This window comes from Acipenser ruthenus, chromosome 13 (genome assembly GCF_902713425.1).
Source record: "Acipenser ruthenus chromosome 13, fAciRut3.2 maternal haplotype, whole genome shotgun sequence".
In the NCBI taxonomy this organism is placed as follows: Eukaryota; Metazoa; Chordata; class Actinopteri; order Acipenseriformes; family Acipenseridae; genus Acipenser; species Acipenser ruthenus.
In genome coordinates this window covers 28,646,041-28,892,475 of record NC_081201.1, presented here as the reverse complement: position 1 = coordinate 28,892,475, position 246,435 = coordinate 28,646,041, and the positions used below count along the sequence as shown (strand labels likewise).

The following is a 246,435-nucleotide window of genomic DNA, read 5'->3' as shown; positions in this document are numbered from 1 at the left end:
CTTCACCCGACGCACATTTATGAAATGACCAAAATTAGAGTTTTCCTCGACGCAGGACACACTGTATTTTTAGACGAAACATTGTAAAAACAATTAAAATCAGTCCCAGCAATATTCATGGTAAGGAAAGTCAACTGAAAAAAAAAAAAACTCCAGTGGATTTTAGAATATACACTATAGTATGAAGTATTTATGATTGGCTTATACATTTTATGATTGCATTTTAGACATTGCATACAGCGCATGTTTCTGTAGATGTGGATACTCTGACGCCCAGGCAATACTGTAGTCTGTTTATTGCTCTCCAGCTGGCTCCCTTCGGTATATTATATGTGTTGTGATGTTAAAATGACTGGAAACTTGGAGTCCTGACCATAATTTGTTTAGCACTTTAGGTTTATGTAAAACTAAATGTCACACAATGTTGTCTGCCTATACCTCTACTTACTCTTTAGAATGTTTTGTAGTTTAGCTTTGTTGGGGTTTTAGGTATGTACAACAACCTATGAAGGGAATTCAAACTCTTTTGCCACAGAATAAGTGTACAGAACACTACAACTATGTATTTTTAAAGGCTAGGATATTTTACTTATGTTTGATTTCAAAGTTTTGAAGATAAACTACAGCATTTATTAAATATACAGGACTGTACATGCTATCCATCTTGTGTAGACCCCCTGTAATTGTAATTGGTGTGACTGATGCCAACCAACCAATAACAACCACCTTTATAGACGTACCCTTACATAAGAACCAAGAAACCTAACACACCTTGTTAATACATAGTGTTTGCAAATCGCATACAGATACAACTATAGTATCTATTTATTCATCTATTATTTGCGTTTTGTTTAGACAGACTCAATTATAAACAAAAGCTATTATTTAAACAAAAAGCTGCCTACAGTATTTAATTAATTTGCAATAAGTGAAAGATATGGCATGATTGTGTTACTATACATGGGGACCGTTTTGCAAAACATTTTTTGTTCAGTTAGTGAGAGTAAATACTTCTTGTGCACAAAGAATAGTGTTTTTTTGTGTGTGTGTGTGTGTGTCTTTTGCAAATTTACAACCTGAGGTGTTTGTTTTCTCTGGAAATGTCTTTAGATTTTATCAACAAGGTTTATAGCCATAACAGTTTTTTTTTTCAGCCAGTGCTGTACAGTCACACTTGCACATGTTTCAATACAAGGTAGTCGAAATATATATATATATATATATATATATATATATATATATATATATATATATATATAAAATCAAGAACGATGTAAGGTGTAACCTGCAAAATCAGTAAGGAGGTTTTACTGCAGGGAAGCAACACAATATGCCTTGTTAATTCTACATTTAGCATGCAACCTTGTTACATTAACTTGTCTGCAAAATGTAACTTAATACTATTATAAGCAAACATTTTCTTATTTGTAATGTCTAGAGTCTGAAGGTATGTAATTTAAAACTCCAGTGGCAGATATATGTACAGTAAATGTATGTGGGATCCAGTACTGGATATTACTTTTGAGGTTATATGTCTCAGAGATAGTATAATACTTTAGTCAATACTATTTTAGAGAACAATCTTGGAGACTCCATCAGCCCAATTGCTAATGAGCTGGTAACTAAGATCCCACAGGACAGGTGATGGGAATTCCTTTCCTCTGCTCCTAGAATTTTGATATGAAAAGCTGTTTTAAGTTTAAATGAAAGTGTCAGAAAATTGTTTTTGTTTAGTAACACACACTCGAGTGCAAATTTTTCCAAACCGATGACCAGGTCAACAAGTTTTGCTGCATTTTGACTGTACTTGCTTCTGCCAAAGACTACCAATTGCCAAAGTAGTCGTTTCAAACTCATTAGAACCTTGAATGGGATACTCCACATCTAAATCAAATTGTGGAACCAAATATGGCACATGATTCAACCGCTGAACATTGTTATTATATAAAAATATGTGATTTCTTTATTATTATTATTATTATTATTATTATTATTATTGTAAGGACCTCGGTTTTACGTCTCATCCGAAGGACGGCGCACAAGGAGGTTGACATACAGTTCTTTAATCACTGTCTAGAACAGTTTCATGCATATGATACTTAATTAAATCCATCAGTTTCATGTTTATTCAGTAGTGGGCAGAATGGATTTGACAGGAAACAACAAAGGTAAGAAAAGGTGTCTCTAGGCCTAACCATTAAAAGAATAAGATAAAAAAAAGTGTTGAACCATAATGTAGTCTAACCTACACTGTGTTAACTCAGATAATATCTCACTCTGTTAGGACAAGTTCTCCATTTAAATAATTTCACTTTGTCCCCTTAGTGGTTATAATAGAGGGATTTCACTGTAATACATGCTAGCAGGTTTAAACAAAACAACGTACATAATACAGTACCAAAGTTCATGTTATATTGAAAAAATATGAGGTAATCTAATTAACATTATTTTTGTTAACATTTTAACACATGGATTTATTGTACTGTACACAACAGGAATGTAAATAGACCCTCTTTGTCACAGTTTGGGGAGACATCTAAATGTTAACAAATGCCAATAACAGGATGTAAAACAACACTGTGTCTTCAGGGTGTACAGTATCACACAGGAATTATGTTTGACCTGACAAAAATGAAAAACGCCTGAGCTCATTTAAAATGTACAGCAAGTAAGAAAATTGAAACAGTGATAATTACAGCATAACAAGACAAGAAGAGATTTGTGGTTGTTTTATGGTGCGTACAATGTAAAGGGTAATCGGAGGGGTTGAAAAATCTGGACATTCTTCAGTGAATACTAGGGTTTGAATATATATATATATATATATATATATATATATATATATATATATATTTTCTTTTTTTTTTTCTGATGTTCCGATTCTAACAAATCTTTTTTTTTTTTTATAGTTATTATTATGTTTGTGGCATGAATCTAATTTGTAGTATGCACATACACATACAATAACCTGCAATATAAAATGCAAACTTGCAAAACACCAAGTTGTTAAACACTTATTTAAGATACTCGAGTCTGTTTTTCCATATGGATATACCGTATTGGGTCATGTCACTACCCACCTCACGTAAACTGTGTATTCAGTACACTGTTATGACTAGTACCAGAGGTTGAGGGTGGGAGATTTTTCCTTCCTGTTTAATTTTTTTTTTTTTCAAATTCTTAATCCTGAGTTTAATCCTGTTTACCAATATGATGGCATTCGTTTTGAAAGTATGTTAGTGTAATGATGAAAACATCAAGCCAAACTTGCAGATGTTAACATTATACACTACATTTGTCTAAAAAGCATTAGACTTTGATCACAGGTTTCCAAAAACAAACTTACAGATGGTTGGCAGTGCTAGCAGTGTGTTTTATATACAGTAAATGCGTGTCTCCTTCCTGCAAGAAATATTTATGTTGTATAAGTTTATATGGTAATTATGTATATGTTACAGTAAAAGTTAGAATATTGGCAAATCTCAAGGTTATGCTTTACTGCAGACATTTACGGGTATATCTCAAGAACAGCCAAGTGCCTTTACCAATACGCTTTAGTAAAATGACTAAAACGCAATATATTTCTTCATAATTACGTACATTTACCAATAATATCTGTAAATCGTAAGATTAACCAGTAAATGTTCAAAAAGCAATATAGTTCTTCATAATTCTGGACATTTTCCACCTTACTTGGTAAATGTTGACTGTAACATATGCGTTATGCAAAGGTACTGTATCCATGGTTGGAGTGAATGTATAGAAGGGATGATGATGTGTAAACATAAACATGAATGTGAGACACTGAAACAGTAGGTAATGTATTTAAAGAAAAGCAAGTATTATTTTATTACAGTAAAGTGTACATTTTGGAAAGTACACTGTTTACATATATATATTTGGTTTATTTTGCGATAATGCTGTGAGTTTTGGTTTCTTGAACCAAAGTTCACAGCTACTTACAAATGCACGAGGAAATGTCTGACTTGTTTATTTTGTGAAAAGAGCTTTAATAATTCAAATGAGTAAAGAGCTGGAATTCAAATTTTAAGACATAGAATAAAATTGTTTAAATGTGCCCCCAAACTATATTTTAATGGTAAAATGAAAACAGCACAATTCCTGAATGAAACCAACTTATGTAGGGAGATAACCCATGGTGCAATGGTGACTGAACAGTGGACATGAAAAAGTGTTCCTAATAAAAACAGAAATCATAACATCAATCTCTCACATCAAAAACGAATTGTTTAGGAATGATATGCTTGACCTCATTCTTTTAATCAATATATTGTTTCTTACATAATTCAGTTGTGATTAGCTCCATGTGTGTAACTTTTACACAAAGTAAAAAAGGAAGAAAGAAGAAAGTGTAGTATATTTGTTGGATTAAATTCCTTGGATGCATAAGTGAAAAGCATTCACATACGGTATATACTACTTGCATAATAGAAGTTTTCAATAAGATGTCTTGAAACTGCCATGAGACCGTCACAATTTTTTAAGTGCACTTAGCTGTTTTATTCAGCAGTTAATTTATGATCTCATACAAAACCTTCATAATTGCACTACTGTGGCCATCACTTAATAGGGTAATGACGTTTGGTGTTTCTTAAAAGGTCTCCCATTGATTTCTTAGTTTTGATGGACAATTGGGATTTGATGGTCTGCTACTATTAAGTATCATCGTTAATAAAAGTCCACATGCCTTTCACAGGACTAAAGTGAGAAGGAGAAACCACAACTATTTTGTTGCGTGTAGACAACAATGTGCCAGATTTCAAGATTGAAGACTGTCCTTAACAGATAAAAACAAACATGCACAGACAATATACGATCCCTGCTACTTGTCATTGCTTGATGTGTATAATAAAGTACAGTATCTACTGATTGCACCATTCAGCAGATATCCCTCTATATTCGTTGATTTCCCTGGCACATTTAACCTTGATGTTGATATCAATAGCATAATTGTATTATTTCTAATTACTGTTCCCAGCTTTCTTTGAAGAAGAAGAACAAAAAAAAAGTCTTCATATAAACACACATAAGTTTATAGATTTTTCTTTTTTTTTTTTATAGAAATCCTTTATCCCGTGATAACACAACATGGTTTGGATAAACAAACTTGACCAAGTGTCCCCTTGACAGGATAGTGACAGAAGGCTGTTGCCAAGCCAAATTACTGATTTGGTTGCAATCAAACACAGGGTGGAAGCAGCAAATAACTTACTTTTGTTATTAAAATCCAGGACATAAAAAAATTAAGGTCCAAAACTTTGGCTGTATCGAGTGTACTTGGAGACAACCGTTTCTGTCACGAGTATAAAACACTCAGATGCCTACGAACAACTATTTAAAAAAAAAAAAGAAAAACATGTACATGTCAATCACAAAAGATGCACAGGAACAGCACACAAATATTCAAATCTTTTAAAAAAAAAAGAAAAGAAATGAAAATAGTTAACATATACCAACGGAGGAATCCTAAAATACAAAAAGCAGACTAATTAATTAGAAAGATTAACTATCATGTAGCACATATTCCCACTTTAACTTATATACAGAGAGAACAGATCATCTGTGTTTATTTGAAATCTTGTCAGTTTGTATATATGTTCTTTATAATAAAAATGACTCTTATAATACAGTTTGATTTGTGTTCCCTAAACGTGAGAAGTTCCAACAAAACTAGAATTTAAAGACTGTTTATTTGCAAATTTGCTTTGAACTGGTGAAGAGGTGATAAGACAATGTGGAGGAAAGCCTTTGGCTGTTGCCTGATGAAAACTAAACAGTACCGGTAATGTACAAATAATAACTATATAAAAGATAATAAAATGTTATTAAAACAGCACATTACTCTTCTCATAAACAACCATTTAAATATGTATTAAAAGGCATTATTTCACAGCTGAGGTACATTTATTGTAGTACTCTGAGAAATCAAGAGTTGACTTCACCATGAATAATGAGGCCAACACTTATTTTCATCAGTTCCAGTCTATGAAATCAAGATGTACACAAAACTGAATACAATACTATTCAAATTAACATTATCAGGAAGTGATTTATATCACTGGAGTCTTTCCAAAGTTTTCTCTTGCATTTATTCTCAGAATTATCTTCACTGATGTAGTAAACTAAGGACTCTCTTCTTTATTTTTCATTTTTTATTATTATTTCACAGATAATTTTTTATGGTCTGTTTTCCATTTGCACCATGAAACCAGTCTGTAAACATCAATATCAATATGCATCTGTCAGTTCCATCAGCAGTTTGCAATCTACAATCCAATCTGCAACATGACATTAGACAAAAGGCAAATAGGACCTGTATGTATCACATTTTTTCTATATCTGCTATTTATAAAATAATTTGCCAACCTCCAATATTTCCCTGAAAATATAACTCATTCCTGCCCTCATGTTTTCCCTGCATATTATATTTTATGCAGTCCAGACTCCAACATTTAAAACCTGTGTCCTTTGTCAGAGCGAGTTGCAGAGAACGCGTTCTTCCAGTCTGCAATAATAACTGGAGATGACAGAGTCCTAATCAAAAATTAATTGATCTTGATCTGCTGCAGATGGGAATAAACGAGTCTGATTTGAAAGTGCTTTCAAGCCAGTCCCAGAGGCAGATGGAAATGTTACCCTCCTTTAATAGGTTTAATAGAAAATATTGGAGTTTAGAATGAAAGTGGAGTGTATGTACCAATTTATTTTAAAAGAAATAGCTGCATCGTATTGGCATTGCACTGTTTCTTGAAGTAACACTATTGCTGTCTAGTGTGAGACTATTGGCCATTGGAGAGGGCTGTGACAATAACTAACTTCATCACATGCTGTTGAAAGCCAGTGGAATTCATCTTCTGTCAATGGTAACAATGGGAAGTGAGATTTATTCTAGCGAGAGCTTCTCTTCTTTCTTTTTTTTCCAATCCCATTCAGTTTCTGCCAGACATTTTATGAAGGGAAATAAAACTCAGTCTGAGCCGCCTTGCTTTGTTTATCCATGGTCTGTGACTGAGCTTACTTCACACTACTTTTAAAAGCAAAAGAAGCATGACAATCTGTTTTTGTTATTTCTATGCTGATAGATAGTAGTGGTTCCAAAATAAACTCAACATAATAAATGTAAAAGTAGGGGTCCAGACCTGTAATGCAAAAGTAATAGTATCCAAGGTTTTTCTTAAAATATAAATAATAGTAACAAGAAAACTAGCTCATTTGATGGAAGTTTCAACAAGATACATGTCTTGATCAGGCATTGAAAAAAAAGTTTCTTTAGGGTTACTGTTACTGTATATATAGATTATATAAAACAGGTTTCTGCTGTTGTACTAGTCTTGACATATACCATTGCAGAAACCTATTTTTAGGGGTAAGATGAAAAATAAATATCCCTCCTATTCATAATGCAATTGTGCATTGATCGTAAATGGATAATATTTGGAATGCCACAGCACTTATGGAACGTCTTGCTTATTAAAATATATATAGGGTAAAATGGGAAACAAATGTAATTTCTGTCGTCTTGGAAACTTATTTTGTATATTCTCACAGTTGTAGCAGTCTGTCAGTGACATCTATATCAGATCAGATAATATTGAAGCAGCACTGTCCCACAATCAAGTAAAATGTAACAGAAAAAATAGAATTATTCATGTATGTTTACTACATTATTCAGTTTTCTCATTTTGTAACTACTATATTAGACCTTGTTGACAAGTCTGTTATCATTCCCTAAAGCATACAAGCCTCCTCACACTTAAACCTGCTTGTCAGTATGTCACTCGGTGGCACTGTGAACGTTCTTTGAAATAATGCATACTTTTATTTATTAGATGTCAGTAAATGACACCAATAGTCCATTTTAAAAATGTGATACAAGCTAGCTAAAAATAAAACGTATAATAATTTTAGCTTTTGCGTATGGGAAGATTGCCTCATTAAAGAACTTGTGTTCATGAGCTTGTCCTAAGTCAGTGGTTTTCAAGCTCGGTCCTGGAGACCCCCTGTGGCTGCTGGTTTTCATTCCAAACGAGCTCTCAATTACTTAACTAGACCCTTAATTGAACTGATAATTTGCTTAATTAGACCTTTTAAATAGTTTTCAGCTCTTAAACAGTTGCAGATTTCAAGTTAGCTATGACATTTTATAAGTAACTTGAACTCTGCAACTGTTAAAGAGCTGAAAACAATAAAAAATGTCTAATTAAGCAAATTGTCATTTCAATTTAAGGTCTAGTTAAGTAACTGAACGCTCAGTTGGAATGAAAACCAGCAGACACAGTGGGTCCACAGGACTGGGGTTGTCTAGTATTACACTGTGAGCTTTGCAAGGCATTTATTGACCTATTTATAAAAAGACAATGCACATTGGAGGGCATTCTGTCTGACTATTCATAGATCAGCTTTTCAAACTACTCATGAAATTCCCCCAACAAAAATGTTTAACCCAAAGTTTTGCTTTGTTATGTCATAAATTTGCTTCCATGAAGCTCACACCTGCATGGTTTGTTAGGGGGGCGGCACTGAACTGTTCCAGCTGTCGACCTTGTTTAATCTAGAACCAATGTTCTGTCTACCTTGGGGATGAATCTCTGTAGATTAAAAACAAGAGGTATACATACACTGTAAGTGGTACACTTCAGGAGTGCAGGATGCACCCTATAGTCTAGATGTCGCCGGTTCGAATCCAGACTATTCCTTTGCCTACCAAGGACGGGAGCTCCCTGGGGGTGGTGGTCAATTGGCCGAGCGCTGCCCGGGGGAAGGGAGGACTAGGTCGGCCAAGTTGTTCTCGGCTCACCACGCACCAGTGACCCCTGTGGTCTGGCCGGGCGCCTGCAGGCTTGCCTGTAAGCTGCCCAGGGCTGCGTTGTCCTCCGATGCTGTTGCTCTGGGTTGCTGCATGGTGAGTCTGCAGTGTGTAAAAAAGCGGGCGGCTGATGGCACACGCTTCGGAGGACAGCGCGTGTTCGTCTTCGCTGCTCCTGAATCAGCGCGGGGGGCTGGGGGTAGCAGTGGGCTGAGCCTAAAACAATTGGACAATACTAAATTGGGGAGAAAACAACAAAAATAATTGGTCAACACTAAATTAAAAAAATAAATAAATAAATGGGGAGCCTCAGTGCTAAGAATAGCATACCAACATTTCAGTTTTGAATTTTGCCACAGATATTGAACAATTATTGTATTAATCTATTTTCTTAGAGCAAAACAAAACCACCGGTAGGAAGATGTTTTTACTTCAGGGTTTAACCTTTGCAAAGAGTTTCCATAAAAAACAAAGGAAGATAAAACTCTTGTAATATGAGTGGCAGTACTATGATCTCTGGGTTTTCTAGTCTTTTGTATTCTTCTTTAACTTTAAGAGAGTGTGCGGAATTGTTTTTGTTTTGGCAGGGGTGAAGCAATATTTGAAAAGTAATCTGCGTCTTTAAAACAAAACTTCATAGCACTAGCAATATCAAAAAAGTTGATCTCAGGCAATTATTTTCATTATTTAAGAAGACCTATTAATTGGTTAGTTTTTTTATTTTTTTCTTTGTACCTAGTTTATGAGTTGATATTACCCACTGTTGAAGCAAACAATTGTTTACAGGTGTGGTTCTATTTGTTTATCAAAAACTTGTTTTGAAGATTTTTTTGTTAATTATTATTGATTATTAATTATGCATATTAGTCATAGAACACACTTAATTCCTTTGACAGTTTGGAATGGACTTGAAAACAGTTATACTGGAACACCACAATCGTTATTGTTATTGTTATAAGTTATTGCTTGTAATCTTCCATTGCTGCAACTGAGCAGTTTAGTTTAAACCTTTTGCTGTATTTATAAGGGAAGGATGAGGTTAAGTAAAGCATTGTTGAGTGCATACAATGAGGGAAGAACAATTTCTTACCAGTGAGTAAGGTCTAGACAAACTGCTTCTCGCCCAAACAAGTATGTGTCTGTGGTCAGTAGAATCTACCTCCCTGTTCCACTCATTCTCATGCCATAGGTAATTAATAATAATAATAAAAACGTTTGGTTACTTACCGTAATCTTGGTTCCCTGAAAGACAAGACGACCACCAAACATTACGTATGGGATATGCCTGCCTATTGGTAGGTATTCACTGAGTTCTCTATACCAGAGCTGCCGATAGGGCCCTTCCTGGATGACATCCTCGGTCCCGCATATCGAGGGGTTAAAACCGTCATTCGACAGAAGCCATTTCTCTTTTTGCATCGAACCTGTGAGGGCGACCAATGCGACCTCGCGGTTGGTGGTCGTCTTCTCTTTCAGGGAACCAGGGTGATGGTAAGTAACCTAACGCTCCCTTTCAATTCGAAGATGACCACCAAAACATTATGTATGAGAAATGTATACCAGAGCCGTCGCGAGGGAGAAGGAATGGCAGCATATGAGAGGCACCAGGCAGAGGAAATTCAGTCTCTTATCCTCCTCCGAAGAAAACAGGGGTGGATGGAATGACTCCAGTTCCACAGACTGATTGATGTGGAAGGCTGTGATCACCTTGGGGAGGAAAGCATGGGCTCAAACAGGGCCTTCGTGAGAGCCTCCAGTACAGTACCAAGGCTCCATCCAGGGAGAACAGTCCTCCTGGGAGGGAGTAACTGCCGAGTGCCTTTAAGAAACTGGATAGCCAAAAAATGCGCACTCGGAGATATCGAATCTACGGGAGCATGGCATAAAGAAATAGCCGGTAAATACACCTTCGATGTGCAAGGTGACCTACCAGCATCAAGCAGTTCTTGCAGAAACTGTAAGATTACTGGCATGGGGCAAGACACTGGGTCATCACTTCTAGTCAGACACCAACTCTGAAAATATTTCCACGTGTAGGCGTACAACGACCTAGTGGAGTCCGCCCTAGCGTTCTGCAACATACCCACAACTGCGTCTGATAGCCCTAGGGCTGACCAGCGGTCCAATTCAGGGGCCAGACCCATAGCTGGAACCTGCCCGGTTCCGGGTGCCAGAGAGTGCCTCTCGTCTGACTGAGGAGATCCAGGCAAAGCAGGATCTCCCAGGGCTGGCCTTGTAAAAGCTGGCACAGGGTTGAAAACCAGATTCTCCTGGGCCACTGGGAGGAAGGCCGGGAGCAATGGTATTGGCGGGAATGCGTAAAGGAGTGTCCACTCGTGAGCTAGGGCGTCGATGCCGAGTGGACCGTCTAAGAGTAGCACAGGGGGCAGTGTGTCATCTCTGCTGATGAAGGTGAAGCTGCCACTCTGACGGATGCGCACCCTCGCTCGAGAGGAGGTCTGCTGCCCAGTTCACTAAGGCGCTGTACGACCAAGGCACTGAAGTACCGTGCGCACCGAGCACCGTGCAAACCAGGCACCGTGTGTGCCGAGTACCGCGCAGCACTATGAGCAACGCATGCATCGAGCACCGCATGCACTAGGGTGCTGTGCGACCAAGGCACCAAAGTACCGTGCGCACCGAGTGCACTGAGCACTGTGTGCTATGATCACCCTGCAAACTGAAGTACCAATGGCTGAGCGTGCACAGAGGTACCATTTAGCAATTCATCAGTAATGTATAGATCTGTTCATAGGCCCTTGTTTGATTCATTATTTGGGAAAGGTTCATTGCTGAAATTTGACTATTTAAAGAAGTCTAAACCACAAGGCAAAACAACCAGGCTCATTTGCATTTGTGTTTATTTTTGATTTTTTTAGAGCTTTTAACCTTATCTCATCTCATGACAGGGGCCAGGACAGAATCCGTAACTGCAGTGTATCACACAACAGTGCCCGTACACTCGTCCCCCCTTTAACCTCGGTGAATGGCTGCAGACAATCTATGAGATCCGAGTCAGGCACCAATTTAACAAGGCGGAGGCTGGGCGTGAACCGGCAACCCTGCGCACCGCAAGTGAGCATCTGAACCACAATGCAAAAGAGCCAGGCTCATTCGCATTTGTGTGTTTTTTTACAGCTTTTAACCACCTCTCTTGTGAACATCCGATTCCTAACATACATTTACTGTCTGAATAAAGATCCATTAGTTGTGCAGCTAGAACCATGACGTACTGTATAAACATATTATGTCAGCACTACATATAGACACATCGTACCTCATTTGAAAACCAAACCTCCAGCATAGTGCGATTGTGCCACATGCCAGAACACCACAGACCAATCTGTACAGTAATATATTTCATTAGATTGCTTTGCAGACAGTTATGGCTAACTACAGCACATTGCCTCCTTCTGTCCAAATTTGTTGGGAATCGACACCATTAGCAAAGCTTGCCATTTTTCTGGGGGGTTGGAAAGTTCTTTCTCCTTCACACTTTATTGAGACCATCCAAGAAATGAAAACTAGAGCTGTATTGTTTTATATTTTTTACATGGTTTTCAGCCTTAATGAAATACCAAAATGTTTAATAATATTAAAGGGCTTTAATATCTGTTTTTATATGAGCAAGACTATTTAACATTAATGACATGAAATGGCCACATAGCTGTTTATTTTAAATGGCATTTATTTTATTCTGCACTTTATTTTCTTCTAAATCTTTATTTCTAAGAAATTACTAAAAATTCTCCAAGACAGTGGGCTGTAAATAGTTCAGTCCACAGGAGATGGAATATACCAGTATATACAAACCTGGTATGTTGTACACTTTTCAAATGAATGGTACCATCTATTACCAACCAGAATGCCCCGCTAATTAGAATTAATTATCCCAAGCAAGCAACGAGTACTGCAAACTCAATCATTTCCTATACAATTAATCATGGGAGACTCAGTCAAGACGACTAATATTTATAATAAGCTGCAGACAGCTGCTGGTGCTGTATGTATGGCTTTCTCATGTGTTACTGTTATACATATTTAAAACATTTCTACAATCTCTGAATTAGTTCATTTTCATCGTACCACACTCTCTTTAATAGAGGGTCATGCCTTAACAGGGTTATTAAAAACCTGCTTCCTAGTAACAGCCAAATTGTCATAACACACAGAATGTGTAGCTTCCACAGAGGATGCTGTAATGTGGGTAGGGCATGCCAATGTGTTGAGGAAATATATTACTTTTCATCTTTCTCCCACATGTAAAGAAGTCGCACAACTATAAATCTCCCTGAGGGGACAATCTTTGCGAAGACACCACAAGTAATTACAATGGATTACAAAAAGCTCTGTTTCAGCGTTTTAGTGTTTCAGCAATGCTTTTGTGGGCGCTGGTGTATTCACCTTTACATCACTGAAATGGAGCAGCTGCCAATCAATGACAGATGTAGTCCAGCAAAAGAGGGTTTGTCTGCTGTACCACCAGAGTTCATCCATTATTCCCAGTCCTTACATTGTTAAAACTAGTATAATGGTTCCCTCTCACCAGGTATGCAGAATTCATTTGGCAGTGAGATTGGAGGATGCATATTAACCTTTAGTTCTTCTGAGCTGTTGTGGGGAGTTGCTACGTGAGGAAACATAATTGAACACACTTGAGAAGAAAAACAGGGGTACATTTTTTTTTTAAAGAACTATAATATACAGACAATTTAGACCCAATTGTTTTAATTATTTCAGCAAGTTAAAATCTACTCATTATTGTTTTGTAACATGAGCCACTATGATTTTATAGTAGCCACATTTTTATTTACCGGGGTGGGGGGAATCAGACAATGCTGGTGCAACCTTTAGATGTGTTTCACAAAACTGGTTGTATATAAAAAGCAATTTGATCATCAGACATTAAAAGGAAAATCAACTATTATGCGCTCTTCAGTTTCCTTTTCTTATTCCCAGAAAAGTAGCTACATAAGCTCACATTATATTATCCTGCATTAGAGTTAATTAATTTGCAAATATGACTGCAAAAAGGTTGGAAAAGGGACAGCGGTATAGAAATCTGGACGTGGTTTGACAGTCCTATATATCAATGTCATTGCATAGGTTTCTAATTTAATGATAAGAACTTTGAAGGTACAGTACCCTCACCATACACAAACATTGTTTTGAGCTGCTCTAATGTCAGGCAGCCTAGGCTCTGTTTGGATTGCCCTTCTCTCAACTCTGGAGGAAGCTTTTAGAGTGATTTCATTGCAGCTCCTCTCTTTAGACACTCGACAATACAGCCCGTTGTACCAGCATTCTCCCTATCCTTAACGCCCTCCAGCTTAAGTTGCACATTACAATATCTCCATGAGGTCGGAAACCATTTCAAAGCACAGAGAGCCGCCATATCGGCCCACTGTGGCCTTTACATGATTGCGAAATACAGAATGAGGTGTCTGTCTTTAGACATGGTAGACAGGAGGGAGACAGGCAGGCAGCCTATTGTTTAACCTTTTCAGTGCCTGCTGTATGCCAAGATGTCATGATAGTGTGTGTGTGTGTGTGTGTGTGTGTTTTGTGACAAAACTGTGGTATTTTAAAATACAACGAGAACAGCTGATATATAATTTTAGGCCTTGAAAATCAAGAATGCTTTTTGTTGTTTTTGGGAGCAAGTGTTAAGAAAATAAAAAACTACTTGTGAGGAATATTGTTACATAACCACAACTTGTAAATATTGTATAGCCATAGGCAATTTTATTTTTAAAAAGAACTGTAATAAAAAAAAAAATGTGACCCTACTTGACATGTAAATTTGAAGAAGAAGTTTGTGTTCTTTGGGCCTGTGACTGAAATCTTGACTTGGAGTTCAGTTCAGACATTCCTGCATGGATGCTATATCATGTAAAAACAATGGAATAAATGAGCTGGGAAAATGTGTGCTACAGGACTTGGTTTTGCTTATCTAAACTTGGAATATTACAGACCCAGCTGGCCATGACTAACCCCTTCAGCTATTATAAACTACAAAGGTCCTTTAATCTATACCACTTGGTTTCCATTTTCATTAATCCAGGATAGCCTGCAGTGTGATAAAATCCTAACAGCTTCCGCACTCCAAGATCATTTCATTTATGCATTTAAGCAGAGGGAAGTGATCTTGGATATCAATCCTTCAAGGGTTGAAAGCACACATATAAGTACATAGAGGACTTTAATTTTGATACATGTGTTTACCAAGAACCGACCACTGCTTATCAATGACCTTTTCCCTTTAAACTACTAGACCTGAGCAGGATTGTCAAGATTGCTAGTTCTAGTACACTGGTACTCTGATATGCTTGACCTTTATCATTGTATATTATATATTTAGTTCAATTACACATTAAGCTAAGATTAGTTTTTCTTCCATTAATTTGGAAGTACTTTTTGTTTAGTGTATTTTGCTATAATATCCAGTAACTGAATTAAAAAAAGCATTATATATTCAATAAGGAACACGAAATAGTTGTTTGTAATTTAATAGATCAATTGCATGATTGCCTTAATTGTACAGCTATCTATTTGTGATTTAATTGCATGACTTTCAGAGTTTAATTATTGCAGTGAAAGTTGTGTGAGCTGAACCTATAAGAAAGTAGACAAATGTTTCAGTGAAAGCCTTCATTAGTGTCATAATGGAGAGTTTTCTTAACTGTGCTGTAATTTAAAAGCATGACTTTGTAAAAACAATAATGCAGTAATCAGATTCGTGATACACCGGGTTCATATTTTCTTTTTGCTCTTAATTAACATTTCTTTTCATACTGCATGTTCCTTAAACTGGAATATTTAAATTCAGTGGTACATTTTCAACAAAACTTATAAAGGGGAAGTGTAACCAGGCCAATGTAACTCCTTATATATCCATCTTATTACAAATTGTTTTATCTTGTATCCAGATCTTTTATAGCTTTTAAAATTGCCTGCTGTGTTTCACCATTGCTCTTTGGGTCCATTAGCTTCCAAGCCAATTACTACACCTTCTTATTCAGAAGTCCAGCCCAACTTGGTTACAAACAGAACTAAACAGGAAAGAACTAGGTACCTCGATTGGGTTAATATGAATACCAATATAATTGAATTGTAAAAAAAAACAGCTGGAGTCAACTGTTTCTTGTTGCCGTTGCCAAAATGTTTTTGTGTTTCCAGTGAAAAACTTCCAGGCGCAGTATTTAAAACATAATGTGTCATTTAATCTCTGTAAATCATTTAAATACAAAAAGGAGTGACAGATAGACATGGTGTTGACAAGCAAGAGACTGACGGAGTTTGTCTGAAATCAAGATTTATTAGTCTTGATTTGGCTTCACTGTAGCAAGGCTGTTTAAGATCCCCTAAGCTGGTCAGTCTCCCACAGACCATGCTGAACTCCTTTATGTGATTTTGACAGGCTTTCTTTAACATGTAAAACAATTGGTTTTGTAACATCTGCATCAAATTTCTCACGTTCATGTGAATATCAAAAGCACTAATTACCCTAACCTTGTAGTGTTTGTTTCTGATCCCCTTTATTATTTGAGAGGATCACTATCGAAGACATTCTTTTAGGTTTGCCCATACTGTTTTACAAAATTATCTTTAAATATTTCCATAATTGTGACGTGGTTTACACATTCATTGATAAAAAGCTCCCAGTTTCATAGATGAATCAGGAAACCGCTAATGACCGGAAACAGGAAAGCTCAGATCTGATTGATTCAGTGACCTACAAGAGTGCTTGAAATTAAAATGGGAGGGAGCAGTTGACAATAGTTAAATATTTTTGAATTGCTATATATATATATATATATATATATATATATATATATATATATATATATATATATATATATAGCAATTCAATTAAATTCAATAAGTTTTATTGGCATGACATGAATAAACAAGTTTTGCCAAAGCAATGTATAACAAACATTACCAAAACATTTCCCTCTATAACTTCTTTTACCCTCCCTTTCTCCCTTTCCTCTTTTACCGTCCCTCCATCCATCCCTCTCCATCCTTCCCTCTCCCTCACTCTCAGCTGTAGCCCTGTGATTGTGGTGCAACATGTTCACTGTGTGTCCCTCAGGCTGTGACAGGTCTCTACGTGCTGGCCAGCTAGTATGGCTGTGTGTATGTCCTCCCCCAGCAGGACTGACAGGTTCTGTGTGTCGGGCATGTATGGGAATTCTGGGACAGAACTGCAGAATTTAGGGAAGAAAATATCCCTTATGATTTTACAGTCTTTAGCAAACCATTTTTCTTTGAATTTATTCTTTTGGTTGTTTTTTCAGATTTACTATTTTCTTTTTTTTTTAAATTTAGTCGTCACCAATTAATTTTTTTTTACCCCGGTTTTCTCCCCAATTTAGTATGCCCAATTATTATCTGTATCCTCGGCTCACCCACTCAGGAAACGGCGGCTGGAACACGCGTCCTCCGAAACGTGCTCCTGCCAAGCCGTCATTTTTCGCACTGCAGATCCACAGCAATGCCACCAGACCTATAGTGCCGGAGGACAACACAGATCAGCCAATTGTGCGCCGACCCCTAGGCACTCCCGGTCACGGTCGGCTGTGACATAGCCTGGATTCGAACCTGCAATCTCCAGACTATAGGGCACATCCTGCGCGGAGCGCCTTTACTGGATGCGCCACTCGGGAGCCCCAGATTTACTATTTTCAATTTCGATTGTTCAGATACTTTTCTAAATATAGTATTGAGGTATTTTACAGCAAGATTTACTCCTGTTTTGGAGGGTTAATATTGTGTGTTTTGAAATGTGTATTAGAATTTTTATTCAATTAGTGCCACTTGCTACTTTGTACAGTTCTGTGTTGTTTGCAGCCTATCTGTAGGAGTGCTTGAGGTTGTACAGCTTACAGGGCTGTGTCTGGGTGCTGTCAGGGTGCTCTATTATTTTTTTTTATATTTAAACAGTGATTTGGCTGTGGTTCTCTCTCTATCTCTCTCTCTGATCCCTGTCGTCCCCCCCCGTCCCCCCCCCCCGGGATCAGGTTGAAAATATATCAGACATCCAGACATCACTGTTTACATTTTAAACAATTTAATATATACAAAATTAAATGTGACTAAGAAAAAAAAAACACATTACAATGAAAAACAAGCCACATAAAAATGTAATATGTTATTCTTCAAATAATAAAAACAGTTCTCTTAAGCAATAGCAAAAAGAAGGCAATGTTTTTGGCAATACAGTGATCCTATTTCAAGCAGGCTATATCAATAATAGCTTATTAATAACACTGCATAGCACTACCACTATGTCAAGTAGACCAAAAGGGTAGCAAACCAGTATCAGACCTTTCGCTTTATTTATACTGTGCTTGGATTTTCATTCATAAAAAATTGGAGCACAATGTACAAGCAATGTACTGTAGCATCATGACAAATAAATATATGGCTTTTGTTAAAATGTATAAGTGCTTGGTTTAGTATAATTAAAACACCTCTATAATACACTTAAATACATAATTCTAACATGGAGCTAGATATAAACAGCTAGGTTTTGTTAAATTTGTAGTGGCACCAAGCATTTTAGACTGTAGCTAACCAGAATTCCATGAACACCATTGGAATACTTTTACAGATGGAAAATACAAATTTCACTGTGTGCATCTTGGACTAAGCACTTGCCAGTGCAATCATAATTTGAGCATAACAAAAAAAAAATACACTGCATCTGGAACAACAATGAAAGAAACATTAAACGTGAGTTTTCTGTAAGGCATTTCATACTGGTGTGTGAATACTAAAAGCGAAGACGAGCTCAACACTTTGACACCTGTTCAATTCGTTTAAAAAAAACAAAAAAAGAACAGACTACAAAAGTAGATATTGCTGGAAACTAACATGCGTAAGTGTACCTTTTTTCAAATTATAATACAAATATTGACTCTTCGGAGGAAAAAAATATGCTTTATCAATCCCTTCAGATTGTTGATGAATTGTGGATGTTGTAAAAGGAGTTCTCTTTGAAATATTTTGAACCAAGAGTAATGTATGAAAGTTTTCACTGAGGGGTTTTTAGCACAGGTCAATAAAGGATTGCTATCTGGCACGGGTCCAATGCAGCATCACAGGTCTCACAATTTTTAGAGGGACTTCTGTACAGTAGTCGTGTACAGTATAAATGCACAGTGGAAAGAAGGTTGCAAAGTCAATGATATAAAACAGCATATGTTTTATGTACAGTATATGAATAATTGGCTGAGAAGAATGCTCTTGCTTTTCCACTGTCAAAGTAATTAAGGTCAAGCTTTCCAGGTATTCTCTTGAAACTATAGTCCCACTCCGAATTTAAAGAAGCCCCACTCCTAATTAACCAAATAAGGATCTTTTTTTAATAATACTAAATACATTTGGCAAACATGTAACCCGGCAATGGAACAGGGAAGTTTGTAAAATGATCTCATGTTAGACTGTCAAGATCATTACTTCTCATGCATACAAGCTTATTGCACTGCCAGTAAGAAAACACATTTCTAGTTGTTAAGGCATTCAATGTCTGCTGTTAAATACCTTGTACTTTAAATAACTATACTAAGAATTATTTTACCATACTTGCTTTAAAATATGTAACTATATTAGTTTTATCTTTAAAGCTTAAAACAACTCATATACAGGAACCCTAAAGAAAAAAAAAATATTTATCTGATAATAATATAATAATGAACCGATAGGCTGACTTCCAAGGTCAACTACAATTTACTGTTAGCATACCTATATATAGCAAAGTTTTCATCAAAATGTTTTAATGATTTCAAATCATTAAAACGGGCATCAACAAAGTCTTTAAATATAGCGTGAGTGTGGTGAATAGAGGGCAGTGTTTAATAAAATGGCCATTATCATAATTGCAGGGCTTTCTAGGGTAGTATAGTGCACCTTTAGTATTACTGCTGTTATAAAACCAACGCTGTTACTGAACACATAATATAGAGTTTTTTGTATTACAATTCTTTAAACATCAGTTTAAAAAAAAACAGTATAAAAGGCAGTTTTGTGGTTTTGGGGGCACTAGGGAAAGAAAATGTTTCAGGAGTTAAAAACTGTATGAAGGCAGACTAAGCAATTAATGAGATATTTTTGGCAGTTCACAGTGATCCTTTCTTAAATGAACTCCCCTCGGAAAGGAAGCGTGTGGAGGCTCTGCTGTTGCCAGCGGTAGCGCAGCCTGGCAAGTTGTGTGTCCTCTGGGTTTTCAAACTCCGAGAACCCCAGCTCGTTCAGAATCTCATAAACCCCAGCCCTGGCTGCCACCTATGAGATATAAACAGAAGAAATACACTTATAAAAATAATTAAGCCAAGTCATTCCAAGAGTGTATATTTTTAATATGTCCCTCACCTCCCTTTTAAAAGTCACTTTTATTTATGGCATGTTTAAAATATCAAAAATGTTTAAAGCAAATTAAATGACCTCCTACAAGTGAGTGCATAAGAGGCCTGTTGTTTAAGAAGATTTGTTTAACAGAAGCCATCGTAGGTGAGATTTGGGTCCAAATTATGGGGGGGGGGGTTCAAATTTATAGCTACTGAAACATATGAACTGCTTTTTCTCATGATCGCTACATTTTTCAGTTGACTCTCACAAAATGTTTCTTCTGCACCTAGGCCACCAAGTACTTTATTGGTCAACAGTGATAGGCCTACTAGCATTTAATTCCAACAAATATCTCACTACTTAATTAGGTAGCTACATATAAAACTGTTGTATTTTTTTAAAACAAGCATTATACTACAATTAGTAAAACTGATGAGGGATTCTGGCTAGAGACTGTACAAAACACTCAATAATGAACCTTTATTAAAACTTACAACACGGCTTTGTGGTTGGCAAACTGTTTTAATGCTGTTGGAAATCAGATGCAGACATAACCTACTACAACTGCCTTAAATTGTAATTGAAAGTTCAACCATACCAATATAACATACTCACTGTATCAATCCAATGCAGGAGTATTAACACAGTAAAGGAATTATAAAAATGCATCCCGTTGAATCAATTTGGAGAGCAAAGCCGTTCATTCAGCTGCAAGCCTCTTATCAAACCTCTTATCATCGGTCTTCAATTAGTCTTTGCTTTGTACAGTATTATTTGAAAGTGGGACACATTAGATTTTCTTGTGCAGCCTCATAACCTAAATTTATCTTCAACAATGTCCACATTGAGACAGGTAATAACATCAGCTTCTCACCAAGTGTATGCTTTTTATTTTAGTAGCACGGTTGTTTTGGTGATGTTTCTGATAGGCTTTCGAATATAACATATGTTTGAAGGGGGTAGTTCTTAAGAACTCCATTCCATTATTGTTGTGCCTACTGTAAATCATGTGATTAAATTACTCCCCTGTGATTCCAGCAACTATGAAATCATGTAATTCCTGTTAGAAAGTCGTTGATCTATAAGAATTTCATGTCACTATAAAATATTACTTGGTTATAAACAGTTTTGAGAGCACAATTTTTTTCCTCTAGATCACCAGCACAGCCATGTCAACATGTAGTTAAATTGCCACCTCCCACTTCAGAATGTTTGCGCGGTTTAGAAATTGGTCTATAATTACTTTAGACACCAGGGTCTTTGGCAGTATTTTGTGGTTTAACCAAGGTTGATTTCGAAGCTGATGGGACAACTCCAGATCTTAAACATCTATAATTAGCAGCATAATTATACTGGAGAGATGCTTGGTAGTTTAGACCAGCTTTTTTCAACCGGGGGTCTGTGGCCACGTTATTGGAGGTCTACGAAGCAAGTTCACAAAACATAACAGAACACTTTTTTTTCTTTTTTTTTAACACAAAATGACCATGGATAACAAAACATTGCGTTAATTTTCTGTTTAATAGAATAAATAATAATACAAATTAACTGAAACAAAAATAAAAAAAATATGTTAATGATTTAAGCATAAATACCAAGCACGTTGTTTCAGGAAGAGATCACAGTTAAAGGTCAAAGGGCTGTTGGCGGGGAAACAGCATTTGCGCTGTGCAGGTATGATTAGGTAGCAACCTGACGGCTTGCAAAATTGTAAAGTTCGATATTGACCATGGATCCGTTTTTGAAGCAAAAAAGTGAATTTGTGCAACAGGAAGAGAATACAGAGGTAAAGCATCAGTTGAAATTTGGTTTTATCCTTGCAAAACGTGTTGGCCCTGAAGGAGAACAGCTACCTCAACGTGTTATTTGTTCAGCCTTGCTGTCCTCTTAATGTATGAAGCCTTCCAAATTAATCCGAAATCTAGGAATGAAACATCCCACCCTCGGTGGAGTATTTTAGAAATGGTATGAAAGTTTTGGCAAGGCAGATATCATTGATGAGAAAGGCTTCAACTGTTAGCTCCAATGCACTGAACGTTTCCTATCAAGTAGCTCTTCGCATTGTGAAGTGCAAGAAACAGCATTCAATCTTGTTTTTCCTGCAGCAATAGATATTTGCAACACTGTGTTTGGGGAGGAATACAGTAAGAAATTGAAAGTAATTCCCCTGTCTGACAATACCATCTCGAGGAGGATTGATGATATGGCATGTGACATTGCAGATCAGTTAATGGAGAAACTACACAATACTGAAGCGCTTGCAAGTTGATGAATTGACCGATGTTGCTAATGATGCCCAATGCCCAAGGGTACTGATATATCTGAAGAATTCCTTTTTTGCAGGAGAAGGAAGAGGACCAACTCATAGAGCTTTCTAGTGACAGTGTGTACAAGAATCAATATATCACATGTCTTGCTAGATTTTGGATTGGAACTGCAAAATGAATTCCCAGAGCTTGCAGCAAAGGCCTTAAAAGTTGTCTTATCATTCACAACAACGTACCTGTGTGAAACTGGCTTCTCTTCCTTGACTGCTCTGAAAACAAAATACAGCTCACGACTTCAACCAACATGACCTCAGACTGTGTCTTTCCGTAGCGATATCGCCAAGGATTTATGCTCATCACACCAAAGGCATCGCATTAGGAGCAGTGTGGAGTAGTGGTTAGGGCTCTGGGCTCTTGACAGGAGGGTCATTGGTTTAATCCCAGGTGGGGGACACTGCTGCTGTACCCTTGAGCAAGGAACTTTACCTAGATTGCTCCAGTAAAAACCCAACTGTATAAATGGGTAATTGTATGTAAAAATTATATCTTGTAACAATTGTAAGTCGTCCTGGATAAGGACGTCTGCTAAGAAATAAATAATAACAACAACAACAACAACAACATCATTAATGCAAGTTGATTCACTTTTATTCTATAATTGCTGTGGATATTGTGTAATAGTAACAGTAATTTAAGCATATGTTTTTCTTATTCCTGTCAGGTGTATTTTTACATGATATACAGTAATTACTTTCTTTACTTTTATAATGTTCTGAATTGCGTTCCAAGAAAGCAATTGAGTGCATGTAAGAATACTTTTCTAGGTCAGACGTTAAACCCCTTAGAGTGGGGGGTCCCTAGTTTTGGTGACTTTGTGTCAAGGGGCCCGCAAGTATAAAAATGTGGAAAACCCCTGGTCTGGAGCACAGGTAGTGGGTTTCAACCCCATCACTACCTTTACTAAATCCAGATGAGAAATTTCTGAAATGGCCTCCAGTAAAATAATTAGACATTATCATGATAACATCTTCAGCAGGGGAGAGAGTCTGGGTTTCACGGGTTGGAAGGCATTTTTATGCATATCTGGAGGGTTTAGGCATCATGTGCTAAAACATTCAGACTGGAATGGGTTTAATGCCCACCCAATAGCAGCCCTCAGGAGAATCATTTTTAAAAGTGTCTTCCTTCAGTGTGAACCAGCTCTGGCAACACAGATGTATGTGATTTCACAAAGTATAACAAAATTGCACATATCTTTGATAAACTGTGTCTACACTGAAATCTACAGATGCGGGAACGTAAATGGAGATTCTGAAGCACATGCATAACCTTCAAGGAATGCTTGATAGTCACTCACTCATCACATGTAAGATACAGGCCCTCTGATACTCAAGATGACCAGGCCATTTTGAGAAGCTAATTTGCAATACATTATGAAGGTATAAACCTTCAACCCCAGGCTGACAAACCTAATTTTCCCATCTACAGTAAGCAGTGCTTTGTAGGAACCAAGTATATTAATTGAAAACAGCACAGGGCTTGGTCAAGTACAGTCAATTAGCCACAGCTTATAAGCTGTTTTTTCCAGTGAAACAGTGCGTTCCCTGAACTTCACTCTGTACTTCGAACCAAGCGCATCTGATTGAAAGTAAAGCTGGCAGATGTCTCTTTCATCTCATATTGAGAAGATCAAAGATGCCAAAACAAATTAGCAGCTCCAATGGAACTGAAGAAGGAGAATCTTTCCCACAGCATATCAGAGACTCCCCACATTCCGAAGAGCTGCCTGAGGACAGCAAACACACACAACAAACCTCCATACAATACAAAATATATAATACATGTACAGTCATCAGACAGATGGGGTCTGGGCACTCTGCAGATGAAGTGTCCTCTTTAATCTCATTAAATTATTTAATGGTAAAACTACTTTTAGTCTACTAGTGATGATCTTGCTGGAGGACAAGGTACAGAATGTAAGTGTTGTGATTGGTCTGAGATGATTTGATGTATTTCTCTATCAATCTGAGCATACTATGTACATACTAATGTATACAGAGGGTCCCACAGGAGACTACTGTATACTGTATATATAAATGGGAATAGGGGAGTGAGCAAGTTATATCTACAAATGTACAATAGAGGTTTCTAAACTAAAGATACAAATAAGTAAGATTATTGGTATTATTACAATGTTGTAAAATACCGTATGTAGATAAGCACTATAAATCGACTTTCAGGCCAGATGAAATCCTCCATGTGCTGTCATATTGGAAAATTGTGATTTTTCCCTGCTTATTGTCATTGGGCCTTTAAACAGCTCTTCATTCATGACATTATCAGATACATTCAGATAAAAAAAAATCAATTAAAAACAATAACATAGGCATATTAAAATGCACTAAACAGAATTCTTAAAACTCTGACAACATCTCTAATGTGTTTTGGAAGATTATTACAAGTGCTTGCTGCTGCTTCATACGCTGCATTATATTCTGTTTCTAATACTGACAGAAATATATTGACTATTTACAGGAGCTTGACAGCAGACATCAGCCTCTGGAGGACAAAGGCCGGCCCAGCACTAAGGTTACAGTTTTGCCTCCTCATACCATAGAAGTGTGAGAGCCAAGATTGACAGTATGGCACAGCCAGGACGGCAAACGTGCACTTATTATTATTATTATTATTTATTTCTTAGCAGACGCCCTTATCCAGGGCGACTTACAATTGTTACAAGATATCACATTATACATTATTTCACATTATACAGATATCACATTATTTTTACATACAATTACTCATTTATACAGTTGGGTTTTTACTGGAGCAATCTAGGTAAAGTACCTTGCTCAAGGGTACAACAGCAGTGTCCCCCACTGGGGATTGAACCCACAACCCTCCGGTCAAGAGTCCAGAGCCCTAACCACTACTCCACACTGCTGCCCAGTTCCCTGATTGCCTTTACCATGTGAGCTGCTTGGAGATAACCATTTCTATTTTGATCATAGGGATGAAGGTTACTTATCCTTGCACAAACATTCAAAAGACCAAAATGGAAAGGATATATTTCAACAGTAGCTGAAGTTGTTTTTCTTTCCTCTTGTACATCAAAATAAACATGTCACTATGCAGACTGTAAAAGGCAGAACTCAATTCTTAGCACATTCGTCTCATAAAATATTCCTGGAATTTGATGCACCCTTGATGTTTAATCGTAAAACTGGCTTTATATAAAAAAATGAAAGTATCAACTACATGGTGTCATCCCTACAGCATATCATGAAATTCTCTTTGATTGGAATACTCATTGAGGAAAAGCTTTATAAAAAATGTTTAATGCTGACAACAACTCCACACAGGGATGGCAGATGAATATTAATTTGTAATCTGTATGAGTACAGCTGACCAAACCATGCCAAACGATTAATGTACCAAAAAAAACACGAGGTCCCAGACTTTTTGAAGTTCAATATGTGAAGCACCCAGCGACAATAGAACTAGAATAAGCTTGTAAATTCCACGAGAAAGATCTTATCGAAACTGCAGTTATGGATCACAGCACAGAGGAACTAGGATGTTCAAACAAAACCCACAGGCAATCTACATAATTTCCAGCTCTTAACTTTTGACAGCTGTTGCCTTAATCACACCAAAATACGAGGATCTAGGAGATGACCGAGTTTGATTCGGAATACAAGGGTATATTAACATGGTTCCAGCTGCACCAAGTTATAGGAACAGACCTGGGCAAATTTCATAGAAGTCTGCTCATCTTAGTAAAGAAATTAGTAATGATCATACCCTCTGATGGACAGCACTGCAAATGAAACCTTTTTTTGAGAAGAAAACATTATGGTGAACCTATTGAAAAATGTCCAATAACCTATTGGACGACATTATGGTGAACCTATTGAAAAATGTCCATGCAACGTCACATAATCCTCATCAACCAAAACAATCCGTGTTTTCTTTAGAGCAGATGTCTGAGCCCCTAGAGTTTCCTCACCTCGTACATCCAGATGCTGAAAGGTCTTTGCCAGGAGTCTTTCTTCTCCAAATGTAAGTAAGTGTTGAAGAGGATGAGGTAAACATAGCGCTCCAGGTACTGCAGGCTTTGCAGCTGCAACAGCTGCATTTCTTTCTCACACTTGGCAGTTTTAATCTGAAATTTACAAGAGAAACATGTTTCAATTTTAGCGTCATGTAATTGACTTGAGAAGATGTCTTCCGTTACTTTATGCTGCATAATGACACAACATTTTGAAATATGTTAAATTGTTAAACTGTAAAAACCAATACAAATGACACTGTTCAAGCCCCCCCCCCCCCCCCCGCCCCCATAAAAAAAAAAAAAAAATATCACTGTCAAGACAGGTACAACATTTAATTTAGGGTTAAAAATAAATAACTAATATACAACCCAGTTATTCTGCATTGATAGTGAATTAGGCAATAGGACACACCAAGGTATCTGTTGTGAAATTATGCACTGCTATCGTTTGATTGCAATTCTAAAATAAACAGAAATGAAAAGACAAAAGCTTTGTGATGAGGCAAAAAAGATCCAACTAGTGTGACGAATAACAGCACTGCTTGGAATCAGTCACTTGGAATGCTCTGTTCACCCAGGCCATTTCATAATCAAGAACATTTGGGGTACATTTAATAATGTTGCCTTTTTCTGACGTGGAAATGGTTTTCTTTATAGGGATATCAAACAATGGGGTCTGAGTGGGCAATACATGTTCTAACCACCAGTTTGTTGGGGGCTAGCAGTGCACTTTTGAAATATGTTTTATTATAAAATATCCCTCCATAAAAAATAAGCATTTCAAATCACATTTAATATAGTTCTCTCTGGGAATTTATACTTAAAACATTCCACTGACCTTATCTTAACAACGCAACTCATCAGCCCCAGAATTGGGAACATACACTCCACCACTTACAATAATTATCCTTAATTACCTTTAGCCAAAAGTGTAGAATTAGAGTAGGACGCTGAAAATATAAATTTAGAATTCACTTGGGATTAGTCTTACCTTTTCAGTAAATGAAAGCCAAATAATGCTCTTTAGCAGGGTCATGTGTCTATTCAGGCAATTTAACCGTATTTAATATTTTATGTGCATCCTGCCATAAAATGCAGAACTCGGGCCTCAGTTTCCATGGAGATAACAAGACACAGATCTGGTTTAGCAAATTTACAAAGAAACAACAGTGTATTGAAGCCTTACATCCCTAACATTTGACCCCCTAATGTTCATGTAACCTAACCCAGGACTCAAATACCACTCCATGTCCTGGGAACCTCTATATACTAAAGAATTAACAGACAGCTTCACTCCATACTTCAGCTGGAGAACCCCTGTCCAATAAAACCACCTAAATGGCTTTGACACGTCTAGAGACAAACAATCTCTTTACATGGCCTATATGTACATTAATAAAACTTCACACCCAGTCCCGACAGCCAGTTCCACTGTTGCCTATTCTGAAGTTAAAAATCCCTCTTCTTGTGCAACTCCTGTTTAATGGCCAATATAAGCCAGAAATGATTTGTATCTGTGACAGCTGGGCTACAAAAAATATCATAGAAGGGTTGTTCATCAAACGTTTTATGTCTGTGAAACTTAAACATGAACTCCTACACACTTAAGAGCTTTACAGTTACAGAAGATCAGTAAAACCTCAATAGTAAATCACTGGGATGGAAAACACCAAACACTAAAGAAAAGCACTATGAAAATTCAGTGAAGATTTTGTGTTTTTCACCCTGGGTGGTTGGGAAGAGGAAAAAATATGAATGAGATGATTTCATCACAGTGTCCTTTCTTTCATGTGGCAGATTTTAAGTGTGCAGGGCAGACTAAAAGGCAACCAGAATACTCTTAACTTAACTTTGAAAACTGGAACTAAATGTCTACAATTGGTGTTGGTAGATTTTTGTCAGCATTTATTAAGAATCACCACTTTTTTAAAAAAAAAATTTCAAAATTTAACTTTCATAACTGTTGAGCTCAACTAGAATCCGTTTTTTTTATTTTATTTTATGAAAAGCTTATATTTTATCTTTAATGAGCTCTATTCTAATTATATTAGACAATTAGCCAGTACAACTAAAAACTGGGGAAACATTTTCCTTTAGTTTAAATTCACATCTTAGAACCATAAAAGGTCGTTCTACCACACGTATAAACAAGCGTGGTATGCTTAGATGTACTGCATTTCTAATTGAAATACATTTTCACTGTTTAGTTTATAGGTAAAAAACAAACAAACAAACAAACAAAAAAAACTTATGCACCAGACGACAATAGTTTGATTAACAACCTGCCAACTAGAAAAAAAAAGAGAAATTAGGAGCCATGTTCAGGAACAGCTTCAAAGCTTGTATCAGAAAAGTTTTACTTCATGGTAAAGGTTGTTTCACAGTCATATGTGTCAATAAGCAGTTTAACTTTTAATCAGAACATGCAAACAAATGACATTCACCAAACAGGTCTGTAGTTGCTGACTACAGGGCCTATTTGAAAATGCTATACACAAAACTACAGTAGGTTTTGGAGATTTTCTATTAACAGGTCTGTAGACCATGGCAACTTTGCAACTTTGTGGAAAATGTTAGCGGCAAGCATTTGCTTCAACAGTTAGAAAAAACGTTTTTAAATTTAAATAGCATCAAAACACCTTACAAAGTACAAACCACATTCCAGCTAGTGCACAAAGTGTATCTATTTCACTATAAAAAGCAGGGGAATGTACTAGCTTTATATATATATATATATATATATATATATATATATATATATATATATATATATATATATATATATAAATATTTAAATTTACTATTAGATACATATTTTTGTTACAGGTATTTTAAGTAATTAAGACAATGCCTGTCATGACAAACAAACTCTTTCTACTTCAATTTCACCCTTGGTGACTGCTACAGCAGGGCATAGACCAGTGGAGCGCCTGCCTAACTCTTCCGACTGATCAGCCAAGAGATTCTGGTTAGCAGTATGCATGAAACAACTTGGGCATTCCATTTATGTCCCCTTTCCTGAAAGGAAACCCCTCGCCTCATTACTAAGACATTCCCAGTTCCTGCTTTGGGAGATTGGGATCAGGAAATATTCTTCTAAGGAGTCCACTTGGGGTATTCTCTCCGTTGTGAATGAACAGAAGGGAGGACCTTAAATGTAAGGACTCGTTTTTCTTCTTCATATATTCTCAGTAGAATTAATACAAAAATAGCCAACTATAAAAGTCAGGGATTGCCTCAGCTAATCAGGTTTCCAAGCACAGCAGTCATTATCGCTTCAAAGCTTATGGGACTTTAAAAAGTTTTGAAATGTATTTTCAAATGGCAACATCAATATCAAGCAGCCTAAGTGATGCAGTCCAAAATATAACCTAAACATGTTTTATTGTACATAGGATTAATAATACATTAAAAAAGGTAAAACTGTTTTTTTTCTTTTTTTTTAATATGATTTCAAAATCAATCCCATAGCAAGTATTTTGGTTAGCAGAGTAATCTACACTTGCCTTCAATTAAAATTAAATATCCACTAAAGGTTAGCTTCTGACCCCAATGCAAGTCTGTCTTTCTTTTTGCAAGGTCTCACAGGGTTAAGTTAGTCTGTGTTTATAGCTCAAGGCAATTCTAGCCCCAAAGGACACCCAACAGCTGGAAAATGGTTTTCCTACGCATGTGAACAGCAAAGCCAAAACAGCTAACAAACTGTGTATTGATACACCTTCAATAAGGAGTTTGACCTCACATTATCCTGGGGACTTTAGAAACAGACTTTACACAAGAGAATAACCTTTAAGCCAGAGAAAAAGGGTTGGTTTAAAAATTATATATAGAACAGATGATTTATTTAATCATAGCTCTTCCTGCCAGACAAACTAAAACAAACACCAACAACAATTCCAATTCTAAATTAAGCACTGCATATTTTTGTTAGATGGGACTGAATGCAGTTTGTAATTACAATACAGTCCACTGAAACAGTACCTTGGTGAAAAGGGGAAGCAAGCTCAATGCCAGTAAATAATGTTTGTCAGTTGCACATTCACTGTTATGCACTTGGCAACACACCAGGAGAAAAATAATCCTGATGGCTCTATTCAAACGTCTAGGAATGATGTTTCCTGTCAAATAATAATAATAATAATAATAATAATAATAATAATAATACTGAATATCTTTTGGCTTTTTGCATTATATGATAATATGCAGACAGTTCAAATACACTTCTATATAAGTAAAAGTGGCTGCTATTTCCTGGTACAAAATAACTTCCTGTGCTGTAGCTCAATTTCAATCCAATGATCTAGTTACAATCTGGTTACGTGACCTAACACACAGAAAGTGATTAGATACCAGGAATTGGTTTTAGTGATTCTCAACAATCTAAAGAACCACAGTCACTAGGTTTCCAAGACTACTGCAATCACAATTTACTGTATGCAATGTTCATTGCCATTTGTAATTGTCAATTTCACTTTTTATATCTGCTGTACTCAGGAATAATGTGGTAATCTTTCTCAAATTATTTTAAGTGAACTTCCTTGGTTTGATAATAACTCTTAAATGACCAGCTGCATAATGATCCTTAAGAGCCTGTTCTAGACATCTAAGAAGTTAGACAATCTTATTTGTTGTGCTTTCTTAGGGGAGGCTTTTTCTGCTTAGGAAGGTTAGTCTTAATGATCCATGATTGTGATAAGTGGTATAAATTAAGGAAAATGTCATTTACAGTATCAAGTCATTTATCCTATATAAAAAATAATAATAATTATATATATATATATATATTCTAATTAGTTTTATGCTAAAACTAAAACCATCTGTTTGACATCTGCCGTTTTTCTCTTGGAAATGGGCAACGCAAATCTTAAGTGGATCAGTTTCTGTAGGTCGCATGGTCTGGCTGCAGCCAGTCCATGAAGTGATTCTGTACCAGTAAGCAACTTTTCAGCTATAGTCTCATCTTTGAAATATCAGCATACAATATAAGCAAAGAACCAACACACCTTTAAAGGTAGAAAACAGAGAACAGTGATAATATTGCTAGTGGTAATACATATATATATACATATATATACATATACATATACATATATATATACATATATATATATATATATATATATATATATATATATATATATATATATATATATATATATAGATAGATATAGATATATATTATTACTTTGTAAGCAAGATATGCTTATATAGTTTGAGATGCTATACTATTGAAAATGTAGGTCTAATGTAGTTTAACTATAAGTCAAGTAGAAAAAAGCTTCAACAATTGTCATATCATATGCAGTGACAACTTAGTAAATGCAAATGAGAAATAATGACACATATTATAATAGAAATACCATTGCAATACACTAGTAAAACATGCCTTAAAACCTCAAGCAGCTGCACTTTATACAATAAATATTATTACTGTACAGCCATGCCAACCAAACAAGAAACAGCTTCGGTCTAAGCCGATGCCTTCCCTGCAGTGCCAAGTCATTGTCAGCCAGTCTATTGTAATCCTTATTCAGAACACCGCAGCGTCTCACAACACATGCCAGGACTTGACTCATGCCACCAAATTGTATTTATGGCCATCAGAAAACTATTAGTTTAGTTTTTTTCTTTAAAAAATGTGTATGTGTCCACAAAAACACAAAGGTGTTACCTTACTATTTAAGTCCATGTTGGTGTCCAAGTTGCACCTAAATCAAAACAGAAATATTCACATTCCATGACATAACTACATCAAATTTTGCATCTAAGCAGACTCAAGCATACTTATAATATAGGAAAAAAGCACATCCAAACAGGGATTTAAAAAAATCCAAGTGGAAGGCTGTTGCGGTCTACACAACTGTTGGAGCTTATGGTTGGGGCTTACTGCTTACTGAATGTCATCTATGAGATTGATCTAGAGATGGTTAAGCCAATTCTCACAGATGTATGTTTAAGGGCGTTCAAGCACAAACAGGCTAAAATAAACTCATTTCACTTTTTGCAGACTGAACCTGAGCCTCCAGATGTGATGAAAGGCTAGTGATTCAACCCGCTTAACCAACTACAATCTAGATTTAAATGATACAGCAATATGTTATATAACTGTTTTGTACACACACAAACACAGTTTTTTGAGAAAACTGCAACTGCTATTCCTTATTGCTCTTGATTTATGTTTATTCACTTTGTGCCCGCAGGGCCAGCACAGGTACATCTCAATACTGCAGCACTAATACAAAGAGAGACCTATGTAGACCATACTCAGTAAATAACAAAGTTCCAGCTAAATCCAGAACAGATGGGATTTGTTTTCAATCCTGCTAGGCTGGGCTGGGCAGTCGAAATACATGTGGACAAGCTGCAAGTGCACGGATATGTGACAGAAATGAAAATCAATCAATAATGAGAACACACATGTATACATACACTTTTATGAATGTATTATTGTTAAATAACACCTGAGCACCAGGATTGCTGTACTCACCATTATAGACTGGAGAGCACAAGAACCAGGATAGTATGGAAAAGGACCAATACTACAAGTGAGAGAGCTGCCTACACAGGACATACTATATTATAAGTAAGAAAAGAGTCTATTAGTGTTTGTGAAGAATGATTTGCCGATACAGTAAGTGATTTTGTTTATAAATACATTTGCAAAATCACGCAAGGGTCTTCTTTACAAAGCGAAAGCAACTTTGGTGGCAACCCTCTGCATTCAAAGTAAGTCATATTTACATATGATGATACACTTGTAGCACTTACTATGGAGCACAGCTGGCTAGCCAACACAAATCAACCTTTTTTTCCAAACCCAAAGTACAGCTTAGTTATGTAACCTAGTAAGTCTTAGACCATCATATAGCATTTGTATAAAGAGATCAGAGTATATAATACACTGCACCATAATGAGACAATTACATTAGATTATCTGGCATTTTCTCATGGAAACTTTTTGGAGCATAGCTTGGCAATGGAAGAGCCTGTCATCACTAAAGGAATGACAGCCAAGTTCAAGAAACATGTTGTAACAATTGATTCTGACATCTGTCATTAAAGTAAACCAGCAGGGGCTACTGTAAGAGTGTTTCTATGTTTGCATTTCAGTTTTATAAGCAATTTCATTGATACCTCCTCAGAATTAAATTGATGTTTATTCACTTTCTGCCCACAGGGCCAGCACAGGTACATCTCAACAGGGCCAGCACTAATACAAAGAGAGACCTACATAGACAATCCTCAGTAAATAACAAAGTTCCAGCTAAATCCAGAACAGATGCAATTTTTTTTTAAATCCTACAGGGCTGGGATGGGCAGTCGAAACTTTTTGGAGCATAGCGTGTCATCACTAAAGGAACATGCTGCAACAATTGATTCTGACATCCATCAGTAAAGTAAACCAGCAGGCGATACTGTAGAGTGTTTATGTTTGCATTTCAGTGTTATATGCAATTTCATTGATACCTCCTCAGAATTAAGTTCTATGGATTTTGTCGTACCGGTAATAACACCCAACTATTTAAGTACATTAACTCTTTGGTACAAACAGTCTTAACAGGACTGAAAATCTCCACCCAAACAGCATTGTTACGAAGATACTAATCACAGGAGGTGAGGCCCAGGCTGGGAAGTGATCCATGTGGACCCCCAGCCAAGACCGGCAAATAGATAGGATTCAAATCAGCAAGATCACCCAAGCAGTACTGATTTTACCAGAAGAGCCACTAAGGACCCAGACGTTACAGAATAATGTATGAGGAGATGGGGTTAAAATTGTGCCAACCGCTAAAGTAGCTGCAATATACATGTTCAGCATCTTTATTTAGCCTATTAACTAGAGGAAACTAAGAATAGCAGCGAGCTGCATTAGCTGCTGGCTTTCCTACAACATGCACCTGCTAAGAATTCCTGCTGCTTCAGCAGTACGGCATAGGCTGGGCATTGGGGTCACTTTTTCTCTTTCATATCCTTGAGACAAGCCTATTATCGGTACTCTCCCTCACTTACAATAACTCATGAGAACAGCCCCCATTGGAGGCTGTGTGGAGACAGGATATTCTCAACATCTCTCCTGTGATTAGGAGTTCCAGCCCTGATGGCAGTGAACCTTGGAAGTGGAGGTTCATTGAGCTAACACACTAGTAGATTAAACCTCAGCTTCTGAAAAGGGAAAGAGCAGAGATCATGCTTCAAACTGGGTAAGGCTGATCCTGACACAATGTAAGATGTAATCTAAATCCCTGGTGTACACAATTTTAAGGAAATCTGTGCAGTGATCTACAATTCCTGTCATATCAAAATTGAGTTAGTAGTTCTAAAGATCAGGTATAGGAAACCTTGGCTCTCCCAGCCCATTTCATTCAATTACTTAATGCTGAAGATCAATACTTAAGTGAGTACCAGATTGGAACATATGTGGTTCTCTAGATGTTTTTAAAACTACTCACGTACAGTACAGGAGCCTTTGTTGGGGCGATAACCAGTGTACATGAGTACGACTCAGGAATCCCTGTAGGTCTCTGAATGCTTATCAGATTCTAAATATACCAACTGTATTCCAAAGCCTTTAGTTTTAATATGGGGTATAATATCCATGGGTTACATTTAACATGTACATACTGAATGTATGCTTTCAATTAAGATGATGGATCTGTTTCACTTGTAAAAAAAAGTGTTTTAAGAATGTAAAACAAACAGAGGAAACTGTCATTTAATGAGTAAAATTAGCTATTTTAGGATCATTCAGCTTACTGTTTGTATGCAGTGTACAAAGCCTCTCTCTCTCTCTCTCTCGGAAGTGGCTGCCAGCTGTGTTCAAAATCAAACCATGCCCATTTAAGTTAGCAACAAACCATGTGTCTATTTTCAGTCTAAAATACTATTATTATTTTATTATTATTTATCTCTTAGCAGACGCCCTTATCCAGGGCGACTTACAATTGTTACAAGATATCACATTATTTTTTACATACAATTACCCATTTATACAGTTGGGTTTTTACTGGAGCAATCTAGGTAAAGTACCTTGCTCAAGGGTACAGCAGCAGTGTCCCCTACCAGGGATTGAACCCACGACCCTCCGGTCAAGAGTCCAGTGACCTAACCACTACTCCACACTGCTGGAAAATTTTTTAATTGTTAAAAGGGGGTCCTCAAAACAAAACATCTATAAGGAACCTTTAATTATTTCTGGGAGATCTTAAATTGGGATTGTCGTATTAACAATGTATCCAGTAATTTGATTAAATCTATTTAAAAAATAAAAACCCTCTACAACAGAATTTCAATCTGACAAAAAAATATTTGTGGTTTTCTTCCTGGATAGCTGTGGTCAAACATTTATTTTAAAATTACTGGTCAATGACAGTAAAACATCACCAACAAGGATCATATTGGACCATGTGTCAGGAATGGCCAATCTGTTGCACACATTTGATTGCTCGGGGTGTATTAGGGTGCTCTGGCATGGAGTCAGCCTTAAATGCTCCGGAATGTTTTTAAATGGCAAGGTTTGTCTTACAGAAAAAAAAGTTAGCATCAGCAGTCTGCCAGAGCCAAAGTAACCAGCACGCTGTCTGCATAACAATGAAGAGGTTGGTGGCAATGGGTCAAACTGGGATATTTCATTTTATAACTTAGAATGTTTCATTCTGAGGTAGTACATGCAAGGCATCTCAACTTCCAGCAGTGGAAAAAATTGCAAGACACTTTTTACACACTAAAATACTGTACTTTATACTAACTTAAAAACAGGCGGGCTGTGGCATTTTGTATAAGCCTTGATCATTTACAGCTTGAACCTACTGCATTACACACTTAACATGCATGTAAAGATGCTTCTTTAGACTCTAATCGGAAATGTAATTTCTTTCAAAACAGACCAAGGAGCTGTACTTCATGGAGACTGAACCCAGAGTCCCTAACTGTTTGCCATCTGATTCTCCTGGAAACCTAACTAAGACCTGAATCCCTTTAGTGAGCCCTTCTCTATAGACCTCTAACAATGTGATAATTTATGAACGACAAACGTAATAACCAGGGAAAGCGAGTATCCTGGCTAACAACACCATGTTTATTCTGGACTTGTGAGAATGGTCAGAACTCCTTAGCGCAGTTTAAACTTTATTCAGTTTGAATTATTGTTTGGCTGTGCTCTGTTGTATGGAACGTAATGACAAAAGGGCCTGACAAGAGTACATCCCAACAGTGGCACTGAACACTGCTGTTGGTTTATGGTTTCAAAACATGCTACGTGCAGTAAGGGGTTCTCCATTTGTTTGCCTTTGAACTCTCACACTAACTGCACTGCTGCTCTAAAGCAAATATTTTAGATAAATTGAATAGTCAGACAAACTTGATATCTAGAAAACAAGAAACAAACTGCCAAACACCATTTTTGTATTTCAAACACTTTAGTATCTGTTAACAGGAATTTCTTTTCTTGATAATCTGTAATGTATATTTTGTACCTAGCATCAGCTGAAGGAAAAGGATATGTAGGGTCAAACGCATTTCAGGAAGTCACATATCCAATGCCGAAATAAAGAAAGGGCTTGTGTTTTGTCAGAAAATATATGCAAGAGACTTTTGATGAAGCATATGGTGTTTGTATAATTTCAAAATAAATGTTCTCTGTCCAAAATGAAATATGTGAGCCGGCAGCAATATATTGAGCACAGCCTCTTCATCTCAATGTGTCACTGATTTCCTAACTAGCCGGGATATCAGGAGAAAGAGAGGACATGGGAAAGTAAACAAGTAAGAAAAAAAAAGGATGTATAGATAACAATTCTACTGGTACACTGCACAGACAAACCATGTTCTACCTCTGTAAAAGGCTAAGGAATATATGCCAAACCACTGTCTCCTTAGGGCAAAACTTTTAGTGCCCAGGCCTTGCTCAATGTCAAAGGTGAAACCCATAACTCAGCAAGCCTTTGAATCATAATGATAAATGATCCAAGAACAGCCACACACTGTGTGAAATAGTGTTTTGCCAAAACTGGACAACATTCCAGCACTGCAGAACCCAGTCTGACTTAATATACAGCCTTAAAAAGTTAAGCGTATTCTGGAATAACCTTAAAAATTAATAATTATGAAAACATTGTACAGTTAGGTCAACATATTTAATGACACTTATCTATACCTGTTAAACATTTATGGTTTTCCATAGGCTGTATGAGATACGTTCTGTGGGAAAGGGCTTTCCCATTCCTCTTTCTATGCAGGTTTTGTTGGTAAAGCTGGATCATGTGAAAGGTGAAGTGGTGGGGGTGCTGCAAACAGTCTTCTTATTTATGCACAGCTGAAGGTCTTGGTCAGACACAGAGCCAAGTCTCTTACTGCGACTCGACCCAATGCCTCTACCCTGCCCTTAAGGAACCGCTCTCCACTGATTAAGATGGCAGTTCATTTGACATAATGGTTTTAATACAGCGTCTTTATTTAAAGCAATGGTCGCCAACTGAATTTCAATTGCGCCATTTCAGGATCATTTCCCTTTTTAACTACTGGTTTAAATCTGGCAACCTAAAGGAGGTTTGGAAAAAAAAAATGTTTCTAATAGCAGTATCAACATTAAAAAAGCTAATTCTGATGGTCACAACCCAGTGTGGTTTGAAAGCAAGGCTACTAATAGTGAATGACTTTGGCAGGCAGTCACATCTCTAAGAAAGGGTGCAGTACAGAGCTGGATTTGTAATCACAATATTACCCAGTACTGCTTATTTCCTACAAGGAACAGGGTCACACTGGGAGATAGATGTTTCTTTAAAAAAAAAAGGAACAAATAAACCTTCTCTGCTTTGCATTAACATATTGCCTTTTTCTCTGCTCAGCATAAATGTTTTAGAAAGGCTCCAGTCTCCGCAGTAATAACTTGAAGGCATGCAAGCCAAAACCTATTCCTGGTAAACATCCACTTGCCCTTACATGATCTGACTCTTTGAAGGGTAATACGTGTCTTTTTTAGTGTCTTGTCCTTGGGTATGACTACAAATGTATACTATATTTAAAATCTTACTTCTCGCAGATTGTGTCTGTGTGAAAACCATATGCTAGCTTCTGGTATTAACACCACATCCTCTCTGATATAAAATATACATCTGATATTGTAATACTAATACAAGTTTGCTGGCTAAACCCATTGCATTCACTGATATATGCTGTTTGGCCAGTTTGTAATTAAACAGCTGCAAGCCCAACATGCACCAAAAGATAAACAACTTATCATAGCAATAAAAAATAGAATTCTGAAAACTATCTGTGACAATGAAACTGCTGGCATTGGTTACTTGATTTAGAGACATCATGATTTCTTGGCTGCTGTTATAGGAACTGACTCACTGCTGATCAAAAATAAAGTTAAATTATTAATTTAGTTTAAAAAAAAAAAAGAAAAAGTATTACATATATACTGGTTAGTAAATAATATTTAACAAAAACAATCTTTGGTTTTACATTATGTAAAATATTGAGTCAAATGGACACAATGCAATCGGATGAACTCGGTACTGATGTTATCTTAACTTGGAGCTCAGGACATTAGTGCAGGTTGATTCATGTTTTGTCAGCTGATCATTTGCAAGACTCCTGCCTGTGCAAACCTATATTAACATTCACTTGAACAAAACAGTCATACTCTTACCAGCCAGTCAGTCACATTTAGGACTGATTTTGCTGTACACTCATTTGCTTAATAACACTATTGTGCAAAATGATTCTGCACAAGTTGTACCATATGCATATGCTGGGTAAAGATGGCAGTCTCCAACAGTAAAACATTCTGGGGGGCATGTATCAAGATCGAGCGATGCAGCGCTCAATTGGCTGAGTGTAAAGTAGCGCTCTACCGTGGCACAAATTTTACCCCATCCCGAATGTATTAACTGGCCCAAAATTAATGAGGCACGGCGTAAGCTGGCCCATAAACATGCTTAAATGCGCTGCGCCGGTGCTCAAAATGGGCTACCGGTAGCACAGATTAACAGACGAATCTGAAAAATAGCACCTCCCCTCCAAATGGAATGCCTCAATTGAACAATAGGAAGGTCATTTGGAGATACAGAAATGACAGTTCAAAATGGGCTAACCTGTTTTAAATAAAATGTACATGTTTTAACCCAGTGTAGCTCATCTGGAGAGGCAGAAATTACCTATGTTGACTAAGCGTCTTCACTTTATATTATTATTATACGACAGCTAAAATCAAATATACATAATGAAAAGGATAACTTAATTAAACAAGTTTATTATATGACGAATACAAACAATTGTACATAATGAAATAGCCGATATCGAGCTACAAAAATCATCCTCAGGGAGATCAAAAAGGGTAATGCAGACCATAAATACTCTCCCTTCTTCTCAGTACTCTCCTTCTGTTCCTGGGTTGTTCAGGAAGGTTAGGAGTCTGCACTCTCCGTCGTAAAAAATACGCTATGACTGCTGCCATAATGCTCTTTCCTATCATACTTAATTTACATGAGCCCCACCTACAATTTGCCCATGCATATAAATTAAGGCTTGACATGCCTTAAAATGCATGGCTAATGAGCGGCAGAGCGCATTTTGGCGGTGCTAACACGGCCTTAACTTGCCAAAAGTGTCATGATGCATATGGACCAATTTTAAGGCCGGCGTAAAATCGGCGCTATGGCCTTAATGCCATCACAAACGCTTGATACATGTGCCCCTTATATATATATAATGTTAGTATAGTCTAGTTCTTTTTATTTGAGAAGTCCAGACTTTGTTTTAATGTATCTCCAGTGGCAATGTAACAGAGATGAATCCAAAGACTGCTGTGTTGTTAAAGTCATTCAGCCATTTATAGTAAATGGTACTAGTCTTCCAAAAGACGAGAGAAGACTTTACTTTTATAAGGCAAATTGATCTAAAGTATAGTGTGCAAACCTCTGTCTGCTGGACATGTGTCATCAATTACCAGTCTATTGGGTTGCTGAGGTAAAAAGCCAATGAGAGTTCCTCCATATCAGCCCTCCCCACCAAGGTTACCAAGTCTTTTGGGACTGCACAACTGGCTATTCGTTCTTTCCCTCATATAATTATTCCCAATGAAATCTGTTCTAAATATGCTGTACAAATCATACACATCTTGATATTTAACATTAAATACTTACTAAATGGCAGAGGTAATTCAATTTCAGTAGGTACTGTATTACAGCCACGATAATTCAATGTCTGCATGATTATCAACGAATCCATCTGGAGTTTATGCTAGCATTTGCTTACGACATCCTGATGCTTTGTCTATCAAATAAGACCATTAAAAGTATAATCCTATTCTTGGAACCATTCTGGTGGAATAAGTGTGTAGGTTACTGTGGCAGGGTGGTCGTGTGGTGACGTCAGGCCAGAAGCAGGAAGGAAAAACTGACACCAGGTACTGCAGTTCAAAATAAACGCGGCGTGCACCGTTTATTTAAATAATACAAAAATAAAATAAAAGGTTCAAACAAAAACACTGTGCTCACAGAGCAAAATACATTTTTAAACAAAACAAATCTCAAAGACAAAATACTAAACAATACTGGTCAGGCTGGGCAGTAGCCTTCACTGATTCTGTATTTCTCTGTTTTAAATTTCTCTCTCTCCTCCGCTCTCGTTCCTCCTCTGAACACCCACCCGGAGCGCAGACAGCTGCAGGTTTATATGTAGGTCACCATCTCCTGATTTAGCAACAAATTAATCACTTAATTAATTCGGGAGATGGCCACCTTCTGCATGAGGTTTTATAATTATTGTGGATGGGGCTTCCCATCCACGCTATTAAACAAAACACTAAATAAATACAAAAACAATACTGACGGCGCTTCACCGTCATATAAATACATAAATCATAAAACAAAACAAATACAAAACAATAACCTGCACGGGGCGGAAGGGGAGACCCCGTTCTAAAAATAAATAAACAAATCAATTATCTTATTACCACTCGGCCACAATCTGCACGAGGTTTTTAATTATTCCTGGCAGAGGACGAGCACCAATCTCGCCTCTGCCAGAACACGATTTAAACACACAAAAAAAACACGGCACTTCACCATTATAACTACAAAACAATAACGATAATAATACAATAATCATAATAACAACAACAACAACAACAACAAATGCACGGCTACGCCGTCATATATATTTCTAAACAAACAAATACAATCATAATAACTAAAACAAAACAAATACAAAATACACACAGGGGTGGAGGGGAAACACAGTTCTATAAATAAATAAGCAAATAATACATTTAAAACAGCAGGGCTTTCTCCTGCCCTGCTACAGTTACATAGAAATGGCTAGAGCTATAGAAATGGCTAGAGCTATGGCAATGCCAAACAAAATGTTGTTTGTTACCTTTCCAGGAAACATTGGTAATTACCCAGTTATTAAATAGTATTTACTTGCCTTTTCATACCCTGCAAATTATCTTACTATACAATGCAAAATGGAGAACTGTAAAAATTAGCTATGGCTCCTAAATCACCACTGTAAAAGGAAAAATAATGATCTCATCTGCCCACCTTGAAATCATTGATGTACTAACAGGACCTGAGCAAACAGGTTCAGTTATAAATTATAGACATCTTATACAGGTAGTGTTATACATCTGCAAAGTGACAGCGAATTGGAGGCTATACAATCTGATTCACTGGGCTGCTAACTTCCCTGCTGTGGTTTATCAAACTGATATTGTTCCAATAGAAAGCTTAGAGCTACCTGTAGCTATCTATGAAACTAGGGCTGGAACTCAGTGAAGTGTTGGGAATTAGAACTGTTTTGGAGGACTTGCATGGAATTGCTTTTGACATCAGACCAGAGATGGGATTAGGTCATAAAGTAACATGGTTTATTTTTATTTATTTATTTTTTTTAATAATTATTTTGATGCTATATTAAAATTGTTTGTCTAACATGCAGAAAATAATTTAAAACCCAATTTATCTGCCAATATCATTCATCACTATAAAAATTTCAATCAAAGTATACTGAAAAAAGCAGGAGGAGAGGATGAGGTGTATAAAGGCCATTTCCCAGGCCAAACAGGGAGAATGGATGAGATGGGAGAGTGTGGAACAACGCAAGATTGGCTGGCAAGACCTATGGTCAATGGAACAGAGCAGGATCAGTTTCCTCATCAGGTCAACATATGATGTTCTCCCATCACCACAGAACCTAAACCTCTGGATAGGAGAGGATCCCTCATGTCCTTTGTGTTCATCACCTGCAACATTAAGGCACATTTTGACAGGATGTAAGGTGGCTCTTAGCCAAGGACGGTTTACTTGGCGCCATGACCAGGTGCTGCGATGTTTGGCCTTAGCATTGGAAGACAAGCGTAACATGACCAATAAGTTGCCACCTGTTCCATCAAAACATTACACACAAAAGACAACATTCCTCCGCCCAGGAGAGCAACCACCAAGAAAAGGTGTTAAAACCAATCCTCGCCCAGGACAACTGGAAGCTGCTAGAGACTGGAATATGCTGGCAGATGTTGGTCAACGGCTTATTTTTCCACCTGAGATTGCCACCACTAACCTTCGACCAGATATTGTCTTGTGGTCTGGATCAGCACGCCTTGTTCACCTGGTAGAGTTAACAGTGCCATGGGAGGATGCTGTAGATGAGGCGTATGAGAGGAAGAAACTGCGGTATGCTCAACTAGCCACTGAAGCGGAACAGCGAGGATGGAGAGTTCGGGTTTACCCAGTGGAAGTGGGTTGTCGAGGATTTGTGGCACACTCTACAACCCGGTTTCTCAGAGACGTCGGATTCAGTGGCCAAGAGTTGCGTCGCACAGTGAAGAACTTATCTGAAGCAGCAGAGAGGAGCAGCAACTGGCTGTGGTTGAGACGGAAAGATTCTGGCTGGGGACAGGTAAGTAAGCTGGGCTGAGTTGAGTGGGGGACGGAGGGGGGTGATGCTGGGACGCCAGAATCACCGTCGAGCCCTCTTGAGGTGTCGTGGGCTAGTCGACGAAACACTGAGGATGGAAGGTGCCCACTTGAAAACCCCAGAGATGTACCCTACTTAGCTCAATCCAGACGGTTGTCATGCTGATGCGCTGGGGAGGCCGCACTTTGGTTGATCCCCGGAGCCAGCATCGCAGCCGTTGTGTGTGCTGATGCGCCAGGGAGGCAAAATAAGCTGATCCCTGGAGCCAGCATTACACTTCAGCCATTAACACCAGACAGAAGGATATCTACATCATCATATGGAAGGAAACGTAAATGGAGGGAGACACATATGGATCACATTAGTTTACTGTAAAGCTACGTCTTAGTTGGTGCTTATCTTGGCGAGAGCCGAGTTCAAATCAGCATGAAGTTTTAACACCTACTCTCGTGTAATGGAAATCATAAAATTATTTGTCTTTGACAAAGTTTTAAATCAGTGAGATCTCGAATCAAAGTGGATAACCTAGAAGAAGTGTAAAGATAATTAACTCTTGATATCATCTTATGTTCTGCTAGAAACAGTGACAATTGCATAAATATTACATTAGTTTAACACGGATAAATAAAAAGTATACATACTTTCTTTTTATTCTAATCATTGTGTGTAACACAGAAAATGTGCATAGTGCAATCTCTTATCATTGGTGCATTTCCCAGGTCTGAGCAGAGTTCAAGTTTCTGAAAATCAATACTGGCTATGTTTTACCAGCTGGTTGAGTGCACAGCCCTCATTTTCCAGTCCAGACTGTGGTGTATATGTGTGTCAGATCTACCACTCAGAGCCCATCAGACCCTCAATTGTTTCTCCCCAGAAGTAATGAAATCTCATACCCCTACTGTGCCACTTTATTATTGCACTAGCTTAGGGATAAAGTTTCTTATTTGGCAAGTTCACATACACCCCCCACCCACCAAAATATCCTGTTTCCAGGTTTACCACAATGTGCTCATAGACACAGAAACTTTTTCTAGTATAAATATAAACTTGCATTATAAGTGTATATTCGTAGTGGAGCTCTGACACTGCAAAGCTATACTGTTAAATTGCTGTTTATAAACTCACATAACAAGAAAACCATTGTGCTATTAAACTTACATTGTTAAAAAAGAAACTGTAAATACTGTGTGTAAGTATTTTACTCACCCAGAGCCAGAAGTTTATAGGAGACAGAGAGAACTCTTATGTGTATTAAAGACACTTCATTATCAAAAGAGGTATTGCAATGAACTGATCCTGAAATCTACAGATTCACTAAATTAAACCTTTTCATTAACCTTTAAGCATTTTTTACAAAAACATATTTGTTTTACTTGAGCTTCATCGCCAAAGTGTTTCAGACTGTGAGGTCACTGCTAAGAAAACTATCATCTGGCCTCAAGATGGGAATTTATTTTTCCTTCACAGAGGTGTCTGCAACAGACTTTTGAGTGCTTTGGGTCTAGTGTGAACACTTGCAAAAGAAAAAGAGACTTGTCCTAACGAGTTTCACAGATATTCAAAAAAAAAAACAATTCACCCTATTGCCTACACCCAACTTATAGGAACATACTGAGCCTAAAAGGATAAAACAAAGAATATGAAAGCAGAATTGCAGACGCATCATATTTTTATGCAAGTGGAGGGCTTCTTTGAATGGAGATATCATTATCCTGCATAGCACAACTTATGCTATACCTCAAAGTTGAGGTTGTGGTCCAAGATGAAGCCAGCAAACATACATATGCCTGGACTGCCTATTAAATTCAAACAGCAGCAAGAAGTTTCAGAACATACCCCTTGAAATATGCTACCCTATCATTTTACAAGCTGGCACAATGAACACAATAAAGCCTCATACACCTTTTAGTTTGTGAGTTGTGTTGGCTTTCAGGGTGGTCTTGCGCCTAGTCCACAGCCAGAAGTATTGTTCTTATGAGCTTCCAGGACTGCTGCAAAATGTCTACTGTGCATTGGCACAGAACATTCATTGTTCATGGTCAGCTGTTTTCCTACAACCTCCAGGGGCTTCTCAGGACTTCAGCATGCTTGAGTTAGTGCCTCTGGCTTTACACTGTTATTACAAGCTGATAAATAAACAACTAAAAATAAAAATAATAGCCATTAAAATGTCCATCCTGCAGCCTTAACCCTAAATCTTGACCCAGAGGAGAGAGCTATATGACCCCATCACTCTCTCAGTTTGAGAAGGTGATCATTTTATATTAAGCGGTACGAGAGGAGGAAGAGGTCATAGAGTAGGTTAAAGTCATGGACATGTCTGTGACCTGCCTTCAGTAGCTCTGTGATGTTCAGGATATTTTCTGTTCCAACACAGGCCAGAGGGAAGGGAAGTGATTACAAGCAAATGTTGAAGTTGCTGCACTGGCCATGCAGTTATAAATCAAGGGTTTTTTAAAGCATTCAAAACATTAAAACGACTTCTATCTGCAGTCCAGAATTCTTAAGGAATGGGGTAACTTTCAGCAAGCTGTGTGGATCTGGAACAGTATTCAACGTGGTCCAGCTGCTAATGTTATATTAGGTAACAAATTGTCAATTAGCAACCTTTTCTTCACGTATCAAACAAATGCAAAGAGACAAACCAACTTAAGTTTGATTAAAGTGGTTCTCTACAGTGTCAATTCTATTCCCCAGTATTGATATTTCAGGCACAACCATTGCCACCATTTTTGAAAAGGGTGATGTAACACTTTTACATTAAAGTTTATAGAAAACTTTTACACAAAACACATACTTTCATCATCTGGTTTTCCTTAATGTTATGTAGTTCATTGAAACCATTTGACTTTCAGACAATGGAACATGCCGCTTCCAATTCCATTCATCTGCGAAATATGGTTCCATTTTTTTTTTTTTTATGTTACCATGTAATTAAGTAACATGGATTAATAGGGTGACAAAATAACTTTTGACAATTACATGGAAGCATGCTGTATATATCTGAGTAGGCAGCACCTTTCAGATGCTAATCAATCAAACATAACACTACACAAAGTTTCACAGGCAGGGATTAGAAGAGACAGATCATTATAAATAGCCAGTTGAAAATGTAACCACATAAATATGGTAACATAGATGCAGGAGTCATATACTAAATATGTGTCTGAACCAACTGACCCACATACAACATGGTAAACGGGTATGAGCTGCTAACGCAATGCTTAGAACCTAAATTGTCTCAAAGTTTTGTATGAAACAATTCACTGGGCCCTGACTTTATCCAGACACAGAAAGCAGTACAGAAAGCAGTGTCACCTAGTTTAAAGACGAAATAGATCAGAGTATCATCAGCATAGAGGTTGAAATACACTAACCTGCTGCGTCAGTATTGTTTGACTTTGAAGCCAGTCAGTATGTTCTTTTAGGTAACATTAGCTTTAAAGCATTCTCTGCATAATAACAATGGTTACAAAACGTTTATGTAAGACCATAATTTAACATGTTATTATTAACACATTATTATTATTATTATTATTATTATTATTATTATTATTATTATTAATTAATCATCAATTATTGGTAAAAAATGCCACTTTTTAATCAATTTATTTATTTACATGCTGTTACTTAAAATAATAATTAACAATGTAAATCATGACTTGTAATCATATTGACAATCCATTTTGTCAGTGGAGTTCACTTAGGGTACAGCAGAATTAATTCTGTAGCCTCCCTAATGACTTAAGAACATAAGAACATAAGAAAGTTTACAAACGAGAGGAGGCCATTCAGCCCATCTTGCTCGTCTAGTTGTTAGTAGCTTATTGATCCCAGAATCTCATCAAGCAGCTTCTTGAAGGATCCCAGGGTGTCCGCTTCAACAACATTACTGGGGAGTTGGTTCCAGACCCTCACAATTCTCTGTGTAAAAAAGTGCCTCCTATTTTCTGTTCTGAATGCCCCTTTATCTCATCTCCATTTGTGACCCCTGGTCCTTGTTTCTTTCTTCAGGTCAAAGAATCCCCCTGGGTCGACATTTTCTATACCTTTTAGGATTTTGAATGTTTGAATCAGATCGCCGCGTAGTCTTCTTTGTTCAAGACTGAATAGATTCAATTCTTTTAGCCTGTCTGCATATGACATGCCTTTTAAACCGGGATAATTCTGGTTGCTCTTCTTTGCACTCTTTCTAGAGCAACAATATCCTTTTTGACTTATTGTAAAGGTCTTGTCCCATCAGTATTTGAAAGATTGTTTTCTGTTACATTTAGTTTCCAGACATTTAACCATTTCCTACCTGCAATTTACCAAAATAGTAGCATTTCTTTTCTTGTTACCTTTCACTAGCAGGTCAAGCCGACATTTCTGCTAATAAATTGACTGAAGTGTTGTCCTCTGTCACAAATGAATCTAAAACCTGTTTTCCCTTGTACAAGGTACGATCACCTTTTTTGAGTGAAAGGTGTATGCAACAGAGATAGATGTATCTTTGATAGAAACAGTTTACTTTATTTTAAGTCTTCCCACTGATGATGGGAATGAGAATGTAGGGATGGAAGCTCTGCTAACAAGATTTAAGTTTGTGCAGGTATCAGGCTTTTAAAGACACATCTGTGGTAGCTTTGACAGACTCACTGAGAGCAGAAACTGGTCCAAGACTGTGACAGCTACTGGAAGCAGGCTGATCTTTGGAATGCAAATTGAACATTTGTGAAACTGCATGTGTGTTAATGTTGTAATAGCTGTACTGTTTAATATAGAATATAAAGCCAGCTGAAATACACACTGTTCATACAAAAAGCTACAATATGCTCTGTATTAACCTACAGTTATGCAAGAGTATTCTATATTCCTGTTTATTCTGTTATAACAGTGACAAATATTATTGTATCTTTGTAAGTCAGAGTAAAACCAAAAAACACTGTGAAATGACCAAAAAACACCTGTGAAATGAGCTAAGCTTGTCTTTGTCTGAGCTACTGGTGCCAAGGAGGAAAGCAGAAATGAGAATCTCATTTAATTAAGTCAAATGTTCACAGTCAAGTTTATTATTTAGCTTGATCTGAAAGTAGTCTGTAAGCTAAACACAGGTATTCTAGAATAATTCAAACAGAATACAAGTGGAAATGTTTTATTTTAACAGAAAAACTGTAAGAGTTTGAAACTAAGAGAATATAGTGCAGAAATTAACTTAAAAGTAAAAACTTCAGTCAAAGCAGAATGGTACCAATCTGTGTCAAGCATACAGCAGGCTTGCCAAAGAGAAGGTAATTAATCTTGGTAACCCTTGCTTGTTTACAGTACCAGGTGATGTTTGGGGGTTTGGAATCCAAGGTTTATATGATAAGTGATCTATTACATATAAGAAATACCTCTTGGTGCATGAAAGGGCGAGTCAGTGGTGAACTATATGGACTCATTAATTCATAGGAACTAATGAAGACCTGGTATCTTCTACTAACTAACAGGCCTAACTATGGGAATGCTGGGGCAGATACGAAACCTGTACCCTTGAGCAAGGTACTTTACCTAGATTGCTCCAGTAGAAACCCAACTGTATAAATGGGTAATTGTATGTAATATATATATATATATATATATATATATATATATATATATATATATATATATATATATACAGTATATACACACACATATATATATAATCTGTATAATGTGAAATAATGTATAATGTGATATCTTGTAACAATTGTAAGTCACCCTGGATAAGGGCGTCTGCTCAGAAATTAATAATAATAATAATAATAATAATAATAATTATAATAATAATAATAATAATAATAAATAATGATGGATGACCTCGATAGAGAAGCAGGTGGTTCAGAACTTGCCTGAACAGAATTTTTGTAAGAGAAAAACAGAGAGAGGTCACGTTTAGTTTAAAGCACTGAATGGCTAAAATGGGACTGTTATACTTTGACTATGTCCCTGAATTTAAGTGAGAATGCTTGGATATATAGTTGCCTGCTTAAGAGGTTTGCTATGAGCCTTCTACCAGCCTCTATCCAATATGTTTTAGTTAACTGTTAAACCACATCTATACATGTAATGAAGCCAACCAAATAAGGAGGATGTCTTTTGATGTTAAAAGGAACATATGTATATATGTCTGTATTTTATATATATATATGACCCAGGATTGGGAATAATTACACCAAAGTAGGTGTTACATATTAAACACATCTTTCTATGTATTCTTCATATACTTGCACTGTATTCACATGTATGCTGTATTCAGGAACTCCCTGGTACCAAGAAAAAATAACATTAGTTCAAAAGTTCACCTTACATATTTCAGAGATGTAGGAGAGATGGACTATGGGATGATGGCTAATTAATCTTATGGAGGGAGTTACCGGGTGTTTTGAAAGGACATGAGCTGTTAAGGCTGATTAATGTTTAAGATTTAATTATGACTTCTGACGTAAAAAGCGAAGCAAAAACTCTATAAAAACCGAGGTAAAATTCTAGTCAAGTGTCACCAACTTGCTAACTACAAGTTGTGTGATCCATGCTCTGAAGATCTCTGATCGAGCCGATTGCTGTTGGTGTCGTGTTCAGAAGTCTTTGCCTTTGAAGACAGTTCCTGTCCTTACAGTATATTCTACACTTCCATATATATTTTTGGGAGGTAAGAACTATTTGGAATCTATATCTCTCTTATATTGATGCATTGCTATAAGGTATGTTTTATGTTTTAGTCTATGAGAATTATATATTGGATGTTTCAGGACTTAGCGGTGGGCATCTTTAGTTTTATGCATGTGTAGCCTTAGGGCAAAACATGTTGTAACCATAAATGTATTGAAGTATTAATGCTAACACCTGTTAAGGCACTGGACCGCCCAGATTGCTTGTCAGTTGGGATTTGACATAGTCTGTAACTACGCAATCAATTTTTTAGCATTTAATAAACCGAAGGGGTACTAATACTACTCTGATTCGTTAAAACTTCAAATCGAATGAGTCTGTGTGAATTTCTTGATTATTAAAAATCATCTGGATATGTTGCAAGCCCAGTGCACGAACGATCCACTTACAGGAGTCCGAAACATCTTTATGTCCTTCCCTAGAGTTTAAGAGTGTGCTTAGAGTATATATATATATATATATATATATATATATATATATATATATATATATATATATATATATATATATATATATATATAAATAAAAATAAAAAGAGTATGTGCGAATCTGACACCTCGCCACGGAAGTACTTGGTAAAATTACTCAATGTCAAATAATAAACAGTGTCTAGTATTTTTTATAAAAAGCGAACAAATCTTTTGTTGATGCTCATTTATGAAACCAAAAATATTCATACTGCACCTGTCCAATACAGTCTTAAATAATATAAATAAAGTGCTTACAGTAACATATATTCAGCAAAACTGACTAAATCTTAATTTACAATGACAGGTGATAAGAGAAACACTCTTTTTAAACAGGGTGGGAACTGGTGGGGTCAGAAACCATAACGGCAGTGTATCAAACAGCACTGCCTGCAGTGGGTAACTGCATATCCACACCAACTGAGTCATTAAGGGAGATGTGTTTTTATCTGGTTTTATCCTAGAACATGTACAGTATTTGTCTATGCAAGATGTCTGGTAGTGCAAGTTTGTCTCGAGTAAATTCGTTTCCGGTTAAGCAGATACAAGTTATATATAAAAAAAAAAAATGGGTTTGAACTTTTGGTAACACACATGTATACTTACACCAATTATAATACTGCTCTATGACTAGATCATCTTTACTTATTACTTAGACTGGCCAGCACCCAATAACTAAACTATGACCAGAAATGTGAATGTGAAATAACAGCATTCATTACAACTACATTCCTATGCAATTTGAACTACTAGACAATCCGAGCGATCTGACCACAGTCTAAATTGTTGACATTGAAGTTAGCAGGCAGTTCGACTGCAGAGCTACTTCTATAAACATTCCTCCAAACCAATAGGAGAAGCCTGGGAATTATAGTAGCACAATGCATTTGGGCAACTTTGTTGCATCCTTTAGACGCTTGCACCACAGACATAAGGATATGGTTGAAAGCATTCTGTTGGTTTTCTATGCTGATATTCTGGGTTCCTTGACTAAGGCAATGATATGTTAGACCAGAGGGAAATGATAGTTGTTCTGTGAACAGTCATATGGCAATGACCACTACAGTAGAAGTTTGCAAGACTACAATAACACAGTGTTGAAGCCAAGTGAACACATTAAAATCGATTAAACTAAGTGCAGATGACCTGCCTTTGAGGCTCTGCCTGTATATGGAGCAACAGTTTTATCAAGACAGGTTTTTACAGCAACTTGATACTAGGTTTAGTATTGTTAAATTGCCCTTTTCATGTCACTTTTCCTCATCAACTTCATTATTGAAGGCTTTTTGAAACCACTTGCCTCACATGCCTCATCATTTTCTACCCACTTGTTTAGGTAATTGTGGATTTTAAATACCTGAACTTGCATTTTCATCACCAAGGTCAGTAAAACCTTAATGACTTCTTGTCTACATAGCTTGTTATGATTGTATTTTTATGTAATTTCATCCATGCAATTAAGCAAATATTTTTGCCATATAAGGTGAATGGCACAGTTGGCGCTGCATGATTGCAATTTTGAAGGCAGACTTAATTATACAATTTAAGTTCTGGAGAATCTAGGCTTTTCCTCCATTGCCACATGTTGTTTTCTGCAAACTCTCAGCCTTGCTGTCTATTTTAAAAGCAATTGGATACTACTAATTGGCTAAACCACTTACATAACTTACAATAGCTTTTTACTTTAAATTCCACTGAATTCACCTTCTATAAACCTTGTCTCATTCTTGTATTAACAACAAATGAAAGGATCAAAACCTGACATGACTTTCCAGCCTAATGACCAGGTTTGTTACTGGATGTGGAAAAAAATAATGACCCATGTGAAACCCAAATTTAGACTGCCTTTTTGTTTTATACCGTTAGCTTTATTAACAGTATAACTTGTACCCCTTGTATTGTGTTAAGAATCTTTTGGTTTTTGGCTTGTTTGTCTATGTAATTCTGGACAATGTAAATATTTAAAATAAAGTGAAAAGTAAAGTGTTTTTTTTCTTTTTTTTTTTAAACTCAAAAGGTAATCAAATGCCATCTATAGGGTCAGTGAAATGGCATATATAATTTCCCTTTCTAGCATGTCAGGGCAATAGGTCTAGGAACATTAGACACCAACAGTGAGGCAAGGCATTTAACCCTTTCCTTCTTACACAGTGGAACCCTGCATAATGAATACCAGTTTGTAGACTAGGTTTCTGAAACAGGCAATGTTTTTTTAAGTTTTAAAAAGACTAACATGCACAATGTATTATGATTTTGTTGCAGATAGGAGTAGTTACAAAAAAGGTACTGAATAGTTTCTTTCTAGTTTTATACACTTAAACAGATTTTAATCCCCTTTTCCCAATTTCCCTTTGGCCCAGAATGTCTCCCCCCCCTTGGCAGTGTAGACATAATGATGTAGTTTCTTAAACAAACAAGACGAATGTTATAACACACCAGGCGTGGTGCTACTCAATGGCTCTTTTAAATCAAGGCTGTAGTGATTTTCCTGGACGGCTCCATTCAACGCCCCTGTGCTTCGGATTTGGCCAGTCTACACGGATCCACAGAAGAATGGACCCTATTGAAAAAAGTGAAGATCGCCCATGCTCAAGCCATCTTTGATTATCTACTGTATAGCTGCAGATCAACACAAATATTCAATAGCGATGGATTATGATTGGCTCCTAGTGCGTGTGAAGCATCACAGCTGTGAAATAAACAAAAACATGCCGCTTGGTGTATCAGGTGACTCTTATGTCTGTATAAATATTCCCAAATTCACCTGCTCAGATTAAATTCAAAGCCAGGACTTGCAACTCAAGTGAAATATTTTATTCTGTAGCCAGCTACTGCAAATATTTACCTTGGCACTGGCTTGTAAACACTGTGAATTAGACATTAAAATAACTGTCCCTGTTATTGCTGAGAGTCTCTTTATATACCTTAAGAGTGCCCTGCACCTCAAATATAAGAACTTGCTTCACAGGCTGGATGGTGTATTTACAAAATATTAATTTTTGGCAAACAAGCCTAAACCCAGTTCTAACTGGCCTACTTATGTCAAATATGTTTACCATAGTTACTGTGTCTGAAACCATATTATCTTTCCTTTTCATTCTTCATCATACTCATCAACCTCATTTCATCCCATTACTGGATCAAGGCTTCTCCTCTCCATTTCTTGTTGTCTGTGGGGCATAAAGTTGTCAGACTCTACCCTGCATGTCCTGATTAATTCAGCTTCCATCTCGCTCCCTTCCTGATGACGTCCACTGCCACTACCTTCACCACAAAAAAGGTCTTCCTTGTTATCCGTGGTATAATTTCTTTCCATTACTCTCTCTGGTCCAGACAGACCCAGTCTAACTTTTTGAAAAAAATTGTTTTTTACTACCTTTTACAATTGAATATCTCAGGGTGCCTTAAAAGCCCTGTTTCTCCAGGCACCATTACTCATTTCTACAAATATACACAAAACTGAAAGATGGAACAACTGCAGCATGTCACTGCTACAAATGTCATATCCTATTTATCATGTAATACCAATGAACCAAAACGTGTTTTGTAGGAACTTACAGTAGTTTGCTGAGAACATACAATATATTTGGATACTAGCAAATTACAGTAACTATATGAATAAACAAGGTATATACAAACAGATTAAATAAACAAATACCTACTCATAGACCAAAGACTGCCACATTGAGGGAGAGAAGGTGGTGGGGGGCAAAATAGGCTGATAGTGTCCTAAAATCTCATTATTGTCTTATGAAGACGAGCCACTTGAACAGGGTTGTGGGGTCACATATGACTGGGATGCTGGGTTGATGCCTGCTTAAACGTTATGCCACCCCAGAGAAACAAGGCTCCAATATGAAGGACCACAAAGAAATCTAGCGGATTAATAACAATACCTTATTTCTAAAGGGATACTGTGGAACACTGCAATGCATATGGACTACATTTCACTTTAACGTGATGCTAACCTACAAATAATTATGACAAAGCAGTGGGAACAGGGAATAATATAGTTTGGCAGCCCTAGGACATAAAACTAGGATTTGTTTTTTTTTATAATATTAATGACATTTGCTTATCCTATATCTCACTTTTAGTTTCCTTCAGAAAACTGTTGCGAGGAAAGAGGGTCAAAGTTTGAAATGACTCCTGTTAAAAAGCTTCTCAGAAGGTAAGCGATAACAGGCCCCATCGTTACACAGCAGGCCATTTTGTAAAAAGTCGTAATAGAAGGTGGATTTGAAGGTTGTCAAAAACAGTTACATTTTCATTCTTTAAATTAGTATCGTCTCTGTGAGTTGTGCCTGTACTCTTAAATTCTTACAAATGTATATCAAAATAAAGCTTGACGATTTCAATTTAGAAAGAGGACTATATTAGTGTATCAATTGGTTTCACAGACCCCGATTAGCACTAGTCTTGGACTACTTTACCTAAAATAACATAAATCACATGATAATAACATAACAGTGATAATCGGGGTCTGTGAACCAGTCATTTATCTTGTTTGTACCTTGGGTTATAGACAATAAAATGCAGTAAGGTTACTGGAATTTGTATGATCTAAGTAAGTAATAGTTATTTTTTATTTTTAGAAATAATCTTTATGCTGTTGTGGACCTAAAATGAAGTCCTTCTCAAACCATCCTGTTGCTAGTTCAAGTCCATCTGGCATTATTTAGCACCTCCCCCAGCAGTCTCAAAGAGGCCAAAAGGCCCTAGATTTTGGGGAGTGTGAATCTGAAGGGGATGTTGTAGAAGTTTCTCTAGTGGCAAGGGTTAGGTGTGCACCACAGGAACAGCTAAGGAAAAACAGCAGCATCAGCCTCCTACAAGAAAACAAAAGTCTATTTAACTTTACCTTTAACCCTGGTGTAAACTAAAACAGCTATCTGAAAGTTGTAATGGTAAGAATAGCCAACTGGGGGCTAGGCATAGTCTGCTGCTGACTCCATCTGTATAATAAGAACTAGAAAGCTTGCTATATATTGGTTGTCTGTGACCAAGTTACAAAAAACGATGACCGAATGCACATTGCTGTTTAGCCCCCATAATATGGAAGATGACCATGACTGTTTCCATGGATGTTTTATTTTTTCACTGTCATTTCACTATACTGTAGACCAATCATAAGTAGATGACATACACACGCATATATATGTTGCAAAGCTTGTGAGGTATCCACCTGTTTTTCAATGCATTCAGATGAATTTTATCATTCTGTCACTTATTATTATTATTATTATTTATTTCTTAGCAGATGCCCTTATGCAGGGTGACTTACAATTGTTACAAGAGATCACATTATTTTTACATACAATTACCCATTTATACACCTGGGTTTTTACTAGAGCAATCTAGGTAAAGTACCTTGCTCAAGGGTACAGGAGCAGTGTCCCCCACCTGGGATTGAACCCAGGACCCTCCGGTCAAGAGTCCAGAGCCCTAACCACTACTCCACACTGCTGCCCAACTTCTGTAATGACAGTTCCAATACATATAACCAATACAAACACCATCATCTTTCACATTTCTATTTATTAGGAACATTCAAATTGAAAACATCAACACATTTGACAACACACCCTAATGAGCCCTAGGTGTATATCAATCTAATCATAAAATATACATTGCAGTGGATTTGAACTTCAGCATCTTAAACTGGATTCATTATGACACCAGCCAAAAAAGAATGAGCATTATTGAACTCTCACAAAATAGACTGCTCCTGCCACCTTCAGGCTAGTATTAGGAATGTAAAAGATTTGACGTATATATGTGTTGTATGGAGGAATGGGATCAAGCACTGACCCAGATCATTCTGGGTTAATTCAGAATCAAACTCTACAAGAAGAACTTTAATTGCATTCTCTCTTGGCAATACATCTCAATGTATTTTTTACTAATCACTTACCGGTCAGTGTATGCCAGGGTTGGGCAAAGTTGACCCATCCAGTCCAGCTCTTTAGTCCATGATCTATATTATTAAATTGAGGCAATAACCTGGAGAGGCAAGGCCCCACAGGACCAGAACACGGCTCCCATGTAAGCCATATTACTGTGGATTCCTCCATGTAGGAATCTTAAAACCTGCAGTCCTTAATCTCAGGATGTAGGGCAATACTTATCACAACCAAATACAAGAGGTCTGATTAAGAAGAGGTAAAAGAGCCAAGAGAGGGTAATGTTACTGAACATCCTATTATTTAAAATGAAAAGGCTTCACTGGGAGACTATACCACCAGCTTCTCAAAAGGTCATACCATGAGCATTTGATCTTTATAGCTGCCATTGGATCCTAAAGATTGCCATGAGTCACTGCTATAAGCTAATATCACAGCGCCAGCCATAAGATTCAAGACATCCCATGATGTGGCAAGGAATGGCTTTTGACACAAGCAAGACCTATGTATCAACTTCACAGGGCTATAAATTAGGGTAATGACTTTGAAACTAGAAGAGTGAACCCATATATGATACTAACTGAGTAGATGCTTTATTAAGAACACAAACCAAAAATTTCTGAGATTACAATTTACAAATAAAAATACTTCAGTACTATTATTATCCCTTTCACTTGGTATGCATTAACTCATGTGGCAGACAACTTTCACATGCAAGGAATAGCAGACATGCTCTAAATAGCATGTATTTATTTCATAGTCTAATAATTATATGCTGATGTCATCTGCCCAAAATCAGCATCCAATGTTACCAATATGAGTATGAACAAAATCACGTCCCTACATTATATATGGTATATTTAAAGTCTCTCTTCGGAATCGTGAGATGATTCTATTACGAGTGCTGTTAAAAATGCTGCATTCTTCAATGTCAAATTTTTGTATCAGTCCATATAAAAAAGCTCTGCATGCAAGGAGGATGCATGCCAATCAATTTACATAAAAATATATAGAGGTCATGGACAGATAAAACAGCAAATCTAGTTCCCAATGTAAATGACTCTATATACTTAGCCAAAACACTGTCATTTATCAGAGATATAAATACTGAATAGATTTACAAGCAAAATGTATTTAACTACACAAACCTATAGTCCTTGCTGTATTGCTTGAGAAGGCTCTGCAACTGCTGTTCCCTGTCGGTTTTGTTAGATGCGGCGGTTAGATGTGAAATGTATTATTCTGGTCATAAATCCCCATTTGAATATGACATGATGGGGGCAGTAACACTATACTCAGCAACTAGTAATTAACTTAGAGAAGTAATACAGTGTGAAAACTGTACAGACGGTTCTCTATAAATAAAGCTTGTTTTTCTTTAGAAACACCCTTCAATTCTTGCACCCAACTGTAAGTAATTGATTTACACAGTGGACCGTGCATTAATGCGCCTGCATAAATATAAAATAATACTGCAGTGCATGGGCTTACATAGTGACCAGAAAAGCTGAAAATAACAAAGGCTATTAGCTAAAACCTCACTAGGAACTTTACTGTACAAGGTGGTCAATTGGATGTTTTTGTATACACTCAAGTCCAAAGTTCCTTATGTATAAAATTAACACTTATTTTGTTTTATTTTTTATTGCATTTGAAGACACTGAAAAAGACTTCTAGTCAAAACATATGTCATTGGATTTATTACGTTTCTAGTCTTTAAAAGATAACGTACAGGGTTAAAAACTCATATCATAAAATCTGAGTAAAACTAACTTCAATGTCTCGTACAGAGGTTTGGGGGGTTCAGCAAGAATACATCTTGATGTATTTAATCGAGTAGGAATGGTTTCTCAAAACATGCTCCCAGAAGTCTTCTTTGGGATAAACAGCTGTGTACAGATATATACATGTGGAAACTTACCTGTCTGTAGGTGCAGATAATGATCTCTCTCAAGTGATAATGCATGGGGGTCATGGTCTCGCTCACAGCATCCAAGGCTGTGTCGACCTCCTTCTTCATTCTGTGCCCCTCAGGCAGAAGTCTAACTAACTGCATCACAACCTAAAGAGAACAAACACATTCATCATGTGCACCACCTCAATGTTACAAATCTGATTTTGTATCTATAAAAGAGGATTTGATTGTATAGAGCATTCAAATAAAATGATAATGTAGTTACAATGTATTTAGTACAGCTGGGTTCATACCATGTGAATGTATCTGTGGGCACTGGTCTCTCCAGAATGCAAGTCTGATGTTCTAAATGTGCTCTTAAAAAATAATTCTAAACATCAGAACTGGTGAGGTAACAGACACCTTAAAAGAGTAAGCAGCGAGGTTCCGAAAAATATAGCATTACACGTCGCCACATGTTGCTACAACTGGTTAAATAACATATCTGTAATTTTTCTTTTCATTGTTAACATCCTCCCAACTTTTTACATTTATAACTTTAAAGTCTGTTTCAAAGTTCTTTTCAAAATGCCTGCTCTAGTGCACTGATAGTGTAAGGATTATTGCCCACATTATCAAACAGGTAACACAGCAATAGCATGTGGTATTGTATAGGACAGATCTCAAACCCCAGTGCACTCTAACTGCCATTTTGAAAATAGCTTTGAAACAGACTTTAAAGTTATAAGTGTAAAAATGTGTCAGATGTTAACAGTGAAAAGAAAAATTACAGGTATGTTATTTAAACAGTAGGAACACGTGGGGACACATAAAGCTGTACTTTACGGAATCCTGTTACTTACTCTTTAAGTAGTAGGATCCCCACTACTTTTCCACAGCACTTTTCAAATGCCTCCTTTCTCTTCCTTGGTGGTTCCAATGCCCAAAATGTCAAAGTTCAATAAATCCGCAAATTTAATTGTAAAACCCAAAAAGATGATGGAATGAAGGAGGCATGTTGATATTACAACCACATCATCTAGCTCAGATGTGCATTATTTTAGTGTACTGTACAAATGTGCATCAAGGCATAGGACTGCATGTGCTCAGAAGGACCTGGCCACCAGGGTGGCATTAAAAAAAAGAAATGATTGAGGGAGAGATAGTTACAGCTTATATATTGTATAATGCAGAGTGATATTTGGTCTACTCACTCACACACCCTCTACTGTGCACTAGCTACAGGTACAAGGGAAGCAGTTACAAACTTGCAACTTGAGTTCTGCCCAGATTGTGACAAAATGCATCACTTCCTTTTCTCTACTACTTTCCTAAAAACTACAGAAGTGTCCCTGTTAGATTTCCACCACGTCTACTAATTCAGGCTAGTTTTCCTAAGCTAAGAAGTGTCCTTGATATCCGCTGACAGGGAGACCTGTAACAGTAGCCTTGTTAGTGTTAATGGATGTCAGCAAATAGAAATGACATCAGACTGAGATTGGATTACACACACCTTGCTCAAGGGGGTTATGTGCCAAACTGCCATCAAGCAAAGGAAACTGTACCAGATTCAAATGTATTACACTGCAAGCTGCTTTAGCTGAAAGCCGTGTCTGTCTGGAGACCAGAGGAATTGTCATGCATGTAACCTGCTCCATGGAAATGTCTTTAGGTTTCTAGTTATAAACCCCAGCCGTCCTCTACTACACTTCAATCCCATGCACAGTATTAATTATTGGTGATTGAATGTTATTCTCAATACTAGTATAACTTGAATAAAATGACCTGGACACCAAAGTAGGGATATGTATAATGAAAGGTGTAGTTCACCACGACCTACATCTACCAACGAAAGACTGACAGCTGGATGGGCAGGAACAGACAGACATGTTCCGCTATACAAATATTCCCAGATATACTTCTAGCAAAGAACATCCCAATCAAATGTTAAGTATTTGCTTAACAAACAGACAGACAATATATCTGGGATAATGCGTTAAAAGCTAGGGATAGTAATTATGGTAAAGAAACTTTTTCCTACAGTGCATAACAAAAATAATATGCAACAAATTGCATGTTTGTTTAAATATGCTCACCTGTAGATTGAGTGCGTGATTGAGTTCCTGGTGGTAATGCATGGAAACTAACTGTATGTCTTTATAATAATAATAATAATAATAATGATCTTTATTATATTATATAGCGCCTTTCATAAAGGATTATCATAAAGCGCTTAACAAAGCAAAGAAAGACAAGTAAAATAGCAATAACACAAAACGCATGACCTATACAGAACTGGATAAAAACTACTAATAACATTAAAAATCAAGACAATAAAAACAACAAATAATCTAAAAGCATGCCAGTTTAAATAAATGTGTTTTAAGGCGAGATTTAAAAACAGACAGGGACTCAGAAACTCAAATCTTGAGAGGGAGTGAGTTCCACAGCCTTGGTGCACAGGACAGAGAAAGCCCTATCCCCCACTGTTCACAGCTTGGTTAAGGGAACAATTAAAAGACCAGCATCGGCAGACCATAGTGGTTTCAACAATTGTCATACTTTATTTTGTGACCAACATAAATGTATGGAAAACTTCTTTATCTGCTGTTTTCATCTCAGTGTATAAATATACTGAAATAAATACAAATTGACACTGCAAATATTTAAAAAAAAAAAAAAAACTTTAATATCTACAAACTTGTATAGTGCCACGAAAGAGGAAATTGAAGAAACAAAGTCCTGCAAGAAAAAAAAAAAAATCTTTTCACGATAGCGGTAACAGCCTGCATCAGAGGCCTTGGTGGACCGTGAGACTTGCTGAAGTGCACACTGGATCTCATTGAAACAGTCTCCACATGGAACAATGCAGAGAAGAGCGATGCTTTCTTTACACAGAATGAAAAGGGTATGTAAATCACAGGGACACTTTTGTGTTCTAACAAATGAGGTCATATCAGCAAACTGCGGACAACCAGGGTAGCACGTCTTTTGTAAATCTGGCCCAGGGAGCTTATTGACACAGTGGTATGGCAACAGCACTTCAGGCCATTGCTTTGGTGCCAATCAGTGTGTTCTATTTAATGCGTCATGCTGCAAGTATTTTAACCAATCACACTGCTGTGTTTTCTGACCTAATAATTAAGTGTTATTCAAGAACAGCAACAGTGTAACGTCATGGCACAGAATTCCATTTCAAAGTATACAAACATGATGGAAGGCCAAATGAAACCGACAGAGAAAAACAAGATAGAAGATTTGTAGAAGTGGTAATAGCTATAAAAAAAATTATATTTTGTTAAGGATTTTTTGTTGATCCTAGTTTTCTAGCACGTGTACAAAAGGTTTACCTAGATATTATCAAGATAAGATACGAGCCATCTTCAATTAGACACAAGAAATCTTCAGAAAAATTAACTGTTCTAGCTATTACTACAGGACTTCAACAGATAAATAAACACTGCTTCTGTTTAAACTAAATTACATACATAAAGCAGGACATAAAAAGTAATACCATTAAATAATGAATTTATTATTAACAATACTTTAATTGCCAACAGCAAAGGAATAAAATTAGGTGCTTAGTGTGGGATGTTCCTGTAGAGATGCTATACCAAATGAAGAAGAAATACCCTTGACACATGCAGGAAGAATGTTGCCCTTGACAATGCTGTACACGTTGGCAATAATAGTGAACTAGTCAGCATTAAAAATTGACAATTGTGTTTTTCCTTAACAGATTTAATTAAAAAAAATCTAAATTCCCCAGGTTGTGGTCCAAAAAATATAAATTGTTGTGGTGACTTGATTCATTAACCAAGCAATGGAAACACTGAAATAACATGTGGTGGTTACTGGCTTTTATTATGCTGACTCAAAAAAAAACATTATTTTATGTTCCATGAGGACAGTTAGAGGTCTGAAAGAAACCCCAATGAAATCAAAGACCTCCACACCTGCAATGTGTGTTGTACATCAAACAAACATTCATAAATAAAACAGCTCCATGCTGAAAGCAATTACCTCAAACTCTCCTTTTGTGTATTTGGCATAGGGAACACTCACTATCTCATCATCACTCATCTCAGGGAAACCCTGAAAGAAAAGCAGAAGACGATTATTGTCTAGTCTACTGCAGTGCTGAAATCGCCACACAAAACAAATAACCTTATAAAGGTACCCACATTAAAGTGCCACAGAGTGAGAGCGGCAATGACCATTGCTGTGGTGGTCCTCCCTTTGCCGTTGTGACAGTTGAATACAAAAGCAGCTCGAGAGTCCTCTGCTAGGGTCTCCTTCATGGCTTCCATCAGCCTGTCAAAGTCCTATTGAGGTCAAAAGAGGCACAGTAGAGTGTTTTTTATATAATGTGTAATGTCTAACTTACAGTTGATTACCAGCAGCAGCAACTTTTTCTTTATTTGTATATTTATATTAGGAATGGGTGAATGAAGAATACACCTTGAATTTAAAATCAGCAGCCCAGTCCAGGGCAGTGAGTAGTTTTATGATACTGGACGGTTAAGCTTATTTTAGTTAATCAGGTTAAACGATTTCTGAGACATTCCACCCCTCTTCATTTAATATGCCAAAAAACGCATATCATGGTCTCCATTTTTTTTCAAAACAATTCAAAAAACCCTTTCCTGACACTAACAGCTTCCACTACAAGATAAATAGGACGTGAGCTGCAGTGAGTTTCACCAAGCAGCTGTGTGGTTCTAGGGTCAGCACTGGCTGGGTCACCCATTGGCGACAGTGCATCAAATAATTCAAGCCACTAAAGAAGGACTTTAGATCCAGTTGTCAAAGGGTTTTGATTGGGACCCCCTGGTGAGCAGGGTTATATGTTAGTGTAAAGTGTTAGCTACCTGTTCCCTTGGAGCACAGCAGTCTAAAAGAGGGATGCGTCTGTATACAAGTCCCTGACAGGAGGTCTTGTGCTGATTGAAGATCTCCTTCACTGTTAAGCAGGTCTTAAACATTTTCATCTGCTTTTCCTGCTCCAAACTCACTTCCAGCCATTTCTGGGATTTTAAGATTTCTTCTTTGGTAGCAGTTTCTAGTTTCTAAAAAAAGAAAAAAGGCGGCATATTTCACATTTAAAAAAAAAAATGATGACACTATGAAAAACATGATGTGCAATATCAAAAACTGGAAAAGGCATCTTGGCTGAGTGTGTACCGGTTACATATTATTATAAGGAACTGCAGGGAAGGCACATAATTTAACTTAATATACAAGGTATTAACTAAGGATTGAGCCCAGTCTCCATATTCAGGGACCAGTTCACTGTCTGCTGTGCTGAAAGAGAGGCTCAAATAGCAGACCAGACAGGCACATCTAAATACTCCTCCACTCATTCAGCCACTGGAAAAAGTTCATTACAGCACCCACACTAGGGAGGAGGGAAGTATGTCATACTGCTTAAGGTGTTATGTGCTGGTTGGAGTTGACACATGAAGTATGTCTAGACTGTAACTGCTCCCATTACATCAAAATATGAGAGTGTGCCATTCTTACCACTTAAATACACATACATTAAAAAAGCACTCTATTTAAAAGTGCCCCCAGAACAGTTTTGCTAATGCTATGGTACATCCCAAGATTCTATTAAAAGGAGATTATTTTATTTATTTAAATTTCGCTCGCTGCTGCCAGGGTGAAGTGCTTCTCTGAAATCATAACTATGGGACACGGTAAACCCAATGTTCTCTTTAAGACCTCTCTTACCTGTCATGATTTCTCTGTTCTACGCTCTCCCACCACATACCCAGTTTACTACTTGACCACCTTGACTCGCCTCCGGTTGCCCCTCCTGCTCTCTCCTCCTTCTCTCCGGCCTACTGTTGAAATCAACTATTGCCACGTGCCCCTTGGACCCCTGGCCAACTAATCCTGTCAGTCTCTGTGCTTCTGATCTTGCGCCTTCCATTACGCACACTATCAACCTGTCCCTGGATTCAGGCTTTGTTCCTGCTGCCCTCAAGCTTGCGTGAGTTACGCCAGTACTCAAAAAACCCTCCCTTGACCCGGCTGTCTTATGTAATTTCCATCCCATTGCCAATCTCCCTTTTCTCTCCAAAACTCTCGAAAGGGCTGTAGCCAGGTCAGCTGATGAAACATCTCACGGATAACAATCTGCTTGAATCTCTGCAGTCCGGCTTCCGGTCACATCACAGTATTGAAACTGCTCTGCTCTGGATTGTAAATGATCTCCTGCTTAATGCTGATGCTGCTGCTCCCTCTGTGCTTGTCCTCCTTGACCTAACAGCTGCCTTTGACACCACGGATCACAGCATTCTTCTTGACTGCCTTCAGAAGTATACTGGTCTCTCCTGAATGTCTTACCTATCTGAACACATGTAGTCTGGTTTCTATGCTGGATGCAGTGGTGTCACAAACCCAGTCACTTGTGGTGTTCCTCAAGGGTCTGTTCTTGGGCCTCTTTTACATCTACATGCTTCCCTTGGGTCACCTCATCCGCCAACATAGCCTCATGTTTCACTCCTATGCTGATAACACCCAGCTCTACTTAAAACTTGACCCTAAATGTCCCTCTGCCATGGTCCAGCTCTAAGCTTGCATTCAAGACATCGAGGCCTGTATGTCTGCCAATTTTCTTCAGCTAAACACTAGCAAATCTGAACTCCTAGTAGGATCTAAAATTCAACTTAAGAATCTCAATACAGCTGCCCTGAACCTCAGAAACTGTCTGATGTTGCCTTCCCCTACTGTACGAAGCCTTGGTGTACTTCTGGACAGCAACCTCTCCTTTGATGCCTACATCTCCTTTGTAGTCAAATCTTCCTTCCACCACCTTCAAAACATCTCCAAAGTCTGTCACTACCTTTCCCTCCTGGATGCGGAGATACTTTGTCATGCATTTGTCTCCTCTCGACTCGACTACTGCAACTCTCTCTATGGTGGTCTTCAGGCACGCACCATAAACCGACTGTAGCTAGATCAGAATGCCGCTGCCAGGATCCTTACCAGATGTAAAAAACATGAACACATCACCCCCTGTCTTGCCCAGCAGCACTGGCTACCTGTAAAGTTCAGGATTACTTTCAAAATTCTCCTGCTCACCTACAATTCCCTTCATCACACAGGTCCTGGGTACCTCTTCAACCTCATGACCTGCTATGTCCCTGCCCGCAAGCTGAGGTCCTCCGACTCTGGCCTGCTTGTTATCCTCAAGCAAAAGTGCACCACACTTGGAGAACACTCATTTAGCTTCATGGTTCCGACTCTCTGGAACTCTCTCCCAGTTTTGATGCATGATGCTCCCACCATTGCTCGCATTAAATCAACTCGCAAGACCCACTTGTTCTCTCTTGCTTTCCATGCTCTTTAAGCCTGCTATCTGTTATTAGCTGTTGTGTCTTTGCTTCTTCTAAGTTTACACTGTATCTTATTCTCATAATTTTATATGACATACGCATACTGTTGTGTCTCTGCTACTTTTGATCTTTCACTGTATCTTTTTATGATTCAATGTATTTGTTTTTTTTACTGTATCTTGTAAAGCGCTTTGTGATGGTGGTCCACTATGAAAGGTGCTATATAAAATAAAGACTGATTGAAATTTAAATGTTCCTGTTACCTCAATCTGGTCTGGTGAAGAGGCTGGCCCAGTGATCTGTTGTTCCAAACAGCCTGGCTCCCGGGGGGTGTACACCTGCCCATTGCCTTCCAACACCACCTCCTCCTGCAGATTCACCCACAAGATGTGCGAGTGCTTCCTCTTCTCATCTGTCAAGTAGCCCACGACAAAGCCAGTCGCCTACATGGAACACATTCAGTGCTTTTAAGTTAGACTGGAAAGCTGAAAGCAGATTAAAACTAAATAAATGTATACCCTATCCTCACTACATAAAATAATGTGATAAAACCACTCGATTGCCATTTTCTTCATTCACAAACACAATTTCAACATGACATGATCATGCATTATTTACAGTAGGCAGTGTGAATAGGGTACTAGTCTGATAGACTTAAGTTTTTACAATGTCTTCTTCAGACAAGTGCTGACACCTAGTGGATATTTTGAGTTAATTTGGCCCATTTACAATCGCTGTTAAACCAATTGAAGAAAAGCTGTTTGATATGCTTTGTCCAGGGTCCTATCCAAGTGTGCAGATATTTTATGATAAACATAACTTTAACATGTGTATTCACTACACACGTGACTTTATGAACAAGTAAACAACATAAAAAGTATCTTTTGTAAATTGAATTAAGACATATCTAAAATTCAGTCTGATGAAAAAAAAAAGTATTCTAGTGTAGTTTAGTACCTGAGCAACTATAATTGTAAGTCACATATGACATGAAATGTATATACCGAATAATAACAAAAGCATTAGCTTAAAAGGGGCATGTGTGAAATTAACAAACATGACAGTTTGATGACCTACCTCAGAATTGGGCTGTGCCATTCCATAGACAGACATTTTGGGGACTCTTCTAAAATTGGCTACCTTCATCTCTTTGACTGTACTAAGAACATCTGGAGCCAAGTATTCATCAGATACCTGGAAATTACACAAATATATTTGGGTATTTTTGACTCCTGTACGTTAAAAACTGGTCAGCATGGACCCAAGTTATAAAGAACTCCCAAACTGAAGAAACACAAAACATTTACTTAAATCCTGTTTATACTAGTCCCAGTTTAAATCTGTCATAGAACAGAGTCAAAAACAACTCACCAACACCCTTGTTCCTTTGGTTACTAGATCCACTGGTACAGATAACTCTGATAAATTCATGCTAGCAAGAAGCCTGTAAACCCAAGGGTGACTGCACATCCATTTACTGAAGTTCAGTGCAAAAGCCAGAGGATACTGCAAGACAATGGAGAGGCATTATGTCACAGCGAAAGATGATTGACATGCTTCATATTTATGCAATAAGGATATTATTTGAAAATGTACAGAAACATACTGTAAAATAAGCCCCTTATATCCCTGCCACCAGCTGTCCCATCTGTATTTACTCAGTAGCCTGACAAATAATGTAACTGATTCCATGTAAATTAAAAGGCTAAATCCCCACCAGTTCTCCTTTCCCCTGATAACTGTCCACAGAACTACTAACATAAAAGCGAGTTCTGAAATGATAGGAGAAGTATACCTGTTCATGAAGGTAGTAATTAAAAGCAATAAGGTAAAAATAGCGCTCCAAGCTCTGCAACGTTCTCTGGAGAAAATATTCTTTGGTGCTGCTTCCCTGTTTGAAAAAAAAAAAAGTTAGTGTCAAAAATATTTTTGCAAAGATTCCTAGGAAATTAACATTCCCATTAACCCCTGAGTCTGAGTGGGAAATGAGGGCACCATGAAACATCCAATACTTAAATCATTGAACAACAAATTAAAGCTAGGTTAACCACAGTGTTGTGTCTCTTCTGGTGTATGCTCTACACTAGTAAATGATATTTGAAAAAACACTTTTTTTAAACAGAAGACAACTATGCAATCCCTTAAAGGACTTTGTATTCTTGCCTCATATATTAAGTCTCAGTATTTAAGCACACTTTTCTTATTCCCAGTGGGTCCCCACAATCGCAGGCTGCATACTGTACAGTTCAAAGACAGGATTTTCTCTCATGGTATCCGTAACTTGATTAGTGCTTTAATCCTTCTTTCCAGCATACTACAGCAAAGCACTCTCAAAATGTTATAAGACCTCATTATATATATATATATATATATATATATATATATATATATATATATATATATATAGACTGTACAACCAGCTGAAATTATATATTTTCCCCTCACACAGCAACCTTTTTGATGAAAAAAGCAATATGTTATGTGCATTTGCTGCATAACGCCACGTGTCAAAACAAAGCTCATTCTTGCTTTAAATAAATACTAGGTGTGACATTATTTATTACAGAATCAAGCTAACATAACCCTTTGGAGGTTTTGTTTAGTATAATTAACTAACCAATGGCAGAATAAAAAGGGTTTGTTGGATCTGTTAATAACACCTCTCTGCAGTTCTGATCAGTCAGTTATGACAGTGTACATTAATGAGGTTTATAATGTTACATTCCCAGTTCTAATTCCCACCCCCTCTCTGTAGTTAATAAATCTATTTAAAATGAACACATTCTTCCGCATTTAGACAGGGAATTACCGGAGTTGAAGCTCACCTGGACCCGGTAATCCTCCCCGATCCCCTCAAGCTTCTTCTTGTTCTCATAGATTGCTTCTTTAATGTCATGCATCTCTGAGCAGAGCGCTATAGCACTGTCCACCTAAAACAGAAGAAGATACCAATCTGAACCTAGCATTAACTACACTAGCCTTCATTTATCGTCTGACCAATCTGTATGGTATACCTGTAAATAGCCAGTGAGTTGCAGCAAGCTGTATAAGAAATGGTGAAACAGATCTTCTTGTTCGTATACATTTCTAACAGAAATACCAGTAATACAGTGGTAAAAAAAAAAAAAAAAACATACCAACTTCATGCATTTAATATATTTGGAAAAAATGAAATATTGAAGATATTAGACAATGTATTTTTCACTGTGCTGTTTAACCAAAATGTACTTCTTTCATGAAAATAATTGAACTCTTGTATGATTTTAAAATGAATTGTTACCATCCTTCTTATATGTATTTGTTGAGTGTCCCTAACAGTGATGTAAACCAGCAGGAGTGCAGTCAAGCATTCTCCAACTCCACCCACTGAGCCACTAGAGGGGGTAGCCACAGTACTTTAGCAAGCAGACAGTACTCCTCTTGGAGTTGAGGAAAGTTACATTCAATCATTTTCATGCTGGAATTTGCTTGAATTGGGGCTGTTAAACAGTCAAATGAATTTAAATTAATGCAGCCTATTGAAAAACAAAAGTATAACAAACATGACTTATTTTAGAATATCATAAAGGGAATTTTGACATGCAAGGAAAGAAACAGTACATGTTATAGGAAACTGTTCAAAATGTATTAACATACAATCCCACAATCTGGAAGTTAAAAAAAAAAAAAAAAAAAACCCTGAGGGACTCTTACCTCTTCAAGAATTTGCTGACCTTTTGGCACTAAGTTGATAAAATTCTGGATAATCTGAAAATGTACCTTTGGCACTGTGCTGGCATTCTCAGCGAGTCTGTGAAAAAGCAAATGCACTGCATTTCTTAACAACATTACTGCTGAATTTTCAAAATACAAAGTTTGTTCTGCAATTAATCAGAACTTTAAAAATAGATATTATTAACAAATTCAAATACACAAAAAGAAGACTATGCTAATGTTATATGGTATGTAATTTCCCTTTCTATGTATTTTTTATAAATAGACTATTGCAAATAATGTGTTATATTTGTATGTATGTCCAAGCTACCTTTGCTTAAGAAGAATTAAAAAGTCAATTGCACTTTTTTTTTTAATCATTGCTTTTTGATGACTGTAAATAATCCATACTCATATTTCAATCACTTTGAAGGTTGCCAGGCAACTGCACATACACTGTTGACTTTTTACACACTATAAATCCTTATGACTCTAAAAAGCGTCTGCACTGATAGCTCTGAAGATTATATATTTTTTCCCCAAGGTGGTCCTTTTTTGTTACCTTACTTTAAAAATATACACATTTAATAGCAAGTGTCTGTAAATTGTTAGTTGAACTGAATCAAATAATGCATACAAATTGTCATGGTACCAGAAAATTCAACTCCCTAAGATATTCTAGAATATGGAGGCATCAGTTCTTCACAGTATGTACTTCATAATGCAGCCTTACTTTTGCTTCTCTGGAGCTCCTTTCTGGTGATACATCACAAGGGTACCAAGAATCATGCCTAGGTTTGTCCTGCCCACTCCTACTTGGCAGCTGAAGAGGAGGGCAGGAAGAGGTTTTGTTGTGTCTCGAGAAAGCAGCAAATTTGGGCTCTCCTTATTAAATAAAAAAATAAAAATAAAAAAAAATAAAAAGTTGAACCATATGTTTTACAATGAATTACAATTCAATTAACTGCTGTTATTAGAAACTTGGAAAATGCCAGTGTTTTGGCAGTATGGAATTTTCATTTGTAGACCATTTTCTTTTACTTGACTATCAGACATTAGTTATTCAGCACTGTTTATAAGTGAGTTCACATTAAAAGTGTTGTAAACTTAGGACCAGTTGCCTTGTCTGTAAAATAAGCCAAAAGCCAAAATAACTAATACCTACCTACTAGCCACGGTAATGTACAATTTATAACATGGCAAAATGGCCATGTTTGCATGAGCATAACAATACCAAGACAAAGAGCTCTACTGTCTGACACCCTCGGTCCAAAATAGGCAAATGAGACAGACGGCAATAGGAATGTACTCATTGGCAGAAGGTTTACTATCCTAGCTCCCAATTTTCCAAATCAACAGGCACTCTAGGCACCGTCTCTGTGGACACTTGACTAGCACTAAGTGATAAGGCTCTTTCACTCACATCTCTCACATAGACCTATGCCACAAAATGCGAGATTACCTCGTCAAAAGAGCCCATCTACCACACCACTGGTAATGACACCTTTTTGGTTATATCACTGCTCGGACCAGGCTATCGACAATTTTTTTTTTTTTTTAAAGTATAACATCTAAAAGTTTTGACCGATTTTCAAAACAATAAAATTACTACAGCTAGTATTATTTTAAGTTAATTTAAGTTAATTTGTTTATTTCTCATTCTCCAACGTGATTTATTTTATTTTATTTATTTTTTTTACACTTCGGTCAGCCAAAAGTGTAAGTGGTCGTCAAATTAGGACTCAAGAAGGTTAAAGGCTTAATTTGCACAGTACCTCCCAATTAATAGGTACATTCCAATAAACATTGGTAACCTAAGAGCAAACAATGTTTTACAACAGTACTTTGTTAGTTCCCATGCTTACCCTGAGTATATTAACAAAGGTATCAAACTGCCGCTCCTGCGGTGCGCCTTCCATTGGAAGTGGCAATCGATAATACCTGGAAAACACATTGCACTGAAACACAATTCTGTCATCTTTCATGGAACAATGCAAGATTGTAGTGTTTTAAGCAACAAAGCTGAACGCTGTGTGCATTTATGCTGAGGTAACATCAGGAGTGTTGTGCTGTCCAAGGCCCAATTCTGTTACCACTCCAAAGCCCTAGACTAGTTAGAAATATTCTGTCCTGCAAGTATGAATTTTACATAAAAACTAACAGTATTTATTATACACAGATAAGAAGATCAAACTGAATGAAGACAAGGCTGGTGTGTGCACTTGGAACTAGAAAATGCATCTGAGCTTTCTATTCACTTTAAAGACAACCTTTGAGTCATCGTAACTGTGACAAAACATTAAATAGTTCTGTAGTGAACTATATTTGCCTTTTTTTTTTAAAAAAAAAAGGAGTCTACCGTTGATCTACTCATCTGCTGTTTCAAGGGTCCATTCAATGTATACTTGGGCTCTGAACCCTTAATTCCAGTATGTTTGGTGCTTTCCTTTCAATTTAGAAACATTCCTTTTGGCTGCCAGTTATCAGACTAGTAGGAGTGGAGATAAGTAAAGGGATCCCAAATATTGCATTGGGAGTACCAAAGTACAAAAGATACATTTCCATAAAGACAAACAAAAACTCTGGCTTTGAGCTAACTGGTACAGCTGAAGTGGCTATAGAGCATTTAAAACACTCGTTATCACAGCAAAAGTGTAAAGTGTAAAGACCAACACATATAGCAATACACATATGTGAGTTACCTATATGAAGGCATTGTAAAGACAGGTCTCTTGTAAACTTCTTCAGTGACATGAATGTCCTCTTCACAGCTGATGGTGATGTGCTGAGGCTCATTCTTGAAGTGTTCAATGTCATTGTAGAGATAGTACACATTTTCGTTCAGCTGAGCAAAGTCATAAAGCTGTAAATGGAAAGCAAAAACAGCATGCATAAAAGTTTTGTTAATTGCCTGACCCATATTAGCAGGCATTGGTGTTTACAATCTTTATCCTTAACTCTCAATCCAATACAGATTCTCGATTTCTCACCTAGAAAATTAAAATTGATCCTAACAGCAAAAGATCTAAATAAAAATAAAGATTACTAAAATCTAGCAGTGCATGCAAGTCAATGTATTTCGGTCTATAAAAATATAAAAACCCCAGGGGTCCTTTAGATCAGCTGCTGTTTAGACCAACTGAATAGCCCCCAATTACTTTTTTGCGGAACATCTCACTAATTTGATCAATCCCAAAGCTTTTCTTTTTGATTAACAAACTTGAATCATCAAAGCTGTGATGCACAAAATGGTGGTGCCAGTGTCCATGAACTTAGCTATTCTCCAATACCTTTTCCTTCATAGGAAAATCAGAAAACAAGAATGAAAAGAACATGAAAAGAGAGGAGAGGCAGGGAGACCGGCAACGCCATATTCACTTTAAGAAGATGCTTGCCGATGTTCCTTTTGAAGCTTTTGTTCATCGTGAAAAAAAACACGGAATTGGTTGATTTGAAGTTTCTTTCTAAAAACCAATGCAATACTTTTTACATATATGTGTTAGATTAGGTTTTAGGTATGTTGGTAAAGGTTAGGAGTGTGTTGCTGGAATTAGTTTTTTCACTCAAGTCTCAAGAAAACTTTAAAGAAATCCCACAACTCACAGCCTCAAACTCACAGCCTAGTAGCTTGTAATGCAAATACAATAGAGCAGGTATTGCCATGCATCATATGCACAAATACTACTTTACCCGTAAACAGGAACTCTTTCTTGATGCTCTTCTTTTGACACATGAAGTTCAAAAACCCGAGGTTTGTTTTATAAGAACATTGCATACACACCTCCTTTCTGATTGTCAACTCCAAGTTTTCCACTTTAACATCTTTTCCCAAACCATGGAGGTTTTCGTGGAGGTTTTCTTTTCTCCTTGGTGTGTAAGGTAGAAAATCATTTTCCAAATGTAAAAACACAACAGGTTCCTCGCGCACACAGAAGAAGATCACTTCCTGATATTAAAACAATAAATAAATAAATAAATAAATAAATACATGACAGATTTTTCAAAACAGGTATGAAGGTAAAAATAATGTAAACATTAAATAAAGCAAATGATATGTCAATATAAATTCAGATCATTAGTCAAAAGAGTTTACAGACCTTGTAACCATGTGTCTGCAGTCTCTGAAGGACTTGCGTGAAGCCACTAAGGCTGGGTTGCCCCATTCCAAACAAAGGGTAGCTTCCCTTGGCCTGCCTGAAGTTTGGTGCACCATAACTGCCCGTAGTGTTTAAGACATCTGCTTTACTGTACACGTCCTGCACCATAAAATATTTGCCCTAAGAGAGAAAAAAAAGTGTTAACTACCAAACTGCTTAAGAAAAAAAATGCAAATTTTAGATGTGTTATTGTATTAATTGCTTAATATATACTATTTCTCTCAAGAGGTAACATTAAAAACAGCCAGATAGTTTTTACAGGGACACTCAACACCTTTTGATAGATGCCAGCCTTGAATTTTGCTAGTGCAGAGTCTACAGTACTGAAGCATTGCAAAGTAGCCAAACAACATTATAGATAGGCTTCTCTTTTTCTGAGCGTGTCAATGTATTTTTATGACCAACAATGTGTGTTAAGCAGGGCTTTCATTTGTTCTGAAAGGTGAATTGACAATTTTTTATTTGTTGGTCTCAGAGGTGTTTTATGGATGTTTAAATCAGTTAAAACCTAACATCACAAACACTCATTTTAATACAACCAATTATAACTAGTTTTATTTATCCAAAGATTAATAAAAAGTAAAGTAATAATACCAGTAAAAACCCTGAACCAATGTTCTTACCTGTACGAGGTAGTGTTCAGGCATGGTGTCTGAAATTCGTCCAACAGTGTAATTTGCTTTAAGGAGATCATCGTGAATCTGAAACTCTTCTCTACAGTTATACCTAAAATTAAACACAAGTAGGAGATGATTCATAACATTACTACACCACAACAATCAAGGTCATATCTACAGCACTTGAGCATCTCATGGGGGACATGAAAAAGCAGCGAGTAAACCAAACCAATGCTGTACCAATGCTCAGGTTCTATAGAGATGTGCTGCACTGCATAGCCTCATTCTTATCAGCAGTTATGAATAATAACAGTAGCAATTAAATATTTACCAGCAACTTTAAAGAAATACTTACGTAATGACTACCGGTGCCACCTTATTGGTAATGATGGACTTGGCCTTGTTATTGTGAATGTTGACTGTTTGAAAGGAGTTAATGCTCATTGACCGCCTGTTGTCTGCCATCCCATTGCCATGGACACTTTCAATTGGATGTGCTACGGAGACTGTCTGCTGTGCTGTACTGGCAGTTGTACCCATAATCTACAAACAGCTGTGAAGAACATATGATTGCATTAATGGATATATAACTCACAGAACCTGTAGTTGTCCTCAAAAGTTAAATCCAGTACAAAATATAAAAACACCCAAAGTGAGCACTGCGGCATTGCTTCTGGCACACTGAGTAATCTTAACAATATCATTATTAGTGATTCCTCATTTTTAATAGCAGTGAATCTGCAGTTTGAAACAGCAAGAATGATTTTTTAAATGAATAAAAATTAGGATTGAACACAATTCGAGCCTCTTGTAAGGAAGCCAAACACAGTGAACTATACAGCATTTCCCAACATTCAGACTTATATCTACATACAGTAAAACATTGTTACTCCTTCTCTATTAATACAAATATTTCCACAAGTTGATTGGATTCATTCCAGTATAAAATGAGAGAATTAAAACTTTTCCAGATTTACAAATTTGTTTTGAAACCAGACTTAAGCAGTTTCAAATTGGCTTATGGCCAGCAAATTCCACTCCCTCAGATTAAGCTCTATTTTTAAAAGTTGCTGTTATCACTGAAAAGTACCGCTATCAGAAAACAATGCATACACATATTACTACTGTTTATGACTAACCATTTTATTCTTTTGGCAAGTGGCTGTACAGAAGAGAGAACATGCTGCTGATTGCAAAACTGGCCAAGCCATGGTTTACTATAGAAGGAAGCAAAATACATATTTTTTTAATTATCTGCACTGGATACAGTTGCTGACCCCCAGACGCATTGCTGGGTGTAGGTAACCTGTTTGTGACCAGGTACCTCCCAGGCAGCTGGACAGGAAGCTGAGTGTGTCTCGTCTTCCGGGCTCCACAATAGTATCTGATTTTACTGGAAGGCTGACAGGATGTGCTTCCCTAGCTGTCTCCTTGCCCATTAATGCCAAAGTTCATACTTTATTACAGTTACAGTCTAAATACAAAACATTAGGACTGAGCTTCAATAAAAACTGAATCACAACAAAGGGAATGGCTTATTGGAAAAATGTGCACATTCTGCTAATGTTAGAGTTGGTGTATAGCAATTACATTTAATTGACCAACTTTCTCAATATCTTCAATGCAGCTGGAGAATACTATCAGTGGCTTCAAGTGGAAAACCTGACTAGCAGCCTTTTTGTATTGACATCATTAATTACCAATAAATAATGTTGCCTAAAGAACTGGCAACTCCAGAACAGCAGTACATTTTACATTAAGCCATTTTAAATTCAGGTAAGTATTTCAATAAAACAGGGCAAGTTAAGTGTCATAAAAATAACTGAACTGCTTTTTGTGCTACAGAAGAACAGGTCCACCTCTCTTCGCTGCATCTCTGTTGCTTATTTTTGGCTATATTTGAAGGCCAGGGGATATTTTGCATCATTTCCCCCGAATCACCAATTTTTCTTCTTGCATTTTTCCTCTACCTTAAATAATCTGGCACTGTCTGGTGCTATGCAAGGGGAGCCTTGAAGTGAATGCAGAGACCTCCAGCCCCCTCAATTAATCTCAGAGTTCTCTCTCTCAATGGAAACTAGCTACACTGCTGGCAAACCTGCTTTTTCAGCAGAGGCCAACAAAAATAACATACATCTGGCAGCCAGGTGGCTGGAATGCTGAATAAAAGTTTTAGAAGGACACTTTGAATAAAGACAGCAATGTCAGTTCTGGGATGTTTCCAAGGTAGCCCAAGACTAGTAGTGGTACTGTAAGGAAGATACTGTTTGATGCAATCATTAGTGTTTTCATTTAAACTTAAAATGTTCTTTTATATGCACTGAATAAATTAAATGACTTCATTTAATAGTAAAAATAAAACAGCAAATACTGTCAAGTTAGCAAGAAAAAATAAATAAATACATCTGTCACTTAGCCCTCCAAAAATGCTGTTACCCTTACAAAGTAAATGGTGTATTACACACTGTTGCCAATATAATTCTTAAAGCCAATGTAATTCTGTAGAAACTCCAAGCATTCTCATCAAATCATCTTTTTGATACGAAAGTTGTTCATTGATTCTGTAAGACCCAGGCCCAGGCCCAGGAGTAGATTGGTGAACCCTAAGAATGGCTAAAGTACACTGCAATTCCTGCCCAGTAGCTGCTAAGCCTTTAAAAAACTGGCAATCCAACCTGGTCAGCATGCAACAATACAGTTTACCCTGTAACAGCTGCCAAAGTCTGTATAGAATATTGTTTTTCTTTCTTTCTGGGCAATCAACCTCTGTTATTAATTAACATTATATGGAGACACTGAATTAGTACTGAAATAAGGAGTTGGTAAGCACTGTTTTTTTTAGCTATCTGATGAAGTTGACTCTTTGGTCTATCTGATGAAGTTGACTCTTTGGACAACAACATACAATTTCAAAATACGGGACCCATATTTATAGTTAAGGAAAGTCTTTACAACACATTTTTAACAATACTACATAAAGTAATATCAACATTATTATAATATCCCCTCACAGTAAGAAGCCTTAAATACCTCTGACACACTGCAAGCATGCCGAGTATCTGTTTATTTTTAAAAGTCCCCGCATGTCAAGTCATGAAAAAATGAGTAACATTGTTTTGTTTTTTTCCCTGGGTTAGTAAACTAAAGTAAAACTGAAAATATCCAAATAAAACTAAATCTGAAATAAACTACTGTAAGAAAACTGAATGTTTGATTACTGTTCTGAAAATACCTGTGGCTGGGAAAGGGTCTCTGAATTTGATTGGCAGATGATAGATTTTACCCTTAGGTCTAAGCAAAAGTTTTAAGCAAGGATGGTTGTTTATCCTGCAACCTACTCAGTTAAAAAAACATACCGCTAGGATCATAAATTATTTTAGATAGTCACATTGGATACAGCAAAACTACTGCAATGTTACCAAGATCTGAGCACACAGCAACTGTCTGCGTTTAAGAAATTCTAGGTTCAGGCATCAAAGAAGTTCTAATCTTTCCAGCTGTTTTTATTTTTTATTTTATAAACAGGTCAAATTGATTGCAGAAAGATTTTCATTGTCATAGTGACGTAGGCCCTGGTATGACTGGCTGTAGGCGAGGGCCTGGAACATATCCTGCTTAACAAATGCTGCTTCACCTGGAAGCTTCTTGTATTGAGACTGGGTGAATCAATGAGGGCGCCCAATCAGAGAGCTGAATGTCACTCTAAAGGTCTAATTTAATAGGTTTAGGACAATAGACACTGTATATTTGGTTTAGTATATTTAAGCCTTGCTAAGAGAGGTATCTACAATGCAAAACTGCATTGGAAATTGTTCCCTTCTGTTACTTAGGGGGTCATAATGAGGCTGTGTGGTCCAGTGGTTAAAGAAAAGGACTTGTAACCCAGAGGTCCCCGGTTCAAATCCCATCTCAGGTGAGACGTTGTTGTAAGTGACTCTGCAGCTGATACATAGTTCACACACCCTAGTCTCTGTAAGTCGCCTTGGATAAAGGCGTCTGCTAAATAAACAAATAATAATAATAATAATAATAATGATTTTAAGGACAAGTTATCAAAAGGGAAATACAAAAAGTCCTGACAAAAAGGTGCTCCTGGAAGGGTGGAAAAGATCATGTTACAGTCATCATTTGTATCAAAAACTCAGCTTCAAGAATAATTACTGTTGTATCTCCGTCACTTAACATGTAAAGCATATGTATTACATACAGCATCTAAAGCCCTTTTCTCATTACATGCAAGCTCATAAAGCTAGTTGTAGAGGCTTGTTGATGTTCAATTAGTATGCAGTACACATCTCATACCTTCTAAATCGTTTTTTCACTGAGTGCTACATCAGCAGGGCTAGGAACCACTTCCATCCACATCTCAACAGAATGCTTTAACCGGACAGCCCTTCATGTGCCTAGTATGATGTGTTTAATTCCTTAGGTCAGCTCCTCTAATCATACTTTTATGATGTTACTCTCTTAATCATCATTAAATTAAAAAAAAACAAATAATAATGCTTGGCTTGGAATAAAAACAAAAGCTTTGATTCTAACAGAAAATAATCCAAACAGAAGAAAACAGTCATGATGCTATGTCTCACCTCCAATGTCCTGTCTATTTGTTAACATCTCCACTGGATTCATTCTTAGTTCAAAGAAATTCATATTTGCATGAATTAAATTTTAAAAGTCACTGCCTATTTTTAACTTTTGTTTTTTTAAATTGCTTTAAGAATTATTGAATCACTTTAATTGCATGAAGACATGCAGGGCTGAATTTTGTGCTTGCATGGGCATTTACAAAGAAGCCTTAGTCCCATTTCAGGAGTAGATTTGGGTGAAATAAGGATTTGGTTGTGTTCTGGATGGATATGTGACCATTCATTATTGCTTACACCTGTTACTGCTTCAGGAAAGTTGGGATAAATTTGCAGCAAATTCAAGTCATCACCTTTGAGACTGTCCCTTCTGAAGCATATTTATATAACCTAGAAACAGAAGCACCAGCAAACGCAAAATCTACTATTGTGACTTAAGCTAACATACAATAGGGGGAAGGGATTTTAGATAGACAGAATATATGTCAAAACACATTAATCAGAAATGTAAGGAACAGCCCATTTACCAAAAGGTGTGTGCTACAACTCTTCGGTGTTTCCATTTTATTGTCCAAACTGAAAGCAGGATTTGGATAGTAAAAATATTTTCATTTGCATTTTTTGTTGAGATACTCCATTAGTCAAATATTATAGGACACTGTGATTGCAGTGTTATATTTTGTTTCTTCACTCCACGCCTGCAATTTTAAAAAGCACTTCAAATACAAAATGCAAGGATAATTCATGTCCTACTTTGTGCTTTATCATGCAAATGTAAAGCTACTTCAGAGGCTAATTAAAGCTTTCATTTACTTCCCAGCATGAAATTCCATGCCTAAAATAATAATAATAATTCTGCATTACCTCCTTCTATTTGTAGGGTCGTTCTTTATTAATTAAAAAAAAAAAATGACGGCTTTGGAATATTAATTTTAACGTGGCAACCAACAGATTCATGGAAAAGCAAAACGTTCACTCTCTGTCTGCCACTGGGAAGCATCACTAGAAGGCAATTATGTCAATAATTATCTTACGTGGTCTATTTTGGTCTAATTCAGGCTATTTACATTTAGAATTTAGCACAGGCATAAAATACAGATAATTACATCTCAATGGAATAGTATTCACATTATTTTTAAACTTAAAACAACAAATGTATTAGTTACCCATGACATGGCGAGTCCACATTATACATAGTTACCGTAGGAGGGTAATTTAATCTGTGGTTTGACAATTCTGCCAAACTCTTGAAACCTTCCACATTGCAACTTTACCTTACAAGGATACATACCTCAGGTTACTATATTTCATGGGTTTGTGTTCTGAACTTCATTTGAACTTAAGACTCAGTCTGGAAGGCTTTCTAAGGTTAAAACATGAATTCAGGGCACACCCCCTGTATGATGCTCTCCAATACCATAAACTCTTTGGAAAGGAATTGCACTTAATTTTAATTTTTAAATCCCAAGTTTATGTTGCAGCAGCTCTGGTTGGTACGAGTACCCATCAGTTTTCATCACCACACAAACCCACCCCACACCCTACCCTGCCATAGATAATGAAGAACTTGAAAGAAATGTTCTAGGTTTTTCAATAACACTGCTGAAAAGGAAGTGTATCTTTTTCCAAGACAAATATATATAAAAAAATCTCTGAATACAATAGAAATTATCGTCTACTGCTATGGCCAAAAGCTTTGCATCACCCTTTAGAATTAACCTGCTAAATAATGTTACGTTAACATATTGAATTTCATATCGCTTTATAGGTTTTCCATATACATAAAGAAAAACTTACAAACATTTTTGACATTTCGAAACCTAGCATGAAATATTGTACTACCATAATGGCTTCTGGTAGACTTTTACAATATCATTTTGTAGTTTCTTTGATTACATGATGTTAAATAAAAGATCTAAATTATGATCAGAGTTTTTTTTTATTATACCACAATCCTAAAATTTTAGGTGATGCAAAACTTTTGGCCACAACGGTTTACATTTGATACAAGGTAATTATGTTCTAGCTTCATAAATTACGATCCTCTGATTCAGTATCAGCTTTTTTATTAGTACTTTCAGAACCCCAGGCAAAGCTCAGAGGCTGTCCCTCACTTCTCTTGTCTTTCTTATCTCTCTATCCATTAATTCCACAACTTTCCTTATTCAAGTCTTACTGTACGTTGCTGTTCATTGGCATAACCCTTCTGCAGTGATTAGTTCATTTTTCCTCTCACTATTTTTCGTAGTCTTAGTTTCCTGTTCAACTCTGCAGAAGAATGACCTAGCACAGGCAATGCACAATTTCTGTGCAATAGAATCAAATACCCAGAATTGCCTATTTTTTTAATGTTGCTTTAGGTCACTGTGGTATTGCTCCAGGTTCTCTCAAGGTGTAAAATGAGTTAAAATGTCACTTCTGAGCTAACTGCTCAGAAGTGACTGCTAGAGATGCTGTTTTGGCTGGTCTCTCTGGAAATTGCTGCACTCATAAACATCCTCTTAAGAGTTAATCAAGCAGGGTCATCCAATACAGTGTGCCGTTTATTCCACTGTCCTGATAATTTGCTTGGGAAGATAGTGCAGGAATGAGAAATGTGCAGAGCCGGGTAGCCTGCCAATGGCTGCCTTTGTAGGACAAAGGCATGTAAACAGGTTGATTGTCTGCTTAATTCGCTTTAGTTTGTTCCATCAGGCATCATTTACTTTTTATAACAACCTCTCAAAGTAATGAATACATTTTGCTTTCATTTTAATAAATTCTACGTTGCCTTGAAAGTGTAAATAGTATTTTAAAATGCTTTGTTTACCAGAAGTCCACCATTTTTACCTTGCTGCCTTCTAGCACAAAGGCAGGCTGTTATACTGATTTTCCTGATTTATTGGCAAAAGTTTTACATATATTGATTGTCCTAGAAGTAGCATTTCCAAACAGTAGTGAATGTCAATACCCCAACTAAAGACAGATGTACAGTGTGGCTATACCATTTGTTGCAACGACAACAAAATGAGGGGTTTAGAATTTTCTCCAAACAGCATGATGTCATATTTCTCTTTTCCCCCCCCAAAGTGAGTTGTGCCTTTTTTCATTTGGCTTTATAACATATTTTGCCAGTGTATATCTCTCCAACCAATATCTCGCTAATATGTAGTTGAGAAAGGAGACAGCCACAAGATTTTAAATGAATGATTTAATTGTATTTGACAGATGACCGTGTCCATAATGAAACGTAATATAATTTGGCCCATGGCCTTGTCCATTGGAGCTCGATTGCCGCCCCTATAAGCTGGCCGAACTATGATGTAATGTATATTGATTGAGCAGATTGGCGTCTGCTAATAAATAAATAAATAAATAAATAAATAAATAAATAAATAAATCCTAATGCCAGAGGGCAGGACAGGTGGCACTCTGGGCCACCTTCCCCCTGGATAAGGCACGCTGCAAGGTGGAGGCAGGGGGCGAGAAGGAGTTGTAATGACAAAGCCTTGAATAACCATATGCCGTCCTGCCGGTGTAAATAGGTGTTTGAGTGTAAGTTTGCCAGGGATAGAGTTAAATATATCCCTGCCACCAATCACAGGTGTGGCAATGACCTAATTATGGAATTACCACACCTGTGATTGTTGGCAGGGATATATTTAAGCCAAACACTCTAGTTACACCAGCCGGGCTTCCACCCTGCACACCTTAATAATTGTTCCTATCACGTTCTGAAGAAATCTGTAGCTGAAAAAGCATATTTCTATCTGGCACTCACATACATCCATTGCACAGAATATATACCATTATATATATGAAGAGAATATAAATGAAAAAGATTAATAGGGTTCTGTTTTTTCCACTTTCATCACTTGTTACTAAATGTTCAGTTCTTCAACCAATTTTGGCACATTTTTATTATTAAAGTGTAGGGTGAAACCAGATACAGTCCACTGCAACAGTAATGGTTTCCTGTTTCTAATAAGAATTTCAGTCAATTTTTAATCACACATCAATGCAACAGTTGATTTCTAGGAGCTTGTTTATGAAGGAGTACATGGAAAATTGACCTGCACATATAAAGACCCCCAAATCGTGTTAGCAAAGTCTCTTTCACACGCTGCACATTTAAATTCTGTAAGAGTACTAACTTTGCTCAACAAGCCGTCAACAAAAGGTCTAAATCTATGCCAGGTCTACTAGAGGGAAGAGTTATGCAGCTGCAGGATGCATCTGCCTGCACGTTTACAAATAAGAGGAAGGATGCAAATGCTCCTTATTTTCAGAGACGTTATGAGTTAACCATTTTACACATAACCATATTTACATTCTAATAAAAGGCAGGAGAGGTGAAAAGCCAAACAACTACTGTGAAACATTAAGATACATAGAAAAAACATAGAAACGCCACACCAAATTGTACCAGGGTACTAAAGGTACTTCTGAAATTCCCAATGGAAGACAGTAGGGTGTACAAAATCAAAGGACTTATAGCAGTATGTACTATAGTTACTTGAACTCATGTGAAGGAAGCTCCTCAGTCTTTCTCTAACTTTGCACTGGTGTAAACATAACAAAAAGCAGTCCCTATTTAACCAATTTCACCAAGAAAGAGACTGTAATGGAGAAATTAGCATTATCACAAACTTGCCAATGATCATTTGCTTTTATACAATTACAGCATATTTTACATCTAAATGTCAGGGGATGCTAAAGATAGGAATTCACTAACAGTTACTTCCTGTCCTGTCTCCTGTAGCAGATATTGCACGGCAGTGCCGTTTCTTGTGGTCTAATGGTATGGAAGAGAAAGCAATGGGAAAATATTTGAAGCCAGTTTACTATTGTTGGATGTGTAGCAGAATATTGTTCATGTTTCATCGCCAAAAAGTGAGCACAGAAGCGCCCAGCATCCTTGGTGCACAGTCTTTTATCACAGGATGCAGTCTCTTCAGGCCGTTAACTCATAACACTACAAAACAGGAAGAGCTAGCACACAACAGGAAGTGGGTTATCAGATGCTCAGTAGTACATCCTAGCAGGGAGGGCTCCAAGCCCATTGAAACATACATCTACACACAACTAGGTCTCAAGAGCACTGAAATGAGAAGCCTGTGTTTGTCTGTTATTGTAGAGGACGGTATGGGAGAATGAGCAAAGGAACTCGGAGCAAGGAAATTACTTCATAGACACAGAGCTTGTACTGCATTTCCTCCTCACATCCTTATGATCACTCTGTTCCATTAAACAATCTTGATTTACGCTGTACAATAAAACCACCTGAAATCACATTATTTGCAAGATGCTTATCAAATGCAGATTTACTACATCAGGTTTGCAGACAGTACAGTTACTAATGCAGAAGAAAAACAAACAAAAACAACCGCAAGTTTCACTCGTCACATATACGATACAGTTCAACAGGGGGTTAGAAGCTAAAATTAGGTACTGTGACCAGGACTGGTGAATATTAAATTAAGAACTTGTTTTCCACTGAATAAACTAGTGTAGAGCTGGTGTGGTTTCTATGCCAAATAGCTACAGGTTCTTGAGCTAGTCAAATTATGAGACCGTTTTTTTTTATGTTTTATGTTAATTGCCTCTTACAAACTTCATGATACAACATAGTTCAGAGTTAGGGGGACTACATTTACACCAATATTGAAGCATCTGCAACATCTTTTTCTTCTGTTTGACCCCTATAAGAAACTGTATCCAGGGCCAAATGCTGTCTTCCTTGGAAATGAGATGTACTGTAGATCTCAGCAATGAAAACCTTCTGCTGTTCTACTGTGTTCTTTAGCTAAACCTGAACACACAGTAAGGCAGAACACAATATTCTTGCATTATTGTAATAGTAACATTAAATATCATTTCTCATGCTATTCATTCAGTGGAAAAAACAAGCAACCAGCATGAACTACTTCCCAGTTCGAGAGTTTATATTACAAATCCATCTGTTTATCTGTTCAGTGACATTGCTGCTATTAATGGTTGCCTAGTGCTGGCACACCAGAACCTCTTAACATTCACATAGTTACAGAACAGATGCTTGTTTTCATGTATTTAACTCTACCCCTTTCAGAGGTGACACTTAGAGTCAGATGTCGAACAAACCCCAGAGCCCAAAACATTAAAACATTGTGTGCTAGAAACATATTGAACCCACTCAAAAACAAAACAAACCCATAAATTGAAGGCCATTTGCATTACTTTCCATATGATCTAATGACACTTGCCAGGACATACATAAAATCAAATGTACGTCACAGTCCAATTACAACATTTCATTGGGAACTGTCAAACACACTACCTTCGCCATTGGCAAACAGGGTGTCCCAATATTTGTAATATGTACGTGTTCAGTATGTCCTTGTATAATATAAAATACAGGACTAATCATTTACACAGTCTGAATAACCATTTCAGACTTGCTTCAATTAGCCTGTTTCTTATCTCAATGGACCCTCTTTCATAAAGGGGTCATTCCATACCAACTCAACCAGAGCCGTTGCCCAACCATCTCAGATTTTGCTAGAAAAATTCAGCTGGGGGGTTTTGTGCCCGCTGAGTTCAGAAATGCAAATCTCTTATTTTTTCCCCTTCGAGCTGTTACCTGGCAAAGGTCAACCTAAAGTGAAAAAGTGACCCTGACCAGAAAAATCACCCTGGGCTCAACAGACGCTACCATCATGTGTAGCACCTCGTTCGACTTGTAATGAATAGGGCTTTAGAGAAAAAAAATACCAGCAGCACCTGACTCATTTTTGACAAGTTGCCAAACGAGGGGTAAGTGACGAGTTTTATTCAAACTTCAGCCCAACCCTTTACCTTGTAGGGGATGCAGGTCCTAAAATGTTAGTATTGCTGTACGAACCTTGTTCAAACCTTGGTCATTAACCCCCTTCTGAAATCTGAATTTTTGGTATTTCTACCAAGTTTAGACTGAAATAACTCACGTGGAGGGGCTCCACAAAATCACCCAAAGATATTTTTGGATAGATGTTGATAAGATCCACATGAATCAAGCAAAACATTTTGGCAGATTTTTTAAGTTGCATTTGTCATGCATTCGAGCATTGCTTATGGCCACTTTGGTGAGGTTAAATATAGTCCGAACTGAACTGGCGTTATTCTAAAATTTTGCCTTGTCTGGGGTTAGATCTAGAGTAAAAAGTGACAGGGTGTGCTTTCAGTGGCACTAGCTTGGTGCTGATGGGTTATGAACTTGCGTGTGGAACTTAGATTTCTTTGTTACAGTGACATTTGAAACTACCAAAACCTCACTTAGGTGCGTTTTAAAAACTACAAACTGATAGAAAACACAAAAAATAGATAATCTTGGCAAACTTAAGGTGCTTGAGAAGTTAACTATTTCATGATCTTTAAGATATGCTTTCCATACCGTATGCGGTTTGCAATCTCAAAATTTCCTTTGGCTGTGAGGTCTGGTATTGAAAAAAATATGGAAAATTCCTCGTTTACCCCACCGTTTACATGCCTGCCACCATTTTGACAATGCAGTGTGGCTGCCATGCGGTTTTGAACATGCTCCGTGCGGCGCTAAGAACTAAATAATAATGCATACTGGCAACTGACACATCCTGAAGAAATAGGACTTAGCCTATTGTGGCAAGGTAGAGGTTCCCTGCAACTGAACACTTAAACTCCAAAGACTTTCAGGTGTGCCTGCCCAGGATGCTTAATTGACTGATTGGCCAGCATGAGTATGGAAAGTACAGAACTCCCTGTGGTGACAGTGTTGAAAGACGGTTCTCCAGGAGGGTCCAGCTCAGCTGTGTCTACAAGTTGGTGGCGGGGTGAAGGTGTTGTATGACAATAAAATGTTCCCTGGAGAAGTTGAGAACGTCTCTGATGATGGAGCACAAGTGAAGGTTATGCCGGACCGAACACCTTCAAGTGAACCTTCCCCAAGGACAGATGTTCTATGAATGGAAGAAAATCTCTCTCCCTGTTCTAGTTCACGCCTGCAATAATTTTAAATTTGTTGATTAATGAACTTTGTGATGTGTGGTTTCTAGAAGTCGAACGAGGTCTAAGTTGCGCCAAGGGTGAATTTTCTGGTCAGGTCACTTTTTCACTTTAGATTGACCTTTACCAGGTCACAGCTTGAAGGGGAAATTTTAAAAAAATCTGAGACAGTCAGGCAACAAAATGCACCTTTTCTGGTTGAGTTGGTGTGGAATGAACCAAAGGTGCACCTCATTTTCTTTTGTCAAAGAGATTTTATAAATATATTCTCCCATAGGCAATGAATATTACATAAATAGATCATTACATACAACCGTCTAGTACAGTACAAGAGGTTTACCTAAGATGAAAACGATCCTTTGGGGCATCTACAGTATATTCACAAGTTTTTAATTTTAAAAAAATGCTATTTACGCACTGCATTTTCCATCCAACTGAAGAAGGACTTGTAGTCCGAAACGTCCTGATATAATTGATTTTTTATTAATTATTCACATTTTTGTGTACCTACAGTACCATTTTCTTTTTGATATTCAGAAGTTAACTGCCAAAATATGAAACAGTTTGTACTTCCCTCAGGGTATTTGTTAAAGAACAAACATTTGTGAAGCTTTACTCAGTTCACTACCTAGAAAGAGAACTTCTAGTATGGACAAATACAGTAACTCTGAAAAGGCCTGTTTAAATGTTAGTTAGCAACTGGCTTGGTCATAGAAGTAAAAACACTATTAAAATGAGACTCTAAATCTATTTTAAAATCGCATGTCTTTAATTTCTGCTTATTTTGGGCAGCTGATGTTTCTCCCCTATGATTTAAAACTGTGTGTAATGTGGTTTAATCTGAAAAAGCTCTGCATCTAGCCACATTCTACTTCCACATTGCTAGAGTAAGCAAAATAATGTAATACTCAAAGGCACTTGAAGTGGGCGGCCATATCGTATAGAGGTTACTCACTACAATACTCAACATGGTTATTTGGAACACAATAGAATGAAAGCGAAAACACTTTCCAAAGAAATCCTGTCTCTTTGTACTTCTCTGTGCAAATTCCAATGCAACTGAGGTTCTATCTGTCAGGCGAGGGGTTCCCTATGGATATACCCACACATCAAGTCATTAAATCTGTTCTGTGTCATTTTTGATCGTAAATATTTTTTTATGCGACGAAGAGAAAAGCACCTTTCTGCTGCGCTGCGGTTGTGCAATACAAGCGGAGCAGTTTGTGAACTTCTGGAAGTAATCTTCGAGCCACTGGCACTACGGCAAGCCAAATTACCATTTAGAGATATCTCGAAATACATTTCAAGATATCTTAAATTAAACTGCAGATTTCTCAAACTAACTCGATTTCAAGATATCTCACATTTAATTTGAGATATCTTAAATTCAATTTGAGATATCTCAAATGGACTTCCTGTCCTGTTTGAGATATCTCTAATTGAATTTGAGATCTCAAATTGACTCCCTGTCTAGTTTGAGATATCTCAAATTGACTTCCTGTGAAAATGCTCTATGTTTTGAATGGACTTTACTAGACAGGAAGTCAATTTGAGATATCTCGAAATTGAGCTTTAAATGAGATCTCAAATTAATTGAGATATCTCATTTAAAGCTCCATTTCAAGATATCTGTAATTGGCGCTTTAAATGATATATCAAATTCAATTTGAGATATCTCGAATTGACTTCCTGTCTAGTTTGAGATATCTTGCAATGGGCTGGAAGTCAATTCAAAACATCGCGCATTTTCACAGGAAGTCAATTTGAGATCTTAAACTAGACAGGAAGTCCATTTGAGCTATCTCAAATTGAATTTGAGATATCTCGAATTGAATTTGAGATAACTCGAAATTAGTTTGAGATATCTTGAAACCGAGTTAGTTTGAGATATCTGCAATTCAATTTAAGATATCTTGAAATGCATTTCGAGATATCTCTAAATGATAATTTGGCTTGCCATACTGGCACTACAGTTATTGCATTAGAGATGGATCGGATGCTTGTCACCTTTTTAATTTATTTTTCCCCATGCTTCTTTTAAAATGTCAGGCATCATAAGCAGCTGTGTGTGCAAGCGGTCAAAATCAAAGTCATTAGAATAGGTTTCCAAAGTTATTGTTGAAAACTTTACGGTTTCTCAATTAATTAAGTTTCCCAGTGTGAGATTTGTTCTAAAATGTAACTTGCATGGTGTTGGGGGGAGGGGGTTTCTGAAGGGGTCTGAACGGAGACGTCACCACCAGGGACCGTATATCTTTTTAGAGCGTTTTTTTTTTTTTTTTTTTTAATTTACTAGGTGCCCCCCTACCCGCTCCGCGGCCACTGGTAATACATATTATGTATACAAGTCCTGCAAAAAATATAGGATTTTTTTCCCATTACGTGTCAAGCTCAGTCTGATTTTCTGTGTTTACTAATGCTTGAAAGCTTTTGCATTTCTGTTCCTCTATAGTGTTGAAGCTCTAAAGAGAACCAAATGAACTAATATTCACAGCATTGTATTCTGACTCTGTTGTCTAATGAATATGTGCCAGTTAAGTAAAGGTAACAAATCATTTCCCCCTTGATGTTTTGCACACTTTTATAATATGTTTTCCTAAAAAGGCAACTAGACCATACTGTAAACACAGAACGCTGTGCTGCAGACACCATTGAAACCTAAGCTAATTGCAAAAGGAGAATTGGACTAAAATGATTCACAACAGGTGTTTTACTGGAGAAAAAAAAAACTGTAATTAAATTTCAAAGAAATGTCAATTTGCCATATCCATTTATGTGCCCACAACAATAACAGAGCTTTTCAGCTTCTGTTTGTATTTACTGTTTAGTCTACTGGTACTGTAAGTACTATAATAAACAGGCAAGGACAAGTGAATGCACATTGCACTTCCAGTTTACCAGAAATGTATACATTCAGGCAATCAATAACATGCACTAATACTGAATACCTTGCTTCTTTTTGTATGTCCTGCATGATTGCCTTTAGTGTGGTCTACCTGCTCCAGATGACACATCTTCCTCTATTAACAGACTCATCACACTTTTCCTAAGCAGATGTCATTATCTGTGTTGTCATCTCGATAGAGATGGACGCAGCAAACTGGTATGCAGTCTTGTAAGGGTGGATCTGGTTTGTAAAGTTCCCAGAGCCATAGTGATAAAGTGGATAGGCCTTAATTTGTTTGTTTAACCACACATCATCTTTATGTGCCGACTTCCACTGTCAGACCAATCACATGCTGGACCACTGCATCTCCCAGTGGAGTTAAAGTGTGTTAAAATAAAAGTACCAGTGGTATTACACATGGCTATAACCCATTAAAACAACTGATAGAAGCGCCAAAACTAGAAGTGAATCCTAACACTCATATGGCGCTTCACAAAATGACATTTCAAAGTTATATTTGATGATCCTCTTAAACTAAAAAAATATTAAGACACCATTCATTGAAACGCAAGAAAAATACTTCCTGTGAAAATAACTACAATAAGTATTTCAGCATTTTTTGGAAACCTCCATTGATCCGACACACACTGCAAGACACTGTATTTATGGCTATGATAAGCACTGTATATAAAACTAGCAAACAAACTGATCAACCAAGAAACCAAACCAATAGCCACAAGAATGCATAAACCGTAACAGTACCTGATTTGCTGTATCCCAAGAACATCCAGTTGTTTGCAATTGTTTGAAGAAGACGGAAAGAAAATTAAATATACACTATAATCCAAATCTCAGTCTAACATATGTCTTTCTGGTGACTTTTTGGTGACACTCTACCCTGCGATTCTACGGTGCTAAAGCAGGCTAGCATCATTAAGAGTTCCTTATAGAGAAGGCAATTATTGTGTGCTTCAGTTGAATAACTAGAGCAAATTCAGCGCGAGTGAAGCTCTAGCAAGTGAGGCAGATCCTAACATCTCAGCACTGGTTCTGTATGTGCAAGAGGATGTGGGGGCGGAACTACAGGCTTTACTCATCAACCAGGCAATGTCCAATCACAGGCCTGGGCTCCTGGCAACAGCCTACCTACCAAACAGAAGGTCTTGTGGAAGCAGAACTGAACACAATCCTTTAGCATGTAGGTGCAGGGAAACAGGTAGTTAACCGAATAGAACTCTGCATACAAACCACCATTCTAACAAAGGTAGCATAATTCTCAACACCCTTGAACTGTAAGAGGGTTGAGCAAAATCAAGGTGGTGTTGATTTATTTGCACTGTCTGTGCTGTGTACCAATCTTGTAGGCAGGTGATTATTTCTGCACATGTACAAGTGAAAGGCAGGGGGTTATGGTGTTTAAAAAAAGTGCAAGCTCTGGCAGGAAATGTGCATGTTACTGCATAATTTAAATATCCAATGTATTTTCAGGCTGAAACTGCAAGCATTAATAGATCCACAATTAGTCTTATTCTACAGCCGCCCACCCATTTCATTTATTGGTGTCCCGGTCAAAATGTATTTGATAACGGCTGACTGTTTTTAATGACACTTTAAATAGAAAGATGAAATAACATGAAGAGGAACACACAAAACAATACACTACTACTTTTCCCAAACAAAATCTTTTCTCAGTATCCATCAGGAAGCCTATATTTTGAGGGCAGTTTAGAACAGATAATTCTTCTAAGTTTGTAATGTACATAATGTTACTGATGGTTGTAAATTGACTGACATGGCCAGAAGCAAACACTATGCTAATTTATTCTCTCTTCTTAGAGGAAAAGAATAGAGCACTGTAATGGAGAGAACATTTGCCAAACATTTTGTCATTTTTCTCTGTCTTCGACAGAAGCAATTAATCCTTAGAGTTTTGAGGACAAAGAGCTGAGCAGCACATCAGGAATATCTCTGAAGTATAACACAAGCAAATAAATGTTCATTTTACTTGGTACTTTAATTCTTTAAAACTGTTAGACAACCACTAAAAAAAACCGTTGCACTTGCCAATCGACAGTGAAAATCTACCTGCCTTGGGTTACATGACATGACAGACACGTAAGCAACAAAGTTTTTTTTTTTTTTTTTTCTTTTAACCATTAGTTGTTCAGCTTTCTTCTAAGGCAACAGTTTCTCAATTAAGCCATTCTGCCTGTGTTATATTAGTGACCTAGTTTTTACAGTTTTGATGATGTAAAACAAAATCTAACCACAGAAAAGATTAATTGTGTTATCTTACATCTCACAACCCTATGTTGTTTCTCAGCTGTGTAAATCAGGGCTCTGTGTTGCAGAGATTTCTAAGGGGAATTATCATACACAGGCTGCTTTAGGGTGGAACTAAAAGCCAATGCCCTAATTAATTGCAGACATGTAAAAATGCTTGCAATAAATTAAGTTATTTTGAAAACAGTTATTTCTACTCACAGTCAGCAATTCACTATGTTCAACATTAAAAGGTTCTGTAAAACTTAAGAGGGATCACTGACCTTTCCATAAGCAAAAATATCAGCTATGTACAGTATGTTCAAGAACAAAAATGGGAAGAGCAAAATTATCCATCATCACCACTGGTCTTGGCCTAGAATAATATTTTCATTTTATATTAGAAAGTTGGCTGGGCTAGCAGCTGAAGTAAGACTTGTACTGACTCTTAAGTTAAACATGCATGCTTGCTGGTACACAATACCCAGCAATCTTTCAGTTTATATTTATTTTTGACAAGAGCAGATATATCCAGATAATTAGTAACAAGTAAATTAGTTGAATTGAAAACATATATCTCCCATTGTCTATATACATTTTCCAGTTTACGTATATTCTTTCTATTTATCTTATTAAGAGTATTAACATATCCATCCAGTATAAATTTGGTTTTCCTAATGTAGTAGTGTATTTGGAACAATTTTCCAAGGACTCAATAGGTTTCAAGTCTTTATAGTGTTAGATGTGATTCACAACTTTGTTTACTTCCGTTGACCCTGCCTGACTGAGTCTGGCCAGGGCGAAGTCTGTGAAAACAATGAAAAGTTATCGACCAGGTATAAATACCTCTGCACAACTGAACAATGAACAGGTTTTAATGATGCTTCACTTAAGAACTTAAGACACCTAAAAAATAAACATATTACTCTAATCATTGAGTGCTGTATTACAGTATTTTTGTGCTCCTCAAAAATAAACACTGAAAGCATCGACACAGCCCTAAAACCAGCTCAAAATCTTCCATAGACCATGTGTCAAGATGGAAGTGGAACCAAACACTCCCAGGATGTTACAGTTTGGAACAACCGACAATTTCAATTCACAGACACAGAAAGGAACCAGTGGTGCCAAGACCATTTATATTGTCAAACCGGTAAAACCCAGAGTGAATGAACATCCAATAAATGAAGGATTGTTCGTGCCCATGCTCATTATTCATTGTTGCAACAGACTTTACTAGCATAGTCTATAGCTGGTTCAGAAGACTCCACAGACAGAGCTTATCGAATCTGGTTCAGCCTGAAATACCGTGTCTCAAATATTATATCAAATAAAGAAATGAAACAAAGTTCAGTTTATTGCTATCTATTACATTTTAATAAACTAGACTTGTTCTGTAAGCGACAGCTAGACAAATTCAAAATGTGCTGTCATGAGTTTAACATTTCCAAATCGCATGACTAATATGTGTAACTAACAGACATCTTGAACTGGCAGCTGTCGTGCATATCAAGACACTGTTATGAAACACAATCCACCATCTTCAATACAGCGCTTCTGAAACGCAGGCTCCATTCTTACTGTAGATTCTGCTCACATGGTTAAAACTGTCTGAAAGACTTGTTCTCACATTTCTGTCCAATACACATCTTTTTTGATTTATATTAAGTATGTTATAACACCTTCTCCTTAGAGAACTGGAAGGTGTGACTCACCCTTTCTTCTGATAGCATACCAATCAACTAAGTTCCCCAGAATGTACAGCAATATAGGGCTATCAGACTATTGCCTGTACTCATGCACCAGAATGCCTGCCATACAGTATAACTAGGCTTGCTACTTTTCAATACTAATCGGGAAAGCTCATTAAACGTAGACTGAAATAAATTTATATACAATAAACTTTGGTAAAACCACTTCCATTTTTTTTATTTTCTTACCAAAAATAATCATTTAGAAATCATCTCTAGTTTGTGTAGTTTTTATACTTGCTGTCTGGCCCGTGTCCCTTCCGCTCTGAATGGCTGGGGGTCACAGTCAGTCATCTCAGTGGTCCATTAGTACTGTAGTTTCACCCTGTTCTGACAGATCTAGAAGCAGTCATTTGTTTAAATGACTGTCAAACATCAAAACCTGCACTGACTGTGCACTTTCATTTGCCAGCTACAGCGCCTGTCATTCAAAGCTCCTACTTTGAAATGAGTGGATTATGGTGTAGGTTATCTTTTTAGCTATATGGTGACAGTTACTAGTTTGATTTGAAAATGGTGCGCAAGAGAAAAACACTTTATGAATATTGTGCACAATACCCTGGCCGACGGCTGAAGTCTCAGCGGCAGGACGAAGCGGGCCCGTCTGCATTGTCTGTGACTGTGTCCAGGTGTGCTGAAGCAGGAGAGGGGGGAGCTCAGACTCCGAAAAAAAAGTGCAGGTTAGTTCTATTCAACTATCTAATGTTTTGTTCTGTGCATATTATTTTTAAATTTATGCTATAAAAGTTTGTGTAATACACTTTTATATGCTGTGTTTTCAACGGTTTGAAACATTTTTTTAAATTTGTGGAGGATATTTATCTTTACAAGGTATATCTCTGTTGTGACCAAATGTTATTTCAATTAGAATGTTAGTAACCATGGTTTTGTTGCATGCTAAATGATAAAGGGGTTTCGCTAAATGAGACGTTTTTCAAATGGCATTAAAAGTCTGTTTTTTTAAAGCATAAAGGTCGATTTCACCCATTCTCTGCTTGAATTGAAAAATAAATAAATCGAAAAAAGAAAAAAAATAGCAAATTCTTTCTAAAATAAACATCGATATTAATCATAGATTTGGCAAAAAAAAAAATTGAATAATAGCAGTATATACTGATGCCAATATAAAATCACACCATCTTGGACAAATGTAGACGACAGTACAATTATTTGTGTATTTTATTTTGTTAAAATTGTTTGTGCTTAATGCAACTGCAAATTTGGTTGCCCTTTGTTTTTAAAGAAAATGCCAGGATGTCAATAGTAGCATTGTTCTGAAATAGTTGTGTAGGTTATGCACAAGTAAAGGAATTAAACAATATGAAATGTACTTAAGCAACACCTACAGGATGCAGAGTAAATGAGAAGTCTTCAGAGTGGATACAATCTGAGAGAGAGTGAAGCTATGCTACACTCGACAGGTCCTCTCGACTGTTTCAAGATCCTGGATTTAAATTTTTTAAAATGTATCATTTGGTCTTTCTGCTGTGATTTTGAAGACAGGCTGTGCTATGCTATGGAATGGTGGAAAACAGGGTGATGCAGTTTGATGGGGTTCCCCCCCCCCCCCCAGTCAACTTTTGAGATACACTATCCAGCGTGGCTGTGGAGTGTGCATGATAAAAAAAGAACATTGTGAACTGTTTTTGTAAATTCATATGTCAAAGCTAGCAAGGTTTTGGCCTGACTGCTGTCCTAATATATCTATCTACAGTCTTGCCAAAACAGTATTTTTATATTATTCATTCACATAACACTTAATCTTAACCGTCACAAAACACTGCCACCGGTGTATATAATATATTCTGAGGGGAGACAAACTGTAGAACTGTTTTGAATGTCAGAGACAAGAAGGAATGTAAATAAAAGTCAAACAAATGTGTCGCAATGGCACAGCTAAATGAAACAGGCAGTCGGAATGGCTAAACAGTTTCCTGTGGAAAAAAGCATATATTTACCTCAGCGTCCGATTACTCAAGCCTTAAATAGGTAAAAATTGGGACAAATTGTACTGCTGTCTCCATTGTGTGTCTTTTATCTGATCTTCTCCCTTAAGTTTAAGTCTGATTTTTAATGTTACGGAGAAATTAAGAGAAATGAGAATTAAAGTGTCTAAAATCTTTATGTTCAGTTCTCAAAGGAACACAGTACTATTCACCAGAACCATCTTAAACCTTTTTGAAGATCTATGACAGGTACAAAAGCATAGTAAAAAATATGGTGCCGTATTTTATATGAATCTGTAAAGTTTCAAAATTAATCTTTCATGATGTAGTTTGTACAGACATTCTAAAGTATCTATCTTGGGTTAATAATTGTACTTTGTACAATTGTACTAGTCTCTGTGAGTCGCCTTGGATAAAGGCGTCTGCTAAATAAACAAATAATAATAATAATAATACTTGTACGGTACTTGATTTCAACTTTGCTTTTATTGAGCTGGATTGCTTCCTTTAGCAACAGTACCTACATTATCAAGTTACTGACTTTCAGGAACACATCCATAAAACAGATTTTCAATCAAATGCACACCTGAAATGATTTCTCAGAAAATACTAACCTCTGGGCAAACTCTCTGTCCGGTTTCCAGGCAACAAAACCATCCCCTACGCTTTAATAAATGCAGAGAGGTGTTCCAGGAAAATAATCTGGTGACAACTTGAGGCAAAATGTATTTGAAAGTCTATCACATTTTTCCATGTTTAAATTTGGGACTGACAGGGCAGAGGCTCTGCACATGGGTGCACGGGTAGGCGTGATACTTTGGTGACTTGTGGCCATCTTGGTGAAGGAAGCTGGAACCAAGATGGCCACCCTTGCACAGCCACATGGCATTGTTTAATTGTTTGATTGATTAATTGGGTGGAATCAATCAAGCCACTGGCCACATGGTATAAAAGGAACAAAGGAGTGTTTGTTTGGAGTGTGTGTGTTGGAGACAGTTCAGTGAAGATGTGTTGCCCAGCCTAAACAGGGAGTAAGAAAGTAAGAGAACACCGGGATAGCTGGAGCTTAGGTGTTACATGCTGTTTGTTTTGAAGAGTTTTTGTTTAAACGTTTTGTTTGTTCCTGTTTTGATTTATTTTGTTATTAAAAGTGCGCCAAGACGCTTTAAACTAAAGTTCTGTGTTTGGGGTTTGCTATTTCAGCCGCTGACCAGCCTTGACTGCCCGCCACTAAGCCACAGGCCCATATGAAAAAATACTTCCATAACTTCCGATGGCAAAATAAGATACACATTCAAACCATTTGTTTTAAACACTTCCCCAGAACTCTCATTAACATTTGGGACTCCAAAGTTTAAGAATTAATTACAGCCATATGTGGGGACAAAATTAGTTTAAACTGCAGTTATTTATTTCATTCATTTAGAAATTTAAATATAGTTGGCATTATATTATCAGCTCTGTCATGCATATTTGACATGTGCACAGATTTTGCAGGTATGGATAAAGTCACACTCCATCAATTGGTCACTAGATAAAATCACAGTGAGGATGTTGCATTCTCCTATGTAATGTTAAGACGACTGAACCTATTCAGCTGTTAATGCAACATCACTGTAGGCATCAGCTTCAGGGTCCTTGGCGGTGGTCCTAGAATCTTTTTGCCCTTCGTTCTGTGCCTCCAACTGACACATTTAATTGCTTTGCTTTGAATGGTTTGTGCACAGCATCATTGTAAAGAGGCCTACTGACTATCTTCAGGTTTGATCTCTTGTCTTACATGAAAAGGGAGAACAGTTGCCATAGTAATCACTAATAACTGCTTTCAGAGCTGCTCTATACCAGCATTATAAAGATTTCTGTTAAAACTCAGTTACAGTGCTGGAGAACACCCAGTCATTCCATCACCATTTTAACTGCTTATGTTGTTTCCTGCTTGAAAACCTGGATTAAAAGGGGATAGGATTGTATCATATACATTTCCAATTATTTAATGCATTACCTGTTTAATATCATATGTTGTTTCTGCTTTATTGTTTTCCATGCATATTATTAAAGCAAAAACTATTTTCTAACATAAAACAGATAATCAACACAGAGCACACATAATAGTATATAAAACATGTTATAATTTCAATATTATGAAACTGTGTATTAAGTAAACTTTTATCGGAAGTTGAAATTAAGTATTCAGGTTAAAAGCATTCAACAACAAGAATGAGCCAATGATTCGCTGGCATCAGGTAATCGAATATTCTGCTTGTTTATGTTATGAATATGGCATGTATGAAACATGTGATTCCAGGCGGACTGAGTGGTGGTTTTGTGTTGTTGAAACTCATCTTTATTGGAAAATTTACCCAGGGCAATGAAGTTTCCTAATTACAGCCTAAAACATAACCACAACCTAATCAAAGTCAAAAGACTTTAGTATCACATTCTTCATATATTGAATTTGTATTTCCTCCACCACAAACTTTACATTCCAAATAATTTTATTTCATATAGCTTATGATGATTAACACACACGTGGTGATCTGTGCATTCATGCTGGACTTATATAACTTTCATTCCATTGTATTCATTAGTTAAAATGCCACTGAAAGCAAAGCTGTAGTTCTCCACTTTGCTGAAATCTTGCAAGCAACCTGCTGCGTCCTTATGCATTAATTAGCACATTAAAAAAATCTCAATCAAACATATTTCCTGTGTGGTTCAATAGTGTAAAGTGCAAATGCAGACAGAGCAACACCCTACTAAAACATGCAACTGCTAATCAAGGGCAGATAGTATTTTGTGCACTGGACAAATGAACATTGGAAATCAGTAATTGATTAGAACTATGCAAGAAAACCACTCAGGTCAACAATTTGTGCTGCCTTATACTTTGTGCCAGTTCTAATTACTCATTCAACATGCATGCATACAGTACATCTTTTTTCTTCAGAACTCTCTTATTTCCAATATTCCACATTGTTTCTGCTTCTTAATCCACATAAGTGACACCTGGTGCCAGTAGTGGAAACTGCAAAGCAGGCCGACAGTGACAGTTACTATTTAAGCAGTGTTTGCAAGATCAACTGGAGCCAGGTATCTGAATGTCCTTCAAATTACAGAAAATTAAAAACCTCAGTACAGTATTGTCATTTATCATCATAACAATTTGTATGCTACAACTACTCGATTCACAAGCAAAAACGTGTTAAAACTGAGATAAAACTTGATATTTAGCACACTGTAGCTCACAGAGATCTACTTTCTCACATTGCTGCATAGGACAGATTATTGAAGGATTTAATGAAAGTACACATGGGCACATCAACATGTGTTATGATCTCCTATTCTAAACTATAAACATGTCAATCTCATTCTGGTTCACAGGGGTGTTAGCCTCATTGAGTCCAAGTGAAATTATATCTAAAACATGGAAGCATCAAAAGAGTAGTGAGAACTATTTTAAACAAAATAGTAATTGCCAGTATAATATCTATAACACCTATAGTTCAGAGATAGCGGTACCTTGCTCTGAATGCAATTTCCATTCACCAATTTCCATTGACCATTAAAGCTGAGAATAGTCATAATGACCCTCCCCCAAGACAATGCACACCCATTCATTACGTAGGTCTGAAATGTGTAGGCTTGAAAGAAATACTGTATGCTTTAGCATGAATTTTCATTTAAAAAAATTATGTCTGGAACTACACTAGGTTAAGGAATCCCTGTTTACAGTCATTGCTTTTAGATAGTCTTGCACTTTCATGGTCATTTCACTTGCAGATTGGATTTGTTCCCACCCCTTTTAGGGCCTTCTTTTCTGTAAGCAACCAATCAGGTTCTTTCCCCAAGGACTGACATGCTTGCAGCCAGTAAGATGCTTGACCCCAAAAACACTTTTGATGTGAAATTACCTAAAAAGTGCAAGTGTAACACATTTCATGGCAGGCAAGGCAAACAAACTGAAAACTTTCTTTTACTTAATAAAATGGAAATACCTTTTTGTGATATCACATGTTCAGTTAAAAACTGGACATTTTGACACCTACTGTATACAGTGAATGGAAGTACACTACAGACAGTATTTACCAAAGTATTTTGGAAAGCACTTTTATGAAACAATAAGTCAAGATTATAAAAAATTGCAAAGACAAAATTCATAAGAGGAATAGTATAAAAATAGTAAGAAACAACTTTGTTACAGGAATTAACACTTCAATTATAGTTCAGTTATTGAGTGGTTTCTTGCTAGTTGTATTGCATTCACATTCTTTTATTAGCAGTTGCTTAGAAATCGGGGCCCATCAGTAGGAGGGATTAGACTATAACTGACCTCTCACTGGGACCCGAATACCTGCTAGACAGGAAGTTAACTTATTATTGATGCAGAATAAATGAGATTCACTTGAGTCAAAGTCTAGAAAACTACAGCAAAATGATAGAGTGCTTGTGAGAAAGCTGTTGTGATAATGAGGTAGACACATGCCTTTAAGACAGCAATTAATGGAAAAATAGGAGGGATCTTCACCGTCACAAACAGCTGGCAATACCCTACATCATTTCTTGACATATGCTGTCAGTAATGATGCATTTGTTAACGCTACCAGCGGTTAGTTGGGCCAAACCTTTCTGCCACTTGTACTCGAAAACAAATTGTTACGGCTGCCACTGCCAGCTTATTCATTTGAACTGCGGTGCGATTTATCAGTGAGGGGTACTATGCTAAATGTCTGATACCATGTAGAGCTGCACTAAAAGAATTGAATCTATTCAGTCTTGAACAAAGAAGACTACGTGGCGATCTGATTCAAACATTCAAAATCCTAAAAGGTATAGACAATGTCAACCCAGGGGACTTCTTTGACCTGAAAAAGAAACAAGGACCTGGGTCACAAATGGAGATTAGATAAAGGGGCATTCAGAACAGAAAATAGGAGGCACTTTTTTACACAGAGGGTCTGGAACCAACTCCCCAGTAATGTTGTTGAAGCTGACACCCTGGGATCCTTCAAGAAGCTGCTTGATGAGATTCTGGGATCAATAAGCTACTAACAACCAAACGAGCAAGATGGGCTGAATGGCCTCTCGTTTGTAAACTTTCTTATGTTCTTATGTTCTTATGTTCTTATGTTCTTTTCAAGCCCTCTAGCTTGGATGATTTATAACAGGGTCACTCCCTTTAACTGTTTCCCACAGGAGTAACAGAGTTGTCTTCTTTTATTGCACAATACCTATGATGTAAATTAAGAAAATAAATGTTTGGGAATGAGAAAATGCCATTCGGCCCATCAAGACTTGATTGACAAAAATCACAGAATACAGCTGTGAGAATTACAGTTTAGAATGTGGTACTTTGAGCTTCACATACAACATGTATTCATTTATAAAATAGCAAACCTCAGGAAAAACCTTCAGGGGGCAGTGTAGCTTAGCTGAGCTATAAGGCCCTGGCTTTAATTACCAGCTCAGCTCAGCAAAAAAATAACAGTTTGACCCTCAAGGCAACTTAGTCATATTTCCTCTCTCAAATCTTGGTCAACCTCAGCTGTATATATATATAAAAGCAGAACATACAACGTATACAAAAAATATTTATGTAAATCAATTAAACTGCACAGATGTTAAACACAGTAAGTAAACCCCATATTGAGACTTTCTTATTCAAAACTAGACATATTGCAGAATCTGTAATAAATCACTGGAACAGTTCTGCAAATGAAACCCAGTCTTTATTTAAATCTCAGTAGCGCCAGGCCAATACATTAATATTTAATGGCATTATGCAGCTGTTATTCACGAAATACATACATATTATATCCCAGCACATATGTTAAATTAATACAGGTATTTTTTTTTTATTACATTCCTGCTTACAGTTAAACTGACAACATGACAAACTACCTAAACACCAAGTCTATTTATGTAAAGTTTCTCCTGAAAATGCTGCCACACAACCTACTTGGTATACCTACAAACCACTGGGAAAAAACACGCTTGGCAATTTAATGGCTACCATTAGTGAAAACGCCAATCTCACCAAAAGGTACACAAATCACTGTGTGAGAGCAACAGCTGTTCAACTTCTATCTGTTGGTCTGGAGACAAGAGAATTCATGTCTGTAACAGGACACCATAATGAAAGCTCATTTCGTAGCTATTGGACAGCAAATGTTCAGGAAAAACACAACTGGTCTACAAAACTATCCTCGGTGGGAACCTCCAAAGAAAATGACACTCCAATAACAAGCAGTTCAGACTCCATCGTACACGGACTGTTCAGTAATTGCTCCGTTCATTTCTCAGGCAATGTCCAGATTATAACAAGTTAATACAAAATAAAAATCAATTTACTAAATAAAAACTCATTGTTCAAGGTAAATCTAGGTATTTTTTTTTAAAGAAAACAATGGTAACCAGTTTTGTGATACAAAGCCCATCTCTTCAGTGTTACAATTTATTTGAATATCCATCACAGCCCACGTTTTTTTGTTTTGTTATTTTTTTCTCGCAAGCCAAATCAATCTGTCTTTATTGTGCAATTCCACAGCGCTTCCTCCAATTTCACACGACGTATATGCAGCAAAAACAAAGCAAATGAGACAAGCTACAGTAATGTAAAACTTAATCATTAAACAGTTTTAGATGCTGTGATGCACTTTTTTTTAATTTGTGACCTTTAGTTGCTTTTGTGCATTTTCATTTGCAAGTGAACTTTGACATTAGGGCCTTATCGAGCACTATATTCTGCAACTTTGAATACTGACTTTGGATACTGTTTTAATTCTGGAAACTGGTGGTGTTGTTTTTTAAATTTTTTGCTAAATTGTATTGCCTTTTATGTATTACGCAGTAGTTTCGTGCATGGGTAACATTTTGATTTAATTTTGCTGTTAGGTCATTAATGGTGAATTTTACATACTGCTACTCTCATGTAATGGAAATCCAGATTTAAAAGTATGTAGTGCATTACAGTCCTTGTGTCCACAGTCATCTCTTTTGGCAAGTAACATTTTCAGAATCATATCTTTTTTAATTAAAATACGACTTCTGTTGAAAATATAGTACTATACCAACAAAATCAACTACAGTACATCTAAATAGAAGCCTACTTATTTTAGCTATGTATTTTTGTGTCCCCTGAAAAAACGTTGGAACAGGCCAAAATGAAATATTCAGATATGCATCACTCTCGTTTAACTGTCACTGAAGTCAAAATGTTATAGGGTCGGATATGTGAGTGCTGACTGACACACCACAAGGAAGAGTTTAAAAACTGAAAGTGGGAAATTAGACAATAAAAAGATAAAACTTCTCATTTAAATGTTTGCAAAAATGCAGTAAGTTTATTTTTATTACTTTAATGTTTTAAATTAAACAAAATGTTTTAAACATTTTACAAAAAAGAATCTTGATCATAAATTAAGACATTAATACCAGATTAATAATATGGTTAAATGAATCTACTGAAGGGATCCATCCAGTTGTTTTTGTGACAGCATTTTCAGAAGAATTTGAACATTAGGACTAATTAAATAATTCCAATCCTTAGTAGAAATTGTGCTATGTCAGCTAAAACCCCTGAATCAGAATCCCAAATAAGAAAGTTAAACTTAACCTTCCTTCCATTGATAAAGGTGTGGACAAATGTCTTAGGGGTGCTCTGTGTAACTGTTACATTTTTCAATGACATACACTTTTATGCCGTTTGTCAGTAGAAAAATAAACATCACCACCAAACATTCAAAAACAAAAAGTGTGTCCTTAAGGAATATCAGAATTATCCATGATAATTAAGTTAAACAGAAAAATGTTTCATTCGATACACCCTCCGTCTACATCTGATAAGATGCTTGGGAGTTTCCAAACGTTTAAGAGGAAGAGCTGGAAAGAGCGTGCTTCTGTATATCCAGCTGGCTTCTGATACTACACTAAAAGCAAACACTCCTTCTAACAATTACTCTGCATTATTATTATTATTATTATCATTATTCTTATTCTTATTATTGCTTCAAATGAAGGAGTAGCACATACTGTTGTGTGAATGGGTTATCCCTACATAACAGATTAATTAGATATGCAAATGTCCCCACCATATTGTCTGTAGTACTTAAAAACTGCATCTCCCTGTTGCAAATCAGTCACGATGGACAAGTCAGTCTTTGATACAGGGCTGTGATAGATGCTGCTTTTTGATTCTTCATTAAGATAAGTGATTTGCTTTAAATGAAGATTAACCTAAATGGGTTGTTAAGGTCTGATGGTGATGAAGAGGTTCCATTAATCAATCAAGTTTTATGTAACAAACTTACAACTTTTATGCTGATTATCAGCTGAATTTGCTACCATCAGGGCATCATGCTCCAATCCCTTTACATTGATTAACAGAAGCAAGGATGGCTATTATTATTATTATTATTATTATTATTATTATTATTATTATTATTATTACACTTAATTTGACATTGTCAAAAAAAACAATGTAGAAACTTGAACATTTGTAAACCATTCCAATCCAGGACCTTACAGTACAAAGCTCTGTACTGTAAAGAAGGGCATGACTGGCAGAAAACCCTGAACTGAAATAGACTGGACACAAGAAGAGCCACACATGAGGATCACTGATCTAGGTCATCTCCCAGGTGGGCAAAAATCCATTCAAAGTGGGTGTTTGTTTTTCAAACTTCAAAAACGTTCCATCGTGGCGAATGAGTTGTACAGATGTTCTCTTGCATGCACATAAGACGCTTTTCTTCATGACTAATTTATGTATTTCCAGAATGCGTTTTATATATTGTTAGGGGTACTGGAATACCCTGATACCATAACAATATCAATATTTTTTTTTCTTTCTTTCAGATACATAAGCTATTCACCTATTGCACTGTGATACTATTGTTTCATATACTTCTTTTAATGATACTAAGATTGAAATCATGTAACTGCCCTCCTTTACAGACACTACTCAAGCCATCTGATTGGAAAATACGTGTGGTGCAGCAGTAAATAAATGTTGTGCCATAAACGTCATAATGTAGTTTTGACATTATCATGACTATCATTTAAACAAACTAAGACACGTTTTGTGCTGTGTGATACTTAAAAGTATGAAGGTTATAGCATTGATTAAACAACGTGTACCACTTGTATGCCTCCTAATGCCGCCCATTGATTACACTGCCAGATACCCGCTTCAAAAACACTTTTTTGTAGAAACAGGGCACTGCACCTTTAACAACAAACTGAACCGCCAAGTATTGTAGTCTCCTGTAAAACATTACATTTATTCACTTGATACGTTTTCTACTCCGTGTTTAAATCATACACGTAACAAAGTGTTCATGAACTTATATACAGATCATCATTAAGATATACCCACAACTGAGTAAACAATTGCTGCGGCTGTCTACAACGTGCAGGCAGGCAAAACTTTTTGTTAAAGTGAATTAATTTAACTTTACTCACCAACGAACTGCCAGCAATTCCCTTCCACTTGGAAAACTACAATACTTTTGTGTGCACCGTATATCGTTGTTCTACCTGAGTGTTAGAATCTAGACGCTTCATAAAACCGTGTTGACTGGAAGTTTAGAAAATGTGTTTCGTCTGTTCTCCGTTAACTTTCTTTAGTTTTCGGTTCACGCAAAAACACACTCATTCAATCAGAGCGCAGCCACAAAAGTCGCACAAACGAGCATGCGCACACTGGGGGAAAAAACCAAATCTTGGCTCCTGCCACATAAATGGGATTTAGTTCTGTTTTGCATAAACGTGTCTTTTGTTTGCATTGATATAACAATATTTATGGAAAATGTATCTATATTTACTGCATTCAAGATGAAATTCTGCCACATTGTAACAATACGCACGTGCTTTTGGCATAAAGAAACGTTATCAAATCAAATAAGTATTTTAATTGGCGCATAAGTGTTATTTTATTTGTGCAAACTGTACAATAATTGTGTTATGGTCAGTCTCATTCAAGCAACTAAAGCCAATCGTTGCAAGTTAATTTGGAGCTGAAAACCTTAATGTCACCCCCCCAAAAAATACTTGTGGATACTCAGTGTGACTCGTAGCATGATATGACAAATATTAATGCAACTCCTCGTATATAGCCAATGATATTCAGATGTAATTTGTTATAATAAAAACCGAGAAACGATGAAGCTCAGATTGCACATTCTCTCAAACCTACAGTTTGCTGCCGCCTACAGGAATTAACGAAAATAAACTTTGTGCTGTCAACTGACAGTTACACAGTTTTTAGGTTGCGGGTTTGACCCTGAATTCAATAGCATATACAAAAAACGAAAACGTTAATTATATGACACTTATTATTATTATTATAAACAAAACTAGACAACCAGTGTTTGTTCTTGTATAGTATCATGTCATCTTTATTAGTTGCAGTAGTAGCATGGTGATATAGACAAATGTAGGAATATCCTTTAGAAAAAGAGGACAATAGCTAAAACAGCTTTTAGCTTTTGCTCAGGTGAAATGTTTCTGTTTGTTTTAAAGTATGCTTGCACCCTAATGAATGTTCATTGTAATTTACAGTAGGCTATAATATAAAATTATAATATAGAATTCCTTCCTGATGTAATGACTTGAGATTTACCTAGCTATTAGATAGGTAGCCTTTTTACATGAACTTGGATTTTTTTTTTTTTTTTTTTTTTTTTAATGTAAATGTCCGTACTGTTGTCATTTTTGTATATCCAATAAAAATACCGAACTGCCTCTGGTCGATTGTTAAAATGTAATATCGTTCTGCTTAATTAGGTTGTGCGTTTATGTTTATTTTATTGCAGTGTATATGTTGTGACATTATTTTTTTTAAGAAAAGAAACCGTCTAAGATGTATTAAGTAAAAACAACTGTGTATTTAAACAACACACAACACTCAATAAACAAACAACTAATCAACATTGAAAAATCTGTATACATGGCTCTGGAACCAATTACGTGTGAAAAATATTTGTTACCCCCCCAAACAAATTTTATTTAATCTCTGTTGTACAAGAACAGTAAAAAGCGAAATCGTGGATTTGCCTACAACTCATTAAAACAAAAGATTTGAGAACTTTCGAGAAATATCGCAGCATTTAGAGCAAATAATCTATAAGGGAGTTACATTTAAAAAAGAAACACATCCATATAATGTAACGAATGAGGAGGAGGTGTTGAGTTTAAGACTGTAACTTGTAGTAGGGTATAACAAACAGGACCCTTAAACAAGTGTCTGAGCTTTGTAAATCGATTGAGGTGAGCAATGAAAGGAGCTTCATTACCAACATAATGGCCTTGGACAAGTCCGAGACAATACAGAACGCATGTCATGTTTCTTTTATGTCTGATCGTGCTTGTTAATTATGCATCAAGGGGTGGGTATATAAACGCCAACCTGACCTACCCGATGCAATACTAAACTGTCATTGATAAGCCAAAGCTGGTCCAGCATGAATCTACTCAGAATTGTAAGTGTTCTTATCCATTCGTCTCTGCTTTTGACACAAGAGACCAACAAGGCTGGATATGGCTCTTTGGATTCAGTACCAGGGGTCTCTGTACCCAAGCGTTCTTCTGGATATCACTTTCCTCCTTACATGATGCATCTTTATAGAAGTTTGAAGTCTGCAAATCAGTCTGGAGTTTCGAAAGACGATGAGCAAAAAGCAGTGGTGAAAGAACCCGACACTGTCAGAAGCGTAATTGCAAAAAGTAAGGAGTTTTACAATATTCATTCATTCATTCATTCATTTTTTCTTAACATTTTGTACCTTGCTAACAACCTGTTAATAAATAGCAAATAGTTTGGCTAAAGTATAGATGGTTAGTATTTTGGTGTTTAACGTATTATTATTATTATTATTATTATTATTATTATTATTATTATTATTATTATTGCTATCACTCGGTATTTAATATGTTACAAAAATCATGAACTTGTCATTATTTAACAATGCAATAATGTTCAGATTGTCTCTCTGCTGTTTTAGTAACCCTGTATGATTGTCAAATCTATGTCCCAGACAGCTCAGAAACGCTCAATACACATCCATCTCCCTGGATGAATAAGCATCACCAGGGATCAGTGTTTGTGTGAGCCTCTTTTCAGCCTAATTCTCAGGGCAGACCGCGTTTCCTTAACTAGGTGATGTGGATTGAGGCTCTTGCCAGACAGTACTATACAAATCAATTGAAACCCAAATCAATATCTTGCAACAGTTCTTTTCACACTTGCCTTGATTAGATTATCTAACCCATCTTCCAGCGCGTCTGTTCGTTAACCTGCCATTACTTAAGTGTCCCGTTTCCTCCATGGCCGTTAGAAGGAGTGAGCGGGGCTTTGAAAAATACTTTTTTTTTGGGTCCCATTTGCTAGGATGGAGTTAATATGTATTTAATTTATATTTCTTATGGATATCCTTATTACTGATTTCTATAGCATTGTGTTTAGTCTGCATCTTAAAATTTGGAGCTGTTTTTTTTTTTATTATTATTATTATTCTAAAAATATAGTCTATATTTCACTGCTCGCTACCTGAATAGATTATTATTATTATTATTATTATTATTATTATTATTATTATTATTATTATTGGATGTGTTTAAGATTTAGTCATATCTTTAGCTGTCAGCGTCTAACAAAAGACGAACAATTAGTTAAATGGCGGATAGTTAAGTGATCCTATTGATTAATGCAGTTGTATGCCATTCTGTAAACTTGGGCTTTCATGTCATTAGAAGTCTTTGTAATTCATTACAGTACTCAATCGCTAATTAAAATACATTTCTCACCTTTTTTGCACAAACCATTAGACTTAGGACAGAAGTTAACAAGGCAGCACAGCTAGTCTACATGCCACAAGGTGTGAAAAAGAAACATTGGGATAGTTTTGCAAAGAAACCCTCGTTCTTTTTCGTGGAATAATATTTAACGTTAAAGGAAATTAAATGCTGACCCTATTGTCATTAACAAGGAAGCACAACTAGGATAGTCTTGAAGATGATATGATGCTATACATGTGCATATTGATCAAATATTCAAATATTACAAAGTTGTTGTTTTTTTAAGGTTTTGAACAAATTGGAAATCGATGGATCGCCACGTTTGATTTTTCTTCACTGCTCACAGACGAAGAACTTCAGATGGCTGAGCTAAGAATCAGGCTGCCCAGATTTCTGACTTCTGCCGATTCCTCAGTGGAAATCCGCCACACACATGAATATCCCTGTAAGAATGGAATTTGCCGCGATCAGCAGCACATTGGTTTATTCTCTGTATCATCGGTGATGAACTCATCCACCAACTGGAAAGTCTACAATGTAACGGAACTATTAACTGGCTGGTTTAACACAAACATGTATCCCAACAAGTTAAGAATTAAGACAACAAAGAAAGTGAAACCAGTCAGGGTGAACCCACGGGGCCATAGAATCACCCTGTCTTCCACGGAAAGCCCACAAGATCAGCATGCTGTCAACGACAGGGTCTTAGTGGTTGTCTATTCCAACTTGAAAGCAGAAGGAGGACCCCCGGCCAGCCTGCTCCGTACAGCGGAACAGTCCAAATTTGTGGTTGGTGACACAGAGGGTGAAGATAAACAGCAAAAAAGACACAAACGCAACAGAAAACAGAGAAACTGGCCTATAAACCCCCCACCTGAACACGGGGCGGTCAATAGAAAACCCCTTTGTCGTAGAGTGGATTTACACATAGATTTTAATCAAATTGGCTGGGGCTCATGGATTGTCTTCCCCAAGAGATACAATGCATACCGCTGCGAAGGTGAGTGCCCTACCCCTGTTGGAGAGGATTTCAAGCCCACGAATCATGCGTACATGCAGGTAGGATCTGTTTAATTTTGTTTTAACCGCATCACTACTTTGTGGTTCTGCACTATCATGATAAAAGAGCCACAGACTATTTATGAAACGTTTCAAGGTATGTAAACAAGTCAACAATATAATTTTAAACGTTGTTTTCATCATCAAAATAATACTAGGGTACTGTGTAATAAATGCAGAGTAATCAAGTATTAACCCACCTGATCAAAATTTAGTTTCAAGGAGTAACAGTAAAAGAATTGTCTTTTTTTTTTTTTGCTTTCTATTTATATCCAGTTAACATGATTTTATCTTATTATCTTAGAATAGGTACTGATGTTTTTAAAGAGAATGGCAACATTAAAAACCAGTGCATGCTGGTTGGATCGTCATGTAGTTATCCTGGATTCTGTTATGGAGGGGTCAATTTTTATAATCAGTCAGACTCTTCAAGGTGAGCTGTACTGTAAAATTGCAGCACAGTAGGTGCTTGTCTCCTGCCTAACAGTGCATAATTTCACAACAATGCACACTGTATCTTGTTGCCTAAAAACACTATTAAAATTGCTTTGTAAAAGTGACATATGGTGTAATGGACTTGGTGTATCTACTGGTATAGGTGACATGATACTGGTATATTTGTAAAATATTGTGACTAACCTATAGCAAATGGATTGTTTTCTCTTCTTTAGAGCCTGCTGAAGCATTACCACCCTGACCGGGTTCCCTCTCCATGCTGTGTCCCTACCAAAATGAGCTCACTGAGCATGCTCTATCATGAGAACGGGGAGGTGGTGCTCCGCCATCACGAGGAAATGATTGTGGAAGAATGTGGCTGCCACTGAAGAAACCAACAGCAAAGATATGAATTGAGATCTACCTCTTCTCCTGGAATTACAGGTGCAGGAGCGCTGCTTTCTACAAGCTGAGGCGATGGAAACTTCCAAATAGCTAGACCCGGTTAATGCCTGAAGGAGCTTGAGGAAAGTGAATGAAAGATTAGCAAAACACCTGTATGCATTGTGAAGACAATGAAAACACTGTGAATACTGTAACCTTATTACAGTACCACATTGCTTGTGCATGGATTTCAGTACAAACTGACACACTTTACTGTTGAATGGCTGGGTTATATAATGCAGAGGTCAAATGGAAATTATAATGGTTTTGCATTTAAGCGTCAAAGATTAGTTTGATTAGCTTGATTAGTAGTGCGCTAACAAGATCTGGGGGAGAGGGGGTGGTTATAAGCCCATGGGAAGAATGGTCTGTAAAGAAAGTGTGAAGCATTGAAGATAGATAATAAGATTGTAGTTTAAAATGGATGTCTTTACCAATAAAACAGACCATTGACCTCTCCACTGCTGTCTTTATACTGACACTGAATGGACCAAAAGACCAATTAAGCACTCTGATATGTCAGATGGAGGCTGCAGCCAGTGATGTAAAAAACGGCTTTTTTAAGCTTTTATATTATTGTAAATATTGTATTAATTAAAGTTATATATTTAGATAAGCTATTATTGTACTACTCTGCCACACAAGGAAATAAATGTGTTCACATTAATTGCTCTGTGTTGTTCTTAAATCAGTGCAGCAACAGAACCCCATACTCAATGACAAAGGTACATATATACAGAGTTACCTATGTCCCAACAAGTGCAGCCTGGTTGTCTTTGTATAGATCCTAGGTAAATATAGCATCTGCTTAGACCCATGTTTCACAACCTTTTGAAAAACCAGCAAATGCAATTGAATTGTCATGTAAATAGCTATTGCTGTGGTAAACTGGGATATGTATTGTCTGGTTTTAATCAGAAATAACACCTTGCCCAGGACTATAATCACACACACCCTCCCCCTCTCCTCTCCTTTCAATTTCAGCCCCACAGACTAAACCCAGAATTAATTTAAAGTGTAATCATAAAATATTTGTATGCGAGTGTGTTTGTAGGGGGGGTTGGGCAACAGGTCAAGCTTGCCATAGGGTTGCATTTTCTTAAATGGTACCTTATGATGGGTGAACAAAATTAAAGCCAACAAACGTGTAATTATGACATCCTTATTACTAAGGAATTTTATTGATCTAATTGTAATAGTGTCCACTGGCATTGGCATGATTTCATTTGAAAATACACTGTTTTGTTACAAAGAATTTGAAACAGAAACAAAAATGTCACACAGAGCTTTTTTTTCCTTCTGGTTTGCTCCATGATGTACAACGTTACAGCCAAATTAGGCCAACAACAGCTGGTTTTCAGTTATCTGGAATATGTGCTCAGAAAAACAGACAACACTGCTTTAACACAAAGTATGCTTTTTCACATGACACAGATCATTAGACAGAGAATAAAACCAAATGATTCCAGCATTTACATAGCAGTGTGACAAATATGCTGATTTCAATTCCATGTCCTTTAAAAACAAAAATAGAAAAAACATTAAAGACTAGAACATTTTTGTATCTGGCCTCCATGTTTGTGAAATAAAAATAAACACGTTACCCTAAATAGAAACCTCTAAATTAGTCTCTACATGGATTGACTTTATAACAATATCAGTTATATTAATTATTTAGTTCTATCAAAACAAAAGGTATAAACACATGTGTGTTTAATGCAACAGAGGAGTATTTATTATGTCTTCAACAATGATAACAAACACAAATTTAAAATAACTGCAACTTTCTTTTAACTGCTTAGAAAAAGGAGCATATTCATTTAATTTTAGCCCAACCCAGATTGAGAGTGTTTATTTTGAGCTTTAGGGAACCAGATGTGGAAAATCAGCAGAGAGGAAGCAAAATACAAATAAGGTAAGGCCACAGTGTTCCACTGTAGTGGGGTAGGAAGGGTACTTCTCTTTGCTAAATTCTGCCTTCTTCCTCTCCTTCATTTCTCATCTTCCAGAAATGATCTTCCCAACTCACTATCTCTCAAATAATTTTTTAGTTCTCTTTGGGTATTTTCTGAAACCTTAACATTGACGAATTATGAATTTCTGATGATAAAGAAAACAAAATGCACCTACAAGAACAACAACTTTTTTGACCACATACTGGAAAAGTTAGAGTGCAGGTGTTAGTTTGACTTCTATTCTGGAAGTGAAAACCCAGTTATAAATGCAAGCCACGTGACCGAAACATTGTTTAGTTCTTTTGCGAAAGCTTCTTCTCCAAGATGTATCTGAAAATGTAATCAAATGTTTGCATTTAATGATTAAGGCCTTACAAAATACTGGCTTAAACCAGTGTGAGCATAGATTTTTGTTCTGCTTTGATTTGAAACATGTTTCCATGTTTGAATGCTTGTTTAGAATGACTTTCTAACACGGTAGCAGCATGCTGCATACTGTATGTACACAGTCATACTTACATAGTGCATCTTGAGATCACTGCTTTCTCAAAACTATAAACAAAGTATTTTTATTATTCAAGTCAAACATTGTTATTCACATTCTCAAACACCAGGACCTCCTTTCTAAAAGATGCAAGTGCCCTTAAAATAATGGTATAGTCAGTCCAACCATGACGTGGCCTTCTGAATGGACTGCCTTTTATAGTGATGTTTAGACTTCAAGAAATAAAATGCATCCATCGAAGACTAGTGAAAGTGTTTGCAAAAAACACAGTCTAACAATTCTAATGTGGCAGTGTCAGAGATACGCCAGGCCAGAACGGTAATACAAATTTTGTTTAATATGTTTTCCAAACGAATGTTTATGTTTTTCTATAAAAACGGGCACTTTTTTTTTTTTTTTTTTTTAAATTTTTGACTAAATTTACCAGACTACTGTTTATTGGTTATTTGGTTAAAAAAAAAAATCCCTTTCAAGGTTGTCATCTGAGCAAAATCTTTAACAAGCAAGCCCTCTGGTTAAATAAAGGCCTTATTTATAAAAAAAAAAAAAAAACATTTTTTGCAGGGCTGTACCAACAAATCAAATTATCCACTGTAAATAAAACAATACATTAAACTGTAACTTACATCTAGTTCTCTCTATGTTGAACCATTCAATCCAGTTGACAGTAGCAGCATTACCTAGACAACACTACCTTTACTACAGAGAGCTAAAAGTAGAATCCATCATGATTGCATTTGGTATTTTCCAGAAATCCAGTGCTTGAAATGACACACTGTTCCCATTTTAATGACAATGGTTAGTACCCCCTATGCACTTGGAAATGTGTTTAATGTAATTCAGTACTGCCAACACTTGCTTAAAAAAAATCTAATCAAATGAAAATACTGTTGCTACCAAATGAATAAACCTAGCAGACCAGACAATTCCAGAACAAACACAATCACTGCCAAAGATACAAAAGGTTTTTAATCACAGCCAATAAACAACTAGTTTCAGGCATAGCCAATGAAAAGCTAAGCGCCTGGCTTTAAAACAGGTGGATCTTAAGTTGGCTCATATTTCAGAGGCTGACATACGCATTTGTTGTGGACCTGTCAGGAAGGATTTATTTTAATTTCAGCAATAGCAGTCTGTATTTCATTTGACTTGGAAAGATAAAGGTACGTAGCAAACCAATGTATTGCTTTTCTGTGACAGGATTACAGATTTGTCCACTTTCTGCTTAATTATTAAAAAAAAAAAAAAAAAAAACATATACCAAGGGGATTTACTATCTTTATGCATAATATAGGTGGATATTTTTCATATCTGTCACATTAGAGGAGGTAATATGTTAAAATAAAATGCAACAAGTGGTTTTGAAATAACAACCAGTTGGCACAGCCCTATATGATACAACAGATAAAGTTTTATCACCAATAAGCTGAACCTAAGGGGAGTTTTGCCACATTACTAAACTTCCTTGCTGCACTTGAAGGGGCTGTTAAATGAGATGGCTGTGATGACTCACAGCATTTTACAAGCCAAGCCACTGGCACACAGGTACCAGGCGATGCCAAGTATTCCACTGCGGATCTTCCAGGCTAGATGTCCATCTCAAACTGAGAGTCATCTCCTTAAAGTAAAAAAAGAAAGAAACACAGTACTTACTAATACACAAGATATGCAGACACAGATTTGATCGTGGAAATCAGTAGGTAGTGGTAAGATATTCAACATATTGTTTGTTGATTCTTCAAGAGCCTACTCTTCAACTTCTTAAAAACTTTATTAATAAAAGTAATAACTTTTGGTCAATTGTAACCAATTTAAAAATGTAGTCCTTAGTTCTGTACCAAGTTGAGTACTAGCTAGTACGGTACTATCTGCGGATCGCCTCCAGCTCTGTACTATCGTCCTACCAATTACAACGAAATTGCAAAAAATACAGGGAACATTGTTCGGGAACAGCTGGTTCCCAACTTTTTAGTACAGACCCCACGGTTAAACTGCCCATATCTACTTGGTGTATGGGATAATGGCAGCGAGTGGGGTAGAGACAGGGTAATAGGAGTGCTGCATATATTTCATCTATAGTTTTAAAGCTCTATTATTGTATAATTATAATAATACCCTTCATGTGGAAATGAATAGGTGCATTCTACAGTGTTTTTAAATACAACATTTTAAAAAATGATATTAATTTAACCTTGCAGCACTAATGAGAGTGAGATGCATCACATTTCTATAACAATCAAATTGAAGATATTCAGTACCTGAACAGTATCTAAATAAATACGAATATACTTTATTTATTTTAACTCAATGCTTTATTAATTTTTTAAAGAAAATGCTTTGTTTAGTACGTTGAAAATACACATCAAATGTTGCTATTCACATAAGTAAATTAGTACAGCGCTTAGTGGAAAGAATCACTGGATTAATTTAATAACTTGTTTTACAATACTCTAGGGGTCAGGAGACTGACACATTGTGTTCGTTGTAATTGAAAACATCTTAAAACCTAGAGTGTATGCAGAAGCACTTGATTCGTTGCAACTGAAACTATCCTGCAGTCTACCATTAGTCCTCCGTACTAACCACAGGATAATCTACAGTTAGTACGTAACTTTTAGTTTGTTGCAATTCACCAAACTTTTGTTTTTGTTAAAATAAAAAAAAATAAAAAAGTGTGGATAGTCGTCTTTCACAGAATAGTCTGACATGAAGTTAAATGGATTTGTGAAAAAGACATGGCCACACCAACTTGTGCGTTATTGTTTACATAAGAAAGTGCGAGGTCTATTATCCAGAAAGCAAAAAGTAACATGACCACAGTTTGGTAGCCATTTTAAGGCACACTCAGTCAAAACATGTGTGATCGTGTTTCAAAACAAATGTGATACAATGCCGACAGGAGGTGTTTGCTTAAAAGATTTAAGTAATTCATATATATATATATATATATATATATATATATATATATATATATATATTGCACATCTGTAACAGTTGTAGAAATGGTACACAAAGCAACTGAAGTAGATTGAAATAACAAAGGAACCGACCTGCTGCTGTCTTCCTCTCGTGCTTATTCATATTTTTAGTTTCTTCTTTTTTATTTTTGGGACTGGTTACTCCAGGGATGACAGGGAGGTGAGCAGGTGGAGTCTGAGCAAGAGGGGAATTGCGGCGATCCAACAGAAACTTGCGATCATAGATAATCCGGGTGCCTAGACAAAGTCATAGGTTAAAACATTTACCTGCACTTGATTTGACCCGAGCCCCAACACTGAATTCACAAAACCAACTACCATTCTGTATGCTGACACCAACTGAAGAAGCCAGGGTGACTGTCTTAAGAACACTTCCATTTGTGTCTTTTCAAACTTTTACTTTGACTTGACAAGGCACCACGCTGAAGTACACATGAAAGTATTTCTGAAATTCAAATCTCTTATTGACCAGGGTCCTCTCACAGACTACGACTTTAATTTGTACTGTGACAAGGATTTAAAAAAAACAAAACAAAAAAAAACACGTAGCTTTAAAGCCTAGTGTGATACTAGACAGCTTAACTCGCACAGTAAGAGAACAGATGGTACACTAAACAATAACTTTTTTTAAAAAATATTATCTTTGGTTTACATGTTACTCAAATTCGATGACTATGGTAGTAATGAAGTAGTACATTTCAGATAGGCATCCAGCAGGTTGTGTACCTGGGTCGGAGATCTTTCATAACACCACCACCGGACTTCTTTTTTTTTACTTTACGTACATTACGTAACAGAAGGGGAAGTGACCGAAAAATGGCAAACGCTGAGCAAAATCATAACCAGGCTTGAAGAAAAAAAATCTACATCTGTAAACTGTATACTATTAGTAAGGAACATATTTCAGGATAAAATGCAATACTTACGCAGGCAAAAACAATTGTGCTCATAAATGACTTATTTACAATCAAGTTCGAGATCACTGCGTAGGCTACACAGCCAGGACTGCATAGGTGGTGTGCTTTGTTTGGGTTTAACACTAACAGTTAACTTATTGTTTGTACGCATACGCTGTTGGACGAACCGTACAACAGGTTCAGCATTATTATACACTCAAAATTATTTACTAGGCCGTGTTACCTCCAGGAGTGGTGGAGAATAAAGTACCCCCAGGGGTGGTGCAGTAATCATGAGGTAGCTGCGTTGTGTCGCTGATCAGCACCGTCCTGGTCGGGATGGACCTGCTATCACTGTGCTGACGACCCGCTGACATGTCACCTGAACCAGCGATTTATTAGCTAAAAAGGCGGTGATGCTGAAGGACGGCTTATCCCGCGCTAGATCTTTCTTTCTTCTTGTTCAGTCTTAGCAAAAGCTTTCTTCCTCTCTCGCTCTCTCTGTCCTCCAGCCTTCAGCACATCCCACTCCCTCCGCACCAGCCAGGAAACAGCACAAGCGCAAAGGAAATGAGGTCACAGCATGCGTTTGAGCACGTTCGGGGATCAATAAGGACTTACGGGATAATAGGGTACGAGTATGTGGAGTATGGATCATGCTAAAAAATATTGGTAATAATAGTATTAATAATACATTATAAATATCAATATTATGTGTACTTTAAATGTGGTTTTGTGTCTGAAATAATGTTTATGTCGTTGACACATAGTTGAAAATCAAGATTTGTAATACCAAAAAGCCAAGGTTCGTGGGAACAGGAATTCATGGAAACAGGTGGCTGTCCTTTCACTACCCGAATCGAAGATAGCCTTAATTGGACAGCCAGTAAGTTTTCAGTAATGTGAAAAACAGGTCACTATGTTCTACTATGGTATGTAAAATAACTGTTGTCAATGACCATGCAAACTTGATAAATAAATTTCGAGCAAGCGTACATCGGTTTCATTAGATTAACTTACCAGAACGGATGGTCACCATGACCTTTAGACTGTGTATTTTACATAATTTGTATTTATTTTAAAATGTACATTATTTGCAAATAAAAGTTAGTGTGCAAAACTGTACAACGTGTAATGTACCCGGTATATTTGAGTCACTTTTTGAATTGGTGCACATGTGTGAAACCTGTTTTGAATAATATATAAGGAATGGTCTGTGCGTTTACTTTATACTTATTGGAGTTCTAACCATGTTGATAAAATGTGTTTATCTTTTAATTTATTTATTTATTTTTTTAATTGCTGGTTGCTGCTACTTCCTGGTACCAAATGTCGTCATGTTTTGTAGTTCAATTTCCCTCAGCACCGACATGAGGCAGAGATTTAACGACATTATATATAGTATACAGTATATGCACATCCGGAATTAATGTAAAAAAATTGAAAAGCAAAAGATTATTAGCACAACTACAGTGCTATTGTTAAAAAAAAGAAAATTATAATAGGTAAGAAAGGGAAACCCAGAGCATTGTTAAGATATGCTTTAACCAGATACGTAAACAGCGCAGACTATGCGAGCAGTCTGAGCAGAACGTTTGTCGTTTCCACAAAATCCGCTTATATGGTGCAACACAGTTAACTGTGATTGGTCAGACTGTACGAGGAAGCACAGCTGCCGCTGTTCTTCAAAGTACAGCAAATTAAAGCACAGGATATAGGTAAGACATTTGTGAATAAACTACTTTTTACTGCAATGGGAATAATAAACGGTAAACGGTGCACGAGCACGGGAAATCAAATTAACAAAACTAGGGTCGCAATAATTTTAAACAAAATAATTAACTGCATATTCTTGTGCTTTACATGTCAATTACTGTATTTGTCCATATTGATGCAAACGGCACGATCTTCACGAGCAGTAACAATAATATACCAAGCATATAGATGGCAGAAAATACAGATTGCAAGGAAACCACACTAAGAGTTATGGAAATTAACATTCAGTTGTATCAGCATGTTAACTGAAATTCAAACGTGACATCTCAAACTGAAGTCGTATTTACCAAGTGATAAAAAAAATAGTAACCTATTCTCTTATTATTTTGTTGATCAATTATGCAAAAACAAATCAAAGACTAAACGCAGTGGAACGTTATTGTGCTGTATTTTAATGAAGTCACCCCAGCACCTCTAGATAAGGAGAGTTCTGCTCCTTGCTAGACTCCCAAAAATAGCACCAGTTGTTGAGTCACAATCTATGGGAGGCTGCAGACAGCAATTTAGGCAGATTACAGAATGCAAATATATCATCTGCATGTACATTATTGTGTAACGTGTAATTAAAATGAATTAAATATTGTACAATACATGTACTTTTCAGTAAACAAGTTTGTATGTTAAAGAATAAACACACAGCATGATTTTAAAAAGGTGCAAAATAAGAACGAGGTAGCAAAGTGATTTCTAAAACCTGATTTGGGTCACTAAGTATATGTCTTTCAAATGGTTTAGATGAAATGAGTTGTGTCTTCACTTGTTGATGCTTTAAAATATAAATCAAGTGATGTGGTTACATTAATCAAGCTTTAAAGATCATTTTATGACCTAGTTCTTATTTTGCCGCTTTTGAAAATCACGCTGACAGTGTTTATTATATCGGACATGGTAATAGAAACCCCAGAGAGATAGCATGTGCACTCAAAGTGGTTCTTTTAATGTTTATTTCTGTAGGACTCTGAAGGGAAGTAAGCCTGCTTAGTGAGACTATTGATTGGGTCCAGGCCAGGGAACATAAAGGAAGCATTTGGAACACAGATTGCACACAGGTATATGAAACAGAGTACACTTGCAAGGGAGATGTGTAACATGAATACAATAGTGCTTCCTCAGCTGTAACATAGCTAGAAGGTTACATTTAAAATGGAGGGGGAGGGGGAGGGGGGGGGGGTGCAAATAAACAGGACTATCTACTTTCTGATAAAGAAGTGCACAGAAGGAATTACTGTGGGAAAACAAATTAATCATATACCATGGGATTGTAATGTAAAATGGTTGCTTGGATAATGTAGCTTTATTTGCTGCCATCTCAGACAAAATATTTGTAATGTTTTCTGAGTTTATTTAGAATTAGGCCTAAACCTCATTATGATAACCCTTCTCCTGCTGAGAACATATGCCTTTCTGGCAATATCAGTGCTTGTCAATCAACCTGATATAGAAGATGAAAGCAAAGCAAAAGCAAAGGAATGTGTTTGTTAGTTTTTCTGGTACAATATCCAGGCATACCCTTGTATGGGACTATTATTAAGACCCTTAACATAACTCTTGTCTTATGCCTGGACCAAACACATTGTTAATTTAGGGCATTCATTGTAATTTGTAATGCTATCTGTATGATTCTGCTAGCAGAATGTAGGAGGTTGTGTTCTGTGCTTTTGTTATTCTCTAGTTGTCTTCAGTATTGCCAATTTAATTGTAGAAGAGGATGGGGGAAGCTGTAGCTAATGTTGCGAGGAGGATCAATGAAACTGTGGAAGAGGAGAAAGACACTCTTGGTAAGTGTGCTTAACAGATCTTTATTTGATCCTTTCTTTGACAGATCTGTATGTTTTACCTCTGCCTAGAGGGGTTTAGATGAATCTTGACTTCATTAAACAGAATGAACCATAGTCAGCCAGGTGGTGCTTAAATGATGAATACACTTCAATTAATGTACAATTTTCATCTCTGCTACTTCCATTGTAACTGAGGGGGGCAAGTGTTTACTTCTAAAGTTATGTATTATATGAAATACAAAATTACAACAGCAGATGGCGTCATTCTTCTTTTTAGTCTTCTTAACAGCCACCATTATTGATAGTCTGATTTTAAAGTATGCACTCTTGCAATTTAGGTTAAGATATATAATGTTTATAGTGACTTAGTTTTATAGTGACTTAGTGTAATTGTCTGGGGATTCATTAGATTTTTCTTTTTTGTTTTGATTTATTTCTTTAGGTTTTCCCACTTCTTTTTTACTTTTCACGTGATTGGGCTGCACGATATTTAAAGTGCATCCTAATCCCAACTGACACGAAAGAACAATGCAGGCAACTGCACAGAAGTCCAGAATAGATGACTTTCATCTGAACTATTTGGGATTTAAGCACATCTTGAAAATCTATAAACCCTTACATACCTTTGCAACTGTAAAATCCCAACTTTATCTTTCTAATCCTTCAATTGTACCTTGTAGGGTAGTGGAGAACCAAGTTTTTTTTTTTTTTTTTGACAAACAAGAAATGTAAACTACTGCATATAGTGGCAAGCATTTTAGGATACAAGTACAAAATATTGGAATGGAAATAGAGCAGGAAGAGGGCTATAGTTGACTCCACACAGAATCTTTCCAGTGTGGAGAGCCAGTTAAAAATAAAAGCAATTATAAGGTTAACTAGCCAAAGGTGTGGAATTAAAGGGAAGTTATGCTAAGATTATATCATGCTCTAGTTAGACCCCACTACTGTTCTTACTACAAAAAATACACATGACAATATACAAAGAATTATGGCTAATCCAATCCCTTATTAGCATAAACTGGGAGTACAGGTTAAAATTATCTTTTCAGTCTTGGAAATAGTGATAAGGAGGTAATCAATTGAAGATTATAAAATCCTAAATTCAGAACAGTACCTAGGAGGCACTTTTTATACAAAGAACAGTAATACATTTATTAATTATTTTAGCTGTCTTAACTTCTTATAGGTGCTGTTATTTTTAGTAATGATGGATGCAATACAATTCCCCAGTACTGTAAAATGCTCTGAAAATCCATCTGTGGCTTATCCAGCAGTGTGTAGGTTCATCACCCCCCTAGTAAACTCACAACATTATATAATAAAAAAGAAAGAAAAAAGTAATGTTTTACCCCATTACTTTCTCGAGACAGGATTCTGTCATTCTTTATGTAATACACTCCAATATGTAACTTGTTAATTTATTTTAAAAATGTTAAACTGTAGAAACTCCTATATATTGTAAAATCATACACAAGAAATATCTGTACAATTCCATTTTGTTTGTGTCTTTTCCTTAGATTTGTCAGCGTGCAAACTGATTAACTTCCCAGACGCAGTCTACAAAGTCCTGAGGAATGTAACAGAGAAGATACATGTTATTACTTTGGCTAATAACGAGTTTAAATCATTGACCAGCAAGTTCATAACCAACTTCAGTCAGCTAAGAGGTAGGCCAGCATGGGTCTTCTTACTTTACCTACTGCCCGATTAACCTTTGCTTTTTCTATTAACACTTTCCAAAAATGTTTATTATGACAGACACACTTTAGCTTGTCTGCTTGCCATGGGGTACTTTTTTGTATCTCTCCCTGCATGAGTGAAACAGGGAACAGATTTTACAACCTCTCTTTGAACAGAGACCTACGATCCTGTCATTTGTGCAAACTGTTTTAGGGATTTTGTATCAACAAGCTTATATGCTGTTTGCATTATGTTGTTGTGTGTTCTTTTTTTTAAAAAAAAACATGCATTTCCTTTTAGCTCATGTTGTTTACAATTATTGCACATGTCTTCATTTCTTTCATTTATGAGAACGTGGTTTGTATACAAGAATATTTTTTTTGCTCCTATTTTTTAAATTATATTCTTTTCAGCAAGCAGCACACATATTCCCCCACCTGTTACCCATAAACTGAATGCCACAAATAACTACAAATTGCTTTCCAGACAACTTAAGGGTTCAGCAAACAGGATACATTTCAGCAACTGAAAAGCTGTGCAGTTTCTATGACAACTGCAGTTCATTTCAGGTCAGTCAGCAGTCATTGGTTTCATAGTAATAACATGACAGCACTACATCACAGAACTTGTTAGGAATATTTCACTTTAAAATTTAATGAACAAACCAAGAATCACAAGAATTATAATGAATCAAATAAAGAAAAACTCGCAGGTTTCATTTACTTCATCCCCGGAAATCCTCTCTGCCCTGTACTAAGTTTGAAAAAATATATTCGTAAAATCCCTGAAGCTGGTGCCCCGAGTTTTTATTTACATCCTAGACGTCCTTAACGAAGCAAGGCTTGAAGCACGGAAAATAATGTCTGTCACTGGTCACAGGTGTGAGGGAAGCCTTAAAATTACTGGGCACCGTCTTCAAGTGATAGCAAACAGTGGAGCCACACTCTGTCCTTCACTTCCTCAGGCAACGACAAGGATAGCAATGATCAAACACCATGTTGCTCGAAATAGCTTGCTGCAGCGCCACGTACTGTTCAGAATGAGGGCCTGTAAATCTTCAAAGCTGGAATTTCAGTAGCAGTGTTCAATTTAAAATCTATAAATATGGGCTGTACCTATTCCTTTTTATAACATGACAAATAGCCTTGATTGGTATTAGACAACTTAGCTTGGTAAGAAATTATAATGAGACTTATACTACTAATATTAGGTGTCAGCTTGAACTAATGAGATCCTTTAAGGGCAAAAAAAAAACAAGAGAATTGTTCAATTGAAGCAACTGAACAATTTAGGAACAAGTTTAAAGTGAACAGTGAAACTAATTTTCATTACTAAATGCCTTGAACTTATTAACCATTACAATGCTAGTATTGTTTAACTGTAAATCCATTTTGAGCCAAGTTTATTGGTGCAGCAGTGTGTTAATGCACTACAGTATGCACTTCACCAAAACACAAATAAAAAAGAGTAATGTTTTTCTTTTTAGAGTTGAATTTGGAAGGAAACCACTTGACTAAACTTCCAGATGTGATCGGTACAATGTTGCACTTAACAACCATCAATCTGGCTCGGAATAAATTCACTGCCTTCCCTGAGAAGCTGACTGACATTAAGACTCTGGAGAGGATTAATCTGGAGGGAAATGAGATTTCCGGTGAGTACAGAAGGCGTTGTGAAATATTCGCTAGGGGGGAAAAAAAGATCTTTGTTGCACTTCGCTTTGATAAAACATGTCAGTTCTTCATTTAACCAAACAGTGGATGTATTATGTTTTTTATAAAAACGGTGTAAAAGGTGGATAAAAGTAATAGGTAGATAATAAAATGTATTATCAGTTTGGAGTTGCACATTTTAGGATGTATAATAAAACATCGAAAGACTTTTTGTATGTCACACCTACATTTTTAAATCCTAGATAGCAGGTAGTTTTGCCAATACACCCAGGCTAGTGGTGATTTTTATATTGGCGCTTTGCCTGTCTGTCCAACCATACAATAGCATATTTGTCCTTGAATTATACAGTTTATAAGAGATGACACAAATCTTATCAGAAATATTGTTCTGTAGAAGACAAGAATGTCTCTTTTTGTGTAGAAACAGTTCTTTGTAAGCAGGAGAAAACTTATTTTCACCTCTCCACAGGTGGATAAAGAATCTGTTATATGTGGGATCAAGTTTTTTGAATATTGCTTAGAATATTGTAAAGCAGAAAGACTGAAAACAGACTGCTGAATATGGAAGATACAGAACCTGTGGATCAAGTTATTTAAATAAAGCATTTTTTTAAGGTTTTTATTATTATTTATTTATTTATTTATTTATTTATTTATTTATTTATTTTTAAGGTGGTTAATCAGTCATGAAGTTCTAGGTATTAATTGCATATAGATGTTTCAGAAGATCTAATATAACAAAGATTTAAAAAAACACTTTTTATAATTCTGTGGAACAGCAAACACTAACTAAATACACTGCAGTTAAATCACTAAGTTTTTCAGACAAACATGTTTTTCAATGTTCATTTTCTGGTACTGGTTCAAAGAAATACATTGAATAACAAATGTTGCAAGTTGCAGATTTTTTTCTTCATTCTGAGATATTGGCTATACTTTCAAGTACCCTCTGCCATTTTCAAGATTAATCAATCAATTCATTTTTTAGTCGATCAAAGCCGATTAAATTGTTTTTTATTGGACAGTTTATTCAGTTTAGATCTGTAGTGTAAAAAAAGCTTTAGTATAATCTGATATTATGAAGCACATTAACAATGCAGTCTCAAACAAATATGCAGATAAACAAACTCTTTAGTCTTAAATTGGGTGACCTATACAGTGAGGCAGCTAGAGGTTATTTTGTAAGGTCCAGAGCTAAATGGTTGGAACTGGAGAGAAAAACTCATGTGCATGTTTTTATTTATTTTTAATCTTGAAAAAATACATTGAAAGAAAAAACACCAATACTTTGTTTTGCTTAGTTCCCTATAGTAAAATGATTTCTACATGTATATCACAATGTTATCAAAACTTTTACTCTTCTATTTTTAATGAAGTGGAAAATGATACGTTCTTTCAAAAGGTATCTTCCTTTATCCCCAAAACTAATAAGCAAGCTAAAACGTTTTGTGAGAAGTCCCTTTCATTTGAAGAATTAGATCAGGTTATTAAACTTCCCAAGAGTAAGTCACCTAGTCCAGGTGGGTTGCTATTTGAAGTTTATTAAGTGTTCTGGGAAAGTATCAAAAGTTTGATATTTGAGACTTTAAATGAATTTATAGAGCGTGGCAGTCTATCTGGTTCAATGATAATTAGATTGACGCCCTGTAATTTTGCTCAGTTAATGGCTTTGGTGTATTCTAACCGATAAAACCCTATTTAAACTAGGTAATCTCAAGTACCCAATCAGGATTTCTACAGGGCTCACTTTGGCTTTGGAGATAATGTATCAATACTTTATATAATCAAATTAATAGTTGTGTTTCTCTGCCAGTTGGGAGTTCCCTTAGATTTGATAAACAGAGGCATTTGACAAGGCTGCCAATAACCCCTGTTTTAAATTCTTCTAGCTACAGAATTATTGGCTTTGTACATTACACATTTTATAGACATTGAGCCTAATACGCAAGCTGGTAGATAACACAACTTTTTTCTTAAGAAATATAAGCCACAGGTATCTGAAGCATTAAAAAGTCTTGATCTTTTTGCTAAACCTCTGAACTCAATTTTACTCAAAGTGTTGAATCATAAAGTATGCACTGGTTTTATCAGAGCATTATTGATCAGAGTCAACATTCAATGGAATTGCAGTCAAGGATTCAGTAAAATATCTAGGTGTTTATATTAGGTGAGAAAACATAGGAGTTTAACACATTTGTAGGCATCCCTTTTAACTCAAAGAACACAATCTGGATAACTCCACATTTACTGAATTTCATGCTTCTAACTGCTTTAAACCTGAGTTATTAATATCTAAAATGTTGTGTTAATGGGAACTTCAACGCTACAGTGCCTATAATTGTGGACCCTTTTCCATACAGTTAAGTTAATTTGCAGGCATATGTTAAAGTTTATTTGCAAGTGTGCCAACTGTACTTTGAGAACAATATGTCTGACTGCTCTATAGATGCTACTGGGATGCTTTTAACTTCTAAGTTTTAATAACTCACGAGGTGGTGACTAAAATCCAGAAAATGGTAAGGTGATTCTAAATAACAAGTTCTCTTAAATTGAGGGATTTGGCTGTGAAGGCAGAATTTTTCCATTGCTACCCTGACACTCCATTCTTATCACCTTTGTTGTCAATTCCTGTGAGAACCTGCTCACGCAAAAAGGACTCTGCCTGACAACATGTTACTGGCTCTAATTCCTTCATTTGAGGTGTTAATCTGCAGCACAATCCAAGACTGAGACCGTTTCTCAGTAAAGCTTCCATATGAGGAGAACTGGTAAAGTTACATTGTAGATGGCGACCAAAATAAAACAAATGACCAACAGATTGTTTTACCAAAGTGGAGTAAACCTTTTTTTCGAACCCACTGCTGCTGTAAGAAGCATTGCCTCCAAGAGCGATGGTAAGTGTGTCATCATAGCTAAAACTGTGTTTAAATGATAGGTCATTGTTCTGTACAAAAGCTTACAGGTAGAATTGCAAGGATTTATACATTTGAGGGTCACGCTTTATTTTAAGGGCCTTTTTTTTGTTTGTTTATTAACTGTTAACAAACATGTTAATGTACGTTATTTATTTTCTGTTAACTGTTAGTTAATAATATATAATAAGCCAACTAAAACTGCAAACACCAGAGCCCTATGGATGATCAATCAAACACCAGAGCCCTATGGATGATCAATACCCAGTTGATCATATGCTTGAAATCGGTTCAAATTGTTACTGTAGTAATGCAACAAATTAAATCAGGTTTTTATTAACCCTAACCCTAGCCCTTAGCTAAAAATTAACAGTTAATAAATGGTCCTTAAAATAAAGCATAACCCATTTTAGTAACTCTGCTATCCATGTGTCCTTAGTCATATTTTACTTCTAATTGATTATGGGTTTTTTTTTAAATTATTTTTATTATTACAGCATTGAAACTTACTTTTAAAGTTAAGACCAATACAACATGCCTATTCAAAGAGAGTCAAGGGCACTTTACACTTTGATAATCTCTTTTCATCACCTGTGCATCACCTGTTTAAGTTAATTGTTGCTGTTAACAAGATGCATTAGTCTGATGGATTAAAAAAAGTATGTGTTAGTAGTAGTAGTAATAATAGTAGTAGCAATGTAGAAAGATAATAACTATTAGGTTTTTATCCTAAACATATCTAGTGCAGTATGGTAGTATTGCATCTTACAACTCTATAGATTTTTTCTTTTTCTTTTTAACAAGTCTGGTTTAAATATTTGAAAAAAAGATAATGTTATTTGTATGTGCATTGTACTGAATTATCCAATAGATCATAAACAATTGTTTGTTTGTAGGCTTGTTTAAATGCAGTAGCATGTATATGCACTTATACCTGCTCAAAACAGAAAAATAAGTTGGTACAAGCTAACCCATCCCCTTACAAAAAGCAAAAGAAATGCTGACACAATAAGGTCCCCATTATTGTTATACACTGGTACTATGTTGTACAGTACTATATTCAGACGTAACCTTTTCCAGTACCGTACATCAAGTACAGTGTTGTCGACCCTGGCTGGATATTGCAAGAGAAACCATAAGAAACCCATTAGTATAGTAGAACTATTCCCATGTTCCGTGTACTATGGATATTATTCATTTCCAACATGCTAAACTTTCAATTTTCAATCACAAATCTATTTACTACTTTCAAAACATGATGGATTAGCAAAATACAGACGAAGAAATTTACTCAACAGCGCATCAGAATAAAATTCAACATTTGTCAGCAGCTTAATGATGATGAAAGTGAGTATATTTTAATTGGTGATAAACATAAAGTGCCCGAGGCTCTGGCCTTGGATAGCAGGTATATTAACATGCCTGTAACAACAGTGACAACAGTGACAACTGTAACAACAGTTCTCAGTCGTGTTCCTGTTTGTGTACTCGGGCAGTCGTCTTTTGTTGGCGGTTTTAACACACGCATCACTATACTCAAATTTAAGATACAGTGCATCTTAAATTCAAAGGAATACGGTAGTTAAAGGCAAGCATTTTCATTATTGAAGGAATGGGGGAAAATGGGCACAGATCTATTACATGCACAGTGGAAAACTAAACGCACAGCTGCCGTTTGTACATAAAACAACATCTGGCTATTTAGCTTCTGGGTAGTTTAAGTACAGTGCTCTTTTTCTAAATGGTTTTATCCAAAGCAGTTCTGGAACACTAATCTTTAGAACATAATAATTTAATGTAATCAGTTATTTAGCTTTAAAATACATTGCTGTAGATATTTAGCCTCAGGCTTTATGGACAAATCAACCCCCAGAAGCAAGAGCTCAAAGACATGTTCTGTATAGCTTTAACCAGCAGTGGATGGTGTCGCTTTGTGGTTATTTCCAGTAGCCTAAATAATAACTTAAGAAACCACGAGCACCATCCTTGCATAACGGAACTAGATTTAGAAAACTGTTTACATCCTGAAACCCTCTCATCTAACAGCGGTAAGCCTTGTCTACAAAGTATGTTTAATGTGCAATTTTACTTTGTGAGACGTGGAAGGGAAGGTCTCTACAGCGCAAAAACCAATAGAGAGCAAGAGAAAATATGCAAACTCCAACAACAGAGACCCCCTACTGTACCAAACAAAAACTGCAATTTCCAAACGACCTACCTGCAAAACCCCTACCTTGGCTTTGCCTCATGTCTTACCACACGCCAGAGGTGTGGTATATTACATAATGATTGCACACCCTGTTGTGTGTTATTGCTTACATTGCAAATAACATTTGCATATAACATCTGTATGTCTTCTATAAAAAAAATATATATATTAAAAATGAAAAAGATTAAAAATATATTTTAAAAAAAAATCCATGGCTCTGTTGCAGAATGTCCTGTGGAGAACAGTTTCTGTTAATAATCAGTTTTGATCTCTTTTATATTTGCAATTGTTTTAATGGATCTTTTGCTGTTGATGCCATGTGTAGCAACCTATAACACTCACTTTTGACAGCCTCTGAATCATCCACTTGTTACTACCTGTGCAAACTACAATTTGCTGTGGGGGGGTGGCTTCCTTTTATGCTGCTGTGAACTACTGAAACTCTTTTTGTAGCCATTGTTGATTTAGGACAATCATCTCTACAATTGTGTGACAATTACATGGTCTATAATGTAAAATAAGAAATATACAAGTTTCTTAAATACAAATTCATTTTATGTTACATTCAGACATTAAAGTCATTGAGAAATACTTTGTTGAAATGCTTTTTATTTACAAAGTTTTTTTTACTGTTTCTAAATTCATAAAAGAAAAGGCTACAGTGTGCAGTGACATCAGGTTTCAGTTAAGCCTTACAAAATACAGTATGATTAATTGCACCTACAGCACTCTCTTAGTTGTCAAAAAGAATAATATTTCTGGACCAGTAGTTAAATACCTTTTGTAACCTTGAATAATTCAGCCAGAAGACTGTTAATTTATTGAATTGGAGGAAAAAAAAACATGCTTTATTTGTTTCATTGTACCTTTTTATTGTATTGTTTTTTTTGTTGTTTTTTTTTTACACAGAAGTGCCTATGGATAAGCTGTCAGCTATGCCATCTCTTCAGTGTGTCAATATGAAGTCAAATCCAATAAAGAAAGAAAAGTTGACAGCCTCAACACCTCCAATTACATTTGAGCTGCTGACGACTCCTGAAGACAATGTTGTTTAAATTAATTTATAATTACAGAAACCTTATTATACTATGTCTGCAGTAGGTTTTGTAATTACATTCAATAGTTTTGCTACTAAAACTAAGTTATTTTTTTTTCTTATTAATAGTACCCAAGTGGGGTTTGTGTGAATTCACATCAAATAATGTTATTATACAAAATTTCATGCATTGTTTTATTTTGTAATGTGTATAATTGGAGGCTTGGTGGTCCAGTGGTTAAAGAAATGGGTTTGTTACCAGGAGTTTCCTGGTTCAATCCCGGCTCCGCCTCAGACTCACTGTGTGTGACCCTGAGCAAGTCACTTAACCTCCTTGTGCTCCATCCTTCGGATGAGACTTAAAACCGAGGTCCTATTGTAAGCGATTCTGCAGCAACAGGTGTGAAATGTAATGTGTTTGCATAGAAGATCTCCATAAAATATATATATATATATATTTTATATTTGGGGGGGCGGGGTACATTTAAATACATCTGCTGTAAAAAATAAATAAATAAATAAAACCTTTTACAGCATTTCTTAAAGTGTTTCACATGACTTCTGACTTATACTGTACAGTACTGTACTTATTAGACACAACTTTTGTAGTTGCAGGAATTTTCCAGATTACCAGAGTACCGGAATATGCTGACAAAACCACTGCTTGCTTCATATTGTCTTTGAACTGTTTGAAGAAAACCCACTTACCAGATTATGATGAGTCTAGTAAGTACTTCCTACAATATTATCAATTTGTATGGAGGATCAGTGCTATAGGTAATTCAGTATACATAGTTTTATTAACAATAACACTCTTAAAATGTCTAAACAATTGTAATCACCTCCAACCTCCCGCTTCTATTTCTCAGAGTGGAACTAATCAATATACAAGGGAACATAATATACCAAAAAGTACTTATGGGTGTGCCTAAAAAATTCTTAATCCCTGTATAGATAGGAAACAGATTTTCTCTGATAATGTATTTTAGGTATTAAATGGATTTTCTTAAGCAATCCTAATACTCCATGTTGAATGGAATCTTGTCATTAAGAAGCTTAGAAAAATATAGCTTTAGAGCATAAGTACATCTTTCCTCTTGTGAACAGGATACAGTGTATGCCTAGAGCTATATAGTAACAAACATTCATATATTACCTATTTATAGTGTCTGATACATTCTGTTTTCTAAAATGGGATTCATTCCTCTGTAACTACCTATATGATATACTGAAATATCGCAAATATTTTTGTATCTGTGTCTTTTTGTTCTGTTTTTAAGCCGCAAGAGGAATATAAAAAATACAAGGCAAGCTATAACAAAATGCTTCTTCGATTACAGCTGCCATTGCTTCATATCTAAATGAAATCTCTTTATCATTAGCATGTCATAATAATGCCATGTAACATGTATCTTACCATAACACTAGTTAGAAATGTTCAGTAGTAAATAACATATGCAGTTAAGTGTCATCACCAGAGTGTATTTGTTTCACACTTCAGATTTTAAGGGGATGAATGTCGCTGACATGCTTGGTTAGTGGGGTGTACAGTATTCTGGGTCACTTACTAAAACAGAAGCAGAGCAGAAAACTTTGTGCCAGGGTTTTTATTTTCGATTAGGTTTATATTTAACTTAAATATAAACCAAAGAAATGCATTCCAGCAGCTACTGTAGGGTTTGTTGGGTTTGGAGCAAGGAACCTGATTCTATTTGCAATTTTTTTTGTAAAAGTAAAAGAAAACTGCTAGCTTTACAAAACTAGTAACACACATCCCAGAAGGTTAATTTAAGGAGCCAAAAGTATTTCAATGTGGTTTCTTTAACATTAAAATGAACAGTTTTATTTTCTTTTTACACACACAAAAAAGTGCAAATTGGATTTTTTTGCAAAGATAAATCAGTCCCAAGATGTCATTATCACGTGCCATGCACCTAGAAAATGAAATATGAACATGTTGAGATAAAAAGTGCTTAGGGAGTCTTGGGGGACTGGGGGGATTAAAGACAAATAAGTTACTTAGTTTGCTAAACAGGCAGGTGGCCATTTCTGTTTATTACTGGGGAACTAAGTCTGCTAAGAAAGGAGTGTTTCAGAACCAGGGACAGTAAAGCTAAGTCGACATCAACCAGTATTATCAAAAGAGGTTGAAATAGCAATACATGATCACATCCAGTACATGGAAAATCATTTGTATGGCTTGACTACTTTAGATGTACGACGGTTGGCATTTGAAGTAGCTGAAAAATGTAGAGTGAAACATACCTTTAATGAAGACACCAGAATGTCAGGCAAAGACTGGCTCTCTGGCTTCTTTTCCCGTCATCAAGATCTAAGCATTAGGGAGCCACAAGGAACAAACTTATCCATGCATGTGGCCTTCAACAGGCAAAAGGTGCAACAGTTTTCTGACCTATATAAAGAAGTACTGGAAACAATTACCTTCTTACCTGCCCGTGTTTGGAACATGGATGAAACTGGAATTATGACAGTCCAGAAACCTGGCAAAATTGTCGCTTCCAAGGGTGTACACCAGGTAGGAAAAATGACCAGTGGTGAACGGGGAACTACAAATACAATGATCTGTCCGATGAGTGCTGCAGGCATCTACCTGCATTATAAATATCATATGGGAGATAGTGAAATTGAAGAAGGGAACTATGAAAAAGACCTAGGAGTTTATGTTGACTCAGAAATGTCTTCATCTAGACAATGTGGGGAAGCTATAAAAAAGGCTAACAAGATGCTCGGATATATTGTGAGAAGTGTTGAATTTAAATCAAGGGAAGTAATGTTAAAACTCTACAATGCATTAGTAAGACCTCACCTAGAATATTGTGTTCAGTTCTGGTCACCTCGTTACAAAAAGGATATTGCTGCTCTAGAAAGAGTGCAAAGAAGAGCAACCAGAATTATCCCGGGTTTAAAAGGCATGTCGTATGCAGACAGGCTAAAAGAATTGAATCTATTCAGTCTTGAACAAAGAAGACTACGCGGCGATCTGATTCAAACATTCAAAATCCTAAAAGGTATAGACAATGTCAACCCAGGGGACTTCTTTGACCTGAAAAAAGAAACAAGGACCAGGGGTCACAAATGGAGATTAGATAAAGGGGCATTCAGAACAGAAAATAGGAGGCACTTTTTTACACAGAGAATTGTGAGGGTCTGGAACCAGCTCCCCAGTAATGTTGTTGAAGCTGACACCCTGGGATCCTTCAAGAAGCTGCTTCATGATATTCTGGGATCAATAAGCTACTAACAACCAAACGAGGAAGATGGGCTGAATGGCCTCCTCTTGTTTGTAAACTTTCTTATGTTTTTATGTTCTTACCTGCCCCCAGTGTTGATAGAAGCACTAATGCATGGAGCACCCCCGACCCCCCCCCCCCCCCCCCCCCCCACTTCCGGCTTTAAACTCAAGCACTCAAACACACTGAAGACATTGCCATAGAATTTAAATAAACCACAGAGCATAATAATGTATATAAAATATATAATAAAGAGGGGTACATATAATGTGATTTATTATTATTATTATTATTATTATTATTATTATTATTATTATTATTATTCTAATATTTTAAAATATTGAACATACCAACCTTAAATGCAAAAAACAATCAAACAAAAAACGGTATTGTAGGTTATGCTGATTTTATTTGTGAGAAATCTAATTGTGAAACGCTGAGGGTACATTTTGAGAGTGGTTACTCTTTAATTAACTGATATTTGTTACTTAATCAACAGCGGTGGTGCTAAACATACAACTTTACAGTGCTTAAGAGTGTAGGTTATTATAATACAGCTGCTCCTTTTGAAAAAGAGGCGAAAGACTGGGCTAATGGTTTGAAAATGTGTGGAGCAAAATGCAGGAATGTAAAACCCTGGTATACTAAAGCAACTACAGTGTTTGATTTCAAATAAGGGTGTCTGTCTTTACCATTAGAAAGTGTTTGTTTTAATGAAGTACTTTAGTTAATTAAACAGGAAAGAAATGTATGCTTGATGAGTCAATCATTTATTGCTATGAAAGTAAATGGTATAGTTCAGATTGTAATGAAGCAATGGAAAATAAGTGATAAGTGGTTGTTGTGCAAAGGATGACCTTCAGACCTAGAAGGCAATTAATAAAACACAGGGCAGCTCTTCTTTTGTTTTCTGTTCATTATTTTTTTATGGATTGATTGATTGATACACATTAATATGCAATTTGTAATAAGGTTTTTTCTGTGGTTATATAGACAATACCTTTGACACTTCAGTAGAAAATATAGGTTTAATAAAAAAAGAACAGCATAGTTTGACAGAATAGCTCACAAATTGCATTAATAAATGTGACAACCAGTCAAATCCTGCAATTTTTTCCACACTATTTTCTCTTTGAATTCGGTGATTCCCATATATTCTGTGAGCAGGTATAAGAATTGCAATTTTTTTTAAAAAATGTATATAATACTTGTCAGTACTGGCAACTTCTGAAAGGACTGCCGTGCTTCCAGCTGATCACCTTGATCTCAACTCAGTGTGTGGTCATAGTCAGACCCACCACTGTTTCCATCAGCAGGAAGCAATTCAATCGGCTCTCAGTGTTTACAACAAAAGTGACACGATAATGACAGTGCTCTCCCTGATACAAACTCAAAACATCCCAACTCATAGAAATTTACTGGGGTTATATCATTATGTCAAACAAAGACAATACAATATGTTGTTCTGTTCGGGTTAAAAGTAAAACCCCATACTGTACTATAGGTCATTTTTTAAATGTTTTTTTTTTATTTATTTTTTATTATTATTATTTGGATTTGCACAGTATGTCACTCACTGTGCTTCATTTGCATATGGCTTGGGTGCTTGGTCACTTCCTCCATCAGTGCAACTGTGCCAGAGCAAACTGTCATATTTTGAATTCAAACTGTTAGAGTTCCAGTTCAAAGTACAGAGATAGCTCTCTGTGTCTGATGAAAATTAACGTGAGGGATTTCATATCGCTTTCAAATCAATCCCAGTGGCAGGTGGAAACAAGGCATTAGACATAATACTTACCTTGTCCAGGATACTAAATAAACAAAGTTAAAAAAAAAAATTTGAAACTTGCAATTTGAGCACCACAGAGAGATGCCGGTTGATAAAAATTAACCTTTTTGTTAATCTTCAAATTAACTTCTCAATGGATGTTATTTAATCAAATGAGTAGTGATTGTATATCTTATCATCATGTTATGTTTTGTAACCATTAACACATTGCTTTCGGTTGGTACCTTGTGCAATCTGCTGATAGAAAAAGATATTGGGTTCCTGAGGATTTTATGAGGCTGACAAGAGACAGCTTGGAGTTTAACTTCGTGACGTCACTACGAGCAGTGCTACATTTTTACTGATGTTAACTGTTATTCATGTTTTCATTTGTAATGAAAAACAAACAGACATTCCATCTTTTAATAGTTCCCTTGTATCCTGGAGGATATTACAAATACATTTTTAGTTGTTTTTTAGTACATTTGTGTAAATTTATCTCACATAAAATTAGCAATACAATTGTGAAGAAGCTAATAACTTTTCAGAAAGTGAAACAGAACCTCTGGGGGAAAAAGATAAAACAAAACAAAACATGAATAATCACCAACTAGTCCTCAAAGGGAGCAGGTGTGTTCAATTATTTAAAAGATATCTGAATCTTCTATTCATTTTAATATAGTATCATACAACAGATGCTGAGTAAATGTTTAACATTGAGAATTTAACATCACGGTTCTTAGGGCTAGATTCACTCCTGTTATGTGTTAGATTCTGTACAGTGCACACTTCAAAATAAATGTCTTTACAGTAGCTGGTACAGCTTCTATTATTGAATTAAGTCTATCTTCTTCTTTGTAATGTGTGTTTTGTTTAGAAAACTATATATTATTTATACACTGATTTCTTCTAATACATCCCTACTTATTGAATACTGTGGAGTTGTCTATATGCCTTCAGTTTCTGTATCCATGTTAATGTATGTCTTATTATGTCATGCAGTATAGTTTTGTTGGTGTTAGGAACCGTAATCCAATTAAGTTCCAAGATCCTAAAAATATCATGCAAGATTTATAAATGAAAATCCCATCACCCTTTTAAATTATTTTACAGTGCACTACTCTAAAGGCTCAAGATAAAAATAATGTTGTTAATTTCAATGTATTTGTGTTATAAAACTTCCTGCCAAACACTCCTGATTTGCTAAAAAGAAAAAATAATCAATCCCCGAGTGACGGTGAAAATCCATGGAAAAAAGTCAGAGTGAGTACATGACGTCTAATCCTGGTCCTAATTGGGTTATAGCTAACTCGAGGCAACCCCATCTGTTTTAGCCTAAAAACCCTGGCTGGAGTTTTGATGCAAAGCATCAGGCAAATCCCTGAGCTTTATCCAACGTTAAGTTCTGTTAGAGAATAAACACAGTCAAAAAAGAGAGCAAAAAGATGTTAGCACCTGGTAATGACATGTTGCAGAACCCAAATGAGACAACAGTTTCAATTATTGACTTATATACATGTATTAGCCTACACAATGAACTATGTGAACCTATTTTATACCAAATCAAACTGTTTTTTCTACTGTATGGTATCGATTTATACTTTTGATCTATCCCATATTCAGGAGGATATATGACTATTGCCAGCTTCCACTATAAAACAGGTAATCTCTGTGTAGCAATCCAAATTTTTTAAAGTATGTGAGGTCCTGTATTATGTTAATGTACAAGGATAAAATGTGTAGTGCCCCATATTATTTTAAAATAAGTAAATACATTTTATTATCAGAAGAACATATGATCAGAATAACAATACAACAACAAAAACACACCTTTGTGTTGCTATGGTGGAGTTCACAGATAACACTCCTCAGATATCCTTCTTAGATATTTATAGGGTGAGGAGTGGCAACAGCCTGAAGGAAGGAAGCTTGTGTACCTGCAGCTAAAACTACTAGACTGCCAACAACACCCACCAGAAAATCACATTTTAGTCTTAAATTAAACATGATTGGGGGAAACTGCAGCTTTAACTAATCTGGACTATTTACAGCGGAGAAGATAAATGGGCAGCAGGTGTTCTTAGGTTTTATCAGTCCTGTTAACCAGATGCCAATTGTCTATAATAAGCTGCTACAAAGTTAAAGTATTTTTCTTTTACTAGCTCTTGTAGAAAAACAGATACTGTAATGCAACGGATTACACATTTGTAAAGAACTGCAAACTAGGAAGGGGTCAAATAATTTTTTTTAAAAAAGTAAACGAAACAAAAGTTATGGTAGCTAACTTTAATTTTAGTTACACTAAGTATCTTTTGATTTGGAGCTTAAAGTTCTGGATGCAATGGTAAATATATATCACTGCAAACAATTCTTCCTTATCCTGTATCATCCTTGCAGTTTCCAGTATTTAGCTTTATTATTATTGCAATAACGCATGATAGTGTTAAAAACAATATTATTATTATTATTTGTTTATTTAGCAGACGCCTGTATCCATGGCGACTTACAGAGACTAGGGTGTGTGAACTATGCATCAAGCTGCACAGTCACTTACAATTACGTCTCACCCGCAAGACGGAGCACACGGAGGTTAAGTGAATTGCTCAGGGTCACACAATGAGTCAGTGGCTGAGGTGGGAATTGAACCGGGGAATTCCTGCTTACAAGCCCTATTCTTTAACCACTCGACCACATAGCCGCCTTTATTACATTAGTTTTACTTTGTAATTGTACAATAACAAGTAATGGGTGTGTGCAGGCGGTATACAAATTCACCGGCTATGTTGCAACTGCTACAACAGCAAAAATGTACGTGGCGAGGTCATTGGTTATAACTGGTCTCTATTGCGCATGTCTGATTTCCATTCAGAGCGCTCAGCCCAGATTGCTTTGACGTACAGACTGTACTACAGTACTTGGCCAACACAGCAGCTAATTTTACACAGCCACGAAACTGAATAAAATTCTGAATGAAAATGAGCTACACTGCCGAGGAAAGAGGAAACCCCAACACCCTGAGTTACAGGGTGTTTTTCAGTAAGTACGAGTTCAATATTAAAATGAAAGCCGAAGTGTGCTTGCTTCCGGCTCCATAGCTGATGAAATACTAATAAACCATTCGTAATGAAGCAAACAGGCCGGCGCTTCTCGCACATGTTAAAGGAGACGTGCCGTATTTTAATATCACTTTAAAAAATACTCGTTGCCATTCTTACAAGCAGATAAATATAATCCTATATATTTGTATTTTGTGATTCTTAGAACCAAATTACGTTAAAGCCATGTGAGCTTGTGCTAATAAAACATAATTATTACTCTTACTGCTATTATCGGACTGAGAGCGTATAGTTTCACAAGAGCAAAATGAGAAATATTTTGGACAGGATTAAGGTGTTTTGTATTTCACTGTATGTTTTGTATATTTAAATTGCTTTTTTTATTTTTTAGAAAACTCTGAAGGAGTGTACATTTCTCCATTTCATGATATACCAATGTATGCAGACGAGGCACAGGTAAAGTAATATAATAACTTCAGTTAAGCCAATATGAAATATAGGGATATCAGTAGGTCGCTTGTCTTTATCCTGCTTTATCTAAGAAACGTGTTTTATTTTTTCTTATGTAGTCTTTTATACTGTACCGTCTTTTGAGGAAAAAATACAAGCCGCTTTTTATAGAATCATTCATACCGGGCACCTCATCATAATGGCAGCCTGTAATGACAGAATGAAACAGTAGTTTTACTTTCATTTTATTTCCAAATGAGCAGAGCGTGGGAAATGAAAGGATCTTTGTGCATCCCGTGTTCAAAACGTTATACATTAGTACTGTGCAGTATGTTTTGCTTAATCTGCTCAGTATGTGTTCTGTAACAGTGTTAATTTTATAAGTCGCACTGGATAAGGGCGTCTTCTAAGAAATAAATAATAATAATATCTAACCTGAGGAAGTCATTATGGTATTTAGGAGTCCAGAAGAAAGAAAGAAATCAAATTGTTAGTTTGTGTAGAAATTGTATTGTTTTGTGTTTTTCTAAATGTAAATGAGATGCAGCATAAAAACTCCTGGATGTCTTAATATCAAATTGATTTTGTTTTTCTTTCTTTGCTAAAATAAATTAAATGAATAAATAAATACTTATATTAATTCTGACATTTTTAGTTTTGTGATTCTGCACTTTTACCATTTTGTTTTGTTATTATTATTTATTTCTTAGCAGACGCCCTTATCCAGGGCAACTTACAAAATATCACATTATTTTTTACATACAATTACCCATTTACAGTTGGGTTTTTACTGGAGCAATCTAGGTAAAGTACCTTGCTCAAGGGTACAGCAGCAGTGTCCCTGACTTGGGATTGAACCCACGACCCTCCGGTCAAGAGTCCAGAGCCTTAACCACTACTCCACACTACATTTCATTGTACCTAGTATAGGTTACTGGCTGCTAAAGCAACAGGAGACTTGGGCATCAAAGGAGAGGTTACTATCCAGTAGTACACCAAGGCTTCGTACATTGGGGGAAGGCAGCAGCAGACAGTTTCCAAGGTTCAGGGAAGCAATATTGAGATTCATGAGTTGAGTTTTTGATCCTGCTAGAAGTTGTTCAGATTTGTTAGTGTTGAGCTGTTGAAAATTGGTAGACATCCAGCCCTCGATGTCTTGGATGCAAGCTGAGAGTTTGATCATGGCAGAGGGACATCCAGGGTCTAGTTTTAGGTATATGTAATGTCTTATGTTTGGGATGTTTCCTGTTTTGATTTTTGTCAAAATAATGATGGACAAGGCAGAATGTCCTTATCAAGTTTTGTGTCCATCTCTTTAGACTTGTCCCTATGGTAACACAGAGGGGTCTTTCTAGAACAGTTTGAGTCAGCCATTTTTTAAAAAATTTTTTAAACAGTTCAAAATTATTATTATTATTTATTTCTTAGCAGATGCTCTTATCCAGGGAGACTTACAATTGTTACAAAATATCACATTATTTTTACATACAATTACCCATTTACACTGTTGGGTTTTTACTGGAGCAATCTAGGTAAAGTACCTTGCTCAAGGGTACAGCAGCAGTGTCCCCCACCTGGGATTTAACCCACAACCCTCCCTGTGCCACTGATGGTGTGTGTGTATATATATATATATATATATATATATATATATATTCTTTGTAGCTGTTGGGTAACCTGGAGAAACTACAGTGCTGACGATAACTACAGTGGTGTAGGAGTCTTCACACGTACAATATTGCATGTTTATTGGGTTTATTTAACTTTATTTCTACATTTGGCACCATCACATTAACACCCATGGCCACCAATAGGTAATATGTTGAGACAGTATTAAACTAGAAGAGACGTTCTGTGTGTGCAATGAGCATCAAGAAGGTATTTTGAATACTGAAAGATCTGACGTCTCAAACAATCACCCCTTTTTCAGTGCTTGTATTTTGTCACGGGCATCCACTTATTATAAGCCCATACCTTAAACACTAATACCCATACTCTAAAACACCTTCAGGTACATCCATATGCAATATCAAAATAATGTGAGACGATGAGGTGGGGACCATTGGTCCATTTGATGTAGAGTGAACCATTTCAAGTTTCATCCCAATTAAATAAGTGGTTCTCTAGATGTTAAATTCTGAAGATAATAAAAAAGCACTGCTTTAAAAATGGGACATCAATAAGTTTGTTGAGTTTGTTTGTCACATTTAATGAAGTTAACAGTTTGGGCCTATATGTTTCGCAAGAGATTTAATAAAAATAATTAGAATAAGGATTAAGAAAGCTTCTATGACTGTCCCTTCCGCGACAGTCCCACTACCGTGGAAGGCTTTACTGTACATTATACCAGCAAGAAAAGAAATGGGAGAACTGAGTTTTCTCACAAATAAATCTGTTCTTCTGTAACTGTAAATGTGTTTGGATTTTAAATGTGAACTTGAAAAAATTAAGACTCAAGCTCTGCCTTTTATTTTTCAGAATATCTTCAACATGGTTGTTGAGGTACCAAGATGGACAAACGCCAAAATGGAGGTAATTTCTTTTTTTAAAAACATTGTACAGCTTACTGATTCAATGAAAGGAAATTGTTTAGTAGCTGCAGTTGAAATTAGTGACCTGAACATTCATTAATTTACTGTAAGCATGTGTTTTTTTTCATGGCCACATGCCATTTTGTTGTGTAGATCTTTAGAAACAGATAAATAAGGTTATGTCCTGTATAGTTTGGTAGTTATGCACTTTATACTCGGGGGTTTAATCAATGAATAAAATTGATAAAATAAATACAGGATCAAACAAATTTCTTTCAATTGGTATCAGAAAATGAACAGCTGTATTGTACTTTTTCTTCAGCGAACTAAAATAAAATAGCACATTACATTTCTCTTCAGCTAACCTAAATAAACTAGCACTCAGTAAGTTACCTTTGTTAGTCTGAAACTTGAAAGCTTATGGTGTTCTAAAAACAGCAATTAAAAACAAATCAATATTTGAAAAGACTCACTTTGTTTAACTTTCAATTACATATGTAAGTAAATATTTGCAAACTGTCAAATTACATGCAAGTAAATATATATGTACTGTATATTAAACAGCTGCCATTATTAAATATTTGCACTAAATAACATTACGGTAATACTTTGTATTGCTTGTAATTGTCTTTTAATACAATTTCATATCGCAAGCAAACAGGTGTGATTTAATAGAATGTAGATTGAATATCTTTAAATACAAAGACCGAAAAAAAGAAAGAAAAAGCATACACCTCACTATCAAAGGTGCCCTTTAATCTTTTTTTTCTTACAATGTTGATTTATAGTACATGTTTGAAGAGCATGTGTTTTGACAGTTTTTGTCAGAAATTGGATATCAAAGAATACACCTGACAATTAATTTCTTTGTAGAGGGGGGTTATAGCGTTCTGGCTTTATTTTATTATTGGAGGGTATAGTGCTACACAGCTGCAGTGTTGTCTCTGGAAAAGCTATTACCCCCTAGATTTTGAATTATTTTCCTACTAGCATGCTGTAGTTTATGTTATTAATAGTGGTAATGTCAATAAGGCAGGATTAATAAAGAGTTAGAGCATCAGTATAAAACTTGTGGCTATTTCTGAAGATTATTTTCAATAATTTGCCTATTTATTAATATGATTTAAGCTGTTTATAAATGTGTCTATCTTATTTATTTATTATGTTTCACAGAACTTCTGAGCTATTGAGTCTTTACTGGTGATTTTTTTAAAGCCGTAGCCCACATGGTATGGAATCCCAGGATGTCACGTTGCAGTCACATGCCTATTAGTTTCAACTTGAATGTCTTTGTCCGTTTTAAAATGATGGTGAATAAAAAATCAATATATAAAAAAAATGGCAGTTAAATATGGCCATACATTTCAAGACAGGAAATGGGCCTATTAAATTGACCTAAAAATCAGGATAACTCTGAAATGGTTTCTACTTACTGTACACCTTTCTTTTTCAGATTGCCACCAAGGATGAGCTAAACCCGATAAAACAAGATGTTAAGAAAGGCAAACTGCGATATGTTGCTAATGTGTTTCCTCACAAAGGCTATATCTGGAACTATGGAGCAATCCCACAGGCACGTTTTGCTTGCATTAGATAGGCGTCCTTTTTTTTTGTTTTTTGCTTCCAGTTTTTGTTTTTTTAAATTGCAGAACCATCTGTCTTCATTTTGAGAAACTGGTGACAGTTTGTGAAATAGGTCAAAAGCTGCCATTCGTTAGTAGGGGGTTTAATGGCCAGCTGCTTTTCACAAAAGTAATCTTGCATTTAGTTATTGATTTAAAGGAGGACCAAGTTTTGAAGAGTGCATATACCGTAATCCTAGCATAGGTGGTGGGAGGCTACATATGAAAAGCGTAATCCATTCAAATATTGCAGTGCCTTTTAATACATTACACATTGTTTGAATTCTAACTGCTTCCTGTAGGTTTCTTTACAACATTACTATTTTCCAATTTGTATTGTTCTCTACTAAATGCATGCAATTGTCTCTGACCAAAAAAGTTAGTCATTTATGGGGCTGTGTGACAGGGTAGCGTCACTGGCAAGGCTGTGTCCCGTCAGGGAGAGAGACTGAGACACGAGAAGCTGCAGGTTTAAACACTATTTCACATGTTTAATTACAAAAACTAGACAAACAAAACACTAACAAACAAAACAAATAGGCACAAGGGCCAAAACAAAAGTTTTTACACAAAACTCACAAACAGCACAACAAAACACACCTTCACCAACATTAATTCTACTGACACCCCTGATTACCCTTTTTAAACACCCGTGGCTGGAGCCTTGTTAACCATTAGTCATTGAATTATGGTCCCAGCCACATTCCCATGTGTTTTCTTTTGGTTTCCGGATGATCTAGACCACATTCAGGACACAACAGTATGATACCATTGGTCAAGTTAGCTTATGGGTACATTTATCATATTTGTATCACTGACTTCATATTTGGAAAGTTATGTAAACATCTGCATGATAAAGGTGTCCGTCACAATATAGCAGCCACATTAATGTCATAAGATGTTTGAGTTTTCCACATGATATAGCACAGTTTGATGCATGCTTAGTTTAATTGTATGATTTATATTTCTCTTCACCTTTACAAACAATAACCTGCAATTATTCCAAAACTTGATTTTGTGTATATAACGGTATGACCTGAAATTTCGGCATACTTGAACTCCATCAATGTACTTGTCCAGTGCAATAACCTTAGATTTTGCTACTCTAAATGTTATAAGTTTCTGTATGATCACTGCACTTTTGTGGATTATTCTGCCTCAAACCAACCAAAGTCCATTTAACTGCAAATGTCATAATGTACAGCTATGGCCAAAAGTTATGCATCACGTAGAATTTTAGGATTGAGACATTTAAAAAGAAAAAAAAAGAAAAATACAACATAATTTAGATCTTTTATTTAACATCATGTAATCAAAGAGAATACAAAATGATATTGCAGGTGTCTACTGGAAGCCATAATAGTGGCTATAGAAAAGGTTCCACTGTGATAAATAAATTACTTAATTATTTTGTGATTGAGAACACTGCACAATCAATGAATGCTTTTAATCCAGTTAATTCTACCCTAGACGTGGGAAGACCCAGGACACAAAGATACAGACACCGGTTGTTGTGGTGACAATGATCCAATTGATGTGTGTGAAATCGGCAACAAGGTAATTTATTTATTCATTTATATTTAGTTTTCTGTTTTACAAATTATTTGGAGCATTTGCATCTGTTAAAATAATTCTATACACCATTACCAAAATATCACCATTCTAAGGCCAAATAAAAAAATGTGTGGTTCTGGTTACCCGACCTACCCTATCTTTTCCACCCGACCCTAAACATCTTTTGCTGATAACGGGCTACATTTTTCAATATCAATGTGAAAAATTGATCACTGTGCGGCCTCATTTCGCTCATGCGTTTTTCCAGAAGCCTCGCACAAACAAGATCTTAAGTTTCATATCAATTGTCGCCGTCTGAGTATCACCAAGTACCACTAGTTTTGCAAAATAGTTGTTGGAAAAATGTGACTACATACCAGAAAAAAATATAATATATATATATATATATATATATATATATATATAGGAGGCTGTGTGGTTCAGTGGTTAAAGAAAGGGGATTCAAATCCTACCTCAGCCACTGACTCATTGTGTGACCCTGAGCAAGTCACTTAACCTCCTTGTGCTCCGTCTTTCGGGTGAGACATAATTGTAAGTGACTCTGCAGCTGATGCATAGCTCACACACCCTAGTCTTTGTAAGTCGCCTTGCATAAAGGCGTCGGCTAAATAAACAAATAATAATAATATATATATATATATATATATATATATATATATATATATTTCATGATTTGCCACAAATCATGGATTGCCTTGTAAATACTGTATTACGAAATTATAACAAAATGTTCAGATCAGCTGAATAACTTTTGAAAAGTCTTCAATCCCATAAATAATTTTCCTGGATTGAAAGCTCTTAAATGTACTTGTGTGTGACCTGTAAAGGAATACTTGAACATCAAACATTGCAGCTGATGCCTTTCAAATACTGTTCCACAAACAAAGTTAAGCAGGTAGGTAATTTTATTTCAAAGTTCCTTAACAATCCAATTAATATATAAATAGTTTAACGTCCATTTAACTGCTGTCAGCTACTTTTGTACACGTCCATCTACTAAAACAAACAGAAATATCTGATAATGAAAGTAACTTTAATTTCTTACTGGTACTGTATTACTGTGATAACAACTACATTTTTCTTTATATTGTCATCTGAAAACATGTTAAATGTACACAAAACCAGATTTAAAAAAATAAAAATAGATCAGCTATGTGTTATCATTTAACGCGGTAAAACACATAATCAGAACGATTAAACAAAACATCCATTTTTAAAATATAAATTGCTCTGCTATTATCAGTTTCTGTTTTGTACTGAACCAGATCACACACACACGTTATGGAGGCTTGCTCTAAACAAGATTATTGGTTTTGTAGTGTATGAAACATTTTTGTTCTACTATTGTTCTCACTATTATTGTTCAATAAACATCAGTCTTTTTACAGTACATTCACAAATACATGTCCTACTGCTGATTAGCTTAGATTAGTTATCATACAATGAAAACGATTATGCTATGTACACAGTACTGGGGTGAGAATTGGCCCGGGCTAATGTTCACCCTCCCAGAAGACTAATGGGGTGAGAATTGGTCTGACAGGGTGAGAATTAGCCTGTAACACCGGCACTGCTGCTGACAGTGCCGAGCCACTGAATACCCAGTGCCAAGAGGCTTATGCGAGTGTGTGCTGGCAATGTGAATTAAATACACTACCTTTACAGTAAATGCAAACACATAAAATGTGGTTATCTGGATATATTAATTAATCGTAATTAAACCTCATGCATATTATGCACGTGTGTATGTATCAATCAATACATAATACCCCTAACTCTGATATTATTGAAAACCGCGAACCAAGTTTGAACAGATTGTGACTCGTTTGTATCCTATAGCATAAGACAAGGCAGACAGCCAATGAAGATGCACCCTCAAAATGAGACTGAGCCAGCTGTGAGGTGGAGAAAGGGGAGATGCTCACACTGCTTATTCAGGAAAAAAAAACAAGAAAAAAAACCCAAAAAAACCTCTACCTGCCTACCCTGTTTTTCCCAGCATAACCAGAACCACACTTTTTTTTTTTTTAATTGGCCTAACCTGTTTAATTTCTTATTTTATGTGGTGTTCAGCATTCTGTATTGTTTGCAACCACTATTTACCACACACTATACGGGTGTGCAGGATCAAAACTGGAAGTTCTTAAGATTTTTGACCAACAGCACCTAGTTCTGATCCTGCACACCCCTACTTGCTATTCCAGAAAAAAAATCAACCCCTCTGTCTGTTTCTGAAAAGACTCCTAAAAGTCATTATAGTCTCTTCATTTAAAGTTGGTTTCTGTCCCCTCCTCATTTTTTTTTCAGAAACAACTCCCTTGGTTGTAAAAGTACATTTGTAAATAGTTATAGAAGTAGAAGAAGAATTGATTTATGCAAAAACTGGAATTAAAGTGCACTCAAAAGACTCAAATTTGCTGATAGGGAAGATTGAAAGATTTTTTTTTTCTCCCTTCTGTTTAAGGTTTGCTCCATAGGAGAGGTCATTAAAGTTAAGGTTTTAGGTACTTTGGCTATGATTGATGAAGGAGAAACTGATTGGAAAGTCATTGCAATCAACGTTGAAGACCCAGAGGCAAATGCTTTTAACAGTAAGTGTTATGAATTGAATTTTAGAAGTTGGGATTCCGTTAAGATTTTTTTTTCACTGAAGGGCATTGCAGTGATACTTCACTAACGGCATCTAGTGTTTCACTAATCAGAACCTGTGTAAGGCAAGATACTGATGCTAAACTCATTTAGATTTCTTACTGAAACTCCAGATAAAAAGATTTCAAAACATTTGTCATAGGATGGTTTTAAATGGTAATCTGGCAGCTCATTAAGGTTCCCCTTTAAAGAAAAAAAATATAATAGTTCTTGTAACTAGTGCCTTTTTATTTGACACTGCATTTTACTTTAAGGTATTGATGATGTTAGACGGCTGAAGCCAGGTTACCTGGAAGCTACAGTAGACTGGTTCCGAAGGTACAAGGTACCAGATGGTAAACCGGAAAACCAGTTTGCATTCAACGGAGAGTTTAAAGATAAGGTATGCAGCTTTATAAAAATATCTCATTTGCAAGACCCATAGTAAAACATAATTTCCAATGAAGTAAAAACAATGTGTTTTATTTTATTTCTAAGATTACAATTTCTCAGATTTTGTGTGAATAGGGTGTACAGGATCAGTACGTTCGATACTCAAATGCTCCTCGATTTTATACTGTAACTGTGGGGCTTAGCTGCTTAATTAGAGATACTATTCATACAATCCAAAAAGGTATTTTATAAATTCACCAGAAAATCTGAATTAAGAGGATGTTCCCTCAGAAATCATGTCTGATTGCTGCTAGTCATTCTTGATGATGTTGTAGCTACACTATGAATATCACAGTACCACAGAATTCTCCTGCATAGCTACGATTTGGCAATTTGAATCTGACAGTTACTTGTGTGTAAGTCTTAACAATGAAAATTGTTTACTCTTTTTTTGCAGGACTTTGCCATCAGTATTATAAAGAGCACCAATGATTATTGGAAGGCTCTTGTGTCTAAAAAGAGTGGAGGGGAACTCAACTGGTGAGTAGCAGCATTGTCTGCATGTCATGATATACAACAGGAGTAACATTACATGAGTGTGCAAAAAACACCTCATGTTCTTCATTCATATGGAGAGTGTTAATTTAAAGCCACCAAAACCTTGATTGTCAGAAAGCTTCCTTACCTTACCAGAAAACAGTTAAGGAAGTGTAAAGAATTAAGACTGCTGGCGGAACTAAGTGTTGACATTATCCACATTAATACCAATAAAGTATCTGCTGTGGTTATTAGAATATAACCCATGGATATCCAAGGAGCCCTTTATAGGGGATATTGGGAGCAGAAAATAGCTATGCTGAGGATAATCTGCTACAGGTTTGAGTTATTGAGACAAATGAAAACATATTGTAAATCTGTGAAAAATGTGATTGAATGTCTCGTGGTGCTGTTGGTGAAGAACATTTCAGCAAAGGAAAATAATCCTTTTTAAATTAACAATGTAATACTGTTTGACAGCCAAAGCCAATCAGTAAAATTCCTGTTTTGTTTTTGTGCAGCACAAACACATGTGTCTCTTACAGTCCTTTCTTGTGCACTAAAGAAGCTGCACAAGCAGTCGTTGATGAGGTAGGTCTATCAAGTTTTCTGTTTTTGAAATCATTTTTCTTAGTTGGTATTCTTCTATTGAACATAATTCAGATATACGGACGCTAACTTTTCGTTGAAATGTACTATATGTTTAATTTAATTACAAGTTTGTTTCTAAACAGTATTTGTTTCGATTAACTTTGATCTCGAATAATGGTATGATTTTAAAATTGATACAGGAATAATGGTATGGTTAGAATGGTTGATACAGAGATAATGTTATGATTTAAACTGATTTAGCCTAGTGCTGTAAAGCTTCTGGGACCTAAATCATACTAATTGTTTTCAAGTATGTCAAACCTATTTAATTCACTTAATTTTTAGGAATGATTTGTAATGTGTTGGTCTATGACATCCACATACACTATAATTAGGGTTACTATTTTCAGGTTTTTTTTTTTATTTTCCATCTCTCTCCATCCCTTTTAAACCTTAATTTTGTTGTTAAGCCTTAACTGAATACCAGATTGTTCAAATTAGCGTCACACTACCAGAAACTAACGCAGTGGGAATTTAATAAGCTGAATTCTGCGATTAGAGCCAGAATGAATTGCAGGTTCAAATAGAATCAGATGAGATCAATGCATGTCATTTGTTAACTGGTAAAAAGAAACAACTCCTTTGGTAATTCGTGTTTGATTAAGAAAGTGAATCAGCTCAAAATATGTTTAAAGGGACATCATGTGATCAAAAATAAAACCTGAAAACTAGAAGCCCTAATTATAATACATAACTGCATTTTAGTATTTTCATGAATTCAAGTTTCATCCAATTCTCCTGTAAGAAGCAATGGAAAGAAAGTTGGACAGAACCTACAGAGCAAAATAATACTCAATACAGAGCATAGATGTTAGTTTTGAATAATTGTCTCAATAGATATTAAATTACTTTTTATTTGTTTTATTGTACTATTGTCCTCTGTCTAAAATTATCCTAAACATCTGTCTCTATGTATTACAGAAATGCTACCTCTGTTTAGGCTGATGGTCATATTGTATACCAGAATGTGTTTTAACCAAACATATCAATGTTGTCCCCAATTTTACTGTGTTGTAGACATCGCCGTGTGGAATTGCAGATCCGGTTCCATCAGATGGTATGCATCTTACCTTTTGTTTCTGGAGTTTCTGCTACAGTATACTGTACTGTTTTTTTTTTTTTTTTAAATGTATTAGAAAGGCTGTTCTTTGTTAATTGAATTCTTATAAATACTTGTTTAGTTTATTATTCTAATTGTAAAAGCATTTTCATCAAGAACCAATTGCATTCTTAAGTGTCAAAGTGACTATCAAAATTATGACAACATTTCTACTTTTAATAACACAAATACATATTCAAAGTATTTCTACAGCTAATTGAATTGCATTGCTAACTCTCCCATATATATATATATATATATATATATATATATATATATATATATATATATATATATATATATATATATATATATATATATATATATTAGGGATGCACCAAATCCATCTCAAAAGATTCGGCCCGAAATACCAAATCCATCTCAAAACATTTGGCCGGATACCGAACCGAATACCGAATCTACAAAAACTGTCAAGAAAAACTGAAGGAAACTGTTGAATGAAAAACAGACTGGCAGCTACTAACAAGGGACGCGCACAGTCTTTTGTTTAGAGCCTTTTAGTTCATAGTATTTTTATTACCGAATGGAAATACATCCCTGAATAAGATTTCAGTTTGAAACTTACACAATTTACCACTAGCCCCCTCCCCCCACAATAGAAACATCAAAATACAGAACTGTTTACTTGGTTGTTACCAAAAGCACACACGTGCCTGCAAGGATCATTTCCATCAATCAGACCTAAACAGCAGCTGATTGGCTTTCTGAGTCTCTGACTGAGCAGGACTGTGTGAAGCAAGAAATATTAAACAAATAGAAACTTTACCTGCTGTCACAAGGTTACATGAAAGAGTGCAGGTGAGTGCAAAGTTATCTATAAAAATGGTGTTGCACCATTTTGATAGATATTGTTTACTGTATAAAAAAATTCAAGCAATACGATTAATCGTTGTTACGAGGCTCTCCAGATAGAATCGCCACCACAATTAAACAATTAAATACATTTACTAAACTGCTGAAGCGATGACGTGTTTAGTGTGTGCGTCACCAGTAGGGAGTTGAGAGCCGTGACAGAGTTCATCAAACGTTGTTGTTAAATACAAAAGTTACGTTCAATACCGGATTCGTGTCTTTTATTTAAAGAAGAACCTCGTCTGGGCGTATATAGGATTCGGATTAGTAATTGTTCGAATCTGAACCCTGCTCAAAAAGTAGGTATTCGGGCTGAATCCTGGATTCGGTGCATCCCATCCCATATATATATATATATATAATTATATAAATAATAAATATGGTATTATCAAGAAGATTATATTTGACCTTATGCTGACTATTCTGTATACTAATATTAGATGAGTAGCAAACATTAAAGAGAGACCCTCCTGATTTTTTTTTTTTCTTCTACAGTGGACAAGATGTACTATTATGAGAAGAAATAAAGCAAGAGCATAATTGCTAAAAGAAGGACCCACACTGATCTACCTAGGAAGTAACTGTAAACTGTAACTAAAATGTTATTTTTTAAAACTGTTCTAAAGGAAGTGCTGCAGAACACAGCATGTATCCATCCCTGTGAAATCCAAATAAGGGAATAACAGGATCAGTAAGACTAGTTAATTTATTTACTATCAAAGCTTTAAATTAAACATAGTGTTGTATCTTTAAGCATATTGACCACCAGTTAAACTTAATCAAGTAAAACTCAGGTATTATCATGTAAACAAAGTTGTACCGAGTTGGCTTTGTATGAAAAACTTGCTTAATAAAACATTTTCTCTGTAGATCCAGTTTGTCTTTTATTTGACATATCCCTATAATTATTACATAGATATTAAAGAAATGCCATAGCGTTATGTTCTACAACATTTTGTTCTTAAAGTACTGTACTGTGAAGTATTTAAAAATCTGGAAATGTATAGCTTTATGAATTGTAAGAATGGTGCGAGTATGATCTTGTAAGTGAATTGAACCTATTGCATTTTCCTGTATTTTAGATGAAAATAAATTGTAATTAAGATGGATATTCCAATGGTATAATGACCTTGGCGCCTGACAACGCAATGTTCCCCAGGCCAGGGAATCGGTTTATTTACATGTCTGTAACATTTTCTGTCTTGATTTCCTCTATCGTGCCTGTGTCAACAGTGTGCACCATTTAAAACCAATCCACCTTGAGAGGGGTGGGAGTGCCGTTTTCATAAACACAATAACACACTTCAGGTTGTTCAAATATGGTCCCAAATCCGCATGCCTAGGCTGTTTACCATCACAAGGCAAAGCACCCCTAGGTGTGCGGTTATTGAACCTTATTTAACACCCTGTCATGTACTGTTGCTTTCTTACGCAACATCAATGGTGATTTATAAGGAGAACAAACATTCAGAATGATTTGGTTTCAATATACAAATGTAAATCAATACTTTTTTTTTCAGGCTGTTTGAGACCATTGCTCTTTTAACAAAAAGATTGGGCAGATAGTTATCTGAAACTGCATACTTTTTTTACAATTTCATTTTCCATTTTTATTTTGTTTTTTGGCATACAATCTTTCAGCCCATACACAAGGGAATAACTGAGTTCAACACCAAAAGTGCAACCAGTGGGATGAGATAAACGGGCAGTTGTAAAATATGAGAGAAAGAATGTATTTTAAATGCAAATAAGCACAAATGAACAGTCCATAATCAATTTAAAATTTTTGAATAGTAATTAATAACACCGTACTTTACGGCTACCACCTATTTTTAACATGGTGCAGTCGTTTAGTGACCTCTAGTGGTTATTTGGGGGTATGCTCCAGTCTACGGGCATTTTTGCACTGTTAAAGTAGGACCAACAGTGTCGCTTAATATTGTATGTTTATAATAAACGTGACTTTGTAGCAGTGTTTCTATTTATGTTTTATAAAATCAACTTTTCACAGTGTCTTTTATAATTCTTACCTTGCTAAATATGAACTTTTTCAACAGCTTAAATCCTTTGCTGTTCCCTTTCATCAGCTGAGTGTCCTGGTACCTGGGAGATCTAGTTTTCATCCATGCACAAGGAACAGACTTACCTGGGAAGCTAAGCCATGTTTTTCTAACGGGAAATATATAACCATTCCAAATGTAACAATCGGTACTATGAACTGTATATGGCTGTATTATAACCGGCTAAAGCGACAGTATCATTCAGGACTGTTATACACAGGGCGACAACTAAAATATGGATCAAGAAATATATGAAATAATTATCTTTAGTATCTATTTACTAAAAAAAATGTAATTTTATTTGACGGGTATTGTATCTGTTTCTGAGATCAGTTGCGTTTGCTGTACGGGCAACATTCACAGAACACCGAAAGTATTTTTTCCCCAGTCACGTGATCTTCGTAAAGTACCGGAAGTGAATTTTCGTTCATTTGGGTCTGAAGCTTATTGAGTTGCTACGCGGTTCCGGTGTTCTGTCAGAGGTTGAGAGTTTCGGGCCAGAGGGTGAGAAAGAAGCGATTCGGTTTTGGACGGTGAGTGGTTCAAAAAAACGACAGGGTGAGGTGAGCAACACGGGTTTGGGTTTTAGTTGGCAGTTAAACCGGAGTTCTTAAATGACATGTACTTCGTTACTGTGCCTAGCCGGTAGGCCAGAAATCACAGCAGAGCAAACCAGTTCGGGTCCAATACGAAGGGTCTGACCCCCGAGTCTGACCCACTAAGTCTCAAAATACAAGGGGACACAAGCAGGTCCGTGCTTAGCCAGGGGCACGACTATATGATAAGTGTTTTCACTGGGGCTAACCAGCTGTCCTTACGACACGCACTCCTTATCAAGAGTGTTTGAACACTTGTGAGGTTGGGCAGGGCTTAATTTAAACAGGTGTTGCCTAAAATAATGTAACTTTGAAACCATACTATACGTGTCAGTACTTATTCACTGTCAGTGTCAAGGGACAAGTGTAGAGTGTTGTTCATGACGAGGTAAAATATTTATTTTTGCTAGTGGGTAGTTAAGTTACATCTAAATATTTGTAATTCATTTCATGTGTATTTTCCTGTCGTTTACAGTATTTAAAAATCCCAGTATTTAAGTTTTAGATAGAATAGGACAAACTAAAAATAATATTCAAGATTGAAGTCGGCAAAAGTAGAACCGCACTGTCGATATCATTAGAGTACAGTGTCTGTTTTTTTAAACCTCTATACATGCATGTTTTTGCCAACTGGTGTAATGATATACAGTATTTCATTTTTTTAATTATTACCATGCTTTGTGGTAATACTAAGCCTAAAACAAGAGATATGCAATCCAATAGGAAGACTTTTTTTGCAGAACTTAACTGTTAAAGGTTTCTTTATAGCTAGACTTGTATATGCTAGTGGAATAATATGTATTTCTATTATAAATTAATAAACAAGGAAATAATACTTATTTAAAGGAGTATTTTTTAGTCCTTCATAGAATGTGCTAATGTGTTTTTTTCTTTTGCTTTTTTTTGACACTTGCCCTTATTATGATGTATTATGTAAATGTATACTTGTCTTAACCTTGATAATGTCTTATTCTTTTGTTTAAGGTAACCGCGCAACAACAATGTCTTTTATATTTGACTGGATCTATAAAGGTTTCAGCAGTGTGCTCCAACTTTTAGGTACTGTCATTAAAAAAAAACAAAAAACGAATCTAGCACAACCTACTTAATACCCTGCTTCATGTAAAATGGTTAAAATATTAATGATAATATACAATCTTGAAAAATAGTAAGAAACTGTGCTTTTGTATTGTTTATGGAATGCTTTGTCATTTTTTCACTTTATCCCTGAGAAATGAATCTGTCTGACTTATTAAACATGTGCGATTGTATTACGGTAGTCATCATTGTTCATAACAATGACTTTCAGCCCAGTCTTTGAATTGCAATGTGTTTTCAACAGTGACATTAATCGAATGGATCCTTTTTACATTAAAGAAACCTTTGTGTTTTTTTAGCCTAATTAACAGAATGTTCTTGGGTCTTGCAGGTTTGTACAAGAAATCTGGAAAATTAGTGTTCCTTGGTTTAGATAATGCTGGCAAGACAACACTGCTACATATGCTAAAAGATGACAGATTGGGGCAGCATGTTCCCACACTACATCCGAGTAAGTAACTTGATTTTCTATAGTGCAACTTCCTACTTTGTGTTTAAAAAAACAAAACAAGAAAAACACATCAGTGAGCCTTTCCAACCAACTTTGATTGAGATCCAGAAACTCAACACATTCTTAATTCGAAGTGCCCTAGAGGGCTGAGCCACCCAATCTCATTGGGTTAATTAAATGGTCTTTTGTAGGAGAAAACAACATTACATGTGTCAGCAGTTTGTTTTAAAGTAATAAGAGAAATGAGAAGCAGGGATATTTGGCCGTTTTACACCTAGCAGACTTGCAGTGTTTCACTGGTCATATAGCTGAACAGCGTGTTAAAAAGACTTAGAATTAACAATTAAGGTGTTCATCTCATTTGTTTCTCCATTGGAATTGATACTAACCTAAATACAGGTAGAGCAAATACAAGTTTGTCTGAGCATAATGAAAATTCAAGTGAATCTTACAGTATTATGTGCCATTGGTTTCAATAGATTACAATATTAAAGCTTTCTATTTATTATACCAATCTAATAACATGGCTCCAATTTAAAAAAAAAAAAAAAAAAAAAAAAAAAAAAAAAACTTAGATTATCCAGTTGAATGTGGTCTGAATTGTACGTTTTTAAACTTTTTGTTTGACAGCGTCAGAGGAATTGACAATTGCTGGAATGACTTTCACAACGTTTGATCTTGGTGGACATGCACAGGGTAAGAATATTGCTTTTAGCTATAATTTTATTTACTAGTACATCTAAATGCAAAGTTATGTATTGCTAATTTAGTTGTTTTTTAATGTGAAAGGAGACCATAAACTAATTTCTAACAAAGGGGAATTGGACAGAAATATACTCTAAAACTGATTAAAATGTGCATATGTGATAATCTAACACATGGATTAAGCTTCACACAAAGTTTATAGTGCTGCCTAAAAACTGTCAGCCAAACAAAGATTGCCATCGTAGCATTTTCTTGTCTTCGTTGGGCAATAAATATACTGCATTAATAACACAAAATAATGCATGTTTAATTTTTTTTTTATTTAATCCTTTTCCTTATATCAAGCAAAGTACATTCTAAATTGAGAGTAAAACAAGTTATTTCCTCTGTAGCTATGCATACAAGTTTTTCAATGCTAGAACTCTGAACATTTGTTCTATAAACATTAGTTATGTACTATGTATCCCCAGGTAAATGCCTTAACATTCTGAAATACTGCTTTGAAAGAACAATCCTTTATTTTCAAATTCACAACCTGAGTGGCCTTATATTGTTATTTTTTAAGTAGCTTCATTTTAAGGGTGTAACTAGGAGTGAACAAAATTCTGTTGTGTGGCACCCATTTACAAATCGAAGTGTCCGAGGGTTGAGAGTAAAGAATTGGAAACCAGAACACACTATTGTTGAATTCAGACCAAACTGCCGAATTAAGTAGTTATACTAATCAATTCACTCATTTGACCATCATTCCACTTGCCTATATCATTGTCAAAGTGAGATGTGGTGTTATAATTGGAGCATCCAGAATTAAACAATTCTGTAAAGTTTATTTTCATTCTACACAGCACGAAGGGTTTGGAAGAATTACCTCCCAGCTATAAATGGAATTGTCTTCCTAGTGGACTGTGCAGATTTGTCACGCCTTGCTGAATCTAAAATTGAGCTTGACGTAAGATCAACTTTACATTTACTTAACGTTAAAGGGTATATTGCTAAGCTGGTTAAATCATTTACAAAATGTTTGAGGGAGCCTAAAATTGCTTAGGGTCAGTTGTAGTTTGGTTATTCATTTTAATTAAGTGTTAACGCAATGGGTGTTTGTTTTATGTATTTTGAGTTTCAAAGCAAACTGATGTAAATAAGTAAAATTGTGTCTGTCAAATTCTGTGATATCCCAATAGTGACTGTATGCAATTAGCACCTGTTTGTTTAGTTAGTGGTCCTATGTTGTGGGTCTCAGAATATATAAGTTTTTAAGTAAAACATACACCTACTCCAAAAATTGATAAGATTATAATAACCACTTGTCTATTTTATCTTTTGACTTGTTATGTTTATTGGATGGTGTGGGTTCAGTTGTAGTTTAGCGTGGTGTAGTGCCAGCTACTTGACTACTACACACCATTTAATTATGTTTTTAATCTCTTTAGGCACTGTTGACAGATGAGACAATTTCAAATGTGCCAATCCTTATTCTGGGCAACAAGATTGACCGGGCAGAAGCAATTAGTGAAGAGAAACTCCGGGAAATCTTTGGTCTATATGGTCAAACATCAGGAAAGGTAGGATAAGCTTGCACATTACACTTGCACATTGCGTCTCTGATGTTCTGTCTCTTTCTTGGTTTAATGTACTTCTTTTTGTTTACTTCTAGGGCAATGTGCCATTAAAGGAAATGAATGCAAGGCCTATGGAGGTGTTCATGTGCAGTGTGCTAAAGAAACAGGGATACGGTGAAGGCTTTCGTTGGCTTTCACAGTATATTGACTGATCTCTTTACACATTGTATCATTTTGGACTGAGATGGTTCCTGACTTCAACAATTTTTGTACAAGGACATGGAAAAATATACTTTTACCCAAATCGGAAGATGTTATACTTTTGATATATAATTACCCCTTTAAAATTTTACCAGTACTCAAATAGCTACCTGTTTGCTGTGATCTGCTGCAATATATTTGCAACACAATTTAAAGCGCCTCAAAGTATTTTCAGCTTGTACTTTAGTATTGGTCAGATGCTTTTTAAAGTCTTTTATTTAGATTTATTTTTAATTCTTCATAAACCGTTTATCCAATGTGAACAGTGTTCCTTCTGATGCTGTGTAACATTTGTTACTTTCACATAACACTTTGAAACATTATTTCAATTTTCTGGTAAGCCAGTGCAGGGAGGTGGGGGCAGGATGCCATGACCAGGTCAAAGTTGCAGAAGCTTGCAAATACACATGCTTAAAAAGAATGCATGCATTATTAATGAGCGGACTGTTTTTGAATTTTGTAATAGCATGTGTATTTACAACCTGTGTTAGTTAAACCGTTTAAAAAATAAATAAATACAAAATTACATTATGTAGCTCATTGTCTCTTTAATTGTTGTAATGAGTTTTTAATTCTTAATCATATTAACTGGAAATGGAAATTTGGTAGCAATAAATAATGCCTTCTGTCTGGTTGAACAAACCTCCTCCCTCCCCCCTAAAAAACCCACCCAAACAGCTTAAAGAAAAAGGGATTCTCCTGCATCTTTCTTACCTGCAGCTGTGTTTTTACCCTTGCATGACAACTAAGCCCTAATAAGCCACTTTTGAGAGCTGGATTTATTTGTTGGCTTTCTGAAGTAAGAAGTACTGTTGAATGGTCATAAAGCGGAAAGGTTTTGAAGTGAATCAGGCTGTACTCTTGCTTTGTATTGACCCATCCTAGCAGACGTTAACCATTCATGTTTCACAGATAATGTGTTATTGAATCAAATATTGAATCAAAAAAGCAATGGGCTTTTTTTTCTATAGTTGCTGGTCAAGGTACAGCTGGTGTCTTTAAACCTTATCCTATTTTGTGTGGAAGAATAATTTTACTAGTTATTTTTAGATGATGTGTTTAAAGAATGAAATGTGTTTAAAAAAATCAGTGCAGTATGATCAGCACTGGTTATATTTACCTTCTGCTATATTTACACTAAGTTTACATGCTTTTATTTTTGCAGCATATTAAGGATAATTGGTGAGTGGGGGATTGTTTTATTTTTCATGTAAACTAGCTAAACTATATTGTATGTACTGTACATGTTAATGTAGATAAAGAATTTTGCATTTGCAGGGCAACTATTTGAAATTTGCCTACAGTTCACTAACCAATATTCAACAGAGTTAGTTGGGGTGTGGTAAGTATTTTTTGAATATGAACTACCATCAACCTATGAGTTGCTTCTGGTAGTATATGAGAATTCTTATGGCACACCATCCAAGACTCAACAATCATAGCTTTATGTGTGCACTAAGAGCAACTATCATATCCCATGTGTTTTTTGGCAAATTTGTAAATACTTACTAAATGATGACTTGGATTTCAGGACTTCTAATGTCTTGGTATTACAGATCCCCCTCAGCTGAACATATAATATACTCTGACCAGCATGCCACTTAGGAAAAGTGGTTTCAGCTTTTGAAGGTTTATTCAAGAACTTAATGTATGGGTCAGTCAGCCCCAATAGAATAAGTATCGATGAGTCAGTCCACCCCAAAAACATTAACACATTTTTTACTATTACAGCTATCATGTTAAAATTTTTAAGCACACTGTATATTGAAGAAAATGTGGTTCTAGAATAGTCATCTAGTGTTTTGATGCACTGTCGAATGAATGGAACATGTCTGTTTGTTTATGCAGTGATTTAGTGCTGGATCAGACCCCATAATTGATAACGACTCAACGGTTGTGGAAGAGCACATCCTATCTTCCAGATCAGAAATAGATGGGAAGGAATTCCCACTTGGATCCTAATACATCTTGCATTCATTAATTTTGTAATGTGAATCCCTGTTGAGTTATTTCTGTTTGTGTCGTTTTCTAAATATAATTAAAAAATAAAATATGGTATTCAGTTTTTGTTTTTGACTTATCTCCAATGAATAATGTACCACATTGGCATGTTAGTAAGGGTAACATTTGGAAGTCTATTGACTACCAGATTAGCATGTGCTACTAAATTATGTATAAGGGCTGGTAATCACTCAATTTTTCCTTTTTTTCAAATTGTGTATTAAATACTTCATATTGTAGCTCCACTAAGAAAGGTTTGCTTAGCATCATGTATGTATAAAAAACACAAGTGTTTCCTGTTTTAAAATATTAAGGCTACATTGCCTACAGCAGAATGTGTTCTACTTTCAGCAAGTAGCTCAATTAACATGTAGACACTGATGCTGTAATGTACAGATGCTGAAAATAGTCGGTCCATGCTATTTTATAGAGCTCTTATCTATAGTCAATCAGAATATATAAAGATAAATATTTTGGGTGGTGAGTAGCAAATTATTACATATTTAAAAATATTTGACGTTGGTATGTTTGCTTTGTTGTGGTGTTTAAGATCTTAATCTGGCCGGGCACCTATAAACTCATTTCACTATTTATTTATTTTTGCTTACACTTGTCTTCACTAATCTATTTCCCTTTTCTATTTGGTGTGTAAAAATTGAAAGCAACATTAACTCTTACAAGGTAACCCTATTTTGTTGCATGGTGTTTGTCTATCTGTTGGGTTAAAAAATAATCTGATGATGTCTCAGCAATACATGTTGTATGAAGTAAAAATAATATTCAAACAGAAAAACAATGTATTGAAAAGTGTATAAATTGCAAGAGCAAATGTGTCTTCGTCAGTTTTGAAAATAAACTGCCTCGTTTTATTCTTCCAAGACTAAAATGTAAGATGTACTTGCTAAAAACATTAAACCTTAGTACCATTTGCACAGCACCTCTGATAACTTTCAATATGGGGGTGTTTCAAAGATCATAATCTCTTGATCCAATTCATGCCAACTCTTAAGAGGTCTCTAGTGTTTAAAATAAGGAATAGGATTGGCTTAAATTGTTTAATGTAGTGTTTCCCGATTTAATGTGATCCTCAGTTGTACTTCTGTATATTCAATGTACACATCTTGACATGGAAGGATACTAAAGTGCCACCTTCTGTTCATCTGTAAGTACATCTTGCTGTTTGCTAGGGTTTTAGAATGGTCGCCAGACAAGTGCTCAAAACTGTATTTCTGTCTTCTGTCTGTATTTTCTCAGAACGGTGATACTGATACTGCTGTACTGAATGAGGTTTTCAATACAGGCATTTAGTATTAAAAGTGTTAAGGGCTGTATGTAACAAGGCATATTAAATTAAGATTATATTTAGAATCTTAAAACAATTGGTCATGTGGTTTTAATTTTATTTATTGTAATATATTTTTATGGTAGATAACAATTTTGTCAAGTATCCAAATAACGAACTTATTGTACTGTTAATCTGCATATTAGTGACGGAAGTAAAAGCAGTTTAGCGGGCTTGTGTGGAGAAGGGTAGAACTGAGTTTTATGGGAATGGAGCATGTCCCACACCCAATGCAGATGTAGTGGCTACTACTCAAGTAATATAATTGTTTTGGTCTTTTTATTTGTTCATTTATATCTTGTGTGGAACTGATATTATTATTATTATTATTTATTTCTTAGCAGACGCCCTTATCCAGGGCGACTTACAATCGTAAGCTATATGATGCCAAAGGTACATATTAAAGCAAGTTTATAAATAATGTTTTCCTCTAGTACCTGTCTCATCCAAGGATTTGACCTTGCAGAATGTGTGTTTTTTTCCGATTGAGATCTGACTCATTTTATATTACAGTATAAAGTCAATTAACTTGGCTAATTCTCAGTGGGACTGTGGCATGAGACATTGAAGTAATGGTACTGTGTACATTAGACCGTGTTTCATTATAGTAATTGAACTACTTATAGTTTTACGTTATAAACCTAAATTAACATTAACATGTTTTCTACATTTTGTTCTCAAAGTAACATACTGTATCTTAGTCCACTGCGTATCAGTCAATTACAGTCTTCCGCAAACATCCGCTGTTTTTGATAGGCTGCTCTGCGATTGGCCCCATGTTTTAGGTTCCTGGGTCATACCAAGGATTGTGGAAGTTACACAGAGGTATGACACACCGGTTTTTGGATGGAACAGTTTCGCGTTTTGATTGGTCACATGAATATGTCGTCACACGAGTGGAAAAGCTTGCAGGCATTTTTAACATTGTAATCAGACAGAGAGAGAGAGAGAGAGTGATCTGCTTTCCACAACCTTATCATTAAAATATAATGTGGTATTACGCTGTACTGATATAACAAACTATGGGTGATTACTTTATATGAATTATCATGTTATGCACAAATGTAAGAATTGGCTTTCTGTGGTGGTGTACTTTTTTCTTTCAAGTAGCATATATCTATAATCGTTTTTGCGATACATTTTAATATAAAATGTATACACTATTGCAGTTTTGTTAGAGGATACATTAGTTTATCGCTAATGTAATCACAGTTGTACATATAGACTGCCCATGTTTTCATTTACGTCGCAAATTCTGGGCCGCTTTGCTTTTCAGAAAATTTCCCAAATTCTGGGCCGATTTGGTTTGCAGATAACGTCCCAAATTCTGGGTCGCTTTGGTTTTTAGAAAACGTCCCAAATTCTGGGCCGCTTTGGTTTTTAGATAAAGTCCCAAATTCTGGGCCGCCTTGGTTTTTAGATAACGTCCCAAATTCTGGGCTGTTTTGCATTTTCGAATTCAGCCCAGTTTTGGGGACTCAGCTGACAGCGAGTTTCTAAGTCATCCATGCATAGTTTACCATACCGTAAATTCATTTGAGAGTAACCCTTAGTACATGAATCAAAGTTAATGTATTTTTTACTCTCCCCAGAAAACATTTAGGAACATTTAGCTTTTCCACTCGTGTGACGACATATTCATGTGACAGACATGGACCAATCAAAACGCGACACTGTTATGCGGTTTCATCCCAAAAACCGGGCCTGTGTCATACCTCCATGTTACGGTCAGAAAACATTAGCCAATAAGAATTTCTGTAACATGTAGTACTTAAAAAAAACAAAAAACAAAAACAAACAAAAAAACAATCAAAAGTATACGGATTATCGGGTCACTCTAACATCAGAGGATGCATCCAGTACTTTTTACAAAAGATTAAACTCGGTGTATGAACTGTATGTTCATTCCGGAAACAACTGCCCTTTCAAAACAAGACAAGTGGTTGTGGTTGCTCGGTTCAGTTTGATAGTGTAAATGTGGTAATTTGAGTAAGATTGGGAAATTTAACAAAAGCTGTAAAAAATTGGATTTGTCATATATATATGACAACTCGCAATTTATTTCGGAGTTTTGGTGCATGCCACTTAACACAGACAACAGCGAGAGTTTTCTTTCAGTTGTATGTTGTGATATAACGGGGGTGGAGGCGAGTGACATTTAATGTATGCATACACCTACTGAAGTATTTTCCAGCCCCCAAAAAAGGGACAGATAATAGGATAATTGTTCATTTAGTACAGTGCTGAAAATGAACATTGGACAAACACTGGGACATACAATATATGCCACTGTAAGGGAGTAACATACATACATTAGGCTATTTGCTAGTGTTCTGTATTCAACCTTTTAACATTTGTTGTGCAAACTCATTTAAAGGAATTTCTAAGCTTGATGATATTTGTCAGTAACCTGTTGATATTGAATTTATGGCACCACTTCCAGCAATGAGGATCTCTCCATTTCTCAAAGTAACAAAGCCTCACTGAGCCCTCCAGCTGCATTAGCCAGACCCTGTGAACCACGGAGCTGCAGTGGGGTAGTTCTGAACAGCCAGACTGGCATAGCAGTCTGCTATGGACTTATCTTCACCCCCTTTCTCCTCAACAAAGACATGGACCTGTCTGGCTGCCAGTTCCTGCTTCCTGAGAATTTCAGTAAGCAGCTTCAAATTGAGGTTCAGTTCTCTGATGCAGGCTCCCCAGTATGTCACTACAACAAGGCAAAAGAACCATACAGTGAACCAATGCAGTGGAAAAACCTACAAGAAAACAAGACCCCAGTTAAACCCATTGCTCCAGAAGGCTGAGCTCCCCATGCTTGTGCCCTGTTTGGAATTTCAAGAGACTTTCCAGAAGATGTTTAACAAATCAGACAAGTGGCAATTTTATAATGAGCAAGATGACTGTGGTTCACCATTTGGCTGTTTATGTCCTGATATCTTCATGAACACCTTTAGCAAACGGATAGTGAGTAACCTAGCAGGAGAGGGCAATGCTGTGATTCTCACTGATGCACGCTGTTTGCCTGGCACTGAAGGCTCTGGGGTGCTGATAAACTCTAGATTGATGCTAACGTGTAGACATGTGATGAATGAGTCACAGTGAAGAGCAGTGCTACCTCTGAAAGGTATAGTTTTTATCGTTTGTCCCTTCTGTTAGATAACATTGCAGGATATTTCTGATATACATAGCAGCAGTCTGGAGTAGTGGTTAGGGCTCTGGACTCTTGACCGGAGGGTTGTGGGTTCAATCCCAGGTGGGGGACACTGCTGCGGTACCCTTGAGCAAAGTACTTTACCTAGATTGCTCCAGTAAAAACCCAACTGTATAAATGGGTAATTGTATATAAAAATAATATGATATCTTGTAACAATTGTAAGTCTCCCTGGAAGGGCATCAGCTAAGAAATAATAATAATATACTTTGATATATATATATATATATATATATATATATATATATATATATATACAGTGCCTTGCGAAAGTATTCGGCCCCCTTGAACTTTGCGACCTTTTGCCATATTTCAGGCTTCAAACATAAAGATATGAAACTGTAATTTTTTGTGAAGAATCAACAACAAGTGGGACACAATCATGAAGTGGAACGAAATTTATTGGATATTTCAAACTTTTTTAACAAATAAAAAACTGAAAAATTGGGCGTGCAAAATTATTCAGCCCCTTTACTTTCAGTGCAGCAAACTCTCTCCAGAAGTTCAGTGAGGATCTCTGTGTCTAGAATCCACCTGTGTGTAATCAAGTCTCCGTATAAATGCACCTGCACTGTGATAATCTCAGAGGTCCGTTTAAAGCGCAGAGAGCATCATGAAGAACAAGGAACACACCAGGCAGGTCCGAGATACTGTTGTGGAGAAGTTTAAAGCCGGATTTGGATACAAAAAGATTTCCCAAGCTTTAAACATCCCAAGGAGCACTGTGCAAGCGATAATATTGAAATGGAAGGAGTATCAGACCACTGCAAATCTACCAAGACCTGGCCGTCCCTCTAAACTTTCAGCTCATACAAGGAGAAGACTGATCAGAGATGCAGCCAAGAGGCCCATGATCACTCTGGATGAACTGCAGAGATCTACAGCTGAGGTGGGAGACTCTGTCCATAGGACAACAATCAGTCGTATACTGCACAAATCTGGCCTTTATGGAAGAGTGGCAAGAAGAAAGCCATTTCTTAAAGATATCCATAAAAAGTGTCGTTTACAGTTTGCCACAAGCCACCTGGGAGACACACCAAACATGTGGAAGAAGGTGCTCTGGTCAGATGAAACCAAAATCGAACTTTTTGGCAACAATGCAAAACGTTATGTTTGGCGTAAAAGCAACACAGCTCATCACCCTGAACACACCATCCCCACTGTCAAACATGGTGGTGGCAGCATCATGGTTTGGGCCTGCTTTTCTTCAGCAGGGACAGGGAAGATGGTTAAAATTGATGGGAAGATGGATGGAGCCAAATACAGGACCATTCTGGAAGAAAACCTGATGGAGTCTGCAAAAGACCTGAGACTGGGATGGAGATTTGTCTTCCAACAAGACAATGATCCAAAACATAAAGCAAAATCTACAATGGAATGGTTCACAAATAAACATATCCAGGTGTTAGAATGGCCAAGTCAAAGTCCAGACCTGAATCCAATCGAAAATCTGTGGAAAGAACTGAAAACTGCTGTTCACAAATGCTCTCCATCCAACCTCACTGAGCTCGAGCTGTTTTGCAAGGAGGAATGGGCAAAAATTTCAGTCTCTAGATGTGCAAAACTGATAGAGACATACCCCAAGCGACTTACAGCTGTAATCGCAGCAAAAGGTGGCGCTACAAAGTATTAACTTAAGGGGGCTGAATAATTTTGCACGCCCAATTTTTCAGTTTTTTATTTGTTAAAAAAGTTTGAAATATCCAATAAATTTCGTTCCACTTCATGATTGTGTCCCACTTGTTGTTGATTCTTCACAAAAAATTACAGTTTCATATCTTTATGTTTGAAGCCTGAAATATGGCAAAAGGTCGCAAAGTTCAAGGGGGCCGAATACTTTCGCAAGGCACTGTATATATATATATGTATGTGTGTGTATTATGTGATGCTTTCCTTTGCTATGTGGAACTATAAAAGAAAACACACTAAGAATGTATGTGATACTTGCTAGAGATGTACTAAACTTTTTTTTTAATTGCTTTTAATACCGTTTCTATTTTGGATAACATTTGGCCAGAAGGTTGCACAATGTGCTAAGTTTAAATTACAGTCGAGAGAAACTGCAGTGCTTTTGCTGTGTAAGAAGTGATCATCTTGTTTTTCAGTTTCCTCTCTGTGGTAGGAGAAGTGATTTTTTCAACAAATAAATACTCAGCATGTGACATAGCTGTGGTGCAGCTCCAAACTGATTTTCCTGACAATACTGTGTCTGAGCTTGCTTCCAGCTTTAGCCCAGGTACTGTATTGTTGTAATCTATTTTTTGACAAATAATTTGTGTTCGAGGTCCTGTTGTTATACCTGCTACCTTTAACTGGGATGACTATTAAACTAACCATACAGCATGTTGGATAGAGAGCCACTGGTCACGTCAATGAATTGATGGGTAACAACAGTGTACTAGTGGGCTAGTAAGGACATTTGCATTTGTTATTTGCCAATATGGAATACCTTCTGGAATATCCCATATCCTAAATCTATTCTAAATAATGTATGTTTCTAAGTTTATCCTGAAAGCTGGAAGTGTAACCAGTTTAAGTGATTTCCAATGGTTTTATGCCTGGCTTGAAATAGCTGTTTTAAAATCTATTATCCAGTTAACTGGTAGGTTAAATAGCTGTATTTATTTGTACTGAATGTAGAAACCGTGTATGGGTCATAAATTATTATTGTACTGCCGTAAGCAAAACTGCAGTACAATGAGGATTAGAGGAAATGTGTTTAATTTCAAATTTTGTCAGAACCTACAGCGCAGAGATAAAGAAAGCAGTACAATAATCATTTTTTCAACATAATGATAAGCAAGTATTGAATAATTTCTGTTTTTGTGTTCTAAAACTGATAGTTAGTACAGGCAATCAAAATGCCTATTAAATGTTAATAGATGTATACTGCTGGCAGAGCTCAGAGCTGTGTGCTCAAGCAACAAAGTATTGTCTCTCTTGCAGTTGTTAGATTTGTGCGTCTTTTTTAATTGTCTACAAACCGTCCACAGAATTCTCATATTAGAAGTCTTTTGTGTTTGCTCAGCCTCACTGCAAGATTACAGATCATTTGCATACAAGAATTGTGGAGCATTTTCAGCCAGATATCTTCAGGGTACCACTGAACTAGTGGGACGAATTGCACATTCAAATCTTACTGCAGTTAACGACCACTGTGGAGAATATTAAAACATGTTTTAGGTTATTTTTTGTAATGAACTTCAAATTCATCTCACTGTTTTAAAGCGAGTTTTTATATAAGTCCCATTAGTTTTTGAGGGTACCTGATTGGCTGAGATGATCTTTGAGGTTTATAATCTACACTGACTTTTCTTCCCTAGTACTTGTTGAAGAGCCTTACTTATATGTGTCTTTTTAACCCTTAGGTATTGTATGCAGTAATACCAGAGATACTGCAGCTGGGGTGACGTATCCACACTTCAACTTCAGTATCTCAGTCACCGTCCTGCAGCCACTGCTCAACAAATACGCCCTGACTGAAGATGGAGGTGTCTTTGAGGAGCTGGACAGAGCCAGTGATGTGGTCAGAGATTTGTGGAGGCTGCAAGGCCCTAATTGCCGGGCCCCATGCAGCAAACTGTGACTGTCACAGCACCTGACTGAGACAACTGTTTGATATAGAACTGCTTTTTTAGTTTGAAATTAAATTGTACTTTCTGTACCAGTTTATTCAGTATTGAATTTGAGCTATCCAATATGTGTAGTTTTGTGACTGACACTTTGATATGTATCATATTTGCATGATAAGGTACAAATGATTGCACAAACTAAATCTGAATGGTGTGGCTAAAATCATTCCCCATTAAAGTGGTATTGTTTCCCTCATTGTTTTTCATGAGGGAATGTAAGTTTACAGTTTCTGCTCAAGCTTTTTAAATCGGTGATTCTTAAGGTAATTCCTGGTAGTATATCCAGCAAAGGTTATTTATTTTATTTTTCAGTGGTATGATAATGACATTCTGGGGATAATCCCTGTGTCATCGTGAAAAGAAGCTTTTCAATTTATAGTCATGAAACTATACAAGTTTAGATAGAAAATCCACAGAGCAGAGAAGGCCTTAGCAATAACCATACAGGATTTAGGCCTGATTTATATGCACGTTATCAAATTACTGACTGAACTCAAGAGCATAGCAAAACAATAAAAATAAATATGGCATTTACCGTATTGTTTACTTTATAGCTTGGTTGCTGGATAGAATGACCTGAGGGAATGTAAATAAACTGAACAAGGCCTGGGTTATGTCACACTGCAGAAGACAGTTACCCAGGAATCATATTGTTTGTACAGAACTGAACTTGCTTGTGCGGCACTGTAGCTTTAAGCACAGTCATTTCTTCAGTTGCAATCAGAGATTATTGAAAAACAGTATGCAGTTGTTATTTTTTCGTCTCAGAAATAGTTTGAGCTGCTAGACTCCTGTAGCTCATCATTTTAGGCTCCCAGAGCACATGCTGACAACTGCTGGCTGTGGGGTATTACTTTTAATTTATTGCTGGTGTGAACCACTGCTGTGGATGTCAGGTTAAAAAAAGAAATCAACCCGCAGTGAAAAGAATGGCAACAGCTTTCATGTTATTACTCCAGCATTCTTAGTATGTCACTTAAGTTTGGGAGAAATGTTTGGTAGAAAGTCAGCAAAAGCAATGCCTTGATATGGAGATTGACAACAAAATTATTATTTAAAAATAATAATAATAATGTTTTGACAAATTTCATTGATCCTGTCTTTTCAATTGACTATATACTTCTGTATACACCCCTGCTATGCAGAAGCAATCTGATGAATCACCTATATATAAAAAAGGAAGACCACAGTCTATGAAGTCCATTTTGAGATGGGTGTTTCTCTATATTAAATCATTTTGAAAACAGGGCCCTCATTGTCATTTTATATATTTTCACAGGCACAAAACATTGAAGAGACTCTTTTGCAATCTAAGAGATGTTTTTTTTTTTTTTTGTATACAAAGGAATTTTTAAGGATCTGAACACGATAGAGCTCAGTAAGTGTGTAGCTCAGATCTGAACCCAAGATTCTCCCAGACCCCACAGCCCTGTCTCCATTCATAGGCGTACTGTATGAAAAACTGTTGAGTTAATAAACTTGTACAAAACCTCTAGGTCTTTCTTAACAACCTGTTTCATCAGTTAATACAGTAAGTCACCTCTTTGTTGAGATTGTTCTCGTACTGCTTCTGAAGAGTAGGTGTGGAGCAGTGAAGGTCAGGCCTGGACATGCCAGCTATTGATAATTTACCTTTGTTCGACTTTAATGAGTCTTATTAGAACACAGCTGAACTGATTATTTCCCCTGCAGGAGAGATAGAATGTCAGGGCCTGCTGCCAGTGAAAACAGAAAAGTTTTAACCCTCTGTTACATAGCATCCAGGGACCGGGTTCACAAAGCTTTTCCAGCTAGCAGTCCTGTAAATTCAGTTTTACTTTATAGATGAAAATAAAGTGAAAGAAAAGAAAATGTGTATCTTTTAATCATTTAGACTAGCTGAGTTGATTTCTATAAAACTATATTGTTTTCTGAAACAGAAAAAAATAGCATGCTACTTAGCCAGCTATGTTTTGATAAACTAACCCCAGAACACTAGATATTGCTTTTAAAGATTAACTTGCATATACAACACAGTACCTTTGTATGCAAGAAAAAAATGAGTGTAACACAAATGCTAATGTCACAGCTTGTTTATAATTTATACACTATGAATCACAGTTGAGGATCTGCTGCAGTCCCATGAATTCAAACAACTAACACATTAAAAATGCAATTTTTATATAATGATGATCCCCAACTCTAATGTGGACAAAATATAATTAGGTTAATCTGGTTATTTTATCACAATCTCTGTTTTCCTACTATGGGATGCTACACATTTTCTGGCACCTCATGGTCACATTTGTCAAAATGGAATGGCCATTATAACATTAAACTGTGGCCCATTAATGCATCTAGTTTGCCTCTCCAGGGTAAATGATTACTGTAAAATAACTTGCCAACGAATGAGAATTGATCACTTCCTTGAATCAAAAAATCTATATACAACACACTTTAAATAGTAATCACTCATTTCATATTGTGCTGACATGAGTAAAAGAAATACATTTTTTTTTATCTACAGTATTATCAGTTGATATTATTCCTATGCCAAATCTGCAATCTAAAACAACAAATCCATCCTTGAAACTCCACTGGTCTTTTCAACTGTTTTAAATGATATTTAAAATATATACTTAAAAAAAAAAGGAATGCAAAGCGTCTCAGTCCCACTGCCTTTTAATGTTAAAGTGCTCAAACATGAAAAATTACATACAGTTCACTAACATGCACTACTAAAAACTAACAGATATACCTTATTTTTAACATACAACAGTTACAATTAACCAATGGAAAACTGAATCTGAAAATGTGTCTATTGTGGAAATTCAAGTATACACAAAACAAGTAACATACACAGTTAATAAAAAGTAATTCAAGTAGCATAATAGGAATATTGTTTTAAGTGGCACATTCTTGAAGTGTAAGATTTCAAGATTGGGAATTGCAAACTTAAATTTCTGACCAGGGTGATTTAATTTGTTACAATGCAAAAAAACAAAAACACACAGCAGCTCTAGTGTTTTTCCAACAGGTGGTGCCTTTTACCTTGAACCAAACCATCGCAAAAGCACCACCTTGCCAAAAAATGCTTCATCACAACAACACTGTGTCTTTAGCATTGAATACAATTATTTGTTCTTACCATTCAAGCAAATTAATAGAAAGCTAAATGAACATTAGCAATTCATAATAATGTTACTTTCATGGATATATATATATATATATATATATATATATATATATATATATATATATATATATATATCATATACTTTATGTACAGAAATGTGTAAGTGTACATTTTAGGTTTGGAACTGTAGCAAACCATACTAAATAACTCTGTTTCTAAGGAAATCCAGATATACTGTTTACTAATGTCTGAAACTAATGTCTCTCCAATGTTCCTTTTGCAGTCATGCAGGCAACTTGACTACATCTATTATTCATTTAAAGCACTCAAATATTACATTACACAGCTTGAGTTCCTCTTTTTATAATGAAGGATATTTATTGGTTTCTGGCAACCATTTTTAACCCAATTAAGTGCTTCAGATAAAAGATACAAGCTGCTTATATCAATATTATACCAATCAACTGAGAATCAAAAAGCACCATGGTGCTCAAATTCGCAAGCCTCAAATATGAATTGCTTTATTTTATTTTTTATTATTATTTTGCAAATGTATTAAATGTCAGATTAAAGTTAAACTATTTAAGAGTTTATATATTTTTAGGCTACACTGTAATAATGTATTAGTTCAATATTCATGAATCTGTTTTGTTAAACGTTGGAGACAAATTATTCGAGCTTTGGGAACGTAGTATTTTTTATTTGTTTTATTTTTTATTTTTCAAATATCCAGTGCCTGAATGAAGCATTACAATTAGAGCCAATGGAATGCCAGTTAGCTCTACAGTTTTTCACCCAAGTTACTAACAGGGTAATTAGTTCATAGTTTTGTGTGTTTAAAAAACAAATTGTACAGGAGAATGCTTTAAAGGGGTCTAACTTTTTAGCATACCATTTCAGAGTGTTTGTTTTTAGAAACTCGTAGATCTTTTCTGGGTGGCATTGCAGAAGATACCAAAAGGAATATGCTTATAGAGTTTCCAGACATCAAGAGTGCAAACCTTCAGAAAACAACTGAACAATATAAATGTGGTAGGCTGATGGGGCTGCATTGTTTGTACATAGATGAGAACTATACTGTTCAGCTGAAATGTTAGCATCTTAGTGTGTCTTAGGGTTAATATAAAGATGTTTATTTCAATATAAAAAGGTGCCATGTTGGGAGTCAGGTTCTTTTTTCTGTTTCTGTACTATGCCAATTCAGAAAAACATGCTTTCACAATCCACAGTACTTTTCTATAACAAAATCAGAAAATAGCTGTAAATATGTGTAGTATTTTTGTGGTCTTGTGACTTGCTCACACAAAATGATTTGCTGAATTGAATTTGATCTCTTATTAAAACCAAAGACAGCAGAATAGTTTTTTTTTCCTGTTGACAGAATAACTCCAGCAGCTACGTTATTAGGTGATTATGTAAGGAAATGTGCCAAAGGTCAATTTACAGGACAATCAATAATGGGAGAATGTCACCAAATACAGATATCTCAGCAATCTTCCAATTACACGCCTCTTTTTAGCCCTTTAGATTTTAGATGTCTTTAGACATAACAGACTGTAATGAGAATTTCTGAAAATCTACACATGAATTCAATCAGCCCAATAAAACAGCAAGTTAAACATGCTGCTCTTGCTATTTTTTGGTGGATGCTGTTTCCTAACCCAAGGGAATGTGATAATGCATCTTTCAAGAAGGTGTTAGAGAAAGTAACACAGATTTTCTACTGCATGGTATTTTACATTACATTACACCAGCTAGACCATGGTAAATACCCTAGGCAGGGGTCTTCAACCCTGGTCCTGGAGAGCTACAGGGTCTTCTGGTTTTCGTTTCAACCAAGCTCTCAGTTGCTTAATTGAACCAGTTATTGGCTTAATTAGTCAAGATTAACATGTGTTCCAGATCTTTAGCCATTGATGACGTAAAGACACCTATAACACCTGCAGGATTGGGGCTCTCCAGGACCTGGGTTGGAGACCCCTGCTCTAAACTGTTCTTAAGTTAACATATGTCTGAAGTTCATGGCTAAGATCCCACCCAAAAGCATATAGAATAAAAATCACACTGACAAAATCTGTCATTCCATGTAACTAGTGATATCAATATTGGGCATGCAGCTTTCTGTATGAGGGTATCAGTGTTCATTCAAACTAAAGCCTTTTTTATTGACTTAGAATGACTGCTTTATTACAGTTGTTTTTAAGGATAGGCACTATGGTTTGGTATTTGGTATATGTTAATAATCACTGGCTTTTCTAAATGATATGTGGACATCGCTAGAGGTGTTAACAGTTTCATATTATTTTTATCTGCTCACTTCCTGAGCTTCACAGAATGTCAGCGTTATATTTTCTACATCAGATTTAATAATAAAGGTGTAAATCCTTGGTCTAATTATCATGTATAAAATGTCAAAATATGCAGCCTGTTGGTGAGTTTTTCTACAGAAATCCTAGCTATATATCCAGAAACTGGAAATGTGGGATGGAATTTTAATGTGAGCACTGAAAGTCCTTTCAAAATCTAAAGGGTTAAGAAGTCTTTTCTGAGGGGGTTTAGGTGTGACGCAGGACGAATTATTATATTCTTAACCTGTCAAAGTGGATGAATCCCACAGCATTCCTGACTTTAAACTCCCAGTAATTAGCAATGAACAGAAGTCAGCTAATCCTATAGGCAGGCAAACAACAACAGCTTGCTGTGAAGAACTAATGTTTGTCTCTGGTACTGTATTGAAGTATTTAATGCTGATTGAGCTGTTTTTGAATGTAATTGCAGATTCAACTATTTTGTGGCAGCGTCAATCATTGACTTGTGAAGTTCTATTTGAACAGTCAAGACCAATTTTCCATCATTTCCGCATCTTTACAAACAAATGCCAGGTCTCTGGGACACCTGGACTAGCCACTGTGTGACATTCAGGTGAACCAGATGAATACAGCAGCAATGGGAATGATGTGATGATGCATTAGTTGCTGCGTTGACAACTCTGTAATACACCATCTGTTAACCAGCCTAATTCACTCAAAGATCAAGTGCCAAACAGTTTTAGCTTCCACAGTATATAGTTGGCTTGCTTCTCTCCTGGCAGGCAGTTTGAGCCTTGTAAATAACATGCTGCTGTTTCAGCAGAGACAGCACTGAATCCCTATGAGACACCAATCTGTGACAGGCAAACAAGAAAATAAAACTCCACATTTTCAGCAACAGCATCCTCAGAGTACTCAGCAGACCTAGCCAAGTGACGTATGATCATTCTCACATCTCCGGCTGTTGTTAAGCTTGTAGGAATATTGTAATATGCAGTATATATTTCTGTGGAATGGAGAGGGGATGTTCTGGTTAGTTTATGATTGTTTTTGTGACAGCTTTCAGGTGAAAATGTCTGAGTTTTAAAATGCAAGTTAAGGTCTACTTAATGGAAAAACCTTTTACGCTGCAAAAAAAGAAGTTTTTAATATATTTAAGACGAAGCCTGGTCTTGGTCAGAGTCAATGCTGTATTGTATGTGGTTAACTATCTGTACTTTTGTTCCAGTCATTATTTCTGTAAGAGCACCAACTGCCCTCCCAACATGGCCACCAAAACTCTATTGCTAACTCAAGTTTTCTGTTTTCTACCAGATGTAGCCCCCATCATCGGCTTCTCCAGCCTCGCCTTCCTCCTCTGCCTCTTCGGCATTTTCTTCTGCCTCCTTCTCCTCCTCATCTTCCCATCCAACCCCGCTTCCGAAATCTCCTGAATATCCAACTAGCTCATCTGGAAACAAGAGGGAGACAGCACAAGTCAGGGAGATTCAAAGTCAGGGATAAGAATATAAAGGGTTTTTAGGGGGCTCCCGAGTGGCGCATCCGGTAAAGGCACTCCGCGTGGAGTGCAGGATGTGCCCTATAGCCTAGACATTGCCGGTTTGAGTCCATGTTACTCCATTGCTGACCTTGGACGGGAGTTCCCAGGGGACAGCGCACAATTGACCGAGCGGGGGGGGGGGGGAGGGCTTAGGTTGGCCAGGGTGTCCTCGGTTCACCGCACACCAGCGCCCCCTGTAGTCTGGCTGGGCACCTGTGGGCTTGCCTGTAAACTGCCCAGAGCTGCATTGTCCTCCAATGCTGTAGCTCCAAGGTGGTTGCAGTGTGAAAAGAAGCGGTAGGCTTCGGGGGACAGCATGTGTTTGTCTTTGGCGCTCCTGAGTTATCGCAGGAGTGGTAGCGGTGAGCCGAGCTTAAATAATAATTAGATATTCTAAATTGGGAGAAAATAATAAATAAATAATTGGCGACTACCAAATTTAAAAAAAAAAGAATATGAAGGGTTTTGTAAAAAAAAAAACCTGTCACATACTTTATTTCTATTTGCCATTTCATTAACATAATGTCAAGACATAAGAAATAAACTACTGTAAATGAGTCTTATTTGGCAGCGAACACACACCAGTGAACTGTATTACTGATAAAGAGGGATGGTGTCATTTTGGAGTTCTAATTTATTTTATGTCCCTAGTCATTCACTTTGTCATTCACATAAATTTGAAATTGGACATTCTAATACTAGCAGCCCTTACAAAAAATGAAAAGTAATAACAATTACATGTGCATTTTTTATGATAAAACCATGACATGTGTTTGAGGTACAAATGCCCGTTACAAAATGGGCAGCTAGGTGTTCTTTTTAAAGTACCACAGTCTGGGTTGCCGTGGATACGGGACCCTGCCAGCTCGCCGCCATGTTGGTCCACACACCAGCACTCCTCCTTGCTCTGATCGCACTGCAGCTTCCTGTAATAGCCATCCTCATCGCAATTTGGAATGTACATCCCTAGGAGAGTTAAATGACATCAAGAAATTTGGCAGTTTAAATTTGCACTTCATATTGATGCATCTAAAACTTACTCAGCACCTGTAACATTAGTTGAAGTGTATAGGTGATCAATTTAGCTACAATACCTCAAACATAATGTGCTTCAAAACTAGTGAGGCTGACAGAATACTTTATATGTGACCAGCTTTATCACCCTCTCCACGCTGTCAGGTCTCTACTTGGGGCGGGTATTAATGTCTCTTCAGCGCCTCACACTGGAGAGGAGAAGCACACACACGTATTGGTCTCCTGTCACTCCATCTTTCCCGCAATACCATCTGACAGTGCCCTTGGGGAGTCCTGAGTCGGCGTCATGCCAAATCCGCAGGTCTCATCCAGCTGCCTGCAATGCCCATAATCTCTCCACAATGATTAGGAGGTAATGCCAGCCTAGTGCTTGTGATCTGTTTAATGAATCTCATCAGGAGTCATGGCAGCTGGCTCCTGCCAAAAGTACAAAGCTCCTTCTGAGGCCCAGAGCTTTAAGCTGCTAACACAGCCTCCTTGCTTGGTTCGAATGGCCTTGGTTGATCTTGGTTGCTCAGAGGCAAAATTGTACTTTCTTACCTGGTTTCTTTTTGGCCACCTCTTGTACCTGTATTCTCTCCAGCTCAGCTAGACAAGGTGGTTCTGTGGGGCAAGAGACACATCCGGTACTATAAGTTGGAGTTTTAAATGGTGAATGACAGCGCAAAATTTTCTTTTTTATATTATTTAATTCCAATATATTATACATTGGTGATACCACTGAAATACATTCACCAGACATAAAACAGTGCAACCAGGGTCTAAAATCTTCTTTCCTCTTATTAGCACTGGCTAATTCAAATCTTTTGGTTCTTTCCTTATATCTTTTACAACCTGCAATATGCAGATATTTCAAAGACATCACTATAGATGCTACCTTATCACTTCATGTGTTGCAGTTCAAACTCAATCACTTGGTTGTTACAATTCAGAGCCTATCCTGGCATGAACATTTGTTAAATAAAAAAATAAATAAATACACATTTTAAGTGTTGTATTTGAAATATTTTCACAAGGTTATCACAAGGTAAGAAATTTAATTTTAAGGCTTAACATAAATTATACAGAAAGACTACAACAGTAAATACTAATTTCCTTGATATATTTAATACAGTTGTCAGTAATAACACCAGGCAATTCAGGCAGCATTGTTTATAAAACTACAATATTTTATAACTGAAATGTACTTTTAGATTCTTCTTTAAATTTTTCTAAAAAACGGTTAAACTCAAGGACGTCTTTGAAAAACAAAACACCCCTATTCAGATGTCTTGACAGAAAGCAGCCCGGGTTTGAATTGGAAAGCAATGTGAGAACAGTCCCTGGCAGCTTCTCATGTTGTCACGCCATTCAGACTGTCTTAAACATTGGCTGTGTTTATGCATCACTGGTCAGTTGAAGGTGAGTGCATTCACAGCACACTGGGACTGTCTGTCAAATACAAACAGCGCTCTGCCTAGGAAATGTCTCTGTAATGGTCAAATGTGCCTGTGTGTGGGGGGGGAGGGGGCGGGAGGGGGGGTTGATAAGGTAAGGGGTGCTCCAACAAGATGTGCCAGTTGTAAACTGAGTCTGCGATTTGAGCATGCTTAGTTCAAATGTCAGAAATCTGATAGGCTTTTTTTTCTAAAGCCCACGTCTACTTACAGTACGCTTGTTTGTGTAATGCTAAGCCAAGCAAGACCAAACCATTAATTTACAGAGCAGAATATATACAGGCTTCTGTCAGAGACATGTTGCAAGGGACAAAGGGAATTGCCTGAGGGTGTAACTATTTTAGAACGTACAGTATTTGTGGTTGTACAAATGGGGGTTCAAGTTATTTATATTTTATTCCAAAAATGGCACTGCATAATTGTCAGTTGATGGACTGGTTCAGCCTTTCTCATTACATCGAAGGTCTGGACTGGCTCAAATAAACCCTTTGTCATGAAATATGGCTATAGTCAAGGCAGTTGTGGCGTGGTATAATTCCAGCAGAAGTGCAAATTGTTTTCACTAAGTATTACAGTACAATTACAGTTTATGTTTTATTTAGCACTCAGATACAAACAAGTATTCTACATGATTTACTGGATTTGGCATATATATATATACAGGTTGATTAGAAAGTAAGTTTACCACATCAATGCATCATATCATATCATTCTAATCACCCTGTATATATATATAACATACATGATAGAAGGACAGGATGCTTAATAAGCTAAAGAATGCCAAAAAGCAAGTTTTACAACAACTGTGGTTCTCTTAATATACAGCAAACATACACAAGTATGTAATGTACGGGGAGCCTCTATGGTTTTCCCAGCAGGAGATAATACATTATTGCTGACAACAAGCAATGCAAATAAATGGTCATGTTGTAAAACCAGAACAACTCTTTCCAGCTCGTACTGTACTACTTCAGGTTAACGGTTCAGATAAAATAAAGTATTACAAATTACAAGAGGCTGTTGGACCCATCAAGGATTGAGCTTCATCTCACTCTCACTCACTGTGTGACTTATGTTAACCTCATCTCTATTATCATTGTCTTTAAAACAGAATCCCCTAATATTAATGACTCACAGGCCTCCATTGTAAAACACCAGGCTGGAGCACTTCCACTTTTTGTATTTTTTTTGGTTTGACTTACTTTCTCTCCAGAAGCAGAAGCACCACTCTGCAGTAGAGACTTGTCCATCTTTGTATGTGTCACACGAATTGAAGAAAGACCGTATGCAGATCTCGTACTTGTCAAGGTTAATGGCTGCCAGTTCAGACTGGTCTAGGAATAAGTCGTTGTTGGTGTCTAGTTTGGAAAACATCCAGCCAATGGAATCCTTGCAGCTGGCCACAAGACTCTTATCTAACACTGGGGACAAATAAGAACACTGATACTCAATACAGTACCTGGGAATTACAGTTGCTTCCAATGGAGGGTACAGGGAAGCTAAGAAAGTGTGGTCACTCAGGTCAGGGGTGGTTTGCCAAAAGCAGACCCCCACCCAGGACCCCCTAAGGGAATGAGATGCAAATCTCATCCTGGTTAAACAAGAAAGACTAGAACTGAATCCACAAAACACTTTTCTTTCCTGTTGCTCTGTCTCTGCAATATCGAGGCTCAGCAGGACTAGATTACAGGCTTAGTTTTTTAAGCAATGAAACTGTTGGCAGCACCTGCTTCCACCACTGCAGAATGTGTGAGCAGGGGCCAATGCAACTCCCATAGCAATTATCCAAGACTAAACTACACCCAGAACTGACTGCTTTGAAGTGCTATTTCGACTTCTCTGACCAAAACTTTTACTTCCAATTCTATGAAACCAATTCAACTAGGAGACATTAACAATGCTGTTAAAATGATGAGTCTATAGATATTTCAACTGGATCTTAACACATTGGCATTTTTAAAATTAGATTTATTTTACTGTTTTCAATACTGATACTAATATCTGGTGTAAGTTAGTCACATACTCTTGTTTTATATTGAAATCATTATAAAGGCTTATTGGAAATACTTATATTATTACTGATTATCTTACAATAAATGTTGGTAACAATTTATGGTAAGATAATCAGGACGAGGAAATCTGCAATATGCTGTATTACAGCAGGTTAAACTGTTACATCACATTTGTACTTCACCTAATTGACATTGGTCCCTGTGATGGTGCAAAGCATAACCCATGGATGCATCACCTGACCGAAATACTGCATTGAAGAGCTTAGCAGCGTTAGTTCAAAAAATGGCATATTGCAGTAGCATACTTCTGTAAAGGTTATGATAGCCTGGTTTGTTGGTTTCAGTAAAAATCACCATGGAAACCAGAACTTGCTGTTCATTTGCACACATTCTGTTGAGTACAACAGTGCTAAAGGAACTCATTTTAAGTGTGATGTTTTCAAAGGAATCACGGTGAAACAGAGTTTGTAAAAAGCCTCTATAACTGAAAGAGTTTAATAGTGACACAGAGATATTTTTTAAAAAATGATTATGCAGGTTCTCTTGAGGAATTGTTTCCTATTATTATACTACCTATGGAACTTCTCCAAGAGTTTTATTTTTTATTTTGTATTTGTTTTATTATGGTGAATTTAGAAGAAGGTGCTGGCTACAGTCAGGTACAGTGCTGGCAGTGAATTGTGCAAAACTGTGTCAGATTTGGTGGAGACCATGAAACCCAGCCCAATTAGAACTCAAGCCTCCAGGGACAAAAGACATGAGGCGACTGTGAATTAACACATAAAGCACTAGGGTGATAGGGTGAGAATTCCTTCAGAAAAAAAGAAGTAGTGTTTGTAGCTGACTATGTTAGTGGGGTGCTTGAAGATTGTATCATACAGTACAGCATAACAGAATACTTTGCATTTCTATTTTAATATCTGCACTGTTGCAATGCCTCTGCTGTTCAACTGTTCATTATTAGTGAAGTTAAATGGTTTTACATTAACTGGAATTACAAAGAAAAATATGAGGCACAAGTGGTGGATCTGTATTTATTATTTATTGCATACTGAAGGTTACTGAAAATGCATAGAAGCTGATTGTGGATTCCCACAAGGTTTCCTCCTCACCAGACACTGTGCTCGCTCCTGGCTTTTCTGAGCTGTTCTGCTTGGCGTTCTCATGCAGAAGCTGGAACCAGTCTCGGAGACGATCACCCAGGTCAGCCAAGTCCTGTCCTGTGCAGCTCTCTGAAAGAATCCGCATGAAGAGTCAAGTGCAATCACCACGGGAAAAAAACAGGAATAGCAGATATCTAGAAACCAGAGAATCCTTGTGAAATACCAGCACAGCAAATCAAGTTCTTAGGTGTCAATCCCACTCACATGTTCAGTTGAAAGGGGATCTTACAGGTCAGTTACTGAAAATGACTTGTACTTTAGACTCACTGAGCTGAACAAACCCATATGGCGGAACAGTAGCAGGCTCTACAGTATATAATGCCCTGGAACACCTTTTAAAGGGAGCTACATGTGTTTGTGTCACCTGGGATCCTCATATCCTATTATGCACAATGCTGGCAGATCAAAGTATTATCCTCCATTATCATGTATTGAGGCTTTTCTTGTCGGCTGTGTTTATATAACTCTGCAAATACCATAGGTCTCTAACATATGGGATCATTACAGTGTAATGGTGCCGGCCATTTATTTATTTTTTTGGTATTTATCATCTGGAAACTAAAAAGTCACGTTACCTTAATATGTCAGCTTTTTACAAATATTAAACCAACAATCAATAAATATTTCAAAAAGCAAATAGTATGTCAAACTTCCTGAAAGACGACAAACATGAATGATGCCTGTAAAGAGCATAAGGGGATCAAACACATTCTAGATCATTAAATCAAATGAATAAATGATCCACTCTTGATGAAAATGTAATAATAGCTACCAAATACCTGGATTGTTCTGTTTTAGCCTCTGCAGCCTGCTCATTCTGAAGGGATTCTCGTGCAAATTAGGTTTGTAACTCATTTGAACCCCTTGTGAGACTCAGACACTAGGATTTACATTTCACACCTTCCGGCGCCTCCTCAAGACACACCTCTTCAGACAACACCTGTAAAACTCAACTCTTCCCTTCTGGACAATATAGCACTCTGCCTTTAATGCACTTTAACTTGCACTTATCTGCTCCCTATTTTACTGTATTTAACCCTGCATTTAACCCAATCTGTAATATTTTGTATTTCACCTGCATTCATATCTAACCCTGATGTAACTATCAACACTGTTATCTGCTCTTGAACTGCCCTGAAATAAAATCGCACTGTGTTTTGTATTTGCTCTTATTAGGACTGAAGTCATTGTATTTTGTATCTTAATTGTACTGTAATTCTTGATATGTATTTTTTGTATACAACTGTAAGTCACCCTGGGTAAGGGCGTCTGCTAATAAATAATAATAATAATAATAATAATAATAATAATAATAATAATAATAATAATAATAATAATATTCACAACTTTGCTCCTTTTGTAAATATCATATCTTAATACATCTGACCCATTTTTCCAAACTTGGCTCATATTGGATCTGTGTTTCAAGGTCTTACATTATTTTATTTTTTTTCCCTAGCATGTAAAAGATTCCTTCCCATAATATTATGTTTTTACTGTATTTTTCTAAAACTAGAACACATATGAATACGTTTTTAGCTTGATCATAGAAGTAAACAGTAGGATGGGGATGAAATTAGTGCTACCATTACAAGAGTCTGCAAACGGGCTACAAAGAATGTATTAAAACAAGTAATGTACGCCAGTAACATTCATCCCCCATCACGGCTGTGAATTCAAAATCAGGGGTATCAGTATGATCATGACATATATCAACAACATATATCTCATTGATCTGATATTACCAATATCTTATGCTAAATAATAAATACCAAGTTTCATGACAATTGGATAAGTGATTCTTCAGATATATGCAAAAATACAAGTGTGACACACAGATGTCCAGACAAACACCCCCAATATAACACCTGATATTCTCAATAACTTATGGTAAATAATTGTTTCATGGTTGTGTGTCACACGTACATACAGACGTACAACTGCCCACCTGCATCAGTGTCTAACCTACCATGTTTGGCATCAGTGTCTGGCGTTGTGGTGGGCTCTGTGGTACAGGGGCACTGGCCTGTGCATTTCACATTCAGCTGCTTTCCACTCAAACAGGCCTGTTGTTCCAGTTTACACTGAAAGCACACAAACAAATGACTCACGACCCAGCCAGAACTAGAGAAAGCACACAGCTAAATTGTTATTGAGGAAATCAGCTGTCTAAACAACGGCCATTTAACCTTTATTTACTTTACCATTCAGTGAAGCCAGGCATAGTATGTGTTTAAAATATTTATACAGGACAACACTGAGAACATCTCTTGTTGTTGGCTCTTTTTGTTAATGGTGTACATTTCTCATCATAGAGCTCAGAATAACATTTACATAAAAATATACAATTTTCCTCATTTTAATGCAGCCAAAAAACTGGATTTTTATTTGTACATTTTGAGTAAAAAGTTGGGTTTAAGAGTTGCTTCGGATTAGTGTTGGTGGCACTATTACATTATTCAACACTCACTGTAATTTTCCACAGAATTAAGGTCATTCTTTTTTTTATAGGAAAATCAATGTGTATGTGCTCTATATGCAGTATTGAAGAAAGTTGGTGGTTCATGTTCTTTCATGGAATTGCTGTATTTGTATTGTGTTGTTATAGTACAGCTTTCTGCTGGTTATATTAGTCTTTGACGGGTACAGATTGACAATACATTATTTCTTACCTGAGAGGCATAGTTGTGCCCGTCAGACCCACACACTGGGGCAGAAACAGACACTGGACACAGCTTGCAGCTGTTTTCATTGAGCTTCACGGCATGCTCTTTGATTCTAGACAAAGGACCAAAGGCAAGTTATACGGTTTGCTGCTTTCCTGTGACTACAGCATGTATAATCTAACAGAAAAGTTGGAAAAATACATTTAGGTCAAAATCATAAGAAACGTTTAAGGAAACTACCACACTTGGAACAAAACGGCAATGTTACTAATAAGGACTGGTACTGATATGATATTGCTTTGGTTCATACCATTGTGATACAGTTGGTATTTAAAAATATGAATATGTTCAAACTGATATAATTCTCTCAATGGCTCATGCCATTGAAGTTGCACAGTGACTTTAGAACCTCATAGAGTTCAAACTGATGGGTGTCTACTAGTAGTTCAAGCCTTACAGTGCTCGTCTTTAATGTGGTGTTGTTTCTCACCTGTGCTCCAGCTTCTTGCGGTTGACGCACATGGCTTTCTGATAGCCCTGGGCGATGCAGATCTTGTGTCTACTGCATTTCACTTTCTGGCACGGATCCTTGGTGGTGTCCACAGCTGCAGAGAGACAGTGATTCAGAACATCATTCCAGGGAAGCAATCTGTGTACCGCCAGTCTCACATAGATCAATCACCACATGGGTACTTCACTGCCTTGTGTCAGCACAAGGGAGGCACTAATATTTCAGCCCTGTCTGCTTAAACAAAGGCAAGGTGTCTGGCTTAAACACAGATTTTGTATGGTCTTAACTATTTTATTCTTTCTTCTTAATAGAGAACTGACAATAACATATACAATGAGAAGGTCTCTATATAAACTGCAAACCCACTCTATTTAGGGATACCAACCATATTCAAAAACAATACTTGAGCATTAGTGTTCACTTGTGACTAATAGCATACAATCACGCAAACATCAGGCACGTCTTAAATGTTTTTTTTACAGGCAATAATCTGCTAGAATCCGGTGCATTGATTGTTTCAGATAAATGCACCTAATTACTAGACTGGTGTCGTGACCGGTACACTATTGCTGCGGTTTATCCAAGCCCACAGCTGCTTTTCAATCAAAGATGTGATATTGGTTCAGTATTTATACTGGGAAAGTCCAAGTAAAACAATGCTAGTGTACATCATTGCTGTATGTACTATACTATGCCAAACTCTCCCACTGTCAAAATGTCATTGGGTGGTCTCCACCACACATGGCATATTTGTACAAGTCTTCTTACAGAATATCTGTCTTCCTAGGCGATTTTGTATTTGTCATAACTTTTCTTTAAAACTCTACTTCAGAAAGGAGAACTCTACTTCATAAATTAACTACTGTGTTCATTAGATGCTACTATATCATTGAGACACTTTACTAGGTTTGGCAAATGGCTTTGTCCTTCAGAACACTTCAGACTAGCTGCAGGAAGTGATGTGGATAATGAACAAAACGATAAACCTGTATTATTATCAGGGGGTTATTTATATCAAAGCAATATATGATGTAGCCAATTGATTTGTTTAATATAAATACAAAAAAGTGTAGCATAATATGATACCAAGTACTTTACTGGATTAAAACAGTATTCACATAAAAACCTAATATCTTAGTTTACAGATTGGGGACCTAATATACAGTTATTTACTTCCTGACTCCCAATTGTCCCTGTGAGAGAATATATATATATATATATATATATATATATATATATATATATATATGGATTAGCAATCTTATTCTGTTGTTTTCTTTTCAATAATCTAGGATTTAACAGATTTTGATTGTGTATCTTTTCCTACACGTCGCGTCTCTCTCACTCCCCATTCACAGTGGGATCAATGGTTGCATTTCAGTTCATTTATAGTGATGTATCCGTGTAATGGAGGCAGTAATAGGTCAGTGCAGTATCAGCTTGGTGGACACCTGTCAGACCGTGAAAGATCTCTGCTTTAACATACACTCTCTCTGTCTCATTGATTTCCTTCAGAAAAAAAATGGTCAGCCAACGAGTAATACACAAGACCCTACAACCAGTGCAGGCTTTTCACACCCATTTGTTCATTGATCTCTCTGGCAGTGAAACTGCAGGCGTCTAGTTTACCAAACTCAAAAAGAGTCACTGTCTTAATCAAACCAGCCATAGTTTTGGTTTAGAGTAAAGTGACATGAGCTGATTTACTGTTCTTTTATCCAGTTTTCCACCTGGTTGCCTGATGAGTTCAAGTCATATCCTATGGATCAGAATGTTATAAATTCTATCTTGTTTTTTTGTAGATAACCAAGGCCTGCTTACTCAATTTAAATAATGCTCAGTATGAAAAAGGCTGTTCAGTTGCCGCAGACACATCTGAGTGCTGCATTTATTAATGATCCTACAAAGAAGAACAAGGATATTGATCTTATTTTGGCCAAATTCCCACAAAGGAGCTTTAATTTTCTACGACAACATGGACCAACAGACCTATTTTCTTGATGTTTTTTTTTTTTTTTAACATTCTGAGAATGTAGCACAGTTAGAATCACTTTGAACCATTAGACTTCAGTGCATTCTACTTTTGTATTTGCTTGGGATATGTCTTATTAGCTAGCTTGAAGCTACTTATGACCTGAATACTGATATTCCTTCACTTCTTTAAGTATGAGGAAATAAAAGAAGGGAAAATCTACTGGACCATGTGCACAATGATGATATAACATACATACATGTAATAAGCCAAGCTTGTTCCTGCTATTATAAAATTCTCTTCAACCGGAGCCTAAACCAGCCTTGACAGCTTAAAGTAAATAGGAAGAGGATGATATTTCCATGGAAACAGGCACACCATGTTGATCCTGCCACGTACAACACAGGGAATTTCAGGTTTTTTCATTTGGACGACATAAGCAGGGAGTATTGCAGGGAGTGTTGTGTTCTAGAAGAATATGCAGGCTGAAACAGTGTCATGTTTAACAGCACATTTAACATATACTTTGCACTATGTACAAAGCCATCTCCTTTATCCTTTGTTTATAGTTATCTTTCCAGAGTGTGCTTATAAAATGAGACATTTCATGAATACTAGGTAATTTTGTAATAGCAAGGAAAGAGGATCAGAAATGGTGCTGTTATGATCAGTTAATACTTTATACAGGCATAAAGATGCACTGATACCATGCAATCGTTTTGGAGGGACACTCATCAATAATTTGTACTCTTGGATATGGAAGCACCTGCCAAGTGAGAACCTACTAGCAGTCCTCAGTCAAAGTCTGCCAGCTTTTCCGACCATTGTGACTTACACTGACTTGCAACAGGGAGCTTTTTGGCTAGAAGATGAATTAGTGAGGCACCAACTATTCACAAAAGTGTTTATAATCAAAAATCTCTTGGAGTATGTGGGTTAAGCATTTTTTATGATGCTCTAGTACCAATATGTGAATTGCCACCGGGACGTCAGCAGACTAAAAAATGACACCAATGACCATGTAACTTTAACTAGAATATATCATTGTGATTTTGCAATGCCTGAATATGCAACATCCTTCTAACTTAACTTGTGCACTACCTCATTAAGTGGGTTTTAAGAAAGCGGTTGATCAATAGGACCTGTTAAATGTGTCCCTTTAGGGTAGGATCAATATTATTTAAATAAATATCGCCCCGCACAGCTAAGTGTACGGTCCCTTAACATTAACTATTCAAAAGATTGGACAGACTGATGAACACATTACTTTGGAATAATAATCATGCCTGTCCTGTCTTTTTAAAAAGCACATCCTACAAAGCAACAAAGTGTGTGTGTGTGTGTGTGTGTGTGTGTGTGTGTGTGCCTTGCTGGACATATAATCACTTCTTCTTAATGTAGCAGTGTCTCACAATCATAATCAATTGTATACTAAACAGACATATTGCCGCTACATCTGTGATATGAAAGTAAATGTTATTCGTAAACTACTGTACAATAAAACACACAATAACCTGACATTTTCAACATTAATTTTAAAGAAAATATGTAACAAAAATATTATAATATCTCTCTCTCTCTCTCTCTCTCTCTCTCTCTCTCTCTCTCTCTCTCTCTCTCTCTCTATATATATATACAGACGTGCTCAAATTTGTTGGTACCCCTCCACAAAAAACGAAGAATGCACAATTTTCTCTGAAATAACTTGAAACTGACAAAAGTAATTGGCATCCACCATTGTTTATTCCATATTTAATAGAAATCAGACTTTGCTTTTGATTTTTTATTCAACATAATATTGTAAATAATAAAACAAATGAAAATGGCATGGATAAAAATGATGGGACCGCTAACCTAATATTTTGTTGCACAACCTTTAGAGGCAATCACTGCAATCAAATGTTTTCTGTAGCTCTCAATGAGACTTCTGCACCTGTTAACAGGTAGTTTGGCCCACTCTTCCTGAGCAAACTGCTCCAGCTGTCTCAGGTTTGATGGGTGCCTTCTCAAGACTGCAAGTTTCAGCTCTTTCCATAGATGTTCGATAGGATTCTGATCAGGACTCATAGAAGGCCACTTCAGAATAGTCCAATGTTTTGTTCTTATCCATTCTTGGGTGCTTTTAGCTGTGTGTTTTGGGTCATTATCCTGTTGGAGGACCCATGACCTGCGACTGAGACAGAGCTTTCTGACACTGGGCAGTACGTTTCGCTCCAGAATGCCTTGATAGTCTTGAGATTTCATTGTGCCCTGCACAGATTCAAGGCACCCTGTGCCAGGCGCAGCAAAGCAGCCCCAAAACATAACCGAGCCTCCTCCATGTTTCACTGTAGGTAAGGTGTTCTTTTCTTTGAAAGCTTCATTTTTTCGTTTGTGAACATAGAGCTGATGTGACTTGCCAAAAAGCTCCAGTTTTGACTCATCTGTCCAAAGGACATTCTCCCAGAAGGATTGTGGCTTGTCAATATGCATTTTAGCAAATTCCAGTCTGGCTTTTTTATGTTTTTCTTTCAAAAGTGGAGTCCTCCTGGGTCTTCTTCCATGGAGCCCACTTTCGCTCAAAAAGCGACGGATGGTGCGATCAGAAACTGACGTACCTTCACCTTGGAGTTCAGCTTGTATCTCTTTGGCAGTTATCCTTGGTTCTTTTTCTACCATTCGCACTATCCTTCTGTTCAATCTGGGGTCGATTTTCCTCTTGCGGCCTCGCCCAGGGAGGTTGGCTACAGTTCCATGGACCTTAAACTTCTTAATAATATTTGCAACTGTTGTCACAGGAACATCAAGCTGCTTGGAGATGGTCTTGTAGCCTTTACCTTTACCATGCTTGTCTATTATTTTCTTTCTGATCTCCTCAGACAACTCTCTCCTTTGCTTTCTCTGGTCCATGTTCAGTGTGGTGCACACAATGATACCAAACAGCACAGTGACTACTTTTCTCCATTTAAATAGGCTGAATGACTGATTACAAGATTGGAGACATGTGTGATACTAATTAAAGAAACTAAATAGTTTGAAATATCACTATAATCCAATTATTTATTATCTTTTCTAAGGGGTACCAACAAATGTGTCCAGGCCATTTTAGAATATCTTTGTAGAATAAACAATAATTAATCTCTTTTCACAGCTTCTTTGCTTTATTCTATGACATAGCAAAGGCATGCAAGTATACATGATAAAATAGCTTTTAATTTCATCACTTTTCAGGAGGAATGAAGCATTATTTCAATGAGCTGTAAGGGTACCAACAAATTTGAGCATGTCTGTATATATATATATATATAATGATATTAAAGCAGTTTAACAGCAGTGAACAAATAAGTATTAAAATATAGATAGTTCAAACGTAAAATTGATGGATGTGCACTGTAGAAGAAATAATAAACTTTATTCAGGATTCCTCAGATGAACTGCCAACATGGCATGATTCAAAATGTGTTTTTGAAATGAAATTCTTCGGTGCACTATGTGACAGTTTAGCAGATGAAGGACTTTTATATGTCCAAACCGTACTGAATAAATGGTATTTATTCTACTTTGTGCACATTCCTGGATTTTCTTTATTAAAGTTTCAAAGTTACCCTGTCATTGACAGCAGCAGCAGCAGAGGCTTCACTGGGTTATATGCAGGAAACCTACATTTCTTATTAATATCAGCTAGCTTTCATTTCAAAAGATAAGAAAGTTTAAATTCCTAGATTTGAATGGACATAAATACAAATGGATTTTTTATTTATGGAACATATTAACCGCTATATTTAATATTAAACATGTTTGACTAACATGCTTCAATTTTATTATGCTACTGTAATGGAAAGATAAGTGTCTATAATAAAAACTACACAATTAGAGACTTACTTTCATCTGAGCCCTGTCTGTCATCCCAGGTACGAATATAATCATCCTGAAAAGAAGAAAAAAACCATAATACTATATTAATGCCCTTGTAAGGAATGACAACCAGTACTTTAAAATCAATTCTCTAATTTGATGCTAATAAACTTAAATGAACCCTTTATTGTTGTGCCAAAATAGAAATTCATTCCGGATTGCTGATGTCTTCTTTAACAAATATCTAGAACTGATTCTTGAATATCAACCTTCATTGTATTCATAGAAACCTTTGAAAAAAATTATTCATTTCAGTCAATGCTCTGCCTGCAATTTGAATTTAGAGCCTAGCATGCTTATTTTAGAAGTAAATTGGTTAATCTGAAGTTACACTTCAGAAAGCTCCTGGCTTATTAATCTTTTTCCACAAATTGACAATTTTTTTCAATTTATTACAAAGTATTTTAATGTGACTAAATGTAACACAGAACATATACAGTTCATTTTTTCCAACAAAGTGTTTCTATGATAAACATTAAAATAATTTGATTAGAATCCCCTGGAGAACAGACAGGCAATCGTTGGCACTCTAAAAGCCTAAGAGCATTCTAATTGTTAGAGGTCATTCATAATAGGTCAGAAACAGCTTTAAGACAAATTTCAACTGATCTGTGAGTCAGAGCTCTGACTAGATCCAACCTTTGACATTACATTGTGAAACAACAGATCAGCCGTGATACTTTCAGCACATAATGAACATTCCAGAATGTCAACAGCTGTTTATAAAAAATGGTTCCAATCAGCATGTTTTGTGATTAATGTGACATAAGCTGTGCCTATGAATTTAATTAGACTTAAACAGTTGAATAGGAAACATTACAGAACAAATAAGTGACATGGCAGGAGTCTGGGGTTTCAATCTTTGAATTACTGTGACCTCCGAGAAACCCTCGGGGGAATAGTATATGTAATATACAGTATATTTAGTACATGTAATTTTCATCTCCTGCCCATGTCTATAAACATTTAAATACCCATATATTCCTATTTTAATCAGTGTTCTGTTTGCAATTATTGTAATGTGTTGGGAGGCAAAAATGCTCTAAGGCATTTCCTTGTGTTTTATGCAGAAATATTAGACGCATCACTTAGGTTTCCCTCTCCCAAGGCTGGAAGTGTCTAATTATTTAGAATATGCATAAACACAATGAATATTCACTATTCAGTCATTTAATTAAGTCAGTACTTCACTGGAGCTGGTTTTATTGGCTTTCTGTGAAGGTTAACATATTTTAAGGCTCACTATGACAACACTTTGAAAATGTTCAACTGGGAAATTAATAAAGGGCCTCTTTGGTGTGTATGTAGCATTGAAAACAGGTTCAGTTTAATCCATGCATATATTTCATATTGCATTGAAGGGATTTAGATGAGAACTCAAATCAAAAGCACCAGATTTATGTTTTGCTTTTTAGTTCCCATCCCAAAAAATCTGTACCTTGACTGTAAACCAGGAAATCAGGTTTATACATTTTAGTGCAGGGGTATTATGATCCACCACTGTTTATTAAAATAGATCCCAATGGTACAAAAGATTAAGACTATGGCATAACATGAACAAATCTAAGTGCAGGTAAAGATTATAAAAACCATGGTAAAGCAAGAGAAATATACAAGCACATAGTAAACTATTAAAATGTTGAATTTTTATAACGGACACCTTATAAAGGGTTAATCCATCTACATACTGGGAATTACTTGAAGTCTAGAATATATTTCTTAACCCAGTTGTGTTAAGTAATTTACTTACAGTACCTATGTTTAAATGCAAGGTTTTTGTTCAATGTCACCTTAGTATTCAAGCCACTGTTTTGTCTAATGAATGTTAGCAAGTAACATCTGTAGTGCAAGGTTTCTGGATATCTTCCAGGGAACATCTAAAATTAAATGAAAAAAGGTAGCGTGCAGATTTAGAAAGGACTACTAACCTCCACTTCCTGAGGTGTGGAATGTCAAGGAAAGCAGAAAAAAGGAGAACAGAGAAAAAAAGGTTAGTAAAAATGTACATTTGATTATTTCAAGTCTACTTTCTACGTTACATAAGGATATTGCTGTACAGCCTGCAGTCATGTGGTTTCTGCTAATTGCTATGATTTGTGTTTTTTGTCTGTGTATTTTCCTCTCCTATTTTGTAAGTGCAGGAATAATATGAACCCAGAGATAATAGCTGTTTACAAGAGCTTTTCAACAAAGTCATCAATAAACATGTCCACGGTCCTAATTGCAGATTCGTATGTTTCCAGGAATTGTCATTGAGGGGTGCTTCTCACCAACGTCAAAACATCATTAATAATGCAGCTATATTTTTTATCCTAAACAAGCAAATTACTTAACAAAATAATGCCACCACACCCCTTCTAAAGTCTTCTGTCAGTTGCAAAACACATATGGAGTTGCAAAATATCTCAGCATAAATATTTACAATACTTAGTGTCACAAACATTCTTGAATGCTACACACAGACCATTTTTAAAGTGTATGTTCTTGATGAAATGCTAAGGTGTAAAATATCTGTAGGTGTAGAGAATATGCAAATAATGAAATAATAATGAAATGCATTTTTGCTCTATACGTTCAACAGGAGCTGCAGGAAATCATATTTAGATTAATTAGCATACAGGTAGCTTAAATAAAGTGTTTCCCAGTGGTGTTGATGTAACAGGAAAATGGCTCTAGTAATGTATTAAAGTTTTATAAATACTTGTGGTATTGCCTTGCTGAGTGAATTATAGATGACTTCTTAATGAGGAATAACCTTGACTGAAGGTTCCCAACAGCAGGCCTTCAGATTGTAAAACTGTGTAGACCCTGCATTAATCTACAGCATTGTGATGCACATAGTACTGAAGTTGCTGCTCTATTATTAACGTGCATTTTATATTAATGCCAAACAGTATCAGTAAAGCATCCTGCCCAACAGGGACATTTTAAAATCAATATTGTTGTAGAGAAAAATAAGAGTTTTAAAATTCAGGCTGCCATTTTAAAATGTGATGTTCTAAAATAAACAATTAACTTGCTATAAAAGGTGGCAAGCCTAAAAAAATCCAGTCCAATATGTAACCTCGAAATACATTTTTTAAATGTGTTCATACACTAAAACGTTTGCTCGATATATAACTGGATAAATATCCTCTGCAACAATCATTTATCTGGCAAGTAATGGCCACTGCATCAGACTTTACAGAACATTAGATGACATTCATTTTGATACAAAGCCCTTTATAATCCTCAATGTGAATAAGAATAACACATTTACAGGTAGTTACACCATGGTTGGTGCTACTATACAGTATATGTCAGAGACAGTCCCCTGTTGAGAGAATATCTTTTAATCCTAGCAGGGCGGCACCACGGAGGTTAAGGACACCCAATAGCCAGACCCAGCACATTGCCTCATTCCATTGATAAGACTAGTTGCTTTGGCATGATCTAACACCAGTCCAGACAGTTGACACGTTGAGCATGTCGTGCTACAGTGCATTGACTCCCTGATCAAACAGAAGATAAAAAGAACACTGGAGTTGGCAATGCCAAAGTAATTGCAATCCTTGTACTACAGTTTCAGCTGTTTGCAATCTGAACTGTTCAATCCAGATAGCTGGGTGGAATGATATTAATGGTTCTGGCTTGGACCACAGAGGACTCGGATCCATACCACAGAACAGCCCTCGTCCCCGTTGTCACGATTACTGTAACATGCGCAGTCTAGAACAGAGACCTTGGAAGATGGAACCTAACTGCCCACACTCCCCAATTGCAGCAGATTTTAAAGCCCATTTTAAAGCAGACAGATAGTGCTTGGCACTATGTTGGATTAAACACTTTGGATAGGATTCCAGTCTCCAGTGTTGTCAATACAGTAGACCTCACCTCTCACAAGCACTACATACACTACATGAAATAAACAGGAAAATTTCACAGTATCCAATTATACGTTTTACCTATTTAAAGATGTTGTCTGCCACATACTGTATATTGACATTTTCTAAATATTATGCACAAATAATCACTGAAGCCTATAAATTTAGATTAGATTAGAATGCATCTTCGCCCAGACCTATATAGAAAGAAAACTAATTACCCTCAGTAAGCATGTGGTGTTAAAACAAGTGCTTTTAAAAGGGGCTTTTCGTAGAAACATCAGGGAACGTGGAACACGCAGGAAAAACACAATTCATGTCTATAATCCAATTTTTGATTAGGCAGTCCTTTCACTGACCATACATTGCATACAAAAAAAATGGGTACCAGTTACCATTTACAAATTAAAATATGTGTTTTTGTAAATAATGGAGGGTTGTAGCTTGCTCTGGGTCTTGTGCTAATTACCAAAGTGAAAGGTGTTAAAAAGAAAACTGCATCAGCAGTATTTTACAAGCTGTCAGCTGTTTTCGTTTGTAATCACATGACCACACAACCCTACATTAAAAATTCCCACATAAACCTGCCTTTTTGTGTTTTAATTATAGCGTCTGTGAACTAAGGACACAAAAGCTTTACGACAAAACCCAAGGAAAATTTTTTTAACACAGTTCAAGTGCTGATGGGTTCGATTTTGAATGTGTCAATTTGATTGTATTGCAGGTTATTTGGGAGCAACTAAAACTACAGGCTACATTTGTGTGTGCCACGTGGTGTTGTTCTGGCACAAAAGGTACTGTATTTATAGTATATAGTTTTACAGAGTTAAATACAGCTGAAGTACTTCATTTTGTACATTTATATCATTTTTTATCAGCTTCTCGTTTCTCCATCTGCTGTCAGTGACATCTCCACTATTCCCTGGGCTAGGCTTTCATGTTGTCTTGATATCTAGTCTCCTGACTCATAGACAGATAGAGACCAATGGTTATGAAAGCCCTGCTGTCACAGAGACAATCTGCCATAGCATGAGCAACTGGGTTGACTCCATTATTATGGTTTCACAGTCTACATTGCACTTCTTTCCTGAAGGATAGTGCATCTATTCCTGAGCTGCAGAAACATTATCTAACCCAAGTAAATTAAACTGGATATTGGAAAATAATTTTAGCAAAGACATCAGCCTGGTCCAGCTGCACTAATCCATCACCTGCCATATCACACTATTGAGCCCACTGTCACACTGATACTCGGAGATGCATTGTCTTGTAATATAATGAGGCAGGAGCTGAAACGCATTGATAAGGGCACAGCGCATATGTTAAGGCAACCTTAATGGTTCTGTTTGTGATCATTTTTTCTTCCGCTAGTAATTTAAACTAAAACTATTTGGCTATTATTTAAGGAAGGAATACAAGGATTATAACAAAACACATTGAAATATATTAAGGCACAATGACTGTCCTCAGAGTGGGACTGAAAGGGAACGGGAAGAAAGTGGTGTGAATACATTTAAGATTAGAAAGGAACCAGGCTAATTATTTTGCACTGGATCATTGTCACGGTCGGAAACGGGATTTTTAAAGGCTGTTTTTATAATACTTGCTAAAGGGTCAAGAAGTGATTTATTATATGGGCGATGAATAAATGTTAAATGCACTGCAAATGTAAAATGTTTGTTTAGACCTTGTTATTCCAGGGCCGCAGTGTGGAGAAGCTGAACAATAAGAGCTTTCTGCTACTTGGCAATGGCCCCTTACACTGCACTGTCAAACCACACATCGACACAACACAGGGTACTTTTTATGCCAAGCATCACTTCTAGCTGATTCCAGGTTTCTAAAATGAAATTTCCATTGGTGATTTTTGCATATCCCTCACTGACATTGGTTTTCTTCAGCCATCAATGATTATACTAGACAAGGTAATCATTACCTGCCACAGCTCTCTAGAAAAGTAGCCTTTCCGCAAGTCACCATTTCTACAAGTCACCATTTCTATAAGTCATCATTTCTAGCCATAGGCTGAAACAATAGCATTTGAGGTATTATACTAGAACCTTCAGACCTTAAAGACAACAAAGAGACCTTTTCTCAACAATCCTCTTAATTCCACCTCAAGTCTACGTTGTTTTTTATTCAAGCTTTCAGATGTACTTCTGTGATCAACATCAGCTCCAAGGTTATTTTTGAACATATTAGAGGTACTAGGACTGAATCTCTTAAGATTTAAAAGTTACTCCTCATGGTTGCTAAGGAACAATTACTGTACCACAGATCTATAGGTTTGCTCAGACTGCCTCCAGTGAAGCTAATTTCCTGGCAACAGGCTAATTGTTTTGTGCTATTCCCCTTCAGGCTTTATTTGTTGCGTTGCTCTGGGGTAAAATTTAGTCATGCTTTTGCTCACAGGATTTGTCTGCAATTCAATACTCGTACTAAAAAATGTTTAGATAGACAATATTTTCCATTACAAATTGTTAATATTGTATCAATTATTAGAGATATAGAATATAGAACTATATAACGTTTAACTTTGTATCCTGCAACATCATCTCACTATTGAATTTATATATTTTGTGTCTGTTTCCTAAACATTTAATTATTTGTTTGTAACTGAAATAAATAAGAATGTAAGAGCTACACATGGGTACCTTTCATGGAATTGTTTGATAATTGACTGGTATACAGTACCCCTTTTTAACTGTTCATTTTCCCTGCCAAACTTGGCAATAAAATAATTTGATTCTGTCATGGGTATGTGTTGACTTATGTATTTTATTGGCATCATAGACACAAACTGCACAGTCTCACATTCACCCAGGTGAAAAGAAAGCAGAGAATGTACCATATGTGGGTACTTTCTCACAAAACCATAAAGTACACAAACAACAAATACAAATGGTCTTGGGTGAAATGTGTTGATAGGTATGAGATATGAGAGAGAGAGTTTCTTTTTTTTTCCTCTACAAAGCAATACATCTAACCAAGTGTCACTTTACTGTTACATGCCATGAATTCATAGCAACAGAACAGACAGCAAAATACAAACAAAAAAAATTGAAATGATTTTCTGGGCTGGCTATCACTTCAGTGTTTTTTTATTTTATATTTGTTTACCAGGGTTATTCAAGAGTGGTCCAAGTAAATGGAGTCAAATTTCAATGAAAATCCCCAAAGACACTACAAAGCAGATGCGATTTCATTTCAGCAAGCCAAAAAACATCACGTTGCTCTTAATTCTAACTGCAAAGCACATATCTGTTTCTGATTAAATGATGTGGATATGGTACCATAGAAAGCAGTTATTTCCTTTTAGAAAGCAGCTATTTCCTTTTAGTCTCTGGGATGTCAAGGTATAATTAGTATCACATGTACTTAGCAAATACCGATTATACATGTACAGTCAGTAATATCTAGCAATGGTAAGTCTATATTTAAAGTGTTTACCCAAATATATATATATAATGTTGTAGCGTATAACAATTGTGATAATGAAGGTGAAAACCATCTGGAAAAAAAAGAATGTGACTGGGTGGTAAAATAGGGAAGATTTCTAACCACATACATGCAATCGTGGTTAGAAGCTACCAATACATGTTCAATTGGAAACTCCTCACTGAACATGACTTAAGGTTCCATTGCAGTGTATTCTATATCTATTCCCATGTCTGCTATATATCTTTCTTTGCTGGTTTTATGACAATTAAAAGTAGTCACATTGCTTTCTTCTGATCTGCAAACTCTCCATCAATAAAATGAAAATTGGGGTCAGGGGTGAGACTCACAATCACCTTGAAAAATCAAATTATTGGAGGAGAAACCACAGTCACCTTCAGCTAAGCTGAACAAAGCAATTTCAATTCCTCTAGCTGCTGATTCTCAGGTTTCTCTAGCAGTATCTCATTTCATTTAATATCAAATGACAGTCTGCAAATTACTGGGAACCATTAGAGCTCCCTGGGTTTTAGATCTAGGTTTTTTTATTTATTTTTTGCAGCTATTTTTTTTAATACATCAGTACTACAGGTAGAAAAAGGGATTGTTTACTGTTGACCTATGTGACCTCAATAAATAAATGAATCGACTCCTAGATGTGCTTGCTTGGTATATATTCTAAAGGGGTAGTCCCACATAGCATTACTCTGCTTGTAGAAACTCAGGTGACACCAACACAGCAAGAAAAATGTCAGCCCCTCAGTTTCACTGCCAGGTTTTATCTAGGTGGGTGTGCAAACATTGCATGAGGTTGCATAATAAAATGGGCCTCCTACTGGAGTTTTTTAATTACTAACTCAGCTGCTTATGCAACGTGGTGCTTACAGGTCACTAATTTGCAAGGAGTGATGCCATCTTTACTAGGTTTTGAAAGAATATCCTTGGAAGACAAACTAAGTGTGCTTTCAAACTGCATTAAGTATAACAGTAGAACCCATGGAGGTAGGCTTCATACAGAAGTTCAAACTGTATGTGTAAATATATTTATATATAAGTTCTAAAACAAGTGCAAAGTACTGTGTTACCTTCCCAGCACCTCAGCAGTCTAAATAATATTAAAGCAAATGATTTAGAATCTCTGAATACAGCTTTAACAATTAAGCATAAATTAAGCAAAACACTGGTTCTGGCAGGAAACTCACTTTAACCTTAAATCAGATCACATAAATATCAAGAATATTTTAGGCGATTCCCATGCCAGACTAAATTAGCAATTGAATAGCTAGTTTGTTATGCGTCCCTCGATAAACAATGAGTCCAATGAATGGCAAGGAAATGATTTATATCTTACTTCAATCCACTACGCCCCTGCTTCCTCATCCCCAGCTTCCACCTGCTTTTTTTTTGGCTTTGTCTAATAGGGGAGGGGTATCTCGAAAGGCCACAGAATGTAATGTAAAATATGTATATTATAGTAGTGTGGTCTAGTCTGTTTTAATAAATAATCTATAGTATGCATTTTCTGACTGAATTATATTAACAGCATATGCATATTTATTTTTGATAGCACAGATAATCTGGTAATTGCTGGGTTGTAGGTAACACTTATATTGAACCACCTACTGTTTCTGCCCAAATCACAACTACAACCACAACTATCCATATATATCTCAAGTTTCCACCTTAAGAAGAGGATAGTTACAGACATCCTCGACAAATCGCAATGACAGATTACATCATTGCAACTCTCATGCAAATTTGCCTCACTTCCCACAAACTTGGAGCAGAGCTTTGACCAGACTCCATACCTGTTTATTACATCCATTCAATTTGGTATAGGTTACTCCTACTGAAGTGGAAACCTTTTTCTGCAGGATACTTTTCACTGGACAGTATTAAAATGATAGCTAAAAAAACATTTGTAAGTGATGAAACATACAGTACATTGTGAATAAAAGCTATAAAAGTATAGTCAAAGGATGTTGCTTTTTAACTATTCTGGCCATGTTTTCTGTGACTGGCTCAGTGGTTTGCAAACTTGCCTGTGGGGCCGGTAGCTATACTAATTGTGGATAAACTTGGCTTACAAGCACCATAGTATGGTGTGTAGGCACTGTGCTGTTGGATGTGCAGTCTTTCAGATAAGAAGTAGAAATAAGATGCAAAAGCAATCCCTGCAAAGGAACTGACCTTGGTAATGTATCTTAGCAAAATCTGGTATAGGAACACTGCTGTGAATTTTATTGAGCATAATTGTGTTAACCTTAAATGTATAAACCTGTGGGTTTATTACTGTTTTTTTCTTGTATGTAGTAAAGTGTGTGAAAAAATCACCCATGGGTGAAAGCACAAGAAGGGTTTATATAGATTTAATGAGTGTAGGCATGAAGATCTGCCAATGTTTAGATCATTACAATAGATCCCACTGCCATATAATAACTGTTAAACCCCGTATTCTAATGAGAAGGTATTAAGTCATAAGATATACTTCCTTCTGGATTTTGCTTTTCAACTCAGTGTAGGTTGTAATATCAAAGTCACCGTCTGAGTGTTTAAATTTGCAGCAGTCCATTCTGAGCCCTTTCATCAGCAAGAGTTTGAACAGGAATCAACAACTCCCTGTTTACCTTTTTTCTAAATCTAAATGCACAGTCTCATTAATTAACAAGTACCCACAAAACAATATAGCAATAAGTGTTGTATTTGTGCTCTTTACCCTTACTAAATAATCTTCACTGGCAATGCAGCTGCACTACAATGGCAAGGTTGTTTCTGTACTAAGAGGCATTAGTAGCACAAGGGCAGCTACAATGGTATTGCTAGAATGGATCCACACTGGTATCATTGTCACAATGTAACATTCCAATGATATCTTGGTAGTATAAACCAGGGCTGTTTATACCCATGTGGTTATTTGAACTCTACAGTAAAGCTATTCTGGTTTAGAGGTGAAGTATAATATGTAAGGCTGTTAATGGTTTTGAAACACTCCAAGGGCAACGAGTGTTCTTTATTAGCAAGTAAAGTCGAATTGCATCAGAATTGGTGTTTTGTTTATGTCTAATGAGCACCAATTTACTGAAGCTGTGCCTCAGTGTAGCCCTGTTCAAACCTATGTCATTTATCTAGCTTTTAATTTCTTTCCTACTATTTAGTAAGCTGTTTAGTTTTTGGAGACTAAACCCATTTTAGGTTCCCTTTCAATTCGCCATATCAATACTTTTGGTATATGCCTGCTTGTCAGGTATTCACTGAGCATTTTGTATCAAAGCTGCCGATAGGCCCCTCCGCGGAGTGATGTCCTTGGTCCTGCCTCACCGAGGTAATAAATACTCATTACGCGGAGACGCCAGTCTCTTTTGCCTTTCACTGACAGGTAATTAAGGTGGTGAGTATTACTCTAACCCTTTTTTCCATTTGTGATTGACTCTTTGAGTTTTTGTGAGTTCATTTGCAATTAATTGTTGGAAGTAGGCTTGCCACTTCCCAAGAATCAGAAACTTACGCAACTAAAGGCTGAGCTAACGCTACGCAACTGCGTTTCGTTTAAAAAAAAAAATCTGGGAACGCTTCGGGGAAGCCCAGGTCGATCTCTTTGCCATGTCAGAGACGCCCCATTGCCCCCTGTGGTTCTCCCTCTGCAGCTGCGGAGGTCCGCTAGGCGTCGACACCCTAGCGCACGAATGGCCCAAAGTGCCTTTATACGCGTTCCCACCTATACCGCTGCTCCCTGCCTTCCTCGAGAAAGTCAGGAGAGACAGAGTGACAGTCCTCCTGGTGGTCCCCAAATGGGCCAGCTGCTGCAAGGCCAGCCCTGGGAGATCCCGCTGCGCATGGATCTCCTCAGTCAGGCGAAAGGCACACTCGGGCACCCAGACCCGGGCAGTCTCCAACTGTGGGTCTGGCCCCTGAACGGGACCATCTGTCCGCCCTAGGGCTTTCAGACGCAGTAGTGAGTACATTGCAGAATGCTAGGGCTTCTTCCACAACAGCGTTGTACGCCTATAAGTGGACATATTTTCAAAATTGGTGCATGGCCAGAGGCCATGATCCCATGTATTGCCCTATAGCAGTTATTTTACAGTTTCTGCAAGATCTACTAGAGGTGGGTAAATCCCCCTCTACATTGAAAGCTTGCCATGTTCCCATCAACTCAGTATCTCCAGGCGCTCATATTCTGGCGACCCGTTTTCTAAAGGGTGCTCAGCGGTTACAACCTCCTATAAAGGACGTCCTCCCCGAATGGAGTCTAGACGTGGTACTGGAGGCTCTCACGAAGGCCCCGTATGAGCCCATAGATACCATAGAGCTGAAGTATCTCTCTATGAAGACAGCCTTTCTATTAGCTATCACCTCCGCTAAGCGGGTCAGTGAGCTACAGGCACTGTCCGTGCACAGTTCCTGTATGCACGTTTGGGCAGCTTTGATATAAAATGCTCAGCGAATACCTGACAAGCAGGCATATCCCAAAAGTATTGATTTGGTAGTCATCTTCTCGTTCAGGGAACCAGGGTTACACCCGTAACCTATCGTTATCTATCGTTATCTAGTCCTTATTTCTCCATGAATTGAACCTGGAAGATTTTAAGGCTACAGCCCTATTTCAAGCTGTCACAGTGTTCATCAGTCTACCAAGCTACAGTAATCTTACAGAAACACTATTTAGTTATTAAAATAGTGAGTTATCAGTTCTTCAACATATTTTATGGCTCTCTGGGAACTCTCTGGTCTTTGGTATGTTTCATTTAGCCAAAAAGGCTAGCCAATTGATATAAAATGTTCAATAAAGAGTGGTTCACTCTTAAATCCACATCCAAAGCAAATATTGCTGACTGAATCAAACCAAATGCAATTTATGGTAAGCATACAAAATATTTAGAGGCAGATTGCATATAGCTGACTTCACACTGGTGCCTGACAAGTCTCTGAAACAAGGAAATCAACAATAACATTTTAATCCTTCAGCTGAATGAAAGCGATTAACTATTCCACTCGGAGGCCTGCTCCTGCTGTGTGCTCCACTTGATTAAGGTCATCTCAATCTATGTTCTGCATATCTATTACAGCCCCCATTCCGGCAGATTAGCAGGAACACGAATATGTTGACTTATACAAGGGAGGTACAGTATGCACCTTCATTACTAATTGATCAACCACATGTCTGTCTCTGCTATGATACCCTGCTTTATTGAGGAGAGAGACTGTGGGGGACAGGACAAAAAATGTAAAGTGTTGCCCTCAAAGAGTTTCAAAACAAATGTTGGGTTGATGAAGCTGATTTTGTAAAAACAGAACTGTCATATTTGGTATGTTTAGAGGGACAGAGGACAGAATGTTAGTGGCAACCAATTCTTGTACCCTGACATTGTACCACTAACAAGCAGTATTACCATATAATAATTATGTCAGACACTATACTGCTACATGAATAAAAAATATATATTTATATATTTTTTACTGGTTTATAGGTGCCCAGAAAATAAAAGCTTTTCCAGCCATGTGGTTTCACAGCACAAAAACAATATTCTTTTTTTTTTTTGCTAATTTGATAACTTAACTGCAAATCATAGTTACACTATCTTTCTTTGTTGAGAGTAAAAATGCAATGTGATGTATGTTACAGCAGCAGTGATGATGTCGCCTCACCAGTGCAACACATGCACAGTATCATTCAGAGTGAGGAATTAAAACCCCTATTTGTTTCCATCCCACCTTGTCATCCAACTAACCGAAACAATGAATGCTAAACAAGCTACTAAACCCTTTGCTAAATCTTTTTCTCCCTTCAGGAAACTGTCTAGGCAGTAATATTCGCCAATGAGCATTTATAAAAGGACAGATAGTTATTGTCTTGAGAGATTAGCCATAGTGAGTAAAACAAACAAAAGGTGTATCCCACATTCTGCAGTAACAATGAGTTTCTATTACTCCAGATACATTTCTAAGTTAGGGCCCCCAGAGGTTTCCTTCCGTTCTTGTGGTGTGTGGAAAGAAACAGCTTCTGGAATCCCTTTCAAAATTTTCATACGTGTAGATTCAACTTTGTCCCTGACTAGCCTGTTGCTCCCACCTTCATTTGTCTGATAGTGCCAGCAGTGCTACTGAATAAAGGAACCATTAATCCTCCAGCCCGCAATGCTCAAGTCCGGTCATCCGACTTAAGTTAAGTTCATAGTGTGTTCCTTATATTGTTCTTGTTTTGTGAAGTTCAATTTGTCGTTTTTTTCAGTGCTATAAGTTTTATTTCTGTTTTGCTGTATTTTTGCAATAACAGAATTTTACTTTGTAGGTGTCCTTTTTTTCCGATTTGATGAACTACACATTTTTATAACAATATAGTTGATATGTAGGTTATCACATGGTGGAAAGAAAATATATAAAAAGGTTTATACATGTACACTTATAGAGATAGACTGATCGGAAAAAAAAATGCTTGACTAATTTGCAAAAGTTCTTCAGTATATTAATTATAATTTATGTATTCATTATATTGTATTGTTATATGAAACAAAACCACTGAACCAAAAGCAATCAGCTATGTAAGAAAATCTGCCTTTGTGTGGATCTTCTACTGTGTCATAAAAACAGTTTTTAGTTTAATTTAGGGGCAGCAGTGTGGAGTAGTGGTTAGGGCTCTGGACTCTTGACCGGAGGGTTGTGGGTTCAATCCCCGGTGGGCACACTGCTCCTGTACCCTTGAGCAAGGTACTTTACCTAGATTGCTCCAGTAAAAACCCAACTGTATAAATGGGTAATTGTATGTAAAAATAATGTGATATCTTGTAAGTCGCCCTGGATAAGGGCGTCTGCTAATAAATAATAATAATAATAATAATAATTTAACCATAACTCAAGGGATTAAGAACGCGGACGAAGCGCCTTGTAACTCTGATGGTTTCAAAAACAATTCTTAGGCAGTACAATATTTTATAAAGCCTGGAGAGCATATTAAACTACAAATTCAAAATAAATCAAATAAATAAATCTAGCTGTAATCCTGTTACTTTGTGGGCGTCTGGTGGGAATGGCTGTCGAGTTGCTTGTGCTACCCCAGGCAAGATGAACCACCAAATGGCAACATATTTCATTCATCACTGAAGCCAAGAGCTTGCAGCTGAGCTGGGCAGCAACACATAGCACACTCCCTGTACTGAGGGGAAAAGGCACCAAGCCTGCCCTCTTTTTACAAAACACTTTGTTACCTCAAGTGTCAGCCTTTACTGTTAAACACAAGAGGCACACAGAGAATTATGTCAAGGTTGGAAGGGCCTGCAGAAATGGAGAAACTGTTAGATCTATATTTAAAGACTGTTACGGTCCAAAGCACTCATTTATCTTCACAAACCCAAATGCCATTTTAGCCAAATGAAGGTATTACTAATTTAATTTATAAGTATATTTTCTGCATGGGGGCACATGAGTGGGACAACCAAGATTGCGCTTCCTGTGTTATTGAGAACAGAGCCCCCACTAGCACAGTCTTCGGTAAAGTTAAAGCAGAAGACATGACAGGCTGCTGCAGCTCAGTTAGTATTGAGTTTTTCAGGTACTCTTCCTCTGTTATATGCTCTTCTGGTATGATCGAATATAAATGTGGTAAGAGTGCCTGTCTCTTCAGCAGAAGCCATGAAAACTAGCCTTTTCTACTCAATTAGAATCTACCTACATTGCTGGTATGTGGCCAATGAATCTCTGGAGTTTACAGTTTTGCCTTAGATCTCAACCCCTGCTGTCAATTAAGCCTTTGACCTCCAATTTAAAAGCACATATAAATCCTCTATGCCTTTTTAAAAAGGGTTTACATCGGTGCCTGCAGAACTGAGGTAAAGATTGTTTGGTCTTGTAGAGTCTTACTAGTTTTCGTGCCGTGCAATTCAAAGTCATTTTATGAAAGGACTCTTCGTCAACAGCAATGTAAACACGCGCTTTACAGTTTTTGTCAATATTGTTTTACCCCCTTAAGGTGTTGCTTCAAAGAAGCACAGTCCACGCTAAAAGCCAGCGGGAAACTTGGATGGCTCTTGTATGTCTGTTTACATGACAGTTAATACGTTTACATGACAACAACATTTGTTGAAAAGTATTGGGTCACTTAAAAAAAAATAAAAAGCTCGCCAGGAGAGCCCACTAATGGCAGTTTCTGTGAGTTGCAGAGTTTTATTAAATGCATTCTTTGCATAGACTCAAACAGCAGCAACCTTCATTACATATGTGAACACTATATTTTAAAATGTACAGACCACTTTAAGAGTCTTGCTATAGTTACAGCAGTGCACAAACCACCAAGGGCACTGTACAGCTATGGCCAAATGTTTTGCATCACCCTATAGAAGTAATTTTGCTTCATAAAGTCGAATGAACCCTGCTGAATAATGTTACGTTAACATATTGAATTACATACTGCATTGTAGTTTTCCATATACTTAACTGAAAAATTGAATCTAACACGAAATACTATTATGGCTTCCGGTAGACCTTAGCAATATAATTTTGTAGTTTCTTTCATTGCATGATGTAAAATAAAATATCTAAGTTATGTTCATATCTAATTATGTTTAATTATGTCTCAATGCTAAGACTGTAGGTGATGCAAATCATTTGGTCATAGCTGTATGCTGTACAGGTAACTAAGGGGGAAGTTATTACAACCATGTTTTTACACATCCATAATAACCCTTACAATATGAGAAAGAAAGCATTTTGGGGTGAAATGAGCATGCTTGCTGGAAAGACTGACCAAACTAAATAAATGGCTGGCAGGCAGCAGTGGGATCCTCCAAAGAGGTTGGAGTCCCAGTGGAACGGGGGAGGAGAAATCCTGTCCCTCTGCATTACGATCTGATTGTGAAAGCACTCCATTCTCAATGCTGCAGCACTGCCACACATTGCACGCACTGTTCCTTCTATCATTGCTGTGAAACAGGTTGCTTTTTTAGCCATGTACCACTACTGAACTACAGATTGCTTACCAAGTGATTTCTAATGGTGGCACCACCTCACCATTAAAAGTATAGAAACTGGGAGCATCCAACATAAAGCTTGCTCAAATATGGCCAAAGATAGCATCTACTTTCCTGCCTATGGTAAAGTATGTCATGTTATTCATCTTAAATGATATGTCTGACATGTCAAAAGCCACCACAAACAGAAAAGTATGCAATGGTAAACCTCAAACAGAAAAAGGTTTTGACTTATCCCTTCAGCAATGTGTAGGTGTAAAACCATCTTAAAATGGTTCTAGCTAGTTAAATAATCCCATTAACCTCACCTGTCATGTTCTTCTATTCCCAGTGTAGGTCTCAGATGTGCGTTTTCTGAACGCACATGTTGTAGCAAGCATGACTTTATATTTGTATTAAGTGTTACCTGGCACCATTGAAATCTCCTGGTTTGCATATATTAGGGGAAGGGGTTGGTTAATAATAAAGGGTGGATAGAACAGTACTGACATAGGGAGTGAAATAGGAACAGCTAGCTGTAAGTAAGGCATGCAAACTTGTTTCAATAGCTATAGCAACTTTATGTTGGTTGAAAGCATATTGTTTTTATCTTCACAGAAATATGCTTTCTAAGTTTTAAAGCCTGTCAGAAGTAAGGCTGTGTATTCCACTCTGCTCTGTAACAAGTACTTTCACCTCCCACTTGCTGTGAAGTACCAGTAACATGAGTATGAATAAGCAGCTTTCTCCTGTCAACATTCAGAAACTATAAAAAGTATCTTATACTTCCACAACCAGTGGGGATTACTTACCAAAATGGATTGTAACCCGTATCATCTAATGGAAATGTGATCAAATTAAATACTTTATTGTGACTCTTCTTTTTGTTGGTCAGCCCCAACATAGTTCTCTCCTCCCTGCATCACTGCAGTATCTGGCAGACTTTGAGGATGATGCCAGGAAAGAAACTGGGCCCGTTTAGACATGTAATTCCTATTAACTGTTTGGAATAAGGTATTTAAGCAGTTCTTTTATAGCTTATTATATCTTGTTTGATTGACTGACATTCATGTTATAGTGGTAATAATGGTCATAATACCAAAGTACTACAGTCCTTTACCACATTACAGAAATTACCACCGTGCTAAGTGATATATATCTTCAGCGCTTGTCCACTAACAAGCTGAACCATTTGATAGCATTTTCATTCTCATCCAGTTGGGTTTGGTGCTCAACTAATAATGGTGCACATTGACCACTGAACTACTGGTCACCAGGGCAAAGCAAGAAGGAAGAATTAAATATAGATGACCAAACATACGTGTAATATATGGAAATATTGAAGTACTGATGCATACATGTAAATTGTGTATCTCCATATAAATGTAATACGTCAGTTGTATAATATATTGTTCATGGTACATTTTGTAAGGATCGTATTTTGAATACTATATATTATTCTTATTATTTTTATATATTTAAACATGGTAAATACTGAATATATATATATATATATATATGTGTCTGAGCTTTACAAATAAAAAAAAACATGTTTTTAAGCAACTAGAATAAACAATTACAAAAGAAATACCACATCAATCCAATACAGCATCTAAATATGTATTGCTTCTACCATGGTGTAGGCTTTTGTTTTGATAAAGGACAACACATACAGAAGAAGAATAATGCAAAACTAACATACAAATATGTTTTGGTAAAGGACTCCCATGCTATTTTTTTTCTTTTCAGGTTAGCCTCTATAACAAAGATAAATTGTTTTTTTCCATCTTTTAAGACATACAATTAATATCTCTTGCTGCTAGAATTATGTAATAAGAGTGAAACAAAAGCTTGACGAATGATTCATTCGGCGCTATAGTTATTCAGTTGCACTGAAGTAATACATGATCAGCATTATGCTCCACTGATAGTTTTACCAGCTCCCTCTCCAGATCCACATTTGCTATGATTACTTCTTTAGTTTCTTCAAATAATACAACAAAGCCATCAACATCATGCATCTTGTCAACTGAAACATGCCAGAACATAGAATAGACGCTCCCCTGTCATTCTGAGTGGTCTTATTGCAAATACTCATATATTATGTTTATTTCGCTTAGAGAATCTGACAACGAGAGCTTAAGAGCTGCTCCTGAACGCCTGTTTACTGCACCTTAACCAAGAAACCCATTGAGGAATTGCAATAGAATCGTTCAGAATTATTACAAAAATCATAAAAAGGTCAAAGGACAGCAAACACATTCATTTGAAGCTCTTTAATTAAAATACTGGAACCTCTTAATAACCATCCCATCTCCAAATACATGAGAAAGACTGTAATGAATAAATCTGTTCCAAATATTATTCATTTACTACCAATGAGACTCAGTGGGACCCTTTTTTCACTGTACCCCCAAGAAATACATACTGCCAATATAATATTTAATACCATCCATTACTCTCTACATTATTACTATGTCATATATGCCCTGTCACATGAAGCTTTAGAATCTCTTAACATAAAAAATGATTTTTTTAAATCTTAAGATAAAATCTTATCTTCTCTCCTACACTCCTCAACATAGCCGGGCTCTGAGAAAATCATTAGCAATGCTCCAAAATTGCCAAATGCATCCCACTCCAAAATAAACAATCTCACATTCATGCTTGTGATCTAATATGGTCACAGTGGTGAGCCCATACAGATAAAATGGAAGATGGAAGCTAGAAATCTGCTTTTGTAATCAATCAACATCTGACAGCTGCATTGTGTGAAAATTGCAGGTGTCTTTTCTGTAGTGACCCTTGATTTGTTAGAGTAGGTGGTTTTCACACCTATTTAATAAGAACATTTTTACTTCCTTTAGCCTGTTTTCTGAGGCACTGACCTTTCATCTGAGTTGAAATCTAGCCTGGATAACAGATTAAATGAGTGTTCTTATATAGCCATCCACATCACCGAAACACCAAACAATTCTGCAAAACATATATTCGCAAAGCTTTAACATTCAAGTTAATACAATACTTTTTATTTAAGACTGCTTTATTAAATATAGTTTGATATTAACATTTATGGACTGTTTACTGGTTTCTTGAACAACAATCCAGAAAGGTTTAATTATTATATTCAGCATCTTTCAAAACACCTGTAAATAACTTGTAAGTTTATATATCAAAATAATTAGTTAGCAGACATGTCAGAAATAGTTAATAACTGTCTATTTTTTTTTTTTAAATACAATGTTTTTTTCTTTGTTATTGTTTGGTTTGGATACAGTCTGGCAGATGCGATGGTAGCAGCTTGTCTCTGCCAGACAGCTCTGTGGCTAGAGCCTTTTATTGGATTATTGTTTGAATGGTTGTAATTATTGGTAGGTGCACGTGTATATAAACATGTCTGTTCCTGTGTTCAGAGTGGGTGTTCGAGAGGAGGAACGTGTGTGCGAGAGAGAGAGAGAGAAACGAAACAGAAAGTAAAAAGGGTAACAATTGCTACGCGTGCTGGAAGCACCAGCACAGTACTTGTTTATTTGGGTGTCAGTGTTTAAACTTTTATTTTGCTCTGTGAGGTGTTGTTTTTGTTTTAAATATTTATTTTATTTTTGAGTGAATAAAAACGTCGCAAGAGCGCTTTTCACCCCGTAGTACCTTGGTCAAATTGGTTGCTGTTGATGAGTCCCCGAGAGTTGTTTTCATATCTCTGCATTACAATGAAATGACACCTGCACCAAAGCTTGGAGCCAAAGAACAAGCATCACCACACCCAGAAACAGGCAGCTTGTATGTGCTATCAAACAGATAGGGGGTTCAAATATACCATCATGCCTAGAGTTATCATTCAGAGCAGAATGGTGCAGGGTTCCTTTTATCCTCAATTTGAACATGTCAAAGGAATAACACTACATTAACCAATCAGGCACACTTGGCATTGTATATCTCAACTTGACTGCTCACACTTGTTTTTAAGATGTTTTGATTTAGAAATAAAAGATTACAGCATCCAGCTCCTCTGTTCCCTTTCCAATACGTCACTGCTGTAAAACACATTGATATGCAGGGGATGGTGTGAGGCAATCAATAAATATTGATCTGCAAATACAGAACGAGCTCAGGGCCTGGTTTGAATATCAAAGTAGCACATGTAAACCAAAAAAAACGATCCACCTCTAATCCAGCTCTAATTGATATCTAATCCTTCCATTCTTGCCATTTTTGTTAACTCCCCAAACCAGTACAGAATGCTGGACACTCAATCAACAAGAAGAATTTGAGATTTTTTTTTTAATTGCAGTCTAAAAACCAAAAAGCTCAGTGTTCCAGTACCTGTGTTACAATGACTCTCATTTTCATAGGCTATACATACTGTACAATATGTTAGACATATATTCTGCAAAATGAGGGTAAATGACTATTTAAATCTCTTCAAACAAAACCATGTAATACTAGCACATTCCATGTATTTTATAGTTAAAGACAATAAAGTGACCAGTCATGCCTACAGATTCCTTTTTCACAGTAAGAACATTGCTTTTATTTGTTTTTTCTAACCCCTTTTCTCCATTTCAAAATACAAACCATGTCATAAATTATCTGCCTAAATTGATAAATTGAAAGCTTGTGTTAGAATTCTACATATGTACAGATAGGACCAAATGTTCTAAACACACACAATGCATAGCACACAGCCTTTTGTAAATGACCTTTCCGTCACAGTCTGATTCACTTGTGATGCAAATAGTATCCCCGACATGTATTATGTTATTTACTGATGCACAATGAAAACACAACAGTCTAAGTTTTACATCAATCGCTCATTAGGCACATACATAATGTTATTTACATTTGTAGTGAGCAGGTTTGTTGATTGTTTGAGTAGTATTGTTCCTTGGGATCACAAAATACTGAGCTTAAGTTATGTGATTTCATAAAAACGCCAGGTGCTCAGTGTTTGGTATTTGAGTTGAGTTAAAATTGCCAAAATGAGTTGATTAAGAATCTGTATAAATAGCCATTCAAAAAAAACATGACTTGAATTAACGCAAGAACAGCAAAAGATACGACCATGCCCTGCTTGAGTAATGAAGATCGCCTGGTTGCTATCGGCATGATTGAAGGGGCCTGTCTGTGAGAGAAGTTGCCCGGAGAATGAGATGTTCTGCTTCAACAATCAGCAAACTAGTCCAGAGAAACCAGGAAACTGGCTCTGTGAGGGACAGGCCACGCCCTGGGAGGCAGAGGGTTACCACACCGGCCCAGGATCATTATGCTGACTGTTGCATTGTTCAAGCCAACCGGTGGGGCAGTGGAAGTGTGATGATATGGGGAGGAATCTCCTTTAACACAAGAATGCCTTTGGTGCAGATTGAGGCAACCTTACTGCTCAGCGATACATTGACGAAGTCCTTGAGGCAACAGTTTTTCTGTTCCTGCAAGCCAATCCGGAAATGTCGATTTTCCAGCAGGACAATGCAAGATTACAATTGCATGACTTCAAGAAAACAATGTTGAGGTCTTGCCATGGCCAGCTTTTTCTTCTGACCTGAGTCCAATAGAAAATCTGTGGGACCAAATTGCCAGTGTCATCCACAGGAGACAACCGCGACCAGCCAACCTTCACCAGCTGGCTGCAGCTGCACAGGAAGAGTGGCGGAACATCCCACAGCAGTCTATCTAGAGGCAGATCAGGTCTATGCGTCAACACTGTCAGGATTGTGTTAATGTTCAGGGAGGTCATACCCAGTACTAACTTTGTAATGTTTTCATCTTGACAATGTGTCGTTTCATATTGAAAACTTATCATGATTCTTTGATCTGTATTTTTGTACACAAATATTTGATTAAATCCATTAGACCTGAGTGTTGCATTTCTTTTGTGCATCAGCTGCATTTGCCTATTGTCAGTCAGTTTCAGTAACAATGGACAAGACAGCGGATCTGCTTGACTTTGACAGATGACTGATAATGGGCTCTTGGTGGGCAGGTGCTTCTATAGTCAGTTCTGCACATAAAAAACTGTCTAAAAAGGTTTTTATGGGCCATTGTGGAGATTGAATGTATAACATCCTGGCTTCCAGTTATTGAGTGTTAGGGCAAGTGTATAATATTATTGTTGATGGAGTTTGCCACTGTAATAACTGGCTGGAGAAACATATTGGTTTTATATTATATCAAACAGATATTCTCATCATACTCCATCAAATACAAACCCAATGCTGACATTTAGGTCCAAGTGCACTTTGCAACAAGTAAGACGTTGTCAGGGTTATTAATCAGGTCCCAATTAATAGGCTCTGTTAGATAAATGAGGTATGAAAACGTGACCTGAAAGTGTTTAAAACGCTGGTGGTTTCCAGGGTTCAGCTTTATTTATTTTTATTTTTTTTCCTGTCATTATGTTGATTGTTCACCCCATCAAACATTTACCCTCAGTACTGGAATGCTCCTATATGCTAAGATCAATAACACTTGTAGGTGCCATCAGAATGCAAACTATGACGTAAAATCCAACCCCACCGCACCCTGTTTTTTTCAGATGCGTGCTATAAAAACAAGAAAGCAAACAAAGACAAAAAACGACACACTTATTTATTGCTTTTAATGACAACTAAATTCTAGTTGAAAACCTCTGTACATACGTTAGGCCTATTGTTTGACATTTTCATTCAGTGTGTGTTCTATTACTGTTTATCTTTATTATTATTATTATTATTATTATTATTATTATTATTATTATTATTAGTAGTAGTAGTAGTAGTCGTAGTAGTCGTAGTTAACAAATATGTTTATCCACTTTAACATCAGTTAACAAGCTATGTAAGAGTTTCTTATTAAGCTATTGATTAGACAAAATCGGTAATCGTTTAAATCTAACCTAACTGTACTAAATTTAGCTCAACAAAAATAATAAGGTATGAATATTTTTTAAACAACACACATGTATAATGTATATCACCTACTACACAAAATCATGTTGCTTTTCTTAACTTAATTTGTTGAATACATCATCTAGTTGAGATATCGCAATACCAAGAAAGAGGATGCATCAATTATTGTCATATTTGTTTTTTGTTTCATTTTTCTGTTTCAGCTTCAGACCCTCTTCATTATTTAATATTCCTATACTCGATCGACCCTCTTTCTAAAACAAACCTATTTTCCATCCTCTTAATTGAATAACCCACAGAACTACTCACCAAAGCTCTCCAGTACATGCATGTTAATGCAATTTATAGAATATACGTGTGCACATTGAATGCACTAGGACTTTTAAGAATGTAATAGAAATACAGTTATACAGTATGCAGTATACATATTAATTATAAATGCTAATTTATGAATATAACTTATTATTTTAATATCGGTACTACTAAGTTATTTCATTCCGTATTTACAGCCTATGGTTTATATAGGCAACCTAAGGTTTACACCTAGTTATTTGTTGAGTTGTGTTCATAAGTATAGAACAAACATATTATAAACTTGCTAAATGCATAATGGATTCTAATTGTATTTTTTATCTTTAATATACACCTGCATTCCAATAATAATAAAAAAAAAATCCATGTCCTTCACTACCTAGGGATGCTTAGGAGCCTACTGATCCCTATAATGTAATACACAGTATTACATTGTTTACGTATTCATGTATTATGTTTCAGATATATCTCCGAATTACGAGGTGTAACATGATGTAGTAAATTAATCTAAATTATTATTTCGTTTGTGGTTCTGTCTCCCTTGCACAGCTATTGCAATGCTTTACCCCCCTCTCACGCTCACTGAATCAGGGAGCAGCGCTGTAATAATTTGCATTGCAGACTCACGTCTCTGAAGCGGTTCCAGTGATTGATCTTGCGGCTGTACTGGGAAATGGTGGACAGCCATTGCTCATCCTCCATGACATTCCCTGCATTTTCTGTTTCTTTCCCACTTTTCACGTCCACTTGCAGCGAGGACCCAGCTAGCACTAGCAGTGGTACCAGGACGCACCACAGATCTCTCATCCTGACCACCATTCTGTTCTGTTGCTTGAGGATGCGCTGTTTCTTCCACACTGATTTCTGTTCCTCGCGGTGAGAGATGGATGCTGGACCTACACTGAAATGTGATCTGATTGTGAGATTCTCCTCACCGAGGTGCACAGCTGAGGAGAGAGAGAGAGAGAGAGAGAGAGAGAGAGAGAGAGAGAGAGAGAGAGAGAGAGAGAGAGAGAGAGAGAGAGAGAGCACTTGCAGGCTATAAGAAAGTGGAACAATATTAAATACATAAAAAAAAAGAAAACTATTGATCACCGAGCTAAACCTTCCAATTTATAAGCAACTGTTACACACAGCAGTACATTGAATACAATCAGAACCATAATAAGAAACACCACGGTACTGCAACACACCTGTACATATTATTATAGGCACTAAGGGGCAAATATTCAAAGGTCTTGCTAATTTTCTCATTTTCTCGAAACTCTGCTTGCGTTGCGAATGTTTTGCATAATATCGCAAGTGAGTGATTAATAAATTAACATGAATTAACACACGAAATCAACCGCAGCTCTCTCTCTCTCTCTCTCTCTCTCTCTCTCTCTCTCTCTCTCTCTCTCTCTCTCTCTCTGTATATAACCATCGCAACCTTTTGCAAAATGGTGACGCATTGTTTGGGCTTGAAGAGGCATAGCCTCGGCACCTCTTCAGCTATGAAAGTTTAAAATGGCATTAAATGTTTTGCTCTCAAATGCGTTTTCTTACAATTCTCAACACAATTGTATCCGTTCTGCAAGTTCTTGTGTGCGCTAAACAGAGACAGTCCACTGCCAGGGACATTTCATTACTTTACCATTTACGTGCCATAAAGATGACACTGTTGCATTCACAGCGTTGATAGAGTTAGATATAGCTAGATATTACTACAGCGCGGACCATGGGTGAAACCAATATTTGTGTAGGGTGCGTGTATGTTTTTTTTTTTTGGATCAATGTCGGCATTCTGGAGACATCTGAATGCCACTGAAGAGAACAACTCGCAAACCCATTTTTTCCATTTTGCGCACTCAAAAGCGCAACTTTTTTTCACATAAAGGACTTGCAGAAAAAATCTCTACAACTGCCCTTGCGACACACGCAAGGCGTTTGAATATTTGGCCCTAAGTACGGGATATGTTCTGTACACACAGCTTAAAGGCTACGTTTACTAATAACAAACCATACATATACACCTGCTGCATTCCAACATATCTATTTAATGTCAGTAGACTTTAATAATGGTGTGAAGTGAAAGGCTGGTCTTTAGGTACAAGTAGCACCTTGGGAAACCTTTGAGATCAGCTGCAGATCTTACAAAGGCTGTTACATTGATTGGCTTTCCCCTTGATGGTATCCTCTCTTAATTTGCAAAGTAAGGTTAAATGTGACCTTTGCCAGGTTGTGTGCCTGTGAGAGGGGGCTTGACTGGTCAAAGATCCAATCCACTGTGGTTACTGGCAATCATTTCTACTGGACCTTAAAGATCTATGGCACTCTGATTTCTTAATCAATTCGTTCAACCTGACATATTTCTTCATCTTAACGTATGTCTACCACGTCCCTACAGGAGCCTTGCTGCATGCAGATCAATGTATTGCACTTTGATTCATTTCTTTCTTTTTCAGGAGCTGTATCCACTTCAATTGTTTCTGTTTTTGTCTGTTATGTGGGTGTTCAGATGCAGTTCAAAATAAAGAGTAAAAGCTGGAAAAGACAGGACAAATTGTTGGAAACTTGATTCTAACTGGTCCAAAACTGTCTTCCATCAAGCTCAGAACAAAAGACCAGACTTAGTCTTGTTGCTGTGCTGCATTAGGATTTCATATTAATTTTAATTAACATACTTTACACTAAATTCATTACTGCTGTCAGTCTCAGTCATTTATTGCTGTTTATTACATATTTTTTATATTTTCCGCTTTCAGCTATAAACAAGGCTGATGCTGGAATAAGCTGAATAATTAAGCAATAAATGTCACATCAATTGTTCCAGATGTGAGGATAGTTTATATATATATATGCTGGTCTAATGATATGGTACTGCAATGAATTACCAAGTGTGTATTGGTTCATATCATGTTGATACAACTGGTAAGTCAAAATACCATTGTTTGATGAGTTTGATGTTTTTTATGTTACCTCTTTGTCACATAGCCACTGTTTTTCCCTTAATAAATGGGCATAGGGATAGGAGTATTTTTTCAAAAGTTTGTTTCATTTTAAAAGGTTTGTATTATTCAGCATGTTTCTGATGCATGTGCCTTCCTGTTTACTGGTGTGATAAGATGAGTTTAAGTTTGTCATTGAGTTTGCAAATAAATGTCTCAGGGGAAAATGATGCTCTTTTCTATTACCAGACTATTCTTGAAAGTGGCAACATATCCAAATGTTAACCTATTGATTTCCTGACTCCTTCCCAGAGCAAATGTGGAGTATTCATGGTGCTGAATGGCTTATCTTTCCCCAAATTTCTCAAGTTATTATATTCAACATCAATACTCTTAGTCTACCAGGAAAGACATATTGAATTCCCATCACAATTAACTGAGTCTAACACACTTGTACATGTTATTTGTGAGCTGAAAGAGGATTTCTATTGCACATTAGGCTGGAATTGTCTTTTGTGTTTGATTGAAATGCTTTCCAGGAAGATTTAGGCTATTAACTCAAGCCACTCTCTGCTCTTAGGCTGGGATTTGTGACATCTAAATTCACAATACTGCTCTTCATTTACTTGTTTATTTCTGGTTGCTAAGCTTAAGCTTGACATCACTGTCTTCTGATTGGCAGAGCTATTCTCATCTTCTTCAGACGGCAACCGTCAAGGTCTGTAAATTATGCAGACCCTGAGCTTCAAAATAATAATTTTAAAAAATCTAAATTTGTCTCTTAGATAATGCAGTAGTGCACAGCATGAACACAATTCTCACTCACTTATAAATAATGTTTAAAAAAGAGCTTAACTTTATCTGCTTTATTCAGAAGAGAGGCTGTGTATGCCTCAGTGCTAATATACTTTTGGGACTTGCTGCATTATCCCTATAATTTTCAAAGACAAACGGCACCAGATGTGTTTAGTGGAGGATGTGTTTAATTGAACTGGTGGATTAACTGATGTCGTCTTTTATTACTTTTGTTGGTGCTTTCTAAAATAAGTATATTATATAAATAAATCATATAATCTGTAAAATAGTAATAGTCACCATGCAATCATTTATTGTGCCGTTAACAAAGAAAGTGTTATAGAAATCAATTTTATAATCTTTATCTTTTTGTGGTGTCCTGTGAAATAAAGGGTTCTCTTCACCAAGCTTGAATTCTTGAATTATTTAAAGAATGGGTTTTTAACAGTCTGATTCAATGTGCCACGATCACTACAGTCTGGAGCTGAGCAGCATTTCTACCGTAGGCTTGGAAGATCACCTATAATATACCAGAAGTGTTTTATTGGATTCGTTGACTTGCACACATCAGGATCTTCTCTTGCCACGCTTGCCACTGGGGTTGACTGAACAAGCCCTGTACGAACCGAGTGGTTTGAGGTGACAGCTGTTAGCTGGTAAACACAGACAGGAGTCCCTCTTTCAAAACTGCTATGTTGTGGTGAACCAAATAAGAAGCATTTGTTGACCAGTTGTTCATATGGCTCCCAAAACCATCAGTGGACAGCCTCCATGTAATATTATTGCCTGACGTTGTTTCAATTAGGACTCCTGTTCTCAAGACCGTTATCTGAGAACTGGCAGTATCCAGACTCATAATACAAATATGAGTGTTTGAAGTTTGGGTTGCTCAGTCTTTTCACCCTAAAATGTTGCTTCCTTCTAGCAGCATATTAATGAAGAGTGTACAGCATATTCATGCATACACAATGTCATCAAGTCTGAATATTACTGTACTGCATTTAAGTATAATTTAATAGTTTATTGGCCTTCCCATTAGTTCCTCCTCCTCACCTCATCTCCATTCAGCAATTCTCCACCTGGGGGCGGTACTGCATTCCTTCTCTGTAGTTGGTCGAATATCAACAGAGGCTCAGAGTGGAGAGAGATAGGGGGGAACCTTTTTCATTAGTATGCATATCAAATTGAATCAGTAGTTTAATACATTTGTGTTTGGTTATACAGTGGAGTTGTCTTAATGGTGTGTTTTATTTTAAGGAGGAAGTTTACTCTAACATGTCCTCACATATTTTATGAGATGCAAAACACATTTCGCTATTGGGAGCAATTATGTATTATTTACAATAGCACAATTTTAGCATGCAAATTGGAGTCACCCATTTCAGACTTTGATACATACTTTATGTATATCATTTAATTAATAACTCACTTTTTATTACACAAGAAGATGTCCATTTACTAGCAATAAACATGGCTGGCCTTTTTGGGGCCTCACCTAAGCTTTTGGAGCTTAAAGAGACCTGCTGTGATTAAGACTCATTATGTCTTAAATGCTGCTGCAAGGATGGTGACCAGAACTTAACTGTCTGAAAATATAACAGCAATTCTTGCTTTTCGTACTGCCTGCTTGCACTGACTTCAAGACCCTACTATTGACTTACACACCTCAAATGACTTATACCCTTTACACCAGTGCATACAATCTTCTGACCTACAGAAGGTCTCACAATGAACTGCTGAGTCCAGGGTGATAGCTTTGGTACACCAATTCTCTTTTCTGGATTTAAAATGAAATGCCTTGATTAAGACACAGTATGACAGAAGCTAAAATTGGAAAGCCTTATTAGAAGTGTGTCAGGCCTGCTCTTACTGGTGGAAGAAAATGTTTCCCAGTCAGTGGTAGAAGCAGACTCCAACAGATTACTATATACTCAAAGCCATTAATGTCAAATGACTGTGAGTGACAGGCCCGGTAGGGATAATTACATGCTAACCTGAAGATATGATATGCTATTTCAGTACATTTCCTGAGATGCTTGGTTTATCTGTAAGGCCAGGCAAATTCAGTATGTAAATGCCTTTCAGAAGCTTTGCTCAGGAATGTTCAGCATGCATTACAATCAAGTTTGCTTGGAAGCAGGGTTCCCATTTACTCTGACTTTAATGACTTACTAAAAATACTAAGCTAGGTGGACAAAGAAACCTTATTTCCATTGATAAAATGCCCAGTATGATTGTAATATTAAATGTGTGAAGAGGCTGTTGCTATGTGCCTGAAGTAATACAAGCTGCAACAATTATTCATTAGTCTCATTCTTTTACAAAGTGTATTATAATTATAACAGAATATTACCGGTAATAATACAGAGCTTGAAGAAATCATGTGTAACCTACAGCTACAGGATGAAGCAGATGTATGTCTGCTTGACTCAAATAAAGGTTCAAATGGGATAGGACATTTGTACAGTGCACAGAAGGAAGCTGTGCTGTTTTAGGATAAAATGATACATGATTGTCTTTTACAGAGATACTTGGAGAATAAGTTTAGGGTTTGAACACGTAATGGTTAGATTATGTCTTTTAAAATATAATGTGAAGGTGGATATTTTTCAATAAGGAAATGAAAAATTGCAAACATTAAAGTAGGTAAACCAATATTAATAGCAGGAACTGTAATTTGTCAACCATCATTTAAAAACATCTTGCTATGCCACCTAAATACTGTCAATCCCTGTCTGTCATACTTTGTAAAATACATTAGAGAGTTGTGGAGGTAATTATTTTTTTTAATAAACTGTAACATCATCTTTTTCTTTATTGTCTGTTGGCTGTATTGTATACATATGTTGCTAATGCAAACAGCAAACCTTTCTCCATTTACAAAGGAATAGATAAAACAAATCATTGTTTTGGTCTGATGAACATGGCAGCATGGATAGAGGCCTGAATAATCAATTTATTAAGCGGTTTCAAATGCATTATTTTAGGTAGTTTTTATGTAGCAGCACCCTCTGTTGGAAGCTATTGGCACTGCAAACACATCGGAAAGGTCACAGATGCACTCTGGCTAGTTATACAATACTTTTTCGAGATGAGAAAAGCTGTCTACTATTAAGATAATTAAATTGTATTTTTAGCCATCCTGGGCGCATTACATTTTGAATGGCAACTGCACATCATCAGTAAGCATACAATAGCAGGACAGAAATGACCTTTAGACTTTTACTCGTGCTACACAATTAAATGAGAGGAAAGTACTCTTGTTACATTGTATGGTTGAAATGATTGAACCCGTAGGCTGTTTGAGGCTGTCAGGGACTATTTACTGAGCTCAGTATCAAAAGAGATAAAGAAGTTGATGGCTCATGTTTTGAAAAATGAAACACATTCTGGAAAACCTGGGACATGGTCTCGGTGGTATATTTCATCATTATTATAGCTGACAAAGGTGTGTGAGTTTTATGAGGTGAGGAAACATTTACACTTACATATCAATTCAATTAATTTCCATATACAGTAAAAACTCATTTTTAGCTAACAGGTGTATTTAATGGCTTAAGAAAGGGTGACTGATAAGCTGGGGTCCAAAGAGAGCATTGGCCTTTGCTGTCCGGTGGAGACTTGCCAGATTGGACCTCATCTCCAGGGTTCTGTGTTGGGTAATATTTGTTGCTTCAGTTTGGTGGGTGAAAGGAGTCGACTGGTTTAACAGCAGAGAGTGGAGGCTTCTTTCATTTTTTCTTAATTGAGCACTTTTGAGTGTTTAATGGATGGCATGGAGGTTGCCCATTAATTTCAGTCCCTGTCATTAGTATGTAGGATGCAGAAAGTAGACAATTTAACTGGTTTGGGGCCCTACATTTGTTAAACCTCTTCACTTGAATTACAAGACAGGGATCTAACAAATTGATGTTGCTTTACCTGCATTTATACAGCTCAACTAAACACGGAACTAGGTATTTTGCCTTCAGTTTAATATGTGTACAATTGTTCCCATGTTAATTTGCCAGCTACATAAAGACCACCTACCTGTCCCATGAGTTGTGATTATAAGCAGATGATAATCAGTTTGTCTGTGGTACAGCTGAAATTCCAATAACAGGTTCTCATAGGTTTAGTATCCCCAGTGTATGAGAGGCAATTGCTCATTCACAAGCAGCATTTTCAATTGTACAGGTCCAGTTTCAGTTGGATACTTAACAGTACACATGTACTACAGAGAAAAAAAGAAGGAGAGGAAAAGATGGAGACAATAAATTGCTTTATATACTATATATTATTTCTTGCCACAAGATTTAATTCCACTTCAATTGAGGGAAAAGAAAATCAATATTAATAGTAAACAAGCCAATTGCATCGTATTGCAAATTTTATTTTACAGAATGACTTTCAAAGCAAGCTAAATGTTTGTAGAAAATGACTAGAGTGATTGTGGTTGTCAAGAATGAATACTGAGGTGCCAAGTAGACTTTGGGGTTGATTTTATCAACCTAGGTGCCCGTATAAACAATAGCTGCAAGTTATTAGAGCATTTTACAGCTTTGGGGAACCATCCTGCATTGCGTCAGTATAATTGAAAGGGTTGTCCTGATGATATTTTTCCCCATCTTAATTGGGGTCTGTATCACTCCTCACTGCAGTAAAATACCAGTATTTTTTTTTTTTTTTGTTATGCTTGAATGCAATGATGCAATGCATGATGAATGGTTAATCTCCAAAGAAAGAACATTTAAAAGGCAGAACACATCCTGACCTTTAAAAGTAATTAACAGCACAATGATTTTTGGCAGGGCATTTCATGAAGGTTTATATCATTGAGGGCTTGTAGATCTTTCACAGCCGGGAGATTTTTAAAGTTCAAGTATTTTAAATAAACCATTTCACCTACGTAAAAGCCTTCAATTATTATATTTGAATAGATGGTGAGATCTGAATGATTGAGTTCCATTTGACTTTCCAAAATTTATCTCACTAGAATAAATTAACTTTTCTTAAACAATTTCATACTGATATGGCATGAATTTGTATAAAAAACAACTTCTTTTAAAATGCAGTTCGTAATACAGAATCATGTATTCTGGTATCTAAAGATAACTAGCTGACAGATACATGGAATTATAACTTCTAATTAAATTTGCTTCTCACGTATTTTGTATTTTAGAAAATGATGAATCCACATAAAGACAAGCTTTAGAAAGGCTCCCTATTCCTCCCTCTACTACAAACTACAGATGTTTTGCAAGGAACAGTTTCAATAATGAAACTCTATGGATTTCTCAGCTGATTTCCACCCCAAAGGAATTTGAGGTGGTGATCATTGAGGAATGATAATCATAAGTTAATAAAGTCACATTGAATCAGTACTATCCTGGCTGCCCGTGTTGACCCTACAGTCAATATCCCTATTGACAGTGTTACAGAAACATATGTCCTATTTGTAATGTACCAAGTTTGCATGCATCCAGTCAATTCATTGTTAAATAATTTGTATGCGAGTCGATTTTTGCAGTACTAAAACAAATGGTTTGCTTCTTTACATACAACACGACTGAAAAGGATTGCCCATTTTAAGCAGTGTATGCAGGCACTGCTGTCTCTTGGAAGGAAACTAGCTGGTTCTATTGCTAGTATCAGCAGTTATGCTAAATGAAACCAAACTGCCACTGAAGCAAAGACTCATGCTGGCAACAGAAATGGCATCTGATTAAACCACTGCAGTGTCCAGTTAATTTTCTGATTCCATAAATCTTGAATTTTTTATTTTTATAATGCCCAAGTTGAAAAAACAACGGTATGTTAATAAGATTGATGTTTGATTTTAATGCATTGCTATTTAGTGGCATGTTGTTATACATAAATACCTTCTTAAAGTTGTGGTGAGTTTATCACAGACTAAACTATATACATACTGTGGGCTCTACTGAATTGATCTAAAGAGCAGCAGTTCTGAATACTGCTGTCCTTTAACTATGTTCTTTATTGCATATGAATGAAACACATAAGCTGCAATGCTTAGTACTGTATACTCATTTTGTGAGGATTTATTCAGAATGGCTGCATTCCTGTTTTTGTTATTGCTTGCATGTTTCTTTTTGCTCTAGCCTGTTGAAGGCAATGAATGAGCCCTACAACATTTTCACAAACAGAAAACTCATAAAGGCAAATTATAAATAACATCAATTTAAAGGGATAGTTGAGTACATCACAACCTCTAGGGCTAATGTTGCGAACAGTGATATGGTTTAGACTAGTCTAATACAGCTGTTCGCTCATATCATTATTCGCAACCTGTTAATAGATCGCTCTCGTGTTTATTACAAAACTCAAAAGTTGATTAGTTAACAGGGACTCCATAAAGAGGAACCCCGTGGCTCACGCAGTAATTCACAAGTCTAAACAGCCACATTTGACACCTCCCCTCCCCTAGGGCAGGGTTTGGCCACCACTGCTTTATTCAAACATCAACACCTATCTAATAAGCACCTGACAATTTAAAGCTGTAAATCAGTCCTGAATCAAAGCATTAAATGTACTGTGACTGACTTAGACCCTGTTCACAATACTGTGGTATCCCAGGGCCGTCGCATATTTAGGTCTGCAACAGAACAAAAAGGCCTAAAAATGTGGCGAATTACCTTTTTTTGTTTGTTTGTTTTTTGTTTAATGGAACGATAGCCTGCACTCAGAATGGAAGAGCTACTGGGATATACAATCCTTGTTTTGTAGCAGATGGTTCTTATTAATATATATATATATATATATATATATATATATATATATATATATATATATATATGCAGCACAGTAGCAATTGTATGGTATATATTAAACAAAAAAAAACATAGATTGACTATTTTGACTTAATGTTATGGTGTGTAACGGGGTGACGGTCCGAGCTTACCCCCACCCACAATCACATTATTCTCTTAAGAACACGGAGGTATTTAAAACGCAGGAAACAGCAACTTGCTAGTGTTCACAGGTATAGATATTTTTGTCATGGATACTTCACTCAGATTGCAAATGACTAACAGGTTATACATACAATGACTGACATTCACAAGACAAACACGACTGACCACCTAATACGACTGCTCCCTCCAAAGAAAGATACGGCTTTAAAGAATAATTAATTATTCAATAACCGGTTACACCTGGAATCATTTTATACAAAAATAAACTATTATTTAACATTCATTCAATTTACAATAAACAGTCATATAAGTTACATTACACATGTTTCTTCTCAGTTATAGTATTTGTTTAACCTGCATGAATACCGTCTTTGTTTACAAACACATTCGTTAAACTGTTGTATTGTTTACTCTTTATTATTATCATTTTCATTAATATTCTCTAGTCCCTAACCATTACAAGTAAAGACTGAACATCAGCATTACCCCTTCTCTTGGAAGATTACCAAACATATGGCTATAACAAAACCATTGTTCCACATGTACTAGCTACGGCATTCAGTAAGGGAAGTGCCCTAATCTGTAATACAGCAATGCACCGTCATATAACAAATACACTTTGCTTAACAACATACACGATACATAATAAAGCACTGCTCTATCACCAGCAGAATAACATTAATAATAATAATCACAATAACAGGCACTGAAATATTTGTAGGGAAATAAATTTGACAAATTATTATTATTATTATTTTTTTTAATCAAAAATACTTTATATGTATAAAAGAAAATAATGTTAATACAATCGTGTAAACATTAGATACAAGCAAGCAAAGACGCACAGGTCACAGCATGCCCTAATGTATACCTTTGTATCATAACACAGACGTCAGTGGAGTCAAATAAAAAAATTGACTGACGATTCAAACAAAAACATTGCATTAAATACTATGAATATATTAGCATTTCCACCCCATTTCTTATACTCTCTTCCAATCAGTATGGATCCACCCTGCTATCACACACTTTCAACACACCTCCTGGTAAGGGGGGAAACTCGCCCAAATCTATCACATTTTATAGTACGTCACATTTAAGCATTTTACAGACTATCTTAACCTAATCTGTTAGAAACTGTTTCAAACTAGTCCTTTGTTTGTGGTGTTCTGTTTTCACACTGTGTCTCCACTCCTCCACACATCTTGATTAGACACCTGCTAACTTTGGCTCTCCGCCCAGTCGCTAAGATATGAGAGACTGCAAATGTCTTGCTTAGCTAGTTACATGTGCTTTAAGCTGTATCAAAATATGAAAATAAAACTTTAACATAGAAGTAAAGAAACTTATAATCAAATACATAATAAATACTTTATGCAGAATGTCATCTCCTACATATTACAATGTCAAATTTTAAGCAAGTTACAAGTGTACCAGTGCCATTAATCAATGAAATAAAAAACTTTTTTTTTACTTCAAATATTACAAATAGTTCCCTGTCGTAAAAAAAAAACAAACAAACATGTTAGTTCCACTAAGATTTAGTCTTCGTCATCTGGATGAAATAGAACTGCAGCATTCTCCAGGCCGATTGTCGTGCGACGCTGGCGTTGAGCACAGAAAACAATTCCAAGTTTGCTGTTCGTTTACGTTTCCTTTCATTCAATTTATGTTTAGCCCTTCCCATGTGTTCTGCAAAGGTCTGCCTGCGAGTGTAATCTACAGCCTTGCTGCATGAAGAACAAAACAGCACATTACCATCAGCGTGAAATTGGTCCTTGCCAAACTCGTTGATCCGATCTTTAGGGGTGATTGTTATTGTTTTCGGCATCAGTTTGAACAGCTCTGGATACTGACTTAAGTCTCATTCAACACTGAACTTGAATGCCGTTTTATTAGACAGGAATGTTTACTTAAATTTAAAGCAAAGCTGCCCATGTTAATGTTTATATGTGGTACTTGTACTGATTTGGTTATCAAATAAACAAAAAAGCTTGCATATTTTTTGGCCTGCCCCAAATGTAAAACAAAAAAATTTCCAACATCATAGAAAAACACCATGACCAGAGCAGATTCCAAAACTGCCAACATCTTTTTTATTGTTCTTTGGGGTCCCCTTAAGACATCTAGACTAGTGGCTTGCTTTCATCACAAAATTTCCACGGGACTTTATTTCATGGACCATGCTCCCTGACTAATTTCACTTTGTTATGTGTAAATCAGATAGCACTGTATTGGGGATAAGAATGAATACTCATTTATTTAAGCACTGTATTTGTGCAATGACTATCAGGAGGGATTTTCAGCTCTGCACATGGCCCATACAGAACAGATTTTCAGAACTGTGTAAGATGTCACCACGAGATGCATTTTAATGCAGATTTATTTTTCAATTCAGTGACACTTTACATTTATATTCAGGAAATGCAAAGTTTTTCTAAAGTTCCAATGTGGTGCTTTAAATGATGCCACAGATGTAGAAATAACTGACAAAGAGAGCCTCAATACCTGTTACCAATCCCAGTGTGAGCCTACCTAATGAGAGTGCCAGCGGAGGGGCTGGGGTTCTGCGCATTCGGAATCACTCTGCAGGCTTTGGATCACATTGATAGCAGCTTTTTAGTTACTTTTTTACTACTGCCTGTGCTGTGTAATATTGTAGTTTTGTTTTGATAAACAGAATGCACTTTTAACATTTCATATAATTAAACCCTTCAAATGAGTGGAGGATGACTGATGAATATGACATTGTCAAGCAGGTTAAAAATAAATAAAGTTTATCTTTACAATATATATGCTACCTAGCTGTTTACAACATGTAATATGCTATGCCTGTTAGAAAATATATAGTATCCAATAAAACGTCTTCAGAACAACAGTGCCCCAGTAAACACATTGCATTATCTTCTGAGACAATTAGATTTTTGTCTTATAATAGAACATGTTTTCCTAGAGAATTTTTTTTTTATAAACATTGGAAACCAAGGGATTAATGGGTAAACAATAATAAAAATTAAAAAAAAAAATACTGAAATGGGCTAGCTATTAAGCCTCTGAAATGCGTAGAATAAGGGAATATACAGCCTGACGGCAAAAATGTGAAGAATAAGCAGTAAGCAGAGGTATCCATGTATTTTATTCATATGGATTTCGGAAAAGAGAAGGAAGAATACAGATCATAAAAGTTGGATTAAGTTTTTGTATTATTATTTATGTCTAGTTGACAGTTCTCACGAAGGCTTCCCATGACTATCGTCCCTCAGCTTTTGGTATCGGAGCAGGGTGGTACGGAGAAATCCAAGCGCACCCCAGGCAGAACCTTCATACTTTCAATAGATCAAACAACCAATTCACAGGCTTGTGTAATCCATTATCACTTTTTAATGGGCCTGAGATTGGCTCTGTGATCAATAAACTGTGTGTAATTAATGTGGGTATATCTTCATTTCATACGGAACTTGTTTTAAGGTACCCCTTGTTTTATGGGTGTTTAAAGTTACGAATGACAAAATAATATTTTACCTTGCACTAGGACGCAAAACAAAAACTGAATTTATTAATCCTGAGAAAATATTTGTTTTATAATGTACCAAGGCACTGGTATACAATTTGTAGAATACAAACCATATCATAAAATGCAGTTATTATTAGAACTGTAACTTCTCTTCATATACAGGATTTTTTGCAATGATAAAAAGATTAAAGCATTATAACCAAATATTCTATATTTCATGGCTGAGAAAGAATTTGGTTGGCCTGACGATGACTGGAAAAGACTGCATGCCTAATATAATCTTCGATTGTTCTTGTACAAAGTTTTCATTACATTAACTTTTCAGGCTATACCCAGACATAACAAGGCACAACAGGGGATACGGCTATCTGCCTAAGAAACCATTTCAATTTCAAATCAACCACTTTTTTTTATTTTTCAGTTGTATCTTGCTGGAAATCTCAAAGCACAAAGGGTTTATAATACACATGTTATTAGAGAAAGCCAATCCCTCTGGGTAATTATCCTTGTTTGTGCGCCATGCAGCAAATCCAACGGTAGAGCTGATTTACCATCTTATTCCTGCTCTCATCACATCATGTTATTCCAGTTTTATTTCTATCTATAATCATTTTAAGAGATTCTCTCCAGTGACATCTGGTGGAAGAAGGGCATTTCCTCAAAAAGAAACACCCAGCTGTTAATAATTAAAATCTCTATCTGGTATAAAAACACCAATACAATAAAATGCATTTACATATTGAATTTACCTAGCCTTACAGATGAACCAAACATTTCAGGTGCATGACTAATTATCAGATAACGGACGCATCTAGATATAACCCAGCTTACAATGGAAATTCTTGAGCTTCATTTCAGTCATATAAAGAAATTGTAGTTAACAAGCATTTTTTAATCTAGATTGCTTCTCTTCCCCATGTTTCCGTACCCTTGATTTGCTTGTAAAAGCCATGAATAACAATATGTGTAAGTATTCTTCATGAAAATGTGATGAGTCCTGATGAGGTGTAGTAACCAGAGCTATCTGTTGAAAACCTCTCGGACACCTGAACTGTATTCAGATCCAGATTTCAGAAATGATACTTCCCGGACATCTGCAATAAAAAAAAAATATATATATATTAGCAATGCATTTAATTATTCTGTGTCTAACAAGAGCAGAAACTGAATTTATTTTACAGTACTCACATTAAAGAGGCATGTTTTTCTCAGCAACATATCAATTTAGATAAACAGAAAGTTGATGTTCCATAATTCCATAATTCATAAGGCTAAAGTATTATTGTGCCTATTTATGCACCACTGTAGGTATAATATTGCCTAGGAAAGTAACAGATCATTGGTATACAGATAGCTAGAAACAGATGGGAAACTATTTTAAATTTCCACAGCAGATGTAATTGCTCAGCTCTGACCTTCATTAGATTTCGAGCATCAAATGATTCCCAGTCCTTTAGACTTTGCCCCCCTGAATCTCTCTTGTCCTTAGCTGAAAGAAGAAATCAGATTTAGTGACATGCCATATCTCTCAGAGAAATGGTTCAATCAAATTTGGGAAAGTGGATACCAACATTTAGGGACATGCAAAGTAGAATAAAACATTTTGAAAACTAGCTTAGGCATATGTACAACTATGGCCAAAAGTTTTGCATCACCCTATAGAATTAACAAATTTTGCTTCATAAAGTCAAATGAAACCTGCTAAATAATGTTATGTTAACATTTTGAATTACATACCGCTTTTTAGTTTTCCATATACTTAATGAAAAGACAATTAATAAAGATATAATTTTGTAGTTTCTTTGATTACAAGATGTTAAATAAAATACCTAAATTATGTCCATATAGGTTGTTTTTTTTGATGATGATGTCTCAGTCCTAAAATGCTAGGTGATGCAAAACTTTTGGCCATAGCTGTAGAAACATACTGGTAAAATAAAGTGTAAGTACTGTGGAAAATTGCAGTACTCTCCTGAATTCAAATTAATACAACAAGTGAGCTTGCAATCATCTCTCACAAGAATGACACATAATATAATATTGCATAAAAAAGTGTACTCTTCAACGCAAGACAGTTCTCTGATTAGTTGAATTGTTAAGTGAATTTCAGTTTTTGAGACTGGCTTTGATCTATATACAGAGCGCCAGCCATTTCAATTTCTTTACCCAACAATATCAAAGCCACTGCAAGCTCGATATGCTCCTACTGTGAATACCTCAGACACCATTGTGATGGATTCTGAAGGAATACATTCTAATGCAACATAAAAGTACCTGAGGGGTCCTTTCTGAAGACTGTGTTCATGACTGTGGCGTGAAGTTTCACTCTGTCCCACTCCTTAGTCATCAAGCCTGAACTTACAAAGTTCTTCACCAGCTGGTCTGCAATGAGCTGTAATCTACAGAGTATAAATACAACACTTAACAGACAGTTAGGGAAATTCAGAAATCACAGAAAAAAAACACACCCTGGAATTTGTAGGTAATGCAGGGATGGAAATAAGACCAATTCAAAGTTTTGACTCAAACTTGATCAGCCCCGGTGTATAGGTAACAAGCTCAGGTGTGTCTGATTAAACTCATAGTAAAACCAAGAATGGATCAAATTGCTATGGAATAGGGGTTGTATTTCCATCCCTGTAATGACTAGTAATATTAATCCATAACGATCATACAAAAAACTGAACTTAAATGATAACTACCAAATGACAAAAGTAGCCCAAAACAGTTGGCTGGTATACAGTCAACATGCATTTATAATTATGTGCAACAGACAGGTTGCCTAAAAAGAAGGTCTTTCCACTTGTCTGGATTTGAAATGTTTGTAGTTCTGCTCATAGAAAATTGGCTACATCATTACATAAACCAACAAAATACCTACTTGTCAGATCCATCCTCTGGGTGCACTTTGGCATACAGCATATCTACAATAGCAGGGTCATCATTCATGTACTCAATGCCCACTATCTCCAGTGGAAGAGGCTTCTGGTAATGTCCCTGAAAATAAATAAACATGCATGTTAGCAACAGCCTTCACCTTCACATTCACCTTCTCCATCTCCATAATCAATGCTTTTGATGGAATGGAAAGCCTTATGTAAAGTTGCAATTGGTTTTGCACTCCCGCAGCGTTACAGAGGACTAATGGCAGGGCATAGATGAAAGTTAATAATTTTAAGCCTAAATATTTACAAAGCACACACATACTTCAGATAGAGTGATGAAAGATATAGTTGAATGATAACAAACAGATCTCTGCAAATATGTGCAAGGTGTGTGCATGCATGCAAGTGTGTACATTTGTATTTGTAGATGGGGTAGGGGTATTCAAGGACTGCTTTGCAAAGTATGTAAAATACAACTACAAACAATAGATGACAAAACGGTATACCCCACCATTGTATGCTTTGTGTGTAACCACAGAAAAGACAAATAAATAAATCAGTTACACCTGCTTAGGCAAGTCAGACCTTTTGCAATTATACACAACAAATGTAGGTGTGTCAGAAAGTATAAGGCACTAACTGCTGCAGTGAAATCAACACAGCTAACAGAGCACAATCCCTTCGTCAACACCACCACCGCCAAACAAAATGATTGCTACTCACTTGATGAAGGAATTCACATGCTTTTGTCACTTCCTTTTCATTCAGCAGGGACTGAGTACCAATAATCAGATGTAGCTTGGTTGGATTCTGGAAAATGCTGCCGTCTACACCATCGTCCTTTAAAAGCAGGGATTTGTTAAAAATATTTACCCTTATACCGTGAATAAAGTTTTTTAAGGGGGGAACGAAACAAAACATCTGAAGTACATTGAATAGACACTAAGCGAAGGGGCAGCGCTTCTCAACCACAACCCCCCAAACAAACTTTACTGTTTGTCTTTCCAAAAAAAATTGTTTTACTTTCATTCTACAATATTTCACCTTAAAATCATGCTTTTCCATTCAGTTTTAAGACTTATGATGATATAATTTAGAGATCCTCCAGAAGAAAAAAAAAAGGTTATTTTGTATCATGAAGCTTTAAGATCACAAATGGTCAACAATTCAGATTATGTCCATTACTAAATTGTCAACTGAAGATGTAAAACTGTGTAATTTGTTGACTTCAGGTGAATAGAAGTGTAGAATTGGTTACTACTGAACTAATTCATGCTCTTGTTTATCAGATGTGTGAACGGCATACTGATCTGTGTAACTGTTTTAATTTGTAGATGTTTTCTTTGAATGATGATGTGCTATGTATTACTATGATTGACCAGGTCTCCTTTGTAAAACAGATCAGATCAGAATCAGAAATGTGACTTACTGGATAAATAAGGAGTGAATAAATAATAAGCAAAACATCTAATGTACCTGGGAACAGTTTTCAGCACCTCCTCTTTAAACTGCATGTATCACTCCTGGATCTCTGGCTCGTTTAGAGCAAAGGACAGGAAGTGAGTGAAGGGCAGCTTCCTGTGGAACCTTCCGTCAGGACCTCAATGCAGGAACAGGCAGAGATCACTGAGGCTCGCTGCTGACCGTTGATAACAGATAACAGATAGCAAGAGAAAATACAGATAATCAAGACTTGGTATCGGCCATTGGAATACAGTACATATTATTTCAGTGTCCTAGGACGTAAACAAATACCTGACGTGGTACATACTACATACAGTACAGAATCGTGCACCAGTATTCCACAACTGTATTTATTTTTAATCCCTCTTTATTTTGTACACACATCGCAGTACCTTTACTAAACAATGGCTACATTTTTCCTTCACATTTTACATAACTTAGCGATGGTGTGGGAGGAAATAGACTTGTATGACAGAAATGTAGCTACAAAGTGCTAAACTATTAAGAAAGGTTGTCATTTGCATGTTAATTTAGGAGCAATCCACAGACAAAAGATGTAAGCATATTAATTAAATAGTACAGAATAATCAATATAAACCAAAAATCTTTCCTCACACTAATAAAAAAGGACTGGTAGCATTATTGTTAATATGTAGCTGTGCTCTTTAAAACAGCACGTCAAACTCTCGATGCAGTTTGAATCCTCCAGGATTACCTATCTGCCCCTCCACTCCTTGTTTTGGGATGTTGATAGAAGTCTGTGTTTCAGCCTCCAATATTTTTCTAGTGTCATCTTTCTTCCCTATGATATATCTAATAAAATAGGATTAATTTAGATTCTGTGTTTTTTTCTATACATTCTCTTTTAAAATATTTCCAAGCTACTATTAATTATGTAATACACAATAACTTTAAGTTCAGCACTAAAACAGAATATATTCTGTATAACATTTAGAAGACTTTTTCCACGGAATGCAAATGTCCTGTACTACCACACAGACCCACATTTTTGTAATGACAAAATGGCAACTTTTCAAGATAGGTAAAGTTAAGTTTATGTAGTTTGTATTATAGACAAAGAGAAGGAGATGTGATACCTTTTATTGGACTAACTTAACAATAATTACGCCCAGTCTCAATTTGAGTAAGATAAAGAGCAGGAGCTGCTAAAGGATAGAGTGTGTGGCCAGGGGTCCCCTCTGACTCACAAGGTGAGAACCCCCCCCCCCCCCAACCCCCGCCAACCCCCGCCATCCTCGGCGGAGGCGCGGATGGCAGCGGCCATAGAGGTCGGGGAAGTGAGCCTCACTTACTGACCAGAGGAGATTCCTTCAATTTCAGTATCTCCCATATGATATTTATAATGCACATTTTTTATTGTCTACGTGCAGTACCTTACACTTTTATCTATTAAATGTCATTTGCATGTGTCTGCCCAGTACTGAATGCTGTCTAGATCATTTTGAATAACCTTTGCTGCTGCAACAGTGTTTGCCACTCCTCCTATTTTTGTGTTGTCTGCAAATTTAACAAGTTTGCTTACTATAGCAGAATCTAAATCATTAATATAGATTAGGAATAGCAGAGGACCTAATACTGATCCCTGTGGTACACCACCTGTTACCTCGCTCCATTCTGAGGTTTCTCCTCTAATCAGTACTTTCTGTTTTCTACATGTTAACCACTCCCTAATCCATGTGCATGCATTTCCTTGAATCCCTACTGCGTTCAGTTTGAGGATTAATCTTTTATGAGGGACTTTGTCAAAAGCTTTCTGGAAATCTAAATAAACCATGTCAATGCTTTGCAATTATCCATTGTTGATGTTGCATCCTCAAAAGAATCAAGCAGGTTAGTTAGACACCAGGATACTGTTACCATATAGGTAATTTTCCATTTTGGATCTTATTATACTTTCCATAAGTTTACATATAATAGAAGTCAGGCTTATTGGTCTGTAGTTACCTGGTTCGGTTTTGTCTCCGTTTTTGTGGATCGGTATTACGTTTGCAATTCTCCAGTCTGTCGGTACAAACCCTGTGTCAAGAGACTGTTGCATGATCTTGGTTAGCGGTTTGTAAATAACTTTGAGTTCTATTGGGAGGATCTCATCCGGCCCAGGGGATTTGATTATTTTAAGAGCTGCTAGTCCCTTTAACACTTCTGCCTCTGTTATGCTAAAGTTATTTATAACTGGATAGGAACAGGTCGACATGTGGGGCATGTTGTCCGTAGCCTCCTTTGTAACAACTTGAGAAAAGTAATAATTTAATATATTTGCTATTTTTTTTCTTCGTCTATGATTTTGCCATTCGTATCTCTTTGACATTTAACCTCCTCTTGGAATGTTCTCTCGCTGTTATAATATTGGATTTAGTTAACTAGCTACACAGACAGTATAATTTGTAAAGCCGGGGTATATGAAAATCCATTATTACTAGTCTGTAATTATTGACTCACAAATGCCATACATTTGTAACGTTCTTCGTTTACAAGGAAAACCAGACCCCCCCCCCCATGTAAAAACATAAATAAATAATGACTTAGCACTACACTACCGAAATCATATGGAGTGAAATTATATGACTCCTTATCTGTTTGCAAAACTACAAAACCCACCACTTTCTAGAAGTGTATAATGTACTATCTAGAACCTTTTGGATTTTAAAAACCTCACACATCAGCTTTCTCGCCACCAGATATCCAACAACCAGCTGAATATTCCCAACACCACACAGCACCGGGTGTGCCGTACATATTGTTTACTGAGGTTTGCCGTAAATCGAACTTGCGTTAGCAGTTGCGACGCTGTGTGAAAATTTCGGAGGTATGAACATTACATTAGCTGTGGATTTTTTGTTTGTTACAAAAACAAAAGTGTAGACTATACAATCCATAACATTTGTAATATTATAATGTATCGGTTGTTTTAGTTTGACATGATTGGATCAGGGTTTTTGGTTTTTTTTAGCTTCGAGGAATTATTCAAATAAATGGAGGCGATTGTTTTTTGTTTTTTTTAATACAGTGATGGGGAGATTGTAAAATACACAATAATAGGCGTTCATGTTTCTTCAGATAATGCATTGGCGGGTTATTTGCATTTTTATATGATTTGCTTTTAATAAAAGGAACAAGCTTCTAGTTGTGTTTTTATTCGGTTAGTGGGCTACAGAATCCTTCCTAGAAGATTATTTACTATTATCTGGCATTGGGACAGATACGCTGGATTTTAGTGTTTTACTTTAGTTCTTGCAGGTTCAGGACAAGAAGATGGCTGCTTCCTCCTCGTCTTCTTCAGCTGGTGGAGTAAGTGGCAGCTCCGTCACTGGATCCGGATTTAGTGCTTCAGAGCTTGTTCCACCCCGGAAAGTACTCTATACCTACCCCAAAGGGGCTGGGGAAATGATGGAAGGTAGGTCACTCACTGAGTAAACTCCAACTCAAACGTACTTTTGAACACATTTTTAAATGTGTTCAAGGAATTCTACAATCTGGCATTAATATATTGCTTGGTGCTCTGAACAGCTGCAGACCACTTTTAAGGTTTGTAATATATTGCAAGTTTAAAATGCACATTGAGACTAGAAACTATACAACGATTGGAAGAGGAGTGACAATGATATGAAAGCTAATGGGGCCAGTTTTGAAGTAAGTATGCTTTTAACAACTTTTTCCTACTACTAAGTTGTTTCTTGGTCGTTTTTAATATACTGCACTGTTTAAATTGTTTAATTCTTAGATAAAGGCGATACAAGAACAATGCTGTATTTTTAAAAACCTTTATTTTACTAGGTAAGCATATTGAGATTAAAATCTCTTTTACAACTGCGACCTAACCAAGAAAGGCAGCAGCAACACAATAAAACACGGTACAAAAACACGGATACAAAAATAAAATACAAATCATAATAATATAATCAGCAATCAGTGAAACAGTCAACAATCAAATAGTAACAAACAGTAACAATCTACTCAACTACTGAAAATGTATTGAGATCTCGGCCCACCTGCTTCTGGCTGATTTCTTAATTACTTCCTGCACAATAATTAACAGTTTATTGTGGGTAAAAATGATTTACAGGTCATGGAAAAATTCATTGCAAGGCAAAAAGGATACAGGATCAAGGATTTTATTTGTACTGCCCTTATATTGCACATTTAAAAATGTTTGTAATCATTCTAGTGGTTGTTCTAGCAAATGCTGTACTTTATGCATTTTTTTTTATATATACAAGAAACTATGAAACTACAATCCTTGCTAAGATTAAAGTCCATCATTGAGTTCTGCATGAGTGGATACAGTTCTTCAGTGGAAACAACTTTTGATTATTATTTTTTTTGTGTGTGTGTTTGTAGATGGCTCTGATAGGTTTTTGTGTGAATCCGTGTTCAGCTTCCAGGTTGCGTCAACTCTGAAACAGGTAAAGCATGGTAAGTACAAGATCATGTTTATGATAGTACAGTATCTACGTTCTAAGGTCCATAAATAAATCTTACATTAGATTACAACCATTTTAGAAATTTTCCAGGACTGAAACTTGACAGTCCCTTGTTAGTTTAGTATCAATCAGAAGCCCTCTTGCCCTTCAGTAGATAAACAGCACAGAACAAAATCCAGGCATGGAATTGTTTCAGTATAAAAATACTGTCCCAGTCCCTGTGCAAGGATGTCTGTTTTAAGGCTGTCTGCATTTTCAATCTTACTTGGCATGGGTGCTGTTATTGCATTGGCTGATGTAAGGGAGTATTTCTGGAGTACTTGTGTTGGGAGAAAGAGAGATACATATTTTCCTTTGTTTATAACAGAACAGTCATCACACAATGTACTTGCAGAGAAATGTGTACATAAGGTAACCCAGTGCATCCTTGTCTCCACAGATCAACAGGTGTCTCGAATGGAGAAGCTTGCAGGCTTGGTGGAAGAGCTAGAAGCTGATGAGTGGAGATACAAACCAATCGAACAGCTGTTAGGTTTTACACCTTCATAAATGTAAAGGCAGTAGGACGCCTGAAAAAACAAAGGCCACCGTTATTTGTAAACTGTGACTTTATTTTAACTGGGAATTCATATTTCACAGCAGCTACCCAACTGTTACTAACACTTGTATTTTTGTCCCCATCTTCCCTGGGAAAAGCTAATGCACACCCTATATATGGTGAAATCCCTACAAATGTCAAGCTGATGTATTCAGTTGAAAACAAAATACAATGATTATGTTTAAAGAAATTGCCTTTACATATCTGTCCAGTAATTTGTAATATGCACTGTGTATATGAGGTTATCATATCCTAAAATCCCCCATCTGAAAAAAAACAACTCTTTTGTAATTGTATCTCTTAATTCTTTATTAACACTTTAACAGAATTTCTCATTTTAGGGGCATGTCTGAAACCAGAACACCCAGATGAATAGAATCGTGTCTCTAATCATTATTATTTTTTTTAATAAGTAGGCTCCATCTAAAATGGGATCTTCTCTAAATGGAAAACAAGACCTTTTGTTTAAACCTGTCTATGTGCAAAACAAATAGTGTGGTTCTATGGAAAGTGTACATTTGTGAAGTCATATATTTGTGTCTAGAAACTTAATTTAAATGTGGTAATAGTTTTTATTTTTTATCTATTTGTATACACTCTACATCAAACAAGTGAAGGCGCATCATGTGTTTAACAAGTTAACTTATGTAACAGGGGATCTGATATTAAATAGTTTTTAAAAATATTACATTATATCAAGTTAGTACATTTCTTTTGAGTGAAAATATATTTTCTTCTTACAAGTAGGACATACAGATTTATGGAGGTAATTTTGCCTCACACAACCAGATAACTGATAAGTTGTTTTTTAACCTCTCTTTTCCCTCAATAGTCTTTTAATGATTGCACTTAGTTATTAAGAGCATCGAAACATGTGCAAGGTTTGTTTGGTTTTAGTGAAAACTGGTAAGAACAACCACAAAACTCTTCCCTTATTATGTCTTTTTAAACTGTCAAAACCCCATTATATCCACGTGCCACGTGGATGTTAGAAAAGAGGTTTGAAAGTGATGACTGAATTCTTCGAGGGAAGATGGATATCAAATTACACAGAGAACAGTGAAGAAAGATAACATTTTCTGTTGTGTGGTTCATATCAATATTTAATAACATTCATAGGATTTCGTAAAACTTTATTAACCAGACTTGCTTTACTCCGAGCAAACTGATACTGGAACTGTTTCAGTGTCACAGACACCTGGGCTGTTTTCAATTTACTTAAGAAATCATAATGAAGTGTTAGTAAGTGAAAATCAATCTTGCACCACATTCCCTAAGTCTATTGCAAAACACTTTTCCCCAGCTAGAAAGTTTGACCCCCCCCCCCCCCCCAGATATAATGATTAATTGGTAAATGATTAATTGTTTTATTAATGAAAAACCTTAAAGATAACATGATACAGTGTCTGGCCTATTGTTGCTTAGATAGTGGATAATTGAGTTTATACTGAAAGCAATTCCCAGTTTGGAGAAACATGAGAGAGATAAACCTCTCCCAAGGATTTCAGTTAATCAAAACAACACATTTTCTTTTGACCACATATCTTCAAAGAGTATGATTACTGTAAGATGTCTGCATCAATTCTAAAGTATTCACAAGTAAGAATATTTACAGTATTAATCTTTCAATTGATCTTTCATGTATCATTTTAATACTAAAAACAGAAAATTAACACAATCCCAAAAAAAATAACAGACTGTGCCTCAGTACATTGACAAATACTACATAGCCATAACAAGCCTCAAAGAGTTGTACAAAGATATGCTCTGTGATGATGACATGTGTGCTTATCTCAGGTAACTTACATACTGGTTTGCAAGGAACAGTTGTTTATTATTCCTGGGGTCTGAATGTTTATTTTTGATATATCAGTATGCATGCGGTATGTTCCCTACAAAGCAAACAAACGTCTGTGGTACTGTAAAAAGCCATTGACGACGTTGTTTATTTAAAAGCTCAAATTGAGCACACTTTGTACTGTGACTGAAGTAATAAAAATCAGTTGAATGCCAGTATATGTAGTATGTATGTTCACCAATAAAATTCAATGAGGCTGATGAACCATGTGACAACATCAAAAAAATACAGATGATGAAACATAGATAGATATAGAAGTTAGGCTGAAAGCAAGCATTCTGCTCATTTTCTGTGTTTATTATGCTGGTCCTTTGTAACTTTTAGTATTGTGGTTAAACTTAAAGACTATACTCTATCAAACTGCAATATTTCTTACCAATTATATCTTGTGAATACTATAATGCACTACTTAATGTTAGGGCTTTTATGTGATTATGCACACATTACATGTAATTATATATAATAAAGTAAACTTTAAATACCAAAATAAAAACACTTAAATCACACTTTAAATCAGTTTAAAATGAATGCATGACTGAATGCATTTTCAGAAACAGCTGTCCATACCCTGGTATAAGTTTATTTTACTGAATATTTTGGGGTGTAGACAATTACTACAGCCCCATATCATATGGGACTATACGATATGTGATTTGTGAAGATATGTGAAAACAGCGAGATGAAAAGCCCTAGTTAATATTTTTTAGAAAGTGTAAATGTATTCAAGGTCATTTAAATCACCAAACATTTACTCCATGACAAATTATCCACCGGTATGCCCTATTCACAAACACTGTTTATTCAAAGTTAGATATATTTAGAATAAAGTTTGATATTATTGAAGATGGTTGCTAAAGAAACAAAATTAAAGTCTACAGTAGAATGGGTTCATTGATATGAAAATGTATTTTATTCATAAGAACCGACTAAAAATATTCTCCAGCTAAACCTTTGTGAATAGGGACCAGTGTTCCTTAAAGAAAAACAAAATGGTAATTGTAGAACACTCTCAATTATTAACTCATTATGTAAATGCTGGTATTTTTACCTACACTACTGTTATCATTACCAGTGTGTTCTTCCTTTTTACAGAAAATCTGGAGTAAATTTGGCACGGGAGGAACTATTTAGTGAAGCTAGCTATTTAGCCTTTGTCTGCCAATAAAAATACATCACTGTCAGCATATAATGTACTTTAATTGTAATTTATTGACGTAATGTATCATTTTGGTTTTATGATATGATCTATGATATTTCTATAATTTTGAAAATACTAAACCCTTGTTAGCTAGTGGAAGTGGGACAATCATTAAAAATGTATTTGAATGTGAAGAAACAACACATTTTAATGTTAAGTTTACATTGCACATGTGTTCTATTTTCATCCTGCTCCTTTCTGGACGGTTTGTTCCAAGCTGAGTCACATGCCACTACAATGTTTCTTTTGGCAGAGTTCCATACAATGAACTAGTGTCCATTAAGAGCAGAGCGTATGCTGTAAACAGCTTACTTTAGGGTAAAAAAAAAAAAAGAAAAACACTGTGTGCATCACAGATGGCTTCAGTTAAACAAGATAGTGCAGTTTATCGACTTACATATTTATTCTTTCTGCTCCTTAAGGACAGTGGTTTTGGGATACAGTATCTCTAAATACACAGCTAACAAAAAATATACCATGATTTCTAACAAACTATACTAACCCGTTAATGTCAACAAGCACTAGACTCTGGTGTTACATAGAAAATCATAAAGTCCCTTCTGTTGAACCCTTTTTTATATACTGTACTAGTACCACAGATTTAATGTTTTCCAGCACTATTTATTGTTTTTAGTTAGTTATGTATTATTAGGTAATGCCAAACAAACTTATGTAAGCATCTGGTCACAAATTGTTGATTCGGCTTTCAGTGTGTCAGTTGCCTTTTTTATTTAAATTAAGGAAAACATTGCATTCTGAGGCAGAACTGGCTCAAGTTAAACTCGTCTGTTCATTCTGCGAGCTGAATAGAATGTACTGTTTCGTGGGGGGGGGGGGGGGGGGGGGGGGGGGGGGTTGCCAAGAAAGCACATCTGGTTCATAAAGAGAGTCAACCACCTCCAACCCACTATCTAGACACAAAAGATCACGTGACAGTGCAATATTTTGTAATACTAAAAACGTTTCCACTAGAAGTCTTTTTCAACGTCTCCGAGTCTTCTTTTAGTATTATGACATATTCTACGATTATACTTTTGATGGACTGCCATCAACTAAATCGTTTCTTGCTGTTATGCTAATTTTGTTTTTCCTTTTATAAACAATAGGCACACATTTTGGCACATCAGACCAACTGAGCAGGGAAGCATTTTTATTGAAGAACATCTAATTGAGAATACAATGTTTACATTAAGTGTTCCTTTATTCTTTACAATGGGCTCCTATGTCTGTTCTGTACATTTTGTTCCAAGCTGTACAATGTGTTTTTTTTGGCAGACATCCAACACAACTTCTGTGTCCACTGAGAAAATAACAAGGAGGGTCTGGCTGTAAACATGCATTTGTGAAGACTGGTTGTTTTGATACATTCTTCATATATCTTTTATAATACTTTAATGAATAGCTCTCCATTACACAATATGAATTTGAACAGTATTTCAATACAGTGTTTGAATTTGAATTTGAACAGGGCGGACGGTAGGACCCCGTAGAAGCGCCTTGTGTTTTTAACTGCCATTGTTTCTTCTGTGTAGTTGAGGTTCTGGCTAACAGTACGTGGAGCCAAGCTCACTCTAAATTGTTTTTGTTTTTTTGTTTTTTTTTCAAGGCAGTGATAAACCTATCCTGTTTAAACAGAAGTTTATCAGTTCGGTATTATATTTAAGCCATGTTTACAATGACAATCAACCCACAGTATATCACGGTTACATATTTATTTCCAGTTATAAGGAATTTAATTATACCTTATAAGAAATATATTGTATTTGTCACCCAATTAGTTATTATATAAAATAAATGCAATATAAGCACCGCATTAGTTTAGGAACAGAAATAGTGTAACATACATAAAATAAAATAAAAATCAATGGCGGTGGTGGGCTTGGAGGTGTATGAGTTCTACAATGTCTAGACTTAGTCATTGCCTAACAAACGCCTATTAAAACATACAATCCTTTTTGCGACTGTCTGTATATGTAGATTCGATGATTTTATCCACATAGCGCTGAATTACAATAGAAGCACTTCATTCAAGTCATTTTTAGTAAAACAGAGGTAAACACTCAGAGGGCTGCAAATATATTCAACAGAGGTCTGCAAATATTTACAGGTACTAGGTAGATAGATAGACAGATAGACAGATAGATACCAGACAATGAAATCATCGTTCAAGTTGATTGGTTTTATCCTTGTACTCCTATGCATGTGCAAGTTTACTGATTTGTATTTCTTTTTGGAACGGGGGATGGTAGGTCCCAGTGATCACTCCCTCAGGGTATAAAATGTTACCAGGCAGGACTCGAACGTTGTGAACGTGAGCTATACCCTGATTGGCTAGGAAAGTGAATGCTGGGCGGTCTCTATTCGTGCTGGGCGTTCAGCTATTTAAACAGCCTTGTCCCTGCTAGGCTAGTACCTGGGGGGTACAGAACGAAAGCACTTTCAGGGTTGCAAAGTAGCCTTGCAACAAACAACTGAAATAGCACTGTAATATATTCATCATAAGTACCGTATCAAATGTAGTGGAAGAACATTACTGTAAGTATGAATTATGATTTTCGATTACTTGTATATTTGTGTTTTTTTTTTTTTTACTTTTAGACTGAAGTTAAAAGCTAGCTTCTTGATAGCGTTAGCGGTATTAAAATCCAGTTTAAGCGATGTAAAACAATGTTAACAGTGCCAACATTTGTACTGGTCAAATTTTGATTAAGGTCTTCTTTTTATTATGGCAATGCAGGTATCCAACAGTTTGAACAAATACAATTAAAACGCTTAAAACAGAAGATACGGATCTTCACAGCTACTCTACATCAGTCATGCCTGCCTTGTGTACGACTCCTGACAGCAGCTTGCCCTGCTCCGCGGCGACTGATGATGCCAGTTCCAAGAGACTTTCTTGGGGGAAAATCATGCAGAAACTAACAGACTTCAGTAACCACAGCCTACATTCAGACGACGAACACTTCAGGAACGTCTTTTCTCATTCCGGTAAGAGAACTAATTGAAAATACACGGAGTAACCACGTTTAACTGTAGCTGGATTGTTTGAGAGTGGCATGTAATAACTTCTACACGCGTTTGTAAACTTGACTTCGGTTCGTATAACTCAACCTTATAATGATTGATTGAAGTGTATTTTTGAAGTGATTGATGAATAATGTAATCTAAACTCATTGTCCTTATTTTCATAGGATTAGACAGTGTAGACAGTGTCTCTCTGTCAGAATCCGATTTCTTGTATGACCCTGTGGAGGAGACCCTTTGCTCTGAAGTGGTGGACCTGATTGAACAGAGTCTCACAGAGGCGAAAGATAGCGCTTTGAGGTGCTCCAAACTGCTCATCCCCGACCAGCTGATGGAGCACATTGGTCAAGAACTTCTTCACTTAGCGGCTAGTGAACCCTGTGGACTGCGTGGAGCACTTATCAACCTATGTGTTGAGCAGTCAGATGCATGTCAAAGCGTTGAGCAGATTGCTGTGGATCCAGACCTGGTCCCTACTTTTCAGCTGACTCTTGTGTTGAGACTGGAATCTGGGGGTCTCTGGCCAATGATCCAGGACCTCTTTGCTCCAAGATCTCCTTCTGCACCAATATTAAGACATGCTTTGAGACTGAACACTGGGTTTAGAGTAATCAAAAAGAAGTTGTACAGTTCAGAAGAACTTGTCATTGAGGAGTGCTAACACCCAAAGTGACCATGGGAGTTGCCAGTCGATCATGATGTGATTAATCAGACATAAATGTCTTGGAAGTTGTTTTAAATGCTCATTGCACATACAAAGACATATCAATATTGATACACAATGTTTTGTCCGTACTTATAAGTAGACACTACCTCAATAATCAGAATAATTGTAAAAGTATTTCAGTGAGCCTACTTCAAGACTATGAAAATTGACTTGTTGCAGCCCAACATGTTTATTCTCACTGAATGTATTTTTAGAAACTTAAGTGGCTTAAATGGATGTTTAAATTTGAGTGGCTAATCTGTTTACAAGAAGCAGATTAAATATGTTTCTTTGAAGATTTACCTCAATCTCTAAACAAATGGCAGCTGTATTTGTAATGAAGGGGTTTAAAGTATGTTACTGTTGAAGACCTCACCAAATATGAATTAACTCATGTTTTATTTCTATAACAGAAAAGGCTAACAAAACACAATAATTGTGGCAAGCATATTTGTCTGGGAGGTTTCAGTTATTCTTAGTATTAATTGTGTTAGGAATCGCACTGTTAACTTTTCTTGTAAACCTTTGTATAGTTTTATATGGTACCCCACTAATGATGCCTCTGTTACTCAATGTATTTGATATTCAAACACCTACTTTGCACATTTTTTTTTACTTTTATATAGGCGGTTAATAAGCAAATAAACCTTTTTTTTTTCAAATACATTGTTTCTGTGTTTGTTTTGAAGTCCCAAATCAGATTTACATTACAGCAGAGATGCTACACAATGAAACTTGGGGCACATTCTAATAGATACAAGTGTATTCTCGTTTTGTCTGCCCTGTACATGACTGAGGACCTAGTCTTTAACAAAGCATGTTAACTATGGTTAACAAATCATGTTAACTATGATTAACAAAGCATTTTCTCTTTAATAAATCTGTCCTTTTGTAAATTCACTTAATGTGTTACGTTACATCATGTGAGCCCAAACAAAATCCCCCCCTTGCCCCAGCCCCCCCCCAAAGAAAAGACATTAACTAACATTAACTGATAGTAATACTTTTTAAAGTCAATGTTTACTGATCAAAATATCTGTCTGTGGAATCAAATTAAATGTCTAGTGCTGAATGCATTGCAACACATGATTTGGAGTGAAAGAAAACTTCATAGCTTCTTAAACTGGGGAAAAAAACTGTCAACAGAAAGTTTTATAAAGAAATAGTACATGATCTTACTTCCCCATCTTTTGCAAAACTATTAATACTTTCTAGATTTAACTGATGAATAATTGCTGTGCCTGGATCTGTTCAGACTTGTTAAAACTTCCAGTAATGGAAAAAAACCCCAAACCTTAACACATAAAAAGATGTTTTGTTGGCTATGCAAATACATTTTACTTTGAATTCAGGGTGGAATTCCACTCAAGGTTCACCGTGTTGTTAAAAGTATTTTAGGACCTCGTAAGAGGTTTGCCTACCCCTGGGTTAAGCAGTGTTTCTTGACCTCTTGATGAACGTTGGCATTAGGACCCAGTAGAAACTGGGTCAAATTCTGTAGCCCAGTGTTTATTTTTTGGGCTGTGCTACGTGCAAATTTAAGCTGACTGGAGATATTTTGAGGCAGCTGCTTTCAATCCAGTTATGAGCGAGATGCCAGAATGAAATTTAACTAAAAGGGGAACTAAAAATAATCAAACCGTTTGTTTTAGTGTTTCACTATATGAACTGTTTTATATAATCAGGCTTTAAAAAGAAATCATTTATATTAAAACGTAGATGTGAAACCGGAAATGTTGAGTCTGGTTGATAAAACCTCTTATTGGTAGAATACAATAACTAAGCACCACCAGTGCATGTATCACACTTCTTAAATATACAATTTGTTACAAAAGACGTTAATAAAATGGCGAGAACAAGGTGTCAGTATTTCACTGCACAATCCACATGACTGCTAGAAAAATATAATTAGTTGAACGTTTGTCAAATCTTTACATAAATATCGCGTATGTAATCAATTTAATCGCAATGACATTAAGAACACATTTTGAAAGATACCAGACAAGCTCTGTTAAAAATAATAATAATAATAATAATAATAATAATAATAATAATAATAATAATAATAATACTAATAATAATAAAGGTCACTTTAAATACTGTATTTTAAAGACCATTCATTCTGTACGGACAACGAACCTAGCTGGCTGTTTGATAATCACGTCTTTGCAAGAGTACATTGCCCGTCGATGTTAATGTGATTTAATTGCATTTAAAAGTACATTCTAAAAACTATTCCTCCTGAAGATGTGTTCGAATAATATCATTTATACAGGCTCGGTTCAAGCCCTGAATACAATTTCTTGTGAAACGGCAGGGGAGGGGAATTGCCTCGACAGTCCAGTTCAGGCCAGTCTAATCCAGTCAACCATACCCAGCAGAGACAGAAAAGTCAGCGTATCACAAGTGTTTACTCAGCCTCGGGTTGTAAGGTTATGGGGGCACGGCTGTTTTTGGAGGAGGGGGTGGGAAAGTAGTTACAACTAAGCAATTCTTTCTTTACCAAAAAACAAAAGTAAATAAAAAAACAAAAACAAAAACAAAAAAACTAAAGGAACATTGTTGAATTTCCAATTCAAAACGTCTTTTTCTTGTAGGAAATTAAAACAACTTGCTCTCCATAAGATATTTCATTTCTGCTTGTCTGTAATGCGTGATCACTTGGGCATTTCCACTCCATATTATTTGTTATTATTTGTTTATTTTTTGCAGATTTACAGAGACTAGAGTGTGTGAACTATGCATCAGCTGCAGAGTTACTTACAACTAAGTCTCACCCGAAAGACGGAGCACAAGGAGATTAAGTGACTTGCTCAGGGTCACACAATGAGTCAGTGGCTGAGGTGGGAATTGAACCGGGGAGCTCCTGGTTAGAAGCCCTTTTCTTTAAACACTGGACCACACAGTAGAAAGCTGTTGATATGTCCCTTTTTCTTTGCAGAATACAACCTTGCCTGATTTGGGGAGACCCCACCGAGAAGCAAATTCTACCTCTGGAACATGTTGATCCTCCTCCGTCTGACCAGACTCCACATCCATCCTCTGCAGCACACTCAACTCTGTTACCGGGAGAAGACTCCATAGTACGTCTGAACCACAACAACCAGCGTTATCTGATACTTCTCTACTTCAGGTAAGCCTTAAACAACAACCACTTGCTTGCAGAGGACATTAGTTAGTCGAACTCACCAGAGGCAGTGTCCCGCCCTTCCAGTATGATTGACGCTCAATAAGAAATACTAGAGTGAACAGATTGTGCCAAAATGAAAATAAATAAATAAATAAATGTAATGTAATGTATTTCGCATTTTTATTTATTTATTTCGTTATTTATTTTAATTTTGGCACGATTTATCCTCCATATAGTTGTGGGAACCTGTGGGAAATGGTAAAGGAAAACGTGTTTGCTTTCCAACCAATCGTCACAAATATGAGGAAACCAGAATTACAAAAACCCTTTTCAGAAGTTTTGTTTGACATTGACTGGAGTGCACAAGGCAAACAAATTATATGCTATTGGAATAATATTCATACAACAAAAATATACATGAATTCAGGGCACAAAATAGTTTGCTGTAACAAAACAGTTACAGGAAAAAAAAACTTGGAGGCATTATGTTTAGGATTACCCTTTGAAATGCACACATCTCATTTGAATTTGGATATTATGTGAAAGTAAATCGATAATGGACTTAAGCCTGGGTCAAGCTTTCCTTAACCTCATGTACTCTTGCATGCATATACATAATAAAGCATTTCACATTATAGATGTGTAAATCGTATTATTGTTGTATTTTCCAATAACAAATGAAATAGAATTAATATTTGAAGATCTGCTGACCTTCATAACTGGTGCTGATGCTATACCTCCGTTAGGATTTCCATCAATATTTATGAACAGGAGGAAGACTGCAGGAGGATGGCATGTGCTTCAACATGCATGATGGGCATCTTCT

At 36.4% G+C, this 246,435-nt stretch overlaps 9 protein-coding genes and 1 pseudogene across 24 annotated transcripts; 6 read left to right on the top strand and 4 right to left on the bottom strand.

Annotated features, from left to right (window-relative positions):
• Positions 1 to 17,886: 17,886 nt before the first annotated feature.
• Positions 17,887 to 105,305, bottom strand: LOC117417668 (paladin). 3 transcript variants are annotated; one of them, XM_034029854.3, is made up of 20 exons: positions 105,041 to 105,305; positions 74,531 to 74,728; positions 74,182 to 74,284; positions 73,499 to 73,678; positions 73,183 to 73,347; positions 72,104 to 72,264; positions 71,267 to 71,342; positions 70,135 to 70,286; positions 69,402 to 69,498; positions 68,534 to 68,638; positions 67,504 to 67,599; positions 67,080 to 67,214; positions 66,786 to 66,902; positions 65,972 to 66,151; positions 63,237 to 63,434; positions 62,550 to 62,690; positions 62,389 to 62,460; positions 58,393 to 58,533; positions 26,459 to 26,614; positions 17,887 to 20,119 (listed from the first exon to the last, which is right to left on the bottom strand). In XM_034029854.3, exons 2-20 carry the CDS (start codon positions 74,713 to 74,715, stop codon positions 19,970 to 19,972), a joined length of 2,610 nt encoding a protein of 869 aa, XP_033885745.2. In that variant the 5' UTR covers positions 74,716 to 74,728; positions 105,041 to 105,305; the 3' UTR covers positions 17,887 to 19,969. The 3 variants fall into 3 exon arrangements, with proteins under 3 accessions (XP_033885745.2, XP_033885744.2, XP_058841006.1); XM_034029853.3 differs by lacking the exon at positions 105,041 to 105,305 and adding an exon at positions 90,385 to 90,647; XM_058985023.1 differs by lacking the exons at positions 17,887 to 20,119; positions 26,459 to 26,614 and adding an exon at positions 41,124 to 41,199.
• Positions 105,306 to 107,040: 1,735 nt separating this feature from the next.
• On the top strand, positions 107,041 to 110,393 carry LOC117417866 (nodal homolog). The gene is made up of 3 exons (XM_034030252.3): positions 107,041 to 107,302; positions 108,660 to 109,432; positions 110,104 to 110,393. Exons 1-3 carry the CDS (start codon positions 107,041 to 107,043, stop codon positions 110,254 to 110,256), a joined length of 1,188 nt encoding a protein of 395 aa, XP_033886143.1. The 3' UTR covers positions 110,257 to 110,393.
• A 1,066-nt stretch (positions 110,394 to 111,459) lies between these two features.
• Positions 111,460 to 117,023, bottom strand: LOC117418188 (eukaryotic translation initiation factor 4E-binding protein 2-like). Its single transcript, XM_034030880.3, has 3 exons — positions 116,890 to 117,023; positions 115,822 to 115,986; positions 111,460 to 114,389 (listed from the first exon to the last, which is right to left on the bottom strand). Exons 1-3 carry the CDS (start codon positions 117,020 to 117,022, stop codon positions 114,358 to 114,360), a joined length of 330 nt encoding a protein of 109 aa, XP_033886771.1. The 5' UTR covers position 117,023; the 3' UTR covers positions 111,460 to 114,357.
• Positions 117,024 to 117,155: 132 nt separating this feature from the next.
• Positions 117,156 to 130,253, top strand: lrrc20 (leucine rich repeat containing 20). 10 transcript variants are annotated; one of them, XM_058985018.1, is made up of 7 exons: positions 117,192 to 117,277; positions 117,416 to 117,531; positions 119,376 to 119,470; positions 120,124 to 120,199; positions 121,720 to 121,869; positions 123,369 to 123,536; positions 129,586 to 130,250. In XM_058985018.1, exons 4-7 carry the CDS (start codon positions 120,130 to 120,132, stop codon positions 129,729 to 129,731), a joined length of 534 nt encoding a protein of 177 aa, XP_058841001.1. In that variant the 5' UTR covers positions 117,192 to 117,277; positions 117,416 to 117,531; positions 119,376 to 119,470; positions 120,124 to 120,129; the 3' UTR covers positions 129,732 to 130,250. The 10 variants fall into 10 exon arrangements, with proteins under 10 accessions (XP_058841003.1, XP_058841001.1, XP_033886768.1 ...); XM_034030877.3 differs by having other exon boundaries at positions 117,210 to 117,317; positions 120,094 to 120,199; positions 129,586 to 130,253; XM_034030873.3 differs by having other exon boundaries at positions 117,210 to 117,317.
• Positions 130,254 to 137,580: 7,327 nt separating this feature from the next.
• Positions 137,581 to 151,015, top strand: LOC117417988 (inorganic pyrophosphatase-like). Its single transcript, XM_034030459.3, has 11 exons — positions 137,581 to 137,767; positions 138,179 to 138,243; positions 140,716 to 140,769; positions 142,222 to 142,341; positions 143,861 to 143,947; positions 146,430 to 146,556; positions 146,869 to 146,996; positions 147,444 to 147,526; positions 148,045 to 148,114; positions 149,192 to 149,231; positions 150,642 to 151,015. The coding sequence occupies exons 1-11, from the start codon at positions 137,701 to 137,703 to the stop codon at positions 150,671 to 150,673; spliced, it is 873 nt and encodes a 290-aa protein (XP_033886350.3). The 5' UTR covers positions 137,581 to 137,700; the 3' UTR covers positions 150,674 to 151,015.
• Positions 151,016 to 152,586: 1,571 nt separating this feature from the next.
• Positions 152,587 to 158,943, top strand: LOC117418450 (GTP-binding protein SAR1a). 4 transcript variants are annotated; one of them, XR_009306761.1, is made up of 8 exons: positions 152,587 to 152,739; positions 153,787 to 153,861; positions 154,232 to 154,351; positions 154,982 to 155,047; positions 155,902 to 156,005; positions 156,487 to 156,618; positions 156,711 to 158,058; positions 158,725 to 158,943. XR_009306761.1 is itself a non-coding variant. In XM_034031520.3 (7 exons), the coding sequence occupies exons 2-7, from the start codon at positions 153,804 to 153,806 to the stop codon at positions 156,825 to 156,827; spliced, it is 597 nt and encodes a 198-aa protein (XP_033887411.1). In that variant the 5' UTR covers positions 152,587 to 152,739; positions 153,787 to 153,803; the 3' UTR covers positions 156,828 to 158,943. The 4 variants fall into 4 exon arrangements, 3 of the variants coding, with proteins under 3 accessions (XP_033887411.1, XP_033887412.1, XP_033887413.1); XM_034031520.3 differs by having other exon boundaries at positions 156,711 to 158,943; XM_034031521.3 differs by having other exon boundaries at positions 152,623 to 152,769; positions 156,711 to 158,943.
• Positions 158,944 to 169,708: 10,765 nt separating this feature from the next.
• LOC117418409 (testican-2-like) lies at positions 169,709 to 213,111 on the bottom strand. The gene is made up of 10 exons (XM_058985017.1): positions 212,782 to 213,111; positions 188,686 to 188,731; positions 182,832 to 182,946; positions 182,348 to 182,453; positions 181,645 to 181,759; positions 179,625 to 179,744; positions 177,703 to 177,921; positions 175,605 to 175,667; positions 174,858 to 174,995; positions 169,709 to 173,939 (listed from the first exon to the last, which is right to left on the bottom strand). The coding sequence occupies exons 1-10, from the start codon at positions 212,971 to 212,973 to the stop codon at positions 173,797 to 173,799; spliced, it is 1,257 nt and encodes a 418-aa protein (XP_058841000.1). The 5' UTR covers positions 212,974 to 213,111; the 3' UTR covers positions 169,709 to 173,796.
• A 12,675-nt stretch (positions 213,112 to 225,786) lies between these two features.
• On the bottom strand, positions 225,787 to 230,958 carry LOC117417864 (activating signal cointegrator 1 complex subunit 1-like; annotated as a pseudogene).
• Positions 230,959 to 233,349: 2,391 nt separating this feature from the next.
• LOC117417801 (anaphase-promoting complex subunit 16) lies at positions 233,350 to 236,381 on the top strand. Of its 2 annotated transcripts, none has more exons than XM_034030127.3 (4): positions 233,350 to 233,480; positions 233,903 to 234,068; positions 235,013 to 235,087; positions 235,535 to 236,381. In XM_034030127.3, exons 2-4 carry the CDS (start codon positions 233,927 to 233,929, stop codon positions 235,642 to 235,644), a joined length of 327 nt encoding a protein of 108 aa, XP_033886018.1. In that variant the 5' UTR covers positions 233,350 to 233,480; positions 233,903 to 233,926; the 3' UTR covers positions 235,645 to 236,381. The 2 variants fall into 2 exon arrangements, with proteins under 2 accessions (XP_033886018.1, XP_033886020.1); XM_034030129.3 differs by having other exon boundaries at positions 233,352 to 233,480; positions 233,912 to 234,068.
• Positions 236,382 to 241,143: 4,762 nt separating this feature from the next.
• LOC117418073 (DNA damage-inducible transcript 4 protein-like) lies at positions 241,144 to 243,143 on the top strand. Its single transcript, XM_034030642.2, has 3 exons — positions 241,144 to 241,284; positions 241,487 to 241,737; positions 241,941 to 243,143. The coding sequence occupies exons 2-3, from the start codon at positions 241,566 to 241,568 to the stop codon at positions 242,432 to 242,434; spliced, it is 666 nt and encodes a 221-aa protein (XP_033886533.2). The 5' UTR covers positions 241,144 to 241,284; positions 241,487 to 241,565; the 3' UTR covers positions 242,435 to 243,143.
• The last annotated feature ends 3,292 nt before the right edge of the window (positions 243,144 to 246,435 follow it).

Bases quoted from the DNA above. Each gene is read 5' to 3' on its own strand.
- LOC117418188 (XM_034030880.3), bottom strand. From the start codon at position 117,022: ATGTCAGCGGGTCGTCAGCACAGTGATAGCAGGTCCATCCCGACCAGG. The intron at 115,987-116,889 runs GTAACACGGCCT...GACTTTGTCTAG, and splicing joins ATTCTCCACCACTCCTGGAG to GCACCCGGATTATCTATGAT. The intron at 114,390-115,821 runs GTCGGTTCCTTT...TTTTACTTTAAG, and splicing joins CGAGAGGAAGACAGCAGCAG to GAGATGACTCTCAGTTTGAG.
- LOC117417801 (XM_034030127.3), top strand. From the start codon at position 233,927: ATGGCTGCTTCCTCCTCGTCTTCTTCAGCTGGTGGAGTAAGTGGCAGC. The intron at 234,069-235,012 runs GTAGGTCACTCA...GTGTGTTTGTAG, and splicing joins GGCTGGGGAAATGATGGAAG to ATGGCTCTGATAGGTTTTTG. The intron at 235,088-235,534 runs GTAAGTACAAGA...TTGTCTCCACAG, and splicing joins TCTGAAACAGGTAAAGCATG to ATCAACAGGTGTCTCGAATG.
- LOC117417866 (XM_034030252.3), top strand. From the start codon at position 107,041: ATGAATCTACTCAGAATTGTAAGTGTTCTTATCCATTCGTCTCTGCTT. The intron at 107,303-108,659 runs GTAAGGAGTTTT...TGTTTTTTTAAG, and splicing joins CAGAAGCGTAATTGCAAAAA to GTTTTGAACAAATTGGAAAT. The intron at 109,433-110,103 runs GTAGGATCTGTT...TCTCTTCTTTAG, and splicing joins CGAATCATGCGTACATGCAG to AGCCTGCTGAAGCATTACCA.
- LOC117417988 (XM_034030459.3), top strand. From the start codon at position 137,701: ATGAAAATGAGCTACACTGCCGAGGAAAGAGGAAACCCCAACACCCTG. The intron at 140,770-142,221 runs GTAATTTCTTTT...TTTCTTTTTCAG, and splicing joins GGACAAACGCCAAAATGGAG to ATTGCCACCAAGGATGAGCT. The intron at 143,948-146,429 runs GTAATTTATTTA...CTTCTGTTTAAG, and splicing joins TGTGTGAAATCGGCAACAAG to GTTTGCTCCATAGGAGAGGT.
- LOC117418450 (XM_034031520.3), top strand. From the start codon at position 153,804: ATGTCTTTTATATTTGACTGGATCTATAAAGGTTTCAGCAGTGTGCTC. The intron at 154,352-154,981 runs GTAAGTAACTTG...TTTGTTTGACAG, and splicing joins TGTTCCCACACTACATCCGA to CGTCAGAGGAATTGACAATT. The intron at 156,006-156,486 runs GTAAGATCAACT...TAATCTCTTTAG, and splicing joins AATCTAAAATTGAGCTTGAC to GCACTGTTGACAGATGAGAC.
- LOC117418073 (XM_034030642.2), top strand. From the start codon at position 241,566: ATGCCTGCCTTGTGTACGACTCCTGACAGCAGCTTGCCCTGCTCCGCG. The intron at 241,738-241,940 runs GTAAGAGAACTA...TTATTTTCATAG, and splicing joins GAACGTCTTTTCTCATTCCG to GATTAGACAGTGTAGACAGT.
- LOC117418409 (XM_058985017.1), bottom strand. From the start codon at position 212,973: ATGGTGGTCAGGATGAGAGATCTGTGGTGCGTCCTGGTACCACTGCTA. The intron at 181,760-182,347 runs GTAAGAAATAAT...GTGTGCTTTCAG, and splicing joins GGCACAACTATGCCTCTCAG to TGTAAACTGGAACAACAGGC. The intron at 173,940-174,857 runs GTACTTTAAAAA...TCTTGTTTCCAG, and splicing joins CCACGGCAACCCAGACTGTG to ATGAGCTAGTTGGATATTCA.
- lrrc20 (XM_034030877.3), top strand. From the start codon at position 120,130: ATGGGGGAAGCTGTAGCTAATGTTGCGAGGAGGATCAATGAAACTGTG. The intron at 120,200-121,719 runs GTAAGTGTGCTT...TCTTTTCCTTAG, and splicing joins AGAGGAGAAAGACACTCTTG to ATTTGTCAGCGTGCAAACTG. The intron at 121,870-123,368 runs GTAGGCCAGCAT...TTTTCTTTTTAG, and splicing joins CAACTTCAGTCAGCTAAGAG to AGTTGAATTTGGAAGGAAAC.
- LOC117417668 (XM_034029854.3), bottom strand. From the start codon at position 74,715: ATGGGTACAACTGCCAGTACAGCACAGCAGACAGTCTCCGTAGCACAT. The intron at 73,679-74,181 runs GTAAGAACATTG...TTTCTCTCTTAG, and splicing joins CTGAACACTACCTCGTACAG to GGCAAATATTTTATGGTGCA. The intron at 62,461-62,549 runs GTGGGTACCTTT...CTTTTCTTTCAG, and splicing joins TCACTCTGTGGCACTTTAAT to GGTTTCCCTGAGATGAGTGA.